Genomic DNA, 288,358 nt, shown 5'->3' with positions numbered 1-288,358 from the left:
TGTTTGTGAATTTGCAAAAATGTGAGTTCTCCTTTTTAAGCCACATATACCCTAGAGAAGAGATTTTTGACCAATTTGGGGCTTTTTTCTGCAAGGAAAGTCTTTTTACTGAGCATTGCACTTTTGCCCATTCATAGTAACAGAACTGTAGCATCTTGATGGAATCTATAGTCATTGGCATGATACTTAACCCTAATCTTCTCTAAAGGATGAATAAAAGATTGATACTCAATCCAGATTTATAGAACCTGCTTTAGAGTTTGATGAATGACAAGAGGCTTAAAGAAATCCGACTGATCGTCAAATATAACCTGCCTCACTTAGAATGAACGGAATGACTTTAAGCATCATAAATCTAAGGGAGAACATCCACATGACATCCACCATAATCAAGCCTTTTTATTTTTAAAGGCAGGCGAAAATCCATGAAGTGGCTCAGATATTTATCAGAAATGCAAGACAGTGCATTGATATTCCATACTTTTCTCTATAGTTACTGCAGCATTCATATTATATTACCTTCCATAGCCTCCATTCATCACACCTACAAGCGGTTATCACATCAATAATCCGACTTTATGACAACAATATATCTTACAAACTACTCCAGATGCAAATATGACTCTTAGAGACAAAATAAATGTAAGAGGCTGAAAGGTATTGGCAGCATCGTGCCTCTCTTTTGACACAAGTGTGCTCATCCGTTCACTTCCTATGAGGGAGCAATTCTGTTAAGTGTGCCTCGGTGTCACATTCAGATTCAAATATTGCTACTCAAAAGTGTCTCCAGGATCATGAAGAAGATAGTAAAATATATTACTCACACTCTTTTCACCCCTACTGTATGGTGCTGATGATGGTCCTGTAACAATAGCGGAAAAATGTAGATCGCCAAAACACAGCACACAGCATCTTAAGCCAAAGATGTCCCGAGAACTTATCATTTCTTTCTTATGTTGAAAACAAAAGAAGATATTTTGAAGGATGTAGGAAAGCAAACAGTTCTGGTGCACTGACTATCATTGTCATTTTTCCTACCATTGTAGTCAATGGAGGCCAAGATCTGTTTGGTTGCAAACATTCTTCCAAATATCTTTCGCAGTGTTCTTTAGAGCAAAGATATTTATACAGATTTGGAACAACTCGAGGGTGAGTAAATGATGACAGAATGTTTATTTTTGGTTGAACTGTCCCTTTCAAAGCTTAGCAAGTATGTAGTTGGCTTAGGCAGCGTAGAGGTTCACTGGTTCCTGAAACACACCAACTGTTTTTTATCCTCATACATATCTGTTTGTTCCTTTTTCAACAGAGCCCATGTTTATCCCGACTGCAATCATTTTCACTTTTCATAACCCGAAACCTCAGTAACTCCTGCGTGCATGAAAAGGTAGGCACAGTACAGCATTGCCCTTGGCATTGCTTTCATTACAGTTGCCTTAGAGTGCAAATAGCAGGTTATCCATGAAGACAAGACTGGCGTGACTTTAAAGACAAAGAGCCAGACTGGTTATTTATTTTGTTCTGCATGCCGCTATAGGCCTGCTCGTGGCTTCGAATCTCTCATTTATATCTTGCTGGTCTGACACGCTCTGTTCTGGCTTGACACGGAAAGCGAGGATGTGACGTGGCTGATAATGTAGTTAAACCGAAGTTTTGACTCTGATTGGATGAGTTATTGTAAGTGAACTGATATGAGCCAGAGCCAATTAAAGAGAGAGTTGCGTCAACGGAAGTTCTACATTTTCTCTTGACACCAGATTCATGGAGCCTTCAGATAGTTCCAGGATGTTGTGTTTTCTCTCCAAATGCTTTTTGTCTTTCATTTTTTTTAATCATTAAATTACTTAAGTCTTTAAATGGGTTAAAAGTTCAGTTGATCTGTTTAGCCGCAGCTCCGTGCATTTCTAGTAGGCCTTCATGATATATCGAAGAGAAACCACACGCGATTTGACGGTTGGCTGCGATGTTTTATGCGCAGTTTGTCAGTGAAATACTGTAATTTACAGCTGTATCCGAACGCCAGAGGGCGCTCTCGCAAAGAAACTTAAATGCTCCATAGAAGAAGTACGGCGTTTTACCAGGAAATGCCATCTTCCTATCTGCATCTGGCATCTTTCTAGCACTGTTTTTCAAGCCTCCTCAGGTGTTTTCATGATAATAAAGTGTATTTTTAAGGATGATGTTTTACGGGTGTCACTTTTTTAAATGCACGTTTTAAGCGAATCAAACGCTTAGTGCTTTCAGATGGAGCAGCATGTCCCACAAATCACAGAGCCATGCTTCACGAACAGGCTGCGCATAAAACATAATCGCAGCCTTTGCGTTTTCACAATCACGATAGCTACATCGATTTAATCACGTTTTGAATGGGAATTGCGATTAATCGTGCAGCCCTAATTACTAGTAACTTTCGGGGACTATTGAGATCCTCCATCAACTGACGTTACTGTGCAAAAAACTGTTCCATTGGACTCAGCAGGGTTGACGCAACTCTCTCAATGGCTCTGCATTTACAGTAACGTGGAATAAGCTGTTTTTTGTTGATTTTATTATTAAATCTCCATGAAATCCTGATCTTCATTGGTTAAAATAAGAGCGATATGCGCATGACACAATGCACCGCTCGCATCCAGCGTATCCAGGGTGTTCAAAATTCTTAGTGCATTAATTGAGAATTTCCGTCTAGAATGATGAAACTCTATTCCTCCAGGCAAGGTGAAGGGATTCTTATAATGGTGCTGGATCATTTACTGAAGGATGGAGAAAGACAGTCAGGCTATTAAGCTGCAGTAATAGAGCCGGTCTCAGAGCATGCTGAAGTCTGGTGTTCAACTACACCTGTCTCTATGTGTGATGTGTGTAACTAATTTGACAGGACACTGCCTGGGCACCGCAGGATACCTTGTCTTCCATCACAACATTCATGAGCTGTAGACAGGCCCATCTAACCATTAAAGATACAGTATGTATGTGTTTCTCAAAACCACACTCCACGGATGACCTCTCAATAACTTATTTGTGTTTTAAGAAATATTTAGTGTTTGCCTTTGTCCTAATGTTTCTAGAAAGTTTCATCATTCTGTAAGAGAGGAAGGTTGTCATGTTTTTAGTTCAAGAAAGGAAGAAACAGATGACTGGTTGGGTTCAACCAACATGACTGGTTGGGTTCACCTGTCATCGTATCGAGCATCAGTGACATGTGAACATGTTGCGTGCGGTTGGAGATATGAGAGGGAGCTCATGTCTCCGGGGGACTTCGGAAGCTTGACATGTTCAGGTACCTTCATCAGTCAACCACGTTCAGATTCTTGATGCTGTTTACTCTGTTTCTGTCTTTACCACGATCATCAGTTCCTCAAATATTTTGTAAGGAAAGCGAGTTCAGAACTCTTTTTGTGCCAGGCCTGTTTGAGGGGTTTACTTCCAAATGCACCCTGCAAGACAGCTATATTAATATATGATGCTGTCTGTTTAAATTTTTTTGAAAATTGGTTTAAAGATGCCATTCATAACAGTTTTGTTGTTTACAAATTAACCAAAATGTTATTTTGCAAATGGCAAAGATTCCTTTTTTGAGCGATTTCATGGAAATATCAAGCTACATAAAAGTAAGTATTGTAACCCACATTTTTAAGGTTTAACAGAGGTGCCGATATAGCGGCAAATCTTCTGAATAGATCTGAATAGTTTTTACATTGATATATTTAAAATGTCATGTTGTTCTTAATTTTGTTCATTTACAAATACACTTTTAACCTGTAAACTTTCCAGCTCTAATTTTGTGCATACATGCGAACACATGTTCTAGGTACCAATTCACCTACATATATACTATGCGCAAAAATGATGTCCTGTTTTGTTATGGAAAAGTATATACATTTTAGTGCGTAGCACTGTCACACGCACTGAGAAATACTCTTAATGGTAGGGTCAGTCATTGTTAGCAAGACAATACTTTGATTTTTAAATGTCTATAACAACAAAATACAGCTTTTTTGCAATTAAATATTTATTAATTCAATATCTTATGTACTGTTTACTGTAGATTTACATAATTTATTCCATTCCATTTTCTACCGCTTATCCGAACTACCTCGGGTCACGGGGAGCCTGCGCCTATCTCAGGAGTCATCAGGCATCAAGGCAGGATACACCCTGGATGGAGTGCCAACCCATCGCAGGGCACACACACTCACTCATTCACTCACTCATTCACTCACGCACTACGGACAATTTTTCCAGATATGCCAATCAACCTACCATGCATGTCTTTGGACCAGGGGAGGAAACCGGAGTACCCGGAGGAAACCCCCGAGGCACGGGGAGAACATGCAAACTCCACACACACAAGTCGGAAGCAGGAATCGAACCCCCAACCCTGGAGGTGTGAGGCCAACATGCTAACCACTAAGCCACCGTGCCCCCTTACATAATTTTTTCATTCAGAAAATTTTATTTTATTTTATTAATCAAGTGAAACATCACTAAACAACGCCCTCTTGCAGGGCCTTGTGGGTAATATGTCTATGGAGAACACTCATTTCAGCATACTATGATTTGGCACGTACTAATTCCATTTTAAATACTATTTTGGATGGATAGTATGCGATTTGGTACGAAACGATGGAAGTATAGTGTGCGCAAGCTGTGACAATAGGTACTGAATTTGAATAAGTACCAATCTATCGGCCATTAAACAGTACATTCTACATATTATGAGTGGGAATAGTATGAATTAATTTCGGACATGTGTCCGCCATGTTTTATGTTCATATGACCCTTAACCTCTTTGACCTATGACGTGTTAACAACCACCTATATGTGAGCCTTGATAAAAACATATGTAGTCATGATAATTTCATTTATTGACGCTTACGTTTAAAACGGGTGTCTGCCTTAAAGTTTTCCGCTATATTTATTTGATAAACTTTTGAAATTTGAACGTTGCTCAACTCCCGTGGCATCATGGGATAGAGAAGTGTCCATCTAATCCACACTCAAGATTATTGACGGAAGTAGTAGACCATCCGGGTATTTCTCGCCTACTGGTTTTTTCATACTGAGGTTTCGGACATACTGATTCATACTCTTTTTCCCCTACTATATATTGTTGAAGTAGGTGATTTCGGACGCAGCATAGGATGCAACAGAACAGGAAGGGGTGTTTCTCAATCCAATCAAAAAGGGCCAAATCCCATTTCTGAATTATTGGGCATTTCCTAACGGGATACGTTATTTTTAATCATCTAGTAGGAGAAGGGAATTGGGAATTGCTCTCTTGATTTTTGCAAATCAATGAAAATGCTCCGTAATTGAAAAACGCCCATTTTTGTTCTGGAGAGACCCCAGTGTCCACACAAATGGTACAATATGGTTAGTACAAAACAGTATAAGGAGGTACCTAATTGGACGAGGCATCACGAAAAGCAGTCTTCCTAAACAAATTAGCCATCGATCTAAAAGCAAAATTATTAGTAATTGTTGTGTTAGGAACTGTAGTGGCCTCTGCTCATTTACATGGCAGCACATTATAATGCGTAGTGACAGCGCGCTGCCCGAACGGCTCGTACCGGCCAATCCACACAACGGGAGGTCGACACAGCAATACGTTCAAACTGTGTTGTTGTACCCTATACGAACACATGCACACAATTAGCCTATAAGAACATGCCTAGGATGTCCGGTTTTAGCTCGCTTATCTAATTGTCTGCACGTAGGGTTATGAAACAAATCGAAAATTAAAGGCTTCAGTGGTGGTAAGTCACACACAAGGTTATCATCTCTGAATCTTAAACGTCCTGCGCGGTGACTGCTGGGTCTCGTCGGGCTGTCCTTTACAGTGGCTGGCAGCAAACCTCCCTCTTTGTTAAATGGAGGTGTCCAGCTATATGCGATGTCCCATTCATCAGCCCCAGCCAAGCCAGCTTTGATAAATGATCTGAAGGCTTTCTCACTCACACATGTTCAGCCTGTTTGGCAGCTTATAGGAACAGGAATCCTCTTTTACTTGATATATGTTTTTTAAACAAAGATCCATTATGGCAAATGTGAATTTGAAGAGGACGCAAATGTTTTCTCTGTTCAGTTTTGTCTTGTCACTGATGCTTTGTGAATTTTTATATACAATACATGTGCATATTTTGGCCGTTTTAATGTAATGTTGTGAACATTTTCATGTCATTTCCTCCAGGTTTTAAATTATATATTTTGTTATATTCTGTACAGTGAAAATGACATTTTGTCTCACACAAGTGTTAAATAATTAAACCCATAAATTAAAGGCATTCAGAAAGTGGATAATTTTTTTTTGTAGGCATGGTAAAATGTTTAACATACGTTGTAACCAGAAAATAATGTTATTTTTCATAAATGTCTACATCTGGGTAATAAAGTGACAGTTAAAGAAACAGCCACCATTTTTCTGATTGGTTGTAGTTGTTTATGGTATAATCTTTGCTTTATCTTATGATGCCTAATTTTAAAAGGCTTTCCTTGTTTCCACAAGAATTTCCATGACATTGTTAAACGATCCAATACACTAGTTACTGTAAGAAGGCTTAAGGCTAGTTTTATATTTCTTTCTTTTTATACGTCACATTAGAAAAAAAACTGGCAATTTATATGCTATTGTATGAAAGTTTGTAAAATCATAAGTTATGTAAAAATGATTTAAAGCAATATAGACTAAAAAGTTAAATACATGCTATTTTTATTCATTATTAAAAATTCTATGTTCTTAATAATATGTTGTTTATAAAATTACATTATTACCAATAAACAAAACATTATCATCAATAAACAAGACTTACAATCAAAGATTTATATAATTGTATTATGAGACAACTTTTGGTTTCTCTTGTGTTGAACTTGACACATTTGAACTTTGTCTTAAATGTCGTCATTTTCCAGTGCAGCCGACCTCAGTTTGTGACATTTAAACATGCATTCCTTGACCTAGTAGGCTCATACTTCAAAAGTAAGATAAAAGCTTGTGCCAAAGAACCTATGAGCACTAATATTTTACAACAAATGCAATGCATAGGGTGGTAACAAAAAGATTATAGGTTTAGACCTCTCAGGGAAGCATTTATGAGCGGGGGAATTCAGTTTACAATCCGTCATGATTGTGACAAAACCAGTTGGGAAATAGTTGTGCATGCATTTTTATGTATGTATGCAAGTGTTAAAGTTGCATTATATTATAGTAAACGTTCACCGATGCTTGAATTTTGGTAAGATAAACTTTTTTCGTGAATTGGAAATATTTGGGTGAGATCTACTAACAGCTTGTGACAGAGCAAATGCCCCTTTTGACTTAAAAAAACTGTATTGTCGGTACTTACTATAGACACGCAGGCTGCATCCAATATTGCATACTGTTACATTACATACTGAATTTTAATAAGTGTATTTTACACTTTGTGTATTTTAATGTCCACCTTGTTAGAAATTTCTTGTTGCCTTGTTTAGTAAATCTAGCCCTATGGTCTAATAAAGAGTCTAGTGTCATTTAACCATCACCATTTACATTTAGTCATTTGACAGACGCTTTTATCACCAAATTGCTGAATCCAGGTATGGTAGGAAGGAATGCCCAACCCGGGAAACAGGGTATATTATTTTATTTGGTTTTGGTCCCAAAGTTTATAACACATACACTGTGCATTTTCCACAGCCAAAGCTGCGATCTCCTATAAACTGAGATCACAAATAAGTTAGTATGTTTATCTCTTAAGCATAATTCAGTGGTATCGGGAATGTAATTCACCTCAGCATTCCTCTAACCAATGCTAATCAGTTTTTAGGAGGGGTGGTCTCTGTTAGCATTGCCGTGAGCTCGATGCAATTAGCATTAGCTCTTACTCCTAATTGGACCTGTGTCAGCTAATTATACCTCTGACGCCGGGTCTCCTGGGAGCCAGGCGTGCTAATTTCAATAAGGCTCAACAAGTACTCGCTTCCCTCTGATGACCGTGTTTTAATTAGAAGCAAGTCCTACACGAGCGCCTTGGAGAGGGACATAAAATCAAAGACTTGTACGATGCAATCTGTGACTGCCAAACGGCCACACACTCTCTCTCTTCAGCTCAATTTCTTCTGCCATCTTTTTAAGACATTTACACTAAACATACGAGGTCACTTTGTTTTGACACCATCATTTGCCAGTTGTCGTACTTCTTGACACTTTAGAAGGACATGTTATCAAGTCGTCTTCATTAATTTGACACATTTTTATTGAGTTTAGCAGTTTGCGAAAAAAACAAGATGGCTTTGAAGAACAGCCATCATTTGGACACATTGTGGATGAAAGTGCCAACCTGATCTTGAAGAAAAAATAACTATTTGAAAAGGTTAAATTTGTTTAATATCGTATTGGAATTAATAACAAGGATTGTTAATATGAATGTAGCGTTGAATTGAGGTTCATTATAAATTAGCCAATAGTGTGTTTTATATGAACTAAAGAACATTGAAATACTAAACCAATAGTAACATAAGGCTCTATATAAATCAATAGTTTAATAAAGCTCTCTTTATATGTCATAAGCTCTTGTGTTTCTTCTGTTTATCATTATAACCTGATCATGTCGAGCATTGCAAGTCAGTCACTTGTGAGGTTTCATAATAGATAGGATGTTTTCTCATAAGGCAGCTGCTTATGGAAGATAACCGCCATGTGCCCCAACAGTTGTTTAATAAACAACAACATAAACAAAACCTGCTTTTCGCAAACACATAAAACACATCGGGTTTACTCTGTTTAATGACATAACGGTTTATTTGTTTGTCATTTGAGAAATGTTGGCATGACATATGCTAGTTAATTTTATAATTATGAATCGCAGTAAAGTCTCGCAGTTAAAGAGGAAGATTTGTATAGGACTACGTCTTATGAGTGCTGAATTTGTATATTTAGCTTTTTTTTCTGGTATTTTTTTCTGTCAAACTTTGCTTTTCTATGATGTAACTGAGAATACATGACCATCTCATTAGGCATAGTTCACCCCAAAATGTATATTATTTTACCATTTATTCACCCTCATGTCTTTCCGAAAGAAGATATTTTGAAGAATGTCGGTGACCAGACAACATCAACCCCCCCCATGGACTTCCATTGTATAGACACATACCATTGACACATTTATCAAAATATCTGCTTTCTTCTTCCACAGAAGAAAGAGTCATGTACAGGTTTGAAAACAATAGCTGAATGACAGCACTTTAATTTATTGGTGTACTAACCTTTCAATGTGAAGTACTGGTCATCTAGGTTGTCTTTAGCTGAGTGGTGTAGATCTGGACTCGATCTGGAACACCATTTTAGTCAAACTGGTCTGATCACTCTGGACCAATAACTTGTCACCACGTTCCAAAGCACTGCTTGACCATTCTAAGCTTGTATAACCTGGTTTTATGTCTTCTGGGATTTATGGTTTTAATAATAGACGCTCGCAGACTCACCCTGACATAAACACTTTATGTGCACATATGTCTGTGAACCTCACTGGCTTCCACACAGATCTGCTGTGACCTGTTCCCGCAAGTGTTAATGAAAGTGGAGGATTTTATCACACCATCACATCTAGTGAGAAATTTCAGACCATTATCTGTTTGTGTGTGCGTGTGTATGAGAGGCGGTTGAAAGGGATTCTGTGTCCTCAGGGAAGGAGTCCATCTTCCTTTCTTCTGTCGCTTCCTTTCTCGCTACATCAAAGAGGAACGAACCTGTTAACAAACAGAAGTGTTCCCTACCTATCTATTTTCCCACATGTTGTTTCACGTCCTGCTACTTCTTTTCCACGTGTGTCCATCTCTCTTCCATCATTACGCTGCAGTATTTCATCCTTCTTGTATCTTTATTTGCCCTTACCACTATGTCTCATACAGTATCAAACACAACATGTCGTAATAAATAAGACCATCAAGGACACATTTTCACTTTACTCATGCAGAGTGCACCTGTTTGAATGATATCTTATGAAGACAGTCTGCAGATATTTTCTACAATTATCCTTTAGAGGTAAAGATCCAGTTGATGAAATGTAGCGACATCTAGCGGTGAGGTCGTGAAATGCAACCAACGGCTCAATGCCCTCCACCTCTTTTGAAGCACTGAGGCAGCTGACACAGAACTAAGGTGTCGTAGCTTTTTAATATCTTTGATCATTTCTCATCCTAATATCATGACAAACCTTTATGACTTACTTTTTTTCTGCAGAACACAAAAGATGACATTTTGAGAAATGTTGGTAAGCAAACAATATCGGCCCATTGACTTCCATTGTATAGTCACAAAACCACTGAAACATTTTCTTGTGGATTCATAGTCTTAAATGATATGAGGGTGAATACATGATGACAAATTGGATTTTAGGGTGAGCTGTTCCTTTAAAGAAAACGTTCAAAGATCTTAACTTACCTTTGAATTAGTACTGTACAAATTTAATGATATATATTCTAAACTAAATAAGAAATTCCATATCTTGCCGAGTGTTCACCGCGGCTTGCCAAGTTGGTCTGACAATCGTTTTATTATGATGTTTGTTCTGCCAGCTTTCTCAGTATTTGGCAGGAGAGTCTTTTTCTGTGTTATGGTTTTTTTGCGGGAGTGTTGCTATGTGGTTGCTAGGGCGTTACTAAGAAGCTTTATTACCGACGAATCAAAAGAGCTTAACCCCAGTCTATGGCCTTCTGGGGCACACTATTAAAGGATAGAAACAATGTACTGTAGTAATATTAGGAAATTTCCATATTGTTTTTAGATTGACAGCGATTTCACCCGTATTTTATATCAGAAATGAAGGCAGTTCATGGAAATTAACAGCTGCAAAATGTTTCTTTAAATCAGCTTTTCTAGGTGTTGTAATCCAGCATCAATGTGAAAGACTGATAGCATGACAAGCCATTCTTATCACATATGCTGTATCTGATAAAAAGGTTATCACATATGTTTTAAGAACTTTTCCTAAATGTACAGATATTACTGTTGTATTGTTTAAGCGTGAACATGAGCTTGTTTTCATTGTTGTATTTGAGGTAAGAAAAAAATACAGAGCATATTTTCTGTTACTTTGACATGTTATTCATTTACTGCAAATAAATGCAAATAGAAACTATACTTTAATTTGATTTAAATATAATATACTTAATACTCTTCTAAGCTTGCTTGGAAATACATGTTAATCCTATTGCGCAGAGTCTTCAATGCTTCCTGTATTTTGGCACAATAGTTATCATAGCAAATATTTACAATGGATTAAAACAGAACATTTCGAGTCCGTGTTCTTCCCGCCAATCTACTATTGAAATTAATCCTTTGTTTCTTTTTTTAAGGGTTTCTCTGTGACTCTGATAGTGACCTCATCTGAGCAGCTACAGGCGTTGGGACACAATGGAGAGCTGTGTTGGTTCTGTTACAGAGGATTTCTTTTCACCTCACTAGAAACAGAATGTCAAATAATGGTTCTTTCCGGCAGAGGAAGGACACTGGAGACCTCACAAGAAAGTGGCTGCGATGCTGTCAGTGTGACTGCTGGTAAAAAATTGGAGGAGTAGAACATCTCACGCTCCATTAAATCTTCATTCCGTCTGTGAGACAGGAATAACTTAACAGGGTACATCAAAATGGAGGTTATTTTCCATTAGCGTTCTGCCTCTGAACACTACTGTATATGATTTGGATCTAAAAAGTCCATTAGTTTTGTTCTTGTTTAAAAAAAAAATCATTCATATATGATGGTAAATGAGTTAGTTCACCCAAAAATGAATAATTTGGTATCATTTTGATTACCCTCATGTTTTTACAATCCCAATTTTTGCTTTAATCTCAGATACCTCACTCAGACGAAGGAAAATCTCACAGATTTCTCTTTTCAGAAGAGGTCTCAAAAATGTCTCAAACTGATTAGTCAAGTTTGCAATCTAAAGTATATACTATTGAAGATCTCAATATGAAATTAAACATTTCTCACCGAATTGACACAAATCCAGATTATTTTACCGCTACATTAATTTTACACCTCCACAATCATCAAGTATTTTTTTTACTTTTTTAAATAGTTTTAAGCATTTTTTTACATATGCAGAATGACGCAGACCGTCCGTTTAACAATAGTCCATTAATATAGAAAATCATAATAATGAATTAATAAATATTAATAATTTGAATATTAATAATACAAATAATAATACAAAGTAACACTGAAGAGTGAATGACAAAATATGTAATGTCATTATTTAAATATACTTTTTTTAAAGGAAAAAAACTTGTACGTAAAATTATGCAAAAAGATACAAACAAAACAGATTTAACATACAAAACATAGCACTGAAAATTTTGGAAGTGCCAATTATAATGTATTTTAAAGATTGTCTCATTTGTTTATGTTTTTTTTCTCCTAAATAACTTTAGGAAAAACCTCAAGTTGATACTTAAATGAACCACAACTGAGGCTATGAAAGTGCAACCTTGGGAACCTAATTTAGCTTTTTTCAGCAGGGTTAAAACTCTCAGGTGGGAGTTTATGACATTCATAACCTTCAGATTGCCTTTGCTAGTTTGGTGACGGCCGAGCATTTATTTCCATCATATTCTGCGCATTTCACTGAATCCCATTATGAAACGTAACAGCAAGACAGATGGATTCGGATTCTGGTTCTAAATGTCTTCGCTCAGTATGAAGTCTGACACCGAGACCCCAGGCCATCGGTACCGACCTGAGAGCTGTGGATTTATGTCTCACAAGGGGGGGGCGGCGAAAGGTGAGATGTGATTTAATTTTATGTCAATATTTAGTTTGATTCACACAGAATGCACTACAGATTATAATGCACAAATCATAGTTTTAGTAATGCTTTTGAAAAGAGCTAAACAGCACCAGTCCCGATTTATTAAGAAAAAAGCAATCTGCGTGTGTTTAATAAAACGATAGAAAATAATGACAATTTTTATTAAGCCTCATTACTAACCAGCACAATAAAACCAAAGCAGCACTTGGAACCAATTTATGCATTGAAACTAGCTAAGCTGTTTCATTTACTTCAGTTAATTCCGATTGAATTACAGCAGCTGGTTGTGAATGAAATATGAAATGTAGCCAAGCAAATTCAAAAGTGCTTTTTGTGCTGCGGCGACTCGTGTTGCTGTCAGAGAAGCTTAAAGAACACGATTCATTGTCTTTTGCAAACTGGAGCGGTTCTCTGTTCTTTATAAAACGGGCCCTTAGGTGGCATGCTGATGCCAAAGTTACAGCATAAGCCAAAAGAGAGGAATGCAAGAGTTTTATTCACCATCGAAGTCTCTGACCTGCAACGGATCACTATCATGGTGCTTTATTGTTAGAAAATCAGCTTTACAGGTAAGTTGGTTATAACTGTATATTTTGTTGTATTACATTTATGGATATACTGTGTGTTGGACTCTATGCATACAATTGTCAAATATTTTAAAAGCTAGTTCAGTTCAAATGTTGATTAACTTCAGTTCAATAACATTGAGTAATAACACACTTACATTAAGTTTTGCTCTCATCCAACAGGGTCTATAGTCATATTGATGTCAGAGTATTGTTAAACCCCAAATAAAAAAAGCCCTCTATTGGATAAATGTTTTATTGTGTGATGCTAAGCCAAACCATCAGCGCATCTGTCGTAGCGTCGGCGTGTCAAATGATGAGTGATGAATATTACATTTTTATCAGATCAAAAGAATGATGGTGCATTTGATGAATTACTTTTGGAGACTTTTTAAGAGACTCTGTAAATAAGAACTACAGGAAATATTGCAGTTCAAACGGCAAAAATATGGTTTCAAACTGTCTTGCATGGCAATTCATTGGATATTTTACTATTGTTCATTTTATATATTTTTTTACTGTGCCTAAAGCCATTTAAACATTAAAATATTTTTTTTTCCATGAAAACCCTTAGATCAAATTTAATGTCTGAATATGTGCATGTGAAATTTATACAACTGTTTTTAATTCCGTATTGTTTCTGTCCATTTTTGTTCACATTCTTTTTTACAGGTTGCTGTGGATCTAACCAGAATCAATTTCAGCTGGTTTCGTAACTTTTCTTTGTGAGTGTAAATTTAGTCTGATGTCACACATAGCTTCAGTGCCTTTCTTTGCTTGTTATTGTTCCTTGTGAGAGGTTTTGTGTGTATAATGATATACAGTCGGTGCCATTAATGAGAAGCTTCCTCCTTCAGACCTCACATCCCTGTTTACAACAGCCTGTCTTTCATTTTACAGTACGTTCCTTTAATCTGGCTGTTCTTTGATTGTCGAAGTGTTCAAGAGTGTTTTGTTTTAGCAACGTGACGTTAATTGATAACTCAACTTTTGAGCGAAGCTGCCAAAGACAGAGAGAACAGTCCTTTCAGACAGCTTCCTCTTATCTAAAGCTTAGAATAATGCTTACATGAGTCCTTCAGAAACTGAATGGGGTTCAAAAGTATAGCCAGCAATGAGGAAGTGAGTCTTGTTTTTAGTAAAAATAAATGTAAGCCAGTAAGTGGTCAAGCCAATTTAGTTGATGATGTCCATGATGTTGGATGTCCGATTGTTGACGCTTGTGGTGCAAAAACGAGATACTTGACATTTAACATGCTCTCTTGAACTATCAGAGACAGATGTGAAGAATGATGGTCGGCTAGGAATAGGCCGTTGGCAGAGGAGCATAAAGAACGTGAAGAGGAAAATTTACTGAGGTCTTTATATGTTAAAAAGAAGAATCTCCTTTGAAAAGCTGATATCTCCGGATGAGTGAGGACAGAAAATACCTCTGTTTATGATTGGTCAGTGTAAACACTTTGAAAATGTCTGTATCTAAGTGTTTGTGTGTGTGTGAAAAGTTGATCATCTGCCTCAACAGCAGGCCTTAGAAAGAGTTTCATTTGACTCCGTGACAAGATTATCTTGAGATCTGACCGAAAAATCTGTATGACTTCTATTTGATTTTACTGATAGTTATAGACACAGTCTTTTTTTCCCGAAAAGTTCCTCTTTTGTTGTAGTCTAGTCAACTTACCACATTTTCTGAAAGGATTCACTTAGAGAGAACATGTGTGTTTTTCTCTTTAAAGGATGTAACCACTTCAAATCCAGTGTGATTTATCTTTTCCCTGTTGTGCAATTTGATTTGTTCTAAAATAGTGGTGCAGGAGTCAAGATTATTGACACTCTTAGGTAACTTGAATGTATACAGTTGATTTCATCAGTAAATGTGATCCTTGGGAGTCAAACCCACCCAACTCAAAGCTGTTTGGGCTTTTTCCCTTTCTCTGAAACTTTGAAATTGTCTTCCTTATCATATGAGACATGCTCAGTCCTTTTGTACCATTCCATCTTCTCTCAAATCACAGTCTTGCTTATCTGTAATATTTAGTTTTTTTTAATGTTGTCCTGATGTGTTTTTATTTTTTAAGTTGTCAACGTATACTATGAACTTTACCTTTAAAGCGGCCCTGCAACGATGTGTCATGCATTCTGACTTCTTTACAATGTTAAACGTGCTGTCTTCTCATGCTTAACATGGTCAACTTGTCAAAAATCGAGTTGGGCGTATTACGTAGTATTTCTGAGCTCAATACACTCCCCCAGCGATCGTGCAGGTTTCGGAAAGTTTTTTTGAACATATAAAACAACTTTTCTTAGTCCCTTATTGGACAAATCTCCCGAAAAAGCACGCAGCACAGCCACAGGAGAGCAGTAGAAGTAGCACACCCTCCCTTTCGAAACACTATGAAGGCTGTCACAGGAATACGATTTTGTCACGTTTTTGCTTCTTTGCTGAAGGAGATGACGTATTTACGAAACGCTCTGTAGAGGATTTTGTCTGTTAAGGGCTACTGTAGAAACAAAATGGTAAATTCCATGTGGTTTAGGTAGATAGAAATAGCTCATTCTATGGTAATAAAAACATAAAGCTTCATTATGTAAGCTCTATACACATCTGAAGAAATAGTTATGTATATTATATTGCATTTTTGAGTGAGTGTGTGTGCCCTGCGATGGGTTGGCACTCCATCCAGGGTGTATCCTGCCTTGATGCCCGATGACTCCTGAGATAGGCGCAGGCTCCCCGTGACTCGAGGTAGTTCGGATAAGCGGTAGAAAATGGATGGATGGATATTGCATTTTTGTAAATAGATCGTCCAAACACAACCTTTAAAGGCAGTGTGTAAAATAAAATTAATAATTATTATAATTCATACTTGGCATAACTCGAACAATGTAGAATAATATTTGGAAAATAAAGACTAGTTAGTTGTTTTCGCTTACTTTAATGCTTGTTTTGTAGTTGAAGTCCTTTGAAATCATCCCGAGGTCGCCTTAAAACATAAATCGCAAGAGTCCAATTTGGGTTATTGTTCTGTTTAAATCAGTGCTTCCTGATATGTGCTCATGGATCGTGAAATGCACAAGTGTGTAAACTAGTGAAATTTAAACGCTACCTTCCCCATCTGAGTGAATGAGGCTTGACTGACAAAATCAGAAAACTGCAAATGCTGCTTAAGAATTATTCATGTCTGCAGAGACACAGAAAAGCAAACAACCACTTTCTTTCCTTTACTCTTTACAATTCTTGGTTAAATGGAATGAGGCAACATTTTTCCCTAAGGACTATTCTGCTGTACTGTATGATGAAACACAAAACACTTTCTGCTGGGAACAGACAACATAGTTTAGCATAGAGTAAATGTTTTCTTTAATTTAAGCTGTGATTTGGGAATTATATTATGCACAGAGCTGTGGCAGATGAGTGGTGTATGTGTATTTATCAACATACCACAGTTTTACCATCTGATACTGAATCACTGTACCAAAAGATCACTAGTGTAAATTTATAATCATCACTAAGAATCATTTGACTCGTAATTTCTGTATTTTAAGGTGATGATATGGCTTTACTCTGGGCCATTGGACTGTTGGCTGGCAGCAATGACCCATGGCTGTCTGTGCCAACAGCACCATTTCATGCTCTGATGCCCTAGGTGAGACAAATGAGGGTGACATTGAACTGAATCATCCGCAAAATCTCAGTCGTAGAAAGGTTGGATGTGAGTTTCGGTTTTTGGGGGCCAAATGTGTGAGAATCAATTCTTCTCTGCATCATTACACATTTTGTGTCTACTACATAGTGTTTGAGCTTATAACTTGAATAATTTGGACAACACGGAACAGCATGAAAATATGAAATGAAAAATCAAGACCGCAACGTGGGCAGCTGCAACTTTTACATCCGGGCAATTCCATGCAAATAAAGTTTTTACCAAAGGTTTGTAGAATACTTATAAGTTGACAATATTAGATGGTTTAAATGCCCTTTGAAGTCCTTTTGAGTTTTTAAAACATAGTTTAGTTGGGTAGGTGAATTTTCACCTCCATAACTGTATATATTTCTCATGGGCACATGAAAGTTACAATAAAATAACAATAGTAAGTCCTATAAAGAGTAATTTCTCCATTTGTTGGATTTTATTGCTTCTGGTTTGTACATTTTATTTCACAGAAATCCTACAAAGTTGTCTCCCAGAAAAGTGTGTCCTTTTATGTCACATCCATAGTGCATGCTTTTTTATCTATTTTAAAACAGAAAACATGTGCATAGACATATATTTCTGATGTCTGGATTCAATCATTAAGGGTTTGGCAAAATATAAACAGATGATTCAATTTATTGGCCGTAGCTACATTCTCTGAGAACCAATGGGAGTTGACTGAAATGGTCATAATGCCGGGATTGCACATACAGTAGCCAATTGAATTACTGGTTTACCTTTTGTCAAGGTTGTACAGAGGTTGTGTTATAGTCGATTGAACAAACAGTAGATTAAACAATCGATAGAAAAAAATGGGCCCACTCTGAATATGTTTGGTCAAAAATGGACAAACCCAACTGCAAATCGTTTATATTCAACCCAACAATGGGTTAAAACAACGCAGTATTTTGGGTTAAAACAACCAAGCATTGGTTCATTTTAAACCAACGGTTGGGTTTGTCCATTTTTGACACAACGCTGGGTTGATATGACACGTTTACAGCATTATGCTCTAAGAACAGAACACATAGTTTAATATTCAAAGGTGTAGCATTGAGAAGCTGTTTTGGACGGCCCTGCCTCAGACCAGTTTAACAAGTTCTGTTTTAAGAGAATATCGTCAGAAGAAACAGCAACCTTTGAAATGACAGAATAAGAGGGTGTGGATGCTGAAATTACAAGAGTGATGAGGGGCTGAGCAGATGGAGATGAGCATAAGCTCCCTGACAGAATCAGTGTTTGAAAAACAGACAGATGGAATATCAGATCCTGCTGAATAAACACATGGAGTGTTGTCATATTTATAGAATATTTGATAAGAATCTGTATAGATGGGGGTTTCATGACTGTACGACACCAGCTCAAAGAAATGAAACATTCTGGTAGACGCTCCATGATGTCCAACACCAGTCCACAGATATCTACAGTTAATAGTGATTTTTTTCAGTGTTATGTATTGCAATTTGTCTTTAAAGAACACTTTGGAATGGAGAAAATAATATTTACCAAGGCTATCACAGACTAGCATGTTTCTGTGGAGGTCTATAATTTATGGAGAAAGCCATGATCCATGACTCTTCTTTAGCTGGTGCATTCTTCACCAAGAAAACATCATGCAGTCGGACACCTTTGCTTCCTAAGGACCCCTGATACAAGAGCGATAAAATGTTTATTTATTTATTCCTCATTCGCTTATGTATAGTGCTGAGACCTGGAGAAGACATTGTGTCATGCATATCCTCGATTCTACAAATGTGTTCTTTATGTAATGCTACTTTATGCTTTTGAAAACAATATCTGTCCAGAGGGGTAGAAGAAAACATATTAGCATGCTGTAGAGAGTCATTAATTATTTTAATAAGTAATCACTTCAAGTGTAGAACACATTTCCAGTACAGACACATTATGTTTCAAAAACCTAATCCAAAACAATGAGTCTTGGGTGGATTATAATGAGCATGGCTCTAGTTTAATAGATAATTTACATGGAATATGGCATAGCTGAGATAAATGCCTAAATGAATATGCAATTTAATTAAGAACTTAAACGGTTTGCTGTTTTTGATATTTTTAGTTTAATTTAATTGTAAAGGTGGTTTACAGATATAATCACAGAATGAATGCTAATGAAGCAGATCTTTTTAGTAAAATAATGACATAAACATTGTGGTTAATTTGTTCAGCACTACCTATTTATAATACGTTTCTGGGAAAGATGAAATTTTATCATTAAACATATTGGTTATCAATTTGTTGATCCTTATATATTGTATAGTGTTTGAATACACAATATGAATCATGGATACAATCATGTTTATGTAAAAAATCCATCCATACATTTTCTACCGCTTATCCGGGGCCGGGTCGCGGGGGCAGCAGTCTAAGCAGGGATGCCCAGACTTCCCTCTCCTAGACACTTCCTCCAGCTCTTCCGGGGGGGACACCGAGGCATTCCCAGGCCAGCCGGGAGACATAGTCCCTCCAGCGTGTCCTAGGTCTTCCCCGGGGTCTCCTCCCGGTGGGACATGCCTGGAACACCTTCCCGGGAAGGCATCCAGGGGGCATCCGGAAAAGATGCCCGAGCCACCTCAGTTGGCCCCTCTCGATGTGGAGGAGCAGCGGATGTACTCTGAGCTCCTCCCGAGTGACCAAGTTTCTCACCCTATCTCTAAGGGATCACCCAGCCACCCTGCGGAGAAAGCTCATTTCGGCCGCCTGTATCCGGGATCATGTCCTTTCGGTCATGACCCACAGCTCATGACCATAGGTGAGAGTGGGAACGTAGATTGACCGGTAAATCGAGACCTTCGTCTTCGCCCTTCGCCTTACTGCAGAAGCTGCACCGATCCGTCTGTCAATCTCCCGTTCCATCCTTCCCTCACTCGTGAACTAGACCCCCAGATACTTGAACTCCTCCACTTGAGGCAGGAACTCTCCACCTACCTGAAGTGAGCAAGCCACCCTTTTCCAACTGAGAACCATGGCCTCAGATTTGGAGGTGCTGATTCTCATCCCAGCCGCTTCGCACTCGGCTGCAAACCGTCCCAGTGCATGCTGAAGGTCCTGGTCTGATGGGGCCAGCACGACGACATCATCCACAAAGAGCAGAGATGAAATCGTGTGGTCCCCAAACCCTCCGGCCCCTGGCTGCGCCTAGAAATTCTGTCCATAAAAATTATGAACAGAACCGGCGACAAAGGGCAGCCCTGCCGGAGTCCAACATGCACTGGAAACAAGTCTGACTTACTGCCGGCAATGCGAACCAAGCTCATGCTCCGGTCGTACAGGGACCGGATAGCCCTTAGCAAAGGGTCCCGAATCCCATACTCCCGGAGCACCCTCCACAGATGCCGCGAGGGACACAGTCGAATGCCTTCTCCAAATCCACAAAACACATGTGAATTGATTGGGATGTGGATAACGTTTGTTTATGTTGTTGCTAGTGATCTATCTAGTGACCATCTAGTGTAGTATATTTTGATTTAGTGCTTTTTTATTTATGCATTTATCAGAATATATTTGCTTTTTATAAATCAATTTTTTATATTTATTAATTTCCGAGCAAAGAGTCAAAGATTTGGAAGGTCAGCATGGTCCAGAAACCTGATTGTAGAGGGCATTGCTGCACCATCTGGAGGCAAAATTGGACCTTGTTGGTGAAAAAAACATTCTTAGTCTCTCTGAGATTCTTGTCCGGTTGGTATGTCTGCAAAGCTTTTCTAAATGATCTGTCCATTAAAAAGTCCTTTAGGGCTGTTGATGCTATATGCAATGTCATTGAAATTTTCTTTCTAGATCAGGATGTATTGATGTTAATACATACAGGTGTTTGTGAGAAAACCTCTTAGTTTCTATTTTCTCTGTGACTGCACAGGTAGATGTGCAGGCTGTTTGGTAGATGTGTTTTTGTGAGCTCAACATGAGTATGCAGCATACTAGTAATGCTTATATCAGATGTGTCAGGCTACACAGAAAACCCACATGACAGCTTTGGGTTTTTCAAAGGGGAGCATCGCCTTGTCTGTCATTGCAGGGGTTACTTTAGGATAGCTGCTGGCGTACGCTGCCTTCAATAATTCAATAATTCCTACTTCAAACCGGAAATAATGAGTTGAACGGTTCTCTTGTAATGTTAACAGATAATTGTAATGTTTAATGCTACTAAATAATTAGTAACATCAATGTTTTAATGTTACCAAACACTTTTAAAGTAAGTAAATCCAGACGTTACTTCTGCGTTTGTGGTGGGAAATATCCCAGTTCCGAGAGGTCTTGAATTCAGCATTACTTCTGGCAGATAATTGGGAATGTCTGAGTCGGTATTTTTCTGTCAAAGAAACTAAAGTATATAGTAAGACACTGTTCTAAAACATTGTGGGGTGCTTTTAATAGTATTTTGTATGGCAGAGACCTCAGAAGAGACAATACCCTTATAAGGAATATAAGAAATCCTTGTAAATAAATGATTTGAAATTTGTTTTAACTTTATTTTTGATCCAATATTCTTTTGTTCTGTCATGTGTCTCCTCGTGCTGAGATCACAGATGTAGTTGTTGTCAACCGTCCTGTTTGGTTTTGTAAATTCTTAGAAGTTTCAGGTGAAAGCAAAGCAATTAACTCCCATTACAAACTAATTGCATCAGACAGACGTGTTCTTAACAACATAAACATGCTCAATAAAGTGAAGCTGACATTCTGTCATATAGAGGAAGCATCTGTAGACAACTGATGGAGCAATGAATTACTTTTCTTACACTTCTAGATAGATCCGATGTTTCTTTTTTGTCAAATACAAGTCTTAATTTAAGCCTTAATCATATATAATACAAATTTTCATAATAAGTAAACAAGGGGTGCAGTTGATGTCAGCTGTTCATTAAAGTGAAAGTTCCTCCCAAAATCTAATTTTTGTCATCATTTACTGACTCTCTTGTCAAACCTGTATGATTTCCTTTCTTCCGAAGAAAACAAAAGAAGATATTTTGAAGAATTTTGGTAACCGAACAATGGCGGTACCTATTGACTTGCATTGGATTCCTTGACCATACAATAGAAGTGAATGGGTTGAGTACCGGCCACTAAGTGATGACAATATTTTTAGTGTTTGGATTAAATGTCCCTTTTGACAATATTTCACAGTTTTAATAGTTATAGCAAAACCAGCAAGTCCAATTTTAGTGCATGACTCAATTTTTTGGCAACTATTTGCCGAATGTGACCGGTTATTAACATAGATGTGCTTTTCAATTACCTTTTTACGGTACCGAATTTAAAAGTAAATAAACTAAAGCATTACTTTTTAAATCCATTTATGAATTAATTGAATAATGATATTTCATTCTGCCCTTTGTACATGCTTTGAAAAGCAATGTTTTTGGTTCCTAAACCATGTTATAGAATAAAAGGGATAGTACTACTGAAAATCAAAATGTAGATGTATTTTTTCAGAAAAACTGTTTAGTCTAGAGAAACTTTATTTGGAAATTCTCCTTTTGAGTTTCATGAAAGAAATATTGAAAATGTACCATAAGTTTCTGTGATAATAGTGCTATACACATTGATCTTTAGTCAGTTTTGTTATTTTAACAAGAGCTTAAACTAATGGAATCCTTCATCACCCATTTGTTGATTCTTCATGTCTACTGAAAGGCTTCCGTGTTGGGCTACAGCAACGTTTGTGATAGTAAAAGTTTTTACTCTCTATTGTCTTACCCAAGTTAGAAGTTTTCTTTCCCCTCAGTTTAAGGCTCAGTGTATTTACTTTTTACTTTTTGGTGTTTTTGTAGCTTAGCCTGTAAAACACAGTGCTAACAACATCAGGGCCAAAGGTTTGATTCTCAGGAGTCTAAACTTTTCAGAGCTCTCATTTATAAACAGACATGCTATATTTTTATTCTTTTGTTTTGTTTGTTTTGCATATGTCCAGCCTACAGCTAATGATAATGGTGCTTTTTTATGTACTGTAAATAAGATACAGTTTATTGTGATCTCCCAGGATCCTATAAGTGCATGTTTGGTGACCCATGAGTATAAGAACTGTGAAAACAAGGTACAATGCTAAACAAAATATTAAAAACAAATAAAGTTACACACTGAGTGTATGATTCTGCAGATGACTTTCAGGCCTGTGTATGCCTAGACTAAACAATCAAATGCACTTTTTTTGAAGCATTTAGAAATGCAGAATGTTTTGTACTTTTTGCTCAGAGTTGCAACGTCCCTTGAGTTAACAAAAGGAAGATTTTTTTTACACATACTTGTGAGTCTGTATAATTCCTGATTTGGTTTCAAGTGAGTTCTCCTAGTCCTGAGGGAGGTACAATGTGTTAAGATCAATAATTGCCGTCTGACTTTTTCTCTTGAGTGGATTAAAACGTCTGTTGTTGATCGGAAGTGTATTTTAATAGCTCAGATTTAAAGTCTGAACTTTGTGCCAGATGTCAAGCATGTGACGTCTGTAAAAATCATACCCTAAAATGCAAATGAGCACATTGGAAGAGTGTTATGGGATGTTCCAGCTAACTCGATGTCATTTAGATTTGAGTTGCATTAGTTTGGAATGGAATCTTAAAAATATTGTGGAGGAATTTCTTTATTTTTTATATCTATTGCATACCTGCTTATTTTGTGTTGGCCATTTTAAGACATATTTTTTGCCTGAATATAGAGATAATTTTCTTAAATTTACTCATGGATATTTAAAAAATATAATTGAGAAGATGTGCAGAATAATATTAACGTAACATAAATTGTGTGAAATTTTGAATCAATGTAAGTTAGTATAGTTTTAAGAATACTCAAGTTTAATGGCAGCTACCCAAGAGTTTTTTTATGATTTTTTTTAATCATGTAGGCTTATATATTTTTCAGGCTTTTTAATGCATTTCATTGAAAATAGATATAGCTTTTCATTTGCAGAATTGTTGTAGCCGTGTTGTGTTGTGTCCTTACTAAACTTGCAGTTAGGGCAAGTAAGTCTAGTCTTTTGTTCAGCAGTGCAAAGATACTTGTTAATTTAAAAGGAGTCAAAAAAAAAGGATGAAACATTAACAAAATGGCCCTGAGAATAATGAAGTGTTGCACGAGAGACGGAGGGAGAGCGCATAGACTGGATGAAAAGAGGAAAAGAAGTGATTTGTGAGAAAATCCTTTACAACACTCCCATTCTCTTCTAATGGATGACTTCCTCAGGCAATGAAGCTCCGCGGCCAGAATACCAAATGAGTCCCGTGGAATCTTGAGAACATTTGTTAACTTTGAGATGCATCTCGGGGAATGTCTGAGGATCATTAATAGACTATTGTTTTTGCCCCTACCATTTCCGCATCAAAGAACCAATCCTTTCTTTCTCTACTGCGGTAAAAACAAAACAATCAGATTCTATCAACACAGCTCTGTTGTTTATCAATACACATTAAAGGAACAATACTGTACAAACAATCATCAGAGTACGCCTGAGTAACAGTTGTGTCCAGAACTTTAGACAAACCTTAGATCAGAAGATGTTACTGCAAACAGGACACGTTGATATATATTTTTGTTATGTAAAAATATGTACTGTACTTTTTGGGTATTAAAACACAGAAAGTGTAGGATTGTCAAGTCAGCGGTTTTCCTGCAAAATTGGATTACTTTTTTCGACACAGGTAGAAGATGGTTGTTTGTGAGCTGTCATTCATAAGTTAAGATTAACTCATTTATGAAACTGACTGTGTCAATGTTTACTACTATACAGTCATTTTCACGTATAAATAATGGGTAATGGCGCGGTCACACTATAAATTTCAATGTGTTGACTTCAATTTATACATATTTTAATGCGATAGACCAGAAACGCAAGCTTTTGCAAAAAAATCTAATCTAAGTCAAGTTCGGTTAACTGTGTTTTATGAATTTCACATAAAACTTTAATCACATGATGATGACATCACTTTAATGATGACATGAAACCAATAGAAAATGAACACGCCATGACTTGACCTTTTCCGTTGGAACATACATATAATAAAAACGATAATACAGCACAATCCAATTTTGGGGTTCTGAAAATGACAATAACAGTGCAAATATGTTGAAATCTATGATATGTAAATGAAAAAAAACATTCTGATAAATCTAGTGTGACCGCAGTATAATGCATAATTATGACTGTACAAAATATATTTTAGGTCAGAAGTGGCATTTTTTTTTTATATATTTCGTTGGTTGGGGTCGGTGAGCTTGGTTTTACGCAGATCTGGCAACCCCAGGTATGTCATCACTGAGTGTAAGAAAACAAAACAGCGCCAACCATAGACAGAAAACCGCTACGATGCAATGACAAAACAAACATGCTAAATAGCGTCATCTAGTGTTTAGCAACTTAGCTAGCCAGCAAGCTTTAGCTTAATTGTAATTGTTGACATCAGAAGGGCAGATGCAGGCTTTCTTTGTCGTGATGTAATAAGAATTGTTTCATTTTCCAAAACTGCTACTGGAGGCATGAGGAGGGTGGACCAATGAGCTCTTGGTTCATTACTTCAGTCCTCTGAGAGAGACCACCAGGACACACAATCCTCCTTTAATTAGCACAAAGCCATCGCTGTCCTCTGTGACTGATTAGCCCGAGTAATGACTACCCACACTCAAGTTTCCCTCATTAAAATCCAACTCTCTTCATTGACACCTGAAGTTCTCAGACTGGCCCAGGAGTAATATCAAATGTGTCGCTAATCCTCCCTGTCTCCTCGGGTCTGTTTGGCAAAAACTGCACTGCGGTACTTCAGACTGACCTGCGGAGCCATGATGGGTGACCGACCGCAATTAGCATAAAAGTGTTTGAAGCATAACTCGAAATAAGAAGAGTTTAATTTACATTTTAAAGTTAAAGGCTCTGCAAATAGCCTTAACTGTTTACTGAACTTCTGATTTTTAACACATTATTAAACACACCCACAATTCCTAAACCCAATGACTCATGCATAGAGACATTTGTAGAGACATTTTAGGTGCTTTGTCCACAATTCTGTATGAAAAGAATGCCTAATTGTAAGAAATGTAAATGTTTTAGTGCTTTTTGTGAAGAAAAAAACACATCTTCCCTGTTCACTATGTGTTCAAATAGCAGTCTCCCCCCTCTCAAAATGGCGGCAAAAGGCAGATTTTTATTTTGGGAAAAACAATGCTTTTAAGAAGAACTTGCGACCAGCAGAACTGGCAGGGATTTTCTTTCAGCATGGTTTATCCTAAATCTCACCTCCCGGGCCTCAGCGTTTACCCATCGCTTCCTTCTGGATCACTGGTATCAGAGCTATGGAGAAGTGTAAACAAGACTGTTTGGGAGGCTTTTTACATATTTGTTTAAGAGCAAGCGAGTCCACATGGTTGGTTTGTAAGCATCATTACTGTAACGTCAACGAAATACCAGAACAGCTGACCTTGTGCCGGAAAAAGTAAGCTGTTTTTTGTCTTAGCAACTTCTTATTTAAAGGAGTCAAATGTGTATGCAACTTAAATGCAAGAACATAAATCAGTGTTTCTTACCCAGGAATGAGTCACTTGAATTGTTGAGTGTTTTGTGACTAGTTCTAACTTACAGTCTTCCACTCACATTTTATTGCAATATTGCAATATATCATATTTTATTCCGTCCTTCACCTTATAATCAAATTTGCCGGTACTATGTTATTTTCCACTATTTTTGGTTCTGAAATTGGAAATTTGGAGTGGGGATGTTGTTCAGGAGGTACTCTATCGATTTGGCCTATCTTATTCGGGTAACAGGGACCCTGCTGTTGGCCTGAGGTCTGCTGTGGATAAACCATTGGTGTGCTGAAAATTTCAACATTCACTTTCCAGGCCAGGGTCTCTCTAATAGCCAGCGCAAACAGATGGGTCTCCACTTCAGCGCGAATGGCCGTGATGTCCTTGCTTGTGGTTCTCGGAATGACGTCTCTGCGATTCATTTAATGTGCATAGATGGATGGAGATGGGATTCTCATTTGGCCGTTATGACAAAGTATGATTCAATATATTTCTCCAACTTTATGAGAAATACAATTGAAGCTCAAAAGAAGGCAATTCAGATTGACGCCCGCACGTCACCCCCGCATGCGCTTTTGGTTAACGGATTCCCTGACGCAATGGGGTGGGTTTTATTAATGAGGTTAGAAGACATTCAAATTTGGCTGAAGTTTACCCAGGTAGGATGGCATATTTCTTCTTCGAAAGTTGTGCTTACCCAGTTACAGTAAGTGGAGGTTGCTCTAGACTTTCTCATTGTTTCTCATTTTGACAGACAGACTCATAAAGTTTCGTTTATTTTCTGAATTTGTGCTGTCAACCACCCATAGCATATACCAGGGGTAGTCGATTAAAGTTCCAAAGGGTCAGGTCTTTATATTTTCTTCCAAACAGAGGTTTTTGAAAATAAATAAATATTTAATCAATTTAGCCCACCTGGATATACTGTATATTTAAAAGAAATGGTCTTTTATCGGGCCATTTATTTTATATTTTGATATCCACAGTATGTATTGCATGTATTGTAGGCTCTTTGTAGATGCTTTCTTCAAAACAGAATTTGACTTCCTTTAATACATGTATCATATTGCAGTTTCTATCTGGGATATGCAGTTTAAAGTAAATAAATATATTTCTAATATATGTGTACTGTTTTGCGTCACCACTTGGTGTCCAGTGTAAAATCCTGAAACAGACACTTAAGAATCATTTGACATCGCTTTAAGTGCTGCATTTAGGGAGTCTTCTATAGTACGAAAAGGTGGTAAAATGAGGTGTGAAGGATTTAGATAATGTGTAAATACTTGTGGAGTTTACTTGGCATTGCAGTCAGTGATAGATCAGGGTGCAGTTGGCAGTGTCAGGTTGGGATGTAATGAATAGGCTGGTTAGGTCTTTGGCAGATAGACTCATGCAGATGGCAGGCACGCTTTCGTCTCCCTTTCTCTCTGTTCCTCTCACACTATCCCTGCTCCAGGATCTCTCATTAATCACTGTAATTACCAGAAAGAGAAAACATATTAGAACATTTAACCCTTGTGTTGTGCTAATTTCTCAAAAACAGACGAAAACCTCCATGGCAAGATGACCCACGTTCAGTCATACCAGTAATCTTACAGATTGTTGACTTTATTTGTGCATCCAGGCACAAATCACATGTTGTCTTCTAAAGGGGTCAAGTGGATTAAATGGCTAAAACAAATATTATTGTTTGTTTTAGATGCAATGCAAGGTGTATACATGATTGAAGGTTAAAATCCAGGTTTTCCACATACCATGCACGTTTGTATCTCCTCTTTGCCCCGCCTCTCTGAAACAGGTTTTTTACAAAGCTCATTGCTCTGAAAAGTGAGGTGTGCTATGATTGGCCAGTTAAACAGTGTGTAGTGATTCGTCTAATATTGCAAGCGTGTGACAGAAATGTAACGCCTCTTGCCATATTTGGAACATCAGGTTCCAAAGCAATTTTACTGACAGGGATGCCCACCTTACTTGCGTATACATTTGGGCGGTCTTGGTCGACTCATACCACAAACTAAAATTAAGTAAATTTGTTGGGGTGTGGTTACATGAGGCGTTTCAGGCATGTCTGGGTGAGAATTCGCTTTTAGATAGAATGCATCTTTTGTTCCGACACTTCAATATTTGAAATTGTACGTGTCTTATACATGCATGGGGAACTTATACAAACCAAAGACAGAAAAACATGTATTCGCGCCATATTACCCCTTTAAGTTTAATGGATTCAATATGTATGATTTATAATTTTTAATCTAGCACTGAGGTTGAATTTCTAAATAACTGCTTTAACTGACCATTTGCCCAAAACCTCAATTACAACTTTTATTTTTGTACCCTGATTGGAAACCAAGATTATATCAATCGTGTACAAAAACACAGATCGCCTGAGGCTTTTAAATAGATCATTTAGTCTTGTTCTGAGAACAATGTGATCAAAGGATTGAATATACAATAACAGTCTGCAAAACTTTTTTGTTTATACAAAACGCAACAACATTGAAAGAAATGTTTTTTATGTGTTACTTTCAGAAATATTTACACATGAAACAGGTTTAATTGTAGTTGGTTTATAATGTTTGAGCTTGGATTCATTTCTAGTTGTTCTCATTTCTGAAAATCGCAATATTGGATGTTCCGTGAACTGAAAGATGTGCCGTATATATTATGATACTGTACTATACAAACATAAGCTTTATTGCGTCCATATCTGATTACAGCTTGCTATATTTTAGCCTTCCAGTTCAGTGAAATGGAGCGGCGGGGCTTTGGTGTACATGTGACAAATATTCCAACATTATTTAATCAATATGAGATTTGCAATTTCTGTGAGATACACTCCAAAACGTCTTAGCGCCTCTGTCAGAACAACCTTGGAAACACGAGTGTTAAGCGTTACTTGCAAATTTACAGGACATGTTGTATTCCCTTCAGTGCTTTGCAATATCATCACCTCTTTGAAAAAGCTCTCTTTAAAGGGCGGCCCACTAGAGAAATAATATGCCCAGTCACGCACTTGAAACATTGTAGGAATAAGTTTAACGTTTTAAAATGAACTGTGGTTTTGAAGAAAACTTTGTTGTGTGTTGTTATGCTGTTGGAAGGGTTTTTACTTGGGCTTCTTGCCCAGTAGAGCACTTTTAAGTCTGTACGATGTTCTGGTCCCTCTTCCCACACCTGTTTTATTTTCAACATGGCAGAAATAACCAGATGATATTAGACTTTAATTAAGTCTAAAGTTAGATTTAATGAAGCCTTTAAGAATGCTGTATATATCGGCTATGTATGGTTCTATAGATTAAGTTTACAATTTTTTAGCATAACACAGAATGGATCTACATGTTAATCCTGATCTCTGTGTACATGTAGGTATGGGCGGTGTTGTGCCCTGATAGCTGTGCCAGTCTCGGCCGTGTGGCTGCCTCTAGCTGCATATGAGGTTTTAACTGTGCCAAGTTTGTCATGGCATCAGCACTCGGACTTACTACAAAACTAAAACTTGACGCCTATTTGCCCTTTTTAGATTTTCTCTTTTCAGAATACTTATTGTTTGAGTTTACTAAGTGAATTATTAGTTTAGCTTGGTGTAGTAGCATCTCAAAATTGAGGGCACTTTGCTGTCATAAATAAATATTATACCAGTGGTTTTTGAAACCCTCTGTAATCGATGTCTCAAATTTAATTTTAAATAAAAAGTGCGGTTGTTTTATAGTTTTTGCAAGCTCATCTTGTATACACATACAAAGAATGAAAGACCTATTTGAAAGCATGGAAATCTCCGAAATTTTTCAGGGATGTAATGTAAACATGAAATATGTCTATTTAAGACTAGTAAGAATTTTAACAACAATTTGACAATTTATTTAGTGTTTTCATTACTGTAATGGACTAAAAGTTTGAAATTTATCAAACCACATTCGCTACAGTAGTAATTACTGTAGTGTTGTAATTTGTTGTACTTTAATGTAGAAAAAAAAAATTTTTATTCCATCACTGTCCTTCCAAGACTTTTGATGTCCAAATTCACTGTTTTTCAGGAAATGTCAAAACACTGAACTTCTTTAAATTGTTAATGCTGGCAAAGTTGACGAGCCCTTTTTAAAACTTTTTTGTTAGATATTTGCTATATAGATATTTGATTAATCAATAATGAGTTTTGGCAAAAACGAAAATCACAAAAAATGGAGCAAGGTTTCAGAAGGACAGCAGCAAGTTTTTGAAATATATAAAAATATGAACAATTTCAGTAAAACTACTATATTATAGGAAAAAACACTACACTTTATTATATAATGAGAATATACATAAGAATAACTGTAAAAAATAATTTTGGAGGCATTAGAGTAATGATCCTTTCTAGTCACATTGTGAAAAATCGTAATGGTCCACTGCCAACATACGCATCATTCCCTACTGTATATCAGTCGGATTAGTTTGAGATAATTTTCTCAAAGATTGTAAAATAAGTGCTTTGTATATTTTGCTCTTGAAGCAGTCAGCTGTTATGTAAAGTCACTCAAGAAACACGGAGTTGAGAGTTTTGCTCAAAGCAAATACAGACTGAAAATAGTGCTTGGTTTTGATTGTGTCACTATGGATAAAGAGAGTCCATGTTAAACCGTAGGTCAGCAAACTTGCAGTTACCTACTTTTCTTTAAAGGTGCTTTGAAACTATGTGCACCCTGACCCTGAAAAGTGCTATCTGAATAAAATGACCTGCTGTTCTTGCAAATAAAATATTTTGTATAAGCTCTGCTGCCAAAATATCTTTCCATTTTCTGTATCATTTGTTTTGAAGGTATAGCTTGTGAATGCAAATAACTTTGATGTAAGAAGTGCTCACGTCCTCCACAAGCTCTCTTCATTCCTCCGCACAGTGAGGTGAGAAGATCTCGATAGTCTCCTGAATGGAACATTCAGCCTGTGAATTTCGTAGCGGAGGATTGGAGAACAAGCGTTTCTTTGCCATTGTAGGGCTGTGTAATTGATTTGCCTTTAAGCTTTTCCTCCGAGAGCGTTGTGTTACAAAAGCCTTCTGTCACAGCTGTAAAGGAGTATTTTACGCTTTGTGCCACAGAAATAACAAGCGATGGTGTTGGATTTAGAAGCCGTTGCTCATAATGTGAATTCGAGGCAATGGAGCGAAGCATCAAATCTAGGCCGAGCTATAAAAGCGCATGAGTATTAGAATTCAGCAATGTCGATGTATTACAAGCCTACAATGGGAAAGTTGTGTAGTGCAGAGATTTGTCAAACATAAACTGAAATCAGTGTAGGCTCTGAGATCATTAACTACATTTGCACTTTATGTGTTATGGAAGACAAAAATATTTGTCACGCTGATTTGCCGGCACGATGCCCAGTGGCTCATGTTTACATTGAAGAAAAAGCACTTCTGGCCCAGAAAAATGCCTCTATATTGGCCTTCTGAACCTTATTGCCTCTAAAATCTGCCTTTCCTGAACCAGAAAGTGCGAACATCAGATCATGTCTACACCAAGAGCACCCCAGAAGTTCATTGTTATAATTGTGTAAAACGAAGATTCTTGCTTCATCAGTATGGCTTCGATTGTGATGTCAAAGCTAATGTTATGCAACAAAAAAAAGAGAACTATAATCCTTTTTCCAATGGACAGAATTCCAAGAGAAAGGATTACAAATATCAAAATAATGATTTGATGAAATGTGATCAAAAGCATTGAGACTGTATTAATCCAAAGGGAAGCTTGGTTCAAGAAAAAATACATATTTTCTCAACAATATTTAGCATTAGCATGACTAGCAAGATATGTATTTCCTGTAACAATGACTTGATTAGTTTAGAGCTAATTTACTTTTAATGTTCTCATTGGTTATTGGTTTATTATTGGTTAATGCATCAGATATGTCTACGGCTTTACAACCATGCAATGAGGCTATGCCAAGTCTACCGTGGGTTTTTATTTCATTCTTTTATTTAATTTTTGCATATTGTGTGAATGAGCACTATTTGAAGCTGCTTTTAAAAAGTTTAGCATCTATTAGTTTGAAAGTGTGCTGTGTTGCTTAACTTGGTCCTGATAAACAGTACATGTAGCATATTTGTATTGTATGTGTACAGTATGTGTGTGTATATGTGGCCTAATAAACGACATAACATGCAGGAATAGATGTTTTTAATGAAAGAATATGAGGTTGTTCTTTTTTGCACGTTATTTCTTTCTTAATTTTATTTTTTATTTTGTGACTGAAACATAAATCTGTTCGCTCTTTGAAAAGTCTGACAGTGTGTAATGATATTTTAATCTAATACATGCATGTATGCTGTATATGTATGTAGGATATCACATAACATGCAGAAATGAAAACAGGTTTTTTATGAAAGTGTAGGAGATTGTAAATGGCTAAGTATATATCTGTATACAAAACTGCGCACGCACCCTGTGATAGCATCATATTATCTAGTTGTCCTGCTGTATAATCCATCACATTGGCTTACACACTATGGTCGTTTGCCATAGCATTGGATTTAAACGGTGCAGTAAGAGTGCGAATTTCTCCCTTTGGGAGAACAGAATAATTAATTGAACGATTCTCAGTACTTTAATTACTGAGCACATCTGCCAGCATCACATCTAGTGCTGTTGCCATCGGCTGAAACAATGTGTGTTCTGATATTAAACACAAACCGGAAAACAATTGGGTCACTCCTGCTGTATTTATTCAGGTTTGTTCCTGACAGGCCCACTTGAAAAGCCTCAGAATTTTGTCAAAACTTTCTTTCCTACTGAATTAGGGACAACCGACTATTCTGTTTAAATGGACTTAAAAAGCACATTTATGTTTTTTTATGTTGGAAACATTTGATATAAAAGTTTCATGTGGCTAGTAGAAAGTAGAAAAAGCTTTCATGTTCATTTTATATTTTTAGCAATTGAGTCATATGCTTTGGCAATTTATTATTTATACATTTATTTTATTTTTTTACGATGCTTTATAGATTCAATTTTTTTTTTTCAGTTCAATAAAAATTATATATTTTAGTTTGTTTTATATATTTAATTTATTTATATTTTTGTATTTATTTATTTTCTTTTAATAAAAAACTCAAATATAATACATAAAATGTATTTATTAAATCAATAAACCACTATTACAAATACAAATTATTTGTAAAGAATTTATATTTATGCATTTATTTATATGTATTTTCAGTTAATCATTTTGATGCCTTAGGTAAAATTTATATTTTCATTTTTCTTAAGTTTTTACAGTTATATTTAGACACACATTTTATTAAAAAGGTCATTTGACGCGGCTAAAACGAATGTTATTGTTGGCTTTAGATGTAAAACAATGCGTATACAAGATTTAAGATTTAAAAAACGTTGTATTTGAATGTTTGTCTTGCGCACATATGCATTTTTTTTTCTCCACTGCTCACATTTTAGCTTCATAGTTGAAGAGACTATAAAGAAAATTAAAAAACAAAAATAACTAAAGTCTAAAATGAGCTGTCGAGTTGGCGAGGTTATTGAGACACATGAAGGATTATGATTTGAAGAATAGAGGATTGCACAACTCCCTTTCAACAGAAATAAATCTTTAATGAATGCAATACATGCAATACAATGCTCCTCTAATACAACATGTTACGTCAAGTCAAATACGTGACTCCCAAAGAGTTATACAGAAGTGAAAATATGTCTGACACCTCTAGAGAGCGCAATATTTTCTGCGTATAGCTTGTTTTATCTACATTTCTTGATGCTGTCCTGCTGCTCTTATTGCTTTTCATATATTCTCTTGCGGTTCTGTGCGTCTATTGATCTGTGGTGTATTGGTGCTTCATAGGGCTGTTTGGACCTCAGTGTTGCTCTGTCTTGTTTCTCTTGACATTGTGTGCCAATACATGTGTGCAGATGCTTAAGGTAAGATGAACCATGTTCAAATGCAGATTCTGGTCAATAGTAAAAAAAAATACTTTTGTTTTGAATACTGGCTTTTGTATTGCAAGTTTGGTGGTTATGCTCGCACAGTCTGCTTCAAAATGTACCTAATGATAACCGTAATTTCATTGCAGTTTTTACACAACCAAAGAACAGAAATATGAGAAAATTAGGCATATAAGCATTTTTCTTTCTCCCATTCTTTATGTATTCAACTCTAAATTTCTCTAATTGCTTCTACCACCTTTCATGTAGCGCACATTTTTCCTTTGTGACCTTAACGCAACCCAGGGGCACAGATTGGATTTTTTAGCTGGGGGGACCAAGCTGTCAGAAATGGTTTGAATTCAGTAAGTTATTTTGCGTAATTTGGGCTTTAACTAGTGCTCAAGTTGTTAGTTTACATAAATGGTTTGCACAAAAAAGCCTTGGAGGATTATTATGAGAAATCATGGATAAACTACAATGAACAAAGGCCTTGATCTTCAACTAGTATTGTTTGGTTTTTGTAAAAAATGAGGTGTTTGTTTTTTTGTCTCTTCTTTGCCTTTATGTGGCAGTTATGCAGTCAATTTTTTTCAGTCCAGAAAAATCAATAAGGTCCAGTTGCACCATCTGTGCTTAAGTTACAACTTAACCTAGTTTGACTTAAACAGGCACTAAGTTACAACTTAACCTAGTTTGACTTAAACAGGCATTAAGTTACAACTTACGCATTACTAAATATTTAACTTAGTTGAAGCATAACGTTACGTATAAACAAAACATTTACGGAAGCATCCTGTCAGGAGTAGCTGTTGGAATAAAATAGCAGACTCACTGAACTAGCGCGCCTCCGTGTGTGCATCCATCTGCCATGTCAAAATAAAATCCTCTATTTTATTCCTTTGGCGGTTGGCAGTAAAATTAAATAATGTATAACATGATATTTATTAGGATTTTAGTATGGTGATTGTTTTTAATTAGCATTTGTTTACTATATGTAAATCGTTTTTAAAATAAATATTTAATACCTATTATGTTATTCATAAAAACATATTTTTACCTTATTATGTGTTGTAAAATAAGTTTAAATCAAAGACGTTTTGAAATTAACAACTTTTCAACACAACTTTTTCTCACAAATTTAAAGGCTGCTATTGGACAATTAAAGGTACACTGTGGCGAGCCGAATTAGCTTTTAATCCTTCTCAGGATATTAATTTTTGATGTCAACAACTCAATTTTCACTAGCAAAATGTTGTATTCTTGATATCAACAATGTCGTCATCACTCGCAGAAATGTGTATTCTTGATAGCAAAAATTTAATTTCAACTAGTAATAAACATAAATATTGATATCTGTAATTGCATTTTTACTAGTTAAATATCAGAATAGACTTCCATTCAAATGTAAATTCAGATACAATAATACATTTCTTACATGTAAAAAATCGTATTTCAGATATCAGAAATGCAATTCTTATCGTAAAAAAAATCAACAATTAGCTTTAAACTAGAAAAGATTTATATTTCTGATATCTGAAATAAGATTTTTAACATGTCATAAATTAAATTAAATTAAATTAAATTAAATCTGAAATTCAATATGAATGGCAGCCTATTGTGATATTTAACTAGTAAAAATGAAATTAACTATATCAACAATTACGTTTTTTACTGGTTTATATAAAATTTTTGATATCAAGAATTCACATTTTTACTTGTGAAAATGTAATTACTGTTATCAAAAATAATACTTGTTACTAGTAGAAATGATATTCTTGATATCAAGAATGATCATTTTTTATTAGTAAAAATTGAATTGTTGACATCAAAAATTCATATCCTAAGAATTATTAGAAGCCAATGTATTGTACATTGTATCCTAACCCTAAATAATAATTCATTTTATGTACGATAAATGCCAAAATGGTGGACTTCCCTAATACCCAGAGACTTTAAGCTTTCAAAGGATTCCACATATGATAGTCAGAGTTACAGAAATACAGTACATGTAAACATTGAGGGAATACTGACATAATTTTGGACCTGTATGTGTATATTGTTTAAGTGCTTCTGTACATCTCCCAGGGTATCGGTCGTGTTCAGCATTCAGGGCTGTTAGGATGTCAGACAGGGCAATAGGAGCGGGCTGATGAATAGCCCAATCTAAACCGAGGATCTGTTCTGACAGTATCTGCCCACTCTCGCCTGGCTGGGTGAATGTGTTGAGATTACCACAGTGAACAATGAGTTGGACTCCACCTGTCGCTGGCCACGGGCAAATAAAAGGAAGGCTCCTGTGAAAAAAGGGCCTGCTGGGGACCGGTGAAGCACCGCCGCCGAGTGAAAGAGTAAATATCAGAGATTTCACATTGAATTTAAACTGTTGACAGAATCATTTTAAAGAGGGGAAATGTATAACCTCACGTGACATGTACAATATGTTATGATGACTAAAGAATGAAACTGAAATCCTATTTACAGATTTATTCTTTAAAACTTAAGGGACAATTCACCCAAAAATGAAAATTCAATAATTTACCCACCCTCGAGATGTTCCATATATGTGTCAATTTATTTGTTCTAATGAACACAGAAAAAATAATTTGTAAGAATGCTTGTGAAACAAACTGTTCTTTGCCACCATTGACTACGATAGTGTCTGTGTCACAATTGGTTCTGTATAATTCTGATATTTTGGACTTTTCACTTTTCACACTTTCATGTGTTTTGTAAATCTTTGTTCCTGTTACTTGTTTTGAGTTGTATTTATTTGGTTTCAATGGTTGCCAAGAACTGTTTGGTTACAAGCATTATGCCAAATATCTTTCCCATTATACCATGGTCTGTTTGCATTCTCGATTATGATTGGCTGGAAGGTGTGCATTAAAACCCTTTAACGCACGGGTAGCTCCAGTCAGTTTGAATGCATTTAAAATTAAAAGGAAAATAACAGTCATTTTCACCTGTTCGATCATAAATTACATTGTTAACATAAATAACAGCTTTATCTCGGAAAATGACCATGGTATAAGCGGGATAATCCACAGCTAGACGTGTGTTTATGGATTTGAATCCACTTCGCTGAGGCAACCTTGGGCTCGACGTTTTGCATTAAAAATCGTTAACGCACAGCTAGCCATGGATTATCCCTTACGTGTTCATCAGAACAAAGAAATGTATACAGATTTAGAACAACTCTTAGCAAGTACGAAGACATAATTTGTGAGTGAATTGTTCGTTTAGGTTACACAAAACTGCTTCAAGAATTGAAACCATCTCATCAACTTATTTTTTGCAGAGTTACTCAGAACCTTTGACACACATGCACATACTTTGCACTGCACAAATTTTACTAAACGCCCTTCAGTTTTCATGTCTGGAGCTTTAGCTCCCCAAAGCAATTACTGAGCGTGGCACTAAACAAACTCATGGAACAGAAGCAAAGACATGCCGAGGGCAAAAGAATCTACTGTAGTGTGTGATGATGCCTGTGTAGTTTAATATTCCACTTAAACGTTATGACAACTGATACTTTAGTTTTAAAGAGCTATTTATTTACTGGACCTTTCCATCAGATCTTGATTTTGTGGTCATCATGTCTGAAATGTTAAGAAACGAGATCAACCCATTTGCTTGTGTAGAGGGAGGTTTATTTATTAGGAATGGTCTTTGCTTGATATTGTAGTTGGAAGTCTTACTTTTTTCTGAATGTTGAATTTTTGCTTTCATCGTACTAGGCCACTTTCTGCTTTCTTAAAATCCTCCTGGCATGTTTAACGTCAGATTTAAGGTTAAGGTTGCATTTAGATGATGCATCACTTTCCGCTGTGTGATGCCCTACACACCAAATTTGGCTTGGTGTTAACTTGGCAAAGCCCCCGTTACATACTCGGGCGGGTTGGACACGGTAAATAGGGCTGGTAAGAGCTGAAGTCGAGGAAATTTTCCATGTCCCTGGGCACAGCATGTTTCGAACGGAGTTTTTGCCAGCGTGGGAAAACCTCTCACTAATGTGTTATTTCGCTTTCTTTCGGGGCAAAATTGTGGGTGACGTAAGTGTTTTCTGCTTTCTTCTCATTTTAAAAGATTTTAAACTGCACCTGATTTGTTTTGTTGTCAACTTTAGTCAAACCATTGTTCTTGTTATTTTGCACAAACTTTAGTTGTAGAATTTTCATGTTCAAAACTCTATTTGATTACTTATAAAAGAATAGATTTATCAGTATGCCAATGTACCACAAAACATGATCAGCTCATTGATATTGTTAGGATCACACAATATCTATCCACAGTTCTGATGCATTTGCTCTGATTGTTGATGTAGCAGATGGTTCAGGCCTGACAGGAGATGTTGTGTGATGTGTGGATATGAGTGTATTTAATTAACTGTCAAGTCTAGCAACCCGGTCCGCACTAATGTGGGCTTGTGTGTATCTGTGCCTGGAGCTCTGGCTCTTCCCCCATGGAAGGTAGCCATTCCCAGTTATGTTAATGAAAAATATACAATTCAACCCTACACCCTATTTGCATACTATCATCCTACATAGTTTATTTAGATTTAAATTAGGGATGCACCGAAATGAAAATTCTTGGCTCAAGCCGAATAAAAATGAAACGCCGAACATGGCTTTTCGTATTTCTTCTATTTAGATTTTCTTCATTTTTTCATTATTGCATACACTTAATGGTCAAAATGCTTTCTGTATTTTGTCTTGCTTTTCAACATAATACAACATAACTTAAAATAAAATTGAGCAAAATAATTAGGCTAAATTAAAACTAAAACCCCTTCTTGAATAGCATATACTAGGCCTATGACTAACTACTGAAAGAATGTTCTGTACTCTGTACCCCTACAACAAAACACAAAAAAATTGTCATTCCACATTAAAGGCTAAACATATAAATAAACCAAAACTCTTGGATTATTATAGGCTAAATTGAAAAATGACGAAAAGATAAAAAAAAAATCCATTTATTTACACTCCCCTTCCATTTTCCGTGAAATTACACAAAATAAAGGGGTTTGTCTTAAAGGGATAGTTCACCCATAAAAATCTAAATTCTTTTGTCCTTTACTCATCCTCAAGTTGAACCTGCATAAATTCTGCTGCCAAACACAATTATTACCGAACAGATCCAGGGCACAACTGACATAAGCATTAGGAAAAAACTAGTATTGGTAATATCTCGTTGTGTGTTTAACAAAAGAAATAAACGTATACAAGTTTGGAACAACATGAGGGTTTCAGTTTGGATGAACTATTGCTTTAATGTCCATCTGAATCAACACTTTTGGCTTGTTTGCTTTCATCTGGCCACCATGATTCAGACACCTGCATATATTTACTGCTCCTTTCCTTAATCACACTTAAAGTAAACATCATGGAACGATGAACACACTCCACTTCTCCCTCTCAAGTTCTTACCCCCCCCCCCCACACCTGAGTACCACTTCCTGTCTGGCTCTCACAGTGCTTAATGAACTGAAGTGTGGCTAATTACTGCGCTATCATTTCAAAATGGAAACTATAAACATTTCCATTAGCCTCGGCATCATTAGCACAACAATTAGGCATCTGGGGGATTGATAAAGAATATCACTCGCTACGATGTTACTATCAAGCGGACCAACCCCCTCACACACACACACACCTCTGTATATCAATATTCTCATGCATGGCTAATCTCCAATGGCTCCTCTGCTTGCATCTGCTGAAGTCCCTCAGGATGCGGGGCAGATGCTAATTTGCCTGCTGGAGGGAGAAGCTTGTATAAGGAGGTACCAGGAGAGGTTCTGTAGTCCCTGATGGAAGCTTATGGCTGTCTCCATCCACACCTGGTGTAAACACTCCTCCATCCCAACATCTGAATCCCCTGCTGTGTTCACCATCGCCCAGTGGAGATCCATCCTTCATTATTTCAGTTCTGGTTTTCATTATCTGGTCACGTAAAAATGTCACCTATTTCAACTTTGGTTCAATGTAATGTACTGTAGTAGAATATGATGCTTATGTTACTCAGGGGTCTGATGCTGGCGTGTTGTGCTGCATTGCGATGCTGTGTTGATTGCTATTGATTCAGAGGCCGACTCTGTGGCGGCTCGGCGAGTGGATCAGTTGCTAATCTTTTAATACCTGCTTGTATCTCATTTATCTGTATGGTTATATATCAGTGCCTCAGGTTTTTAAGAAGTGCTGTCAGATAGACTCATGGGCTATTGTCAGGAGTTCAGTTTGCCCGAGTATTAAATCTGCAATAAATGACAAACATTGAATGTCTCTACGTTCAAATCTGCCTAATCACAAGTGGAAACATGGGCATACGAAGAGAAAACAAGCTGCTTGACTGAGTTACTTCACAGATTCTTTGGAATGTATTTCAGTATATTGTAATCATGTATCAAAGAGTCATCTTCCCTCTTTCTCTTTAAACAATTCTTTCTCTTTTAGCCATTCTTTTATTGCAATTCGTCAATTCGATCTTAATTAAAAAAATTGTAAGTAAACTTAATATTCTGACAACACACTTAAGTTTCATGTTCTTACCTTTTGCTTATTTTGTACACAGCTCTGAAATTATGGGACCGATTTCTGGAAATGCAGATAATAACATTAATATATGAATGTACCGTTTTTCAATTAGCATATCTATTGTTGTTAAATTGTTAAAGGTGCAATCTGTAACTTTTCCTCCTATGTGAAAGATGACAGACTTTCCATATTATCATAAATTAAAAATATCTCGGTTAGGTAAACCTAAACCTACACAAAAGACAAAAATGTAATTGGCAACTTGCTCAGCTTTTCATTACAAAATAGTTTTTATGGATAACTTGGACTGAAAGAAAAACTGACAATGAGATCCCAGAATAGATGGGAACTCCTTCACAAGAGACCCCAAGAAGCTGCTTGATATAATGGTAAGAGATCTTATAATAAAATAAAATCTTAAAATTTGTACAAAAACGTATGATTATTACAAAAAGAACCGAAGCCCCTCCCCTGAGCCCACTCCTTAACCTGAAATCACTTGCACAAAAGCAAATCACACCAAAACGTTTGAATAAGATCGTAGAAATTTATACAAACGAGCCGCTTCATAAAAACTTACCGCGATTTTGTTTTATGAGACACTGAACTTTTGAATAGTAGTGTACTATATAATATAAATTAATTAAAGGTTAATTTGCAAAACAATAACTTTTTTTTTTTTAATCCTGTTTTTATTGTGTTAGTTACCTGTATTTTTTTAGTTATTTTTAGCTAATCAAAAAAACCCAAGTTTGATAGATATTCTTTTAAAAGCTCTTCAAAACTATTCAAATATAAAATAACTACTCAGGTGTACAGTTTGCAGGCCACCTGTAGTTCAGTAGAGTCATGTCACACTGCCTTTGTTTTCCAGTTCACAATATCATTTCGTTGGAAACACATTATACACAGGATCTTTCTCTCCCTAGCTTTTATTGTGTCTCAGTGAAGTGTAATGTAAGGCGACTTGTCCTCTCAGTGAAATGAGTAGTGCTATTATAGACTAGAGCTATTATTTCACTGAGGAGAGGGCAGGAACCTCTCGACTCCTCTACTTCTCTTTAGCTGTGGAGACTCCACTCGGGTGAGAGGGAACAGCGGCTCAAGAGGGCTCGTGGGGGGGACGGCACTCTGTCATTATACCAGCGCTTTGTCACTGTGACAGTAAAGAGACGCGGAGTCAGTTTAGCCTCTAAAGAACTGACATTAGCATAATTGCAGCATTTTATGAGGAAATTAGCACATAGTTAGCACACGCTGGCTCTCACTTTACTGCAATGTGAGATCATTAGCCTCTCTGTGAAATACGCTTTTGCAGATTTTTGGCCTTTTTTCTTTGACATCCGAAGTTAAAATGAAATAAAGTAATTCAGTTTTTATCTTAATACATAATAATATATGTATTCTTGCAACATAAAACCATATCATCAGCATAGAAGCATGCCATGAACAAAAAAGATGCATTTGAGTTATTATCATTATTATGATTGTTTTGAAGCATTTTTGAAAGTTTTTCTTTGCAAGGCATTCTTCAAAATGTCCCAGAATATCTTTTAAAATGATATTATTTTTCTAAATATTAAGGATATTATGGCTCTTCAACGGTTAACCGCGATTAATCGTATCCAGAATAAAAGTTTGTGTTTATATATGTAACACCTGCTGTACCAGATCCGACCACGCCCCTTTCGCCAGCGCCAGACTTTTAGTTATGGACTACACTTCCCAGAACTCTGTGCACTCGTTATCCCTGATTACAGTCACACATGCACTCTATCATCCACACCACATATATTCACCACTCTCCCTGTCACAATGGTCAGGTCTTGTTGTTTCATGTTCCGACACATTTACCCCCGACCTTGGATGCCTTTTGTACATACCCATGGTTGTTTAGTGTCTTCAATACCTATGGATGTTTAGTGTCTTCCATACCTATGGATGTTTAGTGTCTTCCATACCTATGGATGTTTAGTGTAAATCCTTCCCGTGGATGTTACCTTATCCTGTTCTGTTGCTTGTTTTTCTGTGGAGTTTCCCTTATAAAGTGGTTTTGATTTAGTTGTTGATCATCGTGTTTGTCTCCTGTAAGTGTCATTACAATACAATATATGTGCACTGTTCATATTCATTTTGTATTTATAAACCTATAGACACATATGTTTACATTTGAAGAAAAATATGAGTATAAAACGTATTGAATGTAGTATAAAAATGGATAAATGTTTATGTTTAATTTAAGTTATATTTGAATGTTAATATATACACACAATTATTTCCTAAATATATACATGTATGCGTACGCATATGTGTTGGTGAATACAAAACAAATATGCACCGTGCACAGACATCCATTATGTAAACACAAACTTCAGATTCATATTCTGGATGCGATTAATCATTGAACAGCCCTACAAGATATTTGTTTGGATTGAAAATGAGCCCAATTTAAATTTTAAGGGTTGTTTCTTTATCCTTTAATATATCTTTAAGACCCACTTCAGTCGCTCACTGGGTCCTTCCTAATACCTCCTGTCAACCCAGGTGTCAGTATAAAGAAACGCAGGTTATCAAACAGTATTAGCACATGGCAGATAAAGGTGTGCTGGTGACAGACTGTTTCTAGCTTTTCTATTACTGTCAGTCCTTCACTGAAGGTCTGGAAGCTGCAGGACATGTGTCACCACGATGAACAAACGGAAAACGATGAGCATTGCACTGCCACTGTCACACATTACACACTACCCATTATGACTTTATGATACTGATGCCATTTATTGCATCATAACCATCTAAAATACAATTTCAGGACCGGGATGCAATACTTTTTTCCATTGATTAAATCATCTGTGATTCAAGGTGCAGTTCCAAAGGCCCTCGGAAATGATTTATGGTTGATTAAGGTTCAGGGCTACACTTTGTCACTTTTATCAGGACTTGAGGTGATGTTGAGCAGACACTTGTGACAGAATCAGGCTCTTTTCTTTAATAAGGTGCAGGTGTAATTGGGTGGTCCTTCAACTGCTGCCACCTTTGGCCCTGTGGATGTTTAGAATAAAACTGTTTGAAGAAAAAAATGTTACTACATATCAGCGTCTTATGTTACAAAATAGTTTTTATTTTATTTAACATTTGTATTTTATTTAAATACATTCTTCTTTCTTATTTTATTAATAGTTTTGTTTTTTTATTTTATTGTTTAGCTAATTTTATTTGTATCTTAGTTTTTATCCTATTTAATTTTAAGGTTTGTTTTATATAAATTAATTTATTTGATCTTATTTTCTTATTTTATTTTATTTAAATGATAAATGATAAATTATTTTATATGATCTTATTTTATTTTAGACTACTCAAATAATTCAATTTTATTTAAGATTCATTTTATTTAATTTTTTATTGATAACTTCGGCAAACTAATGAAGAAAAAATATGTCCAGAATATATAGCCCTACCCTGTAGTTTATAAAGTACTATTAAAATGTTATTATTTTATTATATTTTATTTAATTATTAATTATAACTTTAATTAAATAACGAATAAAACGGAGCCTTGAAAAGATATCCCTGTCCAATTTATAATGTAATATTAATGGACACTTTTAAGTCAGAATCTGGGATTTACCTGTTGCCGCTGTGACTGGTGTCTTGAAATATTGATGGATGTGGCAAATCCTTTGAATCATGACAAATCAGGCATTATACCCATCTTCTGAAGACATCAAAGAGGACGTTAGAGATTCTCCTCAGAAATCTTCGAGAAGGTTGTGCGCATTTATCCAGTCAGGTTTCAACAGAAGCATTGGTTTGTTTAGCTGCCTTGATTGATTATAGATTAAGAATTTGCTTGTTTGGTTGACTTGGTTGTTATACGTTTTTTAGTGATTGATCGTGAGTTCACGAGTTTGGTTAATTGCTTGATTGATTGCAAATGTGTGTTCGATTAGAAAAGTGCTCGATTGTGTTTGTATTATTGGTTTTTGGTACAAAAACAAGTCCGGCAAGTTTATAGTACAAGGTTTTGTCTGGATGTATATAACAAAACAGCAAGATCGTGGCCAAATCTGTGTTTGTTGCGGTCGGCGATGCTCAATAATTACTAGTAGGTCATTGAGATGTTCTGAGCCAATCTTATGCAGTCACAGATACTGCAAACCTGTTTGATATGACATTCAAACCAATTTACAATCCCTCTTTCAAACAGTAACGTACAATGAATTATGACAAAAAATGGAGACGGAAAATACCTTAACCACACTTCCACTTCAATAACATTTAACAGTGTGATTGACAATTAAAAGTTCACGTTTTCGGGAATTTCATTACGAAGGATTTGTGTAGCAAATCAAAGCTTGTCTCCAGTTCATGCTTGTATTAAACAGGCTATTCAATAGTGTTTAATTTATGAGGCTTTTTAAATGCTTTCCCTTTATGGATTTTTAATATCTGCCCGTGACAGATGGTTTTGAGCAAATATGCACAGCGTCATATCGCCCACCGCAGGAGCAGAACAAACCGATTCCATTAAACAGTCACAATGACATTTATATTGTTTTGGCTTTGATTGAAATGCAGAGCGAGATGTTGTGACTGCTCGTCGCTCCTAAAGTTTCACAGTTCGGGATATCAAAGGTCTTGAGAACAGACGCTCGATTTAGAACAAAAAATGCTTTTTTGTTCTTTGCAGGCCGTAAGCTACACAGTATAAGCAAGCTATCATATTAATTCAAGCTATTATGAGAATTCATCGTATGAGGATTCTCGAAGTTAGTAATGCAAAATGTACTTGTCATGTCGATACAGATGGACATGTGATGGATTGCCTTAATAATTTAAGTAATAACATCGCACAGATTGCAGTAAGCAGCGCAGATGGGCCAGTTTGTCAAGAAAATGTTGAGGACATGTTAAATGATGGCCTAGATAGTCATCTTTGTGGAAAATTTCATTAATTTGATGGTTAAGCTTTTTGGGATCGAATGACTCAAGCAGATTTTCATGTCTTTCAGAGTCTAAACAAAAATGGACTTTTGACAGATTACGAAAATCACAATTTGTTGTTTGATAAGCTTCTTTCACTTTCACGGCTGCCGTGTCGGTAATTCTGCTATAACTCAGATTCTGAAAGCAAAAATCAAATACATTTTCTCTGGTGAACTGATCTTCATGTTATTTGTCTATAGCTTTTAGAGTTTTTAGACGAACAGCTTTGAGGCTGTTAAACAATAGCATGATGCTGAAACCAACTTTTAAGGTGTATGTGCGGTTTTTCTAACTGCTTTAAAAAGTACATAACTAGGGATTCAAGATCCTATGGTTTATGGAGTGTCCAATGACAAGTTGATGTACATAGAAGGTGTAAAAACACTATTATTTCATAATAAAAGGCAGTTATTCTTACCTTTCTTCTTGACTGATTCTCAAATGATTTGTTCTGCGATTCATCCGTCTAATCCCCTCCTTTCCGCTCGCCTACTCTGATGCGATTGGTCTACCGCCAATGAGGTTCACGAGCTACGGTGTTCGGGGGAGAAGAGTGAACCCCGGGCAAAACGTAGGCAGGGACTATATGTAGTGACGTAAATACATGGTGGTTCGCGAATCGGACTGGGACGACTCGTTTGCGTGATTCAGAGTCGATTCCCTTTTTCCAAGCCAACAACTTTGTCAGTATCTTCGGACTTACAACTTGGCAGATTGTTTACTTTCAAACACGGCAACATTAAACACCGCATGACATGTCATTTTGATGATCTCATGTTATGTACTCTTTAAATTGTATTAGGTAAAACAATCTGTCATCAACCCATTCTCCCATCCTGCATTGCTAACAAATAGGGCTGGTCAAAAATCGATTCATCGTATTTTAAAATGCGATTGATTCAATATCGATTTTCAAAAGCTATTTATTGATTTTTTTCTTTCACATTTCCGCAAGCAGTTTTCACACTTTAAAGCATTTGGAAATGCTGTACATACATTATGGGTTGATAGGTTGTTTTACCTTCTACTTTTGAAAAGCACATTATGAGAACTCAAACTACATCTCAAGTAATTTGGAAAACAAGATTTGTCCGGTATTTGAACAGAAATCACACATTCTGTGTGTCACATTCATTTTTTTTAAGTGCCTCATTCAGTATTTGTGTAATAAATCGCAGTGTTTTCTTTGAAACAGACGGGACGGGTCAACATGTCCTAAATTAAGTAAAATGAAGTCCTAAAGTAAAATATTAAATTAGATGAAGGGCATCCACTTTTTTCTTATTGCCAACAGGAAAATCACGTTCCTGTATTGCTCATCAATCTTTGCCAAGATCTTGACATATGGACATTCAAATGGCTGCCAATTCACCGTAGAGGTAAACAGCATCAGGTGCTTTCAAATCAATCCAAGTCCATTTGGTGTAGTGAATCATTTTAGAAAAATCTAGAAACATTCCTGTCTAGACGTCTTTTTTTATGGAACGGAAGATATATATATATGTATATATATATATAAATATGTATTAAAATGCATGTAGGGTTTTTTGTGAAAGGAAACCAGGTCTGTCCAGGTTAAGATCTTAGAAAGTTTAAATATTTTTTTTTGTTTTTGCATTTATGAGTATATTAAAAGACGACAATCCTCAAATATCCAGAGACTAATGATTAGGTCCATCTCTCTCTACGTGTGTCTGTTTGCTGACAAGAGTGCAAGACGGTCAGTGATTTTCTTTTGAGGTCCTCAGATGAATTTTTCATGACGGCAGAAGCTGACGCGTTCGGCATGTCAAGACGGGCTGTGGAGTGGGTCTGCTCTCAGATGATGTTGATACAGAAGTATGACAGAAGGCTTGTGTGTCTGTTTCACTGATGAGGAGCGGGTGGAAGAGCTTGTCGATGGGGGAGGTGGAATGATGAACCTTATGAAGATATAAGAGATGCAAGAAGCGAAAAATCACCAATGAAGTCTCTTTATCATCTCGACTGTTCCTCTGAGACTGAAATTAGATTAAATGGAGAGTGAGAATTTTCAAAGAGGATGCTGGTGATGAGGTTTTTCTTGTGAGAAACCTCTATGGTGACAGTCAAGAGTAAAGGTCCCGAGATAAAGTAGCAACACAAAGCTTTACATTATATCAGTTTTTGAATCAAAAACAGTTAGAAATTAAATTTAAACTGTATAAAATTATGTTCCATTGTGTAAATTATTAAGGGATAATGGACAGGCACCCAGTTGTTATTGCAAGAATAGACCCTGACAGTTTGATCAGGGCCTGACGAAAAGCAGTGACTTTTAATGAATGCAGATCTTCCCTAAAGAAAACTAGTTAACTTTCAGTCATAAGGTAAGACACCACATTTAAATGCCATGAAACACAAATTGGTTTAATCATTTGTAAATATGACATTATGAAATAAAGGTTATTTTAGTTGACTAAAATTCAAACTTTGAAAATGTCTGTTCATTGAAATCAAATAAAATATTGACCTAAATATTATGGGAAAAATTTAACTAAAACAAAAATTTGTTTAAAGCACTAAAATTTATAGCATTATTGCATTTAAAAGTTTAAGCAATTTTGTTATATGCTTTTATAAGTATTGAAATCTAATTTAAAATATCAATAAAACAAAAATCAAAACTTTAATAACGCTGATATGAGGCCATGTATTGTCATTTTTTTAAATATTAAACTGGGCCTGAAAAAATATTTGTAGCATCCGGGTTACCATATGTCCAGAGCGCTGTGTAATACGTTTTATTATACATATTATATATAATATATTTTCTATAATTATACATACAATTTTCATATTTTATTGATATTAAAATATAATAATCTGTTTATGAATGTAGTTAAACTTTTCTGAGTATACTTTCTTGATTTAGGCTAATATTTTGTAAGGCATTTTTTCTTTTTCTTTTTTAAATACAGTAAAGCTTCTTTTTTTAGGAAAGGGAGGACACACCATTGTTCTCCTCACTCCTTTTGAAGGTCAATCAACATCATAGTGTGACAGCTACCCAACCCGACCAATCGCCATATGACATGTTGACAAGCTCTAATTAATATAAAATGTAAAAAAAGTATACTTTGAACATCAGTTATCAACTGATCAACAATGAAAAAGAAAAAACAAAAAAGGCACAAAAGAAACCTATTCAAGTTTCTCAAATCTCTCCCAAAATATCAAAAATGTGTATGTTCCAAAGACATTTTTGCTCTGACCAAACACACACAGAGAGAGAGAGAGAGAGAGAGAGAGGGAGAGAGATGTTTTTAATTTTCAAAGCATACATTTATTAATTAAGTTTCAATAACACCAATAACAACACAATAAAATAAAATAAAGGAAAACCACTCACATCAACAAAGCAAAAGATTAAAAAATAAATCTTCTTCCAAAACACCACTGTAGTACAAACATCTAAATCTTTCATCCCTTTATAGTATTTAAACTCGACTGATATTTTGAATTTGATAAGGCCTTTGAACAAAAAAAGAACATCTGTGCCATGTGAATTATTCATCTTGTTTTTCCTTGAGATATAAATTGCCATCTTTGCTCGACCAACCATAAAGTTAATTAACTGCCATTTAAATCTTTGATGACGTTTGTAACCAGCTCCCAAAATAAAGGCAGTAAGTGTGAAAGTCTCCCCAAAACCTAAAAACAACTGCCCCAATAAATTAACCAGTGGTTAAAGACTGCTACATACCAGAAAACAATGAAAAATCGTTTCCCTAATCCACACAAACACAAACATCACTGGTGTTTGAATCACTGGTGAAATTCAAACTACATCTCAAGTAATTTGGAAAACAAGATTTGTCCGGTATTTGAACAGAAATCACACATTCTGTGTGTCACATTCATTTTTTTTAAGTGCCTCATTCAGTATTTGTGTAATAAATCGCAGTGTTTTCTTTGAAACAGACGGGACGGGTCAACATGTCCTAAATTAAGTAAAATGAAGTCCTAAAGTAAAATATTTTGAATTTGATAAGGCCTTTGAACAAAAAAAGAACATCTGTGCCATGTGAATTATTCATCTTGTTTTTCCTTGAGATATAAATTGCCATCTTTGCTCGACCAACCATAAAGTTAATTAACTGCCATTTAAATCTTTGATGACGTTTGTAACCAGCTCCCAAAATAAAGGCAGTAAGTGTGAAAGTCTCCCCAAAACCTAAAAACAACTGCCCCAATAAATTAACCAGTGGTTAAAGACTGCTACATACCAGAAAACAATGAAAAATCGTTTCCCTAATCCACACAAACACAAACATCACTGGTGTTTGGGATTAATACAAGAAACAAAAGAGTTAACACCAACAGCCCCATTCAAGATTTTCCACTGTAAATCTCCAGTTTTCTTTATCAATGATGGTCTTTAAAAAACACTCAAATATGGTTTAATCCCATCACCTCATCAAGTTTATCCCTCCATACATTGTCAGTGTTTTCACACAGTGTTTGTGTATTGATTTAGCAAAGCATTTATAGATAGTCTTTCCATTTTATTCATTTTAATCCAAATCCAAAACATCAACGTCCAGAAATTGACTGGACATGTCCTCTAAGACCGGTGTTATCGAATGTCTAGGAAAAGGGTCTTTCATGTTTGGAACCAAAATTCCCACAGAAGACACGTCATTCGGCGAGAGAGAGAGAGAGAGAGAGAGAGAGAGAGAGAGAGTAATACACAGTGATTGATAGATCAAACAAGGGACAACTCGTTTGCGTGATTCAGTGTCGACCCCCTTTTGTCGAAGCCAATTGTTTTTCTTTCACGTTCGGCTTTACAACTTGGCAGACTGCTTACTTTCAAACATGGAAAGATTACACAACACATGAAATGTCATTGTTCAATGTCATCTACTCTTTAAAAAGATTTTTGTTATTTTAGTGTTTGAAACTATTTAGCAATGATGTAAATGTTTCTTTGGTGGTGACAGCCTATGGCAGTATGTCATATTTGTTTGGAGCAGCTTGAAAATTATTTTTTTATCATCCAGTTATTAATCCTGTAAAACATCAACTCATATTTAACTCAATTTATATTTTCAATGGTCACCTTCATTTGGACGTGTCACTAAGTTGCAACCACATTATTATTGTCTTTCATTTTTCAAATGGATTTGGCACTGGGGGGGAAGGACCGCTCTATTATTAGTATACATCTGCTGCATGTATCCAGCGCTCCCTCCATATCAATCATATTGTGAGCAGGTGGAGAAACTGCTAACAGCCATTTCAAAGTATTTTCATGACACAATATTTAAGGTGCTGCAAACGTTAAAAAAAATGTTATGTGGGCATGTCTCTCGCTCTCTCTAATACCTCTGAGGACAACACTTCAGCTAATCTAATTGTCCATCACATTCGAGATAAAAGCGTCTCTCTCGCTTCCTGAGATTATCGGCACACGGATGCTTAATGGCTTTTTTGATGACAGTGTAATCTTCACCTTCCTGTGACGTTCCCTGAGCACAGACTCATAGTCTTATTAAGCGTCTCATATGCTAATAATGGCTATACCTTTTATTGCACATACCCTATCTGTCATTTTGTCTGTCATGCAATACACAATAAGGCTTTATCAAACCTTTCCAGCTCTCAATAGAAGTAAATGGGATTGTGACGCTTTATCGCTGCATGCCGCTTGTAGTGAGAACTCTTGGTCTCAAGACCTTTTTTTTATGGTCTTGGACTGGTCTTGTCTCGGTCTCAACTGTCTTTGGTCTCGGTCTTGTCTTGGTCTCAGACTTAGTGGTCTCTTGATTTTATTTCATACCGTTTAAGACAACAATCTTGGGTGTTGCACTAAATTGCTGATGCGTTGTCTGATTTATCTGTTAACATCATTCATGTGATTGGATGTAAAGCTTCTGGCTTTAAAAGTATTCACCACTTGTTCCTTATTTGATTCTCCTGTTCCTTATGTTACTCTTACTGCTGGTAAGAGAAGAATGGGGGATTACATTAAAGACATCTGTCAACAAAATAAATACACTAAAAGGCCCACAATATCCGAGATGTGATTGTAAAAAAGGTACTTGTCTGAGATCTTGTTTTTTATTTAAAACATCTGATGCGATAAGATTTATTGAATAGTTATACAAAATCATTGAGTTAATAAGTGACTTATGTTTTAGACACAATTAGACACACGTTTTCGTTCTATTTTGGTCAGTCCCTAACAAATCTAGAAAAAATCTGAACTTTTGTGCATTTTTGAGCATAACAGCTATTTTGCTATTGATTAGATAAAAAAGCAATGAAACCAAGTAAGTCACCAAATGTTTTGATTTGTTTTTTTGAAGGTCACTGATTTATCTTGGGTATTTACCGTCTTTTTAGCTGTTGGAATTTTTACCTGAACAAAAATTGTAATACATTACAGTAGGTGGGTGAAAACATGGAAAATAAAACATACACATTCATTTCTTCACAATAAATCCCCCAAGTAACTTCTTTTATTATTTTAATATGACTTTTTAGTGTTTTGTGGATCTTTTGAATGAATTTTGGGAGTGCTGGTCTTGGTCTCAGCCCGCCTTGGTCTTGTCTTGGTCTTGGCCCCTCAAAGGCTTGGTCTTGACTTGGTCTCGACTACAACACTAGTGTGAACACAACTTTACAGAGGCTTTGCATTTACTTTTAATATACTTACAGTATATACCACTAATGCTAACCAGATAGCACAGGGACGTCTGTAAGATGTCTTCTGGAGATCTGGGAAACATCTGCTGTGTAAAAACATCTGATAAACTTCTCAGAAAAGGCAGTTTTACATACATCTTAAATCATAAACGTCTTACAGACATCTTCTAGATGTCTATTTGACGTCTGACAGGAGACATCTCAGAGAGTTATCGCAGATGGACATGCAGACATCAAATAGACGTCCCCCAGATGTTCAGGTATGTGTGCTATTAGGGATATTACTAAATATACTAACTTCTGCTGCTAAAATAAGCTCTTGTAAGTAAAGTACCGCACAGCAAACCGAGCTGAGAGATGACATAAAGGTGATTAATGATGTTCAGGATTTGCCGATTTTCTGTTTGGCTGGTCTATTATGTTATTTGCATGGCTGTTTATTTTGGTTCACCCGTGGCAATCTGCCACGTCGGCTGAATACACGCAATAATCCCCAGCGGGAATCGATCAAACAAAATTGCAGGGTAATTAAATATTGATTACAAACCACAGTGAGAATTTGTGATGACGGATCTGAAGATGCAGAGAGCCGGAGATTATGACAGGAGTGGTGTGTAGTTACATAACTCACTGCAGAAAGAGCTAAAACAAATGTAAAATAAGGTTCATCTTGTGGCTTAGAAGTGCTTTCTTCGTACGGAGTTGCAACGCAGTTTATTTCACAGGAAATGTAAACCGCAATCTGTGGATCTGTTGAACGCTGTTGGGGTGGACGGATGTGACTAGCGTTTCAAACTTATATTTCCCAATATAGAAAACAGGCCGTTAATAATAAATGAGCTACATTAGTAGGCGGCAGAATATTTAAAACCGGCTTCAAACGGTCCTTTACTTTTTAAAAAGGCGTCTTGTGAAAGGCTGGGGAAAATAAATAAATCTCATGGTGGAATAAACAAACAACACGCCATCGTCTTCGAAACATTCTGCTGCTCTCATGAAAACGCAAATACATGAAATATTTCTGTGTTATAATGTTCAGTATCAATGCAGTTGCGTATGCAACGGCAAGAAAAAAGATGTATACACTCGCTGTAGCTTTTTATGATAATGTCTTCAAACGTGTGCAATAAATGTTAAAAGAACAGTTCAAATCACATTGCTCGATTCCTTAGCTGCGCACTTAAATAGTTTACGGTTCAATAATGTTTTATATTTATATAAAGTTTTTTTCTTTCTATGACTGAAAATGTTTCTCTCATACAGAGTGGCTTGTTAGAGTTTAGACGTGAAACTCCTTCCTGAAATGCATGTGCACTGGAGCAATTCATCTATTTGTATCAATTACAGGCCAATACTTGTGAAAAGAGCCACAGAGTGGCGTCTAATGGAGTCCTGATTTGTACTTAGTAATTGTGTCTGATGGTACGATGTATCCATGGCCGAACGACACTGTTTGTCTCGGAATGTTGTCTCTCTTTCTCTCTCGAAGCTTTACGTTCTTTAGACGGTTTCATTGGACCCACGCTGGCCTGAAGCTAATTTCAGGTCTGTTTTTGGTCAAAGCAAGAATATCTCTAGAGCATAAATATTATGATTCTCTTCAACCATACAGCAACATTCAAAGGAATTTGGAGTTATGATGAGCAAATGTGTTATATTGTTGGAGGAACCCTTATTTTCTGTGAGAATTTTATGCAGTTTTTTTCCTCTTTGCTATTGTATTTGTTTTTCCACCTACGTATTTAAGGAGGCTTTGTTATTGTTCTCATAATTTTGTTGAATAAAATGTTGTTAAAACTCAAAACTCGTTGTTGGTGGTGAAAAAAGTTCCTTAGATTGCAAAAAGTAGAAAAAGACGGTTCTTTAAATGGTTCTTTTTGGAACCAAAAATGGTTCTTCTATGGCATCGCTGTGAAAATATCTTCCTTTGTGTTCATTGGAACAATTTAAATTTTGGGGTTAATTATTCCTTTAAATGAATTGCATCCACCAGTGATTTATTCTCACTGCTTTAATCAAAGATCCTGGCGTTGTCGACACTGATAGCCGAGTGTTCTGCATGTTGACATGTTTCTCAATAGCGATTTGGGGAACCGGAGATCGAGTACTGGCTCACGGTCCTTTCCCGACTCATACAGTATTCCCTCTCGAACCCTGTATGATTGTATATATAGTCTCTCAACTTTCCTATCCCGTAAAAAGCTGTAAAGACCAACTTAAATCACTTTAAAAATCCCACCTTTGACCGGGATTCTGACCAGTTGTAGTTTAGAGTTTGGTTTAGCATCTGGACGGACCCCTGAGGGAGTGCGTATAGTAATCCACCATCAGTATCATCATCTTTGGTCCTTGTGTTTGTATAACTGTGGGACTCCCATGTGGCAGTTGTTACTCAATTTCCTGTCAATCCCATGATCCACCGCTGCCAGATTTGAACTCGGGACTATCCACAGCTGTGCAGCTGAATGCCACTATCATTTATTCATGTGCTGGAGACTATCACGACTGCAGAACGAAAGCGAGATCTAAAACCCAGGAGGCAGCCGAAGCTGGTGAAAGACCTGCTTCTGTTTACTCATCCATGTGCTGTTGTGTAAACTCTCAAATGCTGATCTAAATGAAAGAAACAATGCATAAGCAAAGGTCATCCTTCTATCAGTGAGTCCGTCCGTTCAGACATAAAATTTGTTAGTTGACATGATATCCTTTTAGGAAGGTTTTTTTGTCGTCGCATTAACTTGAAAGTTAACCTTATAAAAAAGAATAAACAAAAGTTTATGACCCATGAAATATTTGTTTTTTAATAATAATTTGTCACACCGTCTCGACACTTAATAGGCAGCCAGAGGCTGATATAAAAATAGCTTGTTTCTTATCTTTTACATTGTTATTTTAAAGGTTGAAACTTCTAAAGTCGAAAGTCTCGGACCCATTTTTCTTCGGCTTGCTGTTAATTTGTTTGCGGCAAGAATGGCGAGAGCCTCTTGCTCTCTAATCCATGTTGCTTTAACGTCACTTTCATTTGCCTGTATAATTGAATTCCCCACTCCTCCATTAAACCTGATTGCATTTTCGTGTCACCTCTAAACAGTAACAAGGGAGATTTTATGAAAAAAAAAGAAAAGAGCGCCTCCATTACCCAGCAATTTAGAGGTGGCATCTTGATGCATGAACCGTGGAGGTCCACAATTGAATTGTTTACTGAAAATGTGGGAAAAATGCTTCTTCGCGCACAGAGGCATTACGGCCATTATCCCTCTCTGGTGCTTTGTTTCAGCAACAGCACTGCGGCTTAGAATTGTGCGCTACACTTTGATACTTTGTATTATGCTATGTTATGTATTTCCATCTGTTAACATATGACTGCAGTATTTTCATTTTCAGTGAAAACTAATTTAATTTTATCTTTGAAGATGATGTCAGTGGTTTTAGATATAGAGCAAGAAAAATCATAAAGATTTATTGATTCATTCAGTAAGAATCATTCGTTCATCAACTTTCTCTGACCTTTCTTATTATGGCTGTATTTTTTTGTGTGATTCACATTGTACAAATCTGTCCAAAATGCGACCTTAAAAAAATTACTGTTTCCCATCATATCAGATTGAATTCACATCATGGACAGAATAAATTCATAGAATCATTTATGTTGTATAAGAGATTCATAAACCTTTTATTTAGGTTATGATGATCTAGATGTCATGTCTTTATAAGACATCCTGAAACTGTTTTAAGGCTGTAGGTCCAGACAGTTTGTACCTTTCCCAGAAGTCATTGCATATGGCAGAACTGGCCGAGCATGCAGGTGGAGTACAGATTGTATCTGCACCTCAATAATAAGTCATTTCACCTGTGTTCTCAGTCCCTGCGGGGCAGTAGATGATTCTCATGGTGCTGAAAGCCTTTTGGTGATTTACAGATGTGGAAAGATTTTAAAGGATCATCACTGTGATCCACATGTAAAATAACATTCTTGCCCCTTTTTTCCCTCAGGGAACAAATTTCCTAAACAAAGGTATATTAGATGTAAGGAATTATAAAAAAGATTGTTCCTGAAATGGGATTGGGTGATGTTTTTTAATATACTTTATGTAATTGTTTATGGAATATGGCGTCATTGTTATAAATATATATAACTTTGCTAAAATCTAGTACACAAATGCCTTATGAATATATTTTTTAGTTAGGAATAAATATTGAATGTATATTGAATCTGAAAACTATAAATATCCTAATTGTGCATTTAAAATGAGATTCATATATAAAACATGCTATGTATATATAATTAAACAAATATATTATATTATTTAATATATTCTATTAATTATAATCATATTTTAATTATAAATTAAATAATTATATTCTAAATATATTGCTGTTGTTGTTCTGAAACTTGGATTTTGGTCAAAAAATATTACGATTAGTCCTTTTAAATATCCATTTAAATATCTAAAATGTAGTTTCATTTCACTGAAAAAACAGCAAATTTGGACTTCCAAGGCTTCGTAAGAACAGTGCCAATATGCTTGTTGTTAACCTTTATGTATATTTTTTGTATTTTTACTTTTTACTAATATTACAACAGAAATTAAAAATTGTACCAGGTTGAAAACTAATAAGGGCATCACATTTTTTTTCATACACAGCATTAGTGCATTCCTGTAACTCATTGGTTAGAGCATGGCACTGCTGTAGCATTGCCAAGGTCATGGGTTCAATCCCAGGGGGTTGCACATAGACAGAAACTAATGTATAATACAATGCAATGTAAAACTACATATTTTGGCTAACTCTTTTAGTTATATAATACAGTAATTGCATATTGAAATTATAACAAATGTTTTTTCGAGTGCTGTAGCCAGACATCGGTTGATGCAGTTCTGCTGTCATTTTTATTGTGAGAACACAGAGGTGCAAAACGGTTCAGTTATGATCACAGCGGAGACCGATCAGATCTAAATGAAATCCTTTTTATTTAACTTTGTTGCGTGAGAGGCATCTCCACCGTAATATGAGTGCTAGATCGCTTGAGGCAAAGATGGTACAGTGCATTACATAATTGGATTTCATAGTGAATGGTTAAAGCCTGCAGTATAAACATTCTAATTTATGAAATGCAAATATATTTGCTCAAGGTGACTGTGTTGTTCCTGTTCTAACCAACAGTCACGTATGTACAATTAATACTGTTTTAGCTGATTTGAAAGAATAAGAAAGAAGTGCATTGAAATTTGTTTGTTATTGAAATACATTTGTAGTTTTTGATCATTTTTGTCTTTGACGACACAACAAACACCATTCATGCACAAAAGTTTCAAAGTTTAACTCTCTGAACAAGTAAAACGTTCTTCATTGTGCTCCAAACACTTTCTAACGTGCCTGTTGTAGCTGGACGCCGTGGCATGTACGACTCACAGCTGTTGATGTCGTTCGGTGTGGGCGTTAATTACAGAGGATTTCTGAAATCATGTTTGGAGTAAAAACAAAGAGCTCCCCCACTCTTTCATTTAAATTGTCGGAGGACAGCACTTAATCTCTGGAGAATAATTACAGAGCGCTTGCCGCATAAAGAGTGGAGATTGATAGACGATGAACTTCGTCTCCCTCCGAACAAGAAAATAGTTTGCTCTGTCTCTCTTAATGGGCTGAGGTTGCGTGAACGGTGTATAGTTATTAAGCAGAAGCTTTTATACAAAGACAGGGACAGTGGTTTTGCTGGGAGCACACTGATAATGGCTTACAGCCCACTACTTACTACAGTAGATTCAAACCATTCTAGGGGTGAACTTTGACCTCTGTATTACCCTTAAAACCCTGGTTGGTGAGATCGAGTCACTTATTTGATGTGATGTTTTTTTTACTATACATATTATTTTAAAGCAGCCGTACATAAAATTTTCTCGCTCTCTCTCTTTCTCTGATAAATATAGATATATGTATATACAGTATGTAAGAAGCTTTCCTGTAGCTCCTGGTAAGAGTATTGCGTTAACAACGCAAGGTTGTGGGTTCGATCCCAGGGGATTGTAAATACCTATGTAAAATGTATAGGATAAAGCAATGTACGTCGCTTTGGGTAAAAGCGTCTGCCAAATGCATAAATGTAAATGTAATTGTAAGAAGACGCAAGCGCCATGTCTGTAAGAAATACTGACATATGGCCACTAGAGGCCTGCAGGGTTATGCTCAAACATGCTTACATGCTGTGACAACTAGCCCCGGTCATTCCTGTACTGTACATTAATATAGGAAGTGAGTCTCAACCTAGACATGTTGGTAAATGGACAGTTTCCCCCCCAAAAATAAACATCTTTCATCATTTACTCACTCTTATGTCATTCCTTGACTTAAGTGGAACACAAAAGAAGGTATTTTGAAGAATGTTGGTAAATAATATTGACCGCATTGGCTTCCATTGTTTGAATACAAAACCACTAAGACATGTCTCCAAATATCTTCTTTTGTGTATTAATGACATTAGGGCACGTAAATGATGACGGGATTCTTCTTTTTGGGCAAAATGTGTCATAGGGTGTATGAATAAATGTTTATCAATGTGGCTTTGTTGAAATTTTAATTACACAAGCAAATGAAAAAGAGTTACGTATTGTCTCCGTATATAGCAGCAGAATATTTATTTGTTTGATAAAGTCTAATGGGATACTGAAAAGTAAATTATGACTGGCAATAAAAGCCGTTGTCAGATTTTACTTTGCTACATGATTGTGCCAAATAACTAATGGAACGAAGCGGTGCTTTCGAAATGAATACCAAAACAATAAGGAAGAAAGATGGTCGTTCTCATGGACTATTACTGCGGTAACCATTTAAATGTTTATTTCCTTGTCCTCCACACATCATAGGATGCTCATTGAAACATTGTGCTCCTAGGACAAATCACCTTCTGAGATACTGAGACTCATTCATTTAAACTGCACCATATTGCCTGCGTTTCTCAGAGAGCTACTCGAACAATGAAACGGGATGCATGACCATTCTGAATGCACTGGGATATTTCAAAGCTGTTTATAGTGGCATGACTTGAATTGTTGTTGATTTAGTAATGTGTCTAGAAATATCTTACCGACTTGCTTATGATGCAGACATTGTCATGTTACTTTACAAGTCAAAATCTTCGACATTGATCTTTAATGTTCTAAACAACTGGGGATAGTGATCCAGATATTTTTCAGCAAGTGTCTTAATACTTACCCTGTATTATGCATGCTATTTTTTTAAAGACATCGATAAGCATTTTAAATGATGTAAAACAGGTTGATTTTGAGGTCATAATGATTTATTTCTTATTCAGTGACGTGTTTGATGAGTGCAAGTCGTTGTTTTTAGTTCTAATAATATTACAATCAACAATGTGATGATTTTTTCTCAAGAAAACCCTGAAAAAACTACAGATCTGTCCAGATCGGAACAGAATATTTCAGAAACATCTCTCTTGATGTGGTCAGCTTTCCTGTAGATCTGTGGTAAGAGCATTGCGTTAACCACGCAAGGTTGTGGGTTCAATCCCAGGGGATAACAGATACATAAGTATAAATGTATAGGATAATGCAATGTAAGTCGCTTTGTATAAAAGCGTCTGCCAAATGCACAAATGTAATGTGCAAGGTGAACAGCAATAATTACTGTATGTCTACTGACAACAGAGGTATCTGCTTCACAAGATAAACTCTTCAGGTTTGCTCCATGGCCATAATCATGTACCTGTGAGAGGCTGATGGAGCTGTTGACAGGCCGAGAGATGTTTCCTTCCCACAGTGCCGCGCCGGCGAGCTGTGTTTGATGTTATTAGTGTGCTAATAAGTCTGTGGTGTGTGATGGGATCAATGGCACCATTAGATGGCTCATTCATTAGCCTCCTTCCACATCATCGATTAGATCAGACTTATCTGTCCGACAGGAGGTTCACAGCCTCTGTATGCAAGGTGCTGCAATGTGTAGATCCGTGCGGAGTTATTTTTTCTTTAGAATTATAAGTATTATGTATTATTTAAAATATGATGCCTATTTTTCACAACTGTAGGTCTTTCCCAGCCTGCCTTTCCGGTTGTATCTCTGCATCTCTCCTGCTGTGCTCATAGCTTCCATTTACAGGTTTAAACCCATTCCCGTTTCCGTTTAATGGTACTTACAACTCTGACTTCCAAATTGCTTCGGTTTCCATTAAAGGAATTTGTTGGCTGTAGTCAATTGAACGGGCAGCTCTGCTCGAGTGATTGAAATATGAACTCATTTACTTGCTCACTGATGTATCGCTGTATGATTTATTTTGCGACGGGAAGTTGATTGAGTGGATCGTTCGTGACCATATTTATTGGTGGATGGCTGAAATTATGTAAAATATCCCCCGTGTACAGATGTACTGCGTGCGTTAATCGACTCGTCTGGAAACGGTGGATGTTGAGAAGCTTGACCGGCTGGTGTTTATCATATTTATGTCTAGATGTACAGTCAGGTGTGTCATTTTATGTTTGTGTTTTGATTTTTTATTCAAATTCTATTTTTTTAAACTTGTTTTAAAAAACATTATATAAGGACTTTTGTTCTTACAAGAAACTTTCGAGTTTTTAGTAATTTTGTAAAATTATATTTATTATAGAGAGTATAACATGTTCCTAATAATTAATCTGAAACCGATGTCACTCAGAATACAACACATTTTTAGTATACATTTATAATGCAGTCTTGGAGTTGCTTGCAACACTGTGTTCCACAGACCTCTAGTGTGTTGGAGTGGTATTGCGGGCAAAGTTATATTCATTTTTATTTTTAATTGGCTTTTATTTTTACTTTTCATGATTGTTGTCTTATTTAATTGAATTCATTTATTGGCTTTTATTTTTTCATTTTCATTTTATATTATATAGTTACTTTTATTCTTATGTTATGTCACTTTTTATTGACGTTCAGTTAATTATAGATAACTAAATGATGACTAATTACAGAGATAACTAATTACAGAAACGTCTATTTTTGTTTTTTAAATAACATTTTTTTGAACTGCAATAACCTTAAATGCAGGGGCATGAAAAAGGCTTAATCTAAATGTAAAACATATTTAAATGATTACATAGACAGTTAACGATTGAAATATCGGGGGCTTTTATTATGCATTTTACCCATCTGAAGTTTAGGAAGCTCTTGGCTATAAATTTCATAATTTGAGATTGAACACACAGTCTGCTTCAGTCAGTGCTGTGGTGTAGTGGTAATAGAAGATGTTGTGTTCCTGTTGGGGGTAAGAGGTCTACGCTTCTTCATTTTCATAAAATGCATCAATAAGTCTCTCTAAGTTATCAGGTGATTAAACCTGTTTGGCGAACTTATGCTTCCCTCTTGCAGCGCACCATGGGTTTGAATTCGGAAGCACGCCTTCTGATAAAACGTGAAGCCTGAGTGCACTGTGAGTTGCTTGGCATAAAACACCTAGAGTAGCATTAATGTAAATTTGCAATTTCACGGTCATGAGGAAACCTCTCCTATAGTCATTGCATACCAAACGAAACCATTCATTCGATATCATAGTTTATTATCCAAAATTGTCTTTTTTTTGCTATGAGTATAAGTAGTATGAGATATCAAGTAGGGATATTAGAAATTGAGTGCTAAATATTAATAACATAAAAATTCATTACAATTATTGTGTAGCAATCATGTAGAGTCAAGGTGAACTTCATCCAAGTTCACACGCCTTGCTGGGGGTCTCTCTCACTCAACTCCATTCTTTTTTCTCTGTCTAAAGCTGTTATTAAATACAGACAAACCCCCACAGATCTATAGACAAAGCCTGGGCAAACACAAAGCACATAATTGGTGGTTCTTCAAGCAGAAGGCAGAATCACAGAAGACCTGGTGCGGATGCTGTTCTAAAGATATTGTTTACCAGCTGGTGGTCTCTCCCGCAGTTCAGCTTGCAGCACGAGACCATCTCTGCACTTTATTCTCAGATCCAGCGGTTCCCGGCCCTTTAAATCATCCATGAGATGATCCCGCTGCGTTCACCCGCCGAGGTGTCAATCTTTAGTCTCCTTGGCTGCGTTCTATTGAGAACTGAAGGCTTTTAGCTCTCTTGATAGAGTCGGCCTGTTGTGCGAGGGTAGCTGTATCGTGCTCGGAGCTGTCACATTTTAAGAGGAATCAATTCCCAAACCTCTTGTTTTCTCACGGGTGACCATGCGCAACATGAGCAGGGAACTGCCCAGAAAATTAGATATAGAGGTGCAGCAGAAAACATTACGGGGAGCTGTTTGTTAAGCTGGAGAGGAGGACATTTAAATTCATTGACTGCGGTTTGTCTTTTCGATTGAATAAATCTTCATCAAATTTGTTGCACACTACTTCATTTAAGCCTGTTGAGAGAAACCGCTTTTGTAAGGGTTGTTTGCAGTACTGAATAAAAGACTGCATTTGTGAAGATTGCCAGTGCTCAGCTGTACATCTCTATAATGAATGTAGGTTTCCACGTGAAGCTGATAGTTTACGAAATAGGAATATCATGTCAGTTAACCAGACTTAATGACCAAACAGCATTCAAGATCGCAACTATTCATTTTATAATGTTATTTATTCACATTTGTGAGCTTGGTTAACAAAACAGTTTTAAGTAGCATGGGAACATGTTTAGTTAAAGACAAAAATACATTGTATGGGTCAAAATTATCGATTATTCTTTTATGCCAAAAAACATTAGGATATTAAGTAAAGATCATGTTCCATGAAGATATTTAGTAAATTTCCTACCTTAAATATGTAAAAACTTTATTTTTGAGAGTGGATGGCCTGCCACAGTGCCCCTGATTAACAACTTCAAAGGCAATTTTCTCAATATTTAGATTTTTTGCACTCTCAGACTCCAGTTTTAAACGGTTGTATCTCAGTCAGATAAGGTCCTGATCTAACAACTCATACTTCAATAGAAATCGTATTTATTCAGCTTTCAGATTATGTAAAAATATCAATTTTGACCCAAGAGACTGGTTTTGTTGTCCAGGGTCAATATTTTGTGTTTTGCAAGGTTGTGGGTTTGTATAATGAGGTATGATAAGAATTGTACACAAATATGATTATTAGTTAAGGAAGCATGAATGTCCCATATCTCGAAGCAGATTATATGAAGTTGTGCGAACAAGATTGTACAAATTTACATGAATTCGTTACCAATTTGCATGTTTTGGCAAAACAATGTATTGACAATTCGTAACTATTGTGCAAGGTTGCTAATTTGTATGAGTTTGTTCAATCTTGTTTGTTTTTTGGCTAGATCTGCTTTTGTGCCAGTGAAGATAAGGTTTAGGATGGGGCTTCATTATTGCTTTGTTTCTATCCATTTTACATATTTGCATGATTTAAATTGATTTATTTCATATAATTTAGGTTTTTTATACAAAAGTTAAGAATTCCTATGAGATCATCCATCAGAGAGATGGAAAGTTCCCAGTACACACCTGAAGTAAAAGCTTGCCCCCCAAAAAAACATTCTAGAATCATTCACCCTCTTGTCATTTCACACCTGTATGAGTTTCTTTCTTCTACAGAACACAAAAGAAGATGTTTTGAAGAATGAAGACAACCAAACTACCGATTGACTTGCGTTGGTTTTGTCTCCACACAGTAGAAGTGAATGGACGCATTGTTCGATTACCAACTTTCTTTAAAATATATTTATTTGTGCGTGTTCTGCAGAAGAAGGAATGTCATACAGGTTTGACTAGAGGGGGAACTTTTTCATTTTCATTTTTGGCGGAACTATCCCTTAAAGGACAGAGTGATGATACTGTTTTGGAGGTTTGAACCAGTAACCACTCGAACGAAAGGATATAACTGAAAAAGTGAAAATATCTCCACGTTAAAAGCACAGATGTCTGCTTTTTTGAACTTCTTGAAATAAAACCAACCAATATCCTGACATGACCAAAAGCAGGCTTGAATGTTTGAGAAGGGGGTTATGTAGATTGCAGCACTGCAGTCTTTCAATTATCTGTACTAATAGATGCATATGGTTGAGATTCAGGTACTAGATTTGAGGGATTAAACAGGCTGATTGGTTTGGTGACCCTTGGATGGTTCATTGTGAAATGACCTGATGTGACGTTCAGAGAAAAAGACCAAACGAAGAGCTGAAAACACTTCTTTTCTTTGTATGTGTGTGTGTGAGTAAAGGGAGGCATCATGAATTATTTAATAATGTTTGTTGTTAATGAAGGACCGAAGGGAGATCTGTATTCCGTTAGTAAATCTTGTTTGAATCTGTTGGATGGGTTTGACGGGGGGCACGGTGGCTTAGTGGTTAGCACGTTCGCCTCACACCTCCAGGGTTGGGGGTTCAATTCCCGCTTCCGACTTGTGTGTGTGGAGTTTGCATGTTCTCCCCGTGCCTCGGGGGTTTCCTCCGGGTACTCCGGTTTCCTCCCCTGGTCCAAAGACATGCATGGTAGGTTGATTGGCATCTCTGGAAAAATTGTCCGTAGGGTGTGAGTGCGTGAGTGAGTGAATGAGTGAGTGTGTGTGCCCTGCGATGGGTTGGCACTCCATCCAGGGTGTATTCTGCCTTGATGCCCGATGACTCCTGAGATAGGCGCAGGCCCCCCCTGACCCGAGGTAGTTCGGATAAGCGGTAGAAAATGGAATGGATGGGTTTGACAGGATTCAACTCAATTACATTGGTTTCCCCCTGAATGTGTCAAATTGCTGGTTTGCCTCTGTGGACCGTATTACAGGTGATTTTTGGGCAGCTTCATATTTTCCCATATAGTGTATTCATGTATATTTCAATTGTATATAATTATTCATATTCATGATTAGATAGGCTGTGATTGGTTAATACTAAAACATACAAGGGGCTGAGAGGACGGTTGTTCACCACAAGTAACTTTAACACAAGCAAGATGTGTTTATTAAAAAAAATATTTTTGCTGTCAATTTTGACCAGTATTAAATCTGACAGTGGCCTAAATTTGTTCTGTAGAATAAAATCATTGACAACAGCTTATTTTGTTTTTGTTTTGTGTCACGGGGATGCAACAAGACTTTCAACCTACGCTTAAGGTTTTTATGAACTATAATATTTGTTGTCATGTTGGTAAACCTTTTTCATTGGTAAGACTTTATAATAAGATTCCATTCTTTTGCTAACATGAAATAACCATAACGAAAAATACTTCTAATGCATTTATACAAAAATCTCACCGTTACTTCTTTTCACGAGGTACCTCATTCGTAAGAATTTGTACGTTGTGAATCGTGCAAAAACATACGATTAATAGATAAAAGAATCACTGAAGCCCCTCCCCTAACTTTAATGTCACTGTTGCGAAAGAATTGTACTAAATCGACGAATAAGATCGTACGAATTCATAAGATTTCGTAAAATAGTTAAAATTTTGCATTGAGATTGTGTTGGTTGTAACAGAAAAAGAATATGTAAAAACTCCATTTTGACAAAAATGTAACTATAATTTTAATGCGACAAAATGTCAACAGATAGTTGTCAAATATTTCCGTCTTATTTAGTGCCTTAGTCTCTGGATTGTTTGTTGGAATTATGGCTTAAATCTACAACTTTTGCTTCAATATCAAGTTCTGCTATACTGTAAATAGCAGAACAATTGCAGCAGGAAATAATTCTAAAATGACATGAAATATCATTCAAATGGTCATGTTGAGCACCTACAAACTCTGAAAGCAGATTCCATATAAACATGGGATGACTCTCGCTTTCTATTACAAACACTCTGTTTCATTTTAATCTTCATGCTTTGTGCGGATGTCTGGTGAAAGCAGGTGGGATTATTGACATTTACTCATGTAAATTCTGCCAATGGTAATTTTCTATGCCGGAATGCTGACATTTCTGAAGGTGTTGTGAAATTGCTTCACGAAACAGCAGAGAGAGTCTGTCTTTGTTCCCCCGGTCCGGGATATTCTGACTCGGTCAGAAGTTGGTCAGCGTTAACTTAGGAAAGCCTAGAGTAAATGTCAAGTCACATAATTAGAAAAGGAAGTAATTAAATGAGTTTAGCCAAGTTCAGTTCAAACGGGATTTTGGTTTACGGTATTAATAAAATATTTTTTTATTAGGGCTATTTATCTATATTGTAGTGATTTTAGAGCACCCTCCTGCAATTGAATTGACTTTTAGACTGACTCCGAAGTGATACTTGTTTTGGCACGGAGCGTGCAGTGGAATTGATTATGACGTTTCGCTCGTCTTCCAGGAAAGTGAATTTGGCCCCCGGAGCTTTACAGAAGTGTCACCGGCAGAGGAATATCACATTGCACATTTCCCCAGCACAATGACAGAGTGACCGCTTGCATTATATCACCATCCGCCCATGCCGCATGGGTAGCCCGTATCACGGCTGCAATGTTTTTCTGGTGTGTGTTTTTGTCGTGTGTGGCTTGCAGCTGTGAGTGACTGACAACTGCTGTCAGGCGCCTGTCAATTTAAAAGACTTTGCAGGAGGAGAGATACAGTAGCTGCTGAATTAAAAGCCGCTTGTTTAGGGTTTCTGTTGAATACTTGAGAACTGTCAGGACAGGAAAATAATGACAGTATGAATTAACGTTTTCATAGATGCACTTCATACGCATTTTGCAGCTTTGAGTACGGTCCTGTGTGACCTGTAAGGACACATGTCGCGTGAAGTTTTTTTGTGACATTCGGTAAGACATCTCCGTAAGTGTTGTTAAATGTGATTCCTGTAGTATGATGATTAGACTTAGAAACCCTTTAGACTTGGAAGAAACACATGACTACGGGGAGGAGAATGTCAAAAAGACTTGAGGGGGGCCGTTTCAAAAAGTATCGTTTCAGAGGGGGAGCAAGTATTACACAGACATTTTTTCTTGTAAATAAGACAAGCTAAGATCACTCACTCATAAGTCATCCATTCATTCATTCATAGATTCATAACTATTCATTTATTCACAATCTTTATGATAGGTCCCATTCATTCAATTTCATGTTCCTTTTCAAGACAACTGGATTTCATAGATGCAAATCATCAATTACCTCATTCCTTAATTACTTGAATAATAGCAACATCGCAAGGTACAATTTTAATTTCAATTTCATATTTCAATGCTTGTGTACTCTCCAATGAACAGTTCCCTTCATTATACGTGATCTTTGTGAAAGGAGACAAAACGGCACAAATATCAGATTAGAAAAGTCTGTGTGTTTTGAAAATCGATTGTCCACCCACACGCAAGCGTACTTACTTACCATAATTGGTCAAAAGGTTGACCCCGATATCATAAAGGAGTGATGACTTCTAAAAAGCTGTCACGATACAGAGAGCGCTCTCGAACACCTTCCTATCCATCTAACCTCCTAAACGACTCACAGTCTCATTTTAATCCACCATTAGCATAAAGCCATAAATCATTGAAGAGGAGGCCAACGACGTAATGTGACACAGTGACCTAGAGATGCGGTGCGGGAAGGGGGTTAGACAAGGGGATGCAGACAAAGATGGAAGGGAACGCTGAGATGCCCTTAATTTTCACCTCACTAACCCGTAACAATCTGATTAGTTCACACTTTTAAAAATGTGGGATGTAATGAGGCGGGATCCAAAAGCACGTGCACGCTCCCTTTAGAGGAATGCCCTTGAGTATCATGGGAATAAACAATGTGTATGTGTAATATGTCAGGCATGTATCTATTATTAATACAGAAAGTTACCAGCATATTTATAAATATAAAAATGTTTACAAAGATATTAAAAGGACAATTGACTAAAAAATGTAATAGTTTACTCACCCTCACGTTTTAATCCTGTACAGATTTATTTTTTCTGCAGAACGCAAAAGAAGATATTTTGAAGAATGTTGTTAACCGAACAAAGTTGGTGCCCATTGACTTGCATCGGTTAAGTGTCATTACAAAAGAAGTTAATGTCCATACAAAAGAAGTTAATGGGATCATTGTGCGAAAGAACTTCGAAAGCCCATGATTTGGTCTAGCTCCGCCCACTTTTGATGACCCAGTCAGTTTTTTCACAGACATTTATTTTCAAGTTATGTACATGGGACATTTTTTAAGGGGGTGCAGGGGGTGGTGTTTTTTCTCAGCTCTGATTTCCATTACAACTGCCTCAGTGTGTAAATAGCAAGATCTCCACTATGAGAAGGTCTATGTTTACTAAGTGACAAAAAGCCAGACTGGTTATTTACTCAGCTCTAAAATATAATGGGCATGCTCATGTCTGCACATCTCATATGTTTCCTGTACTCTGACTTTCTCTCGTCTCCAGCATCCTAGGGGTATTTTAATATTTAATCTGATAGTTTTAACATCGATAGCAAACCTTGCTCAGACAGCTGAGTCTGTTTTGCCGTATTTTTCGATATTCAAGTACCCAACAATTCGATTTTTAGTTTGTTAAAGATGCTGCTCACCAAAATAAAAATAGTTTTATTCACTTACTCATTACTTGGTACAATTAACATATGGAGTACCAAAGAAAAACTCAGCTGCGATGCAAATATCAAAACAGGCTGTAAAGACTGAGACTTTTTAAGGCTTTTTGTAGAACAAAAAATTAAATATTTTGAGAAATGTCACACATAAGTCAATACAATGGAAGTCAATGGGCTTAAATGTTGCTTGGTTAACAACATTCTTCAAAATATCTTTTTGTTTCCTGCAGAAGAAAGCTGTACAGGTTGTAAATGAAAAAAGGGTGAATAAATAATGAAATAACTTTCATTTTGGGGTGAATTATCCCTTTAATAACTATTTTAAAATATTGCTTTGTTAGCAGATTCGGCAGGTTTTTCAAGTTGATCCAGACTATTGGAATATGATGATAATGGAAAAATCTTCTTCCAATGTAGCACAGAGTGTCAGGGTTTGAACGTGAAATAGAACCCAAGTGCAGGCAGACACACCGACGGGGTTAAACCGGATATTTATTCATATAAAACAAGACAAAAAGGAAAAACAAAAACCCACGAGCGGGAAAACAAGACAGGTTAATTAACCAACTGAAACAAGGTACACGGACTCACTAGATAAACAAACACTTAGAACTACACTAAACTAAATTTACAAGACACAAGGTAATATGAACAAGGAACATCGATTTCTAGGAACGGTGACAAGGATGACTCACAAGACAAGATTCCTGAAACACAGTACAATAGAGAGAGAGAGGATCTCTAAGGTCCAACCTCTCTCTCCACAAAGAACCTTAGACTATGTAATGGCTCCGCCCCAGGACCAAGAATAAACAAGACAAGATGGCGGAACCATGACAACAGAGAGCACCTAAACATAAAGAAAATAACTTGACAAGAAGGATGGAGGGACTTCCAAATCCAACATGTCCAAATTCAAGTACAAAACAACACAAGAGACCTACTGAAACTTGTCGCTTCCCAATAGTTTACAACTTGTTTTAGTCTTTTGGTAATTTAAAGTAAAACTTTGCTTTTAAAGGCTCAAGTGCAAAATTGTATTGAAAGCAAAATAAATGTCTAGAGAGCAGAAGATCAATAAATAAACGTTTGTGGTCTACACAAATCTTGCCAGTAAACGTGGTTCTTTCCCACTCTTCACCTCCATGTAGAAAGTGCCAAGGAATTACTGGCAGTGTGCCATCCTTCCTCGTGTCTGGTGTGAATGCCCCTTGTTCTGTCCTGAAAGAACTGTTATACTACTCTGATATCGATCTAATGCTGCCCCTCACGAAAACCAACAGACATCTTCTGAGGTCCATCAAGGGGCCTGAGGCTGTTCATACAATAAAAAAATTGAAATGAAAGTTCACACAAAAATGAAATTGTTGTCATCATTTCTTCACTCTTTTGTCATTACAAAGTTGATGACCTTCTTTCTTTCACTTTTTCTTTCACAAAGGAAGATATTTTGAAGAAAGTTGGTGATCGGACAGCACTAGCCCCCATGTATGTGGACATAAAAACAATGCAAGTGAATGGGGGCCAGTTAATAACATTCTTCAAAATATCTTCTTTTGTGTTCTATGGAAGAAAAAAGTAATACTGACAAGAGAGCGAGTAAATGATGACAGAACTTATTTTTGGGTGAACTTCCACTTTATTGTTTCAAAACCTTTTTTTATTAGTTTGGTTTTATATATGGGAGATGGGGCTGAGTGATTTGTCTTAGTACTCCTATACATTTATTTAGACGTTTATACATAAATAAACAGATAAAATGAGCAGTGCATATTTGAAACTAGGTACTGTATACTGTGTTCATTTCAAGTTTCAGCACTATGTTTAGTACAAATTAATAGCTTGGATAACAAATTATTTTAAGCTTGGTAAAAATATTGATTTTTTAGTGCAATTCACAAAAATATGTTTAAAAATAGAAAAATTCCAAAGGTTTGAATAACTTTTGAAGTCTTACAACCATATAACGTTAATTTGCTCATCCTTGTCAAACAGAAATTTCACAAACAGAATTATTTTGTTTTTAAGTCACAGACCGTGTCCAATTGTGTCTAATGTGTAATCTTTACAAACTGTTGTTGAGTAAAAGTATTAAAATCATCTCCATTCTAAACGATAAACTCTAAAGCTTTGAAGCGCATGGCTGTTTAATATGCTGAGTCACAGTAAAACATGCCTTCATAACTGTAATGCGAGGGCCTCTAGTGGCTAGAGCAGAGTTCATAGAACAGAGACAGAGGTTATCATTGTCACATGGTTACAGAAGGATCAAAAAATTTTAGAACATGGCAACATAGTTTAAAATTGGAGTGATGAGAAGGTGGTTTGACATAAGTTGGCATGTACAGAACATAAATAATAAATAATATTAATAAAGGGTGACCAAACTGTACACCTTTTAATATTATTGTAGGTCTTTTCAAGATTTCAAGTCTTTTCTTGTAGCTCAATTGGTAGAGCATTGCAGTGGAAAGATTGTGGGCTGGATACCTATAGAACGCACATAATGAAAAAATGTATAGATTTAAATAAACGTGTCAGACGCATACATTTGATAAAAATGGCGGTCATGTTTGAGTGTATGAATTGCATTAGTTTATGCCCTTTACTGCAGGGTTGCGTCGTGTTTTTGAAATAGTAATTTATCTGTTTCATATTTGAGAGAACCATGTTGAAGTCCAAATGATTAAATACGCACTGACCAGAAAACTGTTGCATGCAAGCAAATGTTTACCTTTTGAACCCCATCATTCTTGGCAAGTGTGTGAAAGCAGGTGTTTATGCAAAGCAGTTGTTGTGGAGGCGTGGCTTAAGCCCCTTCTTTGTCCATTCATACCAAAGGCGGGCGGTACTGGGCACGCGGTGGGCGTGGCTAGCCTTCCATCCGAAGTTCCGTGCCGAATTCATCGAGGTGATGAAATGGTTACAAGTCCCTCTATCCGGATAATCGAGCTCAGGACACTTTCAAAACGAAATCAGCACAAAGGCAAAACGAACAGGCTGTGTTTATTGTTACAGCATGCGCGCCGACACGAAGACGTGAGAAACAGAACCTGGACCGATCCCCGGATTTTCTTTTGAACATGTTAATGTATGGAGATATAACTTCTTGAATTAAGCAGAAATGTGGCCGACTCGTGTTCTTCTCCGCTGCTGCTTGGTCTTCACCATCGGGGTTGTTCAGATGAGCGCCGCGCAGTCAGGTGAGTGATAGCACCCGTGCGTAAAAGGCTCTTTGGAGAGCTGCGCACTTGTCCGGTGCGCGCTGCCGTTAACGCGCACCTAACTGTACTTAAACGTTTGCCGGTAGAAAGATTGTTCAATACCTGAGCTCTCAAGTCAATGCTGCCTTAAAGATTTGCTTCGGAGTGAGCTATTGTTCAGTATTTATTTTGTGATGTTGATTTGTTATATAGGTAACGTACCATTTAACTATGTTTTGTTTTGTTTTTGATAAGAACAAACAGATTGTCTTTTTTTAAACGAAGCAACGAAAAGTCACAACTGGTGATTGCTGAACAATAAATGAAATGTTGGAAAGATTAATCCCGAGCTTTACAAGCTACGTGTTTGTCGTGCTCTTATGAGGTCTATTTTAATTTGCTAGTGCGCGTAATTTAACTTGGTGGAGCGCAGCGCGAGCCCGCGCTCAGCGGAACGCGCATTTCCCGCGCGGTTGGCATCGCGCATCAGACCCCTACGCTGCGCTCAAATAGCTGCTCAGCATATTTCTGCCAAGCCACTATGAGAAGCAAACCCGACGTTGGCGGTTCATGAATTAAGTTTTGTTATGCAGTGTATGAACAAGGAGAAAATGGGTGGGGGTTGTCATGACGAGTGAGTGGTTAGCATGTATCCAAAGAGAGATATTTGTAATCTAATGGTTTGTTGTTTGCATGAGTGGTTAGAGTTAACAGATGAGTGCACTGAGATGATACATGTGTCAACAAATCTATAATGTACAATTTAATTAGAATCTATATTTCATATTATTTAAAGATGATTTCATGATGCTGTTTAGTTTGACCTCTGGAATAACTACATGTCAGGTTCAGAGTCTATAAATAAGGGTTAGGTGGTTGTCTGGGTAAAAGGTGAATCACACACCAAAGCATCTTCCTGAACATCTCTTTGTTGTTGTGGCCTTAAAATAGTCTTTAATGATTTAATCCAAATGCATCGTTTAACATTTAATATCTTGTACAGTGTTTTGGATTCCATGAAGGTATCACATAAATTGTGAGACAACGGACTAGTTTATACAATGTTTGTTTACAGTTAACAAAACATTGCATTTAGTGTTTAGTAACAAATAAGTTAAACAAAGTTTAGTTGTGTGTGCAAAGAAAGGAAACATTTATGAATATCAGGTTAAAGGAAGGTCATGATGGCCAACTTTTTGGAGTGCATTAACATTTTAGACAATTGAAAGTGAAGAAATGTTGACGCAGAAGCTTACATTTTAAATTAGGACAACAATAAATTTCAAGTTTGTACAGAACATTAAGTTTCTCTCGAGGCTTAATAAGAATATTTTTAATTTGTTACACAAGAAATTCTTTGCATTTTTTTAATTTTTTTGTTAGATTTATCAAATTGTTGTTTCATAATCTTTCATATATATTTATCATTTTTTAAGTCATTTCTCTTTACTGAGATAAATGACACCACATATGACCCGGCTGAGATTTGACATTTAAGTTCCAAAGGATATTGACTTGGGAATGGAGTCAAATTATTGCTCAGCGTCAGCTCAGATTAAAGCTCCGTTTGAGAGCTCTGACGAATCTCACAGTAATTACGCTTGTCACTGATACGGCGTCTAGACGTGAATGTGTTTTTATGAGCAGGAAGCGTTTGCTTTTTCTGCCGAGCTTAATCTTCTTATTAAGAATTCATTTGTCACTGAGGCTTAACTTTAAATGACACTTGCAGCTCATGTTTTACAATACAACAAGGAGGCATATTTTACCGTATTAACACAGATGCTTTGTTGTCTGTGTTTTGACAGCTTTTGTCTGTAACTAAGGATAGAATGAATCCATAAAATGTATATTTTCAGATGTAGATGAAAGATAATTCAGTGGGAATTCAGAGGAATTGTCCTGTCATTGGCCTCGAGAGTTTGTACTCTTCCCCACTTGAAATTTGGAAAACAAAATGTTTAGTTTTTTTTCTGTGGGTGGTAGGACGTCTTCCGTCCCCTCGTCCATCTTCCGACCCTCATCTCTCCCTCAGTCTTTTTGGCTCGATTCCCTCACAGTTGAGCTGCTTCTCTCTCTTTCAATGCTAATGTGATCAAAGACTGACATCTGAAACTAAACTAATGAGGTCTACAGAAAAATTAAGGACTTCTAGGTTACTCCAGATATGATTTAGCATCTCATTGGGTTTGTTAGCATTGAAAATTATTTTTCACTATAGTCTTTTCTGGGCTCTTAGTAATCTATCAGTTAACTGGCTGGTGGTCATTGATTCTGAGTAATACTTTGTTTTACTTTAGATATCACGTGGAGACACCACACGTTAGCATTAGCAAAGTTGTTTATCAAACAAAAGGGTGGTGAACAGGATAATGGCCCCTTGAATGGCTCTTGAAGTTCAATATATTTACGCTTTTGTGGAGTTTTCTCCACGGTTTTCTAGGAGAAACTTGTTGATTTTTTATCTGGTTGGCTATAGCTAAGTAAAACGTGTGGTTGCCGTTTATTTTTTTCCAATATTGTTTTAGTACAGACCCTTTTTCTGAGGCATTTTGGGGTCTCGGCCTGATAAAAGGTAAGGGCTGCTTTAACTGTAGAGTTTATTGTAACTGTTCATTGTAAATAAGCGGTCTGCTTTTTTTTCAAGTTCCTTTTGCGTCTGTGACATTTAATACAAAAGAATGTGCGGAGCAATGGCAACTGAGGTGGTGGATCGGAGAGACAGAGATGCTGAAGAGACTCGTGGAGAAAAGAGATGCATTGTGAGGACATCGAGAGAGAGAAAGAAAAGACAATTGTACTTCAACATCTCCGAGTCTCCTTGTGTGCGTTAGCCCTCATGGCCTCAGTGTTTCTCTGGTTAGATTAGATAGAGGGCACAAGTCACTTCGCAGCCCTATAGAAATATCACGGCAGTTTCTTTCTCTTTAAAGCTTCATAAAACTCCCAGCGAGAAGATTGGGTGATGGTGTCACCTTGGATTACTGGTTCTTCAAAGGGGCCTTGCAAGGAACCGTAATCTGTGCTTTATGTTCTAAGCTGTGAGATGATACCTCCATGATCCATCACTTGTTTCAGGTGCGGTGAAAGCTTTGAGTGGAAGTCAATAAACTGGATGGAATGCTGAGATTCAACCTTATGAAGCAGACAGTGGACTTTAGTGATTCAATGCTTTATAAAATGAGGGTGATTAGCAGAGTCTTCAATATGTCATACTGTGCAGTGGAAATGTGTGAAAGATTTTGTGTTTTGTCATCTTAACGACACACAACATACTGAGTCTCGCAGTCTTGCTTTTGTCAAACTAAATATGCTGTTGACTGAACTATAAAGTGGAAGGAGCGGTTTATTAGAAACAGGAAACAGTTGTACATGGGTTTTTACAGGCAGGGTGTTGAGAATATTTAATCAGGCTGTTTCTTGTCTGTTAATATCACATCAGGTTTCACAAGATAGCTTGGGGTTTAGTGGCGGATGTTGGCTCGGTTTCAGTGGGTCGTTCGAGAGACGGTACAATGGCCATCAATTTAGGTATTATCAGTCTGGACCAGGCCACTTACTCAGCATGTGCCGGACTACACAAGATCATAGTCAATGAATTTCACAGCACGCTTCAGAGATTGAACAGTACAGCTATTAGAAAGATCAACAACATCGTCCGGTTTTGTTGTATTCATTTTTAAATCACGTAGCTAATTCATTCATGTTTTCATCTTCCAATGAACATCTCTCTTTTGATTTCAACATTAAATTTAGGCTGCAAACATCCCAGAGCAATAATTTCACTACGAATAACATTATGTAATATGATTTGTCTTGCACTATTGTCATTTTTATAATAATATTTTTTTTTCTAATTTATTTATTATACCTTACTTTATCGAAAACTTTTTTTTATGGGTGTAACAATGTCAGGCTTCAGTTAAGTTTTAACATGCATCTTGATATAAAGGATTTTCTTTTAATAGTGTATGCACTGTACCTCGTAGGTTCTCAAAGTTGGATCCAGGGACTGGTGATCCGCAGGTTATAAGCTAAAGAGGAAATGATTTGTGACTTTGCTAGCAAAATAAGATGGAACGTGCATTTAGAGGAAATTTTGTCTTATTTCGAGCTATACGGGCAAAAGAAGTGAAACATTTTGGATGTACTTTTAGGTTTTCGTGAAAATAAGTACATTAAGCCCCCGTCTAGAGATCCCAAAGCTCCAAATAGTAATTAAACATCTAAAATGATTTTTATGTGTACATTCTCTGAAAGGTTTACCTAAATCTGTCCTAATATAAAGGCTGTTTGATGTGTCACATTATATTAGATCCTTCATCGTTCTAATAAAGTAGATATTATAGCTGAATGTCAATGAATAAAAGACAGAAAAAACATTTTGTTATAATTTTTCCTATAAAGCTGCTTTGAAACAATGCAACATTGTAAAAAGTTCTACATAAATAAAACAGCATTGAATTGAATAGATATTGGTTTTGACTTGGTGTTCAAAACGTATCTAGTTTGAAAAAAGAAACAATACACATACTTCAACACAAGTGCAAATTGAGGTAAACTTATGCTTAATTGTTATAATTTAGGGGGTCCTTGAAAAATGGTCTCACCATAACAACAAGTTTTAGAACCCCTGCTGTACTTAACAGATTTTTTCCAATTTTTCTATGTTTTTTTCTAGATAAGGCCTTTACGCAAATGTAATTCTCACACAGTGTATTTAGTTAAGTAAATTTGTAACAGAAAACATGGCATACACGCTTTAAAAAAGGGTGCAGAAATTATGATAAACCTGCACACATTCCCTATGGGTTATTAGGGCCTCTTATTCTTTTAAACTGAACTATACTTATATATAGCTCCCCTCTGAAGTTGAGGGGTTGGACAGAGTCATCGGACACCCCTTTACGACTTAAATTCATTTCTTTTTTTACCCCTCTGGAATAACTGGCACTTGTGGTGATAAGAATTGCATGGAGCTGCTGGGAAGAGGGTTTATGTACCGTATGAACTATTACACATAAACAAATGCATAAGGCAGTGCACAGACCCGTTGTTCAACCTATACATGTTATGTAGCATTCCTCCATTCCTAAAAATCATTTTAATTTATAAAGCATCAAAATAACCCTGTTGTGGTCTTTACAATTACTGTGATGTGAAATTGCTTTTACAGTGATCTTATATTTTGGTGACACGCCCCGACCCCCTTATTGTGAATTTTCCATCAGCCACATTGTGAGGTTGTAAGTAATAACTTGAGAATAACAGAACGTACAAATACTCAGAAGTTTACACTACGTAAAGAAAGGTTACACAGATCATACGGTATTTGCATCATAGCCGCATAAATAACATCACATCTTTCATATTCTAGACGTTCTTGAGGGCCTCGAAATAAATAAGCTTTTGATTGCTATCAGTTTCTTAGAAAGATTGCATTTAAAGCCCATCATAGCCTTGTTATTCATCTGGATTCTCTGTTCGGCACCAAAGTGATACACTGGTATTTGTGGCTGGCTGTGTTGAGACCAACGGAAGATGTTTTCTGTGTTGAGAGGGCTTTGAAGAAAGTGTCAAATTATTATTTCACCCGATATTTCTTGTACAATTTGTGGTGCTTATTATTGTGGTTATATTTATTTTCATGTAGCATTAATGTTGTAGTGCGGGGGTCTACAATGGTTTTCGGTGGAAGGACCCCTTAGATGAGCGATGCATGGAACAGGGACCCCCTTATACTAAATGTGTTAACAGAGCTTTTTAGATAAAAACAAACTTTATTGTCACAGCTATATGATATTAGGACATTACATTAGCACTATTGTGCATGTTATTGTTGCACATAATGTACATACGTTTTTGTCTATTATTTTTATTGTAAATATAGATTGTTTGGTTATTTTAAGGGATTTGCAGCGTCATACTTTTTCATTTTACTGTTAGATGGACAGTTAAACATTTACTTGTCCTGAACCTTAGTTTTTATTAAGGCTTCAATGAGATGACTGACCCTGGTTAATGGCACAAAGTCTAGTCTAGGGAAGGTAGAGGTCGTCTCTGGATGCAAAAGAAATCAGTGCAGATTTTATGCATTCTGTTGTGTTATAAGTGTTATACTTTTTTTCTTCTTTTTCCCCACTTCTCTGTGTGTATTACAATTCTGAGGTCCGTTGTCTTTTTCTGCAGAGCATCATACTAGGCCAAATTGTTTGAAGTGCACCATCAGTACACAGTGCGCGTTTCATTGATTTTAAATGGGTACGATGGTTTTGTCAGAGTTTACAATGCAGATATGGTGTGGTGTCATTTGCCTGTCAAATTAGCGCTTTACAGCTTTAACAAATTTGAGGACGCACTTTGATTTGCACACAACTCCTTTCATAAATACTAGGAAGGGAGACCGAGAATGCACTGTTTCTAAACTTACAGTCTTTAGAGGAACACAACAAAAAGTTGCCTGAGTAAACTGTAATTAGCAGAACCATTGCAGTTCCACTGCGACCCCCGGTTGAAGACCCATGTTTTAGTGTATATTTAGCTCAAGTAAATTTTGATCTTATATCATTAATTACCACATATTGGTATATAGGAAATAAACAAAAACAGTACAAATTTTACCCCAAAAAATCATAAGCAACAAAAACAATCAAATGTACAATTCTGAAGTTGTGGAAGATGAAGTAAATTAGTAAATGTTTTGTTTAATTTTAGTTTTGAGTCATTTCTGGCTACGAGGGATTAATAATAACGAAATGTGTGAATTGTTTTTGTGATTACTGTCAATGGTAAAAAGAAATGTGATTTTTGTATTCGGCATGTTAAACTTCATATAGACATTGTAAAAATGTAAGCGAAACACGTGTTACATTGTACTATTCGTATTTAAGAAGTATTTGATGTAAGGAGATGTATAAAACATGAAAACGGGTGTACCACATCACAGCTGATTTGTACCGGGAGACGCTTGAATCCAAAACAACATACATTGTATGAAAGCTATTCATTATATCAGTATATGTACTGAACCTGTACATATTAAATCAAATTACTTGCTTATGCACATCTAACCTGTGAAATGGAGTTTCAGCCCGTTCATGTGACAGTGTTCTCTAAGTTTGTTACTATAGTCAAGGTACATCTTTACTTCTTTTGATTTAGTCTCATGTTCATTACTCCTGTTATTCTTAACAGAAGGATAAGGTTTGAATAAAACCTCTCGGAGACCTACAAGGCTTTTACGATGGAGGTTGAGGATGTATGGTTAATAACATCCGTCAGCAGCCATCTGGCTCTGTCTTACTGTAATTACAGCAACAAGTCTTAAGAAGTCTCCAGTGCAGACTTATGCACAACACAGACTGAGCGAGATGTTCACTTAAGGGAGCATCTGTTAGCAAGAGAGTGAGTCTGAACGTGAGACTTTTTACCAGTTTTTACAAATTAGACGTGTCCAGAATCACTCCATATGCCATATAGAATGCCTTATTTTTGGGTTAATACACTAGGGAGCGGTTCTGAAAGTCATTGTTGATGAATGTTGCTTCAGATCATGTGACTTTTTAAAGTAATGTTTGCTATTTCTTACAATGTGAAGAAGGATTTCAATTTTGGCGGAATGTATATGCAACTACCCTGCTGCTATCTACTGTAGCAATACTCTATCAGTCAATAATGTCACCCTAGAAACCATATAGCAACACGCTAAAATTCACGCTAAAAGCCCTATCAACACCCATACCCAAATAGCACAGGTACGTCTGTAGGATGTCTGCTAAAGATCTGGAGATCTGCAAAAAATCTAAGAAAGGGCTCTACATACATTCTAAACCATTAACGTCTTACAGACATCTTCTAGACGTCGATATGACATCAGACAGCAGACGTCTGAGAGACGTATTGCAGATGAGCAAATAGACATTTCCCAGATGTGTGTGTGGTATAAGGGTAGCAACTGGTAAGAAAAAACGAGCAAAACCATATAGGAAACCCCCTGGCAACGTTCTTCATGTGAATGTTTCATTAATATAGGGATCTGTCACTGCAGGTTTGGTTACAGTTTGACACATGTTCTCTAGGCGATGCATTCGTCATCTGACAATAATTATGCTAATGGTCATGAGGAAAGTCATGATTATATGTTTTGCGTTTGCACTGATGGACGTCTCCAGCTGTTACAGCGAATTTAAGAAGTGCTGTGGATGGCTCAGGGCAGGATAACAATATTTTGGCTCTATATGTCATTGTGATGTTTATGAAGAGGTTTTTGAGGTGAAGTGAAAATGTTTTGCTAAAATGAACTCAACAGCTATTTCTATGTTATTTTAAGTAAATGCATAATGAAACTTTTGGGATTTATGAAATATGTTTGACACTTATCTTATGTGTGTAGAGACATATTTATGTATATTGTATTTTTTAAATAAGAATTATATTATATAAAGCTATATAAAAATTGTTCCTTTTTTTGTCGAAAATTACTTTTCAGGTATACATTTTATTATCAGCATGTATGATCCCCGAGTATTGAACCCACAATGTCAGTGCTTTACAAACCAATCTATATGAACTGAACTTTTTCTTTCCTTTAAAATTTGTCTTAGACATCAAATTTTCATCAGATTCACCCTAACAACCTCTATCTCAAACTTATTTTGTGAAACTTTCTTCACCTGTGTGTAACAGTGCAGGTGTAGTAAAAGGTCTCGTCCTAAGAGATAACATTAACACAGAAGAACAATCCACACTAAAACTGCCTTCACTAATTAGCAGAATTAGCCAGAGATCAGAAAAGAGAATGAGCCGAGCTGTGCTGCGAGGACCCTGTGCTCATTTGCATGACAACACATGTTGGCTGTTCATTACGGACAGCGCTGGCAATATGCCGTCTGATTGGACAGATTGCTCATCGGGAGAGTCCAGTTCCTGCTACCCCACCTGGGACCATGCAGTATTTGAGCGAAGCTTTTTAGCACGTAAAATAAAATGTCTGTAATGTCTAATGATTTTGCTTTGCGTAGTGTTTAGTTTACATCACAGCCTGGAATCTGATGAGAAGCTAAAGTGCAAAATTATGTCATTAAAACGTATTAAAGTCTTTTATAGGTGGAGTTCTAAATACAAATTTTGGGAATGTTTTTGAGCAAACTAGTTTTCTTAAGATATCCTAGGCTAATATTAATGTGTTACTAATGTTTATACTAAAGAGCATAACTTACATTTTGAAAAGATGTCTTGAAGATTATTGGAAAGGAAACTTTTGAACACTATTGTCATTCTAACTATGTAAGTCAATGGTTGCCAAGATCTGTTTGGTTATAAGCATTCTTCCAAATATCTTTCTCTGTGTTTCATCAGCACAAAGAAATTTATTTAGATTTGGACATTTTTAAGGGTGAGTAAATGACAAAATGTTTATGTGTGAACTGTCCATTTAAATAAAAATTTGTACGTATTAGAAAGTTCTTTGAACTCCCTATGAGGAAATTGAATAGAAAAAATATTAGTGAACGAGACTGTTGTAGTGACAGCCTTGATTTGCCCAGTTATTTTGGCATCACACGCACTGTTATGAGCCCTGGTGCTTTTATGCATCCCCATATTCTTACGGTGCCAGTCAATTAACACAAATCCCAATTTTAAAATGAATACTAAAGCGATTAAGAGTCTGAAAAGCATGCAGGCGTATGCCATATGTGCTCGCTGTGAGCTCAGTCAAGCCTTAGTCTGTTTCGTCTGTCACACTTTCTGGCAAAAGAGCTGTTCTTTGTGAAATGAATGTGTCCAGCTAGATGGGATTTTCAATTCATCAGCCGCGGTCCAGTCCGTTGTGATAAACGACACGGATGCGCTCCTCCATTACACGGACACACACACATGACAGTCTGAGCTTGGACCGGTCACGGTAGCAAGCTTCCTACTAAATGAACTTAGACGTTTTTAAGACAAAATATAAATATGCATGTAAATTAAAAAAGAACACCGCCAAACAGCATCATGCCAGACATTTTTTAAATAGCATTCGGAGACTCCGCAGGAACTAAAATAATTACTTGTTGTTGAAAATGACACTGAGTATTGATAGTATTACTTTTGTTGACAAGTGATCAGTGTGGCCTTGCTGTCTTTACCGTGTAATCATGTTAACCTTGCTTCTTCTTCTGAGGCCGAGAGAGATGCGTACGTGGTTACGGCACAAGATATCCAAAGCCAATAGCAGCCAGTCTCTTATTGTGTAAATAAATGTACCTTTAAGACGTCAAACACACTTTTTCGAGTTGGAATGACAAAGTTAAAACTGTAAAAATGTATTGTAGTGAAGAAGACCAAAATAAAGACCAAGTCAGAAAAAAATATTGTCAACATTGGTGTTTATTATGCTTCACATTTTCATCAGCATTGCATTTTACAGTATCACCACTTTTTTGCATTCTGTGGTTTGGGATTTAAGCTGCAAATTCACCTTTAGCCCAAATCAAACACACCTGTCTGTTTTTAAAGAGGATTATATATGCATTGATGTAATTTTCCCACGTGAACATGGCAACATGTTGTGTTAAAAACGGCAATAGCATTTTGCTGAGTCGTTCAGGAAAGGGCCATGGTTCTTTCACTTTTGATTTCTCCATATATCAAATAAAACAAGTTACGGTATATATCAAAACAATACTAGCAGTGGAGTATGATCCTCCCAAGATGGCGGCGCGACTGCAACGTGCAAAATAGGACGTGATGTCAGCTTCACATTCTCAAATGGAGAAACAAAGAAACCGGGACTAAAACGTAATTATTTGCTGAAATTATAAGCAGCTTGGACTCGACTGTGATCCTGTGAATCGACCCGTCCCGGGGTGCTCACGTGGTAAAGTGACGACACGTCCATACCCTCTATTCATGCAGACTTTAATGATCTGCTTCAGGTGTGTTTGATTTGGGCTGAAGTGAAACTCTGCAGGACATCCGTCTCCCAGGAACAGAATCGAAATCTCCTGTGGTAAATCTTCTTAATGTTTTTCCACATTACTGGGCCTTCTTTTTCACTTTATTAACATAAAACAAATTGCTGATCTGCTTCAGTGACATAATTCATTTAGTTTTTTAGCTTGCTTCTTGAAAATGTTGCCGTTATCATGAAAGCGGCAGCTACGGTTTGTCAGCCGTGATAAAGCTCTGCGGTTTTATGAACTCCAGATATAACAGCACACCCCGCAATCAAAACAAAGACATTTATCCTCAACGTTATCAAATTTAAACTATGAAAGCTCAACAAGTTTATAAGCTATGTGCTTTGATACGGTGCTTGTAGGGTTTTTGTTAAAAACGTATTGTTTGGAGTGCAAAGTCAAAGAGCAGCGACTTTTTATTTCACTGTCTTTTTTTTACACTGTAAAATCTAATTAGTTGATCTTACTTAAAAAAGCATGCAAATCGATTGCCTTAAAAAAACTAAGTAAAGTGTAATGGTATTGTTGAGTTCAAGTAACTAAAAAAAATAGTTCAGATGTACTCTTGACATAGTGTGGACTACCAACTTAAGATCTTCCATTGGATTAATTGCACTGTAACCCCGGACAAGTTTGCAATTCTAAATTTTGTTTACTGTATAGCTAAATTAAATTTTAATACAGTTTAAATATTTAATTTATCCATCATTGGAGTTTTAAGTTCACTAAATTAAATTCTTTATTTCATATTAATATTATTCTAAAAATGCATAAATCAAACACCTTGACTCGTGCAACACAAAATGAGCAAGAGGAGACTATGCTCATTGCTACAAAAACACATGAGCTTCGCAGACCTTAATCACATGCACCTATCTTCTAAACAGTGGTAACCACAAAACTTAAAAATATGTCAAACTCTTCTAAATATCTAAGAGAAGTGAACATTAAACAATATCAAGTCTTTAACTTTACTTAAAACATATAAAATAATCATAGTTTTAAAAATGTACTCTCCTAATTCAGTCTGGCGCAAAGCATGCTGGGAATCTTTTCTGCGTACAGGCAGGATCTGCTCTTCACTGCCTCTCGCTGGTGTAGTAAAGTAATTGCTTCGCTTGCCGCTACTTGCTTGATTTAAGTAAAATATACTAAAGGCGAAAAGTAAGTTGTTTTATTTCCCCTGCAAGTAATCGTAACTTAATAAAAACTAGTAAAATGTATACATTTTGACAACTCAGTAAAGTTAACAAATAATTTGTAAGTAAGGACAACAATTAGATTTTACAGTGTAGTTATGTTTTCAGTTCTATTGTAGTTTTATTAATGTTTATTATTAATATAAATAATTATATTCATTATTAATGCATAATTAATACATACATATTTGAGTTGATATATTATTTTGTATTTCAATTAGGTTTGGGTATTTATTGTTTTATTTTATATTTCTTTTGTGATTTATTTATATTCTTTTTTAAATGTTGATTTTAGTTAATTTGAGCTATTTTTATAGTGCTTTTGTCTTAATATTATGTATTTGTTTATAAGGGGTTAGTTGAATTTATTTTTAATTTATTCTTAGTTTAGTTTTTTATATATTTTAGTTAATAATTGTAGTACCTCACCTAAAACTTATTTCAGTTTATGACTCCGGTAAACTTCTCATTTTCATTAACTTTAGGACTTTCAAACAATATTTATACCAATATTTTATTTGATTTCAAAAACAGAAAACTCTTTATATTTTTAGTTTTAGTAAACTTTAGTAACCTTAAATTCTAATAAATTCTCTCGTGCTCATATAAATTTACATTGTTGAGCTCGATGTTCATTGAAATTAGTATGCGCTCGAACTGCGACACAAGTATGACTCATGCTAGTGTATCTATCTGTGTGTTAACTCTAATGGGATGGCCACTCACTGTGTTGAATGCCATAAGCATTAGATTCAGCTCCTAATTGGTCCGGCGTCGGCTAATTGCGCCGTCCGCTGAGAGGCTATTTCAATAAGAGTAAACAAGCGCTAGCGTGTTTTAATCAGAGGATACGCAACACATGCTGACAATCGGGTTCACAGGGACAATTAAACAAAGGGCCCAATTAAAAGGACCCAATCTCTGATGGCCAACTCTCAGCCAGCATACTCTTTTAAATTTACTGTGGTCTTACAAGCAGGGTGAAAGATGTTTTCTCACATCATCACCCTTAGCCTGACTCCTTATGCATGCATTTATAAAAGTAAACCATCCCTAAAAATTTTCGTCACTGCCAAAAAAAGATAATTGTACTTCAATTGTAACATGAGTTGCAGTGAGATTGTGTTGATAGTGTGAAATCAAACAGTTTCATGGGATTACCAATTTATTCCATCATTGAACCATGGTACAACAAAAATACTTTAATATCAGGTCTGTCATTATCCTTCTACTTCCAAAAAGATTGATTCTCTGAATTTTTGTTCTCTGCCATGTTATGAAGGTACTTAAAGAGTGATGTAGAGAGATATCTTCTTATTATTCTGTTCTGGCGCTCCCTCCCACCCGCATGAGATGCCCATTAACCTGCGTGTTGCCCAGGAGCTCTTAAATCTCTGCTCAACACTTGCTGTGAAATACTTTAATCTTCTTTTTTTTAACACTGGTGTGGTACTAAAGCTCAGTTCCTCCTCTCTGCTGTCTAATTTAAAAAGACTCTTTTCTGAATCTATCGCTGTCGTTTATTCCTCACACGTCTACTGCAAATTGTATGGTTAAAATATGGTTACTGTAGTAAAACCATGGTTCATTTTCATGATGAACTGTCTCCTATCACTAACAACATGCTCTTTTTTTGCCTTAGTTAACACGTTTATTTGACCATTTAATGTAATATTTTTCATTTTTGTACATTTGCAATAGCTCTGAGGGATTCTATATTCTACTTTACTACTAAAATTGGAGTAATTTACGATGTAAAATACAGACCTCTGGTTTTTTAGCCCTCCCCTCCAACAAGCAGTCATGTGTAACAAATTTGAATAATTTAATCTCTTCTTGACATTTAATTTTTATTGAAATAAGTTTTATTTTGGTAAAAGTATACAGTTTACAAATTTAACAAACAATCAAAAGTGGCTCCTCTTGTAAATAATGTTACATTTTATTAAGGGAAGAACTTGTTGATAAATGCATTTTTGGTGACAGTAGTAAAAAAGGTTTACTGTAGTATGATAATTTAGGTATTTAAGGTAAATATGCATTGTCGGTTAATTTAAGTTGTGCCACTCGGCGCCCATGTTTGCTACACCTCTGGGCAGTTACAAACGTCATTGCAAATCAACAGTTCTATCGCCTTAAATAGTGGAAGGCATATGTTTAAAAAAATCTAAATTAAATAGCATATTTCCGATCAATTATTAAACTTTATGGACAGTACCATAACCTTGGTTTGCTAAGTTTAAGTTTAGCTGAAAATCACTTCTTAAGCCCCGCCCCAGAGAATCGTCAGTCTTTATCGATCGACCATTGGATGTGTTAACTGGAAGGCGGAGCTTTCTCCACTAGAGCGGCCATTTTGAGCATTGCATTTCTCTCCATTCATTGTTATGGTAGTGCCGCATCTTGTTAACATATATTATCTTTGGCTTAATGTACCATGGTAAGGATGTCATTTTAGTGAAGAACTTGGTGGGGGCCACCCAGTTTCTTTCTGTTCACCAAGTTTTTTTTCCTATTCCCATAATACTCTCCCCCGAAATATTACATTTGTTGTACACTTGAACATCTCCACTCGCCAACTGAGTTTCCGAAGACAAATGGCGCAATTTCCACTGTTGCGGATGCTATATATTAAAAAACATTACTCAACCGCAGTCACACATGTTTGGAGAAATCCTCATAACGCGCTATAAGGCATCACGTCATATTTGGAAGTTATCATACAGCTGAGCTCTATAGATGGGACGCCGAGATGAGCGCCGAGCGTCTGTGTATCGCCGCGCAGATCGGACTCAGGATTTATGGTTGCAGTAATGGAGGCTCAGTGGTCTCATTGAAACACGCCGACACGCTCTCTCAGTCATCCTACACATTTATCCGTCTGAGCTGCACCTAATGGCCAAGCGAAGGCTGTTTTTGAGCAAACGCGTGCTTTGTTGGGTCAAAGATGAAAGCGATGCCGCTCTCTGCAAGCCCCCACTGTGACCTATCCCTTCATCATCCATCCTCGAGAACGTCAGGACATCAAGGTTTCTTATCTGTGACAACAAAGCAAGTTTACTTCACTTCCCTGAAGAAATTTGTCTTTGCAGGTGTCTTTAAGAAAACAACAAGGGCCTCAAGTTTTCCAGACACTGAACGTTTTTAGATGTTTGCATTTCGCTATGTTTTTTACACATTTATTTTGTCTCAATCTCTCCCGCTACCGCTTTTATCGCTTGTTCTGGTGGTATCAACCTTCATCTGTTCTCGCACCTTCCCTGTTGTTTTCATATTCTTTGTCATTTCTGCTTTTCATCTCTTCCGTGTTTCATTCAGCTGGTGATAAACGGTTCCGTTCACGCTGAGTTTGTAGTAAACAACGCATTTATTTTTGCGCTAGTGTGACTCTATGCACAGTCTCATGCCTGTGCGTCTTATTTCTTCGGCTACATTTCATTTCCTCAGTCTATAAAAACTTCTACAAAATGTTTCCTTTTTTCCTCAGGCAGCCGAGATGGGCATTGCCTCATAAAAACAGAAAGAAAAGCTTTTCATACCACCAACACCAATGTATCATGGTTTTACCATGTTTTTAGCTTACTTAGAAACTGAATCACGGACAAAGTTATCACATTTAAGAATAATTTCATCGTAAAACACGACCAGCATTAAAGTATGATGTAAAAACATGCAATTGCATTTGTACTCTTAACAAGTCTCCTTGACTTAATTGAAAACTTCCCATAATCCTCTTTCTAACGTCTTCTTTCATTATTCCCGGTTAGGCGTCTGAACTTTTCTGTTGTGCTTTGGAGATTAATGGATTACAAGCATCGCTGGCCTCCCCACCAGCAAGCCGGTTTTCGTCAGAGCTGGTGTTGACTTGCTAATGTGCGGAAGTATCAGCGTGAGGCATGATGGATTTATTGTCGGCTGCAATGCAGACGAATGGTTAAGATGAAATGGCAATTACACTTCAGAGACTGTGGATGTGGTTAAATGAGAGCGGGGATACTCGGTTGTATCTTATGTGGTCCTTATCGCAAGAAAATCTGCTGATAGAGTTCAGTGTTTAGACAGAGTGGCATAGAGATAAAGGCTTTAGATGTGCCAGTGTGACTTTCACAGGAGGAGAGAAATTAGGTATTATTCCCTTAAAGTGATAAAGAGGAATGAATTCACTTTCGGTGCGGAAATCAGCATCACCTGTATGTGATGCTTTTCTGTTGCTCAGTGGTAAGAGAATTGCGTTAACAACGCAAGGTTGTGGTTTCGATCCCAGGGGATTGCACATACTTAGAAAATAAAAATGTATAGTATAATGTCATTTAAGTCGCTTTGAATAAAATGAAAATAAGAATCATATGTGTAAGAATTTTGTAACTTTTTTAGTGTAGGTGTGTCCCAAATCGTGCACTTTTTGCACTATTCTACGCCATTGTGTAGTATGAATAGTGTGAGTAGTGCGTTCTCATTGAAATTTCTCAAAAAACGAAGTGCACTTCTATGTACCCGAATGATGCATTCATTCAACCGAAAATATGAAATGTGGATCTCTTGACACTTTACGCACTTAACGGTCGCAGTTTGGCTTATGTAGCGGAAGGGTCTGTATGAGCAAAGTTCTCCTGTGTAATGATTATGTTTAAATTTAATGACGACTGAAGTCATGCTGGGTTAAACATATGGAAATGACATTAAATCTAATACATTTATTTTATTGACACACATTGTGTTGTGCGATTAACGGTATTTGCCCACTTTTGGGATGTCGCATATACTTCTGGTTAGCATAAAACCGCTAAATATTCCATTTTGGACGATACTACTCTTCTTAAATTCATACACTAGATAGTTGAGTGCATAGTGCATAATTTAAGTATATAGTATGCCGTTTGGGACACATTTGTACTTTTTTATTTGCTGCATTTATTAATTTCATACATTACTCGATTGCGTCATCAAAAAGGTCATTAAATTGTATTGTTAAACAATCGTTAGGTAAAACTTCTGTAAAAAGACAAAAAATAAACAGTTTAAATAGCGTTATCAAAAAGCAACTGCATAGAGTGAGAGTATCAGCGTGACAAATGCAACAAACATGTCGGATAATTTAAACGCCTGCTGGACATACAGTGCATCCCTAATTTGTGATATTCATGTAATATGAAAACAAGTAATGAACTGATTTTGCCAATACACTTTAACTTTGTCTGGATCGAATGAACTAAAATTGTTGCTATGGTTATTTCCATGTGTTCTTGTTTGTTAGCACCTGTTCGCCCTTAAGATTTCTTTTTTATCAACTCTTTCATGCCGTAGGCCCAGGTTGCACCCCGCAGAGTTTGCAAGTACAGTTCTTGCACTTAAAGGTAAAACTAATACTATTTTCTGATCCTTGAAGCTTGATGAATTACAGTATATTATTATTATTTTTATCTAGAACTGCATGACAGAAAAATGTTTTTCTGTTTTAAGGTTAGAATCGGCAGAGCTGTTCACATTGATCAACGCACAATTTACAGAAAATCCATTAGATTTAAGTGCCAATGCAGCAAAGCAATTTAATCATTAAAACTAGATCAAAATGGGTCCATTTCTGAATCCATGTTTGGTTGTTTTGGAAAGTAAACTTTTTTAGGTTGTATGAAATGTAGGTTTTTCTGTGGACTGCTGTGGTATAAAGACATCGTGGAAGCAGAAATGCATTCACTTGCACACATACGCAGAGAGAGAAACAATAACTCCTTTATAAGATCTAATATTATTGGTTTATAGGCTCGTAACACTTATCTACAGTCAGCAGACCGTATTCAATATGATCCAGGCCAACACAACGCCTTTATTTGAACATTCCCTCGGTCTCTATAAAATCTTTTTTAATAGACCGCATAAAGTCTGATGTCCGGATTAACAGATATGTTACCGTGACCCCTAACCCTTGGCTCAAGGATTGGGATAGTTTCTAGGAAATTGTAACTCAAGCTTTTTGAATCCACTTTATACTTACATGCATATATGTGTATGGGTTTAGTGTTGATTTCACTCACATAAATGAGTGAAACCGGTATTTCTATAACTGGACTATTGTAACTAGGAAAATCTGATCTATATGTTGCATTATATGTCAGTTCTATTAACTAAATCTATTTCATGGTAGTAGCTAAAAGCCGGTCCTGAATGGAAACGTCATGTGTCAGGTTGCGCTCTATGCTATTGAAGGATTGTCGGACACAAGATAGCAGGTTTATGTGTTTGGACTTGCAATGATTCAGTCCTGAGGTCTTCATGCAAGTAACATAAGGATTGAGAAGGTCATGAAAGGTCAAACTGTTAGGGTTTGGGTGTCGATTTAACACAACCTGTAAAGTATAGCTAAATAAGCCCTGCTTGTTTTCTTGCACTCAAGCGGAAAGAGTAGGGAAGGTAGAAGGTCGCTCCTGCCAGGAAGAATGGATGTCCAACTGAGATGCTATGATAGAGAGAAGGGATGAAACATCGTCTTGAGTACAGCTACTGTTGGGAGATCCAGCTGAGTAATGGAAGAGGAATGTGTAAAGCCTGTTAGTGGGAATTGGATGTGGTGATGCTTCGATGTGATTGGCCTTAATGTATAGACGCCATAAATGTCTTTGTTCTGATGAACACAAAGAAAGATATTTTGGAGAATGCTTGTTGTCAAACAGTTCTTGGACCCCATCGACTATCATAGTAGGAAAAATGACACAAAATGTGAACTGTTTGCTTTCCTTCATTCTTCAAAATATCAGAATAACAAAATAACAGAGCAAACCATAAAATAAAAAAAGTGAATAATTATTTTATGGTAAATTCGTGTGACTTCAAAATTGTTCTAATGACGTTAGTCTAGCTGAAGGACTGTATTCTTTGTTCAATGTCTAGGCATTCAACCATCCAACCAATTCACCAAAGACAAACTTTAGCACCACCCTAATTGTTTTCAATCCAGAAGCGGTCACACTTACATTTACGTCACTATTTGTTCGAAAAACACAAATTTTCTTTTCATGCCGACATATAATTTCTAATTACAATTTTTTTTTAAATCCAGTTTGTAAAAATTATTTTTTCTATTCAAACTACAAATAACTCAATGGATGTGGCCAAAACTGAATGTCAATGCTTGAATGAGCAAATCAAACTCTGAAACACCAAATGCCATTTAAACATAAGTGATTTTGACAGCTGGTAGCACACAGCCAAGCGCAGTTTAGAAATTGAAATGAGAAAGAGAGATCCCGTAGAACGCCGATATAGCAGATAAAGTCCTGTGCCGGCACAAATGATGCACTTGTCTGCGAGCTGTTGTGTGAACGGTCTGTATACGCAAAGCTGAAAGCCATGTGATAGTTATTCTCTGCTCTATCTAAGCATGTCTGGAATCTGGGCATGTACTTTAAATAACATCTTTCAAGTGACTGGTTCAGGGAGAGTCAACACTTGTAATAGTCACTCAATACAGAATCACACTGAAGAAATTCTCAGATGATTGCGCTTCACAACCCGGGGGATTCCCGCTGAGTGCTGAGTTTATTTCATTTTCATTCATTTTTATTTAATTTAGATTGTGGTTTCTTAGTATTTGCATTTTGATATATAAAATCTACTCTCTTACAATATTGTGCCCTGTTATCTCGTCTTCCTCCATCAATAAGACACTATGCATTTTGTTCAACACTGTCAGGACTTTGTCATATTAATCCAAACGTATACCAATTCGCCGCTAAAATAGCATATTTTTATCCATTGTCAGAAACCAGATCGCAATTCAATTCTTTCCTTATACCTGGTAATTTGTACAACAATAGATGGGACTAGGGAAGATCCCGGGACAGGATTATTGACCCGTGAGTCAGGGATTTATGCCCTGCTGGTCCGGTTTGGTGAGGGGGGTGCTGAGACGTGATATGTGATTAAGTTTTGTGACTGGTGTATGGCAGAATTTCAGGAATGATGGATCGGGAACATGGTCAGATCTTATTACACCACCTGCCCTTTTCATCACGAACAACAGCCCCACCCCAACCCCCTCCAAGGTCAACCCCAAGGACAGAGGTTAATTTCTCAACATCTGGCCAGAAAAAAAATGTATAAATGTGTGTGTATATTGTGTATATACATATAAATAAACAGTATCATGACACTGTTGAGATGTCTTTCAAAACTCTGGAAGAGAATTTTAAACATATATAATAACATTTTCAAGTAGATCTTATTCAGAATAGTTCAAAAACATAGTTTTTTATATTATATTACCATTTTAAACTGGTGTTAATATCAGAGAAAATAGGTAGTCATTGAAAAAGGAATTTATGTCTTATGCATTTTGTTGGGTATAATATTATGATTATTCTGAAGAGAGATATTGAATGCACATAATCCTCTTATATCGTTTGCACATAAGTATTGAATGCAATTTAAATATACTTGAGACACAACATCTAAATCTTCTATCTTCTCTCTGATTTTTTTATTATCTTACTTATGAACTTCAAAGCAGCACAATAGTGGTGTGTTGGCTAGTATGTTATACTGGAAGCAAAATGCAGAAGGCTTTTGTGTTCTGAAATCAAATGGTGTCACTATGTATCAAAGTATACATGGAGACCCTCGAACCCATAAATGTAACCTCTTGTGCCCTGACAACCAACACAACACAACGCTAGACATCTGAATATTCCCATTATAGCTCCAAGGACAGGCACTAAAACACTATTAATAAAAGTGAAGTTTAATAGGCCACGAACGCGTACATGCAGAGTAACGTTTCTTTATGTTGTCACATTGAAACCATCTATAGTTCATTTTATAAATATCTTTCTTTTTTTATTTCACTTGTCCCCTACCAAAATTAGTCTGTGATTTTACATAAGCAACCATGGTTACCGCAATAAAGGTTTACCCATGAATCATGGTTAATTTTCATAAAAGGGCAAGTGACTGAAATCTTTATGACATTCAGAGCTTTGCAGAAATGACTTTTTTGTCCTATAGATTAAAAATGCATTTATTGTGTATACAGTAGCATTAAACAAAATAACACAGGGAAATCTCTTTTCATGCACATTTAGCAGTAAATTAACCAGGAATTGAAAAGCAAGTTTCCATTTGTAAAATATTAAATGTCCTCATGTGTAAGTTTCTTCAGAAAAAGTGTCTGATAAATGAATAAATGTAAATGCAAAATCACAGATTTGCCCATCATCCAATCTGATCTCTTTTCTTCATAATCCCTATTTCATCTTTGACCAGAGGCTGCAAAGACGTCTGTCTGCACTTCAGTCCATATTAAGCCATTGAAACCCAAAAGAACTATATTTTCCTGACGCCTAGGGAGCGATTTTCCTTCAGTTTATGCATAGTGATGCCGGCTCCCCCGTAATATGCCGTGACACACAAAAGGCTGTCCGTGCCTGAAGCGGCTCTTCTAGATACAGTAGCTACTTCAGGTCTGTCTGTCAGCCTAGCGATGTCTTTATCAGGCCTCTCTCTTCTTACCTCCCACACATTTACAAGGCTTTCTGGGACTTTCATTATGTACTCTGACACAATCCAGTGGACAGATGAACTGACAAGGCCCTTTAATATGACTGTAGCAGCGCCTGGGGATACAATCTTCACACCCTGAGACAGAAGACGCTGGAAACAGACCGAGCTGATGGTGGTCGAGGTTATCCGTCATCTACGGTAATATACGGTAGCTGGGCGAGATGATGTTGTATTTACTTTTTACAGCTGTATCTGTAGATCACACGCTAATCTAAGACATTCAATTATATCTTTACATTAAGACATTTTGTGTCCAGTATACATCAGATGGTCCGTGGGCTGTCTGTGGGCATTACACTACTGCTGAGGTGACTAAATAAGCTCTGTTTACATGCATCATGTTGAGGAAATGCTTACGGTTCCTCGTGGATCTTCACGCTCAGGTTTGTCCAGTAGTTATTAGAGATGTACCTCACCACAGCTGTGGTTTTGTGTTCTGTCTTTTCTTCTGTGACCCAATACAAATCTCCATTAAATGGTCTTCCAGTCAGGTTTTCTTTAGTCTGGGAAGAGTGTCAGAGCCGTAATTGTTGGTACATTCTGACTATGGCACCTGGTGTGCATGAAGGAGCACAAGACACTTCTGGATGTTCTGGTGACTCCATCAGTTGCTATGGAGCGAGTCCTATGAGTCTTTCTTTCTTTTCCACTTCTTTCTTTCGCTCCTTCTGTCTTTTGCACTTTATTTCACGTTCTCTTTCTTGGTCTCTTTTATCTTTCGCTCTTTTGCTCTTTCTTTTTTTCACTCTTTTTTCTTATTTGGTTGTTTCTTTGTTTGATTCTTTTCTTTTGCTCTTTCATTCTTTAGCTCTTACTTTCTTTCACTCTTTCTTACTTATTTTCACTCTTTCTTTTTTCGCTCTTTCTTTCTTTTTTCGCACTTCTTTTCTGTCAAGCTGTCTTTTTTCTCTTTTCTATTTTCTCTTACTCTCTCTCTCTTTTCCTTTTCTCTTTTGTCTTTTGCTCTTTCTTTATTTCACACTTTTTTCTTCTTTGGTTGTTTCTTTGTTTGTTTCTTTTTGCTCTTTCTTTATTTCACTCTTCTCTCTTCTTTCATTGATTCTTTGTTTGTTTCTTTTCCTTTCACTCTTTCCTTTTTTAGCTCTTTTTTTCTTCTTTTTCTTTCACACTTTCTTTTTTGCTCTTTATTTATTTTACTCTTTTTCTTCTTTGGTTGTTTCTTTTTTTTTGTTACTTTTCTTTTCACCCTTTCTTTCTTTTGCTCTTTCTTTCTTTCTTTTATATTTTGCTCTTTCTTACTTTCATTCTTTCCTTTTCACTATATTTTACTTTCACGCTTTATTTCTTTGTCTCTTTTATCCTTCTTTCTTTCACTCTTTTTCTTATTTTTTTGTTTGGTTATTTCTATTTCTATCGCTCTTTCTATCGCATTATCTTTCGCTCTTTTCTTTCTTTCGCACTTTTTTCGCTCTTTTAACTTTCATTGTTTCTTTCAAACTTTCTATCATTCAAGCTTTCTTTCTTTCTCTCCTTTATATTGCACTCTTTTATCTTTCTTTCTTTTCCCCTCTTGTTTTGTCTTTCTTTAGTTGGTTCATTAATTACTCTTTCATATATATTACGTTTAATTGATTTGTTCTTTCTTTCTTTTATAAAGTATTTGTCAAAATGACAAATGTATTGGAATGAGTAAGGTTTTACGTTGCAGATAGTTTTTTCAAGGATGTGGTGTGCGTACACATTTGCTCTTTGAGGAAAAACTTCAATTATAATTGATTACTTTATAATTTCGTTACATTCAGCCCTGTTGTATGTGTGCACACGTGTCTTGTGAAGGGGCGGTACATCAGCTACTCGAATGTTATTAATATGAACATATGAATGTTATGAATATTCATACAAATAGAAATATCGAGGTATAGCTTTCTCCAGGTTTTTTAGACCTCCTTTTAGACCGTCTTGGTCTTCACATCCGAGGATCTTCTTATGGGGACTTGGAGGGTGGCGAACAGCTGGACAAGTGTACTTGTTGTGTCACCCAGCATGATGATAAGTCAGGGCTAGTGATGGCAGCTCCAATCTGGAATGATGGCTGGAGGTTGAGGCTCGTATCGCTGGACATATTGCTCTGGTACTTTGACAGAAATGCTGCACACATCACAGCTGAGCACCAATCCATCCATCCAGGAGAGAGAGAATGAACAGAAAGATTAATGGCCTCTTTTGTTGTAGAATGTTGACAGAGGTGGTAAATCTATAATGTCTTCAATCAGAGGATTATTTTGTCGTTGCTCATGTTGGTGTTCAGGGTGAGATATTTTTAGTCTTGGTGGCACATCACACCTGCTGGCATGTATCAGAAGCACAACCAAAGACCGGAATTACTATGACTACAAGCTGAATAGCATACTATCATACTTTTACTTTGGCAGTATGTACTACCGTATGTATACTGTGTGCAGAGGGCATTTGCCCAAATGTGTAGTTGCAATCTATTCATCTTAGAGTTTTACCGGGAAAAATATTTGTAACTCCTTATTTGGTCAGACTGACAAAATGTTAATGTGAAATTGTAATGAATCCACTGATGGCAAGTTTTAAGAACCCATTTGCGGTTTAATGACATAAAAAAATGAACTAAACAAAACTGAATATAACATAACTTGAACTAAACATGACCATAAATAAACTCACCAAACAGGCTTACAAGAACAAACAAGAACAATACATAGAAGACTAAAGACCAAACAAGACATATCTGTGAACAATGAGACAATTAGGGCAGGGCTACTGTACACAAAAGACTACAAAGACCATGGACAAGGACTACAACTAAAACTTTAAAATAAAAGACATGACAGACCCCGACATAACCATGTATACACAGTATAAAAACTATGTACATCATATATAACAAGTATGTTATGAAATATTAGTTTTTCTTTTTCATCTACCCTAATTTGCTCTTTTTAACTTCGTCTGAGCTTTAAAAGTACATTTTAAACATTTAATGACAGAAGCAGGTTCATGTTTGGGTACTTATGAAATGAATCTCTTCATTGTGTATTTCAGTTTCAGCCTGATGGCTGTTTGCTTTTCCCTTTCGACCCCGGAGCTGTTTTGCAGTGAAGCAGACGGCCTCAACTGCAGCTCCGGGACTCTAACAACCTCAAAGAAAACAATTGATGCAATATGATGTGAATCTAAGCACTCAAGGATTTCCCAGCCCGGTTTTTTTTAAGAGGCAAAATCTTGTAAGAAATTTAAGATTTTGTGGGATTTGTTAGCACGGGCTGTAAGATAAAATAATGTTTGCAAACACCTCACAGAATTTAAACTGTAGAGTCATCTCATGGCATCAGTCATCACATTTCATTGCAATTCGTAACTATTTTACATTTGAGCAAATCGTCTTTCTCCTAATATGCATAGAAAGGAGCCGCATTTGCATGAAAACAAATTATAATGTATTATATATGATACACAGCTTCTGCTCATTTAGTGTCTGGTTTAAATTAGAATAGTTAGGAAAACATATATAACATCAGTATGTAACTGTAAATTATATATTCGATGATATAAAGCCAAACACTAACAATGTTATTATTTGTTATAATTTGTAATGCATTCAATTAATTTAGTCTAATAAACAATAGCTTGAAACGTAGAGGTTGAAACCTGCATATAAATTTGAATTACCTTAATTTTAGGTAGTAAATGTTGCTGTTTTAACCCTTAAAAGTTTAAGTCATAACTCCCGAGTTAAAAACAGATGGACTCTAAATATGTGTCGGGTCAGTGTAGGTTGGGCACTTTGTGGAAGTGTGGGGTTATTAATAGAAGCAACAGAAGAGGGGGATAAGGCCAGAGAATCTCTCACTACTGGGTTATGTATATCAGTGACCCTGTTTCAAACCACAATCTCCCTCCACCCACCGCCCGGCTGTCTGTGGCACTCTGGAACTTTGATACTGGCAAAGCACGCGAGCATGTCGGGCAACTTTGTGTAAGCACAGCTGTGCTCACATTATGATGGGGGCTAACTGCGTGCGGCTGCGTTTTCAAATCAGATAACTGAATATGCAGAGATTTATCTTTCTGGCAGCTTTTACATTTACATTTAGTCATTTGGCTTTTATTTATATTGAATGTACATATTTCATTAAGTCTATATTTATTATATATATTAAGTTTTATTGTATATTATTAAATATCATAAAATGGTAAGAAATGCCATAGGATCCTTCAAATTTCATCTAAAATTTGTTTAAAAAAATGTTTATATTAAACAATATGTATGATAAGTGCTGGAAATGGCTAGCATTCACTGGGGAGGCTCTAGTTGGGACTTTTTTTTAAAACATAGATGCAGAAAATGCAACTTTATGAATATATAAAATGTGCATAGCGTTTGGAGGCTATTTTATAAATAAAAGATGGAAATTCTCTACATTTGTAGGTGGAACTAGTCCCCGCCATTCCAGCTCTGTACATATAGTAAAAAAAACACTAGATGATTTTTTTTAGCATGTGATATTATTTAACCAATAGGTGTTTAAAGGTCAGTACTGTGCTCTTATTTAAAATATTATTAAATTTTATTTAAATAAATAAAAACTTCCAACTATAATATAATATTATATCATATCACACTGTATAGTATATTATATTTATTGTAAAAGGTTACAGTAAAAACGCCTTTTTGATTCTCTGTTACATAATGGTCTTTGTGGAAGTTTAATTCAATCTGATACTACCCACGTAGGACATATCATGCCTGACAAATTATAAATCACTATTATTTTGAATCAGGGTACGGTAAAGAGACCGTTTTGAGCATTTATTATAATATTTGCATGCTCGATAAAACATTTTCTTAACCAAAAATGACCTAAACATAATTTCTCATTATTTATTTGTGAAATTTAACTTTAAAGTAATTCCAGGCCACATGCTTATAACATTAATTTCTTGCTCATCACCAAATAAACACAGTAAAAAATCTGCTACTGAACTCTAATAGCCGTATGTTAGTTGCATCCCTCTGCACCTCAGATAGTGAGTTATGAAATCAGGCTTGCCAAACTATGCAGCCGCTACCTGATTTAGCGTATATTCACCATGTGCTACTAGTATCTGTTAAGTGTCACTAAAATAGACTTAGATGATTTGAGTAAACAGCTACGGTAAAAGATGCCATTCTGTTAACCTCACAGCTCCCTGTATTTAGTCTAATGAAGCAGTAAGGCTTCCTCCTGAGACTCATGTGTGCAGGTATGCATAGAAAGAACTGAAGAGAAGTAGGCTGCTTTAGATCTCCCCCAAAGAGGATTCAATGATAGAAATGCAAGCCCATTTAGACACTATAGTTAAGTAGCTGTGGCCCTCGAAGGGCACAGAACTGGATTTTCACAGACGTGGGACCATGTTTAAGATGATATTACTTGTGTTAGTGAAACGGCATCCTTGTGTAGATGGTATCTTTAAATTGCTATTGTACCGCTGGTGTTAAAGATCAGGGGATCAGGACCCCTGCTGGTGAAAACAGATGACTGTCTTTCAGTGCCGTTTGCGTCCACAGAGATGTGGATGTTAAAGACTGGACTATTATGTCCGATCATCCTACGGAGCGAGCATGTGGGTTCCCGTAGAGTTTATCTTCCCGGGAAGAAACAGGCTGGCTGTCTTGTGTACACAAGGTCACGTTTAAGATAAGATGAAACAGAAAGTTTTATTGTGCTGGAACTGGTTTTGCAGTTTTTAAATCACATTCATGATCTAGTGTAGCAGTCCTGAAATTAAGACGCGCATCACAAGAACATGACTCGTTGGAGAATAATACAGTAAAGCAGAACTTGATTTAATTCAGTGTAAGGGTTCTGATATGGAACAATAAACTATTTTCTCACTTTTTCTTTGAAAGTCCCCGTGAACCGGAAGTTGCGATCGTTTTTACTTCTTTATTCTGACACATTTCCGAGTGGAAAGGAATTTAAAAGGAGAAAATGACTGGCCGTGGCATGCGTTTTCCACTGCGAATCGATTGGATGTATAAAAACAGCTGTTGCATTTTTAAATGAACTGGCAGCAGTCTTACAATTAAAGGGGAGGAGTTAACGGATGCTCCGCCCAAGCCGTCTTATTCAGGTCATTTTAGGGGGAGGTGCAATTTCAGATTTTAACTGAAGATTGTGACTGTACATGAATTTTAAAAAGAAAATGACCCACATATATAAGCTATTTACTACAAACGCTGCAATATTTCATGAAAAAAATAGAATTGTAATTTTTATTTTTTACTGGGACTTTAAGAGCACATATACAACACAAGTTTACTTATCTAAGGAATTCCATAACCATTTTATATGGTTTCATTTTTGTATATTAAAACTTTTAATATTCATCTTTTACTCTTTTGTGTTCTGCAGAAGGAAGAAATTCATACAGGTTTTAAATGACAAGTCGGTGAGTAAATGTTGACAGAATTTTCATTTTTAGGTGAAGTATCCCTTTAATTCGCAATACCAGTAACCGAAAGTGATTCGGTTTCATCACTTCAAATGGGACAACATGCCTCATTTCCATTTTAAAATATCAGAATACGGCTCAAACTTCGAGACCTTCCCCGGCTTTTCTCTATTTGTTTTATCTTTCACAAACTCCAGTGATTTTTATTTTCCATTCACAGAGTATTAATGTGGTGCTTTAGCATTATCGAAATGATGTGAGAGATGGGTAGAGAAACTGCACCTTTGGGACTTGTTCTTTGGATTCGGAAGATGACTGCCACATCTCCTAAAGATTTATTTCCACGCCGAATGGCTGCCAGCTTCGGTAGCCCCGGTAATAATTTTTATACAAGGGGTCGTGCGACTGAAGCCGCTCATAACTCAGACTCAGTCTATCAAATCAACGAGCACCGTGTTGAATGTGATTTGTTGAGGTAATTAGAGCTGTTAATTGTTTTCATTACTCAGTTTTAGCTGATGGCTGTCTGTGGACTTCCAAAAGAGCGTTTGGTGTCTGACACTCACAGGAGATGTTTAGCAGGTCTGTTTTTGTATAATTTAAGATGGTGTTTGCAGTGGTTTTACCTGACGGTGACTGATATACTCCACCTTCATATCAACCGCTCAAATAATATTGATATCGGAGCGTTCCAGAGGACACCTTGGGCTGTTAAAATTGTAATGTATGTTTAGCCTTACCATAACCTGTAAATAAACCTCACGTTTAAGGGGAAGTATGGAAGTAAATGAACCTTGTATCCACGTTTAATAGAGTGCTGTGGGGATGATGTGTTTTTATATGCAAAATCTGCAGGCGAGTTAGCATTTTTTGCACTTCTGGTTTCATTGCAGTCAATGGGTTTGTGCATTGAGAAAGCTGTAAAAATCTATGGCATAAAAAAACAGTAAAAATTCATATTTTTAAAAAGCTTACGTGTCTTAAAAATGATGGTTGCTAAATGCAGACATTGAATAAAAGTTTCACAAACATTGCAACATGGGTACATATTTTAACAAATGTGGAAAGAGATAATCAGGGCACACGTTTTTAATAAAGTTTGAAAGAGTTGTCAGAGGCTTTGTGGTGGTGATGTTGATATAACCGTCGGTGTCCCCCTTCATCCATTTGTGAAAAGGGCACTAGTTTGGGCATCAAAAAGGACACTTTGGGCAAAGGGGCAGGGGCTTAAGCACTCATTGCTCCTCCCCCCCAAACGTGCCTGCATCATCTACACCAGTTTCATGTTTGTTTAATGTGACACTTTGCTGTCTTTTTTCTCATGCCAACATAAATGTCTTACAAATGAGCTTATAAGTCAAATTGTTACATTGTTTCCAATTGTGTAAGTCATGTTGCAAGTTCCATGTAGTAACGCACTGTACATCTAGCCGGTTGTTTTCATAAAATACAAGTCTGTCCCTTGCTTTCCATGTGAATATATAAAGCAGTTGGTTGTGACTAGAAATATTTACTTGTTGAATCGGTTGAACAGTATTTTTCCATACAGTTTTCCATTCAGCGTTCTTCTTCAGTATCATGTCGGTCTGATAAATACTTCTGCAGGTACTGGTGACCTGTTGCCATCTCTTCAGTTCATGTGATGTTGTTTAAACTCTATGAAAACCCTTCGGGTGACCCGCGCTGAAAGGAAGAAAACAGATATCAGAGTCAGGCAGTGATAAATTTAAAGAGTGGCTCAAAATAGCTTGAAAAACATTAATAACTTCATTGTGTGCTGGTATACTTTATAAATGAGCAATGATGAATTATGTATTTCTTTCGCTAGTGTACTCATAATCTTACAACCGCAACTCTATCTGACAAACTCTGTTTTATCGAAACATAAACACATAAACCTCCCACCACTTTATTTAATCCACTGGATTTCAGTTAAACGTGCTCTTGAAATAGCTTACATTCGGCCACAGCTAAATTATTAAATTGCATATTTTTCTTCATACCTAAAGTCTTCGGTGGTGGAAATGATTGATGAGGTGTGCCTGAATAATTTAGGATTTTAGGAATCTCACAGACTCAAAAAGAGAAAAAATCAGAAGTCTCCATGTTGACACGGACTGAAAAATTGAACAATTTTTACACGGATATGAGACCAAAAATTAGCACATATGTTTCTGGGCATATGGGTTATTTAGAACCGCAGACAGATTTTTGACATCTGAGTGTCAGCGTGTGGATTTTCATTATATAGCTGTAAACAAATATCTATTTTCATTGCGAACTTAACGAACGATTGTTGAAAGTGATGATCTACCATATGTGAATGGAGACAAAAATCGGTGGCTGCAAAAAGCTGAGAGTCTGAGCAGTCGAGAACCAGGCGGGCTCCTGTAATTGTTTGTTACAGGTAATTTGATCAATGATTCTGCAAATTTTTGTTTTAAAAGAGGTGATCTGTCGTACTCAGATTAATGTGTGAACTATTATGGTTATTTCAAAACAAATTACTCATTCTTTCATTAGGTTTTGAAAGGCAGGCAAATGTTAAGTCATTAATTGGAGAGCACTTAAAAAGACAGAATATAATTACCGCAATTTGCACATCGTTGACGGCGCTGCATGAATAAACATTTTCCGTCACCCGGAATGTTATGTGCTGTGTTGCATGTGCAGACTTTGACGTCAGAAATGATTGCGTGAAGCATCAAATTCAGATTTCAGTTTTTATGCTATCTGTTGTATCACAGGACTCACAGTTCGAAATAAAATGTATACTTGCTGTTATTTATTGTAGAAGTCCTCTTTATTGGTCTTACTTGACATAATCTTTCCATTTCATATACAATATGTTGGAGTATCCTCTTCTACATCTTCTAGATATAACAACATAAAACTTGTTCTGCGCTTCAGATCAGTCGGTTTAACAGATTACATTTGCTCCCAATTTCTCATTGTCTTGGACAACAGATTTATTTTCAAACCTGCGTAAAACAATCTGATGAATAAATGTTCATTTATTTTGCCAGAAATCCAACAGTATATACAAGAGGTTTTGTATATCTTGAGAATTACATACAGTTTAGCTTAATTTTAAACTTGAACCTGTATTTTTCATTTACTTGCTGCAAACATTTTGGATCTGAAGGGTTCAATTTGTTTTGTTCTTTAGAACCCTAATGACTATAAATAAACATGAAATACCATCTGGACACACCAGAAGCTGAACATACATTGCTTCTTCCTGTTATCTGTTGTATTTTTCTGCTGATCACACTATAGTTCAGCAATAAGACTTGCTGCTGAATGCATATTAATGATGCCTGGAGGGGAGATCTCCTCACTGTTGTGCTAATCTCATTGTTCTGAGGATACACTTCACCTGATGGAGGATACATCAGACCTCCTGGGTCAGCTGAGGACCTCCAGAGAAGGTCAAGAAGTCAAGGGTACTTCTTTGACATAGCTCTTGTGGTGGCTGCTCTGTTGTCTGTATAACATACTGTACAGTATACAACAAAATGAAAACATTCAACATGTACTGTACATTTCGTGTATCGTGATTATACCGTATATTCATTGACGTCTTTAGCAATGTTGTTACTGGGTTTGCTTTATACTTTTTTATATGATAGTTCCAAACTAAAATATAACAGAAACTTTTTTTCGGCTTTTTTTCAACCAAGCATTGGGTCAAAAAGGATTAATTCAACCGTTGACTTATACATGGACACATGGCGGATTGTTTCAATCCAAAATGATGGGTTGTTTCAACCCATTGTTGGGTCAAATATAAACTATTTCTTTCTTCGCTTGAAAAAACAACCCAACGTTTTTTAGAATGAACTTTTTTGCATTTGGCAGACGTAGGTCTATTTATCAGCTTAAATTGTATTCAAGCTTAACGTTGTCAGCTTTTGTGTTCCTTGGCTTTCGAACCCATGATCTTGCCGTTGTTACCATCATTCTTTATAATGGAGGTCGCGATCCACCGTGAGCCGGTTGAAAATCGATTATAATATGTGATGATTTAAGTCATGTTTAATACATGTTTTAAACAGCAGGGGCCACAGTGTTTAATGCAAACTTGGTATATGTGGATATGCTGTTATTTCTTAAAAACATATCAAAAGTATCAAAGTTAAGACACAAAAAGTCTTAGTTTGATTATATTAAAGAGACTTATTATTTCATTGTATCATTTTTTTTTGATTTGGAATTTGTTTTAAATTGCAATTTAGTTTTGTTATTTTACATAAACAATATTTTTATTTTACAAAGACACATGCAGCATTTGAGAAATAATTAAAGGGCAGTTGTTCATTTCTAATTTGTCTCTACTCAAATCGTGATCAAATCGTATCATGAGAATCGTCACACCCATATTCTTTACCGATTAAACTATAGCTACCTTGTATCTTTAATGTACCATAAAAATACTGTAACTGTATGTAAATTATTTCTTACTAACAGAACCTTTTCAGCTGGCATTGGAAGTTCTGTTTCATCTGTTGCTCCCCTAACCTGTGGTGTCCCTCAAGGCTCCATTCTGGCTCCAACTTCGTTCTCATTATTCATGTTACCTCTAAGATCAGTTCTCTTTTTATGCAGAAGACCCACAAATCTATCTACTTTTAAAACACTCAGTGACCTCAGGTCCTGGATGTCCTCAAATCTTTGCACTTAAATGGGAGTAAGAACAAAAGCAATTGTGTTCGGGTCATCTGTGGTTGTTGGAAAAGACGCTTTAAGTGCTCACAACACGCACTTGCTATTCAAACCTACTGTGAAAAATTTGGGAGTCATCTTTTACTCCTCCCTCAAGTTCAATCGACATATAAATACAGTGGTTAAGAAAACCTTTTTCGATCTAAAACTGCGATCTAGAGTAAAGGGTTTTTTATCTTTTCAAGACCTTGAAAAAGCTACACATGCTTTTGACTTATCGTGCCTTGACTATTGTAACTCTCTTTACTCTGGAATATTCTCAATCAACTTTCACAAGGTTTCAAATGGTTCAAAATGGTTTTAACTGGAATCCGCAATGTGAACATATCTCACCCAATTGAATGGCACTGAATTGGTTCCTGGTGCGTTGTAGAGTGGATTTCAAAATTTTGCTCTTAGTTTTTAAATCTTTAAATGGGTCGGCGCCCTCTTATTTATCTGACCTTTTAAAACTTAGCAACTCAGGCAGATGCCTACAATCCACAAACAATTACACTCTGTCGCAGCCTCGAACATGACTGAAATCAAGAGGTGATCTTGAGTTTGCAGTCGTGGGGACTAGACCATGGAATTGCCTTCCATTAAGATCCCTGTGTTCTGTATATGAGTTTAAACCCAAAATTGAATAACATCTCTCTCAGGCTTTTTAGTTACATTTCTTCTTATTTCTATTATAATTATATGTTGTTTCTTATACTTATGGTGGTTCTGTAAAGCACTGTGGTCCACTTCTGTTGTGTTTAAACATGCTATATAAATAAATAAAAGAAAATGGAAGAAAGTATGAATGTGATACTTAACTATTCAGTTCCATGGCATAGCTAAAATACTTCAGTAAAGATTTCATATATCATCGGAGCAACTGAAGCAAGTCTCTGTTTATCCCAAGATGTGACATTTCACCTTCTCAGTTAATTCATTATGTCCTGACATTTCCTGCTGCCTGTTTTCAAAACACTGAATCGCTTAATATGGCCGAGCTCATCTCCATCTGTTCAGAGGCATTACGTATGCGCCGGCACTGCCGCGGTGAAGGATGCTAGCACATGCCGTTTTCTGCGGGTCCAAGGCCTTGTACTTACATCCAGTCTCTTAATGCACAGGCACACCGAGGGCAGGATGAGCTCTGCGTTCTGATCCAATGCTCCTCCAGTATTTTTTTCTTGCGGCAAATTGAGGACAAGCTGTTTGTGTTTAGATTGAAAACGATACCTAAATTAAAATGAGGAGCACAGCCAAATCAATCCTATGGCAATTTGCAACGTTTTTAGCACATTTTTGCACTCGAAGAGGACTTACGGTAAAAAATAATATTGAACTAAATTATTATTTTAATTAGAAGTTTAGGCTAATTTGAATTAAATATTATGAACTCTTTTATATGTTTTTGTAAAATTCGCTTTGGCCCCAGTGACGTTCTTGGTTCATGTTTGCTTTTTCTAGTGATTGGATATTTATGTGATTCACGTCGTAAAAATTGATATGAAATCCGTACAGCAAAATTTTGCCTAATTTGTATTAAATATAATGACCTCTTTCATATGTTTTTGGACAATTCACTTTTGCCCCAGTGAAGTTTTTGGATCATGTCTGCTTTTTTTCTAGAAATTGTATATTTTGTGTGATTCATGCTGTGCAAATTCACATGAAATTGGCACATTGTAAAATATATTTTATCAGGTTGGCATATCTGCCAATAGGAACAAACAAATGCAAAAAATACAAAATTAAATCTTTTTAACGTCTCACCTAAGAACAAATTGAAACATAATTGAGATCTTTCTTTGAAACAAAAACAAATTTTAAACACATCTAGGAGTATGTTGGGTTGTAGACATAAAGTGAATACTAATGAAACGGGTAAGTTTGAATAATTATGTAAGCTCTGAACCAACAAAACCCAATCAGACTGAGACAAAAGGGTATAGTGCAAAAATAAGGGATTTATTTACAGGTGCATTTGTTGGGGCCCCTGGTTTCCTGGGGCCCTAAGTGGCCGCTTACCTCGCTTATTGGTTAAGTCCACCCCTGATTATTATGCATTTCTGTCAATAGATCATACTAAATATTACACAAAGCACCTTTACAAACAGCATATTAGAAAGTGTAAATAATATATAATAATTGGCTCTGAAAGACTTGTACACAGTTCCACACCATACAGTACCAAGATATTATATTACCTTCTGGATAAAGCAAGATAATATGCCATCATTTTCAACAAAACATGCACAGAAAGACCTCAGAGAATCACTGGTGTAGGCGGTCACAGTCTTTTATAAATCCAACAAAAGATCTACAACAGATCAATTCCCTCCTCTATTACACTCATAACAGTTAAGACTATGTTCAGAGTGAGCTATTTTGTTGCAAGAAAAAGGTTATACATAGTTGGGAGCTTGAAGAGTGTTGATTGAATTAAGCTTTATTATAGGGATAGATCACTCATTTCCCGTGGTGCCAACATTTAGCCAGGGGAAGAAATATTTAAAGAAATCCTGCTTTAATAGGTTACAATTAGCAAAACTAGATTTACTATGAAACAAAGTGTTCATATTATTCAGACTTTACGTCTCTGCAGATATATGCACAGCATGATTTTTAAATTGCAAGATATGTCTGGCAAATTTTATTTTGTTTCATTTCATTTTATTTCATTTCATTTCATTTCATTTCATTTCATTTCATTTCATTTCATTTCATTTCATTTCATTTCATTTCATTTCATTTCATTTTATTTTATTTTATTTTATTTTATTTTACACTCTTAAAAATAAATTTGCTAAAAAGGTTCTTCACAGCGATGCCATAGATGAACCATTTTTGGTTCCGTAAAGAACCTTTCAGTCAAAGGTTCTGAAGAAACTTTTTTCACCACAGAAACAGAAAGGTTCTTCAGATGTTAAAGGTTCTTTGTGGGACCAAAAGGTTCTTCTATGGCATGAAATAATCTTTTGAAGCACCTTTTTTCGAGAGTGAAGTGTGGTCTAGTCTACAAAACATACTTTACTTTTTCTTTACTTTTTGTTACATGTCTTGTCACTTTCAACTATGTGCACTGGAAGCTTCTGTCACTAATACAAATTCCTTGTGTGTGTGAAGCACACTTGGCAATAAAGCTCTTAATGAATTTGATGCCCAGGTTTATATTATCGAGGGCTCATAAACAATGCACTTCTGCATTGCATTTTTAATTTTGAAACATTATCTCTTCAGAAGCTTCAGGTAAAACATCAGCTTGGTGGTGTGATCTTGAAGATGTTTTGTTTTTGCTACAGAATTGTGGCTCAGAGGCTTTGTAGAATGTTTTGAACACAAAAGCAGCGTGGCCTTTGAGCCACATATGATGGTAAATGATATTGTCTGCCTCGCTCTGCTAGACCTTCAGGCGCAGTCAACAACACTGGCCTGTGGAGAGATGAGCGGAGGTCACCGTCTGCCATAGAAAGCAGTTCACATGTTAGTCACAGTCAGACCAATCAAAACTGCTTTTGTTTTATATATTTACAAGACTCCCTTTAATCCTTGAAGAACTGAGGTGGTGGATTTCGATTTGAGAACAAGTTGTTATTTTTAACTCAGATCTGTTCAATAAAAAAAGTTGATGCATTTATCAAAATATTTTGATTGATTCGTGTGCAATTTGGATCGATCTGAACTCTGAACGAAATGTTCCCCCAAAAGTTTGTTTCAGGCTACAGAGTTCTGATCCTTCCAACTTTGTCGAAACAACAGTTCATTTGTTTTTTCAGGGTCTTTCATTGACTCCTCTTCCTCCATTTTGAAGAACCATCACACCATCGCTTCATAACATATGACAATATTATTATATTATGTCATTGCATTTGATCCACAAGCGATCCATTTTTTCCTGTTTATCTCGCTCGAGGGCTAAATTGCTTCTTTAGAAACTGACCTCTCCCTTCGTATCGCACTTGTCTAAAATTAATTATGGGTATAATCTTTTCTTTTAACAGCGTAATTATGAAATCACACAAGTGTAAGTGCAACAGCGGCGGCTTAGGGTTCGACTTGTTTTTAAACACAGTCCGGGGAAAGCAAATAGTGGGTCATTCAAGCCTTATATTTTTGCGGCATGTACACGGCTCTCCCGTTCCGAACTATTAAAGACGCATAGGGATTGTGACCTTATGGCAAATTTTCGCAGATTACTGTCAGAGCTCAGTGACCCGGCACCAAATGAGACCGGTTAACCTTCCTGTTGGGCTCAGATGAAAACACGCTAAATAAAGTGAAGGAAATTAATCCGGTGCGCCTCAGGACAAGAGCACAGATTGCATGCGTGTAGATTGAAACTGAGGTGGGGGAGTGAAGGCAAATCTTTTATTGACAGGTAAATGGTTATTTGAGGTAGTCACACATTTAATGCAATTTTCTGCTTTTAAGAGAGCCTGCTCCCTTTGAGATGAATGGAGAGTTTAAGATTTCCATACATTATAGAATTAAATTATTTAAACTCCTGTTTCATGCTATTGTCAGCCGACCCAAAAAAGTGATTGGTAATAGATGTATTATGTCTAAATATTACTGTTATGGCATCTACCACCAGGCTAGCAAACTATTAAACTATTCAAAAATTATGAAAAATTGAAAGCAAATGATTGCAAGTATAAATACTAAAAATTATTAATAATTTGTATATACAGATATAATATATAAAATTATATCAAAAAATCTTTCCACATAAATCACGATTTATCTTCTCTGTGACCAATCATAAACGTCTTACATGTCACATGATTTCTTTCTTCAGCAAAACGTGCCTTGAATAATATTGCATTTTAAGCACAATAGTTTGTGCAGGAAAATCTTATATAAAAAGAGAAGAATATGTCATAAAAACTGGGCAGCTGAATAATAAAGTGTGTCAGAAGAGCAGGATGAGCATGATATGTGGGGAAATCTTTTACAAGCCTCTCATTGTCCTCTGAAGGTTAACTTCTTCATGTTCTGGTGTGACGTGGCTGGAATGTTAAATAAGCTTGGGGGAGTTTCACATTGTCACCGGAGCATCTGGATGAAGTTAATCTCCAGGGCCATTTCAACAGCATTAGCCCGCTGAACTCTCCAACAACACACGGCTGGTGTGGAGACTTTCCTGATGAATTATTTTGGCCTCATCCAGTTTTTTCAACCAATCGACCTAATCTGCACCTAAATTCAGCAGTAGATTAAGATGTAGAAAAAAATTCTAATATTTTTCAGATTAAGTCAATAGCGGTTAGAAAAAGCATAAGAGAAGTAACTAATCTTAAATTAAAAAAAAAACATGGTTTGCTAAATTATTAAGATATTAAAATCTTTATTTTTAGTGAAAGTAAATAAAATATTTGCCTAATCGTTATTTTTAAAACTTTAACTAAACAAAAGCTAGAACCAAGGAAGTAAAATCAGTTTGACACAATACATAGATTAACCTAAAATAAAAGTAAAACTGAAACTAAAATGTATCCTATATAGCAGCAAAAAAAATATAATAATAATAATAAACTGACAAATGTACATAAAACAATTGCTACAATTTAACATAACAAACATAAATATAAAAATAAAAGCTAAAATATGAATAAAGCTACAAAAGTGCAAGAAAACAAAAAAGTGTAATACTTTTACAAAAAGGCTAGTATAGTAATATAAATACTACAGTATGGTACAGTAAATTTTATTTCTATGAAACCTGGTATTTTAAAAGAGTCCTGGGCAGTGGTAGAAATGGGCAGGACACAGTAAATCCTATTATACTTATGTATGAACTCAGCATTTGGTTTTGAGGCTATTGTGTAAATTATTGACGAAAGCCTCTATATTTTGAATGGGAACTCCATCTCACCTTGAAATTCACTTGTTGGGCTCAGTCCCCCTGATTTCCCCCATCTGTGTTTGTGACTTATATGGTTTATTACACATTTGCATGTGCTGAATACATTGAAGCCATCTTTTTCCATCGAGCAGCATTTTTCCGGCAAAAATTTGATGTCACTCCATGGAATTGACCTCAAAGCAATTGGCAACAACTTCATGATTGCTGTAAAATAGATGAGTTAATTAGATATCTTGCCGTCCTTGTGATCCAAACGACTTCTATGTGCGAGCTGTAAAACTACATGCCATCTAAATTGTCGTTTTTTTCCTCACTTAAAACTTAAATGTTGCCACATATACTGGCCATTGTTAGTTTTTTTATCTGGCCAAGTCTCAATGCTTATTTGTTCATTTTTGAACTCTTATATAAATAAAAATCTCCTTAATAACGTGCATTAAATCTCTAGGTTGTGTATATTTTGGTCAGTCTGAGTGTTTTTCTGAACTGTGCTGTTTGTTGAAGGACAGTCTGTATGTGAATGTATATTTGTGTGTGGTGTTGCTGATGGATTTTAGCTGTCCATCTGTTTATGCAGAAAGAAACAGAATGATGCAGATAGATTTTCATCAATCTAAATAGCTTGCAGCGTTTGACTGCTATTAGCATCTGTTATACGCGTCTCTGGATGTGTGTCTCCGTGTGGCTAAATTCTCGGGTGTTTTAGAGCGGTTTTTGAGGTTGTAGTAGGGACCCCCTGCTGAAATTTTCAAATATTACGGATTGACATTTAAGTGAAGTACAGAACACAATTCTTGCTGTCAGTGTAGTAATGAATGATTGCAGATGTAGACAGATGAAATGCTGCAGAGAAGAATCGCTTTTGATTTTTGAAATCTTAAAAAACAAGCAAACCAGATGCCACATTTTTCGAGGGAATAGGCTTCATAGTTACAAAATATATATATTTTTTAATTAATTTTGTCCATTCCTTTTGGTCATTTTTGTAATTGACTTCTATTAAATGGACAAAAAAAACATTGAGACATTTCTCAAAATGTCTTCTTTGTGTTCCACAGGAGAAAGAGTCATACATAGGTTTTCAATGACATGAGGGTGAATAAATGATGACAAAATTTTCAATTTGGGGTGAACTTTTCCCTTCAGGTATCTTTTTAGTACTCCTTTAGCATCTTGTTAACAGCTTTCAAACGTTAAGTCACATCTATCGCTAATTGTCCTTAATGGTGACTTGATAATTGGAATTTCTCTCTTGACAGTTTTAATATCTTTAAATTAGAGCAATAACAGCACCGTCTTAACTTTTAACAAGAGTGAGCCACAGAAAATTAACAGTGTTATGAGACGTCTGTCCTAAACACTGTGTTCCAGACTGCTGATGCCTTAGAGCAATAATGAGACAACAGCTTTTCATAGCGTAAATATGAGCTTTGGCATAAAAATGTCTAATTTACCTTGACGTCAGATGGAAGACATTCTTAGGGTGCGTTCATATTTCTAGTTCGCTTCTTTAGGTTATTTCGGTGCAGACCAAAAAAAGAGTTTTTTTTCTGGTTTGCTTAGCGTTCGGATTGGAACTATAACAGCGAACCTAAAGATATTGAACCTAACAGCTTACGTGTAAAGTTTCCATGTGATTGGACAGCTTTTATGATTAATATTTCTGAATGGAACTTACCCGACATGCAAAACAATGCTGTGTGCACAATGCTGCATGGGTTACATGCTCAGTGTATGCCTGCGCATATGAGCGTATTTTAAGCAAGACGGTTACTCGCGAAGACCTCATGAAGTGTTTAAAACAATCATAACGGTGCCAGGAATTCCTCCGTTACATGCGCAAGCACAGTTCTAAAAAACACTCCTTTTATATTGTCAAATCACTTGATTTTGGGGTCGTATATTGTTATCACGTCCTGTTATTGGTTTGTTCGATGCCTTTGGTCCATGTTGCGTTTATATTTTCAAACTTGAAAATATTTCCTCTATCTCAAAGGGGGAACATCGGTTTCGCAGTGCAAACTGTCAGTTAGATATCCACTGAATATCTTGAAGGTATTTTACTTTAGGCTTCCTTGAAAAGAATATGCGATTGAAGCTAGAAGAGAAATTGCCAGCGATTGGAACGATTGGCAATTCAAACCTTTAGCTGCCACAAGGCGAACACTGTTTTCTGAAACATTCCTGCTGATTTGTCACGCTTGAATAGATAATCTGGTATCTTTTTCTGCTGGTTTGCTAAGGAAGTGTTTCCCCAGCTAAAACGCATGATTCGCAGACTGTCGTGCGCCTTATTAGATTCTGAGTACACGCTATCACATGCCTAGGGTCAGTTCTGTCAAGCGGTTATGTTGCCTTAGTGGTTTCAGCATTTAAATGTGGTTCCAATTGAATGAGAATTTCATAATCCTAAATGTGCACCACATCTTATATTTTCCTCCAGGGGGTTTGGTTATGAATATTATGAGCGAAGGAGTGCATTTCTTGGCAGGGGCAAACAGATACAGTAAAAAGGGATGGACCTGTGCTGATAAAGAGAGAGTCAATCGAGCACAGGAATTACTTGTGTTTGTCTATTCACATTCACACACAAAAAAAAATGCTGGGTCATTTTTAACTCAGCATTGGGTCAAAAAGCAACGTGGGTTGTACATAAATTTATGCTGGTGTTGTTTCAACTCAAAATGCTGGGTCAAATCAATGGGTCAAATCTAAACATATTCTGGGTTAATTTCACCCAACAGCTGGGTTTGTCCCTTTTTGACCAAATGCTGGGTAAAAATAACCCAGCATTTATTTAAATGTTCCTTCTTTAGAATACCAGAATCGATACCCCACTAGAATTCTTTACCAGTAAAAATGTCCTTGTCCAAATACTGTAACTCAACCAGCTAACACTATAAAAAATGCTAGGTTATTTTCAAACCAGCTTTGCATCAGTAATGGACAAACCCAACTGTTGGGTTAATTTAAGCCACAAAATAATTGCATTTGAACCGACAACCCAGGATTTCGGGTTGAAACAACCCAGCCCGGTTCATTTACAATCAAACCGTTGGGTTCGTGTTGGGATGAAATCCCATTGTTGGGTAGAAAATACCACAGCATTTTTTAAAGTTTATTCTGATCTAAATTGGTCAACAAGGTGCGTTTGGTAGATTAGACTTTGGTTCTTTTGGATATTTGTTTGTGGAGATGTTAGGACCTCAATATTCATCATTATTTCTGGGCTTAATCTAAATTCTGGAGCATTGATGATTGGAGGGTGGACGGTTCCTACTCGGATGAAAGATTTTCAGTTCTGGTTAAAGACCTTAGGCTTTTTGTTTCTTGAGTTCCTACTGTGTTCTCTTTAGCTTTGTAGACCTTTAGTATTTCAGTTTGAAAGTGGTTCAGTCTTTGGAGAACAACGTCTGACTGTTATCGCCTCTCAGACTTGTTTTGATAAATGTATTACTTTTTGTGGACATTTTTCAGAATGTAACATTTTCCTGAAGTGGAAGACCTCATGCAGAGTTAGAGACCGGAAAACAGCGACACTCTACACATTTTGCATTTCGCCTTAAGGGTTGGTGTACAAAGAAATCATGCAACTGAATTTATTTCAATTCAAAGATAAGGTCTCAAGCTTCCCAGCTACATACGTGCTCAAACTTCCTCTGTAGTACTTTCAGGGTCGATGTTAGCATTAGTGATGCGGTTTATATCAGCGGAGCTCTAATCATGACCTGCGGTGATTGGATCTCACAGAGTAGCTCTGCTATCAACTTTTTACTGAGAGCAAGCAGGGCGTTTTTTTGAAGCGTTCATTACATCGTTTAGATGCTTCGGGCTCGGCTTTAATCAGAGATCAGTATCACATGAATGAGGCCATGGACACTGGAGGAGTCTTTACATTTCTGAAGAATTAAAGAGACCTACAAGGAAAACAGAAATGGAAGTAGTGGGGAATCACTGGAGTTTCTTGACGGTTGGTCCTTTCATTTTTAAACCTTTGTCAGAAACTGAAGAACAAGAACTAAGGCCGTTTCTTAATGAAAGTGAAAGTGACCTATGAGTCAGATATGGTTACCCATACCCGAAATGTGACCTCTGCTTTTAAACCATCCAGAGTAGTGAACACACGCACAGCAAGTGGTGAAGACACATACACCCGGAGTAGTGGGCAGCTATCACTGCAGCGCCCGAGGAGAAAGTAAGGGTGAGGTGCCTTGCTCAGTCCTCACCTGCCAGCCCTGGGAATCGAACCAGCAACCTTCTGGTCACGAGTCAGAGTCCCAGTAAAAGTATGTTCTTCCAAGTAAAGTATCCTGCCCATCATCTCCTTATTTTATTGAGTAGTGCCGTGTCTTATAGGTTTCCCAGAGAACAATGTGATTCAGTTATATAGCTGTTGCTTTTACTGATAAGATTTAAGGAAGTTCTCTTGTTTTTTTTAAATGGTAACTTTGTCCTAGGGGTTTTTTTGTACTTGGAAAAAACCAAGTTCCATGACATATGGGTATATTCAATTAGAAAATGAAGATTTAACCCGTCAATACTTAAGGTTTTATCTACCTCATTGCAATACCAAACCGTTTATTTTTTTGAACAATTGATAAAAATAATGCTAAATTGTACACCAGCTTCTGTTCATGTTTAAAAAAGCAATTAAAAGAATGTTAAAAAATACATTAAAATGATGTATTGGGACAGCTTGATGGAAGATACGTTTACATTACAATAACTTTAATTGAATACAATATTTTTTATATAATTAATCATTCATTCAAATTCAATTCAATCTTAAAATTCAATAAAACTGACTAGCAGACTTGACAAATCTCATCTCAGTGAAATTGATAACATCTCGTCTAAAACTATAGTGGAAGCAAATTATAGATTTCCGGGACATTTTCTCAGGATCATTTTTTCAACGCTTAAAACTTAAGAAACTTTTCATTTACTTTCATTTCATTGCAGTCTAAGAGAAACTGAGGTATTAAAAATATTTCATCTGTGATCTCTCCAACACAATTGAGTGTTAACCGATTATTTAAATTTTTCAAATAATTGTTCAATTTATCCAAAATATTGTTTATTCTTGGGAGTTCAGTTTGGAAGTTTCATGGGTTTAAAGCCATTTATAGAGCCCATGTTCAAAACATGAGAAATGGCATCATTGGGAAATATGGAGAGGAATGAGAAACAGCCCAAAGACATTTACCTCCAAACCTAAAATTCCTCCCCCAATTGACCGTCATGGGGTCCAGTGAATGTACAGTATTGGGCTCCTTTATGCCATGTCAGGCACTGTCAGAAACCGAAATGGCTTTTTTAGACGGGGGCTTTTGTGCACTCTGGACCTTTAATGCTGTAATTAGAAGCAGAACCTCATCAGACTGCTGATGCAGGGATAAAGACTCCACTTTGACCGCTTTGTCCCTTACGATGTAACGCTGGCTGGTTTGCCCATACGCAGTTAGCACGACTGCAAAGGATGTTCAAGAGCGTTTCACTTTGATTGCCTCTGGGTTTCTCTCGTGTGTTCGCGCAATAATAGCATTAGCTCGTCTTTTTCCATTAGGCTAATCGCTACGCTTAGCTTCTCATTCACAGCGCGGTCCTCTGGAGGCCGGGCTTGCGGTTTTAGTTGTTACGTTAATGTTGTAATTACATCAGGAGGAATTTGTTTGAACCGCAAACACGTGTCTTTTTGTACTGATAGCTTTCCTGTAGCTCCTGGTAAGAGCATTGAGTTAACAACCCAAGGTTGTGGGTTCGATCCCAGGGGATTGCACATACCTACAGTCCAGCCCGAAATTATTCATACCCCTGGCAAATTCTGACTTAAAGTTACTTTTATTCAACCAGCAAGTTTTTTTTGGACCGGAAATAACACAGGCTTCTCCCAAAAGATAATAAGACGATGTACAAGAGGCATCATTGTGGAAAACATATTTCTCAGCTTTTATTTACATTTGAACAAAAAGTGGCATGTCCAAAATTATTCATACCCTTTGCAAACTGTCGCAGTATATGGGATAGTCCAAAGTTCTATACCATTCCAAATAGTCAAAACTGTTCTAAAGCATCCTAATTACCCTGATTCATCTGGAACAGCTGTTTTAATCAACTCAACTGGTGAAAAACAGAAGCTCTCTGCTGTTGGTTTGTGGACAGTCATGGCTAAGACAAAGGAGCTCACTGAGGACCTGCGGCTGTGCATTGTGGCTGCTCACAAATCAGGAAAGGGCTATAAGACCATATCAAAATGTTTTCAAGTTCCAGTGGCTACAGTGCAAAGTATTATTAAAAAATACAAGACGTTCCGCACTGTGAAAAATCTCGGAGTACGGGGTCGGAAGCCAAAAGTGACACCTGTGCTGGCCAGGAGGATAGTGAGAGAGGTAAAAAAGAATCCAAGGATCACCACTAAGGCCATCCTGATGAATCTGGGCTCTGCTGGTGGCAACATCTCAAGGCAGACAGTCCAACGGACACTGCACACCGCTGGGTTCTACGGACACAGACCAAGGAGGACACCACTTCTCCAGATAAGGCACACAAAAGCCCGCTTGGCCTATGCAAATGCTCATCTGGACAAAGAAGAAGACTTCTGGTCTTCTGTTTTATGGTCCGATGAAACAAAGATTGAATTGTTTGGCCACAATGATGTAGCCTTTATTTGGCGTAAAAAACGAGAAGCCTACAACCCTAAGAACACCATCCCCACTGTCAAACATGGTGGTGGGAATCTAATGTTTTGGGGGTGTTTTTCAGCCGGTGGACCAGGGAACCTAATCACAGTAAACGGCACCATGAAAAAGGAGCAATACATCAGAATTCTCAACAACAACATCAGGCAGTCTGCAGAGAAACTTGGCCTTGGGCACCAGTGGACATTTCAGCACGACACTTACCAAAACATACGGCAAAAGTGGTGAAGAAATGGTTAGTAGACAAAGACATCAACGTTTTGCAGTGGCCCAGCCAGAGTCCTGACTTAAATCCAATAGAGAATCTATGGAGGGAGCTAAAGATCAGGGTGATGGCAAGGAGACCCTCCAACCTGAAAGAGTTGGAGCTCATCGCTAAAGATGAATGGGCAAAAATACCAGTGGAGACATGCAAAAAGCTGGTCAGCAATTATAGGAAGCGTTTGATTGCTGTAATAGTCAATAAAGGCTTTTGTATTGATTATTGAGAAGGGTATGAATAATTTTGGACATGCCACTTTTTGTTAAAATGTAAATAAAAGCTGAGAATTTTTTTCCCCACAATGATGCTTCTTGTACATTGTCTTATTATCTTTTTGGAGAAGCCTGTGTTATTTCCGGTCCAAAAAAACTTGCTGGTTGAATAAAAGTAACTTTAAATCAGAATTTGCCAGGGGTATGAATAATTTCGGGCTGGACTGTATGTATAGATTAATACAATGTAAATCGCTTTGGATTAATGCAACTGACAAATGCATAAATGTAAATGTAAATGTGATAAACACAATGCTCTACTACTACATGTACATATGTGAAGAAAGAACGTTTCGAGTTGTTCACTTTTTTCTCGCATCTTTGTCTAAATGAGGTCATCACATAAAGTCGGTGATGATGTTATGATCTCAGCTTGCTTGTCAATAATGTTCTTGGGTGTTCGTTGTTATCAAAATTTAGATCCTAATTTTTCTGATATTCAAGGATAGATTGTACACATATGTGAGCATATATATTTTTTATTATCACCTTCATGCTTAGGACTAATATATGGGCTATGAGAAAAATACATTGATATATTTTTAAGGCTTTATTTTTACCTGACATACAGTATATGTTCTATGAATGTTGGTTAAAAATAAAATGTATTTGTGTCCAGTTGAAAAGTTGTTTTTATTATACGCAGACATTTCAAAATAACACATTTTGGTGTTGTATTGCAATACTGCGAAACCGTGACACTTTTGCGAAAGGTTATCATACGTCAAAATCTCATTCCAGCCCATGCCAAATCAAGGATTAAATAAGTTCTCTTATTGTGGTCTATTGTGGCATATTTGATAATGTATGGAGATGTGAATTTGGGTTATTGTTAAAAATAGTTCAGGGCCGTGTTAAGACTGCAATGAAGGGTATCTGCCAGAATTAGACGATATATTTTAGCATCTTCACCACGTGGGTGTATCAGTTGACACGTTGTGTATCTAGTGACAGCTGCATTTAATGTTTTACATTTGGGCAGGCATTTATGAGTTAAGACTTGGAAAAAGGTCTTATCTGATGAATGGTTCCGACGCCCATGAATAGAAGTGAGTGTCAGAGGTTTTTTTTAACTGTAGAGTTAACAGTATTATATCATGTAGAGTGTATAATGGTTCTACTGGACCTTTGTCCAAATTAGTGTTAATGTCCACATGATATAAAACCATGTTGGCCCAATATGTATTTTGCTATTTAATGCATGTGTTTGTCATTTTTAACTTTGCATACCTAGCAAAACAGCATTTAAAATTATTTCAATCACTGCTGACCCTGATTGTTATGATTTCTGTCACACCCTAAGGTCAAAAGTAAAATGTTCAAACAGTCTTTTGATGCAATGGTCATTGTAATTCTTGTCAAAGTAGTCAGAAAAAGCATCATAAACGAAGCTTACAAAACTCTTGAACTATAGTCTTTTGACGTCATATTTTTTCTGTGATGACATCGTGACGAATCTCAGTGATGTAAGAACATAATGAACAAAATCACTGGAACGGAATGTGTATGTATTTTATTATTTATTGTGTTGTTTGTATTGCGTTCTTTATCTCTACTTCTTTATTTACTCCGTTAATATATTTTGATTGTAAATTATATATTTCATATTATATAATTTCTAAATGTTTGTTTAGTCCAATAGTTTTGTTAATCTACTTTTTAAATAAGATAAAATGGCATTTATACCATAGTCTGCTTGAAAATACTCAATTCTGAATGGCTGGGAGGTGTGCATTTAAACCGTTTAATGCAGGTAGTTCCTGTCAGTTTGATCAATGTGTTGAAATGAACTGACAAAAACACTATATTCATCAATAACAGCTGGAACTTGGCAAATAGTCATTATATAAGCGTGATAATCCACGGCTAGACGCGCATTAATGTATATTAAATTACTTCTTGGCCTCCAGCTGTGCATTAAAGGATTTTAATGCACGGCTCTTCGTGGATTATCCCTTACTTGAAGCATACATCAAAATAAGTGTGTTCTTTTTGAAAACTCGCACCAAAACAGCTTAAATGTGCTTGTGAACGCTATCGCTAGGGCATTTGTGTCTAAAATTAGGGCACATTTGCACAATACGACAAATCTCACACAGTTAAAGAGACAAGCTTTGAGTTGGATTACCATACTGGTCTAAAATAGTTCATCTCAGTCTAATGCTGATCTTGGCCAACACATTCATGTTGGGTGTAACACCATCTCTGGCGTGGCGCGACACGACACGATGAAGACAATAGAATGCATTAGAACCCATTTCATTTTTTTTTTTGTCCGAACTGGATGCGGCGCCACAAACCCTTTAAAGGCAGAGAAGATCATTTGGAAAATGCTAACGTTTGCCTGCTAGCATTGCATTTATACGATCCCTCCCTCTTGCGAATCACCATCCAAAGCCACGCCTCCACCAAAACACATGTACGCGCGCACAGACCAGAAGCTGTTGGATTCCAGTGAATTCATGTCAAATTCCGTGTGAGAAAACAGTACAAATTGCATGACATTACTACAATAACGAACATCTCCAGATACCTGCTCTCTGTCGGCCATTGTCCTGCTGCCGTAAGCACCCTTATGACATATGATGTCTGCATGAACAGGGTGCGCAGTGGGATGCAATATACTTGGACCGAGGACAGTAATGCTCCTACGTTTTTTGACCCTACGCCTTTCACAGAAGATATAAAATTACAAAAATACCAATGTTTTGCTTTACTTATTGATTGCTATTAGGCTGTTAAGACACTTCAAACCAACCTGACAAAAAACATTTCTGGACAGGATTGCCTTCTCAGAATTGTCGTGTCGGTCGCATCTGTGGTAGACACGGTGTAAGAACAACATTGCTATTCAGATTTCAGAGTTAAATCTAGGGTTGGACATGAGATGGGATTGCATGTTCCACATCATTATTATGTAACGTCCTTTCCTCTACTTTCAGTAGACTTATAGCATTTTTATACACCCAGTTTTAACAGAGATGTCTGCACAAGAGGGAATCTTTGTAAGGAAATCTATGCTTGTTAATCTCACTGCTAAAGGTTAGCGTCTAAAGGGTGCTTCCTTTAAAGCAGTATCTTTAAAAAAATCCTTGGATGTTCACCTGGGGTATCAACAGTCCCCAAGCCCTGACGGGAACTGCAAGGTCAGAGTCATTGTGTGATGTTCCCCAGAGAGTCAGTACTGCAGTGTGTCTGCTGTAGGGCGAAGATGAATGAAGCTCTGTGTACTCAGCCTTCATAAGAGCTACATCAGGACCATCAGTGCTCATCTCTGTCTTTCCACTCATCTCTCTCTTTGCTCTAACCTCTCCACACTAGACGTTGTGATGCCGGTTTAGTGATTATTTGCCTATTATTTGTTCATTTTGACTTCATGTGTTTTTCATTCCAGCTTTTGGGAAAGCATGGTTTGCAATCCAACTCAGGTTTGGTAGTGAATTTGGTAAAATACCAAAGAAAAAGTTTTATTTCAGGTTGTGTAAAAATAACTTTATAATAGCATATTTAATGATACAAAAAATAATACAGTATGTTCTGCGGGTTAGCCAACACAATCTTCATATGAATTTGTACGTTTTAGTACGGATTGCACCATCACACCAGTGATGTTTGGTTTAGGGGTGTGGTTAGGGGAGGGGCCTCAGTATGGCTTTTTCGAATAATCATACGTTTTTGTAAATTCTTTCAAATAAGCCACCCCGTAAAATACTTGATTGGAATTAAACTAAATTAAAATGCACATGAACTAAAATTGCAAATCTACAATTACTTATTGCAGAATAATATGAAGTTGTATTGATATGTGGGATGTTAAGATAATTAACATCTCTGTGTTTGTTACTCATAAAAATTCAGTCGTCGTCCATTTTTCTTATGTAAAACACACAAAGAACCAGAAAAGCATTTTTCGACCCATTGCACCCAGGAATTCTTGCATTTTTTAATGGTGTCGATGCGAAACAAATCTGACCTAGGTAGCACAAGTTAAAGCATCGTTGAGTTTATTCCTACGCTGTTTTGAAAATGTAAATGTTTAATTTTCTAGGAAAAGCCTGAGCAAATAATGAGATAAATCTACTCGCTTTTACCTACAACCAAACGTTTCGCATCCTTGACTTCTCTTCAGGGTAAAATCATCAAATATGCACGAAGCGCAGAAATAAATACACGCGTTGGAGGAAGACGGTGAGAGGGAAATACAGTCCTTAAGTGAGCTGTTATATATCTTGGAGATGTGAAGTGAGTGTTTCTTTTGAACGCCACCCCCATGTCCTTCTTTATTCTTGAAAAGGGGACGTATAACGCAGAACAACAGACACGAGGTGAGCAGAAATGGCTGTTTCTTTTGAACAGGACACCCGGTTGACAGGTTTGAGTGGGCGAACATGAGCGGACTTTATTCTGTTTTCAGCCTGGAGAACTGATTTACCTTCCTCGCATCTTCTTTGCCATTTTTTCTGAGTGCTCGGTGTCACAAAGGGTCCTTTAACATGACTGGATTTCTGTTTTTGAAAACAGCAGGTACCCCGGGGAAAAAAAATAAAAGATCAGGATGCTAGTGCCTGAGTTTGTAGGTTTTTGTTGCGTTGTAGGAATGTTTTTTTTAATTTCTTTCAACGTAATTTTAGATCTTGTAGAACTTATCGAGTGGAATAGATCACCTATAGGCATTTTAACAATGGGTTGAGGTGCGCTGGGATTAGCAGGTAATGATATTCGAACCAGCCGTCCTGGTGCACTAATGTCATCCCAGACATTCGAAAATCCATTAAATTCAAACTTTTTGTCGAGTTCTCTCATTTTCCATTGCGACGGCTGGAGAATTCCGTCGGCTGATTATGTCAAACCAGCCGGCCTCGCTCAACCGGGAATAAAACATTACAAGGTCATCTCAAAACCTGAAAGGAGTTTGAGAAATCAGCCCAATAATGGCGACGACTGACTAACAGGACGCATTGGGCTTTGCCATAAATCTGCGGTCTTAAGTATTGAGCCGGTGTCAGTCATAAATTGACCCCTCGGCCCCACGCACATGCTTAATGAAAAAGAAATCGTTCCGTTAAATGATTAAATGAGAAACGGCTCGTAAATTTAAACAGGGGAAAGTGACCACTCGCCCCTTTGAAACGACAAAGGACAAAGAGCAGGTAATAAAGCTGAATTCTGGCAAACAATGCATTTAATGACGTTCTTAAATGCCGTTACTCCCACGCAGATAGTTGAGTTAAGGCCCTCATCATAAGAGAGCAAAAAATGATGACAACCCATTAAAATCTCGGTTGTTTCTCTTCAAAACAACATGTACAGTAATGTGCAAAAGTCTTAGGCATGTTAGTATTTTCACCCACGAAGCCAGTAATTTATATTGTTTGCTATAATGTGTCAGAAGTAAACATCATTTCCATACATTCTTTTGGCTGTTTGTAATAATCCAGTTTGATTTTTCTATGCACCACAGATGGTATGCTCCAGACAGAGATCTGGTCTCAGCGTCATCGAGTCCGTCTATTCTTATCAAGACAGAACTGGGCAATTTCAAGACGCTATAACTGACACTTTATATACAGTCTTATTTTCATTGCAAATTCATAAAAAATGCGATGGCTGAAGTGTTACGATTTTTTACAAAGTGTTACTTTTTAAGTGAAACAATTTGTAACGCCGTGTTTACACCAGACGCGACATGACACACGGCTTATTCTAATGGCATTGTGCATTCGATTGTCTTTTTTCGCGTCCAATCAGGCAGCGTCCGGTGTAGACATGGGGAAAGAGAAAAATGTAAATATTTTGATGAATTCTTAAATAAACACAAATCAGCAGTAAATTGAAATATGCTGTCGATAACTTCAAATCTTGTTTGTTTTGTGATGAAATATCATACAACAACTAGTAAAAAAAATGTTTTCCTTAAAAAGCTCAACGTGCTATTAGTTTTCTTCTACACATCTATCATTTTGCTTTCTAAACCAGTCTTTACATACATTTCTTTTATGATGTATGTATTTATGTGATTTTTGGACCTATACATGTATATCAATTCTATACATGTGTAAATATGTATACATTTGGTTATTTTTTTTTATCTGAGATGGCATGTGGGTGACTCGTTTTTTGGTGAACTACTCCTTTAATAATTGAGCGGTGCAGCGGGCCAGATAATTATGATGATACGCGCGTGGCTGAGAGAGCCGTCTGCACACATCACGCACATAGACGCACGAGTCCCTCATGGGAGAAGAGCAGAATAAGGAGAAGCCACCTCTGGCAGCTTAATTACTGCACACATCTGTCAGCATCACATATGGAGCAGGTGCCATCGCCCGAGACAAAGTTCCTTTCTGTTCTTCTGATACGGAGAAAAAACGGTGTCCCTGGTTGACTTTGGGAAACATTACTTTGTTCTGTGTTTCATTCTGTAAGCGATGTGCTAATTGAGATGTATTAGAGTGGACAGGACTCATCAGTAGTATTCGGGCCAGCGCTTTCTAACTTAAGCACAACTTTACTCAGAGAATAAATGCGGTTTCTAACCAGATTTCACTCGGGCACAAACAGACCTCTAAATATATTGTTACTTTTTCCTTTTTTTTAGGTTTGTGTGCTAAGCGAACATAATTTAAAGAGAAGCTTGCATATGAGCTGCTTATGTTTGTCCTAAATGAGATCTTGTATCAGAAATGAGATTAAATCAGACTTTTGTGTAAATCTCCAGTTTTTTTTAAGAAATAAAACAGAAATCTCACACATGCCTCCACTGGAGCAGAGGTTCTCAAACTGGGGACCATGCCCCCAGGGGGGCCCTAAGAGGGATCCAGGGGGCCCCAGATTTTGTGGCATTTTATGAAACATACAAATTGATCATAGATTTTATGCAATCAAACAAATGAAAAATAAGACCACCAAACAAAATAATTTGTTGTATAACTGAACATGTGTTTGGTTGTATGGGAGGCTTACAACTAAAAAGTTTGAGAAATACTGCACAAGAGTTTAAGACAACAAGGTCACGTTGTCAGTGTTCTTGATCATTTCAATGTGAACTCAAACATTTCTTAAAATTATAAAGATTTTCTTTGCCTTGCAGCCTTTCTTTTACAGATGTTAATGTAAATCTGTAATTTTTTATTTTAAACATTTAAGAAACATCTGAGACAAACTTTAAAACACAGCAGAGAACTAATGTACATCAAATCACACACGTAAAACTATTGGGGTATACTATAATGTATACCTTAATATGTACAACTGTAAGTTTTAAAAACACGCGGAAGAGCTCATTTTATTCATTCTTCCATTCCACCAAGCTCAAGTAGAATAAAAATGATTAACAAACACACATGGCGACAAAGGTGACGCAACCCAAGCGACATTCCTCAATCTCCATGCATTATGCACACAGTGCTGTCAGACCGTAAAATCAAAACCATGACAACATTTTAAGACATTGTCATATCGTAAAAGATGCATGTTTTATTCTGAAGACAGTGTAAAAACTTTTATTTGCATTTGTAGTCTTGAAGAAACACAAGACAAATGACAATTTTGTATGGCCTGTCTTCCAGATGTGTAAAATTGGACCGTTACCTCCTTCCAGATTCTGTCCTCCTCACACTGTACCCTTAAGCACTAAGTGCTTTAAATCCGTCCGGGGTTTACAATAGGGAGTTCAGTGACCAAGGTTAATGTGGATCAGTGATATCCCCTGATTTACTCACAAAGCACCGGGCACGGACAGCTGTCAGGGATTTAACAGTCTATCAAAGCACGCGCACACAAAAGCCCCTTCTCATCATTGCACCCCACCGATTCGTGGCTCTTTTGACAACACACTGTGGGAGCCGCAACACTCACTGCAATTATTCTTTGCGTGCCGACTCCTGTCTATTGAAGAGAAGATAGTTCTTTCTTATATTTCAAGTTGAGAATATTGGAAAAATGTATGGGTATGTAACGTGTGAGATTTTAAGTTTAAATGGTCTATACAGTATGTAGAATTTATAAACCCTTGTTGTTAGCGACACCGGTGGCTTCTAAGTGAACTGTAGTCAACAACTTATTTCTCTCTCAAGCACACGCTCCATACAAATGTGAACAAAAAACTTTTTGATTAAATTGTTACAGTATGTTAATAATATGATCAGTATATAAATAGTATTTCTTCAGATATTTTAAAGAACATTCGTAACCATGTAACATTGGCCCCCATTGACTTCCATTGTGAGGTCACAAAACCATTGTCAAAATATATTATTTTTCTGTTCCACAGAAGAAAGAGTCAAAGACAGGTTTCTAAAAAAATGTGGTTGAATAAAAAATGATGACAGAAATTTTATCTTTGAAGGAGCTATTCTCTGGTTCAAAGATTTTGTCTTGAGAAAGTTTAGTGCGAGATTCACTTATTATTGACTGACTATGCAAATCGTTTATGCAATGCCAACATCAACCTTGAAAAATAACATAAGCGCCAAAATTATCCCTGCACGCCCAGGTAGTCCTATAAATACTTTTATCAATCAGATCTTTCCTGAAGGTCATGTGCATGCCTGGAACATTATCTTATTTATAACAGCACACCTCGTCCTCGCTTGACTTTTTACCCTTTTCATTCTTTTGTGTTTCTTTTGTACTTGTTCCAATATTTGGTGTGAAGTATAATACAGTCGCAAGGATTCTCCACTTGAAGCTTCACCAGATTTTCAGTTGATGTAAGTTCACCAGTAAAGAATGAATAATATGCTTTGTATTTTTTCCCTACTCATAAAAGCCAAACCAGCCTTAGGATCCCTTAGGATGGATATGTTTTATTGCTCAATGTTTGCGCCATTATAGGGGAATTGAGTTTTTAGTTAAAGCACTCTTTTTAAGTGTTAACTACAGTCAGCATTCAGATTCGGGACCCCTGAGTTTCGACCGTCGGCTGATAAGGGTGTAGAATCAGGCGGGTAAATGGTACAGACTGTTGTCGGGTCTGAATGGGTTCTGACAGTGGCCTCCCTCTTTAGAGATCACCACAACATACACCATTGAATTTTAATCCACATGTCTCCTGTTCTTGTCTAATGAGAGGCAGACGGTTGTGTGCATAAGTGGCTCGCCGAGTCATGGAAAGATAGAGCTCAACGGCAAATTTCAGAAACATCACTTAGAATATTAACTGTTTGGAAGGCAAAACACGCAGTCACACTTCCCTTCCCTCAGAGCAAAGCCAACAGGGTCTTCACACCTCCGAAATACATGAATTATTGTTATATACAACTCTAAAACCTATTGTATTAAATTTTATTATTGTTAAATGTATTATTATGCTGCAATATTTATTTTTTAAGAAGTCATACGTTTTTGTACCACCTTGTAAAATAGCTACGAAATCCTGTGAGATCAGGTTTGCTTGCCACTTTAATTTGGATTTTGAACAGTTTTGAGTCGTGATTCTTATATTTATATGCTATAGGGGTGGGCTAAGGGTGCTGAATCCACAAATGTTTTCAGTAAAGCCCCAAATGTTTTATTGCCATGCTCGGGGGTTGGTTACATTTTTTGGGGTTGTTGACATCTCTCATCTTTGCTTGATAAAGTTTGTTACTTTAAATGTAGATGCACGTCAGGTGCATTCAAGCAGAGAGCAATAATGTTGCACATACAGTACATGTGATGCGACACGTTGAGAATGCATTTGTCCTTTGCCGAAACCTTCTCGTCTTCACGTCGAGCACGGCAACGGTAGATGCAATGACAGCCCAAGTTCTCAGGTACTTTGAAAAGGAGACAAAGTTGCGCGGCTTGCATTTTCCACACGTTTTTAGGCATGAAATGTATATTCAAACACATATGTTGATGTCTCTGGGCTAAGTCCCCGGTATCCACTCACCCTAGAACCGCCCCTGTTTTAATGATTCAAATTGTGTCTTGCAGCTTTAAGAAAATGAGTTTTAATAGATTTGCCCGTCCCAACATTTATGACTCAGGTGATTAGCTTCAAGAAAATGCTTCCAATCCGTATTAAGAGAAATTGGAATATAGCATACCCCCTACAATGGAATCTACAAACCCCCTGATTTTATTGCTCAGAAGTGGCTGTTTGTATGTATTTGTAAGATTTAATTGTAAATGTCAAAATTTAAACATAATAATAAATAAATGAAAACTGGAACAAGAAGTGATTCTGGACCAGTGTTGTTACTATCAAGAAACAAATTTAGTAAAAGAAGTAAGTAATAGGATAGCCATCTCATTCACTTCAAATCAATGCAATAAGACGCAATTTGCAATTTGGACTGCAGTACAGTCTGTGTTGATGTAGACAGACTCTGCATTATTTTAGCCTCCTCCGGTAATGTGTTGAACTTCTGGTAATGGAAGTGAAGGAAGTGTCAAAGTTGTAATGTCAGTCAGTGAATGATAGTGAAAAGAGTCATTACTCTCAGTCCATTGACTTCATTATAGCCTCTCGCTGTAATAATCGTATATCAGATGCTCTCATTCGCCCCATTCTGTATTTATCGATTCACTCTTTAAGGTTAGACGTCCGGGTCAGGGCTCGATCCTCATAATGTTTTATTAGTATGAAACGCTGCACGCGCAGAAGCAAGTCACAGTGTCGTGCCAAATCCGAATCTCTGTTTGAATTCTGCTCAACCTGGAGCCCAGGAAGTTGCAGTTTGTGTTGCCTGATCAAAATGACTTTCGCATTTTTTAAGGCAACTTACAATCTTATTACTAACATTGGAATGTTTTTGTACTGTATTCTGTGATTAAATAAAAATGTAAAATAAATCAAACTGTTTATCTAGAACATTTAATGGACAAATTGCTCTACAGAGTGAGCTTTGAAAATACAGTATGTTATTTCCTCCGGCAAATAAGCCAAAACCTGACAACTAGTACTGTGTCAGCCACCGTAGTGCTTCGAAAGGGAGGGGTGGAGTAAGCCATTGGTTGCAGTTTGCAACCTCACCACTAGATGCCGCTCTACTTCATACACTGGACCTTTAAAAAAGTTGCCGTAATTATAATTTTCTCCACATTTTGACCCCAGACATTTGACCTATACTGAAGTGTACATCTGAGACATTCATCTTTTCCTTGGAAATCGAATCCTTTAGTAGTACATTTAAGCATTTGGCAGATGCTTTTATCCAAAGCGACTAACATTACACTGTCCTATACATTTGTTTCTAGTACTGTATACAGACTGTGATTTCCAGTCATGAACAAATCATTTTGTTTAGCCAGTGTCTTTTGTCTTTTATACGTCTTAGCTGGAATGACTTTTGCCCACATTTCGTTGTTGGGAATTTTGTAGCAGGAGGCTCTCGGTGGGCAGTTTGCTGGCGATACGGAGCTGTTGTGGCATAGTCTGATCTGTTAGCCTTCAGAATGGAGAGCGACTCCGTCAACTGGGATTAGCGGAGCGTTTGAATGTGGCCAGTGGGAAGCACAAAACAAACTCTGTGCAGAAACTGCACCGCAGGGCAGGAGTCTGACTTTTGCCGTATGATGTGGGACTTTTTCAGGACTACACAGAGATCTGAAGCTGTGAGTCTGTTGACTGACTCTCGGGGCATTTGCTTTTTGACGAGACTCACAAGATGTAAAGGGCTCATAATAAATTCAGCTAAAGTGCAGAATACTAAGATGCTTTTACTCGACCGGTATTGCCGCAGATTTAGATTTAGATTTTGTTGACAAAGTATTTTGGGATGACAGCTAGTGATTTGTTGTTAACATTTTTCCCGTAAAGTGTTTAAAAGCCCCAAAATGATAGAATCACTGATTTGCAGATTAATGTGATATTTTTGAAAGGGAACAGCAGCACAAACTAACGGTACTGTTTAGCGTGTTGACACTTTTTTTATATGCTCTCCTACTTGTAAGTCTCTATGAATAAAAGTGTCTGCCAAATGAATAAATTTAAATAAACCATTGTTTTCCCTGTTTTGAAATGGATATATTTTAAGACAATGTAAAATACAGAAGCATTTTTCAACAGTCAATAAACTAATAAATCAGTTTTTTCGTTATTATGAATATGAATATTAATTGTATGCCTCTTGATCTGGTGTCTGACAAAATTCACATTATAAGATAATAAGCATTTAAAATTTGCAGGTCAATCACTTTTGCCAAAACTGATCAAAATTTTTATCACATCACTCCGCACTTCAACTTCTTATCAAATTCAAGACTATATAGTAAATAAACGCTGTTTTGAAAGGGGGAGGAGCCACTCAGTGTAAATGATATTAATGCATTTCATAAGCACTACAATGGGTGTTTTCCAGATTCATGTTAAGTTTGTATTGAAACCCTCACATCGCAAAACTACGCACGTTTTGCTTCCCACGATGACTGGGAAGAACCAAATGAAAATGAAATGGCTGTAAATTATCCCAGCTTGAGCTCTATGAACATCTGCGTTCTGATTTCTGAATACTCGACACAGTCGCTCGACACAGCGATCAATACGTTATGATACTCAACATTCATCACATCCATATTGAGTGGAGTGTTCATGAAGAATAAGAATAACCCCACTTACTATAATGCTCACTTGAACTGCACTCATACAAAATGCTGTTTTGTGACTTCATTAATCTTGTGGGTTTTGCTATTTCAGCTCTGTGAGTTGAAATGATTCTTGATGGAAGATTTCAGGTTAAACAGTCAACCGCGGATGTGAAAAGGTGTTGATTATCAGAGATAATCAATTGAGCATGTACACGTTTGTGGAAGTAAACAGAAATGCATTTGAAGTGTAACTAGGTGTTTCCATATAAAAACCATATGAATTATAATTCAATAGCATGGTATTTTGTCACTGTACCATAGTACTTCTATAGTAACTTTCTTTTCTTTCTTGTATTTTGTCCCCATCAAATCATAGTATGTGTGTGGTGGTTAAAGTTAGCACCAACGGGTAAGGTCTTGTTTGGTAAAGGCTTGTGATTGGGTGAAAAATACAGAGAAGATGTGTTATGGCATCAGTAATGCACAGGCTTATAGAGTTATAGATGAACAGTTAGTGTAATAATGAAACTAGTAATGTGGTAATATGTCACTTCATCGATCGTTTCGGGGCCCTCTGTTTCTTTTCATGATGTTGTACCACATCCTTTAACCATGGATCTCCAACACATCAGGGATTTTACACCGAAGCATTAATTTTAACCATGAACCAAAAGAAATAAGTTTGACCCTTATGATTTGGACACTGGAAAGTGTGTGGATTCATGTTTTAAAAATCCACTGCATGCAAGAAAATCCTAGTTTCACATTGCCAGATGAATAGACAAAACAAGTGACAAAACTCTTAAACCATGTCCCATAGAGATGTGATACTCAATTCCAATTCCATTAATGGATAGGATATAAAGAAATTCACGTGGGAATACGTGTTTTTCAGTGTCTTTGTTGCGTTATAAATTGCCCATGCATGTATTAGACACGTTAAATTGCAAAAAATGTATTGTCGCAATAAAAGATAGATTCTACCTAAAAGCGAATGCTTACCCAGACCTGCCTGAAACGCCTCGTGTAACCACACCCCCACAAATCTACGTCAGTTCGTGGTATGATTTGACTAAGACCGCCCAAATCTATATGCAAATAAGGTGGGCGTACCTGTCAGTACAATTGCTTTGGAGCTTGATGTTCCAAATATGGTAAAATACGTTACATTTCTGTCACATGCTTGCAGTATCCGACCAATCACTACGCACTATTTTACTGGCCAATCATAGCACACCTCGGTTTTCAGATCGAAGAGCTTTGAAAAACTTCTGCGCGTCTCAGAGAGGCGGGGAAAAGAGGATATACAAACATGCACGGTATGTGAGCAAATACAGCGGTTTTGATCGTTAAATCGTGTACACATTGCATTACATCTGAAACAAACGATAATATTATTTTCAGCCGTGTCATATGACCCCTAATGAGTGGAACAATTTAACATTATTAAAATTACATACTCATTGACAGAAGCAATTGTTGTTATAAAACACACTTAAATTTCTTATATGTTTTATTTTTGTGTAAAGTCTGAGGTAAATATATGTTGGTCACTCATTAAAAATGGTGATACTCAGAATTTCGATGGAGAGATTTTTCGTGAGATTTCTGTGTGGCAAGAGCTGTCAGCCAATATACCAAAGAAATAGTAAAAAAAATATATTAACATGGAAAAGATAGTTTTTATTGCCTGTGTCATTCTCTCTGGTTAGGGTATGGTGTTTGTTCATTGGGCATTTCTTTGTTGCATTCACTGTTGAAAGTAACTCAATGTTCAACACAATCTTTTATGACATGGCTAGAGTATTAAGAAAATCTCCCAATTTGCCCACTTACTTGACTCTTTAGAAGGAAATGAGGTCTCTATTTATAAGGAATGCATCAGTAGACAGTGTAACCATTGTTTCAGTTGGCAGCAGTTCCATGCAGGAGTTCCAGGAGTTGAGAGTACAAGCATATCCACAACATTGAGGACATTAACAATAGACAAAGAATTCATGCACACTGTGTCTCTCTGTGTGTTAGTGTTTATGTGGCCCAGGGGAATAACAATTGGCTGTATTGTATGTGAAGTTTTTTATAAGGCATCCACGCAAGTGTTAATTTAAAAAACTCTTTGTACTTTTGCCAGGAGCTGAGATCAATATTGTAGAAAGGTTCATTAAAAGGAAGGAAGGAGGTGGGAACCGGCAAACATTTAACACAAAGTTTTAATATAAATAATAACAGCCGGCGGCCCCTCACAGACGACCGCTGGCGAAATAACATAAACATAAATACAAATATAAATACAAACGTAAAACATGTTCGGGCCCACTCCTCTCTCTTCGACGGTCCGGTCGCTCGTTCCTTTTATATGCTCCCAATCTCCTACATGATTCGAGCCTGGTGTGCGCACAGCTGGCGCTCATTCACAATTACTCACCGGACTCGAACCACGGTCACGCCCCGCCTACTCTACTACAAATATGTTTATACATGTAGAAATGATGAAACTTGATGTACAGTTTAAATTCTTCCTAGCATTTTCTTGGATGCGGATCAAGTTTTGAGTTACATTGTGATATAAGGAATTTCGTTTGCAAATGTGGTTTTAGGCTTTGTTAAAGAAAGCCTTTGAAATCAAATAAATGAGTGTACAATTTGAAACAACAGGAAAATATTTTTTTAGTAGGGGCACAATATTGTTTTTGGCCATAGAAATGCACTGTAAAACTTTGCTGTCGTTTTGCAGCAGGTTTGCCAGTACTTACTGTAGATTTTATCACTTTTATAAAGACAACTGAACAAAGATATTTAGTCTTGATTTATTAAATGAAAATCTACAGTAAATTACCGGCAAACCTGCTACCAAATTACAGCAAAGTTTTACAGTGTGCTGAACTTGTTAAATACAAATAAATGAGGTAAGTTAAACACATTTTACTTATTTCAGTCCTTTAGACACATTCTGAACTAAGAACAGCATGCCTCGTCTTCCAACAGCCCAAAAAGGCTCATGTGACACCCCTTTTCATCTCCCTCCACTGGCTACCAGTCGAAGCCGTATCAGATTCAACTCACTAATGCTTGCCTGTAGGACTATCACTGGATCTGCACTGGCTTACTTTCACACCCTCCTGCACTCCTACACCCCATCAAGAGCCCTGCGTTCAGCAAACCAGCGGCGTCTTGTATTGCCTTCTCATAAGGACAGTAAATCCCTCTCCCGCTCATTCTGCTTCACAACTCCTTCCTGGTGGAACATTCGTCCTAACTCTGTCCGGTCAACCACATCTCTCACAACATTCAAAAAACTGCTTTAAACCCAACTCTTCTGTGAATACCTGACAGACATATGAAAAAAAAACTTTCTCTCAACAGGTAGTGGTCTAGCTTTTGTTGAAACCAGTAACTTTGTATTGGCAACTAATGTATTATGGCTCCTGTATGACATATCGCTTGTTGCTCCCTAACTCTTTGTAAGTCGCTTTGGATAAAAGCATCTGCTAAATGACTAAATGAAATGTAAATTTACAGAACATGTGAATAATCAATTATTATACAAAACAGTAGCTCTTATAAAGTCTACAGAGATATAGGATATATGTCAACTTTTAGCCTTAACTTTACAAATACGTGTACACGGCCAAGTTGTAAAGCCGAAAGTATAACTTGTTTATGAATTGTTATCAGACACTCCATAAACCAAAGTTGGACCTTAAAATTCAAAAAATATTTACTGTTTAAAATAACATGGGTAAAATTTGTTTTGGGAATTAAATGCTAAACCTCAAGTTTCTTCACAAATGTATTTTATTATGTCCCTAGTATTCCTTAACTCTCTTTATTCTCTTTATTTATCTCTTTTCCCATCACTTTCTGATCAGTTTCATCTTTTCGTTATTCAAGTTTCCTCAGGTGTTCATCTACTTCTGCTTATTGTTGCCTTCATGTGCCCAGTGGCCACATGAAGCCATAAGCACACCACAAACATATAAACCTGGTTATCGATAAGCCTTCAGACCAAACGAGTCAATTAACTTTTTCTCTTCCAAAAGTCATACGCTTCTGACATAGTATTTTGCGCTGCACTTTTTGAAACATCACAAATTTAATCTCGCAACATTATGTCTTCTTTGACATCCTTGCTGATTAGACTGATTATAAAATAATTCTCAAGACTATTCAAATTAGTTTTAATTCAGTCATAGTTGTTGAAATAGTCATTTAGAAAAAAAAAACATGTGAACTAAATTACTTTCACTTGTGATCACATGGGTTCTAAATCAAAACGTTCCAAATACATGTTTTTGCCGATGTGAAATTCATGAGAATCTTTAATAATCTAAAATTAAATGTTATATTTTTGTTTTCATTTTTTTAAGATTGTAAAGAAGGTTATTAGAAGCTTGCATAAGTGTTCGTTGAGGCTGATTCAAAATGTGGAATACCACGTTTTTCCTGCCAGATGAAACTAATTGAAATGTGACACAGTTACACAGAAGCACATTTTCTTATGAACCATCACACACACAGGTTCGCATCACAGTGGTCTGCAGGCACACGCCAGCTGATGCGGCAGATGGTCTAGGCCGGACACATGAAGGTGTTTGATGGGTGGAAGTTGGTGCATTTAATTGCATGTCAAGTCTACCACCTTACCGCGGTTAAAGGGGCATGTCTGTTCTTCTGCCTGTTAGACTTCACGGCCAAGACCCATCTCTGCCATCGCAAAAAACACGCACAGACATCACACTTCTGCTCTCAGAAACAGCTTCAGTAATGGAGTATTATAATATGTTTGCTTATGTCTGTTAATAAATTCTGTTTATTCAATGTGATTCAAAATTTACTGTATTTTAAGAGATTTTTGACGTACACAAAAATACTGTAAATTTATAAGAAAACAAGAAAAACCTGCAATTAAACGTGATAAATTTTTTACTTTACAGTATTTTACTGTCACCACAGCTGCCGTAAAATTATTTATTTTTACAGGGTTTTTAAAATGGACTCATTATAAATGTTTGCTTTAAAGAATTTATACTGACCAAATTTAAGAACTTGTTCCTCCTTTGAAACTTTTCTTTTAACCAATGTCTCTTGGGTGGTGAAAATAATATAAAACATTAATATTGTAGCCTAGAATTTCTTTGAATGTTGCAAAGTTAGTATTTAGACAAATAAATATACCTTCCAACCTGATATCACAAGTCCCAATGAAACTACATGAAATGTGTATGTTATCTAATAGCACGTCGGGTCTGCTGGAGTTTGTGTTTTTACTTACTACAAACACATTGTGCGCACACAACTTCTCTCATAGTAGTTTAAAACCCAGAGGACCCAATTACCATTTATGAGAGAACATACACGTTAAAGGTCCATTAACCCTGATATAAAGCCAGAATTGTTTTTTGAATGGAGTCTGCCATCATAGTGCTTTAAATCTCGGATTAGTCTCTGGGTTCACGTTTAAACAATCACTCATCATTATACTTCATTAATACCTGCTGCGCGGCTCGCGGTCCTTAACTTGGCACACAGAACAGAGATGCTGGTGTTAATACCGTTGCCAGGCGAACTGTGTTTTTTTTATTGGAAAACGAGAAAGCAAACGGTTTAATCTGGATGGCAGATGTTTAGAGTTGCTAAACAGGTCAGAGGAAGTGTGAATGCACTCAGACCTTCGCTCTGTAATTTGCCTAATTATATTCTTAAAATAATGACCTGTGTCTTTTCACACAATATGTGCAATGCTGGAGGATCCATATGGATGCCAGATTTATGATGGTTGCCAGAGGAAACCGCACACATTGTTTGGAAAAGAAAACGCTGCTGGGCAATTCCACCGTTATGGAGGTGACATAAAAATGCTCAGAGAATGAATTTGTTATGATTTTATTGATTCATCTGTTTATATTTTTCTGAACCCTTGTTGAAAGAGTCTAAACATCAAAAATTGTCAGTCTATGAAAAAAATCGATTTAAAAAATGGGAAATAAACATGCGTTATGGATGTGACAAAAAATGGGAGACGATAAACTTTGTAGGATTTCTGCACAATCCTGAAGCAATAATACCCAATGTATGGAGTGGGATGCCTCTTTATAGAACATAAAATAGTTACTTTATATTAATTTTCATGTGTTCATTTATGAGGAATATGTAGCGTTATGGATGCGCCATGCACTAAAAATAAAACAAATGCTTTACAAATTTGAGGAGAGATCTCACATGCGTTTTTATATCCACCAAATGTTAAAATCTGTGCTGTTACCATCGTAAGAACCGCTGGTAGAAACATAATTTTTTTGTGTAAAAAGTGTTCTTTCCAGCCTTTTTTTTCACCCACCTATTTCAATTTTATTGTTTTTGTGTTGGTAAATAATTATTTAAAGTTTATATTTAGATTTGTTTAAAGCCTAGTATCATATTTACCATATTATACCCCTTTTTTTCTCCATAGTGTGTACCGGGACGGATAACAAGCTCAGCACGCTGTCTGATTTGGACCAGCAGTACAAAACTCTCCGTAAATTCTATGAGAACTGTGAGGTGGTCATGGGGAATCTGGAGATCACCAGTATCGAACGCAACCGCAACCTGTCTTTCCTCAAGGTGAGCTAAACTAGTTATTATATATAATACAGAGATGGAAACTCATGGATGATAATAGGAACATGACCTTGAACTCGGGTCTCCGTTGAGGACACAACCTCAAACGATTTAGGGAATACGGAACATTGTTCTTTTGCTTTCAACAAAATGGTTAAACAACATTGATTCATGCGTTAATCCAACCTGTAGTTTTTTTGTATTGGTTCCTCGACTAAACAATTGACAACCACGTGCCGAACAGTACATATTACTGAACAAAGACTCCCTGGAAGACTATTTCATTACTTTCAAATTACGTTTGGCATCTAGTTTGACTAAAGTCTATTATCTCACAAGGGGAAAAAGATTTCCCAGAGTTCCAGTTTCTATTTGTCTTCCTAATGGATAATCAGGGTGCTTTAATGGAAGCTTGGAATTGTTCCCTGTTTCAATCAACGCTTTCATCATTAGTTAAAAAAACAGATTTGTGCTGTTGATAACATTAGTGAGGCATAATGTACACTGGTTAATCGGGATTTAAATGCAATTAAAAGGACCTACAAATCACAAGGTTTGACCAATCAGAATCAGCTTTGTAACAAGACACATGATAGCACACCTATGATGTCTCTTTATACCTGTGTCACATTGCGTTGAACAAAATCACTAAAGAATTCACTGAAGGATTCTACAAGATTGCCATCTTCCGTATTTGTGCATAAATTGGTCAGATGCTGATCTCTCCTCTCCTGCCCACCAATGTACGTCACTTTATGTGCAAACATGACATGAGGCAATATGGCTAAAATCTGTGATTTTATAGCCTGATTTAAGCTATGAATCTAACATAAGGAAAAAATGTGCTGTTACTTTTACAGACAAAACGCATCTCAGTTTGGACTAGCTTAAATGCTGGAGTGGTCAAGGCTTTGATGACAAATTAGGATCTGAAACTGGCACAAACCGGTTTAAGGGATAGTTCACCCAAAACCTTTAAATTCATACTTCATTTATTCACCCTCATGTTGTTCAAAACCTGTATACGATTCGTTCTTCTGTGGAACACAAAAGAAGATATTTTGAGAAATGCCTCAGCGGTTTTGTGTCCGTACAGTGGAAGTTAATGGGTGCCAGTGTTGTTTGTCTGTAGAAGAAAGAAAGTCACTCAGGTTTGGAATGACATGAGGGTGACTACATGTTAAAAGTATTTTCATTGTTGTGTTACACTAATACAACTGGCTTTAATGCTAAACTCCTAAACTCCCTTTCATTGGCCTTGTATTCCTTCCTGTATTCTGTCTTTCAAAGTATTTATTTCCAAAGACATCTTTACACATTTTTTTCTATGCCTAAGCTGCTCAATTTATAAAAAGGATATGTAGCCGTTTCCTATTTGAACTCGCAAACTGTGGGTGTTTCACAGTGGTTGATGTTTCACAGTGGTTTTGTTTTATTTTGTTGACTTCTATAGAAGTTCTGCTTTGCTGTGGTGCAGTGACACAATGGGGTTTTCTTTATATGGTTGGCCAACTAAAACAAACCCCAGTGCGTCAGCCATCGTTAGACAAACTCCCACAGTCACTCCTTACCAGAAGCAGCACACTTGCTAGGTAAAAAAGAAACTAATGTAAACTTTACCATTTGTCCAAACTTAAGGTCAAGGCAGTATTTTTTCAAAATCTACTTCTTGTATCATTTTCCGTAGGTGCCATTTTAGGATATGCTGAGCATTGAAGACAAAGTCTGATTTTCTTTTGATTGATTCAAAAGTAATGAAGTGACTAAGGCTGAGAGAAATGAATCAACCCCTCTAAAGTTTCGTTATCTTTATTAATAGCTTTTAATCAGTGAGCCAGAGGATTACAGAAAAAAACAGATTAGAAAGATATGTGGGCAGATGAGTAAAGTTTCATTCAAAGTAAAGAATGTCTGTAGTTGGATGTCACGGTTCTGTCACTGCACCAAGAAGGACATGACATGAAGAGGCAGAACCATGGCAGATCCCCATGTTTTATGTGGAGAGAGGCACTTATGGCCTTCCATACCCTCTGGTCTCGTCCCGCCCTCTTCGTTTCTTTTTTTTATATATTTGTCTTGTTAACCCCTTACCCACTCTCTGGGTCGTCTGTCCATATCTCACCCCGAACGTGACAGTTGGACACATCATCTTCATCAGAGGTTAAAAATATTGCACCTTAAAGCGATCGATCACCCAAAAAATGAAAATGCTGTCTTCATTTAAACTTCAAATTTACATTTCAAACCTGAATGACTTTCTTTCTTCTGCAGAACACAAAAGTCATGTCATTTTTAGGTGAACTATCCCTTTAATGGTGATCTCTTCATTGGTTTGTTGGTGCATAAAGATTGTAATGGACATGTTAAAATGTTCTTGATCTCTACAGGGATGGCCTTTTTTTTAAGTGTATTGATATGCTCAGATACATTTCTGTGAATTGTCTGAAAAGTGCAATGTTATTTAAGTGCAACTCATTTCTTTTTCATTTCATATTTGGTACACAATGATGAATAAAGAAGGTGGGAGGATTTGTGCACTTTGACATTTGCTGTTAATGTAAAACACTTATGAATACAGTCAACAGGCTGTGTGGAATGTATCATTACTGTAACATTTTAAGGAATGCATAGATGTTCTATGCTTGCCCTCTTTAGAAATAATATATATAAAGAAAAAGCAGCTATTAATTCCCAACATGCGGTCAAACTCCTTTAAAGAGACAGTTCACCCAAAAATTGTATTCTGTCGTCATTTACTCAACCTCGAGTTTTTCCAAATCTGTATACATTTGTTTGTTCTGATAAACACAGAGAAAGATATTTGTAACCAAAAAGTTCTTGGACCACATTGACTACCATAGAAGCAAAAATAACACTGGTAGTCAAAAAGGCCCCTAAACTGTTTGCTTTCCTACATTCTTCAACATTTACATTTATGCATTTGGCACATTGAATTGTATTATACATTTTTTTTCTGAATTTATTAAATCCCCTGGGATCAAACCCATGATCTTGGCATTGCTAGTGCCATGGTCTAACCACTGAACCACAGGAAACATCTTCTTTTGTGTTCAACAGAACAAATAACTTTTTCCTACTATTGTAGTCAATGGTGGCCAAAAACTGTTTGGTTACAAGCATTCCTCCAAAATCACTTCGAAATGTTTACAGATTTGGAGCAACTGGAGGGTGAGATAATTATGACAGAATTTTCATTTTCGGGTGAACTGTCCCTTTAATACTGTATTTAGAGAATTTTGTGTAGCATCTTATGACCTTGGTTGAGAGAACGCTCATTATTTGCTGATCTGCAAACTGAGCAGCAGACATTATTTTTTGACCTGTTGTGTAAAATCAATTTCATAAAAAATTTGAATGGATTTTTTAATGTTTTCGAGTTTTTATATAATTAATTGCGATGTGATTTTTTTTTTCTTCCGGTCTTTACTGTTTCTGTGCTCAAATGTTCGTCTGCAAATCTGCTTTGCAACCATGTCAATTGAAGAAAGCCCTATAGATTGAAGTAAATAAACAGTATCCGCACATTGATAGTTTTTGCAGGATTTGCAGCAGGATAAGACCTCAGTTTTTTGTAATACGGCTCTTGCTGTCTTACTCGAACCGTTCGCCCCGCGGTCATTGAGAAGAGTGAAGTGGTTTCGGGGCTATCGTAAAGAGGAAGTGCCTGGAAAGAAAATTGGTGAAACTGCTTGAGCTACCCAAAGCGAACACGCACACACATTGATGGATTCAGAAGCAGAATATCTTATGCGGTTTAAAGTGAGAGAGACAGAAAGAAAGATATAAGAGAGAATATATTAAGGGTTAAATCCACATGCACCTACATTTGTTTTGGATAAAAGCATCTTACAGGCCATTCAAGGGATATGTTTTATCACTATGTGCACCCTGGGATTAAACCCATGACCTTTGACCTATCCTTAACCAAGCGGGTCACAGAATCTTAATACAGTACAGGCGAGCAGATATACTGTAAAACTTGAATGTTCTTTCATGTTAATGTATTGTTGCTTATTGAACAAACAATATGCAAAAGCACATACTTGGTTCTCCTTCTTTTGTTGAGAGACACAATTCAGTCCATTACATTAACAGCAGAAAATGCTTGTAGAAATAACAGAACACACAGTTATATCGCATAAGGCCTCTCAGCGATCACTGTAACATCTCTTCTTCTTCTCTGACATGTTGCATGAACTCTGAATATTTAAAAAATCCAGCCCTTTGATAATATCAGTCTGTTTTTAAATCAAAGCAGCTCTCATCTCAAAATTCATATTCTCCCACGCTTTAAAAAAGTTTGTAGGTTTTTCCCCCTGCAGTCGATGGCTCTTTTTGTATCTGTTGAAGAGTAACTTAAAAATAGCTTTGGATTCGTTTGGTGTTGGGGTTTTTTTAGGTCTTTTTTGTAGAATCGCTTTCTGAAACCATTGAAATATGAAATTTAATTAGGTTTGATAATTGTAACGCAGGGTCAAATATAAACGTGTTCAATCGAAGGATCCCTCGTTATCTGTTCATAGCACTTTTTGTGCAGTCACATTTCGTATCAGAATTTTTCTGGAATTGAGGCTTTTCATCCTGTGGAGACAATCGGCTCAAATACAGATGCGATAATAACATGTTCTTTAGCATGTGATTTCAAAGGCGTACAACATTCCTTTTCGGATTTTCATTTTTCTCATTCTTTTTCTGTGTGCATGAATTACATAACCAAACGGCCAACATGATCCCACAGAATTTCGTATGTAAAGTATTTTACGAGGTGGCTCATTTGTATGAATTCATGCAATGTGAAGCGTAAAAACATACGATTATTAGAAAAAAAAATGAAGACCCTCCCCGGACTCCACCCCTTAAACTAACATAACTTGCCGCGAAAGCAAATCGCACTTAAACATACACATAAGATCGTTCAAATTCATACACATAAGCTATCTCGTAAAATAGTTACGAATTCCTGTAAGAATGTGCTGAAATGACTCTGTTTCCTTTTTTTGCACTGTTGCACATTACTTTAAAGAAAATAACAGTTTCATCAGAATGCAAGATATAGCTCCGCCTCATTTTAAATTGTCAACCACACCTCTAATCTTGTTGCACCAACTTTCCATAGTTAAACCAATGCTTCACATTTTTTGTCGTTAAATGTCCTGTTTTACACAGAAATATGCTTTAATGGGTTGTGATGGCGGTTTCATGTTTGACCCAAATATTCCTTTCTTCTTTTCTCTCAGAGACACTTTTCGTAAGTTAAAATCCCATGAAATCAAATCTCTTCCCTGTACAGATTGTAGGCAGGAATGAGACCGCCCATTAATCACCCTCGCCCATATGAGATTGTACTGTTCAGTGGTCCTTCTAAAGAGGTGTGCGCTTTATATCTGAGATTGAAATTAAGCTTCCGCAGAGCTTCATCTTCAATAAAATTTATCTTACTTTATGCTCTTGTTCTATTTCTAATCTTAGGCTACGTCGCATACTTCCATACTATATAGAAGGCGAAAATGAGTATGAATAGTATGTCCGAAACCTCATATGCCAAATAAATTTATGGAGAAATACCCGGATCTACTACTTCTGCCGAGATTCGTGAGTGGGGATCGGATGGACATTATCTATCCCATGATGTCAAGAGAGCTGAGCAACCGTCAAATTACAAATCAAATAAATATGGTGGAAAACTTTATGGTGGATGTCCGTTTTTAATCCGAGAGCCAATAAATTCATTTCTTGTTACTAAATTATGTTTTTATCAACGCTCACATGTAGGTTGTTGTTAATATGTCATAGGTCAAGGAGCATAGGAGTCACATGACCAAAACACATGGTGGACGCAGTATGTTCGAAATTTATTCATACTCCCACTCGTACTATATAGAACGTACTGTTTTAACGGCCGCTAGGTAGGTACTTATTCAAATTCAGTACGTACTGTCATAGTATGCGATTTCGGACGCAGCCTTACATTGTTAGCTTACAATGACGAAAGTTTGAGTTTTGAGCACTTATACAGTTTATGCGATTGCATTTAAATTCAAATATTTCAAATTGAGTGCAGTGACTTTGTTTTTTACGGTAAAATTCTCTATAGAATGATATTATCTTTCGAATGTTTTCCTCCACATACTTGTTTTTCAATAGAAAATACATGGAGAGGAAAATCAACTTAGCTTGTTAATAATTTCAACTAGTCTTTACATCTGCAATGCATTTTGAACACGTTTATTTGTGTCGTGGACTGCTTTCAAGAGTTTTATGTCGTGCCCAGTCTAAGGGCCACTTACCCACAAGTATTTAGAGAGGACCCATCATTTTACTGGTGAGAGAGACAAAAAGCCTCTTGACTCCTCGATTTCCCATCGTCTGTTTTCATACTAAAAGAAAAAGTAGAGCAGAGTTTCAGTGATATGCTGCATGGGATTAGCACACCTCTGCCGGATGATGTATAAATCATGGTGATGGCTAACAGCGCTGTCACATTATTCTGTCACTGTGAGAGGTAAAAGCAAATAGTTTCAGTTTAGGGCCAAGTGTTGCTGTGAACTTTAAAGGGACAGATCACCCAAAAAGAAAAAAAATCTCTCATCATTTCAAGTTGTTCCAAATCTGTAAAAATGTCTTTGTTCTGATGAACACAGAGAATGATATTTGGAAGAATGCTATAACCAAACAGATCTTGCCCCCGGTAGTAGGAAAACCTACTTTACATTTTTTTTGTTCTGTTGAACCCAAAAGAAGACATTTTGAATAATGTAGGTCAACAGCAAACTGTTCTGGGGCCCTTTAACTACTATTGTATTTTTTTGGTAACAAGCATTCTTCCGAATATCTTTGCGTTTATTTTTCATTTTTGGGTGAACTATCCCTTTTAGTGAATGAAAAAGGACCCGCACATCCTCTGCTCATTGTGAGAGCTTGCGTTGTTTTAATGTTATGGTAATTGTTGTTTCGTCGCTTGAATATTTATAAAACGGTTTTGCATGCCGGTTTGGAACTGACTGCAGTTCATTTACATTAAAAAATTTACATCTATTAGATTGCAGAAAAGTTGTTCTTTTTGGTTTTTAACTGATGGGTCACGACCTAAAAATAGATTGCATATCTGTTCTGGTCACAAACAGTGGCGAAAAAACAAGGCATAATGAAATGTGATGGAATGCAATGATAGAATTGTCGCTGGTAGAAGACTTTTTATTTGTATTTTGTTGTTGACGTCAATGGTTATGCACTGGGTAAACTGTATAATTTATTGGAGCAAATTCATTTGATGTTTGGTTAAGATTAGTATGTGTGACGTGTGACATGTATCATTATAAATAAATGCAATAATACACTGTAAATGTGTATAGTTGCAATTAAGACTTGGTTTGTGTCCACCACAGTGTGTTTTGTGCAGTTCAAGGAACTGAACCCATGACATTGGTGTCTAGTGCCATATCTATACATGTGAAGTTGGACAACACAAGAAGACTTAATTTGTTATTGCATTTTTTTGTAAATGGTTGTAATGGGAGTGCATAGATGATATTGTAATATGCTTTGTTTGGAACGGACTAGAGCAGAAGCCGTAAAACCTTTTTCCAAATGCTAACCATCTTGTTATTTATTTATTTTACCCAGAGTCGCCTCAAAACTAGTGCAAGACCCAGAAATATTTGCATCATTCTGAGGATGTCTAACCTACAGCAAATATTGAAGCTCTGGCTGGGGCTTTTTAAACAATTCAGTTTGTGATAATGCGCAGGCCGTAAAGGGTTAGAATGAGGCACGGTGCATGTTGGAGAGCTCGCTGTCCAATGCCCAGCAGCGGTGTGGTGTTGTGTCCTTATTAGTGGGTAAGCAGATGGGAGTATGGCTAAGGTGAGCTGATGTCTGAGATGGTGCTGGAAAGTGCACTCCAACAGCTTGTCCTCCACTGTTAGTGTTCATACCCAGTTACGTGTCGGCAGGTCAGTAGCTGTATGGTTACATCGGACCCGTTCTAAACTCCATTTTTGAAGCTCCAAAATCGCATATATCCATCATAATAACCCAAGCATATATCCGTCATAACCCAAGCTTAACTTGAACAGCTCAAGAATTTTGATACTGTTTTGTGTATCTACGAGAAATTGAATATAGTGTCTGATGCTTACGCAGAAATGTAATAAGTTCGAATTCGATCCCATTCAGAAAAGATTAGCGCTGGTCATAGGCCTGCTTGCACTTAATTTGAACCTTTCTGAAAGGCCAAAATTAATCACGCATCCACAGTTAGTAATAACTTTTGTCCTATTTTAGAAAGCACTGTTGTTTCTCATTCTGGGCTCCACAGTTTCTTGTTAGATCCGACACTGCAGTGCAGGGTGGGGTCTCGGAGGTGAAATAATTTCCTCCGAGCAATTACAGGCACCAGGAATTCCCATGATCGCCATTATCTTAAAGGTATGAATATAAAAGCAAATTATAATTGAACGATCACCATTAATCTGAATGAGGCTTCATCTTATCATGTGACGAAAGGGGAAATGCTGACCGCTTAGGTCGGCAGTTTAAATCACATGAGTTGTGCATCCATAATTGTTAGAAGCATGTCTCAATACATATACATACTTTTTTAAAATTAAAACATGTTTAGTTTTATGGCTAAACGATCTTGTGGATCCATGTTAAACTAAACATTGTTAGTGTCGACTATTATACATGTATTTAAAGGAGCAATGTGGAGATTTTTTGTGGCATCTAGTCCAACAGCTCACTCCATACCCCCTTTCAAAGCACTACGGCGGCTCTTATAGGGCCAAGATGTAGTCACGTTTTTGCTTCTTGGCAGAAGGAGATAAAAAATTTACGAAACGCACTCTGTGGAACAATTTGTCCGTTTAGGGCTACTGTAGAAACAAAATGGTAAATTCAATGCAAGGGAATGTATGTATATAGAAATAGCTCATTCTGAGGTAATACGTTGTTATAACCTTAGAATAAGCTATTTGTACCTGTTCATAACGCTTCATTATGTAAAGTGTTTATCAGGCTCTGAACACACAGTTATTTATATTACAGTTTATCTCTATCAATAGATGCTCCAAAGACAACACACTGCACCTTTGAGGGGCAAGTTAAATAAAATGCAAGAGAAGTGTTTGGCCCCTTTATATTCATCTTCTCATTTGAACTTGACCAAAGCACTGAATACAACTGTTTGGTTTGTTCTTTTCAGTTTGTTTCCCGCAGCCGAATGTACAGATGCCCGTGTAAGTTACCAGGTGTTGACACTGTGAGAGTGACTCACGCTGGCAGTATTGTTTGCAGGCTGCTCAGGGATGCCAGCGTGATTTGGGTGAAGATGAATAAATGAACGCAGAGCTGGTGACAGGGTTTGTTTCCCTACACCATGAATAACGTTGAATAAGTGCAAAAATTACAAACAGATAAAAAATTCTAATGATGCCCGTAGGAGAAATACGGGCGTGGAGTGTGAAAGGGCTTTCGGGATGTGGGTGTGCTGTGACTCCGTTTTATTCATTACCGCAACTGAAGCCATGAGCGTCTAGAGGGAAAAAGTTTTACGCGGTGCATTATGGGAGATTGTGACCTGCCGTGTCATTGCAGTTTGCCGGTGGTTTGAGCAAAAAGTGTTTATATTAACTGCTTTGCAGGATTCCTTCGAAACCTCAGGCTTTCTAAATGATTTACCTACAAAGGTGAGCAAGAATGAAATTCACTGAATAAGTGAAGTAAACAAAAAATATGTTGCGTGTGAGTGTCATCGCTGTTTGATATAGTTGAAATTCTGAAACCTTTTAAGATCTTTTGAAATGAACGTTTGGTTTGTAAAGTAGCACATATATAATACAGTTGATTAGAATGGAGAACAATATAATACAGAAGGAGGGAGCTTTTTTAATGTTGCCCACAAAGTTACAACTCACTTGTACATTATCTGTCATTTCTTTATTTTTCTTGTCATAAGTAAACTTACAACGCCTATGTGGTGAAATGAAAAGAATATAGTATAAATCTGTTGAGTCAAACCATTTTTGGCATGGCTATAAAGTTATACATGGAATTACAGTAAAATCGAATATAGTGTAATAGAATGGAATACAGTAGAGTACATTAAAATAATAGAATACATTATAATTGAATAGACTATAGTAGAATAGAACAGACATTTATTTTTTACCCTGTTTATTAACATATTAACATTAAAGTTATAGTTAAAGTTTTAGTAATTCTCTGAAGAATAGAATAGAAAAAAATGGAATGGAATGGAATAGAATAGAATAGAATACAATTCGGAGCATGAAATAAGACAGTTTTTCTCAAACTGGGGACCATGGTCTAGGAGGAGCATTTTATGAAATATAGAAATATATGATCAATTTTGTGCAATCAATCGTCTGAAAAAGAATACATCAAATTGATATTCCAGCATTGTGCAATTAAATATGTTTTTGTTTAATTTAAATTCTATGTTTAAAATCATACGTCTTAATTTTGGGGTCCACAAAGCGATACACCCTACACAAAGATGTCTCTACAGAGACAAGTTTGACAACCACTGAAATAGAATACAGAAGAGTGGAAAAAATTACAGTAAAATAAAAAGAATATAATATAGAATATAATAAAGTAGAATAGACTACATTAGAATGTTTTTTGTGTTGCTCCTACAGTAACCACAATTCTTAACCACTGTACATCACCACTTAAAGCTCATTTCTTTAATATACTTGTCATAAGCAATCCTACATCAGGGCGAACATAATAAAAGATTACTTAAAATGTGTTGAGGCAAAACATCTGACACGGCATTATAAAGTTTTAGTAGTAGTTTTAGTAATGCACTGAGGAGCAGAGTTATTCAATTTGTTGTATTTTTTCTGGGGCTTTGATGCATCATTTGTTCTTCAGAATGAAAGGTATAATCAGAGTAATTACTCATTTCAGCGTTTTTCCTCTCTTCATTCTCTCTGTCATGTGAGGACAATGGGAAGCGTAGTTTCGGCCCACACTATAGGAGATACTGTATTCGTGGTCTTGATTTTAGACTACTTTATCTACTACCAACTATAACTTATAACCAAGATGGCTTGTGTTGTGTGAATTAACAGTTTTTCTACATTATCATTAGTCTGAAGATTTGGCTGATAAATGGTGACATTAAATATCAGTAAATGATTGAATCTAACTGATTATAAAATAATGTTATGGTACAGAAACAAAGAGATTGCAGTAATTAGAGTTTTAAGAGGTCGACGTCCAGTTCAGCAGACTGACAGGTGACAGCTGTCAGGTGTTTCTGTCTCTGTGTGCTTGGTTAGCTCTTCAAATGGATCTTCATGACAAACATCAGCAATGCACGATCCCATCAGTACAGCTCTATCACATTCACAGCTTTATCAAGTAATAGACTCGTCCTCCGCTGCTAATGGCACGCAGTACCCAAGCTCTGATTGGATGTCAACATGATTGATGTGGGTGGAGGGTCTGGGGGTCCCTCGGGTCATTATCTCTTCAAATTATATCAAGGCGGTCTCTTCGCCGTTCTTTCGACACTCCTCAATGGCCACGATGACCTAGGGCAGAGGACAAATCTTTCCGAGGAGCTATAAAAGCCAAGTTATTTTAGATGCATAAATACGTTTTGAGCTGAGGAGTGCAGGTGGGAGCGACACTAGTGTGTTCGTTGCTGAGAAACCATGACCACGCAAAAGTAGTAAGACTTAAACCACACTTTAAAATGTGGTAATGTATTTTATTCCAAAGTAAACATTTACAAGAAGAATAGCACTTCAAATAAAAATAAAGTATATTTAGGATATTCTGTACTTCGGCTTCAATAAAAGCCAAATGTATGAATGCAAAGTGTTCAAGTGTATAAATGCTTCTTGTTTGCGTCTGTTGTACGAAGGGTTTTTATTTATTTTAGTGTGAATAAATTGAAATGAAATTAATGTCAATAATGGTTTATTTGATATAAGAATGTGGATTTCTCCGCAGTCCATCCGAGAGGTGACGGGTTACGTGTTGGTGGCGCTGAACCAGTTTGACTATCTACCCCTGGAGAACCTGCGCATCATCCGCGGAACCAAACTCTACGAGGGACGTTACTCGCTGGCCATCTTCCTCAACTACAGGCGAGATGGACTCTTCGGCCTCAGACAGCTCGGTCTCAAGAACTTGACAGGTATCTCTGTTTGTCTGAGTGCCTTTCTCCCCAACAGATTCCCAGCACGTTTGATTTTGGTGCAGTATACCGAAAATGTGTACAGGGAAAAGAAACGTCTGTATATTTGAAATTTACATTCGTTCATTTGGCAGACGCTTTTATCCAAAACGACTTAGAAGTTGAAGAGCATATAACACTTTGTCAACACGCTAAACAGTACCATTAGTTTACAAGGCCATGCTACTAGGAGGATTAAAGCTGGAGTAACCAAGGGAGAGAATGAACAAACATATTTTTTTAGACACAAGACATAGACAGTTATTGGTTAGTCAAATAAATGCGGAACAGGTATTTTTTGAGCTGTTATTTTAAAGTTGTGAAGGATGTTTCAGTTCAAATGGAGGTTGGCAGTTCATTATACCACAGATGAACCAATGAGCTAAGATTTTTGCAAGTGATTTGGTGGCTCAGTGTGATGGAACAACCAGACATTGCTCATTTTCAGACCGAAGATGAAGGGCGGGGATGTAGACCTGGAGCAGTGAGTAAAGGAAAAGGGTTGAATTTGCCGTATCGTTCTGAAGGCCAGTGTCAGCAATTTAAACTTGATGCGAGCTGCAACTGGCAGCCAGTGAAGTGAAATCGGGAGGGGTGTTACATGGGTTCTTTTAGGCTGATTGACAACTAGACGTGCTGCTGCATTCTAGATAATTTGCCAGGGCTTAACTGCATTGGTTGGAAGGATGGCCAGTAGAGAATTGCAATAGTCCAGTCTTGATATGACCAGAGCTTGGACTAGCAGTGGAGAGGCATGCTCCGAAAGGAATGGCCTGACTTTCCTGAAGTTGTAGAGCATATACCTGAAAGTTCAAGCAGTTACTATGATGTCAGAGGTGAGTTGTGGGGTCATCTGGCTGAAAAGAGAAATAGAGCTGCGTATCATCTGCATTAAAATTGTATAAGAAACCGTGTGACTTAATATTTGGACCCCGGTAGGTGGGATATATAGAAAAGAGAAGATGAGCAAGAACAGATCCCTGAGGAACTCCAGTTGTCAGCTAGTAAAATCTGGATGTCTCGCCTTTCCAGGATACCTTAAAGGATCTGCCAGTGAGATAAGAGCCAAATCAGTTGAGTGCAGTTCCAGAACTACCTAGTTTGGAGAGACTGGACAGCAGGACCTGGTGGTGCACAGTGTCAAATGCAGAATAAGGACAGATGACATGGATTTAGCCCTTGTCTGCCGTAGGTTTTCAACGACAGACATGAATGCGATCTTCGAAGAATTGCCTTTCTTGCAGCCGGATTGTTGACAGTCCAGAAGGTAGTGCTGTGAGAGATCGGCAGAAAGTTGGTTAAATACTACCCTTTCGAGGGCTTTAGAAAGGAAAGGCAGGAGTGAGATTGGTTTGTAGTTGCTGAGGGGTCAAGTGTTGGTCTCCTGAGTAAAGGTTGTCAACAGGGAATGTTTAAATGAGGTGGGGACAGTACCAGTGGTGATGGAGAATGTTTTTGTTTTTATGTTACATAACCACCTGCAGAATTGTACAACTTGAAATGCAAAAAAGATTGTAAAAAATTAAATTATATTTGAGAGACAAATTACTCTAAGAGCCCTTTAGAAAGTGGCACGTTTGATTTAATTCGACTCATTGTCTGCTGTGTGGGACAATATTGCCCCGGGAACGATGATTTCCGACTTCTAAACACACACTTCTAAGTATGTTTTTTATACCCCAGGCGTCTTGGTGACACAAAGGGGCTGAAGATGAGAGAGACACTACCATCGATATGCCCACCAGCCACGACTACTTCCCACTGAGAATGAATTTTTAATAAACTGTCTAAACTTCTTAAATATTGGATTTGTTATTTGGGCACATTTTTTTATTTATTTAAGTTTTTATGATCTTTTGATTTTATTTGTTTTGGATTAAATAATGAGCATTTAATACCTACCTTGCCATATTCCTAATGATGCCTGTAAATAACATAAACCAACAGAATACATACATCTACAGAATGTCAAATATCTCAGTTTGTCATTATCGGTGAAAAGGTGATTAAAGGGCAGTAGTAGTACATTTAGCATTTTTTTCAATAATATATCGTATTTGTCCTTATGAATATTAATAATTTTACTTTTTTTACCAGATTGGTCTTTATTCTGTTGCAAAGAAATCTAAATATGACTAAATAGCTAGAAGAAAGAAACTAGAAATAATTGTGTCATGCCCTGTGGATTGTTTTAGTATGTAGAGTTAAATCATTACCTTAAAGATACTCAAATAGAAATAGTTCACCTATTTTCCAAATCCAGGGTTGCTCCAAGTGATGAGATGAAAGCTTTGTTTTTCTTCTCAGAGAACAATGCCCCCACGAACCTAATGGATCCTTTGATATAAAATGCAAGTGATGTACTTCGCCCTCATGTACGTATGCTTTACTGATGCCAAGTAGCTTTCATACACGTCCACTTCAGCAGAAATATGAGGCGGCCTTTTCCTTATTCCGTCACTACGACACTTTTCAGTAAGTGTTAAGACGGTGGACAGTTTTACAACATGCATTAAGTTTATGTAGTAAATGGCAACATGAATAGTTTTCAAATTCTGACATTCATAGTCGAATGAACTTCATTATACATGCGACTTCCACTATAATGTCATATAAGGGAAGGAAGCTTTAAGCTGGACAGTAAATGTTAAAGTGATAGTTCATCCAAAAATATAAATTCTGTCATCATTTTCCTATCCTTATGTCATCCCAAACCTGTACAAGTTTCTTTCTTCTGTAAAACACAGAAGATATTTGGAAGAACGTTGGTGACCAAAAAACACTGGACCTCATTGACTTCCATTGTATGGACACCAAACCACTGAGACATTTCACGGTATGTGTGAATGATGACAGAAATTCATTTTTTCAACATCTATAATTCAGTCTATAAAGTCATTTTAACTAGCATAATAAATAATGGCATTTACCCTAGGAAGAGGTACCTTAAGAGGGAAGTGTTCTGTTTAATTCATTGCACTTCTTCCAATTTCCCCGTGCCTGTTGTAGATTCTCTGGTGAAATGGCCTGACCACACACAACTCCCAATAGGTCTCCGTATGTTCCCTGCAAAGCAATTAGGCCTGAACTTTAACTGCATACAGATTGGAGCCCACATCAGATCCACTGAAGCAGAATAATTTTGATGAAGCTCATAACTCAGAGTTCAGAAAGTAATGGCATGTTTTCCAAGGAAACAGATGTAAGTAGCGTTTTGTGTACATCAGCACTTATATAAAGGTAGAAAATGTAAATCGAAGAAAAAATGTTCTGGTTTAATTTGTTTGAGCAGGCACCTAGCCAGAAAAAGAAGCGCTATGTTACACATCTAACTTCACATAAAACAAACAAAACAGTGAAAAGAAAAATGGAGTGTTGCCAAGTCCTCGGTTTTGGGGCAGTTTTGGGACACAGGTTGTTTTTTCTGTGGGTTTTAGGTGGGAGGTTTTTATCCGTCAGCTGTCAATCCTTATTTTTGAATTAAAGTTTGGGTAGTTTTTGGCTCGTCTTGATTGGCCGTCGTACTGGTTTTCTTATAGAAATCTGGCAACCCTGAAGAAATCTTTGGTGAAGTTCTACAAAAACAAGACCGTCAGCTTTGTGCATGATGTGAACCTACAGTATTTAATGAAATAAAGAAACGTCCATAACTGCCTTGGTACTTTGGCCATTTATCAATTCCAAGAACGCAACATGTGTTCTTGTGGAGAACGGACTTGCTAGGTAGCCTCGGAAGAACGAACTTGGATGGAGTGACTTTTAGGACTTCAAGCGGATTTTTTTTCCGCACAAGGCTGCATATGATGCGTCCTTAATATCGAGAACACACCTGGGTACTTTCATGCATTCTCTGTTCTTGAGTATTGGAACTGGACTTTGACGGTTATTGATGACTTAAAGCGAGAACACGAGGACACAAGACTGCTGAAGAAGGCATATGGAGAAACGGCTTTTGACGTCTCTAGGATGCATTCTATATAGTTACCAATGCCAGAATCCTGAAGGGATGCAGATATTTTTCCCTTTTTAAAGACATTTGAGAAACACACACACAGGATTTAGATCTGTTGTTGTCTATTTGAAACAGTGCCAGACGGTTGGACTCAGTCTGAAGAACATTTCAGTTCTCTTTCCATCTGTGACTGTGTGTGCACCCCGACGCTGGGTAAATATCAGAGGCATTACTGTATTGAAATCAATTCTCATCGCATTAAATGGTCACTTTGTATTTCATCCCGAATATAATTGTTGAGAGGACAGGGAATAAATAAAAAGGTGAAATACAGTAGCATGATTAGAATACAAATAGAAATAATTTAAATTGATTGAAAAACATTTACATGTATAACATCCCTGTATTAGAGTATACTACACATTTCTACAATTTAATTATAGTATAACAGTGAAATGTTGGTTGTGTTTTTGTTGAACCCTGTTACTTTTATTATATTACACTAAAAATTGTTGTTAATTCCTCTTACACCGTGTCTATACCAAATACGACCAGCGCGACGCGACCTGACAAAAACATTAGAAACGCATTAGAATCCATAATAATTGTTAATTTTGTCCACACTGGATACGACAAACCCAATAAGAACAAGGAGGTTGTCATGTCGCGTTGCGCCTGTCACGTCCGGTGTAGACACTATGTTAATCTTCATCTCTCATCTCATTACATGTTCACATTATCATATGTTCTTGATTAAATTAATACATGCACACATCGAGGCTTAAAGGAACAGTTCACCCAAAATGAAAATCTTGTCATCATTCACTCAACCTCAAGTCGCTCCGGACTTTCTCTCTCTTCTGAAAGCAAAGGAAGATGATTGAATGAATATATGGGTAGTATTATGAATCACTTCAATTTTTTAGGAAACACTTGAGAGAATCTGCAGTAAATTCATGTTTGGAAGGAAATCGATATTGAAATTTCGATATTGACATTCATTTGCGTGTCCTTTATGCTTTTTGTATGAGTTTGATCACTTGTATTTTTTCTTGTGGAGTATTTGTTATTCAGTCAGGTTCAAGCCAGGGAATGTGTACCCTGCTTGCCAAAGTATAAAAGCTTTTTCAGTGAAAGAGTGAAAAGTAATAACAGTAATATTTTTTTTCGTTTAAATGCTAACCGCTCACATGACCATGCGGTCATTGTTGCCCAAGGCGATGCCAGTAGGTAAACAAATGTTCTGTTCATCACCACCAATAGATGTTCTTTTTAGCATTATTATCCTTGTAGAAGATCAATGGGACGAGAATGAATTCTGAAAGTGGTGTACAGTCAGCTATACTCTGTGCTTTTTCTTAATACTTGCGTATTACGTATATAGCTGACTTTCTGAAAGTGCTAAATGTCTGCTAAAAAATAAGTGCACACTAAATAAACAACTATTTACAGAACCCAAGCTACTTTTTTTCTTGTTTTATTGTAGAACCGTAGTAGGTCAGCCAGTGGAGTGAAAAGAAACAGGTTTAACAGATGAGGAGTTTCATCTCAGCTGATCTTTCTGGTTTGTCAGTTAACGTCTTGGCATGTATGGAAAGTTGAAAGAGGTTGCAGTGGATATTAAGTTTTTCAATACGTACTATGTATGATGTTTCTGAATCAATAGAGATGCACTGACATTTATATTGATTTTGACTGTGAATTGGAACCAAGGAATTGTGTGAAACATAAAGACGTTTATGGGCTGATTTGGTTTTAGCCCTTAGATGTTAGGTTAAAAAAACAGGTGTGTGTGCACTTAACTAAATTTTGGGGACAAATTCGTACCCAAAAGTAAAATCTGACCAAAACCTACGTTTGGGGATGTTACATCATTTGTAAAAAAAACTATATAAATTTAGTAAATACAGCATTTTCTAAATTGTAAAAGTCCAGAAAGTTTATACTCTGTCTACACCAGACGTGATGCGGTGCGACTAAAGACTGTACAACCCATTTCAATACGAAAATTTGTCCACTCTAGATGACACGCGACTGGTGTGCCTCACACGTTCAGAAAAGTAAAGCTACGGGCTCTTTGATCGCCCCCTGATGGCATGCTGCAGTACAGGTCCAGGACCCCGCCCTCTCTATGTTAACAAATGGAAGTAAATTTTCAGAAAAATGGTTTGGATTATTGAAGGTTGCTGTTATCACACTGATAAATGTGCAATTGTTCGTTTTTGTGATCATTTTGATTTAAACTAGTAATTTGTTGCTATTAAAACGTTGTCGTTATGATTGACAGTTGTGATGGACAGCTTCTCTGAGCTGACAGTCAGAGGTTCGAGAGGAGATTGAAGATAAAACCAACTAATAATTAAGTCATTAGTTGTTGTATTTATTTTATTTTATTTTATTTTAGCAAGCCCTTAGTATAGGGCCATTAAATGAGAAGTTCAGGGGGGCGTAGTTGATTGGGCTTGCGAGAGTTCGGGCGGACGTTTAATACCTTGGCTCCACCTCCTGGCTCCTTGAAGACTCTTTCTGGTTTACCGGGTCATGTTACTAGGAGGATTAATGCTGATTATATATATATAACTTTATTATATTCAAAAAATGTGATTTTAATGGCCACATAGCTGTAAAATGATTTCAGTGTAAAGGGTTTAGAGACCCATTATACCATCTTTACATAATATGGGAATTACATGTAATATTCTTGATGTGTTGTGTAATAGGCCTTGATTAAAAAAATATAATGCAATATTCATCATATAATTATAATTTACAGTAAAAAATCACCCTGGAATGACCATTTTGAGAATGAAGACGTTATATGGAGAGGCAAAAATGAAAGATGTGATTCGAGAAAGTACTGTAGCATCACTGGGTTCTTGCTTAGAAGCCTAAGAGAGGACCCGGCTTACATTAATAATGAATCTGGTATCATCTTCATACAGAGAGATGTTTAAACTGCAGCTTCTTACAGCTTTACTTTTTTTTTAATTTCCCTGTGAAACTAAGAAAGTCTACATCTCCAAATCTTATTTACTTAGATGAAAAACATGTTTCTTATGTATCCGCTTATTTTCATTTGGAGATAAAGGATGTCAGAAACAGGAATTCAATGGTGAAGTGTAAAAATTAAAGTAAACATCTCTTTTGTAGCCTATTTTCATAAGATCATTTCAGTGCTTTGTCTATGTCTTCCTTTCTTTCATATTCCCATTTAATATTTTAGTTATCGGCATGGAGCTGCAGTGGCTTTTTGATCGATGTTATGAGTTGTGTTATTAACCGTATAAAAATTCTATCATCATTTATTCACCTTCAGGTCATTCAAAACCTTCATAAAACACAAAAGAAGCGATTTTGAGAAATTTCTCTGTGCTTTTCTGTCCATATACAATGAAAGTCAATGCAGAGTCTGCAGAAGAAAGCCATACATCATTGAAATCACATAAGTGTGAGTAAATCATGAATTAAATTTCATTTTTGGGTGAACAATCGCCCTTATATTGCCTTAAGAAAATCCTCAATCTGAGTGCTGATGAAGGGGTGACCGAATCTTGCAAGATTTTTGGAACCACAATGAAATTTTATCTCAAAATAAATAGCAAAATAAGCACTAATGTCGAGATCAGTGCTGGTTCTGTTTTTACTGGCGTCTAATTTTGAAACTGTTGACATGGTGGCAGTCATATCACCGCTCCACCGACCCTCTCAGCCGCCCTCATGAGACCCTGCTGTTGTTGTGATTTCTGGGCTCTGTGCAATCACCACAGGCCAAGCTCTCCTCCCTGTGTGACTGAATAATGAGACGACTCGGTCGGCTGAATGATGGAGAGCAGTAGCGATAGAGGGTTGTAGATCACTTCAAAGCCACCAAGGAGGAGTTAGGAACGGTGGACCTGACTATGGACCTCCTTGGACTTGCTTTTAAAATTATGACAAGAAAGTTTACAATATTCTGATTCCTACAGACAACATGACATACCAGTGAGAAGCAATACATTTGCACTATTATTTAATAATCTTATGGGACATTGAAATGTCTGGGATTAAAATCATGTCCATTGTGATTTTTCACAAAATTAATGTATTATAGGGATGTCTATATGAATTAGTTTTGTATTTTTAATGTTTTAATTCGATTTTTTTATTGGATTCTTCCATACATAAACTCAATGCCTTTGTGTCAAATTGAAAGAAAACGCTGTGATGTTCCAACTAATTTGTACTGCTTGTCTTCTGTTTTATAAACATGAATTGGGTCTTTAAAATTTGCCCATTAATTAATCTTTCCATTTATTGCATTTGCCTCACAATAACCAAAATATGGACAAATTTGAATAAATAAATTAATGGAAATGTCAAACATTTTATCATTCACTTGAGTCTGACAATTGGGGGCCACTTAATGTTTTTGGCAACAATATGTGTTTGCTCTTCAAAATATATATACATACAATATAAATATAAAAGTCAACTGTCACTGTTTTACAAGTGTTGAACGAACATTTTAATCTTTCACTCAAAAGACACCCTTGAGCTCTGTTAAATTTGCCGAAATGACTGTCTTGTCTAATCTCGACGTGCTGGTCGATAGGAGGATTTCTATCCTAAAATAACATCGTGGACCAGCAAGGGAGATGAAACGGGATTGTGGTCGGATGCTGGGTGGTTAGCAGGTTTTTGTCCTTAAAGAAAATGTGAAATGTGTTACAGTATTGAACTCGATCATTAAGACTGCAATCTTTAACTCTCTATCGCCATCTCTGTTTGAAACATAAAATTGCAGTCTACTTCGTTAATAATGTAAAATAATAAAGTAATATAGTGTCAAGTTATGCACTCAAAATCAGCCTTGACAGCTAAATAACGGATTTTTGTCATTAATTATAATTATTTTGTAATAGTTATATATAATGAAAACAATCAATATAAATTAATTATTATATATTAATTAACTATATTAATATTATCAAAATATAATTTTTGGTTTTAAATTGTTATAAATGAATCTAATGATCAGCTAAATAACTTTTAATTTAATTTTATTTAACCCCTTATTGTAATTTATGGCAGAACATTATGTAAGAAGACAGCCTCATAATTTCTTCTAAATGGGGACTGCACTTGTTATATATTCAGTTTAGGATAGAAATAAAACAAAACAGCGGTTAATGATCTTTACAAAGGCCGACTGGTCTAATAATATTATATCATCTTTAATGCACATTCAAACTGCGGATCTGTCTGGCCATGTAATGGATAAAGTTACATTAGTTCAGTATGAAATGCAGTCTGAGGACTAATATTGCTTCATTACCTTCCTGTTTCTTTTCAAGATAAAATAAGTTTCATCTATGCTAACCCATTTTAATAAACCAGCCCTGGTTTCATTCATCAGACAATACATTAGTGATGTCTTGAATAGCGATTTTGGAGCATAAAATGTCTAGGTTCTCAATCAAGTTTGTCCTTTTCTGAACCAAATCTAATGTTTGTTTCAGGAGAATAGGAGGCACTATTCAAAAGCAAAGCAGGATCTGTCTGCCCTATTCCCCGGGACTATGAATATACTTACTTTACATAAACGCATACACTCACAATCTGTTCAGACATATTGATATGCTCATAAGCTTGCCTGATCTTTTATAAGCTGCTTAACTTTTATTGGAATTTGAATGATTTTCATTCTTAAATCCTCTACAATAAGGGGAGATTGTTTTTATTTCATTAACCGTGACATCTACCGTTTCAAAATGTGATCATAATCAAAAGTGAATCTAAAAAGTTGACCTCAAAATAAAAAAAACGACACACAACGTCACACTAATCCAGAAATTGTCATGATTCCTGATTCAGATTCTGTTTATATTCCGACTGTTTAGAAATCTTGAATGGGGGCGTGTATGTGGATCAGAACAAGTTCTTGTGCCACGCTGACACCATCCACTGGCATGACATCATCAAGAACCCGCGTTCTGAACTCCTGGTGGTTCCTTCCAACAACAGTGGAAACACATGTGAGTAGATGAGCTGGAGGAATTAAAAATCAGCCAATAATAAGTAAACCAAACATCAGATTCATAAGGACTTAGGCATTTATATTTAAGCTTTTTATAGATTTTTATATTTAGGAAGTTGTTGAACCAAATTTAGCCAAATTGTTATTCTTAAGGGTTGCCAAATTTATCCTCACGATTAATTTGTTTTAGAAATAATTGTATTTATTTCTTTATTAATTTATTTCAATAGATATTTATACTATTGTGGATATTTTATGGACTGTGACAGACCTACTTCACCTTACAAAATTATTTCTGAATTAGGGCTATATTTTATTGAAGGCTTGAATCCACGGGTATATTTTAGTCAATTGAGCAATTACTGTTGAAATTCTTCTATACAATCTCTTGTAACTGAAGTGATTCACTGAAATGAATCAATCACAAAGGAGTCAATTAATTCCAATCCTTTTCAAAACTGAAAAGGATGATATTATTACCAGGATTAAATCCAACGATATACTGCTATAGTATTGTTAAATAGTACTGTATATCACTGTATATACATATATATACTGTATATATACGTCATAAGATTAACATTTTATATGTTCTGCAGGCAGGCGGTGTCATCGGTCCTGTAACGGTCGCTGTTGGGGACCCCAAGAGGACCAGTGCCAAAGCTGTGAGTATTAAAAGCAATAAAAACCTATGTTTAACCCTTATTTCATTCAAAACCTGTAATGTATATCACTCTTTCTTCTCTAGAACTCTGTAACAATAGTCTCTTTCAACTACAAAGATTGCACAAAATGGAACAGTGTTAGGCCTACATTTGTAATGCATTTTGTAAATGTATTGCGAGCCTCAGACTCAAAGCTGTTTGGAGAACTCTGTGATCCCCTCTGATACCCTTGTGACACAACCTGTGATGATGCTCTCACGTGTGGGATATGGGAACAAAGGATGGGAGGGACAGGAGATGGCAGGTTCAGTTTTCACCGTGTAATTAAGTCAAATTAAAGAGAGTACAGCTTCATGGGTGTCAGGAATGATTGGGGGGTGGTAGAGTTTGCCTGACAAATAATGGATTTAAGGGTCCTGCTTTGTCTTGGTGACTTATGACATATTCACAGGAAAGTAAAGGAAGAAGAACTCCACAACTTTGCACTGTTGCGTACTCAAAAAACAAAACATTTCTTTGTAATTACAGTAACAAAGACGGTATGTGCAGAACAGTGTGACGGGCGATGTTTCGGGCCGTACGTCAGTAACTGTTGTCATCGTGAGTGTGCTGGCGGATGCTACGGACCCAAAGACACAGACTGCTTTGTACGTTATTTTCTTCTTCTGATGTGAATTTAAAGGTTTATTAAGCGTAATTATAAGCAGGGATGGTTGGAGTTATATTTCTGTTTCATTCATTCTTTCATGATCCAGCATTTGTTTGTTGTCAGGCTTGTACGAACTTCAATGACAGCGGGGCCTGTGTGACTCAATGTCCTCAACCTTTCGTCTACAATCCAACAACCTTCCAGCTTGAGCTCAATCCCAAAGCCAAATACACGTACGGAGCTTTCTGCGTCAAGAAATGTCCACGTAAGTCAGGTTATTATTCATGCTGAATAAAACCGGAGCAGATCACAGAAGATTAAATTTAAAATGGGCAACAAACTGTCAACGACAACAGTCTGTGACCAAAACGTTTATAAAAAAATATAAATCAAATACATTAAATTGTACTTAATCATTTTATTATTTATTTTTCTTTCGTCAAATTAATATGGAATACAATATAAAAACTGGAAGAAATATTGTAATGTTAATTCATTCAATATTATTCATTAAAATATATATAATGCACTTAAAAAAAATTTGATTAGATATAATTTTTCCATTAAATAAATATGGAATTAAAAAAACTGGAACGAGTAATATAATATTTGGTCATTTAGATAATGATCGGTTGTATTTTTTTTCTTTTAAAAATGCACTTTTTAATTTTTGCAAATGTTTTACATATGAATATTAGTCAGAAAAGCTGTTTTCATGCTGAAGAAGTTGCCCTTTCCTTAGGCTTGTTCAACTTGATGCGGCGTGGCAAGATCCGACAGGGATATGACATCAATGTACCGCAAGAGCGATTCGAAAAACCATAAAAAGTCGCTCTCGCGGTACTTTGATGTCATCCGCCTTTTGGATCTTGCGCCGCCGGATCAAGTCGAACAAGCCTAATGAATCAGCCATGTTGAGATCACATGACCCGTGTACCTGATGACCCACAATTTAAGGTACACAAACTTCATTAGAATGTGTCTGAATAACATCAAATTTTGAAAACTATACACAATGTCACACAACCTGTTGTGGGCAATTTAACTTCAAAATTGGAATAAAATTGCCTTTAACATTGTAAAGCACTCATTCTCTTAAAAAGTACATTTTTCTTGTATATGCAGATTGGTTCACAATTATTTTATCCAAAGAACTTACTAAAGAAATCTGTTGTTTTTTGTCACAGATAACTTTGTGGTGGATCACAGCTCATGCGTTCGAGCCTGTCCGAGCAACAAGATGGAAGTCGAGGAGAATCACATCAAAATGTGCATCCCATGCACAGACATCTGTCCAAAAAGTAAGAAACAAAGCTTTTGAATTTCAGGATGAACAAATAACCTCTAATGGTATTTTACAACATGTGTGTTTGTGTTTGGGTTCAGTGTGTGATGGGATAGGCACCGGCAGTCTTCAAACCGCTCAAACTGTGGATTCCAGCAACATTGAGAAGTTTGTCAACTGCACCAAGATCAACGGCAACCTCATCCTCCTCATCACAGGCATCAAAGGGTGAGAAGTGTTTAAAGTCTGTCAGACTGACAGAATCAAGCCCTGAATTACTTTTTAGTTTCTCTTTGAACGTCTTTTTGCTCTGAGAAGATGATGTACGTGCATATCAATCCCGCTCGGAGAGGCAGTTTTTTGTAAGGGGGACGGGCTCAGGCAAATGGCTGCAAATGTTTTGAATTGTGTAGAAATGCACAACATGCAATTTACTCTTGGTTTTTGTTTTGTTTGGGTCAAAAGAGACATGTATCATGGCATCGGAGCTCTGGACCCTGAGAAACTAAATGTGTTTCGCACAGTCAGAGAGATAACAGGTAAGATGCAGCCACATGCAGATACACAACAGATCCTTTTTTTTTTACTCATGTGGTGGGTTTTGTTTTTGTGTTTGCCAATATTTATTTGTTCGTATCTTATAGGTTAGAAAAGAATGAGCGGTTAGTCGTGTGAGAAGACTTCTATTATGTTAAAGTATAGCGTAGGAATGGAGCAGATATTGTAGTTAATGGGGCGAACGGAAAATAAGCAATAAGAAAGTACAAAGACTGTTGTCGTGAGCCCAAGACTACTGTTTATCTGCGCATTTGCTTTGATTCTCATACCCAAAAAAATCGATCATAAAAAGCATGTGCAACCAATGTTATTGAAGCAATTTTTTAAAAGATATTGCATTTCTTCATAAACTGCATTTCTTCTATTAACCATCAGTAGCTGCAGACATACATCATAGTTTTTTACAGTAACATGAACAGATATTGGTGAACAACAGATGAATTTTACAATGTTTTCTTTTTGCCACATAAAGGCTTGAATTGAATAACTAGCGGGTATGTTTTCTCAATTCCTTTCAAAGGTTACTTGAACATCCAGTCTTGGCCGGAGAACATGACCGACCTCGGTGTCTTTTCCAACCTTGTCACCATAGGAGGAAGAACTCTTTATAGGTAAAAACAGGTTTGGCCTTTTAAAACATGGTAGTGTGATTCACAAGTAAATTAAACATTTATCTTGTTTGCGTCATTATTTCATGTTCATTGCGACCAAAATGTTTTATGGTTTTAAAATCCAAATTTAGCAGCATGTGTGTCCGGGAAATTAAACCCATGGCCTTGGCGAAACTAACTTTTCTATCCTCCCAGGAGCGGTTTTCAAAAGTTTGTTCCTTTTGGTTGATATTTTGCATCCATACATCATAGAGTATGTAGTGTTTTGATGTTGATTACGATAATACATCCTAGTCACTGAAAGTGTCATTTGCAATGACTTCTTAAAAATGCACTTTAAGAGATATTTTTGCTGTCGTGTTTGTAATCTTTTTTTGTTTTGTTCAACCTCATCAATGCAAGAAAACTAAAACGCTGTTGTAACTAAGAATTGTAACTGAGAAAAAGCACTTAAGGCAGCATTTGTGGTTTTTACAAAATGTGCCGTATAAGTTTTTACAAGACATTTAGGACCGTCAGCAGTTTCTCTAGGGAACGATTTTGAAGAACAAAAGCGTCTAGTGGGGCACTATGTAACGTACTTCTTACCTCCTATTCATTTTGTGTACATAGATAATTTACTAAGATGTTATTAAGTGAGAGGTGTTTTAGGTAGTTTTAGATTAATAGTCATTGTGTTAATTAAAAAACATTCAATAAGTTAGAAAATATTAAAGGTCAAGTGAATGAAATTTAGCGGCTTCTAGACGTGAGGTTGCTAATTGCCAAGCAATTTGTGAACAATCACATGGATTAGATTTGTCCTGTAATAGGTGTGTGTAAAATTACTAACTGTAGTTAACTTGTAGGGTTATGAGTTTGATTCATGATTCACATACAATGAGCCTCAGTCATGAAACACTAGAACAGTGGTTCTCAACTCTGGCCCGCGAGATCCACTTTCCTGTCGAGTTTATCCCCAACTCTGATAAAACACCTGAAGAGGCTAATCAGTGACCTCAGGATGTTGGACTGCGCAGATTGTTTGGCATATCGCACTAAAGTACCGCGAGAGCGATTCAAATGCGTACAGAGCAATCTGCATTTTAATCGCTATCGCGAAACTTAAATCTCGTATGCTGTTAGATTTGCGCAGCGCCACATTAAGTTGAAATCATTTATATACGCTTAATAGCCTGTTCGTGTGTTTTATATCAGAGTTGGGGCTAAACTTGGCAGGAACATGGATCTCGCGGGCAAGAGTTGAGAACCTCTGCACTAGCAGAACGATTTTTTTGTTTAAATTGTTCGTAAAGTCTTTTTGACGTAAATTTTCGGATTCATAAAAATGTCCGTATTTTCAAAATGTTAGTTGGTACGAAAGAAATGTTCACCTGCTCCATACAGCGTTTAAATATTGCGTATAGAGCGTAACGATCTGAATTCTTTTAGACAATCTGATGACCCTGAATTTTGATGCACTTTGTATCACAATGATATTTCACAAGTTCTTTTGCCCTGTCTTTTATCATTTTTTATTTGTTTACTTTGGGTAAACGCAGAGCTCGTCGCTGTCCTTTTTTACACAGCTGTCCAATCACCTTTGAGAAGAGATGGGACAAACACTACATTGACCAACCATCATACGCAACAATGGAGAAGTTAATATTAATGGTTACTGCATTTTGGCACTAAGTAATATTCTTTAAAATAAGATACTAGTAACTAGTAGTCTAACTGTTGCACATTTTTTAAATAATACCAACCAACGAATCTTCGGAATGACGCACAGTGCCTCCAAAGCATTCTTAGGCGCCACCAGCTGGTTGTTTCAAAAGAACACCAGGTATTATTTTAGCTTTCTAAAAACGCTTTGGTGGACACAGTTTAATTTATGAATTTATTTGTAAGCATTTAGCCTATTCTTATGCATTTATGCAATATAATGTAGCTAAACCAGAGAATGAAGTCCAGAGGATTCCAGCATTCCTGGAAACGTAATTTGCGTAGCTGTAATTCATAGGCGGGGATTATGCTAATTGTGAATGAGCGTGCATGTGCGCCCTGTTTACGAGTGATTGGAATACATTAACACACACATTTTACCATCAAATCTGACCTTTACGAAGTATTTGTTAATCCGCAGAAGAGTTTTTGTATTAATAAGCATGTCTCTGTGTTTCCTCAGTGGTATTTCTCTACTGATCCTGAAACAGCGCTGGATCTCTTCACTCCAGTTTCAATCTTTGAAAGAAATCAGCGCTGGAAATGTTTACATCACCAACAACAGTCAGCTATGCTTCTACAACACTGTAAACTGGACCGGTCTGTTCCGCACCAGCACCCAGCGAGTCCTGATCAAAAACAACAGAGATTCCAGAGAGTGCAGTGAGTATCTTCTACATAATTATGTCCAATGAATTATGTAATTCATTGGCCATAATTCAATTAATTACATATATGAATAATATTATCAATATTTTTTTCTTCAACATAATTCTATCGAAAGAGAGTTGAATTAGCCTGTGACAATGTCATACAATAATTAAGATAAATAAAAATAAGAATTAAAAAAAAATATATATATATATATATATATATATACAATATTTTTTCTTCTACATAATTCTGTCGCAAAGGAGGTGAATTAGCCTTTGACAATGTCATACAATAATTTAAATAAAACAAAAAATATATATAATTCATTATAGTTTTATCAATAAATAAAAAAATATTTATGTTCTACATCATTTTTGTCAATTTAGAGTTGAATTAGCCTGTGACGATCTCACAATAATAATACAAATATATAAATAAATACCATTTAAAAATACTATGATTAATTATATGTAATACATTATAAATAATATATATATATATTTTAAAATAAAGCATAAAAATAAGAATGAAAGTTTTATCCAAACATATACTCTTCCTGGTTGATGAAAGCGAGTGGTTGTGAGTGCAGACGTGTTGGTGAGTGTCTGATGAAGATGTGTGACACTTCCCTAAGTGCCGCGCTGCCAGTCTGTGCTTGATGTAATTAGAGAGGTAATATGTCTATGGTGTGTGGGATCAATGGGGCTGTTAGCCCACTCGTTCATTGGCCTCTTTTCCACGCTGATGATCATGGTGGATTGATGCTTCTGGATTGTCCAGCGGCCCAAACCTGACTGCCAACATTCAATGAGTACAGGAGTTGTATTTGGAAATCATATGCAATGACAGCACATTAATAGTAAACAGATATTTGAATAGACTTATTTAAAGCTGTAAACAATGTAAACGACTTCAGACTATGAAACAACTTCAGCACCCCAAACTACACACTCTCATATTGGTTCCAATAAAATATGTTTAAATAAAAATCAGGTTTCAGGGATATCTGTGGGGACATTTATATGGCATACACTTACTGCAGCTTTCAGTCATGAATGGTCAAATAAACCAACTTCAAATGGTTGTTTATGTAAAAAGACTTTGAATACTATCTTCTTTTTGTATCCCTGTGTTTCTCTCAGTCAAGCAGAAGATGATGTGTGACCCGCTGTGTTCGGAAGCTGGTTGCTGGGGTCCGGGTGCAGACCAGTGTCTATCATGTAAATACTTCAGCCGAGGGAAGACATGTGTAAAATCCTGTAATCTATATGATGGGTGAGTAAGAGAAATATAGCAAACAGACATCAAACTGTGGACAAAACGAGTAAAAATGTATGTTTATGTGCCTGTGAAAAATTAGAGGCCGTTTACTCAAGACCGTTTTCAATGGAAAAGTCGTATGCGTTTTGGTTGTCCTTTCACACGTCAATGGTGTTTTGGGGGACGGAAAACACAAACCTTTGAAAACGGATCTCAAAGTACAAGTTTTTGCGTACAAGCGTTTATTGTTTCTGTGTCAACACTGAGAAGCTGTGTTTTTCAAAAACGCTAACGTCATATGCATGCCTATTACACGTTAGGTATGTAGGCATGCGCGAGTATTCCCAAAACAATAATGGCGGCTTCAATGCTGCATGTTTGTGGTGCGTGACATACTCATTATCATTACTGCGCCACTCCAACCATCAGAGAGATAGTATTCATGTACATAAAGTATAAACACACATACAGCAGACAACGTGTCTCAAAAGCGCTTCTAGCATAAACCAGCGTATGTGTGCAGGCACGTAGTGTTCCTTCACAGATCTACATCGCCATCCACTGGCCTGGCATGTATAATACAGTGTTTTTTCATCGTTTTCCCGGATCCATGTAAATGCATATTGTTATGAAAATGCTGTGGTGTGTACGTGAAACTTTTTACAAACACAATGGAAAAACTTTTAAGTTTTTCATACTATAAACAAACTCTTGGTTTCAGCCTTATGCCTGAGATATACTTATATAGCCTTGCTATAGGTTTCAAACCATACGCGGACAAACAGGTAGAACGCGCATAACGACATATTGCAATAAAACGACTACGGTTTATAGTGCGTGTCTAAAGTTCTGACAGGCATATCACTAAATTGTTGGGTAAAACCGCAGCACCTGCAGGATTTCTATCAAGACTATCTATCATTTAGAGTGCAGTTATCGCCATACACTTTGTAAACACAATCGTGGGGAAACATCTGCCTCTGGGATATAAGAGGGATGAGTTTCATCTAAAAGTAACGCTGTAACCGGATGACTGTGCTGCACTGGCCAAAATCCATCTAATTGTTCTTTGGCTTATTTTAAGTGGTCTCATTGCCATCTGTAAGTGACAACAAGGAAACTATCATCTGACAACAAATTTACATTCTTGCCTTGTGGGACCTTCAGAGAGAAGAGGGTTTTGGTCGGCTTGGTATTCTTGTGTGGTCATTAAACAAAGGAAACTCCCAGCTCTGATCGGCATCTGAATAAGATTCCCAATGGTGTAAAAATGTAATTTAGTTTCAAACAATGATCAGCTGTGTGGGAGTGTCTGGATCTTAGAGAGGCGAACAAGGCTCTCATTACGGTCAATCAAATGGGCTTTAAATCACTTGCTATTGTGTTGAGTCTTTCAATGGGGCCGTGACAAAAATTACCAGTTACTGCCAACCGAGAAGAGTTTCTACCTGAGACCAGCTGTATATATTTCCACTTGGAATCGAAGATGGATTAAAAGTCTGTTAACTATGCAATGGAGATTTATAGAATGCAAGTTGATGTTTTGGCATTGTGCACAGGCCGTAAAAATATTTACTTCCATTGAAGATAAATGAAACCGTAATGGCCCCTCCCATATTCTCCTATGACAGTTGTTGATTCTTTGTGGAGGTCTACCGGAAGTTCAGTTCGGCCATATAACGTTTGTTTATGTTGTTGCTAATTATCTATATTAACTATCTAATACCAAACTTATGAGAAAAACCAACTGCTTGAAAATAACTAAACTGATCGATGACAAAAATGTATTTGATGCTTAATTGGATTTTTTTGTTTGTCGTACAACCTGTTTGTTTACATGGGGAGGCGGGGTTTATGACCTACACTGCATAGGGGGTGATCGAATATCTTCAGTCTATCATCACTTTTCAGGACATGTGCAGCACGCTTGGCATTCTGGCAGTGAGCAAAGACCCACCTGTGGGTGTTGCCTCAGGCATTGGATGGTTGAAGAACAAATAAACAAAGAGTTTATTTGCCAAAACTCATGTTTTTATTGAATTATCGTTTCATTGTGTTAGTCAGCTGTATTTTTTGAGTTGTTATTACTTAAACAAAACAACCTGACTGCAGTTTAAATTATCTGAATTATCTATTTTTGCAAATTAACTCCTCAAATGTTTCAATAGTCCATTGAACAAAAATCTAAATGAAATGGGGCCTTAACTAAAAAAAATCTTTATCGGCAGTAATGTCTTTATTGAGTTTAGTGTTTTATTCTGTTCTTTCTGATAAAACATGTGAACTTTCAGAGCAGTCACAGTGCAAGTTTTACAGGTGGTGTTTTATTTTTGGAAAAAACATTGATGTTTTTGTAGTAGTAGTTCATATACAGTGGGAGGTAAATACTGGTGTGATATAACTTTGTATCTCTAATCTTACAAGTTGTATTTGTGGACAAATTTAGTTTAAAGAGTGCATAACATGAGATCATGAAAATGACATTTCATGCAGTCTGCAATGTTGCCGTGTTTGAAAGTAAGCAGTCTGCCGAGTTGTAAATCCGAAGGTGAATGAAAAACAAAGTTATTGGCTTGGAAAAAGGGAGTCGACTCAGAATTACGCAAACGAGTCATCCCAGTCCGATTCACGAACCGTCATGGATTTACGTTACTACATGTAGTCCTATGTTTAGCTAGCACTGCCCGCAAAAACTTCACTCTTCTCCCCAAAACACTGTAGCTCGTGAGCCTCATTCGCAGTAAACCAATCACAGCAGACTAGGCTAGCGGAAAGGATAAGACAGATGAATCGCGCAACAAAACATTTGAGAGTCAGTTTAGAAGTAAGGTAAGAATAATTACGTATTATTTCAAAATAAAAGTGTTTTAACACCTATGTACATAAACTTGTTGTTGGAGACTCCATAAGGAAAGGAGGACCTTAAAAATGGTACTCTTTAAAGGGTCTAAAAAAAGGTATCCATGAATATTAAGCAGAACTGTTAACTATAAAACTAGTCTTTTACATGAGCTGTGTAAATGCGTATGTTGCTATGGTAACGATGTCACAACCACATTCCTCACCTTCCTGGGAAACTTCAGGCTGTGCTCCTTTTTTACACGAGCACTTACGCCCGATTTCAGATTTTTGAAGATCTTAGAGGGCCTTTGATCCCAACTCTCTTATTTACAAGGCATCATCTTCTCTTCTCAGGATATCACTCTGAAACACGGGCTGAGGGGAATGAAGGCAGGGCTTGTATTGATGGGTGTGCGAGGCAGCTCCTCATCCGTGTCTTCCACAATCTGAGTCACCATCTGCTGAGAAGGAATAAAAAAAGAGGACTGTTTGTTCTTTCCTCTCAGACCATTGCGGAGAAAGATTTTTCCAATTAAAATGCCATTATTTCTTCATGGATCTTATTCTGCCGACTGCCGTATTAGCCAAGTTCTCTGCAATGTGTGAAAACTGTGTCTGTGGTTCAGTTGGCGGCGGTTCAAGAAGACTTGGAGACAAACAGAAGCTGGTGTATGTGTTGGTGTTGACAGAACCCATCACCTGCTTTTGAAGAAACGTGTCTGATTGATTGGCATGTGCAAATAAGTACTAAAGGAACTAAAGTTTTATTATGTTAAAGTAATACTGTAAAATGCTACAATGATACTGTTTTTATAATTAAGTCATTTTCCTCTGTGTGTTTTAGAGATGTTCGAGAGTTTGCCAATGGTTCTGTGTGTGTGGAGTGTGACAGCCAGTGTGAAAAGTCTGAGGATAAAACTCTAACCTGTCTTGGCCCCGTAAGTAAACCAAAGATTTAAAATACCTTACCATCCTGTTAAGCCCCGCCCACCAGCTGATCCAAACCAACCATTGAGAGAAACTATTTTCAAGGGATGTTGTTGGACAGTATAGGAAAGTTTGCGTAATGTAGATTTGATTGTCAAATTCACCTGCGACGGTTTTAAATCAGCAAGAAACCAGATTCAGACCCAGCAGTTACTTAGATCAAATATGTGACCCAGGAGAACAAACCAGTCTTATGGGTCAATTTTTCGAAATAGAAATGTTAACATAACCTGAATGCTGAATAAGCTTTATATTGATGCATGAGTTAGAATAAGACAATATCTGGGTGAGATACAACCGTTTAAAGCTCAGAAAATTGCCTTTGAAGTTGTTAATCAGGGACACTGTGGCAGGACATCCACTCACAAAAATAAAGTTTTTTTTATATTTAAGGTAGGAAATTTACTAAATATCTTCATGGAAAATGATCTTTACTTAATATCCTAATGATTTTCGGCATAAAAGAAAAATCTATCTATTTTTGTCTTACAAACATGTTCCCATAAGAGTGGTTCTGTGATCCAGGGTCAAATATGTATGCATTTGTTTGTGTTCTCTGTCATTTGAAATGTGATTTAAGTGAAAGTTTAATGTTTAGTAAGGTTTGAGTAAACCAGTGCATATGAAGAAGTTCGATTCAACTTAATTTATGCTTTATGTTGACATTTAACACAATTGCAAAGAGAGCATTTTTATTTTTTCAGACCTCAAATATTGCAAAGAAAAGAAGCTAATGTTTACTTTACGCAATACAACAGTAATATTTGTACATGTAATTAAGAAATGTAAATAAAAGGTTTTATTTTTATGACAGTTTCTATGTGTCTTGTCAGGCTGTCAGTCTTTCACATTGCTGTTGTATGACTTACTCTAATGTCGCTCCTGAGGTTTGATTTTGTTGAAATTCAACCGTCACTGGACGGGAATGGCCTCAATACATCTTGAAATGCTGATTTGAAATAAACATTTAGAGTTGTCTCTTAATTACCGCAGTTGAACTTCGGACATGTGTAATGTTATGTGTGATTTTCGTTTTGCCATGTTAAATTCTTATTAAAACGTATCTTCAGTTTATACCCCAACTGCAAATGAATACAAAGTTTTTAAAACATTGCTTATAGAATATTTGAATAAAAAGCCAATATGTCAACTGTCCAAAGTTTGACATCACTTTTAGGCAAGATCGTAGTGTATAATATGTATTACTGTACGTTATGTATGTAATCGCTTGAGGATTCTTTTCTGAGTTTCAATGCTAGCAATCAATCCAATTAAAAGAAATTGTAGGCTATTTGACTTTTAATATGTATCTGTGTATATACTGTATTACTTTTTCAATTTGTTATTTCCCCGTCACCCTTTCTTTACATGATATAGGGTCCAGACCACTGTGTGAAGTGTTTGCATCTGAAAGATGGGCCCAACTGTGTGGAGAAATGCCCTGACGGTCTACTGGGAGCAAACAGCTTCATCTTTAAATATGCTGAGACCAACAATGAGTGTCACCCATGCCACCCCAACTGCACTCAGGGGTAAGAATATGTATGTGTAACAAATTTAAGTTCAGTTCCACGCTCCTGCAGTGTCATCTCTCTCAGATCTGAAGCAGTTCATCTGCATGGTCACACCATAGTCCACCCAGTATGAACACAATTTTTGTGTTGGTCTGTCGTGGCTCTCAATCAAAGTCTTGAAATCCTCTAGGACACGGGAACAAAGCGTCGCAGCTCCCTTCATCGTGTGGGTGGCAGTCATTGCCGCTGGTTACTAGGTGTACATTCTTCAAAACTCTTCCCTTTGTGATGAATCCAGAGACCAGGGTGATTGTTTTAACATGGCTTATATTCTATGTAAAAGTTACGAGAAGCGCCACGTACCCCAGACAACAGCTTGGTTGTTAGAAGTTATTTACTTCACCACAGGGCTACAACTTTTCTTCATAATCATGACGGTAAATGTTGTTGTCTGGATTGTTCTACTTTATTTTACTTTATATTTATCTGTGTTACAGGTGTACTGGACCCCGGATCCAAGATTGCATTGGGATGGTTGACAGGTAAGAAACTGTTTGTTTTATTTCATTATGGCACATGTGTGTTTTCAGAGTTATTGATTTTTGTTTTATTTAGTTTTATTCATATTTTCAATTAGCTTTTATAAAAATTTTAGTTTTTAAGTCAATTTCAGTTTTTGTTATATGCTTTTTTCATTTTATAACTTATTTGTTGATTTTTTTATGTTGCTATATAAGATTAATTGATTTATTAATTAATACATTTTATTTTAGTATTTGTTAATCATTATAATTTTAATGCTTTAATTTTATTTCATGCAACCATATTGTTAATTTAGTTTGAGTTTTTCCAATGATTGTTAGGTCAATGTTTTATTTGAATTTAATGAGCGGAAGCGTTTTCAAAGTTTTCATTTTAGTGAACTAAAATAACCTTGCTTTAATAATTGAGATTTGTTCAAGACACTGGTTTTAATTTTAATATCAGTCTTGTTTCATTGCATATTTAACTGCTGAAGTTAATTTCAGGCAGCTAAGAATTAATGAACTAAACACAAGCAACACATTAAAGCATATCTCATCCAACCAGTTTTTACTGTCCAACACAGTTTGTTTTAAAGTTGAGGCTATTTTCTTATCTTTAAAAACAAGTGAATTTATTTTTATTATTGAGTAGGTTTTAAAATGTGATAACTAAGTGTTATGGTTTGGAACACTGCATCTTTTGGCAAACTAACTTAAAAGTTCATTCCTCTTTAGTTAAAGTAACAGTTTTTAAGCAAAACGTGTAGGCCTACACGTTTTACGCCAAAATGCAAGTTGTAGTTTTATTAAATACATGTACACTTAGTTAAAGTAATGTCTATATAATGAATTTCTACGAAGACATGTTTCCTTCATAAAAGGAAACATTACACTTTAGTAATATGCCAGGATGATAAAACAGATTTTTTTAATCAAAGCATATGGCAAGTAGAAAATCTAGTAAAAAATCAAACATTGCATCTGTTTTAGTGTAACATGTGAGGTGAATGTGTTTCTTCAGGACTCCTCTGATAGCGGCTGGAGTGATTGGAGGGATGTTCGTTGCAGTAATCGTGGCGCTCGGTTTTGCCATTTGTTTCCGTCGCAAAAGCATCAAGAAGAAACGAGCCTTGCGCCGTTTTCTAGAAACAGAGGTAAAAATCTCGCAATGGATTTTTAAACCTTCGGAGGTGTTGCATAACTTTATAAACACTTTTACAAAGCCTAGCCACTGAAGTTGGTGTGTTGCCATATTTATGGGGTCTACAGCGAGTCTCGGTTTCCATTTAAAAGTGCCTCTCTCACTTCAAATAATAGACACCACTTAAATGGAAACTTATGAAACTACTTGAAAATGTTCTACTGTGTGTGTGTGAGCATTTTATTAAAAGTTTAGGTCAATATTGGGAAACTGCAGGGCTGTGTTGTGTGAGGAAGCCAACCGATTGATTTACTCTGTTTGAAGATTTTGGATTATTGAAGAAAAATCGAACAGAATCTTTTTCTTATATAATATTTATTTATTGTTATTTATTGTTATCGTTGTTACTACTAATAATAATACTAATATTTATTATTATTGTTGTTATTGTTGTTACTAGTATTGCTATTGATCTATTATATCATTATTTAAAACCATTTCCATCAAAATAAATGTATAATCAACAAAGGGAATACAAAAGGTTAAACTAATGTACAGCAACAACATGATAAAACCACAGATACAATGAAAAATGGATGGGGCCTGAGATGGATCTAAAATATGGTGTTACAAAATACATTTTTCATTAGTATTTAAGGGTGGGAAACGGGTGAAATGTTGCAGAGACAGCAGAAGTGAATCGTGTGTTAAGGAGCCAAAACGCTTAAAAATGTGCCACCCGTATGGAAGTGTTGAGATGTCAGGAAGGCTGGACTCGGAGGATGTGCAGCAGTGTTTGTATTCAGTAGCTCACATGAAAAAAGAGGTGAAACTACAAGGCCATGAAGAGACTTGAAGGTTAAGAGAAGTATTTTGGGGTGAATACGGGATGAGATGGTTTGTGACTGACACCTAAATATATAATGTGGTTTGTGTGTATTTTCACAATACAATAATATGGTGATGGTCTTTTGTGGGTTGTTGAATGAAAATGGCCATTTGAGGGAAAAGGGTCAAGAAATGTGATGTATGAATTTGATATGAAATAACTGAATTTGGTTCTGTGCTTTTCAACAGTTGGTGGAGCCATTGACTCCCAGCGGTGCAGCACCAAACCAGGCTCAACTGCGTATACTGAAGGAAATGGAGCTCAAGAGGGTCAAGATTCTGGGAAGTGGAGCCTTCGGCACGGTCTACAAGGTAACAGTCATGCTTTATTATGTGTAACATTTATTTAATGATGTTTTAGGTTTGCATTTGGGTATTGATGTCTTCTTGTGCCTTTCTAAGGGAATCTGGGTTCCAGAAGGGGAAACTGTGAAGATACCAGTGGCCATAAAGATACTCAATGAAACCACAGGACCAAAAGCTAATGTGGAGTTTATGGACGTGAGTAATTTTTGCATTTAATAAACATATGCGTTTTTCGTCCTGCAGTTTTTAGGATATTCGTGGTGGTGTACTAGACACACAGTTGAGAATGTCAAAGGTCATGTGTAAAGTAGTTTCATTTCTCTCTTTGTCCTATAGGAGGCCTTGATCATGGCCAGCATGGAGCATTCCCATCTGGTGCGTCTGTTGGGGGTCTGTTTGAGTCCCACCATTCAGCTGGTCACTCAGCTCATGCCCCACGGCTGTCTGCTGGACTACGTACACGAGCACCAGGAGAACATCGGCTCTCAGCTGCTGCTCAACTGGTGCGTCCAGATCGCCAAGGTAAGAGTCATTATGAACACGTGTGTCTTTGATGCTGCACATTGAAGTGCACGCTGGACCTGCTCGTGGTCTCAGGGTGAGTGATCTCCTAGACCGGATTTTCATTAGACCTCTGCCTGGACACACACACCTGCATCTGATGAACCCACAGCTCAGTTGGGTTCTACATCACATAGAAGGACGTTCTTTGAAGAACTTAAAAGGGAGAAGGTCTCAAGTGGTCATCGATCCAACCTGTGCTTTATATTTTTTAAAGGAATAGTTTACAGAAAAACGAAATTCTCTTGCAATTTACTCAACTTCATGCCATCCAAGGTGTACAGGAATTGTAGCTGGACGAAAACAATGTATATATACTGTAGGTCTTCAAATGTTGAAGATCCGAAAAGGAAACACCTAAACTGAAACCAAATTCTTGAATTTAGATAAGGCGACAACTTCAAACCTCTTTAGTTCTTACATGTCACTATTTTGTCCTATCATTTTTCTTCATGACATACTCAAGGACCAGTAAGTTTTACATTTCATCATCTGTGAATTTAGCATTTTAATAAATAAGCTCAAAAACACTTACATAATTACATACCGGTAGTTTTGCTTCAGAAGACATTTATTAACCAACCGGAGTTATTTGGGTTATTTAAGATGGTTGTATGTGCTTTTTTGTGCTTTAACATTTGCGGATTTTAACCTCTTTTTTTATTTAATTTTCGTAAATAAATATATATATATATTGTATGTATACATACAGAAATATGTATATGTATCTATATACATAAATAAATATTTATTTATTAAAAATAATTCTAATATAATGATTTGTATTTAATAAATATCTATACCTTTTAATATATTGAACAACTACAGTTTTACTTAATTTATTTTTATAAATAAATATTTATATATAAGGAATGCAATATTTTAATCTAATTTATAAGAGTACGTTTTTAAATCTAGTAAATTATTAATTATTTAATTTAAAGTTATTTAAGACATTTTTCATTGTGAAAAGGAAGTATTCTCTTAAATATAAAAAAATATAAATTCCAAAAACAATAACAAAAACAATTTACAAGGTTTGAAGTGTGGATATATTAAACACCCAGCTGTGACCTCATTTTTATTTAGATAGCTTCTAAGAGTAAGATATAGCATTTGATTATACTTGGGGGATACTTCAATCAAAAAGGACAATTCTGTCATCGTTTACTCGCCTTTCGAGTAGTTTCAAATCTGTATAAATTTCTTTGTTCTGATGAACACAGAGAAACATATTTGTAAGAATGCTTATAACCAGACAGTTTTTACTCCCATAGTAGGAGAAATTACTTTATCTTTTTTTGTTCTGTTTCACATTTCGAAGACATTTTGAAGAATGCAGGACAGCAAACCGTTCTGCAGCACTTTTGACTACCATTATGGTGGTCAATGGGGGGCAAAATCTGTAAGTTCATAAAAACCAAGAAATTTATATAGAACAACTCGAAGGTGAGGAAATGATGACATCAATTTCATTTTTGGGTTAAATATCCCGTTAACTTCTCACACCGAGCAGATTAAATTATCCCAACATTTCCTCATCTGTGTAGGACAGATAAACCTCTCAAACAAGAAGCTGAATCACTGATCTGAAGAAGATATTGTTAACCAGCATGAAATCTCACAGAGAAGCTTGCGAGTTTAAGGTGGAAGCTGTGTTTGATTTCTCACCTGCTGCGGTCTTCAGGATATTAATCCCTTCATTCGTCCATTAGATAATCCTGCTGCGTTCACCCGGCGGCCTGCGAGTCTCGCCTGTTCCTTTCAGATCTTCTGCTCCCATAGTACAGATCCTGCACATGGTCTCGTCCTGCTGTGCTTTAGGAGAAACTATAGACTTCTTCTATTGCCAGTGAATTTCTGGACCTGTTTCCTTCTCACGTCCAGACCAGGAACATGACAGCTGGGTTGCGCCGAGAGTTAGATGCCAAGGAGAGAGGAGAAAGATTCTGGCACCTGCAACGTTTCAGATCACCACTGATATTTGGGTTGAAAAGCTGCTTGTTCAATATCTCCTCACTTTTGCTCGATTCGCTTTACGTGGTCCTCTATTCTTCTGGCAATATGTTGTTTCGTCTGAATTATAGTTTGTTTAATGACATACAGTAGTGAAGCACGGATTAGCATTCTAACACATTTGCACATGCAACGCAAAGATCACGGGTTTGAATCAGGGGCACATATACTGATAAAATCTTGAATGCTCTTTAAATCACTTGACATGAGAGTGTTTGCCAAATGCATAAATGTAAATGTGAAGCTAGACGTTCAGCCTGTGCTTTATGGGTAAAAGATGGTTTTGGTTCTTTTTCTTACATCATACACCCTTGCCCTTATTTTCTCTCTCCCGTTGGGTAAAATCATGTATTTATAGGCTAAGTTGGCATCAAACGCGATGTGTTTCATCAGATGATGTGTGACATTTTAATCATCTCCAGCATTTCTCTGGCAGCAAACCGCAGAATTTGAATATATTAGAAACGGCTACTTTTATCATTGCACATATGATCATTCTGCATGTGCAAATTTTAGTATGGGGTTATATTGACCCCACAAACGTTTAAATATATGATAAATTACTTAAATTGAAATTGTTACTCACACTTTTTATAATAACTGATATATTAAATAATATATCAGTACAAAACATCACTTGTTGATTTTTATTTTATATATTTTATTTGTACATTTGACAACAAAGCCCCATTATTCAAGCTCTAGATCCATAATGCAAGGAAAAAGAGTATATGAAAAGAACTATAAACAACTATTATTTCCTTTTTTTGATATGGCAAGGTTGTTAAATATGACGAAAACAAATATCGATGAGTGGCTTTTCTGTCAAACTGAAGCAAATGTATATGCGCCGTTCTGTGTGTCTTCATCTTGCTCTCTGATAACTGCATACAGGCTCAAGCAACGGCTAGAGATGAGACCAGTAAGAAATTAGTCCTGTTAAATTAACGTCCTATTGGACATAAGTGCATTCAAGGTCAAATAGCTTCAAGATATTGACAGCAAATATCGGAAGAATGTGGTAATCGTGAAATAAGCAAAATAATTTTGACTCCAGTCCGTTGAATTCTTCGAAAATAATGCACATTGTAAAGGCCATTCTGCTGCGCATCACCACCTCAGGGTGTGCATTATTTTCGAAGAATTCAACGTCTATTATTCATTAGGGCCTACTTAACACATGAGCTTCTAACAACCAGTGTTAAACAGTTTCATCACCTCACAAACCTCATATCTCATCCTAGCTGAATAAGCACTTTCAGCATTTCTGATCGCTTTGAAAAAGAGATCCTGAAACTCTTTAATTACCGCCTGTATCCGCTGAGATTATAGATGGATGGAGTTTGGATTTGGGGATTGAAAGTGTGATTGGATCATTCATTTGGAGAGTCTGGGGTGTCCTGATCAGAGACGAGAGTGAACTGAGTTAATTCAGGCATCCAGCAGCTGAACAGGCTCTGTGCTTGTAAATGATTCAGTAATGTTTGCGTTTGAAGATGTGGGCATAGGAAGACTTCTTCATTCAACTCTAAAATATCTGCACCAAAATATTAGTATTATTTTAGTTCAGTTTTATAGGATATTCTGGGATTTAGCCAAGTGTGCATATGCCATCTTTCTTTCTTCTTCCTTTATTTTTTTATTTTTTTTCTTTCTTTCTTCCTTCCTTCCTCTCTTTCTTTTTTTTCCTTCCTTCCTTCCTTCCTTCTTTCCTTCGGTCCTTCCTTCCTTCCTTCCTTCTTCCTATCTTTCTTTTTTCCTTCCTTCCTTCCTTCTTTCCTTCGGTCCTTCCTTTCTTTCTTCCTTTCTTTCTTTCTTTCTTTCTTTCTTTCTTAACTTCTTCCTTCCTTCCTTCCTTCCTTTCTTTCTTTCTTTCTTTCTTTATTCCTTTATTCCTTTCTTTCTTTCTTCCTTCCTTCCTTTCTTTTTCTTTCTTTCTTTCTTCCTTCCTATCTTTATTCCTTTCTTTCTATATTTCTTTCTTCCTTCCTTCCTTCCTTCCTTCCTTCCTTCCTTCCTTCCTTCCTTCCTTTCTTTGTTACTTTCTTGCTTGCTTGCTTTCTTACCTTCTTCCTTCCTTTCTTTCTTTCTTTCTTCCTTTCTATCTTTCTTCCTTTCTTTCTTGCTTGCTTGCTTTCTTCCTTTATTTTTTCTTCCTTCCTTCCTTTCTTTTCTTTCTTTCTTTCTTTCTTTCTTCTTCCTTCCTATCTTTATTCCTTTCTTTCTATATTTCTTTCTTCCTTCCTTCCTTCCTTCCTTCCTTTCTTTGTTTCTTTCTTGCTTGCTTGCTTTCTATATATTTTTTTTACTTTCGTTATTTCTTTCTTTCTTTCTTACCTTCTTCCTTCCTTCCTTCCTTCCTTTCTTTCTTTCTTTCTTTCTTTCTTTATTCCTTTATTCCTTTATTCCTTTCTTTCTTTCTTTCTTCCTTTCATCCTTTCTTCCTTCCTTCCTTCCTTTCTTTTTCTTTCTTTCTTTCTTCCTATCTTTATTCCTTTCTTTCTATATTTCTTTCTTACTTTCTTACTTTTGTTCTTTCTTCCTTCCTTCCTTTCTTTGTTTCTTTCTTGCTTGCTTGTTTTCTATATTTATTTATAACTTTCTTTCTTTCTTTCTTTCTTTCTTTCTTTCTTACTTACCTTCTTCCTTCCTTCCTTCCTTCCTTTCTTTATTCCTTTATTCCTTATTCCATTCTTTCTTCCTTCCTTTCTTTTTCTTTCTTTCTTTCTTTCTTTCTTTCATTCCTTCCTTCCTTCCTTTCTTTCTTTCTTCCTTTCTTTCTTTCTTTCTTTCTTTCTTCCTTCCTTTCTTTGTTTCTTTCTTTCTTGCTTTCTTTCTTTCTTTCTTTCTTTCTTACCTTCTTCCTTCCTTCCTTCCTTCCTTCCTTTCTTTATTCCTTTATTCCTTATTCCATTCTTTCTTCCTTCCTTTCTTTTTCTTTCTTTCTTTCTTTCTTTCATTCCTTCCTTCCTTCCTTCCTTTCTTTCTTTCTTCCTTTCTTTCTTTCTTTCTTTCTTTCTTCCTTCCTTTCTTTGTTTCTTTCTTGCTTGCTTGCTTGCTTTCTTCCTTCCTTCCTTCCTTCCTTCCTTCCTTCCTTTCTTTCTTTCTTTCTTTCTTTTTCTTTGTTTCTTTGTTTCTTTCTTTCTTCCTTTCTTAATTTTTTAATTTCTTGCTTTCTTGCTTTCTTGCTTTCGGTCTTCATTGTATCTAAATCTTACATCTGTTTGTGGATGTCTGCCATTTACAGATGTCAATTTGTGTCAGATCTGAGATGGTTAACTTCAAATCTTTGAATCTCATTGCTGGTCCATAATAAAAAACACACAATAAATGTAAATAACGTATAAAACCCACAATATGGGTCTTATGCTTATGAAAAATATGGGTCTAAATCACTTTTTATAAATATCACCAGCACAAAATAATTTAAGTAACACAGAGGGGCAAGTGCAGTTTTAATTTTTTATAAATAATGAAGTATGTTTATGAATTTTGTTGTGCTAGCTAGTTTTAAAGTTTTACACATACCGTTAAAGACACTAACATGTTGCTTTCTATAAAAGCACCTTTAACATTTCTAAACAAATGTAGGTGTTTGTTCTTGATGCATGACAACACTTGCTGCTTCTTACAGATTGTCTCACCATGTTGTCCGGAGATGCCCACACGTCAGATTTACAGGCAGCGGGAAGTCTTGTTATTGCAACACACCCGAGCATGTATATTTGCAATCTAGAGAGTTTGTAAACATGAATTCCTCATGCAAGACTAATGAATAATTCTATTAAGATTGAACTAGATAAAATGCTTGCAAAGCCACCGTTGCACTGAACCATTTTGTTGCCCTTTCATTTTTGCAAATTCAGAAAAACAAATGTGTTGCCCTGATGTTCTGTACTAATGTTCTGCCGCTATATATTGCCTAAAACCTAAATGCAGTTTGTTTCGTGCATTAGTCAGCAAAATGTCCCCTTCAATAGCCCACGTTTCTGTCATGGTTTCGAGAGAGATACCATTGACTCGTAAATGCCACAAGCTACGCCTCCATTTCTGCAACAAAATGAAGCAAGCCTAAACAACAAGAGTGCAAGACAATCTTTCTTGCGGGCTGCAAGCTAAGTGTATTAAAACATTATATAACAGCCGTACAGCCTAGATAAAATGTTATTTTCTTTTTTGATGTAGTACACACTGTTATCTGCACACATGCACATGTCAACAGACATTGAAAAATGATGGTGCTGTGTGTTTTCCGCGGTATGAAATGCTAATGCTTACATTGTGTGATACATACTGCTATATAGTATGCAATCCCGACGTTCATTTAAAGGGATAGTTCCACAAAGAACAAAATGCTTTCATTAGTTATGTCATTCCAACCCTGTATGACTTTATTTCTTCTGCAGAACACAAAAGTATTTGAAGAACGTTCACCATTGGCCCCCATTGACGTCCATTGAATGAACACAAAATCCCTGAGAGATTTCTCAAATATTTTATTTTGGGTTCCACAGAAAGAGAGTTGCAGACATGTTTTAAAAACCGTGCTGCTGAATAACTTATGACAAGTTTGATTTGGGGGTTAACTAAATGTATTTTTTTAAGCATAGAAAATGTGCATACTTTTCATAGTATACCAAATACACAGTGCATATTAATGTTAAAGCAGTATAAAACTATATTATTCATGACAAAGCGCTGGTGACGAAATAACCCATCTCAAGATCAAAGAGTTCAAAGTTCAATAACCTCCCCAAACATTTACTGTTTTCTCCCCTAACAGTCTTGTCCTTCACCCATGTGCATCCCATATTTCTTTGTTTAATTCCTTCATTTAGTCAAACTCTTCTCTAGATTCATCTTCCTATCTCTCTTTTAATTGGGCCCAGATGGTTGCGTGAATGTTATATTTGTTGTTTCCCATGCCAGGGGTTAAAGGGTGTTGCAACAGGCGCTGTAGCCGCCCGCTCTCCTCTTCTCCAGAGAAACTTTAACCTTAAATAACACAGACGTAAAGCGAGGGAACAAAGGTTAGGGATGCTGCTCGGATGCTCTTCACGCCAACGCTCGGACCTGTAACACTAGCTTTTGACTTGGTTTTGCTGTTGCTTTAATCTTGACTTCAGTCGAACCCAGCGCACAAAGAGATGCTTCTCACTGGCTAGTTTATGTCTTTGGAGGAAAAGAGAGCTTCTGTTTGGAAGGAAACATTAAAAGCCGGGAGCAGCAAAGCTTGCCGTTTGAATACTAATTCCTGTAGATGTGTTTTCTTGATCTCAGAATGAAGAATCTAATTGGATTGCATCTTGGGAGACTGTTATTTTGGACACAGTTCATGTGAATCTAGGTTTTCATGAGGGTTCAGCTGAAATGGACAAGGGCTCTAAAAACATATTCGTTTTTGTTAAATCTATGTTATTCATGTCAATTTGGGTTGTCAGTGTTGCTTATTTACAATGTTAATGCTAATTTAGTTATTCAAACAGGAAGCATTTTAGGTCTGTTTTATCACAAGTTTAAATCCACACATTGTAAGGGAGTGCTTGAATGCTCCATTTTCTTAAATGCTCCATGTTCTTCATTCCTTTTCTCAGGCCAGAACTTGTGGTTTTATTCACTCATTGATATGTCATTAGGATATTAAATATTGTTTTTATTGAAATTATTGTGTTTGTTGCAATTATTATTCATCTGAATTTTTTATTGTTTAAAATTCTGTTTGGAAGATACCAAACGGCAATAATTTATTTTTCTTCTTTCTTTGACTAGTAAATAAATCTAGCGAATATTGGAGCGATAAATCGACTATTCTGACATTTAATACAATTATTTCACAGTCAATCCGCTAAACTTTTGTATGAGTTTTAGTTTCATAGTTTCAGATTCTAAGTTGCAGATTTTTTTATTGTTTCTATTTTTGATTAGTAAATAATCTTGTGATTATTGCAATGATTAATCAACTATTCTGGCGATTAAAGCAATAATTCAACAGCCATTCTGCTAAACTTCTGTGTGAGTTTCAGATACTGTTTTCAGATTCTCTAAAACACAGCAACAAAGACCAGATGAAAAGATATTATTTTAAATTTTGATTCTTAATCTAGGGCTTTTTAAAGTAAAGTTATTTTGGTTGTTGTAACGTCAATAGTTTTTTAGTAAATGAGAACGCACACAGTGTAAAATAAATTAAAAAAATGTATGTGTGTAATGATTTATAGCACTTGATTACTCCCTTGAGCCTTTTCTTATCATTGGCACCTGTTGAATATTTGTTTTAGCCCTAGTAAGGACATACATTTTCTCATTATTTTTGTTGATCAAATAATCGAGCGAATATACAGGAACGATTAGTTGACTATTCCTACTTTTAATGCTATTTTTCTTCTCTTATTTCTAATGCAAATGTAATGATAAAATTGAATGTTTGTTTTAGCCATAGTAAGGAGACCAGTTTTGTTACTTACTAACTGACCTGAAAATAAGCAATTACATGGTACAAAATTAACAAAAGTAAAAAATAAAACCATAAAAACTAAACTTTGATGTTTGTAATGACTCATCGTTCTATGACGTTCTGTGAAAGACAAGCTATGATTGGGAGAAATCAGAATTCTGGGTATGGCAGCTCTTTGGAAAGAAGGCACCAATTGCAAACACATGAAGTTAATGTCATCAAAATGATAATTTGCATTAGGAGGAGTGCAAAGGTCAGAGTTTCAGTTCCCTTAGAATGCACATACTGATAAAACCGTACATCTTAACAATTTCCTTAAAATTACATTTCATGCAGTGTGCTTTGTTCAATATGTTGCTGTGTGTGATGGTAAGCAATCTGCCAAGTTATTGAGCCGGAAGTGGACCAATAACAAATTATCAACTTGGGAAAAATGAGTCGACTCTGAATAACGCATACGAGTCATTCTGATTTCAGTTTACTCGTCCATTTGCGAAACTACACGCAGTAGACCAATCACAGCAGACTATCCGACAGATGAATCGCCCAACAAATCATTTGAGAGTCAGTCAAGAAGTAAGGTAACAATAACTGTCTATTATTAGAAAATGAAAGTGTTCAAACACCTTGTATGTAAGTAAACTTATTGTTAGACACTCCTTAAACAAAAGTAGGACCTTAGAAATCTAAAAAGCTTTGGGTGTAAAATGGAAAGTCTTAGCTTTGAGGCTATCTATTTGGTGTTCTGCTGATAAACATCGGTCGAGAATCCACCCCAGCGCTGTCAAGAAAGATCCTGTAGGGCCGTCGTGACCCTAATGCACCACAATCATTCAAACTCAGTGATTTTCTTCAAGCGTATGCAAAGATTTACCAGCCCCCTGCAGCCCACCTATGTTCTCCTCTGTCCTCCCAAAGGCCAGGATGTTGCATTTTAATTGAATATTAACATGAAGCCATAAATCACAAGCAAACGTCTACAGATCTGAAGATCAGTATTAATACGTAGTGACCCAATGAAATAAAACGAGTGAACGTGGATAAATAGAAATAAGTATATGCTATCAATTTTTGATTAGATGTCCCCCCAATTTAAAGTCTATCTGTAGGAAGAGTATGTGTTTTGACAGGCCCACATTTAAAGTCCTTGATATATTCATATAACGTCGGACTACATGAGATGAGGGAGATGTGAGGCCAGGTGCAGGTGAATGTAGCTTCAATGTAATTCTTCAATACTCTGCTTTAATTGTGTTGTTTCTCAACTGGAAACTTGTACACTGTTGGTTGAAATAATTATGGTTAAAAGTGTGGTTTTGCAGGGTATGATGTACCTGGAGGAGAGGCGTCTGGTGCACAGAGACCTGGCGGCACGTAATGTACTAGTGAAATCTCCAAACCACATTAAGATCACTGACTTCGGCCTCGCCCGACTGCTGGATACAGATGAGAAGGAATACAATGCAGATGGAGGCAAGGTTAGTGTTAAAGGGATAGTTCACTCAAAACGTTACATTTTGTCATCACTTATTCACCCTTTTATCGTACAAAACATGTATATGCCTCTTTTTGTCTGTGGATTACAAATTAAGACTCAGTGGTTTTGTGTTCATACAATTAAGGTCAGCGAGTGCTTTCCAACGTTCTTCAAAATTACTTATTTTGTTTTCTAAAAAGAAAGGAAAGTCTATCAAATGTTGGGATCATTTCAGATTCGTTTTTTGGTTATTTAAAGGGATAGTTCACCCAAAAATGAAAATACTTTCATGAATTACTCAGCCAAGTTGTTTCAAACCTCTATAATTTTCTTTGTTTGATATTTGGAAGAATGTTTGCAACTGAGATTTCTGGGGCACCATTGCCTACCAAATTAGAAAATATTATGGTATAATTTTAGTTTGTTCTGTTGAACACAAAATAAAACAATTTCTGAGGCACCTTTGACTGTTATTTTAATGGTTGTCAGGTGGGCCCCAGAAATCTTAGTTGCTTACATTCTTCCAAATATCTTTCTTTGTGCTCAACAGAATATAGAAATGTATATAGATTTGAATATAGAAATGTATATAGAAATGAAAGAATTTTCATTTTTGTGTGAGCAATCCTTTTAAGATTTTTTTTTTTTTTACATTTTGCCTAGATGCCCATCAAGTGGATGGCGTTAGAGTGCATTCACTACAGGAAGTTCACACACCAGAGTGATGTCTGGAGCTACGGTGAGTTGTACACAATAAATCATATAATATTTTTGGCTATGGAGATTAATAGTAAATGAATAATAATAAAAAATAAAGACATAAGTAGTACCGTAGTACAGCATTTTTTATTTGTTCATCCAGGAGTGACTATTTGGGAGTTGATGACGTTTGGAGGTAAGCCCTACGATGGGATTCCCACCCGTGAGATTCCAGACATCCTTGAGAAGGGCGAGCGTTTACCCCAACCGCCCATCTGCACCATAGACGTCTACATGGTGATGGTGAAATGTGAGTGAGACCCTGAGACACACACAATATGAAGATCAATTTTATTTTTTCACGTCGTTAAAAATGATTAGTATAACCTAAAGAATCTGTAAACAGATGGTCTGTCCCCACAGAGGACGGTTGAGATCATATAAGAACAATCCTCCGAGACGCTTTTAACATTCTCCTGACAGCTAAAAAATATTTAAAAAGTCTGAGAGACAATTGTGTTGTTTTGAGCAAGCAGCGATCACAAAATCTACATTTAGTGCTGACATACAGTCTGTGCTTTATAATAAGTGAATGGAATATAATAGAATTAGAAGAACTATTCATTGCCTTACATGCATGCTGTACTTTAAGCAGTGAATGAATTAATAAATACACTGTGCTTGCCAAATATATATTTTAAGCTTCAAGAGCACACATGAAAAATAAAATACATGAGACTTTTATATTAAAAGACACAATCACCAACAAACATATTTATGATCTAAGATTTATATCTATACAAGCACCATACAACATTTAATGTATCTTGTATGAATGTATCTTGATTTAAAGGCCCAGTGTGTCATTTTTTGGAAGATCTATCGACAAAAATTCAATATAATATACATAACTATATCTCCAGAAGACCTTTCATAGTGAATCTTTATGTTTTAATTACCTTAGAATGAGCTATTTCTATCCTCTTGCATGATTTTCACCATGTTGTTCCTAAACAGACAAACGGCGTGTAAATCTTCTTCGACAAAGATGCGAAAGCGTGCTTACATGTTTGTCCCGTGTCAGTTACCATAATGCTTTTGAAAGGGAGGAGTGAGCTGTTGGTTGCAATTTGCAACTTTACCACTAGATGCCGCTAAAATCTCCGCATTGCTCTTTAAGATTTTTTTTATATATAAACCGCAGAGCACTGATATAACTGTGATTTGATTTTGTAATGTAATGTATTTAACTGTTATGTGAAAAGTTGTGTTTGTCACTTTGGATAAAATTGTTGAATCGTTGAGTAAATGCCTACATATATAAATGTTCAAAGCACATGATGTAATTGCACCATGGAAAGCTTGGTGGTTTTAACTGTTTATAAGGAAAGAAACTGTGGTGCTCTCTGTGTGTTTCAGCTCTTTGTACAGTCTTGCTCAATGGGATTTGCCACGGTCAATAATAAATGCATGTGAAAGAGATTCTGTTGTAATTACATTCGACTGGAAGCTGCTGTTTCTCATTTGATTCAGTATGTCTATTACATCACCGTAGAGAGAGTAACATTCATATATGTGATTAGTTTATATTGCTAGTCGAGTGTAATGTGTCAGATTTGAGCAGAAATGAAATCAAATGAAGAAATTAGATATGTGAGACCGGTTTATAAACATATGCATAATGGATGAGAAAGTTGAACAGCATGTTTAAGTAAAATGAACATTGGGACAGATCTCTATAAGCCTTTGAGATGTGTGCAAGTTTAAAAATGTCCAAGTTTAAACATTTTTACTCACATTAGATGTGAAGTATAAATGACCATCGCAAAAAACAAATAATTTTAAAGCTAATTTTATAAACCCATTGTAGTAATAGAAGAAAGAGCTAGCTTCATTGTTCACGAACAGTGTTTGTCTGTCTTTACCTCCAGGTTGGATGATTGATGCCGACAGTCGGCCTCGATTCAAAGAACTCGCGGCGGAGTTCAGCCGAATGGCTCGAGACCCTCAGAGATACCTGGTCATACAGGTGCAGTTTTCTCAAATTCAACCTAAATTCCAAAGTTTTTATTCAAGAGTATCTGAATCACAGAGAATAACGATTGAAGAGATTAACTGTGAAGTTTTACTCAGGGGGACGATCGTATGAAGCTGCCCAGCCCCAACCACAGTAAGTTCTTCCAGAGTCTTCTGGATGAGGAGGAACTGGATGACCTGATGGATGCCGAGGAGTACTTGGTTCCTCATTCCTTACATGCCCATCCCACTTCCCACATATCCGGCCCACACGTCGACTCGAATCAAGTAAGTGTGTTGCAAAAAATACAAGCTTCATTCTTGTTTAAATCAATTCAACAGTTTGAGCAAAACTCTGTGTTTTGTTAGTTTTTGAGTTATGTCTGAGAAATATTCAATTTAATTACACGCCTATAAATTGCAATTTACACACAGTTTTATACGACTTTATATCTTTAACTTTTAGCATTTGCAGATGATTAAATCTGTGTAATGGAATGAAGTCGTATTGCATTAAAGCACAAAGGAAAATATGGAGCTGTGCTTTAACTTCTGTTTTATTATTAGCGTGTGAAAGCAGACGCTGATCATAGCCAAGCGTTTTATTTCACCAATGTAAAAAAAGAACTGTCAGAATTGCATCCATGTCCTGGCTCACACAGTCGTAAGATCTGGCCATCTACAGCTTGGAAGGTGTACGGTGTATGATTTGTACAAAAGAGCCTGATCTAAAAATATATGATTAATGCATCGGGTCCAAAAGAAAAAGAAAATCTTTAAACATCAAACATTGATTTTTTTATTCAAGTTTTAGAATACAGAGAAATGTTTGACTTCACTTAAGGCCTGACAGTGAAGAGAACAGTCCAGGCAACAATGATAGTTTGTGAATGATGAAACACTAAGAGATAATCAAAATATCCATTTGAATATAAAGAGCTTGCGTGTTTAAAAAGCTTAGAATCATCCGTTGGTTTGGACTAGGACTAGGGCATTACGTTCATCATGGCCAAAGATAATTTTCGGTGATGATATTATCGATAAATCTATAGGTTTTTTTGGTAAAATTCATCTTTAGTTACTAAATACATGTGTAGGTGAGGTGGAAAGAGAGAGTTTGTAACCATTGTATCTCTTAAGGCAACATTTGCAAGTGCTGAATTCTTTACGTTATATAATGTTTAAAAAAAAATCATGGGTATTCATGTCATGGTGTGCCGCTAATTTGGAAATCAATGTATAGCTATGTGTCCGTGATCATTATATTACACTTTGCAACTACGGCACCTTTTTATCGTTTTCCTGATTCATTTATAATGTAATGTAAACTTTGAAGTTAATTGTACATTCCTCCTGTGATCAGAACCAGTTTGGGTATCATGATGGAACGTTTTGTCCTGAGGAGGCGTCAGAGGCTCGATCTCGTGAGGCATTGGCCACAGGCAGTAGTCCCTCCGTCATTGCTGGTATACAGAGAGCTGGTCTGAATACAGTCGAGGGGCAGCAATGCAACGGAGGTTTGAAGAAACAGACCACAGGTCACTCAATGGAGGACAGCAGCGGTCAGCGATACAGTGCAGATCCAACCGTGCTACTGGGAGAAAAAGAACAGAGAGGAGATACAGATGAGAACGGCTATATGTCGCCTATGAAAGACAAGAGCTCCATCAGTATGTACTTCATTTATTTATGTCTTTTATTTAAAGGAGTAGTTCACCTTCAAATGAAAATTCTGTCATTATTCTGCCTCTTGTCATTCCAAACCTATATGACTTTCTTTCTTCTGCATAACACAAAAGAAGATATTTTGAAGAATGTTGTTAATAGCCCGCCATTCACTTGCATTGGTTACAAAAGAAGTGAATGGGTGGCTGTGCTGTTCTGTTACCGACATTTTTCAAAATATCTTCTTTTGCGTTCCGCAGAAGAAAGAAAGTCAAACAGTATTTAAATTGACAAGAGAGTGTAAATGATGACAGACTTTTATTTTGAAGGTACACTACTCCTTTATTTAAAAAGATAGTTCACCCAAAAGGAAGATTCTGTCATTTTGACTCAACTTGAAGTTGTTCCAAACATGTATAAAATTCATTGTTTTGTGAACACAAAAGAAGATATTATGAAGGAAGTGGGAACCTAACAGTTCAGTGGCATCATCGACTTTTGTTCTGATATCGCATTCAACAGTGCCCCAAAGCTGTTTGGTTCCGAACGTAATTCCTAATATCTTTCATTGTGTTCAGCCGAAGTAAATTGCAATTTCATGTTTCAAACTTAAAGTGTCATTGTAAAATTCAGATGATAATATGTTGTTTGTCTTCCGCCTCCATAGATCATCTGAATCCGGTCGAGGAGAATCCTTTTGTTACCCGGCGTAAAAATAAAGACCTCCACGCAATAGACAACCCGGTTTACCACAGCACCACCGATGGCAAACCCAAGTGCGAAGACGAGTATATAAACGAGCCTCTTTACCTCAACACGTTCAACAACACCATCGACACCACCCAGGAGATGCTACGAAAAAACGGAGTCTCCATCCCACTCCAGATGACAACCCACAATCCAAGCAGCCAGGTTTCCAACGTCACACAAGTAGGTCGACCCCATCTCCACAACCACGGACCGCATGTTCACTTCGCCATACCGCCGGTTCAAACCGTTCAACCCGTACCAATTAGCCAGAACGATCAACATACCAAGCCGGTTCAGGCCATCCATGATCACACCAGCAAATCTTCTCTGCCGCCACCTGCAGATCAGATCTGTGTAGTAAGCAAATCCAATCGTTCTCCCCAACAGTTTTATTTGCGAAAATCTGCGGCCACACGTAAAGTCGGCACGTCCGGCCTGCCGGGTCACCCCGTGCCACCGGGCGGCATTATTCTATCGGACAAGATGTACAGGAATAACTTTGACAATCCTGAATATTGGCAGCACAGCCTTCCACCCAAGATGAGCCCTCAGAACTTGCAAGACTCTACAATGATTTGCAATAACAAGTTTCTTTACAAGCAGAACGGACGCATTCAGTCATCCATGCCGGAAAACCCAGAGTACGTGTCCGAGTCGGGTACCAAGCCAGGACCGGTCCTGCCTCCTCCTCCGTACCGGCAGAGGAACACTGTGGTCTGAAGACCGGATCTCCGTGCTTTGTAGAGCCTGGTTCTTTTACCAGCACTTTTCCTTTAATGTCTTTCCACTATCCTACATCGGTCAACGAAAGAAGCTGTGAAATAATATACAGGAGGACACAAAACTTACATGTGTAAGTGTTCAAGAAAGAGGCCCTCCAACATGGAAGGTAACTCCATCCAGGTCTGTCCAAACTTCACCCCGAAAGATCGTGCCAGCAACCCAAACTCTATTAAGTCAATACTTCAATGATACAAAAATGTATATTTAGAAGCTAGTTGTAGAAATGGTGGTTTCAACGTTGGCAACCACCTCGGTTGATCAAATGTGGAAAATGTATTTAATAAATGTCTTGATCAAAATTTTATTTTAAACGAACAATGAAATTTAAAATCTGCTCTAAATCAGATTATAAGCGCACACTTCTTGACAGCATTACTCGCACATTTTTCCAGCGCATACTTCGGCCATTTTAAACCGGTTACACTGCTGCCCTATGGGGACAACTACTGTTACATTCAAAATAGTGTGAGTTTAATTCTTCGACACAGCAAGCTGAGCAGAAAGCCGATAAAAGCAAGCGTATTTTCTCATAATGAATGCAAAGTCCTACAATATTGTCAATGGAAGTCATGGGCTTATTTGCCCGTGATGAGCAAGAGAACTCAGGGGATTCACCTGTGGAGAGATACAGGGAACTCATCAGCAGAAAGAACAGTACAGAAGGGTTTACAGGGTGTTAACATTCATTTTCTTTCATTTCGAAAGCTCGGACAAAGGACGTCTGATAACTTAAATTATCCTTTTTGTCATTTTTAACTTCATCTTTCATGCTCCTGTGGGTTTATAAAGGCTCATGTTGGACATTTTAATCGGTTGATACTGTATGCTAGCAGTTGGTAAACTTCAAATTCCCATACAGTAAATTACCAAATCATCATGATGCATTTACTTATTTACTAGTAATTTAGGTTTTATTGGTGTTGATATTGAATTCAAATATGGAAAGTTGAATTTGGGCACAACATTTATATTATCTTTACTATTTATTAAAAAGGCTGCTAAACGTTTTACGTGGGGCATTTCATCGATATTCCATAACATAAATACATTTTACTTGGCACAGTCAGTTTACATGTGTCAGATGTTTTGGGGCATGTTATACTGTGTTATGAATTACAATACAGGTGAATTGTGTAAAAGACTGTTAAAAGACAAATTCAAAAGTACATCATGTATTTGTTATGTCTTAGTGCAAAAAATAACTCGGAAGGCTTTAAGTTTGTTGTGAATCCCCTGATTAATCGATCTACTGTGTTGTTTTACTTTATGATTGTATTTTTATACAATCATGTTTAGCCTCAAGATGACTAATATTTTAAAATTACACAAATAACCATTAAAATACATTTTAAATGTTTAATATATTTATTATTTTGCCATTTTATAATGAATAGAATTTTTTTCAGTATTTGTCGAGCTTTAAAATGTATTATGTAGAAATGTGGAGTTTTTGTGAGTGGGAGGCGGGTCCTTTGAATATTGTTGAAAACAACAAGGGGGTCTTGGAGTCAAAAAGGTTAAAAATCCCTGCCCTAAAAGAACAATTTTTGGCTGAATGGTTGCATAAGGAACTATTAAGAAAGTAAAAAAGATATATGGTTTCGGCGGCAACAACATGAACAAACGTTATGTGGCCAAAACTTAACTTCCGGTAGATCTCTGCAAAGAAACAATAACCGTTGAGTAGTTTTAATGTAATGGAATCCCATTCATATATTGTAAAATATCAATATAAATCTATATTAATGTAAATTTAATATCAAATAAAATAGGTTACTACCTACTTGCCAGACCGGAAGTTGGCTGCGGGACAGGCAGGTGTCTCCGATAAAACCGTCTATGAGAACCGTATGACCCCAGAAGAATCCTTCAGCAAATGGTTCTTTGGGGAACCAAAATGGGTTTTTTCTGCGACATCACTTTATTTTAAGAGCTTTATTGCAAAATGCTAATGTGCATCAACAGCCAAACAGTCTTTAACTGCCAAATTATTACAAAACCTGATCTCCAGGCTCAGATAACATTGTTATACATTATCGTTGCTTTTACATTCAATGCATTTGGCAGAAGGTTTTATCCAAAAGTGCATTCAAGTTAAATGTGTTTGTAGAGTTTGTGCTGTATAGGAATGGAAACCGATGGTCTTTGCAAGGAGAAAGTAGAAAACCATTTTTGTCATTGTAGATTTATGCTTACAACAAAATTTGGAGCAAGATTTTTTAGTTGAGATATAATATAAACAGAAAGATTTATGATGGCCTTATCCACTATTTGAAATAGCTCTAAGTCATTCTAATTAAAACATATTTAACTTTAAATATTTTTATTTTACATGTCTTTAACTCGAAATGTAAACAAATGGAAGCACTTCAGGGAATTCTAACAAATTTACAGTACACAGATACGATAAAATGTCTATGGACTGCCAAGGCTTTCGTACGTTACATAAATATTCTTCTGTTAACAATTTGTTCTTAGACAATTCCTTTAAGCGCAGTGAATTTGTGTTGATGACATAGCAAGTAGTGAGCAGTACACGGGATTGAAAATGCTACCGTAAAATATGTCATTAAAATTTTTGTCTATTTAGTAAATGTACCATATTTCTGAGCCATGAGCATTTAGAATAATTACTATGTGTGTCCTAAAGAAATGTGAATAATATTTTTGTAGAGCGATGAAAGATGATCTGTAAATATATAGAGACTGTTGCATCAGGACTTTTGTTTTGTTGATTTTGTTCAGTTTTGTCTGTGGTAACAGTTGGACATTGTGTCAGTATCTTTGTGTTTGATTTAAACTCAAGTGATGTTACGTTATCCTCGGGCTTGTTTCTTTGTAGCTCAAACACTGTCGTGTGATTTTAAACTCCTGCTGCTTCTATGGTTAGTCGTGGCCCTTTCTCCATAAGTGCCCATTTTCTCTCTTCTTTACCTAAATATTCTTTAATAGTTGTAAATATGACTGTTCGAGATTTACAGCACAACATAAAAGACGATTATCTACTTATCAACCTAATTTAAAAGCAAAATACTGTTGTATTTAGAGTGTATTTTCTTTCGTATTTATTAATAGACATTTGTTTTGATGATTTGAGTTTTATTGGTTTTGATCTTATGACATGGTGACATATGGAAAATTGCTATTATTGGAGCGTTGATAAAAGAATAACACCTGAGTGGACGATTTTGGATTCTGAACTTAACGGAAAGATTTGGACACCTAATCTATGATTAAGAATGTATGAATGTTATTGAATTAGATGACAAAACATCAAATGTAACCTTTCGTTGCAGTTTGGATTCATAAAAACTAACTTTTTAAAGTCTTTTTTGAAAGACGTATGAATCATCAAGCATTTGGTAACTTTTCCTTTTTAATATTTAAAAAAAATTATTTAGTTATTTTGAATTACTTAAATAAAATATAATCTGAATAAACTAATAAGTCATAACGTAACAAGTTACTTTCAGAAAATATTTTGTTTGTATATTGCTTTAAATATATTGAATATAAATATACTGATGGCCTATTATTTAAGTTAGAAAGGAGATTGTGGCTTATGTGTCCAAATGCCTACTTCTGTATTTAAGATCATTGACAGTTAGTGTCAATTATTTTACGTTCTGTTCTGTCATAACGTATGAAAACAAAAATAAAACTCAGTACGTTCAATAGTTCAGATCATTCCTCGTACTGTTTCCCTCAAACCAATGCCATCTGAACAGAGATATTGTCCCCATATTTGTTACATGATCCTGTTAAAAAGTATATTTTTCAATTTAATATGAATAAAGATGAAATGAATTTGAAAAGTGTCGTTTATATCATGTGTGTGAGATATGTTACATGAAGTCCATAGATGTATAAACTATGGAAATGAACATTAAATGTTTTTTTATTTATATTTTTTATTTTATTGCTGATTTTAAATGAAAAGAATTGAAAGGGAGCTTTTAGATTTTAGTTGTGTGCCAGTTATGCTGTTTATTTTTTTATCGAATAGCCTAATAGAAATAACACATTCGGTTATATTTTCTGTTATCGGTGTATCATCAAAAATCTATATCCAAGTACTGCATCTGCCATACTTGAAGCATAAAAATATTTTTGGACCTTAATCCAAAACATCATAAATTCCACGAAAACAAAGTTTTGAAGAAGTTTCTGTTTAGTGAAACAGCTTTGGTATGTCAGCAAAATTATTTCAATCGAAAGCTTCGGCTGAACTCAGAGACTCGAATCATTAATAATACACAACTGTCCAATGCTGAAGAGCCTCTCTGAAGTTTCTGCTATTAATACTGAGTGCATGTTTGGTGTTCAAATTGTTTATGCACTAAATCCAAAGTCCCTTTTGAGGCAAGATCATTCACTCGCAGGACGTCTTCAGAGCGCACTCGGGTAGCTATTTCAAATCATGAAAGTCCAAATGTAATTAAATGGAAAATGGCCAAATAATTTGATGTTGGTCCAGCCAGTAAAATAGCATCTTTTGGAAACTGTGGTGAAGATCACAGGCTAAACGCAAAGATGCTGGCCATTCTATGTCTTATAGGGACCTGTGATTTTAATGACTTGAACAGTTAACAAAACTCAAAACGTGCTAGAAATCATGTCAAAATTATTCAATTTCTATTAAATTATGTATTCTGCTTGTCTCTGACTGAAGGTGTGGCAATGGCTGTTTTTATACATCCAATCAATTCGCAGTGAAAATTCCAAGCCACGCCCACTAATTTTCTCCTTCAGAATATGGAAGTAACAACGATCGCAATTTTCAGACCACAGGGACTTTAAGAGTTTACTTTACGAGAATTTCACTTTTATTTGTCAAAATTACTGCCAAACAAGAGTTCTTCGGGTCAGCCTGTCAAAATAAAAGTCTGCTTAACAATTGACCTTCATGAAAAAACTGTATTATGCTAAATTGTTTTCTCTTGTGAATTGTGGTAAAATCAGATAGTATAGACACTAAAATTGCTATGATAAATTCTACAATAATTTAAATAGACTTAATAACCAGGTTCAAAAACACAGTATTATCTAGAAACTTTACCTGGCGATAGTAAATTATTTACATTTACATTAAGTCATTTGGCAGATGCTTTTATCCAAAGCGACTTACAGTGCACTTATTACAGGGACAATCCCCCTGGAGCAACATGGAGTAAAGAGTCTTGCTCAAGGACACACTGGTGGTGGCTGCTGGGATCGAACCAGCAACCTTTGATATACCAGTTCAGTGGTTTAACCCACTAGACCACCGTCTCACCATAATTATACAGTTTACAAAAGTATTTTGACCTGTGGGTAAATCTACTGCTATTGAATAGTTAAAAAAATTAAAAACACCGAATCCCAAAGAAATGAAATAAAAGAAAACAGAGCTTGATAAAAAATAAAATTGACTTCATAGAGTCCTTTTTGGATTTGATTGGTCGTTGTAGATACTAATAGCATCACTGTTGTGGGAGATTTCAATACATTTACATTTAGGCATTTGTCAGACACTTTTATCCAAAGCGACTTACATTGCTTTATCCTATACATTTTACATAGGTATATGCAATCCCCTGGGATCAAACCCATTACCTTGCGTTGTTAATGCAATGCTCTTACCACTGAACTACTGCAAAGCTAAATAAAGCAATAACGCTTTGAAATGGTGTTGCTGTGAGGCATTCTAAGTGGCTGGTTGATTAAATGTCAAAAGATCCCACCCTCTCTATCTCTAATTGTCCTGTCCTCAGATATGAATAAATAGACCAAATATGCCATATAAAAACTATAGCAAAGTTTTAATAAGCCTCGTATTAGGCTTTGGAGAATGAACCTTGTCAAGAAAATAGGCCCCAAGAAGGAAGCAGATTCGTTTTCTTTATTAATTTATTTTATAAGCAAAACAATGTCTTGGAGAATGAAGTGTCATTTTACAAAGACAGGCCTGCGTTAGATCCACAGGGCATGCAATTATACAAAATCAGTCTGTATCTAGCAGTCTGATGACAGCATTGTAGGACAACAATTGCTATTTAATTGGGGTTGCCACACTGACAGGCGTTTTACTTCTTTATCTGTCAGGGGGCTGTGCCATTAAAGCTGTTTCCAACGTGCTTGTCAAGTCTTAATTATCCCTTGACATCTTTATACCGGCTCGGCCCTCTTTAAGCACGCTTGTGTTTGCAATTGTCACGCATTCTGCTGTGTAGCGTTTTCAGATTGCAGCGGTGGGTTACACAATATTGTTTTAATAATTTCTTCCCTCGCTTCTCATTTGTTGTAGGCAGATTTGCTGTGTGAATTACATTGGTAAGCTAATGTTCCAGAGACGTTTTAAGCACATTTACTCCACAAATGAAGAAACCATTTTTATTCACCTTATTTTCTCTAAGAGCTCAGTTTTTAGATATTATTTAGAAAAGCCACCAATCACATTAAAATTCCCCAAAAAGAATGTTTCTATAAATATGTTTTTGATATTTCCTGAGTGCCTTCGCCTTGCCAGATCTGGATCCATTTAGAGGAGTTTAAAAGTGTATCTACTTTTTAACAAGTCCAAGAGCATTTTTTAAAAACTCAGAAGCTTTGAGAAGTAAGCGAATTAAATTTCATGTCCTCAGCCCCTCCATTCAATAAAGGATTATTCTTTCTTTTTCTCTCCAGGTTCAAATAAAAGCTACCTTGTAAATGTTATTTTTATTCCTCATCGGAACGGCATAAATATATATATATATTTTTCTCTGCGTGCACTTCTTTCTTAGTTGAATTACTCCGCCACAACGCACTTATTTACGTAAATGCATGTTATTTTTCATAAACAGATCTCCAACAGGGTTACTGTTGACGCATTTAAAAATTCCTTATTGCATAGACCTTGCGATCTCGGTACCTTAGTATTTTTACAGCCGGCTGCATATTTAAGCAATAACAAGCGGTTTTTCTCACCAAAAGTTGGGCACAAGATAATAGACAGATATGGAACAAGTCATGTGACCACAGCGTCCTCCATTTCTTTTGAGTTGTGAAAGCTTTCCCATTAAGATGCACGCATGTGTGTATACAGTTGGAGAAAAAACCTGTGGATTGATGACGAACTATTGCAAACATCATAAAGTTTGATCTTGATCTGAAGGACTGCACAATGGTATTGTTTTAATTAAATGCAGTGTGTATTCATAGTACAACATGAAAAAGTACAGGTATGTGAATCTCCATTTCCTGCACCTTCATATAGAGCACAATCACACTTATTTACACTGAAATAACACATTTATTGCGAAGTGTAATGCATTATTTCCAACATTGTCATGTCAAAGTCTTTCTACATTGAATTTCATGATTAAAGAAAGTTTTGGAGGTATAAACATTGCAAGTGAAAAATCTTCTAAATCACTCAATGCAAGTGCTGAACTTGTGATAAGTAAATCTGATGATATTTTAAGGGATATTCCGCCCAAATATGAAAATTCTCTCATCAATTTCTAAGCCTCAAGTTCCAAACCTGTATACATTTCTGATTAGCACAAAGAAAGATATTTGGAAAAATGTTAGCAACTGATAGTCCTGGGACACCATTGACTACCATTGTAGAAACAATTATTGTATATATTTCTATTGTTCAGTTGGACACAAAATTATATATTTTGAAGAATTGAGCAAAACAAACAGTTCTGAGGCACATTTGACTTGACTAACATTAAAAAATTTGCCTACTAAGGTAGTCAATGATGTCCCAGAACTGTCAGTAGCTAACATTTGTCTAAATATCGTTCTTTGTGTTCAACAGAACAAAGAAATTTATAGGCTACAGGTTTGGAAAATTTAGGGGAGTAATTCAAGACAGAAGTTGTGTGTGTTGGCATACTCGCACCTTCTCAGTTGCTGGAAATAGCACTTAATTGGTCCCCTGGTAACTGTGGTCTTTGCTTGTCTATTGTTCTTCACCCTACCTGTGTGAAATCCCATAATACCATCACAGTCCGTACCATGCTGGCATTAACCCTGCAGGGGACGCGTTCCTCCTCACTCGTGTACCATCCGTACCCTTGGATTCAAAAAAGATGCTTAACTCATCTGTCTCTGCCCCTACCTACCTGTTTCCTTTTACCTTTTACCTTTCAACATCATATCATTTTTTAAACCTACCCCTTCTGTTTTGCATTCCTTCCAATGCTCCCCCGTGTAGGTTGCTGATGGAGCTGTCCGTGATGCTACTCCGTGTATTTTTGCCACAGCGCTGTCCGTGGTGCTGATAACCCACTAAATATGCCACGCAGGCACCCCCGACCATTTAAAATTCAAAGGGCTATAAATTAATGAATACTTATCTGTGCACCCCTGGCCCTGGTTTCTGGCTCCGGGCCCTGTTATGTCTAATAAAGGTGGGATGAGCCGGGGTTGAGCGCGAGACTCTTTTGTGGCTGTCACCGTGGGTCCTCGGCTCTATCTCTCAGCTGCAGACAGACAGATAGAAGGCATCGCTATGCAGCATGGCAAAGCTGTTTGTCTGGGATGGTTGTGACACCCTCCGCTTGGGGGCATTTTAATGAGCTCCCCTGGGACAGGCATTAGTCATGTAACATCCTGTGGAGAGCAGGAACATCCAGACACAAACCATGGTTAAAACACAGACTGGACACACACACACCAACAAAAGCATATGAATTCCAGAAAGCATGCAACAGGTCTCAAGTTGATGCGAAATATTTTAGCGCGGTGGAGTTATAAATCTTTGGTGGTGTTGCAAGGCTGAACCAGGCCACATTTCACCCTAAAATGCAAAAGAAAGACAATAATTCGTCACCTTGGTTCTATCTGCATTCTGAGCAGTTTTGAGATATCGAGCTTTAAAGTTTTTGCATTCCATTTGACTTTGTAGATCATATACTTTTATTCACAAGAAGCATCACGTAATGTAAATAAGTTGTCACAGAAAAGAATATGTGAATAACTCAAATTGAACAAAAATGTCAATGTAAACCTCTATAATTTCAAGGCGACAGATTTTATTCATTAAAGGCATCGTGTCCCATTTCTCTTAGCTGTTGTTGATCTTCAAATCACCAAAACAAACACACACCTACCCCCATCTTTTGCTTTCGTCAGTGCTCGGCTCGGCTAATGTCCGTCCTGTGCACTGTGCACCTTACTGCTGATTGGCTACAAGGTTGTTTTGGTACTCAGCCTGACTCAGTTGTCTAAAGCGTAATTCGGAAATCGGTTACCCCTCCTTTAAGAAAACTTATTTTTAAGGAATATTTTGACGTGAGAATGATCCAGATATGCATGAAAGATGTTTAAAGATCCAGTGATCGATCTAAATTGGCATTGCTTACGTCTCCAATTTGGCACAACCGATACTGCGTCGATAATCATCAAACCATATCCATCTTTGCACCACAATAGATTCCAGCACAGAATCCACGTACAAAACTGTTTTATTTTCAATAACAAATGCACAATTAACCGTCCATTTCTCAGGCTGCATGTACCCATCTCTTGATAGGTTAAACGGCCGGTGCAGAGAACAACAAGGCCGATCTGATTTTGTTTATCTTGGACAAGCTAATTAAAGTGTCACAATTCATTATACAGGCCATGCCCCACCTTGTCACACGGAAAATAGGAATATCAATCATCCGGCGCCCCCGCTCAACCTTCTCCCGTTGCGGATCTCATTGCTCGCCATGGTGTCAACGCCGTTCGAGGCATCAATGAGAAATGGGTTTTCCCTGAACACGTGTCAATTCACTTCCCTCTCTTTGTCAAACGCTGTCATGTAAGCACGACCCCCTTATACCTCGCCTAGTGTGCACGTCATTGAAGGGTCTCCTGTCCTTGTTTTGACATTAACCCGTCATGGCATCATGCGCAGGGAATGGCAAAATGATGTCTCCTGCTATCCAGAGTGGACTGTCAATCATTTGAGTGATGGCTCTTAAGTCACAGTTTTCACATATAATGTTTGGAGTGGTGCATTTTAACATCATTTCAACATTCTTTTACTGCAAGTGTGATTTGAATGACCACTTTTGCCCAGAACAGGTAATTTTATTCTACATTACTTGTTTGGTGTTAAGGCTATGCAGACGAAGGCCACGACGATCCCTCTGACAGGTTATTACTCTACCCTGTCTGTTCTACAGGATAGGAACAATGAGCTTTCCTGTACTATGTTGGATTGTAAGTTTGACTCTGAGACGCCATTGGTAGGATTGGTCCAACAATGTCTTGTTCAGAAACATTTTCACACCTCATTGAAATTATGGGGTGGAACATGCCAAGAGTAATTTCACGATACTGTAACAATCTGTCATAATCTTAAAAGTTACTATTTAAAAAAGCAAAGTACAACTACTTGACGGCATGCAAATTGATAACCAGTGGTGGGTTGTACAGATCAAATGCCACAAGCAACTGAAACAAATATGCATGTTGATTTTATTGAAGGGAGCTGGAATTTCACACATCTTTTGTTAACATCATGCTGATGTTGGTGCCGTGCAGGTTGGACCTATTGGATGTGAGAAATATGTTGAATGGTGTCCTTATTTGACCAAACAGTGGGTTAACACAACCAAGAATTTTGGGTTGAACAAGCATACCTAATTTAAACCCAACGCTTTATAGAGTTTGTCTATATTTTACCCAACCAAACAACCCAGCATTTTTTTATTGTGTGACCTTTTTAAAGTGTGAAATAAAAAAGTTCAAATGACTTCTTTGACAAAAGCTTTCTCATCCAGAAGCATTATTAAAGTAAAATTGCTTCTCTCACTTCAAGGCACCAAGACTTTGATCCATTCTTTTATTTAAACAGTACCAGACTGAACTCCATCAGTTTGACACTTGCAGTAAATGTTATATTGTAAATCAGGTAAAATTCTGCAGCGCAAGCATTGACACAGTATGTCCTTGTTTTTGATACATTTCTCCTCCCATGTTTCGTGCACAAGGCATTGCTTTTGAATGAATAAAGCTTTAACTACTTTAGTGAAATGATAAGAGGCTACATTATTTTATCAAGAGAAAACTCATTTTGCCTAACAAAACAACTAGTTTTTACCCAAAACAAACTTATGAACTCACAAGTGTTCGTTCTTGAGAAAGTTTCTTGTAACCTCAAAGAGAAATATGCTGACACTTTCCAACGGAACTCAAGCACAGATGCAAGAAATGAAACCATAAATTGTTTCCATTGATTCTGTCACTGCAATCTTGTAAAACACACTCTATCATAATGGAATTGTTGTGCGTAATCCTTGCTGTTTATGTGTATAGTCTGAAATGGACAGATGTCCTCTGAGATTTGCTGGAACGTACTAGAGAGAAAAGTTTAGAAACAAATAATTCTTTGGAATTTATAACCTCATAAAGTATCTCAGAGTTTCAGTGAGAATAAATGAACAGTGCAACACATGTGCTGTTATGTAACTTTGCTCTCGAAGTACATAATGAATAGGTTATCCACTTAGATTTTAGGTTAAAAAAAATGCGAATCACTTTTTGCAAGAATAATACTTTACAATAAAGTTGTATTTGTTAACATAAGTTCACTTCAGATGATAAACTAACTCTGAAGAATATCTTTTAGCATTTATTAATCTAAGTGCATGTTCATTTTAACATTTATTTACTAAAACATGTTTAAAAATCAAATGCTGTGTCTGTAACATAAGTTATTGCACAATGAACTAATATTTGATTGAGCTAACATTATCAAAGTTAATAAATGTTTATTGTTAAAGCATGTTATTTTTGTGTTACCTTGTAATATTTTTCTTACATGGAAAATATTAACCAATCTCTCGATTAAAATAGTCATAATAACTTCAACCATAGTATGAACAAACTAGCAAAATGATGTTCACATTTTTTAGGATGAAGTTACAACCTCCCAAAAGATTTTTCAATTGATAACGAATTAAATAAAGCAAATGGGAATTTTTAAGAGCTCTGTAAAACTTCTCTTTTGTGAATAATCTACTATACTTGTGCAAGTGCATAATTAAGTATTTAATGTTCATTAAATGAAAAATTCATTAGCATTCACAGGTTCTGCACTTTGGTACATCACAAGTACCACTTGAACTCTAAAAAATTTTTTTTATGAAGATCATTTTCATTAGAGGGTCTCAATTCTTGATTAATCAGAGAAGAGCATAACTTATCTATGAAACCTAACTATAAACTTTACTGTATATGACCATGGTCAGAGGTGAAGAGTTTTTCACTCAAGTACATTTTTTTGTATCTGTGCTATATAAGAATGTTCTCACTGTAGAAAAAATTCACTATATTATAGCCTAAAGCATATATGTTAAAGCATATCTTAACTATAATTCATAAATACACATCAATTTTTTACCTTTAATTGCTTGGGAATTAAAAAATGTTTATTCTTTTAAACAAGTTTTTAAAAAGTAAAAGTAAGAAAATACTAATGTAAAAAACTAAATGTACTTTTAGTAGAGTAAAAATACTTAAGCACCTCTGTCACCATAATCATATTGCTATATTTAATATACTTTACTTTACATTTAGTTATAAATAACTTGTGTATGAAAAGACATACAGTATGGCTAGCATTTCTGTTATCTGGGTCATGTTTGAAGTGATTTCTGAATACACATGTTGTTTGAATAGTGCCTATCGTCATAACCGCACATTTACATCCATCAAGGGGCACATTATGCAATAGAAAACATCATTGTGTTTATAAAACAGTCTCAGGGGTTTTATACTCCAAGGACTGGTTCATGTGTAGCTAGTTTGCTAAAGCGAAAGGTAAAATTAGAAAGTGGCAATGTCTTCAGAAAACGTTGGCATGCTGTGCTAACCAAATGTGAAAGCTTGTTCCCTTCTCAGTTACTCTGTGTTGTCATAGACTTATTAATAATGTATGTTTTTCTCTTCCATGCTAAGATCCCAAAAGAGTGGAGGAGGATCACTATAAAAGTTGATCATTTATTGATATGTTTTACGCATATTTTATCAATAAAAAACGGATTGTGCTTCATTTATGTGTCTAAAAGTAAATCAAGAAACTGGATTATGCGAAAGGTAACAAGAAATATCCTCTGCAGTCTTGGAGACAGGCGGAAATTATCTCCTCTCTAGCAGGTTGTTGGGACAGTCTGACATACGTGAAGTGTTTTTCTTGAAACATTAAAAATAGCTGTATGCCTGGCTGATATGTTGGAAGATGTTTATTTTGAGAATGAAGCTTTTAACTCAACCGCTCAACTCAGCTGTTTGATAGGGGATCAAGGCGGATTAACAGCTTGACACAAGAAATACATGTAATAAATATATTTCATTTGAAACAATTTACAGAATAAAACCCTGTTTTATTCGCTGATTTATGGGTTGGCTAAATCACATTTATAGAAAATTCACGAATCACAAGTATAGCTAATGTAAACATACAACAGCAACATTGTGAGTGTTAAAAAAGCACACTCACAGTGTGTATAATCCACACTTCAATATTGTGTATTATATATACACTGTAAGTGTTACTTGACCCTTTTTAACATTGGTGATTTTGCTGTAGATTTAAAAATTTAATAATGATAGGATACCTACTTGACATAGTAAAATGCACCTCCAAGACTCTGTCAAAGTCTATTGGAATAAAAATGTTAAAGGTTTATTGAATATTTGATTACACCGGCCTGTTTTTTGGCCATTTTAGTACCAACGCAGTTTTAAACATCCTCTGTGTCTGCCCTCCCTACTTCAGCATGTCTCTCCGCATGCAACTCGAACATTTCAGTACTCTGTGGCATTACAGGGAAAGCCCCGGAAGAAAACTGTGCATCAGTTTCACTCCGATTAGCCGTCAACCATGTAGAAGTACAGCCACTGTCACAAAGAAGCCAAAGTAATTTGCTTTAATAGCAAGACAACCCTGGGTCTGTTTGGAGTAATGAATACACGGAGTGTGCCAGGGGCCAGAGAGCGTGAACAGCCTGGAAAAGAGAGCAGGATGACCTGTGAAGTACATCTTACAAATATAAAGCAGCATTTCATTGTCTGAAGACAACCAAGCATTTTGGTAGTAAAGAAAGAAATCTGAAATACATTCGGAAGATGAAATCAGTCGCAAAAATAAATAAATAAAATTCTCTGTTTGTTTTTTTTACCTGAGGTGAAAACAGTATTTCCATGATCTAGTTTTCTGTAATGTTGGCCTACCTTTTCTGTGGTACAGGACATCTTGTTGGCCAGTCTGAATATGAATGCAATAACTTCAGAATGAGGTCCGAGAGAAATAAAGAATTCATGCACACCACACCACACTGGTTATGTAAATACACTTAAAATTGTGTAAACGTCACTGCGTTAGATAAGAAAATATCAAACCCAGAGGCATCTGCAAGCAATGATGCTAAACTTTTTTCAGAACTAACATGACTTATTTATTTCTGTGAATACTTTTACCAACTAGACCTGTAATATTGGCAAAAAATAAATATATAAATTTCTATTTTGTAACATTGCTTTGATGATGAGTAATACTGAAAATCTTACAAACCTCTTAAAATCTTAGAAGGAAACGTAAGTGCTCAGATGTTGTTCTTTTATATATTGGTAGGTTTTGGGGTCTCAAGTGTTTCTTCTAAAGTTTCACAGATACTATAAAATATATAAAAATGATATAGTTATAAAAATATAACTTTCGTTTAAATAATTTAAGAGTGTAAAATGAAAGAAAACAATGTAGATTGAAGAGATATGTTGAAATAACTTTGATTTGCATAAATTTGAAAAGAAATGCTTGAGTTCATGTTGAGATCTTAAATAATATTGACTTTTGATTGCAGACTTGACAACTCTGTGGAGAGACATTCATGACATTTCTAGGCTCAAAGGGATATTTGGCCCCCAAAAAACTTCTGCGTGACTAACCCCCCCCCCACTCCCCCACTTCTTTGTTCTGTTGAACACAAAGAAAGATATTTGGAAAAATGTAAGCAACTGACATTTCCGGGACAATCATATATAGGAAACATTTAAATCGTACTCAAAGGTGCCCCTGAACTGTTAGCTTTGCTGCATTCTTCAAAATATCTCATTTTTGTGTGTAACAGAATGAGAAAAATTGATAAAATTATTAACAGTAAGTTTCCATTGAATCTCACTGTTATCAGAGAAATAATTGAGATATTAAAGCGATCTCATCTGTGATTATTCTTTCTCATGGGATATTTGACTTCAGCAGCAATTCTAAGGTATAAAGTAAAAACAAGCCTTGAAAACGTAAGACATGCATCAATATATTAGAGTTAATCATTTGTTTTTGGTTGAAGAAGCTTGACTCAGATGATTGTAATGCAGCCTCATCATACCGTTCACAGCCCTATAGGAAAACACTGCGATGAAATAATTACAATCTGCGTCTTTCTTCAATACCAGTATCGGTCCCACAAATTGCACATGAAATGTCTAGCTTAAAAAATGCAGCATCAAAGGATTTTAAGGCACAAGCCCCCATGCGTCATTTCACAATTCAAGTATGTCAAGGATTATTAAAATGGTGCAGACTGCTGTGAAATTGTAAGTGCTCCTTTCTCCGGTGCAACGTGGTGCGTGCAGAAGGCTATTTGGATCTTGTTGAAAAGACCCACAGGAAAGAAATGCCAGAACTGAGATCTCCTTAGTGTCTCAATTGTTATTCCAAGATAGCGAAGATCTTGAATGGAGAACACTTTCCTGCCTTATATTTTACCGAGAAAAAACGTGCGGGTCTTCTCAGCAAAGATCTCAGCAATATCTCAGACTAGCCTTATATTCTCCATTATGTTGTACAAAAGAGATTTTAATATAATCTGAAACGTTTCTCATTGAATTATTCTTAAATAATATACTCTTCTTCAAAGAAGGGGGATGTTTCAGATGAATTAGACAAGTGCTGATCTGGTGATGACTCAGTGTCGACTTGCCTGTGTACTGTCTTGGTGTCGACCCCTTAAGGTCTTTATATTTAGGTGGTCTTGACCACAACACTAGAAACCGCAATCTCAATAAGCGTATCATTTTCCTCATGGGAAAGGCCAAATGTAGGCCAGTGTGAGGTGTTTAATGACCACCTTTAAACTAAAAATAGGCTCTAAATGGCACCTTTGTCATATTAACTCAGATTATTGCATAATTAGTCAGATAATCCATTAAAACCCTGCATGACAAAGAGACAGAAGTGCCATCAGTACCCCGCTGCTGATCAATAGCTCTTCGCTCAGCATTTTATGAGGGAGATATTGTGGTAGATGAGCCATTTCGTGGAGCTAGATCACTGTAGACAAAGGCGGTGTTCCTATTACAAACCACTGAAGCAGCTCAGCCTCTATTCCGAGCCAGCTGACAAATGCCTTATATATGACTCTCACCGCAAACTGCACAGGCAAGCATTCAATTACAGCCGTGGTCGGGTCAGCAGAGTCGAACGACGGTGTTAAAGGGACGTCATATAGACATACGGTTGTGGCATTGGAGCACATCGGTCGTGTAAGACGTGTCGTGGCATACAGGGATGTGTGCGAGAATATATGTAAGAAAGGTTTGAAAGAAATTTGACACAGAAACTCTACGAAAGCATGGTATCAAAAATTGTAGCATGGCATCACAATGAAAAGCTATGTGGAATTGTGGAAAGCTTATGTTTTCGTTTAGCTCTGTTTATATTATTGCCTCCCTGAGATGAATCACATTGTTTTCCGCCCAAAGTTAAGAAAGTTTACAAAATTTTTATTTAATCTTCAGAACCGGCATATATCACTGTATCTTTAAGTGAATTTTGTTTCGGTGCATCTCTTAAAGAGTTGTTTTGGGGAAATTTTGATGATTACTGATAATATGATATTGTTGATTTTTTTACTCAAAATCACCATTAATTTGTGTTTGCTTTGGTAAACTTCAAAAAATATTTAAACATTGGTTTTTGGCTTGTGTTTTGGTTTCATTGTTATTGTAGTTTGTTCTTGTCTGACGTGTCTTGTCCTGATTGGTTATGTTTCATTGTTATTCGTTGTGCCTTGTTAGTCTTGAGTTTGTGTGTGTATTTATATCACAATGTTTCATGTGTTTAGTTGATGGTTCTTGTAAGTAATATGTACGGTGGCCGCTAGGTGCCACTGCGCTGCAACAGAAGAAAACACATGCAAACACAAAAAAACACAAGCAAATTCAGAAAGCATCTTCATTAGTTTGGCATGCCCTGCAAATACTCGAAACACAAACAAACACAGACACGCGCTGCAAATAATCGCAACACAAACAAACACAGAAACGCCCTGCAAGCTGCACGGACGACAACGTAAGTGTTTCCTGGGGACCCCAAAAACTGATGCACCTGATTATGACTGTTCAAATTCGTTAGTGGAGTTGTCACACTGACTATGTCGACTAGAATTAGTTGACAAGTTTTTAATCATTTTTTTAAACCTTTAAACTTTTTATAGTGACACTTGTTTAAGTAAGTCGAGCAGCTACTACGTCTCATAGTTTTTGTTAAACTGTTCAAATCGACAGGCTAATAATATCCTACGGACATAAGTTAAGAAAGTTAAAATAAAGTTATAAAGCAATTACCTTCAATGTGGCTGACAACTCCACTAACGAATTTGAACAGTCAAAATTAAGCGCGTCCCAATCAGGTGCATCTGTTTTTGGGGTCCCCCGGAAACACTTCCGTTGTCGTCTGTGCAGCTTACAGCGCGTTTCTGTGTTTGTTTGTGTTGCGAGTATTTGCAGCGCGTTTCTGTGTTTGTTTGTGTTGCGAGTATTTGCAGGGCATGTGTCGCCAAACTAATGAAGAAGCTTTCTGAATTTGCTTGTGTTGTTTTGTGTTTGCATGTGTTTTCTTCTGTTGCAGCGCAGTGACACCTAGCGGCAACCTTAGTAATGCCCAGTTTTATGTTTTGGGGAAACAATTTTACAAATAATTCAAAAGCTAACATTTTAATTTTAAATCAAATTGGGTTTGCTAGTCACTCAACTTAAATTATATTAAACTGATTTGGATTTCCTATTACCTAAAAAAATCTTGTTAAACCGCATTCAAATTTTAATAAGTAGTTTAAGTTCAAGTGGCTCCTAAAGCCGGATTTTATTTCATTTCAAATAATAAAACAAGTTAAATTTTGCAGTGTGTTCAAAACATAATATTTCTGATAAAAATCATAAAAATGCATAGTCGTTCTGTGGAGATTTAAGTTCATCCAAACATAGAACAGGACACAAATATTTTTAGAACTTTGTGCTATAATGTCATTTAATACATTAAATAGGCACCAAAAAAGTTCAAAATACAGAAGCATACAAGTTTTTTCTGACACCACATTATTCAATTAAACTGAGGATACCGTCAACTTATGTTGTGTGATAAAAAGGGTAGCTTTGAAACTAAGTTGCTTTAGAATAATTTATGTACATTTTTTTAAGAACTCATCTCAATCACAATTCGTGTCATTTTCAAGTCAATTGCTGCAATTTTCCGCAGCCAAAGCATGTGCCAAAGGGTTGCCGATAAACTAGCTTTATGCTTTACGCATCTATAAATCTCATCCGTGCTTTGTTATTCAGGCTATATCTGTTGATTATGGCGAACATCTATTGGGAAGAATGAGTTCATATTAGTATGCAAACAGCGGCTGGCCGCCTCATCTAGCAGACCCTCGGAGGTGTCCCTGGGGCCTGCTCATGGTCAACATACCCTTACAGGTGTGGAAGAAGCTGACACTCACGTCAGCGCGGGCCAAAGCCCCCTCGGCTGTTCAACACATTCTGCAGCACTTATGCAGATTGGCTGTGAGATGTAGTTCAGGAAGGGTCTGCATTAAAATCGTTCATTAATTGCCCACACAGATAAACCCTGGAGTGTGATGCTAAAGGAAAAAGATACCTTTTCTTCAGCGGCGCAAACGTGAGTCATAATGCGATAATGTGTTGTGATTTTACTTTTGTTTTGTAGTGTAAATGTTTTATCACTTTTTGCATGAATTACTCAGGAAACGTATCATCAGAAACGAAATGGACAGAGATCAGACGATATTTCTGATAAAAGTAAAAACAACAAATTAGAATGATCTTTTCAACTTCAAGCATCTGTGTGTCAGATATTGTGGTTCTGTTGTGCCCAGTCCGAATTGATTTGTGCAGTGCAGTGCTACTGAGCCGACACAGCAACTTGACTCGACCAATAGAGTCGTAGTTGTTTTAACCAATGGTAGATGGAGACAGATGTTTGGGAAATCTGTTTGTAAACAGTTGCCTATATGTTTTTGTGATGCCAGTGGTGCAGAAATGACACAGAAGGCAGCTTTAGGATATGCGTTTTTATAAAGGTGCACAGAATGTGTTTTAAAGTCTTGATGATTACAATAAAGCATATTAACTGGATAATATGACTGGCTTCTTTGTCGGATCTATTTTATAGTCACTTTATTTTATCATTGTCTTTTATTATTTCTCTCTGTCTCTAGCAACTATTATTTCTTTTTTTGATGATTCATTCTGTAAAACTATATTTTTGTGACTTCATAAATTAAAAATTAAAAGTATTTGTTAAATGACTTTTTTGAGGCATTTCATTTCTTGAAGAGCAAAATTTAAAACATTTAATTTGTTCTTTGTCACCGAATGTTCTAAGAATACTAAATTTAAGTCCAAATTTAAATGGTTGTAATTCATAAACGCATTGAAATACAAACCTAAAGTTGGTCACCTAAGAAGAAAAACTCTCTCTTTTGCTGACAAAAAAAAATATTGTATGCAATTTATATTGTAATAGGTACAGTATATATACACAATGCAATAAAGGACTTTGTATTGACTTCAACTTGACATCATTACATAACAAAACAACTTTTTAGGTGTGAAGATTTCTTTAGATTTTTGCTGTTTAAAACTTGTTTAAAGTGTGCACTTTTAAGCATGACTCTTGAACCCAGAATCAAAGAGAAGGAAAAGCTTGAGTGGAGGAAAAGGTTTTGAAGTTGATTGTGGCCAGTGGTGGAACACCCAGGAGCCAGACAGCAGCCATGCTGGTTTGCGTCTCGCTTCTGTTCATTTTACCCCCCGTTGCGTTCCGCCACCATAATGCTCATCATCACGGGACCTCTTGACTGGGCACGAAAGACCAGCAGGTGAGTGAAGACCACCGCTGGGACCTGGACTCTGAGTCACCGCCGATGTGGACCGCAACAACAGCAACCGCAGGGTGACTTCAGGCTGCCAGTAAACTGAATTTTTACAAAGAGAGAGACAGATTAAAAAAAACTAAGCTTTGAACCGAGAGCCTGTTTGTTACCATCCAACCAATCAGCAGTTTCCCGCATGTCACCGGGTTCCAGAGGACCTGGTTTACCTGAATTCAAAAACGAGGGCGTTGGGGTTCCCTGTGGTGACCGATCCATGCTGTTAGATGAGGTTCTTAATCAAGTTCGGGGTTATAAAGCATCATCAGCTGTCCACCTGCTGTTTAACTGATTATAAGCGAATGGGTCAAAACAGACGGTTCAATCGATCAAAATCATGATGATGATGAAGCCAAAGCACAATTGAACCATAGCGACAGGCAGTTAGTCCAGAACAATAAATACATTTAAAAGCCCAGTGTTCTTTTTTGGAGGTTCTATTGACAGAAGTGCAATAAAATAAACACAAATATGTGTACAGAGCTGTGTAAAGATCTTAGAATGACCAACTTTTATCTTCATACACCACAGGTCCCCTTACATGGATTTCACCATGTTGTTTCTACAGTAGCCCTAAATGGACAAACTAGTCTACACATTTACATTTAGTCATTTAGCAGATGGTTTTATCCAAAGTGACTTACAAAGAGTTCAGGGAGCGATAAGTACTATGTCATACAGGAGCAATACTACAATAGGTGCAAATACAAAGTTACTAGTTTCAACGAAAGCTAGACCACTACCTGTTGAGGGAAATAGAGAGGGATTTTTTTTTTTTTTCAATTGTCTGTCAAGTATTCTCAGAAGAGATCAGTTTTAAGTCATTTTTTTAATGTTGTGAGAGATGTGGTTGACCGGACCGAGTTAGGTGTTCCACCAGTAAAGAGTTGTGAAAGAGAATAAGCGGGAAAGCGATTTACTGCCCTCATAAGAAGGCAATACAAGACGATGCATGTTTGCTGAACACAGGGTTCTTGATGGGGTGTAGGAGTGTAGTAGTGTGTGAAAGTATGTCGGTGCAGATCCAGTGATAGTCCTGTAGGCAACCATTAGTGACTTGAATCTGATACGGACTTCAACCAGTAGCCAGTGGAGAGAGATGAAAAGGGGTGTCACATGAGACTGTTCTGTACATGTAATATCCTTCGGCAAAGAAGCAAGAACACGTTGACACCTTTGTCCTGTGTAAGCCTCCGTAGTGTTTTAAAATGGAGGGGGAGCGGTGGAGTGAGCCATTGGTTTTAATTCTCGACCTCACAGCTAGATGCCGCTAAAATCTCTACAGTGCTCCTTGAACCCGGGCATCAAATGTATGTTGTTAATTGATAGATAACAAACAAATCCCTGATGAAAAGCTGTCTTGAACCAGCAGGTCTAGATGTTGGACCAGCATAACTGTGAATGAAATGCTTGTCAACCCTTTGGTTGCTTGTCTACTAAGATGATTTTGACAACTTGATTTGTTTGGTGCTTGACCCTCCAAAAATATCCTGCTTCCAACTATTAACCTATGAAAAATTGCATGATTTTAAGAATAGGTTATCATTCATGTGCATATCATGCCAAAGAAAGTTTGTATTGCTCATAGGAGATATAAAGGGATTTGTGAATCGAAATAGAAACAAGTGAGAGAATTGAGACTTAAACAAAGGATTCCATTTGCTTTCCTCTTAATCTTATTGATCTCTCAGAAATAATTGAGATATGGAAGAGATCTCATCTGTGATTATTTTTCTCATCAGACATCCGGTTCAAAATCTGGGTTTTTTCTTGCCAGACGTTTTATCCAAAGATATATCCTATTCCATGTCAAACCGATTGACCAGGGTTTTGTTCTAACAATTGACACATAGCAATACAAATGGAGCACATTTGTTGTTCAAATCCTCAACCCAAAATATCCCAGCATTAATAATCATTCTCTCCTTAGCAAACACCACTAATTGGATCTGAAAAATAATTACAGATCTGAGAATAAAACGTTTTGCAGGAAAGGCATTTTTGAATTTGTAATCCGGCCTGACATGCTAAACAAGGTCCCTTGGCTTCCAAACATGAATTCTTGACCTGACAACAGAAATGAAGGGCAGCTGTAGGCTGCATTTGTTTTAAAAAAAGAAAACACCCGTACAGACTAAAGGAGTTAAAGTTCAGAGTTTGCTCTTATGTTGATGCACTTTGCAACCACAAACAGAGTCAGAATGTTTCAAATATCATGCCTTTGAAAAAAGGCACCTACTGAAACATTTTATATCTATGAGGCTGCAGTATGCCCAAAAGACTTTTCCTTTTAAAATGAGCATAAAAGGTCCTCACCACCCACTTATAGCAGGTTCCTCAGCTGTGAGAAGAAAGAACGGGTGTAAATAGAAAGAGGATAGATTGCTTTCCTTCTTTAAAGTTTGGTTACATGAGTGTGCAACAAGAAGCAAAACAAGCTCACCATTTATAACCGACCAAAATATTCTTCCATAGCAGTCTTTGTGGAACGGGTCAATAGAGCATACCAGCAGCATTTACAGAAGATTTGTTGACTAATAGTGCAACCATCTGAAAAGAAGCTGATTATAAATAATAGATAGTCCAATGTTGACGACCCAAATTTTTACAATAATTCTGCCGTGGGCAAATTGAAGAGAGGTTGTGGTTAAAATATTGACCTTGTGCACTTGAGACGATTACAAAACAATTCAAAACCATTTTAAGCACTTGAAGACAACTCGACGTGCCAACCGTTACAGAGGTTTGGATGACTGTGTAAAGTGTTTTCCCTCTCAGACTGATGATGTTTAATTTCAAAGCCGCAGAGGAGGCTCAAAGCGTTGGTATGCCGAATGTGATGTGACATGTTACACCAGCATTCTGAGCTGACACTGCTGATTCACTTTGGGAACCATAACTGACTATGGAACAAGGAGAAAGTTGGAAGGGCTCAAAAATGTGTCACCTCATTCACCTTGTGAATAGTATGTGCTATATGCTCATGATCAACACAAGACATTTGCCATAAGAAACATATTGAAGGGTAGATTCAATTGTTCTTGTGGGAATTTGTAACTATTTTACAAGATGACCAGTTCATAAGAATTTGCACAATTATTAGCAAAAAACAACACTGAAGCCCTTCCCCTAGACCAGGGGTGTCCAAAGTCAGTCCTGGAGGGCCTGTGTCCTGCAAAGTTTAGCTTCAACCCTAATCAAACACACCTGAACAGCTAATCAAGGTCTCACAAAGCAGACTAGAAACTTCAAACAGGTGTGTTAAACCAAGTTGGAGGTAAACTCTGCAGGACTGTGGCCCTCCAGGACCGACATTGGACACCCCTGCCCTATACATATACCTTATTATATTAACTGCATTTATTTTATATCATTCTTTTATCTTGAACATCTTTTGATTTTCACATGAGAATCTCATGTGTATCTCCCGTTAAGATATTGCTATCTTAACCAGAGAGATAGTATCATGATCCGGTCTTTGTTTTACCTTGTCTGATGTGGACTTTAAGTTTTTAAGTTATTTGTCACTTCCTGTTTCCTGTGTAAACTGTTGTAGTTCTTTTGTTCATTGGTTCCCTGTTGATTTGTTCCCAGGTGTGTCTTGTGACCCTGTTTCACTTGACATTTGTCAGCTTTTACTGTGTACTAAGCGTTTCATCATTCCTTGCCATAGTTCATGTTCATTTCTTATATGACCATTGTGCCTGTTCATTGGATTACTGCTTTTGGATTACTCTCTTGTTTTGTCGTTTGGTCGGACTGTCTCATGGTTTTCGGAAGTACCTGCCTGCCCTTGATTATGATTTGCCTTTAATCTTTGGATTGTTTGACGATTGGCTTTTAATAAACAACCTGCACTTGGAATTCTCTGCTGTGATTTGCACATTACAAGTAGATTCTATTTTTTACCAAAGATGCCAAAGTCGTCGACAATGATCGAAAGGTTTTAACTCAAATATTTCCAATACATATTTTTATCAAATTATCTGTCTAGGCTTTACTCGTCACTTATTTGTTTTTTGGGGTAATTTGTTTTTGTTTTCATTTCTTCTAAACAATTTTGACAAGAGACAAATTCTCAGACAAATTTGAAGCCTAGTTTACTAACCATTAAAATAGTTATTTAGTGGGTTGGTGCATTCAGTGGATTTTTGCTTTAGTAAACTTTGAAACTCATGTGCTACGAGTATAACACAGATCTATAAAGTTTATTTGAAATTGACCCCAAATAAACTGTATAACGGAGAATATAATGCATATGAGGAATCTATCAATGTTCTGTCAGTCTTATGCAGAAGCAGACGGAGTATCCGGGATGAGAATAAAACATGACTTGGTATTGGCAGGTCCTCCGACAGAGAAGTGCTTAGCTTTTACAAAGTACCAGGATTCATAATAGTCTTCTATGCTTCTATCAAGTCCATATTGAGCGCTTGTGACACGTGAAACTGCCAAGCCAGGATGAGAAATAACCACTGTCAGCTTTCATGTGAACTTCAAAAGATTTAAACCCCAGTGGAGGGATTGGACAGAGGGCTGCGGTAATGGGGCAGAAGAGATCACGCTCAACTAGGTGGTCCGATTTTTAATTCAGATTCATAATTTAATCAATTTCAGGTCACGCACTTGGAAACAAGCTGCTACAGAGCTAGTTAACAATGACAATACATTTGTTCAATATATACATTTATTTGTCTACAAAGGTCTATATATGTACTGTATATAATACTGTAGATGCGTAAACAGCAATCTTACATTTTTATGGTATTTGATAATGTATATATCACTGATGTTTAATACTGCATAATGGCCTATAAAGTTATTTTAAATGGATACGCCATATAATATATATATCACAATGATGTTTAATATTGCATATAGGCCTATAAAGTATTTTTTTATGTAAATGGCTTATGCTATATAACAGTGATGTCTAATACAGTATAAGCTAATAATGTAATTTTATATGTATATGGAATATGGTTTTATATTATCTAAAAACTATGACTTTACTGTATATTGTTTTATTTTAACATCAAACATGTATTAGAAATGTTCTGTATACATACATTTGTATGAGCCTATATGTAATACTGTAAAATTGATTATTCTAATTCTGTATTTAATTCTGCATTTTTTATTTGTTTAGCTCTTAATACATATATGCTATACACTCATCCTTACCTTGTGCTATACTTCTATGCATATTTTACACTATGAATCATGATTTTCATGATTAAATATTGAAAAATGAAGCAATTCCTTCCTGACCTTGTTTTCTGGTGGGAAATGGAACAATCCACTACGCAATGTTTCCATAATTCATTTTTAATTGATCTTTTTCCATCATGAAGTCAGCAGCCTATATGTTTACAGGGAAGTTTGTAAATGAGTCAGAACTTTATCTTTCTTTCTCTCTTTTTCTCTCTGCACATATATCTCTTTCTCCCTCATCCTCCTGATTTATCTCCTTATCCTTTCATTCTATTTCGTCTCGGTACATTCAGATTCAGGTGTGCAGCATCGAACAATAAGTATGGCTTTACCTCTCTGATAAAGAGTTCTCCCAGTGGGGCCCTACGAAGGGTCGGCTCAGCCCCCCATGCAATTAAATCAAGTTCCACTTTAATGAGGAGCATGTTTATTAAGTCCGTTCGGGGACGTGCCCGCAGAGGCTGTTAGCATTGCTCTCTGATTAGGAAGGCTAAGCAGTCTGAAGAACCAGACCTTTTTGTTTTCGTGGGGCTGAAGTTAATACAGGTGATGCGGTACGCAATTTATTTTCTAACCATTAGCCGCCTTAGCTAGGGCCAGACTGACAGGGAGAGATGTCTCAAAAGGTGGGGTGGATACCAGTCTGGTAAATGAGCACACAATGTGTCTGGTTTAGGGGTGTGTGGATCCCTGATATCACAGGTGTACTTGCAGGGAGGGGATTACTTTGTTGGAGACAAAGAAAATCCGAGAGGCAGGAGCCGGGCCAAACGGAGCGTGTCACGCTGTAGCACAGGTTTCGGGTGGACGCCATGCTTATGACAATACTGGCACCTATAGGCCAGTGTAAGATCCAACATTAGAAACAGCTCAGAACTTGTTATCAGAAGTTTGTGGTAACAAGACATGTATGAGAGCCCTTATCAGAAAACCACACGGGTCTCACAGTGTTTTCTCATGTGATCGCATTTGCTTGAAACAATGACATGGGTTTATTTGGGATTCACATCTTTCTGTAAGGGCACGTATTTTAAGCTTCCCCAAGATTTTGCAAAGCGATAGTGATTGGGACTGTGGTTTAAAATGGTAAAGTAATCCATGTGATCTCTGTTAGATTATATATTTATTTACATGCAACGGTGTCCGCTTCGAGTCCACAAAAGAAACTTTTATGCTTTTATGCTAAATGTGCAATGGAGAAAAGTATTTGATAGATTAAATGGAATGAAACACACGCAATGCTTCATTAAACTAATAATAAAGCACTGGTGTCACTTTTATTACTTTAAGGATGTCTTTTAACTACCTTTCTGGATCTTGAAAGTGCAAGTTGTGTAGGCTGCCAAAGAAGGGAAGTAGAAAGCTCACAGATTTCATTAAAGGGGTCATATGGCACAAATACATTTTTATTATGTCTTTGGTGTGTTATAAGTTGCCCGTGCATGTATTAGACTCGTCAAATTGCAATAACTATAGTGTCTGAACACAAGATTCAGACACTTTAGACATTCAGCCAGACCTGATTGAATGGCCTCGTGTAACCACACCCCCACAAATCTACGTCAGCTCTTGGTATGATTTCACTAAGACCGCCCAAATCTCTACTTAAGTGAGGTGGTTGTACCTCTGAACAATTGCTTTCGAACCTGATGTTCCAAATATGCAAAGAGGTGTTACATTTCTGTCACGCGCTTGCAGTATTCGACCAATCACTACGCACTGTTGAACTGACAAGTCATAGCACACCTAGCTTTTCAGAGAGATGAGCTTTGTTCAAAATCAGAGAGCCGGGGCAAAGATGAGATACAAACATGCACGGTATGTGGAAAATACAAAGTGTTTGAACCTTAAATCGTGTATACACATTGCATCACATCTAAAACAAACGGTAATGTTCGTTTTAGCAGGTGTCTTATGACCTCTTTAAAATATATTTTAATTTGTCTTCTAACAAAGAAGGTATTGTAGCTTGAGTGAGCGATAACAATGTTATTTTCATTTTTGTGTCAACTAACACTTTTTTTCACATGACACTTTCCATGCATTTGTTTCAAATAACTTTTAACCTTAAAACTTTATGCTATTGCAGTATCATGTATTGACAGATATATTATTTGAGAAATTGTTTTTGTATTTTTTCTGTATTTTCTATTTCAGAGTTCAGAATTGTTTGCATTTTTACTAAGAGAAGTGCTGACTCTTAGCTGTATTTTACGGTGAAAATTTCTGTAATTTTTTCTTATTTTCATGCATCAGCGCCTCTAAGTAACTGAAGCAGAGATGTCATGTGACACTTTATTTCTGTTTAGAGATATTTCACAGTTAAGTTTTTTACATTCCATTCTAATCCTTTGAATATGTTAACCGTTTGAGTTTGTCCTTAACATTTATTTATTTATTTATTATTAAAATTATATTTTATTTATTTGGTTAAATGTGCTATTGTAAAAAAATAAGAAGAAACATTTTAGTATAGATAACTTGAAAATGTAAGTTGACGTCGTATTTCAACTAAACTTTGCAAGTACAGGTTACTTGAAATAAGTTGTCTCACTAACAACTAGAGAGTACAAGAACAAAGAAATGTTCATCTTCTTAAAGGGATAGTGTACCTAAAAATGAAAATTTTGTGATATTTTATTTTGGTGTCGAAAATCCCCTAAACATAATTCAAACCAAACCTCTTTGTTTAAAATGATCAAACTCCCATTTAAGTGTGGCTGTTAGATATTGAAAACTTTAGTTGTGAAAAGACAGGGATTATACCTGTGCAATTACCTCTCAGATCTGTGCCATTGTTCACCGACTGCACAATAATTAAACAGGTGATTGCAACCAGAGAAAAGCCATTGTTCAGACTCCACACATCGACATCGCTCATACAAGTAACCAATGCACCAACAGTAATCTTCCTGTACATATTCAAACATAATGACCGCCCACATGCTTAAACTTATTCAATGACACTGTAATCACAAACACACCAGAGCTCCCGCATGCCGTACCGTAGGTTCTTTTGCACAAAGAACCTGGTTGAACTTTATCCTTTGAGGGTAACTAGGAAAGCAATGAGGAATGGAGAGGAGATCAGTATTCAATCGGAGTTCCCATCCAGCTTCCATTAAGCAAAAGAGTGGCAGCCTGATTATCCACATTGTTGGCAGAAGTGGGAGTGGACTGCGCCGGGCCATTTTTGCATTAACGTCCTGATCAAATTTTCATAACTCAATTTGGCGGAGGTTTGCATCGAGTCGAGCTCTCCAGTCCCTTTGTCTGTGCAGTGCACCTTTAACATAAGCGAATCCTTGACATTGACAGTCCCGTGGCCAAATTGTGAGATTGTTGGATGTTATTTGTTTGTATTTGTCCATTTGTTGAGGATCTCCACGCAGGCCAACACATTACATAATACCAATCATACCAGAGAAATTGATAAGAAATGGTTGAGTTCATATAATGAAATCATTGCAGACTTTGAGCAGACATCTTTTTTGAAACTGTTAAGACACATAAGCAGGGTCTTTTTCTAAAGAAAAAGGTCAGAGAAACTGGAAATGCAGGCACGTTCTTTATGCATTCAATGAGTCAATTTATGTATGAATGACTTTTATGAATGATTTACACATAAAATCATTCTCCTCATGTTTCTTGAATAAGGCCCATTACCCTGGTATCACACATGACTAGACAGGTTGTATAAAGTCACGGAAATTCGTCAGTTAAAAGGTGGAAAGCTGAAGGGTATGTTTTGTGGCTACTAAAATGTCACCTCAATTTTGATGACATGAAACATGCATATGCCAAATTGACGCGTTCCTTATTACATTCCTCGATTTCTTGAGTTAGATGCATCAGTGAACATCATTTGTATTACAGCTCCATCGCCATGGCAGCAACATGATCATGTTCTTCCCTGTTTCCGAATCCATCACTATCGTTCTGTCCCTCATGAATTATTTGACCTCTGCTGAAACAGCTCAAAGAGGCTTGAGGGGAAAAAAACTAAAAATGTATAGATAAAATTGTAAAATTAAGATGTTTGCATAATTAAAAATATGTTTTAATCTGGTTGCAGCCTGTGTCTTAGTATCTGAACTTGTATTGTCAATTTATTGTAGTCAAGTATCAGTCTAAATAACCAGTTTAAACTTAACATATACATTTTGCTTGCGCTATACAATTATTGACTGTGAAATATTCAAATAAATGGTCATCATTAATGCAGCTAATGTACCTCCTAATTATTAATGCTTTTTAAAAAACTGACGATCTACAAAAAATGTTTACGGTGAAATGTCTTGATTATTTAACAACTGTAAAATGTACAATCGTCACACTATTGGACTCCTCAGCTGCGTGACGTAGTTCTCCTCCTGAACACCAGGTGACGGTGTTGAGGCACAAATATGCAGAGCGCATCGTGCAGCGATCAGACAAGAAGAAGTTCAGAGTACGCAGCTGCGCTTGTATTGGTAAGTTCTGCTTTTCTAACATACATTTCTGCGTTAGTCTATCCATAAACTTTCGCTTTTGGTGTGATGCATTTGACGGTGTATTAATGACTCGTCTGTTTGCATTTCGTTGCGTGCATGGCTTAGTCAAAGAAGCGCGGTTCCATCTGCGCGTGCAAGCGCGGAGTGGGGCATATAACGTTACCAAGTTTTATTTCTCAAATTATTGATCGCAAACACACTAATGCAGTTACGGTATACACCACATAAATGGTCTCTGTGGGTCTCTGCTTGTAATGTGTTGGGTTATATTGGTGGGATGTAATCTGGCAGATGCGAACCGATTGAACATCATTAACTCCTACTGGAATAAGGCCCTAAAACACAACACAAAGGAATTTTGTCGTGTCATGGTCTAAATGTAAACAGCTGTTGGTTTATAATTGCATTTATAATGCAAACCGTTGGAATTTGCACACGAAAATGCCCTAATCTTGTAAATGTGAATAACTTTGGACTTTATACTCTTTATAGACAAAAATCCACGATGTCCCGTGATGCTCCAAAATGGCTTTTAAATGCACAGATTTCTTAAAATATCATTTATATATGTAACCCTGCAGCATTGAACAAGCCGATGAAATCATAAATGGTTACATTTAACTGCATGCATACTAGATGCCAAATAATGTTGCTCTAACTTGCTTATTTCAATCACACAATACTGGTTGAAAATGATTTATTTGAATGTGGGTCAATGACGTCACGTGATGCATTTTTTGTGTCCGGTGACACTTTATGACATTTCCTTTTAAAATCAAATTTGAAATATATTAATATACAGCCATGTAAAAATATTTGGCGTTGTTGGTAATATTTAAAAAACCAAATTGCTCTTTAAGGATGGTTAAACCACCATGACACTTAATGAATTTGACTTGACCCACACTCCCTAAATTAATTATAATATTCAGGGCAATGGTGTTCCATTTCCTTTATATATTTATAAATAGTTCTAATGTGAGTTTATGCCAAACTAGATGTTTAATTGAGAATTTCACCTTTTTTAAACACCATTAGCTTTTACGGTTACACCACATTGATATTTTTGCCATCATCCCCCAAATATTCTCTCAAAATGAATTAAAAGCAGAAATTTTAGTCTCGGTCTTGAACTGAATGTATGCTAGTAATTTGCCTTTGTTTTTAATTGTAGCCCTTGTAAGTTTAATTAAACCACATGGACAGAGAAGTATCGCGTCACGTCATTGTCGACACATGTTAAAATGTCCTTAAATGTTCCAAAAGAATGCACCCGTGTTGTCTAGGTAGAAATATGATATATTTTAAGTCAAAACATGCATCCTCCGCCATTGTTTTGTTTAATTTGTCTTGCATAATGTCTTCGTTTCAGATCAACTGTGAAAAAATGTCAGAACCGAGGGCTTATAAGAATCCCTATCCAGACTACACGGGGCCAGGATGTGCTCAAGACTTCTTTGACATGCAGGGAAATGTGAGTGATTCTATCCTAAAGCCACCTCCACTTACACCTTTGTAACTTTTCTGTATCATGTACCATGGGTCTGTATTCATCATTATGAAATCTTGTTCGCGTCTCTTTGTAGTTGACCCATAATTTCGCCAGCTGTATCAGCAGTAACATCAGAGAACTTTTGGCTATCATGGAGAACGGACTAAAGAATGCTGATCCCAGAGACTGTACTGGCTACACAGGATGGGCAGGTGAGTCCAAGCTCCATCACCACTGTAATTGAATTTAACCAGCTGTGGCAAAGCAACATTAACATCAGACACTCAATGCATTGGTTTAGATTAGATTTGCACCGTTAAAAAGATATTGATTATAATGTAAACAGATAAATACTTATGTTATGTGTGATAGTGTTTTTTATGTCTGGTTTTGGCTAGTTAAAGATCAAAATGCGCATTAAACATACTTCACTGTACATTTAAACCATAATTTTCAACTCTGCGCATCTCTACTTGCCTTTTGCTACGTCGCTATTGCTAAATGGTACCCTTTTCCCCCACCGCAGGCATTGCAGTGCTTTATCTGCATCTCCACAGTATCTTTGGAGAACCCATGTACCTTCAGAAGGCGCTGGAGCACGTCAGCCGCAGTCTGAGGAGTTTAACCCAGCGCTGGGTGACTTTCCTGTGCGGGGACGCAGGGCCGCTGGCTGTTGCAGCTGTGGTCTATCATCGTCTTCAGAAACCCCATGAGGCAGAGGAGTGTGTGAACAGGTCTGGTAACATTTGAACCTGTTCTTCTATCTTTGTACATTTCGGTCGATTGTGTGACGTTCATTTGTCTCCGTTTCTGTACTGTCTAGTTCAGGGTTCCTCAACTCTTACCCTGGAGGTCCGGAGCACTGCAGAGTTTAGCTCCAACCCTGATCAAACTCGCCTACCTTTGATTTTCTACTGATCCTGAACACCTTGATTAGCTTGCTCAGGTGTGTTTGATCAGGGCTGGAGCTAAACTCTGCAGTGCTCCGGACCTCCAGGGTAAGAGTTGAGGAACCCTGGTCTAGTTGGTCTAAAAATCTGAGATTAATATGCATTTGTGCTCTTCGGAGCTTGTTCATGGGGGTCAAATTATGAAGGATTTAAATTCATTCATCATTTGGATAAATCCGCGTTAAAGTAACCGATGACAATATTTAGTGTCTAGTGAATCCGATTTCTTATCTTTTGGAATATTGGATTGGTTTGGACAAACAACATTTCAATGGAAATGCTGCCGAATTATCCAAAAGTTTGGTGTTTGTTGATACTAAACTAAGATTCCAGCACGAGGGTGAAATGTGGAGGTTTTGTTGGACTAAGGGGCTCATTTCTTCTTTCTCAGTCCTCCCTCATTCCCGTGGGGTCTTATTGTGATCTATTTGCTCCAATGTTCTCAGACTCATGCAGTACCATCAGGCGGTGGTTCAGGGGAAAGGCAAACTTCCAGATGAGCTGCTGTACGGTCGGGTGGGCTACTTGTACTCCCTCATCTACATCAACCAGCAGTTTCATCAGGAGAAGATTCCCATCCAATACATACAACAGGTAAGTCACAAACATCTATGAATTCCCATCTTTGTGAAATCGAGTAGCGGCCGACATTATTTTGACCTTATTTATCTACAAATATATAACGGGGACAATGGAAATGAGAACTGCTTTGGTTTATTATTTGGCCTGTTAGTGATCCGTATGTGTGTGTTTATTGCAGATCTGTGAAGCTATATTGGTGTCCGGGCAGACCCTGTCTCAGAGGAACAGGCTTCAGGATCAAAGCCCTCTAATGTACGAGTGGTATCAGGAGGAGTATGTAGGAGCCGCTCATGGACTGTCAGGAATCTATTATTACCTAATGCAGGTAAACACGCTGACATAATGAACAGCATGTGTCTCTAGTGTACACAAGGCGTGTATGCCTTTGAGAGCTCCTAAATCATTCTAAAGTGTGATCAAAATATGTTGCATGGATGCTTTTCTTTAAAACACCTTCATCACGTCTTTCCTCTAGCCTGGTTTTGTTGTCGGGGAGGAGAGGGTTTTGTCTCTGGTCCGACCCAGCGTGAATTACGTGTGTCAGCTACGGTTTCCATCTGGCAATTACCCACCATGCGTCGGGGATTCCCGGGACCTTCTGGTGCACTGGTGTCACGGTACACCGGGTATGATCTACATGTTAATTCAAGCTTTTAAGGTAAAAAAACTTTTTGATGATGCTCTGCACGTTTTAGCATTCTTTGTGTTTTTGTTTGTTGTAAGAACTTTTTTGGTGGTGTTTGGTGCTCTAGGTTTTTGGTGTGAAGCAGTATTTGGAGGACGCTCTGCATTGCGGGGAGGTGATCTGGCAGAGAGGTCTTCTCAAGAAGGGTTATGGACTTTGCCACGGAGCTGCCGGGAACGCTTACGGCTTCCTGGCCTTATTTAACATCACTCAAGACCCCAAACACCTTTTCAGAGCCTGTATGGTAAGAGTCTTAGTTTAGGATTATAGTTCACATTATAGAAAGGGGTCTTGTAATGATCTTTTAAGTTAGAAGTTGATTTTACTATAGAAACATAAGCAAACTTTTTTCATTTAAAGCTCATTAGACTTTGGGTCTAATTCCCAGAAATTACATATGGATCCCTTGCTTTAATGTTCTGAAATAAAAACAAATTGGGATAAAAGCGTAAATTAGTTAAATATAATTTTTTGCTTGCATTTGGCAGAGTTCTTCCAATAGTTTAAATCGTATACAAAATAATGAGTTTTATTGAAATCTGAATAATATATCAAAATTAGCCACATCTGGGATTAAATTTATCATTTGGTCTTGGTTATTGACATGGTTTGGTATCATCAAATGTTGTTAAAAACAAAGATTTCAATATTATATATATTCCTTACATTTCGATTAGTTTTAGGAAATCCGTCTACTATTTCTCAAAGCTAAAAAAAATGAAAATTTATTCAAATTTTGCACAAAGGTTGGCATGTTATAAATCATGTTGCTGTCAGGAGGTATACTTTCCTGTTGTGTGCACAGAGGCATGATGGGATTTGATGTCTTTTTTTCTATACAGTTTGCAGACTGGTGCATGAATTATGGAAAACATGGATGCCGGACTCCAGATACACCATACTCTCTGTTTGAAGGTTAGTACTCGATCTATAATAATAATTTTATATTATTAGTATTTATATATAACTTTTTTATATTGTGACATTCAAATTCTGTTGTAGCATTTTCAGTGTAGTCACAATTTTCTTCGTTTTTGGTCAAATGTATATATATATTTCTTATGTTTTTATATGATCAAGCAGGTATATGATCTTAAGGTCTCACACTGAGATGCTTTTTAAGTATTAACGAAGTTCAACACTATCTAGTCTGTGCTCTTATCGGCTGCTTTTTCTTTACAGTTTGGTTCAAGTCATACATTTTTAAAACCTTAACATACATCTTCTTTAGAAAAAGAAATCTAATGCACAGCTATAGTTTTCTCAACATAACTAATTTTAAACGTTCAGACCTATCCCATATTGATACGGCAAATAGGTTTAGTTACCCTAAACTTTTGAACGATTGTGCACTTTCCGATTTTTACTTGGTTTACCTGATTTATTAAATAGTTTGTCTTGTTTTCTCTTGAAGGCATGGCGGGCACGATTTACTTCCTGGCCGACTTGCTGCAACCAACCAGAGCAAAGTTTCCTGCGTTTGAGGTGTAAAGGTGAATATGCCTCGCCTTTAAAACATCCACCAATCCAAATATCAAATATCGAACATCTTGCCAACTTCAAAATGCATCATTCCAGTGTTTTTCAGACGGCAGAGATTTTCCGCTTTAGCTTCGTAGAAATGCAAGAACACGTCGTCTGATGGAAGAATAGTACCGTCACACTCTGCATGTGTGTCTGCATGCCTGGGGTCTGTTCGTATTCACTGAGAGTCTTATGAGAGCTGTTGTGTATGTGATATGTTTTTTGAACAATGTAAGGTGGATGGGAATCGAGGTGATGTTGAGGAGGCCGTCTGCTTTAAATCTGCTTAATAGATTGCAATTATTTTGTTATTGGTGTGTATGTACATGTTGGTATTACTAGTTTTGTTACTAATACAGGATTCATTGATTTGAAATACTTTATGTATATATATTTGAAAATGATTTACTGTTGTGTAATATTTAAGCAGAAGTACTTACACAGTCCTCTGTTTTAAGGTAAGCTCACAAAAAAGCATAGCTTTGACATTGTTAGTGCGTAATATTAAGTATGATTAAGTCAAATGGTTGTCATTCATATATATGCATTTGGATTTTTTTTGTTCTTTTTTTTATATTTCTGCTGGTATATCCGAGGATAAGCTGCAACATTAGTTATTATTTTCTGATTTTGTCCCCTTGTTATACATTATTTGTACACTTTCATGTGCACCACAATTAAAAATCCGATAAAAATATGTTTGGTTGGCATGAGAAATAAGTGCATTCACTATTTTAATATCAAGCTTTAAAATAAATAAACATTAACAGGTTTTGAAAATGTGATTTGTATTAACAAATTTGAACCTCACAGTTTCCTCCACCAGATGGCGATATAGAGTTCTGCAGTCAGTAATTCTTTCTCTAGACACTAATATTTTAATAGTTTTCTGAATCAGGTTTTTTCTGGGGCAGATATATCCAGAAAATGATCAAGCTGACATAGACTTTTTTGTGAACTTATTTCCTTAAATTATTCAAAAAAGTTTAGATGATGAAACCCATGAGATGCTTTGGAATACTAAAAAAACGGTATGACTTTAAAACAGTGTTGTTTTAGACTAAAATTGCCTTCACACGCAGATTCTGTCTTTTAGAGCATATTACATAAAAATAATAAACATTTTGATTGGCTAAAATATATAAGTGATGGTCCATTTACTCTCACTTGAAACCTTCTGCCAAATCCTAATAAGGCTCACATTTTCTCAAGGGCCGCTGGACAATGCTTGGCCCACAGGAAGGCTTTTTTTTAAACGTTGTACACCCTGTGTTCCATCCAGCTGATCCGGGGCCAGTCTAGTTTGGTGCAACAGTAATGGCAGACCTCTGTCAAGCTGACCCCACATCAGAAGCGAGCAGAGTAACCTGAGCCGCTGGGCGTCTTTACGATCTGGAGTTCTCTTAGACGTGTCGACGACCCTTGAGGTGCTACCAGTCCTCAATGAGGTACAGCGGAGAAACTCAACACCCAACCCACCCCCAAAAAGAACGACTAAATATAGTCTCATCTGTCCAGGGGTGTGGCTTCAGTTGCATGGCTTCTACAGTTCAGAAGAGTGAATGTCTCGAGGCAAGAATGGAATTTCTTCCCAGTGGACTTCTTTTTGTTCTTACTTTGTACTTACAAGCTTACAAACAATACATGAAAGGGCATCTTGGATCAATCCAAAATTCAGTAAATGTAAAAGGGCATCTTTAAAATCCTGACACTTATATACCGTCATGTCATCCAAATCTGAGTCTTCTGCTGAACTCGAAAGAACATATTTTGAGAAATATCTCTGTAGTTTGGTGTTCATACAATGGAAGCCAATGAGGGCCAGTGTTGTTTGATTACCATCACTCTTCAAAATATCTTCTCTTGTGATCTGCAGTATAATCTGTAAAAAGTCATACAGGTTCGGATTCATTTTGGGTGAACTGTCCCTTTAAATTGTTATTGCACTATCAACTATTGTGCATTTTAATTTTGCTTTATTTTGCCAAGATGCTGAACAAATCATAAAACAGACATTAGTTCATCACATTACTTTTCTTTGTGTGCATACAAAACGCTGTGTAGTCTATGATGGCAAAATCTGTCTTCCGAAAACACAGCCCCCCCTCATACCACAGGGGAAAATAGGCTACAGATTGAGATGAAAGGCACGGATTAATGAAAATGTTAAGGAGCTTGTCATAATGAGGAATATAGTGCACTGTGGTGCTACAAGTACACCCCAGCTAAATAAGCAATAACAAATAATAACAAATGGGAAAGATATGCAACAACCCTCTCATGACTTATCTTGAAATTGCCCAGCCATAAGTATTAGAAGATACAATATATCACAAATACACAATGGAAAACATCAGATCAGATTTATGTATTTAACTCTAGAGACACTATTGGGACAATTTTGGACACAAAAGTGCATTTACAAAACTAATATTTTGTTGTTGCGATTGTTGTTGTTTTGCCCATCAAAACTCAGATCATGTCTGAGTAATTTCTTTGGAATTTCTTTTTCCCAACTGATCCCAAGATCATCACACAGGTGTGAGGTGTCCTGCCGGAGTAACCACAGGTGTGTAATTTATCAGATTGACTATGAACATGTTCCACTAATATTTAAAACCAGAATGTGTTAAAATGGTATCTATTATTTTCATCACAATGACCAGACTCCCACAAAGTAACGCTGTAGCCATAGTATACTAGATGCCATACAATAATCATTTTCGGTTCTCCAAAGAAAGGATTATAAATTTCAACTTTTTAGACTTTGTCAAATCTTCACCTATAAATGTGTATTAAGTTTTTTGCATGTTAACATTTATTAATATGGCACAAAAGAGCCTTTATTTTATTTATTTAGTTTATTTTATGGTAAGAGATATGTCATATTTTTAATCAAAGTGTTGCTACTCCTTTAAAATTGTCGAAGCTTTGATAGGAGGAATATTAAGCTATTTATTCAGACACAGCCGAGTTAAAACGGTGTTCATTTAATGTTAGCAGATACTTGTAATGATTAAATGCTACAATTAGTAACATGAATGTTTTAATTTAACTAAATGCTTTAATGCTACTAAATACAGACGTTATTTTCGCATTTGTGGTGGGAAATATTCCACTTCCGATGTGTCTTCAACGCAGCATAAGTCTTGGGAAAACACTTTACTGATTGAAATGCGTAAAATACTTTTAGGCTACTGCGCAGGTCCACTGTTTTGCATATTGACGGTAGATGGGCCAATTCGTGCATACTGTATTTGAATTGTAGTAACACTACCACGGATAGTTCTGTCAAACACCACTCATTTTAAAAAATAAACTTTATTTCGCATAACATCAAATGATGTAAAGAAGCTCTGCAACAATCGTCAAGCCAGATATTTAAGAAAGCAAATGCCCTCAAATTTCAAGTTCACTGCACGCTTCGTGTCGAACATTTGTTCAGGAAACATTCTTTGAGAAGTTTTCGTCCGGCTTGCTATATAACCATAAGTGGCCGAGAGCACCATTTGCATGTTAAAAATATCGCCGCTGTAACCAAAAACTTCCTTGAGATGTTGTGTTGCCATTTAAACGCGCAATTCACGCGCACACGTGTTAACAGGTAGCCTACGAATTACGTGCGGGTGTTTTCATCCCTGCTATATGCAAAACACGGGTAAAAAAAATAGGACGGTAAAATTAAAATGCTGACCAAAGCCAAGCAGTCTTACAAGCAGCCTGGAGCATAATCTAAAAATACCGCCGCACCATGCGCAGTGGAGAGAACCGCAACCTTCCCTCCAGCTTGACCTAAGAAAGTTAAAAAAGTCACTAGATCCGCCCCGTGACATCATTTGCATAGCATAAATAAGAAGGACATGGTCCATGGTCCAGGACCACTCTCCTGGGATTCCGGCTTCTTGACTTCTGCCCCTCGCACCTCCATCACAAACCTGCATCATGGTGTGTACATGGATTACTCTCGTTATTTTATCTTCTGTACCTCCTGTGATGTTCTTCTGGCTGAAAAACTTGCAACAAGCCCACTAAAATAAACTAGGATACCATTTGTGAAGTTGGGGCGACACATGTTTGAAAAGACATCATCCGTGTTTGTACAAAGTGGTGATGGGTGCACTTGGAAGGAATATTTTGATGGCTACCTAAAAAGAGCATGTTTGCTAATGTATTGTGGTATAATATAGGAATGATGTGTATTGATTTGTCATTATGAGATGTTAGCGTGTTTGCCAATGGGATTGATGCAATTGTTGTCTTTCTGGCAGGCTGAATTCACTGCTGACCAGATTGAGGGTGAGTGTTCAATACTTTCTAAAAAGGCTTTGTAAATAATGGTTGTATTGTGATACTGAAATGATTCATCTTATTGCATTGTTTCAGATAAAATAACACCAGTGGTATTAATTTCCGATGCCCAAAATTTACCATTACACATTTAAAAAAATGTCAGTCCTCTCCAAATCAACATATTTTCAATCTGTTTTTTTTGGCCCCGTTAAAATATTACAAATGGCTGACACAAGTGACAAATTTATGAAGTCTTAATTAAAGAAAGTGGATGTTAAAAATCACTAGAAATTTTTTAGTTGATCTCTACAATTAGCCCTAGTTCTATTCATTTATTAGTTATATATGATTATGTTTATAATTCTTCATAAAAATTATAATACATTCTACTAGAAAGAGAGAGAGAGAGATTCTTAATCCTTACAACTGTGCTTTCAAACCATAAATTATTTGTCAGATAGGCCAACTGTGTATTTAGTTAACCATATTTAGCATAAACGTATGTAAATGAACTATAAGTGTGAATAATTTGTAAGATTTTTAGTGATATTAGATTTCATGACAAAGGCCACGCTTAATTCATAATCAATTCATACAGATGAAAAGAACTTCATCTGTACCAAACCAGTTACGGTATGTGTAAAAAGCATGCGGTTGGTGATGGGTGTAGGTTACGCTGCTGTCAGCATTCTTGCTTCGACTTGGGTCAGCCGGAGACTGTCATGGCCATGTATGGCAAGGGCTTCTTTCTCTGAGGGTATCAGTTGTCACATCATACATTAAATGCCACCCTCATACAGCAACAGCTGCTGTAGGGCTGGAGTTGTAGGATGCTATTTATCTGTCAGAGGATCAATTTCAACTCGGGGTAAATAAGTGCAGTTGGAGGGGGCATTGTTGGGACAATTGGCAAAACAAAGTAAATATAAAAAATTAAGTGGTTACTCAAATATATTTTTACACATTTTAAGCAGCAATATTTTGTGTGTGCCAACAAATATTAAAACAGAGGTTCTAAGTTCTTAAATAATTCTGATTAAGTCATATTTTATATATATATTATTAAAATAATGGAACAATGAGAAATGTTTTTTATTAGATTGTTATCATGTTTCCTCAAATCAGAGACATTTTCACTCACCTTAAGGTCCATAAAAAATCTACTTGTTTACACATAAACAAAATATATTTTTTATCCTTGACTTACAGACTTCAAAGAGGCTTTTGGTCTCTTTGACAGAGTTGGAGACTCCAAGGTGGCTTACAACCAGGTTGCCGACATCATGCGTGCCCTGGGTCAAAACCCCACCAACAAAGACGTCAAGAAGATCCTGGGAGACCCAACTGCTGACGGCAAGAGCTTTACTTTATTTCATGCTTTCATTTGAAATATAAAGGTTAAAATAAATCATAAATAGTTGATTTGGCTAAATGTAAATTACTGACACACAGATATGGCCAACAAAAGAATCGACTTTGAAACTTTCATGCCAATGATGAAGACTGTTGACGCCAACCAGAAGGGTACCCATGATGACTACGTTGAGGGTCTGCGCGTCTTCGACAAAGAGGGCAACGGCACAATCATGGGCGCTGAGCTGCGCATTGTGCTGGCCACACTGGGTAAGTGAGGATTATGGAAAATGAAGTTGACAAAGTGGATGCTAAGAAAATAAGAACATAACTCCACATACAACAAAAAATTGTGGTGTGATGAAGTTGCATCTTGGGATACTTTGTAAACAGTATTAAATATTTTCTACCAAAATATAAAAATATTTTGCTTTCCTCCCTAAATTAATTCAAGCATGTAAAACTAATTTCAACAGTTGAACCACAGGTTTTTTAAAGTCAATAAAAATATCTAGTGTGTCCAGTTATTTCACAATTCACACTTGCAAATGTTGCGTTTGATGGCATCAATAAGTGACTAAACAACTTAATGACTGACTGACAAACACTAACAATAAACAATATCGTTTTTAAGCATTTATTAATCGAATGCTGATTGATTCCGATATAATTGTTCATGTTAGTAATTGTGCATTAACTAATGTAAACAGTTACAACTTTTAATTTTAAAAGTATATGCTGAAATTTACATGAGATTGATCAATTCTGTAAAAGTTATTTTTATTGTTGACTGATGCTAATGTGTTAACTAATGTTAATAGAACAACCTTTTTGTAAAAAGTTATGGATGCGTGTCTGAAAAATGACCAAAATATTTATATTTCATGGCATCAACAGGTGAGAAGATGAATGAGCCTGAGATTGATGCTCTCATGCAGGGACAGGAGGATGAGAACGGCAATATCCACTACGAGCGTATGTATTCGAAAAACAATTTGTCTTTTTTTGTCTTCAATTTGGCTTATTGAACCCTTTTTCAAAGCATATTACATAATGGTGCACGTAGGTACAGTCTTTTGTTCACGTTTGGGCACCGTGCCATTAATCTGGTTGATATAATAATCTCACCTATCATTACAATCTTTATTTTTAGAAACCACCTCAGGCCTTGTATGGCGAGTCAGTCCGGTTGATCTTTCCTTATGCACCTCCTCTGCTTCTCCCCTTACAGCTTTCGTGAATCACATCATGTCTGTGTAAGAGGCCATCTGTTGTGGGAGTGGTGAGGAAAGCTAAATTACATCTGCAGACCCCATGGTGTCGGGACATCCATTTTGTTATGAAGACCAATCAATAAAAAGGACTTTGGGTTGTCACTTCTGAACCATTCAGTTTTTCCGTGTCCTCGTTTTATTTTCTTGCCCTCCCTTTTTTTGGAAGTTAAATCCTCATGCAGTCGATCCTCAGCCTTCTTTGGTCCACCCGGGGCGACTGTCCACAGTGGGATGGAGACCGGGGAAGAAGGAAATGGCCACTCATGAAGTGAGGGTTTGTTTCTTCTTTCGCCACCCATCCAGGGTCACAATAACACCACCAGCTATGTGTTAAAGGCACATGATGTTGCTGTGGTCAGTTCGCCGTTATCCCCCATCCCCATTTTCACACAGTCATTTCACAATAAACTTTTTTTCAAAAGTACAAGAGTAAACAGAGTTTTTCCTTTTGGCTTGGTCGAGTTCTGCTTCCAAATCGGTACACAAAAATAAACATGTCCAAAGCTGCTGATGGGCATGTGACTATAAAAGGGTGTTGCTTAGTTCAGGTTTGAGGTAAATTTTAGACATGCTGGTTGGCTGAAATTTAATAGGTTTTGTAGGTTAATGTAAAGCAACATTTCAGTACTGTGTTGTATTTAGGTACCGGTTAATATGAAGAAAATATGTCTCGCAATAAAAGATTTGGACTTGTTTGACCAATAGATTATTAGATTGAGAATACGTTTTCACATGAAGTCCATCCACTCCTAGAGAAAGTATTATTAATAGGAATAGTTGAGAAAGAATGTGCCTGATACCCACATATAAAAAAACAAACACATTTTCTACCCATTATCTGTGAGCCCAAAATGTTTGACAATTAATTCACTTTTAAAAAAATACATGATTGTAATGAAACACGTGCGTAACCCAAGTGTCCTTGCAATAGCACAGGAAGGTGAACGTGGGCCTTATAATGTCAGGCAGAACAACGTCATTGTTGGTCTTCAAGCAAACTTTCTATCAACCAATTAGATTGCATGTATAGGTTTAGGGTACATGTTTAAGGTCTGGGTTGGGGATTGTGTACCATATCAACATTTTATGCCCCTCTGGTCTGAGGAATAAGTTACATCTTGGGTTTTGCTCATGTGTAGGGTTTATGCTGGGACATGTTTCCTTATATGTTCTTTCAGGACCAAAGATTTTTAAAAAGTCTTGTGACTAGCAAGACCAAATCTTAGTTTATAATCTATACGCTAGATGTCAGTGTTGCACTACTCCCATCCAATGAAAGAAGAACAGCCGTTTTAGGCACTTTGGCTGCAACGAGTGCGCCGCCATATTGGGAAGGGACCCCTTTCTATTACCACATACAAGTAAACGGGAAGTGAATTAATACATAATAAAATATACAGATTTAAATCCATTTGAGAGTTTTTTGTACCATGTCTCAAGGCAGAGAAAAGTTTTGTTTAAATAAGTACATGAGGATGAAACGTTTTTTGTGCTCAGTGTAGATTTTAATCCATTTGAAATTGTTCGAGACTCTAATCTCATTGTGTTCTGAATCCAGATTAACCGCAACGTCCATGTTCATTTGCATGTGTTTTTAATGGCACTCTTGCCCTTCCCAAAATGGCGGCGCAACTGACGTCCGATTCAACGACCAATGAGGAGCCGATAGTCAGAGGTATTTTGTCCTGCCCGGATATCCGTACGTCTTCAATGCAGACGCGATGGCGTACGTGAAGTGTCGCAGCGAAGGCCCTTCTAAAGGAGGTGAAATTCTCAATTCTGTTTTTAATTGACAGCTTTTGCGGTTTTAAGAATAGTTGTAAAGTGCATTTATTCGTTGTGTTGCAGGCATGAGTGAATGCTAAATCGTAGAGCTGTAATTTTACTATTGTAGAGCTTCAGGCTATATAGGTTTAGCCAGCTAGCTACATTAGCTCTGTGTCGAGATGAATTTTGAACAGACGTTTAATATTCAACGCGGATATTTCATGTCGATTAATACGGTTAAGTGAATACTATTGTTAGGTATTCTACAAATATAGCATATTCTTTACCTTGTTTTCGTACTTAAAAAACATAGTTTTTACTTACTTCCCCCAAACATGAAAATTCTGTCATCATTTATTCACCTTCGTTGTTCCAAATCTGTATAAATGTCTTTCTTCTGATGTACACTAAGATATTTGTATGAATGCTTACAACCAGACGGATTGTGCCCCCCATTGACTATTTTATAGTAGGAAGAAAATACTTATTTTTTCTGTTGAGCTCAAAAGACGTTTTGAAGAATGTGAGACAGCAAACAGTTCTGGGGCACTTTTGACTACCATTGAATTTTCTCCTCCCATGGTAGTCAATGGGGGGAAAAATCAAGTCTGGTTATAAGCATTCTTCCAAATATTTTCCTCTGTGTTCTTCAGAACAAAGACATTTATAGAGTAAATGATGACAGAATTTTCTTTTTTGGTTGAAGTATTAATTTAAAGTCTAGTGTTTTATTGTTAGCACCACTAAACCCATAAATGTATACACTAAAACAAAAATAGCTCAAAAAAGTGCCAGGTATTTTTGGACACCACTCATTGTTTGTATTGCCATGTGAATATATATGGTAACATAAAGTAATAATAGAATTGCCACTAACATGCCATTTCTTTAACATGGTAGTCTCTGACCTACTTTGGACATTTATTTAGGTGTATGGGAATAATTCAGCATTCTATTGTATTATTGTAACATGGTTGCACTATGGTATTGACTTGTATCTGTAATGCATATCCCAAATCAGGTCTTTAAGTAATAGTTCACCCACAATAGAAAATTCTGTCATCATTTGTGTGTGACGTACTTTCCTCTACACTGGTAACTAACTAACATTGGCCCCCATTGACTTACATTGACATTTCTCAAGCCTGAGGGTTAATAAATGATGACAGATCTTTTTTATGCATTGTATTTGTGAACAAAGTTACAATTATATTAGTTAGTAAACTTAGATGATTATAGGCTAGACAGTCAGACCAATGAATTTGGGCGTTTAAGTGGAGAAACACGCATACTGTTATTTGCAAACCAGTTTGAATTTAGATTGTAGGCTCAACATCAGCTCTCTGAGCAGGTCCTCCTGGAATCCCTCATCTTTCAGGTAACTGTAGCTCACCTTTGGTCTCCAAGGCAACAGTCGCTCACCTTGGTAAGTTGTCTCGCCTCCAGCAGGACCAGAAGAGAAGGGAAGCAGTGTGAAAACTAAGACTGTCTCTTCCAGCACGGCAGCAGGGGACAATTTGAGAAAGCGCTCTGCTTGTGATGTCGAGCCAGAAGATGAGGCTAAAAGCAAGCCAGCTTCTTCTAAAATGTTTAAAGCCGGGTTCAGTATGAAAGCCCAGGCTGCCAAGAAGCCCATCCCCATCTCTATCAAGCTTGGAGCGAGTGTATGTATGCTGTATTTTTCTTGTTAGATCATTTATTTGAGTAGTAATTGTACTGCTAGTCTGAGAGTTGTTGACATGGAGAATTTCAAATGCTTAAAAGCGTTTTTTGTTGTTTTCTCTCTTATCTTAGAAACCTAAAGAACCCACTCCACCCGTACCTGCCAAGAAGCCAGGACTCGCATCTGTATTCAATGAAGATGATGATGTATGTGCAACCTTTATGAATATGATATTGATGTAGTCTGTTTGTGAAGATATCTAATAATAGATTCGGTGCATGAATTTTGTACAAAACAATTTTGTTTTTGCCATGTTGATAAAACATAACGTAATAAAGGTTAGGAATACTTAAAATATTTTTTATTTTAGAGTGAACCTGAGGAAATGCCACCAGAGGCAAAGATGAGGATGAAAAATATTGGAAGGTTGGATTCTGCCTATTGTATTTCCTGTTCCTTTATAATTATTTTGATGTATTTGCAGCAATGCTCATTGTAAAAATGTGTTGTTATACATTTGTGTTTATAGCTGCTGGTATTTAAAATACTTCATAGGGAAAAGTGTGCTACAACATTAAATAAAAAAAGCATCTGTTCTTGTTTTTCAGGGAGACGCCCACATCAGCTGGACCCAATTCCTTCAACAAAGGAAAACAGGGATTCTCAGATCACCAGAAACTTTGGGAGAGGAAGCTTAAATCTCAGTCAGATCAGTAGAGAGACTGATTATAGTAGTTTCCCGTTTGGCACAGAGATATTTGTCCTTTTGTCTTTTTGTTTGATGAACACTGTACAAATGTATATATGTAATGAATGTTTATGCCGTTGATTGTAGCCACAGTTTTTATACACTGTGGTTGAAATTCCTTTTGTACAGTGGAATACAGAAGAGGGAAAAATGAGCATAATCTATATTCACTGTTCCATCTAATTTTGATGAAATTCCACCTAATATGCAACACTGAACCTTGTTGTCATCTGGCTATAGTTTAGTTTGTTTTTGAAGAAGAAATGTAGTGGTGCGTTTATGAAAAAGAGAAATGCAAGTCATTAATAAATGAGTGGTGGTAGCACTTTGAATCTTTTTTTTTTAAGGTTTAGATTTGTCAAACAATCTTTGGCATTACCAGAAGAGCACCTTTTGCAGCACACCTTAACCATTATTGCGAGATTGGTCAACAGGTTGGAACATATCCAACGTATTTCACAAAGATCTGAAAACTCGAGCCAACCAATAATCTCACTACAATAATGAAGATTTGGAAAATGTTTATTGCATAGTGTAGCCTCTGTACATCATGATTGTATCAATCAAATAAATAGGAAATTCTGGAACATGTAAGCAATATTGCTCTGTAAGTGTTTAGCAAACTAAATAAAACCGTCAACAAGGATTTAGGAACTGTGAGCAGTATTAGCTACACATGCTGCTCATGGGGTTTCTTCAACACTGTTGTATTGAAGTAGTGCAGTATATGACTGTATGATAACAACATTCTAAAAAGTATTCAGGAGGTTGCGTGCTTTCAATAGACGCTTCTGGCGGTTAAGTAACTGCTCACGCTTCTTATCGATGTCGTGGTCTTCTTTAAGCAGGTCATCTACAGCATCCTTCTCCTGCAGCAACTGCAACATGTTTCTCTGCAGCTCCGCTGCAGCCTCTTGGAGAAGCTGGTAACGGATCACCATTGGGATCTGGTCGGCTAGACGCTTGCTTGCAATCTGGCATGACACAAAACTTCATAACTATTCAGTTTAATCTGAACTACAGACTTAAACCATAGAGCTCACTTACCGAGTAGTAGGACTCGATGTGGAGCTTCATCTCGTGCAAAGTGGCATCTTCCTGTTCATTTACTTCATTCTCATAATCATCTTCCTCTTGCATCACCTGTTTGTTCTTTGTCTGTTGGAGGCTTTGACTGTATGTGCCATCTTGACTGTAAACAATGAGCTCCATCTTGAACTGAGTTCTCAACATGGACTCGGCCAGCGATTCTTTCTCCTGCTTGATTGCTTCAATCTTAGTCTTGAAATGAAAACGACAGATGTGTAATCAACAAATTAGAGACCAAGGCTAGGTGCATGCAATTTGGCTGTGTTAGGAACATTTTGACAATCATTAAAGATAATCTTTGGCATTAACACATCAAAACCTACCTTTGCTATTTTGAGAAGATTAGGGAATCCGGCGAAGCTGTATTGGGCAAGTAGGATAAACCTCTTTCTAACCACATCTATGTAAATACAAACATAATCTTGGTCAAGTTAATCTTGTAACTTTTCACCTCCAAGCTTACTTATCTAGTAAATCTGTTTTATTCGGCATCTGGAAAGCTTGCACAGACCTGAGGTGGCCTTGAGTGTTTTCAATGCAGGTTCCTCTAATGTTTTGATCTGTTCTCTGACCAGCTTCTCAAAGGTCTTGTAACTGATGAAACCTGGAAGTTCCCTTCCTCTATACTTTGCTTCGAAGGTATCAACTTCGCTCTCGATCTTCATGTTTACTTCAAAATGAATTTTGAATGTTAGCATGGAAATACATTCAATGTATATTAAACTAAATTTTCTGAGATTTTTTTGGTTGAATGTTAAGCACTGGAGAGTTTCAAGCAGGAAGTATTTTTAGGATGAACAGTATTATTTTGAACACACTGCTTATAAAAGATGGTTAAAAATAAAGTGTTAAAGTGTACCACTGTTTGGAAAATTAAAATTCTGTCATGAATTACGCTAAAGTAGTGGACCTAGGACCTCAGTTAAGGCTCCAACCACTGGAGTCACGTGGACTATTACAACGATTTCTTTACTAACTTTCTGTGCTTTAAAATGTCAGTTGTGTTGCACTCTATGGGGGGGGGGAGTCAGATAGCTAACAGATCTCATCAAAAAAATCTAACATTGTGTTCCGAAGCTGAATCAAGTTCTTAGCGTTATCAAACAACTTGAAAGTGAGTAATTTGTGACAGAATTTTCACTTTCTATTGAAGTATCCTTTAATACTAAATCTAGTTTTTCTTAAATAAACAGAAAAGCTATGGTGATGTTTTTTTATTCCAATATTTACATTGTTTATATAACCGGAACGCTCCGCACCGCTCTAAGCAGGCATCGGACCAGGTTGGTCCTGCATGGGAGTCGGGCGCTCTAGCGAGGAGGCTAAAGACCGCAGTCTCTAGTGTCCGTTGCTAGACCGTCCTTGAGGCAGGGGAGTGAGGTTCACATACTGCACAGCACTTCACAAGCTTGCCTCCGTTACATTTACTCACATTCAGTTCCTGAACGTTCCAAGAGGTCTTTCCATTCTGCAAATTCCTCCCGAAGCTCTTGGAAAATCATGAGGTCTGAATTACAATTAATCTCTTCCCCGGTAGTCAGGTTAAGAGCGTCCTGAATGAAAGCTGTCACTTTCTGAATTCAGTGATGAGATGGAAAAAATGTCAATAATGTTTAAACAATTTTGTTAAATACAGACATTGATAAACTGTGCCTTTACTAATTTCTCAGAGAGGGTGGAATGAGAAAGGTGTTTTATTTGCGTGTGCTTTGGTTAAATCAACAGTCCCTGATCTTGGATCTGGACCTTAAGGTTTAGCTTCCTACAGAGCACAGGTCCATCCAAAACAAACCACAAGCATCTTAGATTAGTTTTCAAGTTTACTTGAAAATCATAGGTAGGTGTTTTAGTATGTGGTTGAAACCAAACTCTTCAGGAAGGCAAGATCGCGGAACACAAGACTGAAAGTTATGAATTCATGATAATACTCACATCAATCAGAAAGCTAAAACGCTCCGAAGGTTCTGATGGTGGTCCGTTGCCGTACGCCTCCAGTTCCTTCTGTGTCTCAGCTAGCTTTGCCTCGATTTGTTCTTCCAACCGCGGCATGGATTTCTACATAAAAAAAAAACACAAGAGAATGAGCCATGGTTATTACAAGACATAAAATCCAATTTGTTAGATGTGATTTCACCTGAATGTGATTAACTAACTCATTTGTTAGTTTCTCAGCCAACTTGGGAATAGTTGCAAAGCCTTCATTATACAGTGTGCTGTAAAAAAAAAAAACATTATTGGACCTAAAGATTGACAGAAAAGAACAAACTCGACAGTTATGCTATACAGACAAGAATAGAGCTGTAGCTCACAACTTTACAGGAGATCCGATTACAAATGTTTTTACCCACTTGAAATGAGGATGGTCTTTAAAGAAGAACTTCTCTGTCTCTGTGGCCTCATTGAGAGTGACATGATCCATAATCTCTTTCTGTCCCCTGCACCTGACGATCATGTAGCCTTTAGTAAGATGAATGACCTCATTGTGCACAATGTCCACCACTGTTTGCTCAGTGCCTTTATCCACCAGGTCTGGCTTTGTTAGGATGCCTGTTGGTTGACATGCAAGACAATCAGAATATACATGACAAGATCTGAGGCCTCGTTTATAAAAATGTTGCGTAGAAACCGGCCTAAATTATAAATGTGAACGTTGCATGGTTTTGCACATATTAAAAATGAGGCATCTCATTTTGCAAATCTAGAAAATCCGATGAGTACTGCGCACCTAAAGTCCTCTCGCCTTCAGGGTCCTCGTCCTGTGCCATCTGTAATGCCTCCGTGGTCGCAATGTCGACGTTACACGGCACCACAACTAGATTGATTGTCTCTTGCTTTGTAACAAACTTCTTTATCAAACTCTTGATCTGTAAGAAATGCATGACAAGTAATGCTGTGCTTTGTGCAGTAAGCGATGTAGCATTTCCCTAAGGTTTTGAGACAATAAGATGACTATTGGATAACTGAGAAAAATAACCGGTGGAATAAGCGACATGGAGGGCACATTGAGTTAGATGGCATTCAAATATAGAACATAGATGAAGAAAGCAAAATAAAATCTACCTGTTCTCCAATATTCTCTGGTTGACCCTTGACTGCCACTCGTGCGATACCGGGCAGGTCAATGAGTGTGAGGTCAGGAACATTGGGAGAGGTGATCTGAAGACTGATGAGATCCTCACTGATCCCATACCCCGTTCCTGCTATCTCTTCCTGGGCTACAACCAAGCACAAAAATATGTGAATGAACTGCAGCATTTGCGACATCTTATGATTTTAGGAAAACCGGGGACACTTTCACCTTTACGAATCTCATTCTCTACATCTGCTGGGTCATCGATGTCTCCTTCATAGTCTTGGTAACTGATTTTTGCATGCCATTCTTCATTTTTGGATCTGATCATCTTCAGCTCAAGAGGACATCTTGTGACAATGCCTGAACCAAACATGAAAGACAACAAAGTTTTGAACAAAGTCTGAACAAATTCAGAGAATGGGAAACCGTACTTGGTCACACTTCACAAGAGACTCAATGGATGACACAACACCTGTTTAATTTTAAACAAAGTATGGATTATTTAGGGAAAAAATGACTAAGCAAACCTATAATATATTTTATGCCATAAAAATGTGTTTGGATATTGAAAATAGAAGAAGGCTATGGTATTATCACCTTTTGTCTATTCCCTTTGTCTATACCTAATTGTATTAGGTATAGTGTACACACTGAGCAGCAGCGCTTGTTTTGGGCCAATTCTATTTTTGTTTGATACATAATTTAAAAACATATAAAACTATATATTTTATTTGGATTAATTTGTCTATCTTTTATCAGATTTACCAATCTGTACTATTTTTATTTGTGCTGGTCAATTAATAGTAAAATAAAAAACCTATTGGCTGCTGAACAGTGTTGCCAATTTAGCAATTTTGTTTCTAGATTTAGCAACTTTTCAGACTGCCTTGGCAACTTTATATTCAAAAAGCACCTAGCAACAAATGTAGCTATTTTTGAAAAGTGACACAAATAATAAAACCAGCCATTTTTTCTCAAAATTACATAAAATATTGATCTTCTCACACATTCGTTACTTTTTTGGTTGGCTGCAAAAGTCGTTAGACAAATGAGTTCTGGAGGAAGACCCCCAGTACGTAACTGCACATTTAGTAGGTTTCCCTCATCTGACACATCCAATTCAGATCTTTTAGGCTCTGCTGAACTGATGAGTTGGATCAAGTGTGTCAGATGAGGGAAACATGCTGTGCAGTACTTGGAACTTTAAGTATACCGTATGTTTAAAGATAGGCTATGTTAATGTATAATAATGTTAATGGGATTGTCCACCATCTAATGCATACGGCTAAAAACACTGCATTCTATTGACACCGATTTCATCAACAATTCTCTATATTTAAACAGAGTTTAAACACAATTCACCTAAAAAAAAAGTATGACTAAGAACAAGTAAGCCATGTGGTATAAATGCCGGTTTTCTGCGATAGCAACTATACTTCACTTTACATTCCGGAAGAATTCTGAATAATGTTTAAATACTGTTTTGATTTTTATATTGTCATGTAATATAAACCACCTCACGTATAAGTTGATAACATACTTTTGATGGTCTTGTAAACATTGGTATGCAACTACCATGATTTTCAAATAATGTGTATTTTCTCAGTTTTGCAATGTTACGTAATGACGTCATCAGTAGCTATTTTTCCTGAAAATGAGTTGGCAACAGTGAGAAGAAAAAAAAATGAGTTGGCAACAGTGCTTCTGAAACTTTGAGTGGCTTCACTCCTAACAGATGATCTCACGCTAAACGTTTGATACACTTGGGAGCCCTGTATACTAGTAAGTACTAGCAGTGTTGGGGAGTAGCAAATTACAAGTAGCGACGCTTCTAACTTAACTACATTTTTCTGTAGCTTTTCCGGTAGTTAAATACTTTTATAAGCAAGTAGCGGTGTAGCGTGCCCAAACGCTACTCGCTACATTACATTGTGACAACCTTGTAAGCAATAAGCAGTGCAGCGCATTGAGCACATGCTTTGGTCGTGCAACTGTATTCAACAACTTTGGAAACATGTTGGTTTGTTTATTTCAAATACTATTTTGAATGTTTTTTTATGAACCCAAAAACTGTTATTTTGGGATTTCTTGAAGGTGACCAAAATGTTTGTTTTATAATCAACCTAATTCTTTCTCTATGTAAATTTTATATACACAAAGTACATTTTCTAATAGCAAACCTATTTTTATAGTCTTTCTACAAGAGATAAAACTGTTTTTAAAAACAATTATGTTTTCTTCCAATATGAAAGCACGAAGAACTTGTAAAATTTGCTCTGGTTATAAGCTTTTCAACCTATTTAATTTGTAATTTTTGTATTATTTGTGTAACTCCTTCTCCTGTTTTTGTTCTATTTTATTATCATTTTTTGTCTGTTTCAAGCTATGGTAATGTTTTATTTCCTCTCTTTTCATTAATCGAAGTGTTTCTTAATGTTAAGTTTCTGTTGTAACACTGTTTTGTTATAACAAAATGTCCAATAAAGCATTTAAAAAAAAAAAAGCATTAAGCACATGCATCGTCATCTTACTTCTGACGATCACAATCAAAAATGTTGCATTACTGCCATCTATGGTTTTGTAACGCATGGCATGGCGACCGCGGCAGATCCAGAATCGGAATATGTACAATGTTTCTATAGCCTTTCAGATTATACATAGATTATACACAATCTATTTAGCTGCATAAACCGTTTTATTTGCATGACAAAGGTCTAAAATCCATTAAAAAAATTAATAATTAAAAGTTATAGACAGAGACATTGTTTCACAATATACAGCAATAATCATGCAAACATTCTTTGAAAAAAATGCCTAAATTACGACAAAACAATATATTCTAAATGTAAGAGAATAAATATGTTGACCAGAGACACGGATCCTTGACATTTACATAAAGCTTTAGAAGCGGCGTTCTTCGAAGTTACCGTAAACCACTTACTATCCGCGCGTCCAAATCTAAACGGCGGCTGGCTTGTCTCCCAGTGATTCATTTCCCATGGCCTTATTTGTCCAAGTCGTGTCTCTTTGTGTAAGTTTCAGAGGCCACTATTGGCGATGTAGGAAATTGCAACCTACAGCTCCGCCATCCCCCCTCCCCCACTGTCAGTGATTTATTCACTTATTTTGCATAGCATTTTTTGGCACGGTAACTTGGTTGGTAATTTATAGCCTGTTGAACCGGTTTGCTAATGCTAAAACGTGTAATCCAACCGCGAAAGTATTAGGAGATGTTTTTTTCTCATCATCACATAGTCAATCAGAGGATTTAACACAGGTAGTAAGAGGGAGAGGTAGAGGGCGGAGAGATAGGGGTGTTGGAGATGCAGGCAGGGCGAGGAGAGGCAGATGAGTTTACGTTACCCGGGAGGACCGCACAAGAGAGGATGTGGAAGCAGTATTATAATATAATTTACACCCGATGCAAATTATGACTGTACACATGATTTCTAACTTGATTTGCACACGGCCATGCAACAAGGACTTTACAATGAAAAACGCTTTTTCTCTTGATGATCAGCTCATCTATTAGCTAAAGCTATCAAACAAGCGGTTCACTTATATTTCGGAAATAAGACAAATTTACCGGTCCAGCAGAAAGCTGGCAACTTCGGCGTCGCTTAGCAAACCCGTTTTCTGCTTCCGTGCCCTCCATTTGGGAAAAGCCACGCCTATGTTTATTCGGTTTTCTGCCGTTTTTTGTCTCGACTTCGCCTTACTGCATCGTATTTGCTCGTTTTTGATGACACAGATTGACGCTCTGTCGGCTCTTTTGCAGAGTATGTGTGGTCCACCATTAGCGCAAATTTCACTTCTTACTGAACAAAGAACCGTTTCTATTTCTAATAAAAACAGTTTTGTAAATTGTGTTATTGTTCTTCCTGTTATTCTGCTAATCCTTCTATGAAGTGGTTTTGCTGCCTCCAAAACACAGCCGAAGAAGAAGAACATAGTCCCGTGCATCCTCGTTTTACGAAACGCGCTCAGCTTGTCCGTGTAGTGCTACTATAGAAACATGGCTGTGCAATTTGATAAATTACATGTAAGGGTGTGCCCGCGGTGTATATACATAAAATGGCTCATTGTAAGGTACTATAAACATTTCGGTCCATTTTGTAAGGTATTTGTTCACCACTCACAACATAGTTTTGTATTATATATTACATTTTGGTAAATAAATCCTTCAAAATGCTACACACTGTACCTTTAAAGATGCGAACAGTAATGAATAAACGTTTTTATGTTTTATGTTCAAAACCAAAAACCCTACATTTAAAAAAAATAAAACAACACTAAAATCATTACTGTAGTGTATCATTACTGTGTAAATATTTTTCATTAACAATAATTCCGTTATTCTTAGTGTACAACGACACTCTAAAATCAAAGTAGTTTCAATATAGCTTGCTACTTTTTATAGTAACTTGTAGTGTAGCTGACTACTTTTTCAAATGGGTAGCTAAACTGTAACTTATCTACTTTTATTGATGAGTTGCTTGCAGTTTATCTAACTAAAGGTTCAAAGTTTTACATTTACGAAAAGCAATTCACGTGCGTTAATCAAAACTATTTTCTCACAAAGTACGTTTCGCAAACATACAACTGCGCACAAAACTTTCGTAAGGTTAAAATGTGCACGTTTGTCTTGTTATGCGAATTTGCAAATCGTCACTCACGTGTGAATCGCCTTTGACGTGTGTGTGTGTGTTTTTTGAGACTCTCCTGGCAACGCAACCCCTCCCAAGTGGGTTGTCGTACTCTTTAGCCAATCAGATTCAAGCTTAACATTCAACCAATCACAACCCGCTGAGGGCCCAGGACTCAAGGAAAACGGCTCTGTGCATCTATGGTGCAGTTTGGCTCAAATAACGCATCACCCTCACCGCACGTTAATCACACCACAATCAAGCATGGCAGACGAAGAGCGGGATGCACGTGAAATAAAGTGACTTTATTAAGTGAAATAAAGTCTAAAATAATGGTGTAATTCATGTATGTGCACCGTTGTTGTGCAAGGAACAAGCTTGAACACCTTTATTAAAACTTGGAAAAGTACAATCGCTGTTTTTGCCAATTTGCTTGAGTCCTGCGACCTCCGCGGGTTGTGATTGGTTGAATGGTAAGCTTGAATCTGATTGGCTAAAGAGTACGACAACCCACATGGGAGGGGTTGCGTTGCCAGGAGAGTCTCAAAAAACACACACACACGTCCAAGGCGATTCACACGTGAGTGACGATTTGCAAATTCGCATAACAAGACAAACGTGCACATTTTAACCTTACGAAAGTTGTGTGCGCAGTTGTATATTTGCGAAACGTACTTTGTGAGAAAATAGTTTTGTTTTACGCACGTGAATTGCTTTTGCGTAAATGTAAATATATACTATGTGCACGTAAATTAGATATTATGCATGCGAAACTGTTTACGCATGTGTGTATCTTGTTTTACGCGTGAATAATTAATGAGACTAAAATCGCCCATACAAAGTAGCTTCCCCAACACTAAGTACTAGTTAACTTTTTAAGTGTTGTCAACTTCTAGTACATAACTAACTGACAATTACGTGTATTCCTTACATCACTTGCATTTTTCTGAAAGCATACCTATTTTTTTGTTAAATATAGCCTAGACATGATTACTAACCGCAAACTTCTTGTAGGCATCGAGCGACATTTTTATTTTAAAATGTGAGGCTATGTTAACGTTACTCACCACTGCCTCTGGGTAAAGCTACCCCTGATAATGCCTCCAGAACAGAGCTTTTGCCCGAGCTTTGGTCTCCTATGACGGCGATGGCAGGCAGCGCCAGGTCCTTCTCGACTCCCAATGATCTTAAATTGTCGATTATATCGATGCAAGGGCGAATTTTTTCCTCATAATGCTGACTGAGTGTGTAACTTTTCTCCATCTTACACAACAACGCAATATCCAAATAACCACAATGTAAAGTTACAAATGAATCAGTCAATGAATTCGCGAACCTAATGTATGATGGGTGATGCTGTTAAACGCAATGCACGAGCCGTTAAGTTTCACTTTCCGTACGACGGTAAGTTTCGTTTCTTCCACTTAAGCTTAATATGTGTTATTTCAAAAACAAAATATGTCATCATTTTCGTTTCTATTATGCAAGGACGTGATTTCACATCAAAACCAAGAGATAAATGAAAAAGTTTGCGGTATGTAGATAAGCGCCTTCCGGTGAACCTGATTTCTCAGTCTGTCAACAATACAAAAGATGATATGAAAATGACACGAATAAGGTAAACATTCTTTATAAAAAACCCTATAAAACATTATTTTAATGATATGCCACTAATAATAGTTACCCTATCAACTTAAACGTTAAAGGACTGTAAAGTGTCATATATGCCGGGTTTAGATCATTTTTGAAACAGTCTGATACTGAATTACAAAAAAAAAGAAATTACTCCATAAAAAATATGCAATGACATTACAGTTTACAGTTTAATTGTTTTTATAAGCCCATGTTGTTTATTATAGCAATAAGGCCCAAGAAAAGCACATACAATAAAAACCTGCACATTAATAAATATAACTTTGCATTTTTACTGGTAGACAGATTTAAGCAGTGAAAACATTTTTCAGATGTTTTATAAAATTCCAGGCTGTGTGGTAAAATAAACACTATTTTCTATTTGGAATGGAGAAGAGGCCACTCAATATATCCCACCCTTACCCAAAGAACATCTATAAATATTTGAGGATATAATTCAAGCTATTTTCCCCGGAAGCTGCGAAAACATAATTCACAGGGGGGCAGTTGCAGTTTCGTACTGCAACGCATGATGTAACCTATTTAAAAAACAAATTTGCTTCTACATTTCATTCTGTCAGAGTAGGTTTCTCCACCACCATTATGCATTGAAATATTGCAATCAAACCTATTAAGTCAATTCTAAAAGCCAATGAGGAGATCGCGCGCTTTCAATAGACGTTTCTGCCGCTTAAGTAACTTTTTCCGCTTCTGATCGATGTCGTGGTCTTCTTTAAGCAGGTCATCTACAGCATCCTTCTCCTGCAGCAACTGCAACATGTTTCTCTGAAGCTCCGCTGCAGCCTCTTGGAGAATCTGGTAACTGATCACCATTGGGATCTGGTCAGCTAGACGCTTGCTTGCGATCTGGTGAGGCAGATAACACAGCTTCATAGCTTTCCAGTAAAATCTATCCTACAGATGACTTGCCTAACAGAGCACACTTACTGAGTAATATGACTCGATGTGAAGTTTCATCTCGCTTAAGCTAGCGTGACTGCTGGAGCCAACTACTGCTTTTCCTATTAAACTTTTTGATGAATATTTAATTTTTTGTTGTGATATTTCCTCCAGTTTATCTTTTTTCTGTTGGAGGCTTTGACTGTATGTGCCATCTTGACTGTAAACAATGAGCTCCATCTTGAACTGAGTTCTCAACATTGACACGGCCAGTAATTCTTTCTCCTGCTTTATGGCTTCAATCTTAGTCTTGGAACACACAAAAGATTTGTTATTAAATTATCCTTAAACATCCAAATCAATCCGCAAATGAACATATCAAAGGCATCATCAAGTTTACCTTTGCTATTTTAAGAAGATTAGGGAATCCATTGAAGCTGTATTGAGCCAGTTGAATAAATCTCTTTCTAACCTCATCTATTTGAAGACAAACACAATATTTGTGCCAACGTTGTATCAGCATTGTACGAATAGGTCACGCCCTTGTTGTTACAAGCTTAAAAGTAGAAAACAAAACAGACCTGAGGTGGTCTTGAGTGTTTTTAATGCAGGTTCTTCTAATTTCTTGATCTGTTCTCTGACCAGCTTCTCAAAGGTCTTGTAATTGATGAAGCCTGGAAGCTCTCTTCCTCGATACTTGGCTTCGAAATGATCAATTTCTTTCACAATCTTCCTGTTGACTGCAAAGGAGTATTTTCAGAAAAGTAAATTGAATCTGTGATGCACAACTAAATTATCACTTTTGTGTTGGTAAAATGTTTTGTTCATCCAAATAACGTTTCATTGTTAAATGTCAAGTTCACGTTTTCATATCATCAACATTTTGGAATATTACAGACTGTAAGACTACAACATATAAGTCCTTTTTGAAACCTGAAATTATCTATAATTATGAAAATACTGTTTGTGACCTAAACCATAACTCTACCTACAGCATATCATTGTTGGTAAACGAACACGATCATCTGATTTTAAGTTAGTAATACTATTAGTAAACACTGTTACCTGTATTAATACTTTATATCTACATTTATTAACTGAACTAGCTGCTTAATATTATTTACTCACAGTTATTTCCCGAAAGGTCCAAGTGCAACTTCCATTGTGCAAATTCATCCCGAAGCTCTTGGAAAATCATGAGGTCTGATTTACATTTAACCTCTTCACCAGTGGTCAGGTTTAACATATCCTGAGTGAAAGCTGTAACTTTCTGAATTCAGTCATAAGATAGGAAAGATGTCAGAATTTTTTTATATTCTTAAATACACAGATATGTGATTTGCATTGTGTTTTGTTTATAGTTTAGAACGAGAAAGCTGTGTTTGCAGTCTAATTTGCATGTGCTCTGGTCATGTCAATGATGCACAGAGTGGGTCCTTGATCTTGACCTGAGATCTACCTGCCTGCAGAGTAAAGATCCAACCCAAATAAAACAAAAATGAAGCAACTAAACAAAATAAAAAAAAAACTACAGACGGGAATATAAAAAAACACTGGCCAGCCCTGGGCAAAATAAAACTTTGTTGTTCATGACAATACTTACATCAATCAAAAAGCGAAATCGCTCCGAAGGTTCTGATGGTGGTCCAGTACCGTACGCCTCCAGTTCCTTCTGTGTCTCAGCTAGCTTTGTTTCTATTTGCGCCTCTAGCCGAGGCATGGATTTCTACATAACAAATAATACGCAGGACGGTTAGCTAGTGTTATAATGAGAATACACTTTTATCTGTTATTTCTAAAACATTAGATCTCACCTGAATGTGATGAACCAACTCGATTGTTAGTTTCTCAGCTAACTTGGGAATAGTTGCATAGCCTTCATTATACAGTGTGCTGTGATAAAAACACATTAAGTGACCAAAATATTTGACAAAACGAAGCAAATTCAACTGTTTTGTGAAGAAATGCTACACAGACTCCATTTTTAGTGCTTTTGCTCAAAATTACAGGACACTTTGAGATATGTTTTGTATCTTGAAGGTGCAAATGTTTTTACTTCACTGCTTTGCAATATGTTAAATGCCTTTTTACCCACTTGAACTGAGGATGGTCTTTAAAGAAGAACTTCTCTGTCTCTGTGGCCTCATTGAGAGTGACGTGATCCATAATCTCTTTCTGTCCCCTGCACCTGACGATCATGTAGCCTTTGGTAAGATGAATGACCTCATTGTGCACAGTGTCCACCACTGTCTGCTCAGTGCCTTTATCCACCAGGTCTGGCTTTGTTAGGATACCTGTTGGTTGACATGCATTACAATCAGAATATACATGACAAGTTATTGCAAATCTAGATAATGCAATGAGTACTGCGCACCTAACGTCCTCTCGCCTTCAGGGTCCTCATCCTGTGCCATCTGTAATGCCTCCGTGGTCGCGATGTCGACGTTACACGGCACCACAACTAGGTTGATCGTCTCTTGCTTGGAAACAAACTTCTTGATCAATCTCTTGATCTGTAAAAATGGATGTGATTAATATCTCCAACCATTAAGGTTATAATCAATTATTTTGAACATAAAATGACCTGTTCTCCAATATTCTCAGGTTGACCCTTGACAGCCACTCGTGCGATGCCTGGCAGGTCAATGAGTGTGAGGTCAGGAACATTTGGAGAGGTGATCTGAAGACTGATGAGATCCTCACTAATTCCAAGGCCTCGTCCAGCTATTTCATCCTGGGCTAAAAACATTCACATGTTACAATTATACAATGCATTGATTTGAGACCTCAAGACTGAACGCCCACCTTCACGGATCTTTTTCTCCACGTTCTCTGGGTCATGAAAGTCTTCATTATGATCTTGATAACTGATTTTTCCATGCCATCCTGCCTCCTTAGATCTTATCATCTTGAGTTCAAGAGGGCATCTTGTGACAATGCCTTTGATAAAGGAAAAACCAGAAACCAAAAAACAGGCATGCATTTCATTAATCAGGCATGCGTGTCAAATGCTTCCCTGTTGAAAGAAACCGCATATGCTGGGTTAGGTATGTTTTGATGCTGGTTTGACCAGCTTAAACAAGCACGACTAGTTTAAACTAGCATCAAAACATATCAAATCAGCAAATGCTGTTTTTTCTACAGGGTGGGACATTTTAAGGTTTTCTTCGAAGCATTTCCATAAACCCCAGTGACATCACTCACCACTGCCTCTGGGTAAAGCAACTCCTGATAATGCCTCCAGAACAGAGCTTTTCCCCGAGCTTTGATCTCCTATGACGGCGATGGCAGGCAGCGCTAGGTCCTTCTCGACTCCCAGAGATCGTAAGTTGTCGATGGTGTCGATGCAAGGACGAATTTTTTCCTCATAATGCTGACTGAACGTGTAACTCTGCTCCATCTTTAAACAACGACACAACTATGAGATCAGGTTAGAGGAGACTGCGCCTGCAGGCTTCGTTTCCTGGAAAGGCAAGTTTCGTTTCTTCCACAGCTTTACTGGGCGTTGCATCTGGTTAATATGACGGACATCTCTTACATTAGTTACTAGATTAATTAAATGCCTCATTCACAATGGAAGAGCAGGTCGCAGTAATTTGTGTAATTGTACAGTGCGCATTTTAAAACTCTCTGTTTCTCATGTGTCTCTTTGAATATTTTGGCTCAGAAAAGTTGTATTAGTCGCATTATCTTTGCTTACGAATATTTTCATTCAATACCCTTTAAAAGCCAAATAGCTATTTTATTATTGTCGGATATACAATTGAATTTGATCATTTTTAAGCATGACACCACATCAGTAAATCTTGCCTGTTCTCACAGGTGTCTCAAACCTCAATATAAGACACGTTTTTATCTTCTTGACACTTCCACCTTCACAGTTCTCTTTCTATACATCCACTGGATCATCAATTGCTCCTTCATAGCAAGACCTTTACCATTTCAGGCTCTAGTTGGTGTAAGAGCCGTTTAAAAGCAATTGACCTTTTTCTCCAGGGGGAGGCGCAGTTACACTTCTATATCAGCGCACCTGGGATATTAGAGAGAATGTGTGGTGGGAGGAGAGCAAAGAGTCTTTTGAGAGTGTTTGAATGGATTATGCTCTAGGAGTGCATAGTAAAGCTTTCTGGAACATGTAAATAGTAGTACAATGTAAGTTTTTAATAAACAAAATATCTAGGTTATCAAACACTTCAATAACTATGAAAAATGTCCATGTTATCCCGCACCGTTGTGATGTATTGAAATATTGCAATATTCATTTATTAACTACATTCTAAAAGGCAATCAGGAGGTTGCGTGCGCTCAGTAGACGTTTCTGGCGTCCAAGTAACTGTTCCCGCTTCTGACCGATGTCGTGGTCTTCTTTAAGCAGGTCATCCACAGCATCCTTCTCCTGCAGCAACTGCAACATGTTTCTCTGCAGCTCCGCCGCCGCCTCTTGGAGAAGCTGGTAACGGATCACCATTGGGATCTGGTCGGCTAGACGCTTGCTTGCGATCTGACGAGACAGATAACAGCTTCATAACAACTATACAGTTAAATCTGAATTACAGACTTGAACAGCAGACTTACCGAGTAATAGGACTCGATGTGGAGCTTCATCTCGCGTAAGGTTGCGTGACTGCTTGAGCCAACTACTGCGTTTCCGAAATTAAACGAATAGGGAATTTTAGGATTAAATTTAGCTTTACACTGTGAAGTTTCCTCTTCTTCCTCCTCCAGTTTTTCTTTTGTCTGTTGGAGGCTTTGACTGTATGTGCCATCTTGACTGTAAACAATGAGCTCCATCTTGAACTGAGTTCTCAACATTGACACGGCAAGTAATTCTTTCTCCTGCTTTATGGCTTCAATCTTAGTCTGGGAACACACAAAAGATATGGGTTGAAAACATAAATATAAGACTTTAGTTATATAATAATGGACAGTCGTATCATGTCAAAAGCATCAATAAACGTTTGCCATTTACACACAAAATGTAACTGGGGTTTTTGTTTTAAGCAACAATGAATATTTTAACTACTGTCATCTTTAATCTTTGGCATTAACACATCAATGCTTACCTTTGCTATTTTAAGAAGATTAGGGAATCCGAAGAAGCTGTATTGGGCCAGTTGGATATAACTCTTTCTAACCACATCTACGTGAATACAAAGACAATCTTGACTGGTAAATCCAGTTGTATTAGGTTCGCAAAAAACTTGCATTGTCACGCATCAAACAGCCAATTATAAGCAATACTACAAGGTTACAGAGACAATTCCACAAATCCTGCTAGTGAACACAAAGAAAGAAATTATTGAAATCACACATACAAGAAATATTCAAAACAGACCTGAGGTGGTCTTGAGTGTTTTTAATGCAGGTTCTTCTAATGTCTTCATCTGTTCTCTGACCAGCTTCTCAAAGGTCTTGTAACTGATGAAACCTGGAAGCTCTCTCCCTCGATACTTGGCTTCAAAGTTATCAACTTCTTTCTCAATCTTCTTGTTGACTGAAAAATAATTTTCATTTTCAGAGAAATACATTCAATAAAATGAGATATATTTTATGGACAAATGTATTTGGACACCACCACTAGTTTACACATTTGACCATAGTCATTTCCTGGAGTACAAATCTTAATGTACAGCCTATAATTATATTCCAGGGAATTGTGTGCTTCTAATTTCACTGCGACAGTTTGGGCACCGCCCTTTTCTAATCCAACATAAAGTTTTTTACCTCATAGTTTGCATTGAATATCACGTCAAAGGTGTTCAAGCGATATTTCAGAGGAAAAACAAAATTTCCCAATGTTTTACTCACCCTCAAGGCAATTTGATTTAATCCATCGTTCAAAGAACTACTCGACACGGACCCGTGGTCTTCTGAAGCGAATCAAGGTGTTTGTTTAAAAGAAGTATCAATATTGACAGCTCTATTAACGTTAATACTAACTTCTATTATCCCTCGGCTGCACGTGAACCACAGGCTTGTTTTTCCTGCAAATGATGGTGATCATTGGTCGGAAAAACAATCTTCACATGCAGCCGAGATATAAGGAAAGTTAGACATTTACGTTAATAGTGCTATCAATATGGATATTTCTCTTAAACAAACATATCGATTTGCAGAGCCGTGCTGAGCAGTCTTTGATCGACAGATACGCTTTTTGGAGCTTTAAAAAATTGCCCCTGATTCACTCCCATTCTAAAATTATACATGGTATTATAACTCCAACTGCATTATTCTTCAAGAAGAAAGTCATATTCAGTTAGGATGCCTTGAGGGCGAGTAAAACATTGGGAAATTTTGTTTTGCCTCTGAAATATCCCTTTCAGCTGGTTCAGGACTTGGAAACAAGTCAAGTTCTTCAACATCAGATTGAATCAGTCTGTAAACACGATTCAGACATGGAAGGAAGGAGGCGGGAACCGGCAGACATTTAAATAAAGTTTTAATATAAATAATAACAGCCGGCGGCCCCTCACGGACGACCGCCGGCGAAGTAACATAAACATAAATATAAATAAAAATACAAACTTAACACAAGTTCGGGCCCGGTCCTCTCTCTTCGACGGTCCGGTCGCTTGTTCCTTTTATATACTCCCTATCTCCTACGTGACTCGAGCCCGGTGTGCGCACAGCTGGCGCTTATTCACAACTACTCACCGGACTCGAACCACGGTCTCGCCCCGCCTACTCTACTACACAGTCATTTCTTTTTTAATCTTGCTTTGCGCACAGGGACATTGTCATGTTGGATCATAAAAGGGCAGTGCGAAAAAACTGTTGCTATAAGATTAGAAGCACACAATTCCCAAGACTATCATGATATGCTGTAGCATTAAGATTTGTGCTCACTAAAATGAGAAAAGATGTCTTGCTTTTAAAGCTCAGCCCACCACAGCACCTTATAACAATAAAGTTTTATTATTTGCATTCTTTACTCACATTTATCACCTGAACGGTCCAAGAAGACTTTCCATTGTGCAAATTCATCCCTAAGCTTTTGGAAAATCATGAGGTCTGAATAACATTTAACTTCTTCCCCGGTGGTCAGGTTAAACGTATCCTGAATGAAAGCTGTCACTTTCTGAATTCAGTGATGAGATGGGGGAAAAAATCTGATTATTAACTTTTTTTAACATACATTTTGTCAATGACTATACTTACGTCAATCAGAAAGCTGAGTCGTTCTGAAGGGTCTGATGGTGGTCCAGTGCCATATGCCTCCAATTCCTTCTGTGTCTGAGCTAGCTTTGTCTCGATTTGTTCTTCCAACCGTGGCATGGATTTCTAAATAAAAAAATGAACCATAGGAGAATGAGCTGTGGTTATTGTGAGACTTAAAAATCGTGCTTGTGTGTTTTGCTAAAAATGATTTCACCTGAATGTGATTAACTAACTCATTTGTTAGTTTCTCAGCCAACTTGGGAATAGTTGCAAAGCCTTCATCATACAGTGTGCTGTTAAAAAAAACACAAAGTTACCAATAATTGTACAAAAAGGAGCTAAAGTAATGCAAAACAAAGAAAAGTGCTTTTGCTCACGATTAAAAAATGACAGCTTACTTTAAGATCTGTTTTGCTATTTTAAGTGTCATGATGCTATGCTATACGTCAATTGTTTTTTTAACCACCTGAAATGAGGATGGTCTTTAAAGAAGAACTTCTCTGTCTCTGTGGCCTCATTGAGAGTCACATGATCCATAATCTCTTTCTGTCCCCTGCACCTGACGATCATGTAGCCTTTAGTAAGATGAATGACCTCATTGTGCACAATGTCCACCACGGTCTGCTCAGTGCCTTTATCCACCAGGTCTGGCTTTGTTAGGATGCCTGTAGGTTGACATGCAATACAATCAGAATACACATGACAAGATATGGATTGGCATATCTGAAAATGCTGTATTGCGCACCTAAAGTTCTCTCGCCCTCAGGGTCCTCGTCCTGTGCCATCCGTAGTGCTTCCGTGGTCGCGATGTCAACGTTACACGGCACCACAACTAGATTGATTGTTTCTTGCTTTGTTACAAACTTCTTGATCAATCTCTTGATCTGTAAAAAAAGTTATTCATATCTCCAGCCAATAAGGTTGTAATCAGGTAGATAAGAAAATGAACCAGTGGCAGAAGTGCCTGTTGAACATAAATGACCTGTTCTCCAATATTCTCTGGTTGTCCCTTGACTGCCACTCGTGCGATCCCGGGCAGGTCAATGAGTGTGAGGTCAGGAACATTTGGAGAGGTGATCTGAAGACTGATGAGATCCTCACTAATACCAAGCCCTGTTCCCGCAATCTCATCCTGGGCTACAATTACATTGATCTTTCAATGCATTGCGGTACTGAGACATTTACATTTTTTAAAAAGGAGGCAACTTCACCTTTACAAATCTCATACTCTACATCTGCTGGGTCATCGATGTCTCCTTCATAGTCTTGGTAACAGATTTTTGCATGCCACCCATCATCTTTGGATCTGATCATCTTCAGCTCCAGAGGACATCTTGTGACAATGCCTGTAACAAACATGAAAAGGACTCAATCGACAGCTATACATAGCATGCAACATGCAATTCATTATACACCTGTTTTATTTTTAACAAACTTTTCAACTTGAGGCAAACCAAAAATATATATCATGTCTTTAAAATGTAACGTTTGCATTTTCTTAAAAGTATGAATTGGTGTCATCACATTTACAAAAATAAATAAACTTCATGTGAATTTTATTAGGTAACTTATACTTAGCCTAGTAAGTAGGTCTAGTATTTGTGTACTTGCAAGTTTCAAACCACGTGGGAATCGTGACTAAATTAGCCCACTTTTAAGGTTCAAAATTGAACATATAAAGAGAAGTAAATAAATTATATATTTCTTGAAGTATACGATAATTCTGTAAACTTAATTTAAGTTCAAAAGTAGCCAGTACACTTAATCTTTTTGGTAAAGGCATCGATGATAAGGCAACAGTACTCACCACTGCCTCTGGGTAAAGCTACCCCTGATAATGCCTCCAGAACAGAGCTTTTGCCCGAGCTTTGGTCTCCTATGACGGCGATGGCAGGCAGCGCCAGGTCCTTCTCGACTCCCAATGATCTTAAATTGTCGATTATATCGATGCAGGGGCGAATTTTTTCCTCATAATGCTGACTGAGTGTGTAACTCTTCTCCATCCTTAACAGCGACAAAATGTCCAAATAACCGCAATGTCTCAATCACGCAATAATCGCGTCGCAAACGTGTAACTCACCTGGTCGTACTGATGCTGTGAAGCGTAGTCGAGCGTAAGTTTCATTTCCTGAAACGACGACAACGTAATGTTTCTTACAAGCATGCACTGTTCACGGTTTATGAAAACCACTCTGCGATATTTAACATAATACAATATTTCATCATTTAGTTCCTATACTTGATCGCAATTAAATTATAAATCAGGAGTGAAATGTTTCCTGTTTTTCCTGTAAATAGTTTTTGTAGTTTACGGAAGCGAAGAGGTTAGAAAAAAGTATCCCCTATGAACAAGAAGAAATCTTTGAGAAAAGCATGAGATATTTCTAAATAAAAACTTTTGTCGCAGTCTTTTCACCAATGTTTTGCCTTAACCACACTTAAGTGTTCTCCGTAGCGTCCGCATTCCGCAACGCAAACAGCGTCCAGAGCGCGTGCTCGTTTGTGTATAGGCTATATATAGGCTACTTGTTTATTCGCGCAAAACTCAATTCAAACACGTATATATATTTAATATTTCTATAGTCATTAAAAAGTAACTCGTGTGTTACTGCATTTTAGCATTTATAGAATGTATACAGTTGTAATTGATATGACACCAGAAATTACACAAGGCACATGGATACATTTATAACATTATTATAATTTTTATTATGGATATCTATAACAAGTACGCTACAAAAACATCCACAAACATACATTTAGAGAATTTAAAATGCGCGGCTTCTCACTTTTATGAAATATTTCAAAGTGGCCCGATTTTTTTTAGTCTACTCAAGTAAGTTACATTTTCAAGTATCTGTACTTTTTAATAAATCTACTTGACTACATCCTAAAGCATAATATTATAAATCACTACATTTAATGTATTTTCATTTTGAAATAGTACTTACTTATCTTAACTCAAGTAAAAGGTTGGAAAAAGTTTAAAGTAATTTTTATGTAGTCATAGTATTTAAGGTAAAAGAATGATATTGTGGGTGTTTAAATGGGTGAAGGAGACACCATACTAACTTCTTATATGGTGGATCTTTAACTCACAAGCTATAGTGCTATTGTGTTATATTGAACATATTACCGTCAAAAATATAAACTGAATTCTAAAAGCCAATGAGGAGGTTGCGTGCTTTTAGTAGACGTCTCTGGCGACTAATTAGGGTTTCCCGCTTCTGACCGATGTCATGGTCTTCTTTAAGCAGGTCATCTAAAGCATCCTTCTCCTGCAGCAACTGCAACATGTTTCTCTGCAGCTCCGCCGCAGCCTCTTGGAGAAGCTGGAAGCGGATCACCATTGGGATCTGGTCGGCTAGACGCTTGCTTGCGATCTGATGAGACAGAAAACACAGCTTCAGCTAAAAACAGCATTTGAATCTGAGCTTCAGATAAGCACACTTACAGAGTAGTAGGACTTGATGTGGAGCTTCATCTCATGTAAGGTGGTGTGATTGTCTGTTCTAACTATTGTTATTCCGAAACCCGATCCAAAGTTAAAGGAAGATACAGGTTGATGAGGTGCAACTGAAATTGCTTGATGAAGTTGTGCAGTTTCCTCCTCCTGCTTCACTTTCTCTTTTGTCTTTTGGAGGCTTTGACTGTATGTGCCATCTTGACTGTAAACAATGAGCTCCATCTTGAACTGAGTTCTCAACATGGACTCGGCCAGCAATTCTTTCTCCTGCTTGATGGCTTCAATGTTAGTCTTAAAACACGCAAAAGATTTGTTAATTTCAGTCTATATATGTAATTTCTGGTATATAAATGACTCCTTTTGTGTATCGCCATAACATACCTTTGCTATTTTAAGAAGATTGGGGAATCCAATGAAGCTTTTTTGGGCCAGTTGGATAAATCTCTTTCTACCCATATCTATGTGAATACAAACACATTCTTAAGATTCAAATGTAACCTCTCCCATATACAGTGAGGTTAATTATAGTAAATTTGGTTTTGCTGAAAGGTACCAGAACAACTTGCATTGTAGGCTAATAAATGGCCAACAACAAGACTGACCTGAGACGGCCTTAAGTGTTTTTAATGCAGGTTCTTCTAATGTCGTGATCTGTTCTCTGACCAGCTTCTCAAAGGTCTTGTAACTGATGAAACCTGGAAGCTCTCTTCCTCGATACTTGGCTTCAAATTTATCCACTTCTTTCTCAATCTTCTTGTTGACTGAAAAGCGATGTGGAATATTTGCAGAGAAATAAGTTAAATACAATACTCAGTTCTGATTTTCAGGTTGGTTAAATGTGTTGTTTATTTAAATACAGAGACAAATTACAAAGAGAAGGTTTCAAGCAGATCACACTTTTTGAGGTGGACTTTATTATTTTGGTAACACTTTATCCTGTGTTAATATTTTATCTATATTTATTAACAGAGCATTAAAAGAAGACTCACATTTATCTCCTGAACGGTCCAAGAAGACTTTCCATAGTGCAAATTCATCTCGAAGCTCTTGGAAAATCATGAGGTCTGAATTACATTTAACTTCTTCCCCAGTGGTCAGGTTAAACATATCCTGAATGAAAGCTGTCACTTTCTGAATTCAGTGTAGAGACGAGGAAAACATATTAGACTGAATTAAATAATTCTTTAATATATACAGACACTTATTTCTCTGTGTACTATGCTATAGTTTCTCAGTGAGTTTAGAATGAGAAAGCTGAGTTTGTTTTAATATGGTAATCAAAGGTGGATCACTGTGAGCAAGACTGACCAGCCCTGGGCAAACTAACATGTTCATGACAATACTTACATCAATCAGAAAGCTAAGTCGCTCTGAAGGGTCTGATGGTGGTCCGGTACCGTATGCCTCCAGTTCCTTCTGTGTGTCAGCTAGCTTTGCCTCAATTTGTTCTTCTAACCGTGGCATGGATTTCTACATAACAAATTAACCAGAGAATGAGCCGTGTTTAATTTGAGACTAAAAATCTATCTGTTCTGCAAAAAAATATTTCACCTCTATATGATGAACTAACTCGATTGTTAGTTTCTCTGCCAACTTGGGAATAGTTGCAAAGCCTTCATTATACAGTGTGCTGTAAAAAACACACATACACATTGAGTAATCTACTGTATTATTGGATGAATTGCAAAATAAGGCTTTACAGGAATAGTACTTTGGAAAACATTACCATACCATGCAAACTGCTTTGTATAGGATTCTAAATTTGCATTTCTGTACAAGAACAGGTTCAAATCACAGTCCTGAAATATATAGCAAATGTTTGTTACTCACTTGAACTGAGGATGGTCTTTAAAGAAGAACTTCTCTGTCTCTGTGGCCTCATTGAGAGTGACATGATCTAAAATCTCTTTCTGTCCCCTGCACCTGACGATCATGTAGCCTTTAGTAAGATGAATGACCTCATTGTGCACAATGTCCACCACTGTCTGCTCAGTGCCTTTATCCACCAGGTCTGGCTTTGTTAGGATGCCTGTAGGTTTATATGTTATACAATCAGAATATACATGACAAGATCTGGTTCTAATAATCTATTATAGGCATAACGCACCTAAAGTCCTCCCGCCTTCAGGGTCCTCGTTCTGTGCTATCTGTAACGCTTCTGTTGTAGCGATGTCAACGTTACACGGCACCACAACAAGGTTGATTGTTTCTTGCTTTGTAACAAACTTCTTGATCAGTCTTTTGATCTGTAGGAAATGCTCATCATTAATGTTTCGAGCCAATATATTGATAATTGGATAATTAAGGTTGTTAACCAGGGGTAGAAGCCACTGAAAGTGCTTACTGAACTTGTCTGCATTAAAAATATGCTAATGTATATATGTATACAAAAGTATATATTTTTAAACAAAACAGACAGGCTTTAAATAAACTAGCATAAGACAGTTTAACCTACCTGCTCTCCAATATTTTCAGGTTGGCCCTTGACTGCAACTCGTGCAATCCCGGGCAGGTCAATGAGTGTGAGGTCCGGAACATTTGGAGAGGTGATCTGAAGACTGATGAGATCCTCACTAATACTAACCCCTGGTCCAGCTATTTTATCCTGGGCTAAAAACAAATGCAAGATTGTATATTTTATATATCAATATTATAATTTTATACTTGTAAGATGTGCATGGTATCTTTTCTGTTAGTGCACTGTATGCTTTATAACAATGAGACGAAACATCCACCTTCACGGATCTTTTTCTCCACATCCTCTGGGTCATCAATATCTTCACAATAATCTTGATTACTGGTTTGATAACTGATTTTTCCATGCCATCCTTTCTCCTTAGTTCTAATCATCTTGAGCTCAAGAGGGCATCTTGTGACAATGCCTGAACCAAACAGCATTTGAAGAAAACATGCCATTGCAGTTAAAAGGGCGATGGTAGTATTGTGCAGTAGTTATGGCCTACTTCAAAGAAAATCTACAATATCCAAAAACATAAAATTGATGTGATCTATAAATATGTTTTTAGTTAAAGTTTTAGATTGTTTTAAAGTATGCCATAACTACTGCACAGTATTACCATAGCCCTTACAAAAAACAACACCTGGTTTGAAAACAAATATATACGAAAATATACTGAAAAAAATAATGTATTATAATTATAAAATATTTTGATATAATATTATACATTCAATATACTGGAACAAAGTCGTTATATTTTTCAATGTTAGCGTCAAATCTTTAGTACACTCTAAAAAAAGGCTGGGTTAAAACAACCCAATTTGGGTTATTTTGGTAACCCAACGTTGGGTCAAATATGGACAAACCCAGCGTTGGGTTATTTTAACCCAGCCAGTTGGGTTATATCTTTGACCCAACATGCTGGGTTGTTTTATTTAAATCAACTTTTGCTTAAAAATTACATTGCTGGTTTAAAACAAACCCGAAATGTTTAAAAATAATAATAACAAAATCACAGAGAAATACTTGAGCATCAGTAAGAATCAAAAGTTTTATTAAGGATCAAAATGCAAGACAAAAGGAATTCATAAAAACATGCAATATGTTATGCTCAATGAACAATAAAAAGGCATATAAAACACTTTGATGAAATGTATGTTTATACATATTTAAGGAAAATTAACTTCAATAAATTACATTAGTTTAGATTTAAACATATACATTTAACAAGGTTATTAAAGTGGCACAAGTAAATATAAATAGTTAGACAACTTAACACTTCAAAAATTCATATACAGTTAACAAAGTGGCATGAGTAAAATGCTTTAGGGCAATTCCAGCGTTATGGATGCGACATAAAAACACTATAAAAAGTATTTTACTAAACCCTTGTTGATAGAACCGCATTTATATGATAAAATATCAGTCTATGCACAAGTTTTCTATAAAAAAAGAAATAAACAAGCGTTATGGATGTGCAAAAGGGACACCGTAACTTTCCTATTCATATAAACTCACAAAACATTTGAAAGAGTGTTAGTTCTTTCGGTTTCAGCACTGCTTAACCTGACATATCCACGGAGCAGTCTTACTAAAGAGGATTCTTTTCCTGGGAGTTGTAGACAACAGTGTGGCGTGCACTTTTGGAAGTGGATGTTCAGCAGGAGGGTTTCTTTATCAATTTGTTCATCTATAAAGAGAAAAAGAGACAAGAAAAGAGACAAGAGAAGAATGTAAGGAAACTGGCCTGCCCAGAGCACAATGGATTATAATAAACATATAAAGAAGTACATTAACATTTTACCTAAATAATGTTTAACTTTAAGCCTGTTATGAAAACATCCACGTTCCAGTTGACTTTCTCTTGAATGGAATGATCCATTAATATTAGCTGTTATTCTGCACGCTGTCAGTGGGGGAAAAAAGATGAGTGGGATATAGTACAGAAAGTGAAATAGGCCTACAGTCTTAAAAAATTATATTATAAACGTTAACACAACTCTTAACTAATTCGACACACTCGGGAATAAGTAGAAGTCTAAAAAGAGCAACAATTGTTCGTCTCATATACCCAAAATTAATTATATCGCATTGTTAACCACTAACGTTATAAGAGCGGCTACTCCCGAGGCAATGGCCGAGATAGAGCTGCTCTCCACGGAGCCACGACCGCTGAAAGCCTGAAGCTCACACCTCCGACAGCGTCTTAACAAAATCTCAAAGAGGCGTTATGTTTATATATAAATCACGTATTTGTTTTCTTAACAACTACATTCTCGTCTAAAAGACTATTTAAAATAAGTTCCCTCACCGAACATTAGCGATATTTAAAATAAAAAAATTGCTGGATGTTTGCTTTTTACACGACGCTCTCTCGTGTCGACCTTAAACTAATATCAAGATGCGTAAGTTACTGAACTAAATGACTCACACGAGTCAGAAATTTCAAAGGGAAATGTTCACCAAAAATGAAGTTTAAATGATTAAAAAGCTGTAAGTTAGAACAACGTGGGCATAACGTTACAGACTAGCTATACAAAGCTAACGAAGCTAGATTGTAATGTTACTTTCAAACCTAATGCGAACAGCCGAATTTTGCATACTTTTGCATTTTATTTGTACAGTAATAGTTTTATACATTAAAAACTCGTAAACATACCTTTTCTTCTCCGAATAACAACTTTTCGAGATGAAGTGGATCAAAATGCCCGCGAAGGTAAAGTTTGTCTGATGCGTCGATGAGTGGGAGGGGTTTACTCTCTCAACTGTCACTCAATTGGACCCGACTGCTAACCCAGCGTTTGGGTTACTCAAAAAATGACCCAACACTAAGAAAATAACCCAACAAAATGACCCAACAGGCTCAACCCAGCTGTTGGGTTAAACAAATAACCCAGCATTTTTTAGAGTGTATTCAATAAATTGAAATGTAAAAATATAAAAAGGTCACGTTAGTATTTTATATATTCAAATATATTTGAAATAGTTTAATATTAACAGTAAATCTATAGAAAGACATATTTTAGTGAGTAAAGCACAAAACAGTGCTCACCACTGCCTCTGGGTAAAGCCACCCCTGATAATGCCTCCAGAACAGAGCTTTTCCCCGAGCTTTGGTCTCCTATGACGGCGATTGCAGGCAGCGCCAGGTCCTTCTCGACTCCCAATGATCGTAAGTTGTCCACAATATCGATGCAAGGACGAATTTTTTCCTCATAATGCTGACTGAACGTGTAACTTTTCTCCATCTTAAACAACGACAAAAAACAAGGTGACAAGCAGTTAGTTCGGAGGGATGATACCTGTGCGCTGGCAAGTAGTTCCTGGAACGAGAAAGTTTCGTTTCATTCATTATACACGACTGCACTGGGTGGATAAAGTAGCCTATGAAAGGTCTTTCATTTGGGTGTGGTTAAATATGATGTTTGGGAGACCGGGCTTTAACACATCTTAAAATGTAGGTGTCATATAGCTTACAGCACCGGATAAATCAGGTGTTATAAAATATTTCATATTCGTTATTTTAAATGTTTTTTTTTCTCATTTTACATTTACATTTCATAATTTTGTAAGTAGCTTTGGATAAGCATTTGCCAAATGCATAAATGTAAATGTACATCAGGTGTTTAATTTGTTTAAGTAAGTTCTTATTTGCTTAAGCAAATAGCAAAGGCCATATTATGATGCAAACTTTAGTCATGCTACTTATCTTTTTAATCTAGATCTTTATTTATATATGCAAAGTAAGAGTAAACTTAACTGTCAAGTTTACACTATAAACAAACGCCACCAAAAAACCTTAAAATGCACCGATCTACTAACGTATGAAGCGATCTACATCACAATTCCATGTGACATAAAATATTCGGTTATTAAAAATAATACAAATATCCCAGAATGACCCAGGTCTTAAGCCACACAAGTTTTTTTTTGCAATTTTAGGATAATATCACAAACATGAGCTCCTCTGAGCTATGTAATGGCACATTTCCTAAAAGGGCCACTGGGATTCTTCAAATCTCCACATGTTACCCATGTGGTACTCAAAAGGTTATATAGATTTATTTACTTATCTCTGTTAAGTGATAAGGCTCCCTAAAGTATTTATCTACAAACCTTTCTGTTCAGATTTATTACATAATGACATCAATAAATGTATTTTTAACAATTGCAACCATCGTTCCAATGGTCCAGATAGATATCTATGTGTGTTACAGTTTTGATCAACAATCTTTGATAGCAACATAGAATATTTACACAAATTATTAATTGACTTATCTTGAGTTTTTACATTTATCCGAAGATTAAAATAGGATTGATGTACACATTCAAAAGATTGCTTCACTAGCAAAAATATCCAGTAGAGGGAGATGTTTATCTAACAGTTTGTTCTGTGAATAGAAGATTGCTGACAAAGTCTGAAATTCATATAACAATTTTAAGAGGTTTTGGCCTAAAATGCTGTATTATTTTTGATTACATGCTTACAAAAGACAGAAAAAAGGTTTATAACAGATTCAAAATAAACTTAGTTTCTTAGTCCTGGAACTAAAATGTAAAAATATGTCAATGTGAAGATTAAATAAAATTGTTTAATGTGAATTAATGTACCGTACCCACAAAACCAAATGAATTAACTTTCATAAATGAATTATTTTCATTGCGCAATCATTCTCTATTGTAACACAGCATATTAAAAAAATCTTGCCAAAATTATCAACAAAAAACATTGATTTAATTTGTGTTAATAACTACATTGGCTGTAAAGTTATTGTAGTTTTTAATGGGCCATTCACAGTTTACTTACTCTAAGGACTTGGCTACTCGGATTCAATAAATGTTATTATAAATAATAAAATGTGTATTCTTTCCTATTACATCTGAGGTGTTGAGAAGCATTATCTGGATGAAGTCATTCTAACAGCTTACCATGACTACATGGCTGTATGCATCCTAAAAGTCAGGCATTATATTGTAGGTGTTTATAAGGGAGAAGGAGACACCTCCTCTTAAATGGTGGATCTTTAAAACACAAGCTGCATTTCCAGGGTTTTTATAAATTTATTTCATTTTTACCCAACCATGGTTTGAAAACAACCCAGCATTTTTAGAGTACAAGTTTAGGTCTGTCAAGCTTTCTTTACATTACGTTTTCAAAGACAATCAAATATACAAACTAACCACCAGAGCCCTAAAATAGCCAATCAAGTATTAATATTTATTACATGTTTAATTCTTAAATATCTTTTAATGTTAAATCATTTATTTTTTAAAGATCACCTATGTACCCTTTTTTGCTCTCTCTCTTTGTAAATTATTTATATGTAAAGCAGATTAAATAACATTTGTGTATGAAATGTGCTATGTAAATAAACTGGCCTTGCTTTCAAAACAGCACTACAACATTATAGTCATGTTTCAATTAATCAAACATATTACAATTTGCTGCCTGTCAGGAGGTTCCTCCACCACAATTATGCTATAGTGTTATATTGAACATATTGCCCTCAAATATATGAACCAAATTCTAAAAGACACTGATGAGGTTGCGTGCTTTTAGTAGACGTTTCTGGCGACTAATTAGGGTTTCCCGCTTCTGACCGATGTCGTGGTCTTCTTTAAGCAGGTCATCCACAGCATCCTTCTCCTGCAGCAACTGCAACATGTTTCTCTGCAGCTCCGCCGCAGCCTCTTGGAGAAGCTGGAAACGGATCACCATTGGGATCTGGTCGGCTAGACGCTTGCTTGCGATCTGATGGGACAGAAAACACAGCTTCAGCTAAAAACAGCATTTAAATCTGAGCTTCAGATAACAGAAACCCCATGTAAGCACACTTACAGAGTAGTAGGACTTCATGTGGAGCTTCATCTCATGTAAGCTGGCATGATTGTCTGTTCCGAAACCAGATCTAAAAGTAAATGAAGTTGAAGGTTGAGGAGTTGTAACTGAAAGTGGAAATTGAAGTTCTGAAAGTGGAGATTGAAGTTCTGCAGTTTGCTCTTCGTGCATCACTTTTGTCTGTTGGAGGCTTTGACTGTATGTGACATCTTGACTGTAAACAATGAGCTCCATCTTGAACTGAGTTCTCAACATGGACTCGGCCAGCGATTCTTTCTCCTGCTTGATGGCTTCAATGTTAGTCTTAAAACACGCAAAAGATTTGTTATCAGACAAAAGGGATAAAATGATGGACATCTGTAAATCTAGTTTTGCTCAAAGTCACCACTAAAAATGTAATTTAAATTCAGTCTCATGGTATATAAATGACTGCTTTTGTGTATCGCCATAACATACCTTTGCTATTTTAAGAAGATTGGGGAATCCAATGAAGCTTTTTTGGGCCAGTTGGATAAATCTCTTTCTACCCATATCTATGTAAATACAAACACAATCTTAAGATTAATTTGTAACCACCCATTTAAGGTTAATTATCTGGTAAATTTTTCTTTTGCTGAAAGGTTCCAGGATAACTTTGTAGGCTACTAAATGAACAACTGACCTGAGACGGCCTTAAGTGTTCTTAATGCAGGTTCCTCTAATGTCTTGATCTGTTCTCTGACCAGCTTCTCAAAGGTCTTGTAATTGATGAAACCTGGAAGCTCTCTTCCTCGATACTTGGCTTCAAAGTTATCAACTTCTTTTTCAATCTTCTTGTTGACTGAAAATGAATGTTGAAAATTTGCAGAGAAACTAATTAAATACAATACACAACTACATTTCAATTATGATTTTCAAGTTGGTTAAATGTGTTATACAATTTAATTACTGCATATCTTTTTCAAGTTTTTTTGTGATCCAAAATAATCTACCAAACTCTGACTCTGTGAGCATTCAAATCTTATTACATAACATAAACTATAACTAGACATCTGCAGTGTCTAGCTATAGATTATATATTACTCTTTACACTGACTTGGCATAGACATTTGTAGTCAAAAGCAACAGTAGCAAGATGATTTTATTTTAAGTTAACGATTAAACTCTGAATAACAAGAATCCGGACAAAGAGAAAGTTTCAAGCAGGTCATACTTTTTGCGGTCGACAGTATAATTTTTTTTTAACACTTTATCCTGTGTTGATACTTTATTTTTATGTATTAGGGAAATTCCAACGTTATGGATGTGACATTGAGCAATTTTCATGTCACGTTCATAATGCAAAGAGAATTATTTTGTTACAAATATATTGAACCATCTGTTTATATTTTACAAAACCCTTGTTGATAGAGTCTAAACATGAAAATTTGTTCATGGACTGACATTTTTCATTTAAAAAAAAGGGAAATAAACATGCGTTTTGGATAAAAAAATATTTTGGGAGATGATAAACTTCGTTGGATTTCGGTGAACTAAAATGCACAATCCTGATGCAATAGTACCCAATTAATGGAGAAGGGATGGCTCTTTATAGAACATGAAATAGTTACTTTATTTTCATTTTCCTATATCCATTTATAAGGTATACAGTATGTAGTGTTATGGATGTGACAATCCTGAAAATGTCACTTACCTGAATAACCATGCACTTAAACTAAAACAAATGCTTTATAAATTTGGAGAGAGGTCTCACAAGGGTATTTGAAGCACCAAATATTAATATCTGTGCTGTATTTTTTCATGGGAGGTTGTAATTTTCAATTGCCCATTAACAGACCTTTAAAGGAATACTCACAGTTATCTCCTGAAGAGTCCAAAAAGACATTCCATTGTGCAAATTCATCCCGAAGCTCTTGGAAAATCATGAGGTCTGAATTACATATAACCTCTTCACCAGTGGTCAGGTTAAACATATCCTGAGTGAAAGCTGTAACTTTCTGAATTCAGTGATGAGATGAGGAAAACATATTAGACTGATTAAATAATTCTTTAATATATACAGACACTTATATACTCTGTGTACTTGCTATATTTTCACAGTGAGTTTTGAATCTTGTTTGCTTGTGTTTTAAGTCAATGGTTCTCCTGGATCTGGACCTGACATTTAACTTCCTGCAGAGTACATGTCCAACTACACAGTCTTAAGATTCTGGCTGATATTTAATAAAATATGGTTCTCTAAGTTGGATCACTGTGAGCAAGACTGACCATCCCTGGGCAAACTAACATGTTCATGACAATACTTACATCAATGAGAAAGCTTAGTCGTACTGAAGGGTCTGATGGTGGTCCGGTACCGTATGCCTCCAGTTCCTTAAGTGTCTCAGCTAGCTTTGCCTCAATTTGTTCTTCTAACTGTGGCATGGATTTCTACATAACAAATTAACGGGAGGGTGAGCCGTGTTTAATTTGAGACTAAAAATCGATCAGTAAGTTTTGCTAAAAATGATTTCACCTCTATATGATGAACTAACTCGATTGTTAGTTTCTCTGCCAACTTGGGAATAGTTGCAAAGCCTTCATTATACAGTGTGCTGTAAAAAACACACACATTGAGTAATCTACTGTATAATTGGATGATTTGCAAAATAAGGCTTTACAGGAATAGTATGTTGGAAAATTTACCATACCATGCAAACTGCTTTCTATAAGATTCTAAATTTGAATGTCTGTACAAGAACAGGTTCAAACCACAGTCCTGAAATATATAGCAAATGTTTGTTACCCACTTGAACTGAGGATGGTCTTTAAAGAAGAACTTCTCTGTCTCTGTGGCCTCATTGAGAGTGACATGATCCATAATCTCTTTCTGTCCCCTGCACCTGACGATCATGTAGCCTTTAGTAAGATGAATGACCTCATTGTGCACAATGTCCACCACTGTCTGCTCAGTGCCTTTATCCACCAGGTCTGGCTTTGTTAGGATGCCTGTAGGTTTATATGTTATACAATCAGAATATAAATGACAAGATCTGGTTCTAATAATCTATTATAGGCATTACGCACCTAAAGTCCTCTCGCCTTCAGGGTCCTCGTTCTGTGCTATCTGTAACGCTTCTGTTGTAGCGATGTCAACGTTACACGGCACCACAACAAGGTTGATTGTTTCTTGCTTTGTAACAAACTTCTTGATCAGTCTTTTGATCTGTAGGAAATGCTCACCTTTAATGTTTCGAGCCCATATATTGATAATTGGATAATTAAGGTTGTTAACCAGGGGTAGAAGCCACTAAAAGTGCTTAGTGAATTAAAATTTAAAAATATGGTAAATATACAAATGTATACTTTGTGAAACACAACAGACAAGTCTTTAATTAAGTCTTTAATAAAACTAGCATAAGACAGTTTAATCTACCTGCTCTCCAATATTTTCAGGTTGGCCCTTGACTGCCACTCGTGCAATCCCGGGCAGGTCAATGAGTGTGAGGTCAGGAACATTTGGAGAGGTGATCTGAAGACTGATGAGATCCTCACTAATACTAACCCCTGGTCCAGCTATCTTATCCTGGGCTAAAAACAAATGCAAGATTGTATATTTTATATATCAATATTATAATTTTATACTTGTAAGATGTACATGGTATCTTTTCTGTTAGTGCACTGTATGCTTTATAACAATGAGACGAAACATCCACCTTCACGGATCTTTTTCTCCACATCCTCTGGGTCATCAATATCTTCACAATAATCTTGATTACTGGTTTGATAACTGATTTTTCCATGCCATCCTTTCTCCTTAGTTCTTATCATCTTGAGCTCAAGAGGGCATCTTGTGACAATGCCTGAAAGAAACAGCATTTGAAGAAAACATGCCATTGCAGTTAAAAGGGCGATGGTAGTAATGTGCAGTAGTTATGGCCTACTTCAAAGAAAATCTACTATAAACAAAAATATATACATAAATTTGTATATAAAATAATTAATAATTTAATTAATAACGATAATAATGATTTAATTAATAATTAACGCATATACACTGTACTTGTATATGTGTAATGACAATAAAGTTGAATCTAAACTAATATTACATATTTTATAATTTATAACTTAAATTTTAAGATTGTTTTAAAGTATGCCATAACTACCACCATCCCTGATAGCACACATACATCCGGCTTACGTCTATTTGACGTCTGCATTTACATCTGCAAGAACTCTACAATACAAAGTTTGCTCATCTACAATACGTCTCGAAGATGTCTGCTGTTAGACGTCACATCTAGAAGATGTCGGTAAGATGTTTATTATTTAGAAATGATGTAAAGTTGCTCTTTCTAAGATGTTTAGCAGATGTTTTTACACAGCAGATTTTTTCCAGATCTCCAGATCTTAAGCAGACGTATTATATACGTCCAGACGTCTCCGAGACGTATTGCAGATAAGCATACAATGTGTTGCAGACAGGGGCGTCGCAACCGTGGGGGATGTGGGTGTTAAAACACCCACACTTTCCCCGGTGAGAGGGTTAAACACCCGCACTTTTTCTGCAGTTTTGTACAAACGCAATACAGCAGTCGCTCCTCCGTCTCTATGTCAGCTCTGTATCTGCGCTTGATGCGGCTGCTTCCTCTCCCCTCCCACTCAAACAGATTGGCTGTTCTGCCTTAAGTCCCGCCTCTCTTGATGTTTTAGATTGATCGGTCAGCTCGTGCTGAGGAGGCGGGAACGGTTATGGTTATTTACGCCTCCCTATTCCAGTTACTTTGAATGAGTGTTTATGCTTTTGAGGTTTTTAAATAACCTTGATATGTGTTTGGGAAGATGTTTAGTTTAGTTTTTGTTGATATGTCGAGTATTTTCTGAATTATATTTAGTTTTTAGACTAATGCTAATTGCCAATTGGGATATTGTTCAAAGCTAGATAAATTCGGTTATTTATGTGTCATGTAATGTATAACGTAACTGTGATGAAGAAGGCAGGGAATTGACGAGGAGGAGGGACAAATTGTCCTTGTTAAGCAGTGTATTTATGGGTTTATTTATGTTGATATTTTGAGCATTGTTTTTTTTATTTAGCTGAATACTTATGTGGATACTTACCTATTATTTTTGACTGTACTTGTTGAACAACTATGAAAGAAAAGTTAATATTATTTTAATGTTTAAAAACAGATTTATTTATACCACCAGAGAAAAAGCTTTGTGTGTGTTTTTTTTATATCTCCCCTTTTCAAGGTGCAAGTAAGCAAACTTTAGCCGTACCGTTCTGTCATTACATTCATCGTTTTCATTGTTAACAAACAAACCACATCCATCCCCCACACTTTTGAAAAGCTTGCTACGCCCCTGGTTGCAGATATATTGCAGGCGTCAAATAGACGTAAATGCAGGCGTCAAATAGACGTTATCCAGATGCAGGGGCGTAGCAAGCTTTTCAAAAGTGTGGGGGATGGATGTGGTTTGTTTGTCAACAATGAAAACGATGAATGTAATGACAGAACGGTACAATAGGTATAACATACAAGATAAGCTATGAGTGATACTAGAAAAGTATAAAAACACATTCGGAACACATAAGATAAGTCAAAACTTTGTTGTTAAAATACATAACAGTAGACTTGCTAATGAATCAGAAATACTTTAATAATCTCAGAGGGAAAAGAAAGTGGAAAGCTTGATAGTGAAATAGGTCTGACAGGACTGTGACTGCTAAAGTTTGCTTACTTGCACCTTGAAAAGGGGAGATATAAAAAACACACACACAAAGCTTTTTCTCTGGTGGTATAAATAAATCTGTTTTTAAACATTAAAATAATAAACACTTTTCGTTCATAGTTCTTCAACAGGTACAATCAAACATAATAGATAAGTATCCACAAAAGTATTCAGCTAAACAAAAAAAACAATGCTCAAAATATCAAAATCAATAAACCCATAAATACACTGCTTAACAAGGTCAATTTGTCCCTCCTCCTCGTCTATTCCCTGCCTTCTTCATCACAGTTACTTTATTCATTACATGCCACATAAATAACCGAATTTATCTAGCTTTGAACAATATCCCACTTGGCAATTAGCATTAGTCTAAAAACAAAATATAATTCAGAAAATACTCGACATATCAACAAAAACTAAACTAAACATCTTCCCAAACACATATCAAGGTTATTTAAAAACCTCAAAAGCATAAACACTCATTCAAAGTAACTGGAATAGGGAGGCGTAAATAACCATAACCGTTCCCGCCTCCTCGGCACGAGCTGACCGATCAATCTAAAACATCAAGAGAGGCGGGACTTGAGGCAGAACAGCCAATCTGTTTGAGTGGGAGGGGAGAGGAAGCAGCCGCATCAAGCGCAGATTCAGAGCTGACAGAGAAACGGAGGAGCGACTGCTGTAATGCGTTTGTACAAAACTGCGGAAAACTGCAGAAAAAGTGCGGGTGTTTAACCCTCTCACCGGGGAAAACCCACATCCCCCACGGTTGCGACGCCCCTGCCCAGATGGATTGTGCTATCTGGGATTGCCCTTACAAAAAAAAACAACTGGGTTGAAAACAAATGTGGAAATATACTTAAAAAATTATATAATATATAATATAAAATATTGTAATATAATTTTATATATTAAATAGCCCTAATACGTTTCCATATATTGGAAACAAGTGCTTATATTTTTCAATGTAAAAAATATAAAAAGGTCACGTTATTATTCTATTTATTTTCAAATATATTTGAAATGGTTTAATATTAACAGTAAATCTACAGAAAAACATTCTTTATTGAGTAAAGGACAAAACAGTGCTCACCACTGCCTCTGGGTAAAGCTACCCCTGATAATGCCTCCAGAACAGAGCTTTTCCCCGAGCTTTGGTCTCCTATGACGGCGATGGCAGGCAGCGCCAGGTCCTTCTCGACTCCCAATGATCGTAAGTTGTCCACAATATCGATGCAAGGGCGAATTTTTTCTTCATAATGCTGACTGAACGTGTAACTTTCCTCCATTCTTAAACAACGCCAAATATACAATGTAACAAGCCGTTAGATCAGCGGGATGAAGTACCTGTGCGGTGGCAAGTGTTCCTGGAACGACAAAGCTTCGAATCTTCTTTTATGCGACTGAACTGGGCGGATAAAGTATGAAGAGAAGAGGATGAATCCTGCTTCTTATTCGCTGCTTCTTATTGACGGTATCCGTGCAAACTTAAAATAGCATCTGCTTATCCGGTTTCTTATTCACGTTAAGTTCTTTCGAAACGTGTGTGTGTGTGTTTGAACGTGTATGTGAAACCTGTTTCTCTATCTTTTAAAATCTATATCTGTGTGTGTGTGCGTGTTAGTTTATGTGATAAAATGATAGAGAATCAGAAAGGCAGTTTGTTTGTAAACCTGTTTCTCTATCATTCAAAATCTCTATCTGTGTGTGAGTTTGTGTGATGGAATGATAGAGAAACAGAAAGGGAGTGGAGAGACTCCGAGTGTGTGTGTGTGTGTGTTGACTTGTTTTTTAATATGTTAGTGGGGACCTAAACATGAATGCACAGAAACTCATGGGGACCCGTGTCACTGTGGGGACCAATATTGAGGTCCCCACGGGCACAAACGCTTATTAATTGTACAAAACGATAATTTTTGAAAATCTAAAAAGGGCAAAAGGAGGTATGATCTTTAGGTTTTGAGGTTGGGTTAGGGTGACCACCCGTCCCGCGTAGCGCGTGCGCGCACAGCGTTTGAAGCCCAATTCATGCGTCCCGCAAATTGAGACCGTGTCACGCATAATCAAAGCTTGCTCAAAAAAAAGTTGGTCGCTCTATATCCTCGAGCCCCAGGCAGCCAAACGAACATTACTTGACAGTTCAGCACGCTACTGTTGCCACACCCACCCATCAGTTGAACTGCTGACTAGGTTGTTCCGTTGTTGTTGTCAGAGGTGGACAATCCTGGTCCATAAAGTAAAAGTCCTGCCATATCTTTGTTTCACCCATGAACTCAGCAGCTGATTTCACCAGCGGAGGAACCAAAACATTCCTTTCAAGTCACAAGAAAGTCTCAAAACAAATCTTAAGTCCTCAAAGAGTTAAAGTTAATGAGATGATTAAGTGAGTAATTAAATGATGATTGAGTGATGAACACCTGCTGTTAACAATCAACATCACTGAAGAAAAGAGAAACACAAGAACTACAACTGACTTCAGCCACAGCCTTGGATGACATCAGCTGGAAGAAGAAAAAAAACATTTCCACCATAATTGTGATCAGTGTTTGCTTTAGTTGTGCTCTTGAGCCTTTCAGTAAATGGAAGTGTCTCTGTTTCTGTCTCTCCTCTCCACCGATAACTGGTATGTTGTGAACGCACTGGAGATCTCACAGACTTCCAAAATATGATTATAAAGCACTTTGGGTGTGCAGGAATACACAATTGAGCGCTATATAAATGTCTAATTCATTCAAAGATAGTTGCTTTTTTCACAGCATTTGTTTCACATTTGTTCAAAGCTGAATGAAATCTTGTAGGAATAGAATAGAGTGTGTTTGTGGTTTAAATATCTCTAGGTTTATGATCTGCATTTGGATATAAAAACCTCCTAAATCAACAGCACCATAAGGCTTTAATCTTGGGATCAGTCTCTTACACATGAACATTTATCATATGAGCCTCAACAGTGGTGACAATTATTAGTCATACTGCATTGCATGATGGGAGGTTTTCATGCATTGCAGCTTGAAGCATTTTGTTGAGCTTCATATGTTGGTTCTTGATGTCTGTCTAGAAGGTTTTAAATTGGCATTTGTTTTGATGCTTTTAAATTTTCTCACTGATAATGTTAGATAAATATTTTGTTTAAACAGATGTACAGGGTTCATTATGATGAACATGATCTAAAAGAGATATCTTGCCTGTAGACATTTCAGTGTTAGATCAGCTCATCATAAAAAACCAGTAAAGAGCTACACATTTCACATAACTGACCTGTCTGCTTTACAAACATTACATGAGTTGATACAGTGCAAAATCTGACATTAGGGTAAAGAGTCCAACAAAAGCAAACACTGATCTCCATGATGGTGACATCATTTAACCAATAAAACATCAACGTCTCAATTACACCAGGTGTTCATCACTAATGCTCAATCATCATTTAATTACTCACTTAATTATCTCATTAACTTTAACTCTTTGAGGACTTGAGATTTGACTTAAGACTTGCTTGTGACTTGAAAGGAATGACTTGGTTCCTCCGCTGGTGAAATCAGCTGCTGAGTTCATGGGTGAAACAAAAATATGGCAGGACTTTTACTTTATGGCCCCTGGAATGTCCACCTCTGCTTAAAGCAGAGAAAACCGAGACGGCCCCAAGCGTGAATAAGATACCGGATAGGCTGATGCTTCGCGCATTTTAAGGTGGAACGAATAGCATCAATACGAAGCTGCGAATAAGAAGCTGGATTCAGCCCGGTCTGTACATTTGGGTGTGGTTAGGTGGAATATGATGTGTGGGAGACCGGGGAAACTACTTTAACACATATTTTACTGTACGTAATATAGACATGTGGATAATCCAGGTGGTATTAAAATTGCACAGGCCCATTTGTCTAACAATATCCATATTTTCTAATTTTGTATTTCATTTTATTAGTTTAAGTGAGTTCTTTATTTTATTTAAAGAGTAAGTAACATATGCTTTTTAAGATCTTACTTTGGTTAATGGAGTGTCCAACAACAAGTTTATGTACATAGAAGGTGTTAAAACAATATTACGTGGTAAGAATAGGCAGTTAGTCTTACATTACTTCTTGACTGACCCTCAAATGATTTGTTCTGCAATTCATCCTCCTAATCCCCTCCTATCCGCTAGGCTAGTGTCATGTGATCGTTCAGATGGTTATGATTGGTCAAACGCGTTCAGCATGTGTCGCAAATGGAACGCCTACCATCATTACTGGATTACGGTTTACAGGTGGTTGCCCTTACCAGTGTGAGCCAGAGTCTGACGAAGAAACATCTGAAGACGATAGTAGATAATAGATAGACGATAATAGATTGAACACTTAAATTAAGTTCATAGCTAGATAAACAAACTGTAATACCCCAGAGAAATGGTACATGTTAACGTTACACTGTAAAAAATGCCTGTGAAGTTTACGGTAAAATTCTGTTGTTTTCACACAAAAAACATGTTATCAGAAAGCATCCGTTAAAAATAAGGAAAAACATTGTAAAATTGTCTGTAAAATTAATAGAAAAAATCCACCGTTTTTACGGAAAAACCCTGTTAAAGTGCTTGTGAAATTAACAGTGAAATTTTGTAGTTTTCACAGAGAAAACTTTTGTCAAAAAACGTCCGTAAAAATACGAAAAACACTGTCAAATTCTCTGGGAATTGAACAGTGAAATTCCATAGTTTTCACAAGGAGTTTTTCTAACTCCACAAACACTTTTATCACCTTCACTTACAGACACCACTGTAACTTTATTTCTGTTGGACGTCTACAAAAGTTCTAAAGTTTACATGTTAATGGTTTTGTTGAGTCACCATTATGGTGAAGAGTGTTTGCTTTAGTTTTGGTCTTGACCCTTTGCTTTACATGTGGAGAAGTCTTAACCCAGTTTTGATATCTGTGTGTTGAACCGTAGACCGAAACAGGTGGGTAAAAGCTCAGACAAAGCTAACTATTAACTTCTTTAGGTTGGAGAGTTTAGGTAGTGCATTAAAGTTATTTGTTATCATCATTTATAATATTGCATGAAGTTGAATAATATATTGAAAGTCTTTGACAATACATGTGACACATAATAAATGTTCTAGCACACATCAAGAAAATAACAGTTTGTCTCAACAATGGTGACAACAGAAAAAACCATTATAGATAAATGCAATGCATTCTGGGTATCATCAAAGCAAAAAACTCATCAATGACTCCCAGCATGCATTGCGTCTGTAAGATTTTCAATTGTTAGTCACCACTGTTGAGATTCATACACTGATTCTTGATGTGTTACTCAAAGACCAAATGCAAATATTTTGACGGTTCAAAAATTAAACTTTTGTATTGATTGTTTCTGGAAACGTGAATTTTAAATGTAAATTCATTTAGACATTTGAAACAAACAAATAAAGTAATTAAACAACATCGTAGAATTAGCTTTTGAAAAAATCTAATCACATTTTCACTTGTCGCTATTTGCTACAAAACTATGTTTTATATAAAACAATGTCATAGCAGCCCAAAGAGAAATGGTAATTTGTGTATGACGGCTGAAAGACGCCAACTAAAGCAAACACTGATCACAAAAACGGTGACTTTGAATACACCAATAAAGCATCAAGTCATGGATGTTATGCTGCAGTCCCTGTGAAGCAGAAGTGATGATCGTCTTCAGTATTCTGACATGTTTCAAAGATGAATAGTAGGTGTGGCTCATGTTTTCCACTGTGAATTGATTGGATGAATAAAAACAGGATGTTCCCGTAATTTTACGGTAGCTTGCTGGTAACCACAGCTGCCGGTATTTTTCCGTAAAATCTACGGAATTTGTATTTTCTCTCTTTTTTCTGATATTTAATGTTTTGTGGGTCACCACTATGCTGAAGAGTGGACTCTGTGTTTAAGTCAAGATCAGGCAATTGCATGCTGATGTCATGCTGCATGTTGTTTTGTTTAAAAGTGACTTTGATGTTTTAATAACAAATTTCAAAGAAGAAAATTAAGTAAATTTAATGTTTCAATTTTATATAAAGAAATTCTGTTCATGTAAAAGACTCAAATGTATTAAGTTCATACAGAGCTTGAAGTTTGTGCCCAGAAGTTTTAAACTGCAAAGCTGTTTACGTTCTTTTCCTGTATTTTTTACGGAATTTTACTGGCAACCACAGCTGCCGGTATTTTTCCGTAAAATTTACGGAACATTTTTTACAGTGTAGCGTTATATGCATTTGCTAAACACAGACATTAGGTACACATATATTTCTTGAAGTTAAGACAAAAATAAAGACCAGTCACACTTACAGGTTGTGATTCGGTGGAGCTAACAGGTCCAAACAAAGGTGATATTGCCCCGTCTTTCAAGGATAGTCTTTTAACATTTACATTTAGGCATTTGGCAGACACTTTTATCCAAAGCTACTTACATTGCTTTATCCTATACATTTTTATATAAGTATTTGCAATCCCCTGGGATCGAACCCACAGCGTAGCATTGTTAACGCAATGCTTTTACCACTGAGCTACAGGAAAGCTACATAATACTGGCTCCAATACCCAATTCGCACTCAATGTAAAATCTGAGGGCATTTCCTTCTGGTGTTTTGAAAGGAATGGTGCAGGAAGTAATTCTGACCCAAACCTGACTTTTCAGGTTTCTAGATGTAATATGACCTTTATCACAAATTCAGCACTCATTGCTCCTAATGGCATACACTTTGTTTGTGGTAACAAAGCTTATCCGTTCCTTGCTAAGGCAGGGCTCTCAAGTTTTGAAGACAGGCAATTGTGACACCCCCCACCAACCCCCCCCAAGAAGAAAATATCTGACACATGACACTGACAATTTAACCAAATACAAAGTGTTTATTCAATTTCCATTTATAAAATTTGCGTTTGTGTGTGTGTGTGTTTGAGTGCGAGTGTTTGTGTGAGAGAGAGAGAGAGAGAGAGAGAGAGAGAGAGAGATTATGACTGGTGTTGTTTGTTGTAAGTGTTTGTTGGCTTTTTGGACTCCTTTATCATTTGTGGTGTTGGCTCCCATTTAAAAACAGTTCGGCTCAAGCCCAGCCATTTTCAGGGTCATGACTGAGGACAATGTCCCGTCCAGAGACAAACTGTTTCGTGTTGAGGTTTTGTTCAAACCAACCATCGAAAATACCCTCTCAGCATCAGCATTAGAATGTGGAAGCACTAAAACCAAATCTGCGATCTTTGATAGCCTCCCAAATTGGTTCAAGCCATTCACCTTTGAAAAAAGGAACAGGGGGCCTCTATTTGGGGGCCTCAATGATTAATGCATCCATGGCCAGGATTATATAGTTATAAAATATGACATGATTTTAAAAGTGACCTATAACATCGACTATGCAATGCACTTTAATTAATTTAGTGCAAATAAAACTATTAAGCCTATTGGAGAGAGATATATTTATAATGTGACAATATGTCAGTCATCGTGTGATAAAGAAAATATGACTAGGCCTAGACTAACGTTACTTGTTTTGAGCAGATGTTGTCAGTGAACAGGCTGTAAAGCTGTTGGCTAAGTAACAGACACTCATGAAAAACTGATGCTAATTATCTGGGAAACATTCTCTTACAGCAGTCATGTTGTCATTGTTTGTGTCAAACAAGTTGTGAATTTGTTGTAACAGGAGATCATTACTTACTTTGTGCTCAAAGTGATGCTCGGAGCTCCAGTGGTTTCCTCTGTGGGTGAACGAGGAAGATGGTGAACAATTCCAGGATGCTTTTTTTTCATTGGTTGTTGCGTTAAATCTTACCCAGATACAATAGTGCTATTTTCTGATTGGGTATTGTGTAGCCTATTTCTTTTTTTTTATTGGCTAATAAGTGGCAGGCTCGATTAAAAACTTCAGGGGAGACGCGCCGGTTTCCATAGTGAGAGCGGCGCGACCAGATAACTTTTGGGTGCTGCGGCATATTAAATGTATTATAAATAGTTTTTTTGCGTGAGAAATACAATGTGTGGCGGGAGTGCGTGACAAAAGACCCAAATGAGTGACTGTCACGCTCAATGCGTGACACTTGAGAGCCCTGCTAAGGGATGGAGAGGAAGGTGTTATTTGGTTTATGTTTTACCAGCAGTTTGAGTAGTGTCAGAAGATTATGTTTGACATCATTTAATCCTGACACGTACTAGGCGTTCCCTTTCCAAGGCGGAAAAGTGGTTAGGCAATTTGTACCATTCCTCGGAGTGACTGATCTACAAACTGAAGTACAGGCATTACAGGAAGCTTTTGAGGAAACAGCAACCAGTACTCTTCAGTCTATCATATGGCTCCACATATCCTCCAGTGAACGCGCCAAGATTATTGAAGCAATCTTTGGTGAAATGACGTGCACAGTAAAACCCTGGGGTTATACTCCTTTGGTGTCGTTTGAAAAATGAATCGTAATCAATTGTTTCCTCAGAAGTTCTTCCTTTGGTAGTTTAAAAAAGATGGATTTAGTTTCACAACTTATAACACATGATGAGTTTAGACATGATGCACTCTCAACACCAACGAGTGACAGTGTTTGGAGGAGGAGAGTGAAGTTTTCGTGAAAGTCCTAGCAAAACGTAGGCGGGGACTATTTCTAGTGACGCAGATACGCGGCGGTTAGAGACTCAGACTAGGTCATGTCTCGTTTGCGCGATTCAGTCGACTCACTTTTTACAAGCCAATAACTTTGTTATTTATTCGCCTTCAGACTTACAACTTGGCAGACTGCTTACTTTTAAACACGGCATCATAACAGACTGCATGAAATGTAATTCTCATGATCTAATGTTACTTACGCTTTAAGTAAATAGAACGTATTTGAGATGCAAGACTGCACGAGCTGCCCTACAGTTAAAGCATCCGTCTGTGTCTCGTCATTCGGGAACTCTTTTCTTGGAGTAAAAAATTAGATCCAAGTTTGCTGTAGAATAGATGTAAGCTTAATTGTGCGATTTTTGCAAAGCATATATTAGGATGCAAGTTTAGTTAGGCTACTGATCTTTTTAAATCCAAATTTACCTAATTTACACTATAAACAAAGATCTAGAGTAAACCCAACTGTTAACTTTACACTATAAACAAAAGCAAAAAAACTTTAAGTGCACCGTTCTACAAACATTTGAAGGGATCTACGTCACAATTCTGTTTGATATAAAATATTTTCGGTTATTAAAAATGATATAAATGTCCCAGAATGACCCAGGTCTTAAGCCACACAAGGTTATTTCTTACAATCTAAGAAAAATATCACAAACAGGAGCTCCTTTGAGATATTTCCTTTGTAATAGCACATTTCCCACAATGGCCACTGGGATTCTCCAAATCACCACATGTGGTACTCAATGGTAGAAAAGGTTATATAGATTTATTTACTTATCTGTTATGTGTTAAGGCTGCCTAAAGTATTTATCTACAAACCTTTCTGTTCAATTATATTACATCATGACATCAATAAATGTATTTTTAACAGTTGCAACCATCGTTCCAATGGTCCAGATGGATAGGCCTACTTCTTGTGTTACAGTTTGATCAAAAATCTTTGATAGCAACATTGAATATTCTTGTTCTGTTTACACAAATTAATAAATTGACTTATCATATGGTTTTACATGAATCAGAAGAAGATTATGTAAATTGGATTGATGTGCACATTCAAAAGATTGATTCACTAGCAAAAATATCCAGTAGAGGGAGATATTTATCTAACAGTTTGTTGGGTGAACAGAAAATGCTGACAAAGTCTGAAATTCATATCACAATTTTAAGAACTTTTGGCCTGAAATGTATTTTTTTTTCACATACATACAGAAGACAGAAAAAAGGTTTATAACAGATTTAAAATAAACTTCATAAGAGTCTCTTATTCCTGTAACTAACATGTAAAATCTGTCAATGTTAACATTAAGTTAAATTGTTTAATGTGAATTAATGTTCCGTATCCACAAAACCAAATGGATTTACTTTCATCTTACAAATGACTTTTAATTGCATAATCAATTTTTATAACACTGCATATTAAAATCATCTTGCAAAAATTAACAATAAAAAACATTAATTTAATTTGTGTAATTAGATAAATTGGCCGTAAAGTTATTGTAGTTTGTAACGGGGCATTCACAGTTTACTTACTTTAAGTAAATAACTAGGCTACTCAAATTCAATATGTTATTATAAATAATAAAATGCTAAAAATGTGTATTTTTTCCCATTACATCCAAGGTGTTGAGAAGCATTATGTGGATAATCTCATTCCCAACAGTTTACCCAGACTTCATGCCAGTATGCATCCTAAAAATGAGACAGATGGGATGAAATCTAAACTCTTTTGAGAAATTGCATTATCATTTTTCTGATGTTTACTTATGATCAACAATATATTTAAAATACATCTATATTAATTTTAATATAATATCATTTAGTATTCTGTAGGGGAAGAAAACCATTATACTGTTTTCTGTTTTGATCTTTTTCTAGGTTAATATTGTCAAAAATTTTCATTGCTGTTATTATAATTCTTAAATCTATCTTTTGCACAAAATACCCATATAGAAAATATTGCAGTATTGTCAAGTTACATTTGACAGCAGATAATTTAATTAAAAATTGCATCCAGTATATCAAAACTATCACATTGTACAGATTTAAAGGTTCAACTTTTCTTCGATTATAACACATGCTGAATATCAAAGCATTACACTTACAGTGTTAAACACTGACTGTTTTAAAACATAGTACAGCCACTTGTTTTCTGTCGCTTATTCAGTCATTTTACACTCCCATCTGAACTTCTAAAGCGATGGAGAAAAAAGAGCACTTTTCTGGGGTCAGAGTGTGTCCTTTCTGAATGAAGGGCCAAAAAACACATATTCTGAAGTTTCTAAGTGTGATGTATATTGAATGCATTTATAAACACAGGGCATATTAAAAGATACTATGCATTAAAAGTTTAATAGTTTTAAAACGCTTTAACATACATGTACAGTACCGACAATATGTGAAGCAAAGAAAGAGGCTGCGGATATTTTGTAATAGTATAAAAAGTGCTGATTAATTCCTTTTTTTTACCGCGAGCCTCTACCAAATGGTTTTAAGAGTCTTCAATGTTAACTTTTAATTGTGTCACTAAGATAAAAATGGCAATAAAAGATGGAGATTCATGTAAATATACGGTGCTTCCAAATAAATGATATACTTACGCATCACAGATTTGTAGTTAATGTCAAGCAAAACCCATTAAACATATTGTGTCAAAAAAATTGCCTATCTAATATTTTGTGATGAAAATACAGCAAAAAAGTGGTTGTGGTGCCTTAGTCAGGTCGACTTCAGAACAATAACACGTTTAAACAGGATATCATAACTCAAAATGTGCTTAAGCACACTGAGTAGCATGTGATGACTGTTATTACTTGAATCTTTTCCCATGCAAATGATCCCCCCCACACAAATACACATCTTCCCCTCATTGAGACAAACTTCCTTCCTTTCCCAAACGCTCCACCACGAAGAGCCACCCACTTTAAAAAAAATGCATTGGGGACTTGTTTATAGAGGTCGGGACAGAGCCGAGGCTGCACTGGATCACATGTTGCGTGCTGTAGATATTTGACAATCTGTGCTACGGTGAAAAAAAGCGCAAATTAAAAAGCCTAACAAAGAGATTCCCAATGTCTAGTTCAAAGTTAATATAAAAAAAGGTCAAATCAACTTTGACAATAGAATGAGCGCTGGTCCGAGCATCTGGCCCTCCTCAAGGGATATTTTTATCATTAATTATGTCAGCCCAATCAGGGCCAAGTTTGATGAACACCAGAAGTGTTGTTTTTCCTTTGTTTTCTTTCGTTCTCAAAGCAAAATACAATGAATGAAACTTTTTATAACCTTTGTCACTGACTGTGAAATATTTGAGAAAATCATCAATTCTTTATGTTTTGTGTGTAGGGTCGACTTACTTGCCAAGTTGGACATGTGCATGTTTTTCTATTCCCTTTTTGTAGTTGTTATTTTTACATGAATGTACTTATATTCTAAAAGTTATGTTGGCAATAATACATCTTTTGCATTTCCCATAATCCATTCTAAGAGAAAACCCTGTGAGAGTTCACTGTAGCGTGTCCCAACCCACGTACTTATTTTCGGCGCAGTCGCTGACTGCTTTTGAGTGAAGGTCCCTCGGTTGCCAGGTCTCATAGATGCTGGCAAGCTGAAAATGGGCGACATGACATAGCCCAGGAAGCATGAAACAGTCTCGCCCACACGCTCCTGCTTGATGTTGCCCACAGAGATCGGCTCTCTATATTGTCCTCCATGTTCAGACTTGTATACCTTTAAGCTAAAACATCTTCCTCAATTTATGCAATTGTTAGGTCAAATTGTCAAAATCCCCTTAAGTGAGATCACCAGTTTTGGCATGACGATGTCTGGACCATTTTACCTTTTAATAATTTTATTCACCACACTTCTTTTGAGGAATGTAGAAAAACAAATTGTTTTTGGCTGCGTTATATTTGCAATACCGTTATGTCATGTGATTTATTCCATGAATATGTAAAGTCATACATTAAAAGAATTCTCTCCAGATTAATCACTGTTATAATGTCATAAGTCATTTACTATAACAACTGCCAGTTTGCTTATGTTGCTGTCTGTGCTGTACCATTGAATGGTCTCATATTGCATGGCGAAGAACAGATGTGTTCTGCTTTGCTAAAACTGTTACCCTACAGCGTCTGAAGGAGTTTTCATTCCATATAAAACAGTTTGGGTTTAAAGTACCGAAAATTGGTCCTTTTTTGTATTTTCCGTAATGAATATGTTCTGTTCCTTAGGAAACTTGAGAAAGGCACTCTGACATCAGCCATTTTTTTAAAGAAACTTTTGAATGTTAAACATGCAATGAAAATTGAATTAGAATAAAACTTTAGACTGCTAATAGTTTATGTTATAGTTCACCTAAAAATGAAAATTCTGTCATCATTTACTCACCCTCTTGTCATTTCAAACCTTTATGAGTTTACTTCTTCCGCAGAACACAAAAGAAGATATTTTGAAGAAAGTTGTTAAGCGAACAAACTGGCACCCATTCACTTCTATTGTATGGGAACAAAACCAATCCATTTGAATTGGGGCCAGCTAACAACATACTTCAAATTATCTTCTTTTGTGTTCTGCGGAAGAAAGAAAGTCTCACAGGTTTGAAATAACAAGAGTGTGAGTAAATGATGACAGCATTTCCATTTTTGGGTGAACTAGCCCTTCAAATGTGTTATGTCATCTTTATGTTGAAAATGAATTTAATACTGCCACAAAAAAAGTGAAATTTAACTCTATTGAATACATTTTGGCTAATTTTAGATAGTTTTAGATTTTAAGATAATTTTAGATAGTACATTAAAATAACAGTATAACACATTTTTTATTTATACATTTTTTAAATAAAAATAAAGGTGTAGAAAAGGTTCTTTCAAACGATTCTTTGGTTTCCCAAAGAATAGTCATTGGAAAGGAAACATTTCTTGAAGGGACTATTTCTTTGTTACCTCTTCATAAAACAAATAACATTTATCTACAAAAAAAACTTTTTTAAACAGTAGTTAGTGCTTCGGATGTTAAAGCCACAGTTCACCCGAAAATGAAAATTGCGTCCTCATTTTCTCATCCTCAGGTTGTTACAAATCTGTGTAAATATCCTTGTTCAGTTGAACACAATGAAAGATATTTGGAAGAATAGCAATTTTCTGTTCTGTGACATCATCCACCGCCATAGTAGAAAAATATATATATAGAATTTATGAAAACAAACAGTTTTGGCAGTTTTGACATTTAATTGTTCCTACTATGGAAATTGCTAACATTCTTCCAAATATCTTTCTCTGTGTTCAAAGTAATTGATACCGGAATGAAATAACATGAGGTTGAGTTAATGATGACAGAATTTAAATTTTTGGGTGAACTGTCCCTTTAATTGTTCTTTCAGGAACAAAAAAGGTTATTCTATGGCACCGTATGGCATAGTCTGAACCATTTCCTTCAGTAGATCTCCAGATGATATTTTTTGACAAAAAGTTCCATGGATGTTCTATCAAAGAACCTTTCAAAAACATTTAGAACAATTTTCTTTTAATATATAGATTTTTATTTTTTTTGTATATGAGTGTGACCAATACAATGGAGGTGATAAAACAGAAAGCATTTATTCTACCCATCTCTCAGTGAAGTGATTTAACATATTTGATTTATTTAACCCCTCTAAAAAGGTATTTAAACATTATTTGACATGTCTGTCAGTAAGGTGATTTTACATCAAACAGTTATCAATTTAAACAACCCGTTCATTGCATGCAAACCCATTAGGGTAAATAATGAAGACAAGGCTTTTCCGTGTTTAATAAGCACAATGGCCTGCATGTTTACACCGCATTTGTTTTTCCCAACAAAGTTTGTAAATGGCACTAAATCACAAACGTCTGCCACGTCAAGGCTATTTGGCGCATATGGCAATCACCTGTTTACAGAGTACCGCTCAAACCCATTTAACCAGTGTTTGTGTTTGTGAGACCTTTGTACGACACGCCGAAGAAAAAATATTTTCACTCACATGAGAAGCCTCCA

At 36.6% G+C, this 288,358-nt stretch overlaps 9 protein-coding genes and 1 long non-coding RNA gene across 19 annotated transcripts; 4 read left to right on the top strand and 6 right to left on the bottom strand.

Annotated features, from left to right (window-relative positions):
* Positions 1-72,038: 72,038 nt before the first annotated feature.
* LOC130406952 (receptor tyrosine-protein kinase erbB-4-like) lies at positions 72,039-195,374 on the top strand. The gene is made up of 27 exons (XM_056729547.1): positions 72,039-72,313; positions 137,200-137,351; positions 149,358-149,544; positions 159,415-159,549; positions 160,151-160,216; positions 160,745-160,863; positions 160,989-161,130; positions 162,053-162,166; positions 162,252-162,378; positions 162,616-162,689; positions 163,229-163,319; positions 165,487-165,686; positions 166,820-166,952; positions 170,623-170,716; positions 172,143-172,297; positions 172,777-172,821; positions 173,825-173,957; positions 175,022-175,144; positions 175,235-175,333; positions 175,475-175,660; positions 185,492-185,647; positions 186,310-186,385; positions 186,509-186,655; positions 188,277-188,374; positions 188,479-188,649; positions 189,725-190,031; positions 190,694-195,374. The coding sequence occupies exons 1-27, from the start codon at positions 72,235-72,237 to the stop codon at positions 191,494-191,496; spliced, it is 4,212 nt and encodes a 1,403-aa protein (XP_056585525.1). The 5' UTR covers positions 72,039-72,234; the 3' UTR covers positions 191,497-195,374.
* Positions 195,375-221,373: 25,999 nt separating this feature from the next.
* On the top strand, positions 221,374-227,472 carry lancl1 (LanC antibiotic synthetase component C-like 1 (bacterial)). Of its 2 annotated transcripts, XM_056740031.1 has the most exons (11): positions 221,374-221,446; positions 222,840-222,941; positions 223,054-223,171; positions 223,486-223,693; positions 224,356-224,503; positions 224,670-224,816; positions 224,967-225,149; positions 225,244-225,420; positions 226,019-226,091; positions 226,591-226,669; positions 226,755-227,472. In XM_056740031.1, exons 1-10 carry the CDS (start codon positions 221,381-221,383, stop codon positions 226,665-226,667), a joined length of 1,299 nt encoding a protein of 432 aa, XP_056596009.1. In that variant the 5' UTR covers positions 221,374-221,380; the 3' UTR covers positions 226,668-226,669; positions 226,755-227,472. The 2 variants fall into 2 exon arrangements, with proteins under 2 accessions (XP_056596009.1, XP_056596016.1); XM_056740038.1 differs by having other exon boundaries at positions 226,591-227,472.
* A 3,056-nt stretch (positions 227,473-230,528) lies between these two features.
* Positions 230,529-233,737, top strand: mylz3 (myosin, light polypeptide 3, skeletal muscle). Its single transcript, XM_056773020.1, has 6 exons — positions 230,529-230,645; positions 230,969-230,996; positions 232,200-232,343; positions 232,443-232,613; positions 233,241-233,318; positions 233,575-233,737. The coding sequence occupies exons 1-6, from the start codon at positions 230,643-230,645 to the stop codon at positions 233,601-233,603; spliced, it is 453 nt and encodes a 150-aa protein (XP_056628998.1). The 5' UTR covers positions 230,529-230,642; the 3' UTR covers positions 233,604-233,737.
* Positions 233,738-235,323: 1,586 nt separating this feature from the next.
* pcnp (PEST proteolytic signal containing nuclear protein) lies at positions 235,324-238,120 on the top strand. 5 transcript variants are annotated; one of them, XM_056729650.1, is made up of 6 exons: positions 235,324-235,381; positions 236,736-236,810; positions 236,883-237,048; positions 237,179-237,253; positions 237,418-237,473; positions 237,656-238,120. In XM_056729650.1, the coding sequence occupies exons 3-6, from the start codon at positions 236,971-236,973 to the stop codon at positions 237,762-237,764; spliced, it is 318 nt and encodes a 105-aa protein (XP_056585628.1). In that variant the 5' UTR covers positions 235,324-235,381; positions 236,736-236,810; positions 236,883-236,970; the 3' UTR covers positions 237,765-238,120. The 5 variants fall into 5 exon arrangements, with proteins under 5 accessions (XP_056585628.1, XP_056585595.1, XP_056585604.1 ...); XM_056729617.1 differs by lacking the exon at positions 236,736-236,810 and having other exon boundaries at positions 235,327-235,381; positions 236,831-237,048; XM_056729626.1 differs by lacking the exon at positions 236,736-236,810 and having other exon boundaries at positions 235,329-235,381; positions 236,834-237,048.
* Positions 238,121-238,299: 179 nt separating this feature from the next.
* LOC130406984 (interferon-induced GTP-binding protein MxB-like) lies at positions 238,300-248,004 on the bottom strand. 2 transcript variants are annotated; one of them, XM_056729595.1, is made up of 12 exons: positions 247,671-248,004; positions 242,183-242,317; positions 241,945-242,099; positions 241,610-241,748; positions 241,233-241,431; positions 241,019-241,097; positions 240,817-240,939; positions 240,317-240,458; positions 239,396-239,554; positions 239,208-239,284; positions 238,843-239,076; positions 238,300-238,769 (listed from the first exon to the last, which is right to left on the bottom strand). In XM_056729595.1, exons 1-12 carry the CDS (start codon positions 247,864-247,866, stop codon positions 238,545-238,547), a joined length of 1,863 nt encoding a protein of 620 aa, XP_056585573.1. In that variant the 5' UTR covers positions 247,867-248,004; the 3' UTR covers positions 238,300-238,544. The 2 variants fall into 2 exon arrangements, with proteins under 2 accessions (XP_056585573.1, XP_056585582.1); XM_056729604.1 differs by lacking the exon at positions 247,671-248,004 and adding an exon at positions 246,634-246,665.
* A 250-nt stretch (positions 248,005-248,254) lies between these two features.
* LOC130406977 (interferon-induced GTP-binding protein MxA-like) lies at positions 248,255-252,595 on the bottom strand. Its single transcript, XM_056729583.1, has 12 exons — positions 252,340-252,595; positions 251,941-252,075; positions 251,720-251,874; positions 251,510-251,648; positions 251,231-251,429; positions 250,950-251,028; positions 250,739-250,861; positions 250,264-250,405; positions 249,717-249,875; positions 249,536-249,612; positions 249,184-249,444; positions 248,255-249,102 (listed from the first exon to the last, which is right to left on the bottom strand). The coding sequence occupies exons 1-12, from the start codon at positions 252,533-252,535 to the stop codon at positions 248,878-248,880; spliced, it is 1,890 nt and encodes a 629-aa protein (XP_056585561.1). The 5' UTR covers positions 252,536-252,595; the 3' UTR covers positions 248,255-248,877.
* Positions 252,596-253,275: 680 nt separating this feature from the next.
* Positions 253,276-258,693, bottom strand: LOC130406970 (interferon-induced GTP-binding protein MxB-like). The gene is made up of 13 exons (XM_056729570.1): positions 258,374-258,693; positions 258,101-258,297; positions 257,505-257,639; positions 257,276-257,430; positions 257,039-257,177; positions 256,760-256,958; positions 256,508-256,586; positions 256,294-256,416; positions 256,072-256,213; positions 254,471-254,629; positions 254,199-254,275; positions 253,711-253,995; positions 253,276-253,636 (listed from the first exon to the last, which is right to left on the bottom strand). Exons 2-13 carry the CDS (start codon positions 258,294-258,296, stop codon positions 253,412-253,414), a joined length of 1,914 nt encoding a protein of 637 aa, XP_056585548.1. The 5' UTR covers position 258,297; positions 258,374-258,693; the 3' UTR covers positions 253,276-253,411.
* A 475-nt stretch (positions 258,694-259,168) lies between these two features.
* Positions 259,169-265,554, bottom strand: LOC130409978 (interferon-induced GTP-binding protein MxB-like). The gene is made up of 12 exons (XM_056734250.1): positions 265,270-265,554; positions 262,495-262,641; positions 262,215-262,369; positions 261,867-262,005; positions 261,590-261,788; positions 261,311-261,389; positions 261,107-261,229; positions 260,749-260,890; positions 260,362-260,520; positions 260,141-260,217; positions 259,748-260,050; positions 259,169-259,676 (listed from the first exon to the last, which is right to left on the bottom strand). The coding sequence occupies exons 1-12, from the start codon at positions 265,463-265,465 to the stop codon at positions 259,452-259,454; spliced, it is 1,944 nt and encodes a 647-aa protein (XP_056590228.1). The 5' UTR covers positions 265,466-265,554; the 3' UTR covers positions 259,169-259,451.
* On the bottom strand, positions 263,472-264,954 carry LOC130409980 (uncharacterized). Its single transcript, XR_008904962.1, has 3 exons — positions 264,877-264,954; positions 264,022-264,123; positions 263,472-263,907 (listed from the first exon to the last, which is right to left on the bottom strand). It is a non-coding gene; the product is annotated as an uncharacterized LOC130409980 (long non-coding RNA).
* Positions 265,555-267,250: 1,696 nt separating the features above from the next.
* LOC130408681 (interferon-induced GTP-binding protein MxB-like) lies at positions 267,251-280,287 on the bottom strand. Of its 4 annotated transcripts, XM_056732150.1 has the most exons (14): positions 280,044-280,287; positions 278,008-278,038; positions 274,844-275,040; positions 271,731-271,877; positions 271,451-271,605; positions 271,102-271,240; positions 270,825-271,023; positions 270,551-270,629; positions 270,343-270,465; positions 269,891-270,032; positions 268,718-268,876; positions 268,513-268,589; positions 268,057-268,359; positions 267,251-267,969 (listed from the first exon to the last, which is right to left on the bottom strand). In XM_056732150.1, exons 3-14 carry the CDS (start codon positions 275,037-275,039, stop codon positions 267,745-267,747), a joined length of 1,944 nt encoding a protein of 647 aa, XP_056588128.1. In that variant the 5' UTR covers position 275,040; positions 278,008-278,038; positions 280,044-280,287; the 3' UTR covers positions 267,251-267,744. The 4 variants fall into 4 exon arrangements, with proteins under 4 accessions (XP_056588128.1, XP_056588129.1, XP_056588126.1 ...); XM_056732151.1 differs by lacking the exon at positions 278,008-278,038; XM_056732148.1 differs by lacking the exons at positions 278,008-278,038; positions 280,044-280,287 and adding an exon at positions 277,822-277,840.
* Between the last annotated feature and the right edge of the window lie 8,071 nt (positions 280,288-288,358).

Source organism: Triplophysa dalaica, chromosome 2, assembly GCF_015846415.1.
Source record: "Triplophysa dalaica isolate WHDGS20190420 chromosome 2, ASM1584641v1, whole genome shotgun sequence".
NCBI classification, from domain to species: domain Eukaryota; kingdom Metazoa; phylum Chordata; class Actinopteri; order Cypriniformes; family Nemacheilidae; genus Triplophysa; species Triplophysa dalaica.
This window is presented reverse-complemented; position numbering and strand designations above follow the sequence as displayed.

Excerpts from the sequence above, each read along its gene's own strand:
- LOC130406984 (XM_056729595.1), bottom strand. The coding sequence starts at position 247,866 with ATGGAGAAAAGTTACACACTCAGTCAGCATTATGAGGAAAAAATTCGC. Across the intron at positions 241,432-241,609 it reads TGAAGGCGAGAGGACTTTAG|GCATCCTAACAAAGCCAGAC; the intron begins GTGCGCAGTACT and ends GTCAACCAACAG. Across the intron at positions 240,459-240,816 it reads GTTTTAGCTTTCTGATTGAT|AAAGTGACAGCTTTCATTCA; the intron begins GTGAGTATTATC and ends CACTGAATTCAG.
- LOC130408681 (XM_056732150.1), bottom strand. The coding sequence starts at position 275,039 with ATGGAGGAAAGTTACACGTTCAGTCAGCATTATGAAGAAAAAATTCGC. Across the intron at positions 270,466-270,550 it reads AGTTAGTTCATCATATAGAG|AAATCCATGCCACAGTTAGA; the intron begins GTGAAATCATTT and ends TTTGTTATGTAG. Across the intron at positions 268,877-269,890 it reads GGACTCTTCAGGAGATAACT|TCAACAAGAAGATTGAAAAA; the intron begins GTGAGTATTCCT and ends ATTCATTTTCAG.
- LOC130406970 (XM_056729570.1), bottom strand. The coding sequence starts at position 258,296 with ATGGAGAAGAGTTACACACTCAGTCAGCATTATGAGGAAAAAATTCGC. Across the intron at positions 254,276-254,470 it reads AACACTCAAGACCACCTCAG|ATGTGGTTAGAAAGAGTTAT; the intron begins GTCTGTTTTGAA and ends GTATTCACGTAG. Across the intron at positions 253,637-253,710 it reads ACATCGAGTCCTATTACTCG|ATCGCAAGCAAGCGTCTAGC; the intron begins GTAAGTCTGCTG and ends CTGTCTCGTCAG.
- LOC130406977 (XM_056729583.1), bottom strand. The coding sequence starts at position 252,535 with ATGGAGCAGAGTTACACGTTCAGTCAGCATTATGAGGAAAAAATTCGT. Across the intron at positions 251,649-251,719 it reads CTGAGAATATTGGAGAACAG|ATCAAGAGATTGATCAAGAA; the intron begins GTCATTTTATGT and ends CCATTTTTACAG. Across the intron at positions 249,103-249,183 it reads ACATCGAGTCATATTACTCA|ATCGCAAGCAAGCGTCTAGC; the intron begins GTAAGTGTGCTC and ends CTGCCTCACCAG.
- pcnp (XM_056729617.1), top strand. The coding sequence starts at position 235,339 with ATGGCGTACGTGAAGTGTCGCAGCGAAGGCCCTTCTAAAGGAG. Across the intron at positions 237,049-237,178 it reads CTATCAAGCTTGGAGCGAGT|AAACCTAAAGAACCCACTCC; the intron begins GTATGTATGCTG and ends CTCTTATCTTAG. Across the intron at positions 237,474-237,655 it reads AGGATGAAAAATATTGGAAG|GGAGACGCCCACATCAGCTG; the intron begins GTTGGATTCTGC and ends CTTGTTTTTCAG.
- LOC130406952 (XM_056729547.1), top strand. The coding sequence starts at position 72,235 with ATGTGGCCGACTCGTGTTCTTCTCCGCTGCTGCTTGGTCTTCACCATC. Across the intron at positions 172,822-173,824 it reads TGCATTGGGATGGTTGACAG|GACTCCTCTGATAGCGGCTG; the intron begins GTAAGAAACTGT and ends GTGTTTCTTCAG. Across the intron at positions 188,650-189,724 it reads CACACGTCGACTCGAATCAA|AACCAGTTTGGGTATCATGA; the intron begins GTAAGTGTGTTG and ends TCCTGTGATCAG.
- mylz3 (XM_056773020.1), top strand. Across the intron at positions 230,997-232,199 it reads CACTGCTGACCAGATTGAGG|ACTTCAAAGAGGCTTTTGGT; the intron begins GTGAGTGTTCAA and ends CTTGACTTACAG. Across the intron at positions 232,344-232,442 it reads GGGAGACCCAACTGCTGACG|ATATGGCCAACAAAAGAATC; the intron begins GCAAGAGCTTTA and ends ACTGACACACAG.
- LOC130409978 (XM_056734250.1), bottom strand. The coding sequence starts at position 265,465 with ATGGAGAAAAGTTACACGTTCAGTCAGCATTATGAGGAAAAAATTCGT. Across the intron at positions 261,789-261,866 it reads TGAAGGCGGGAGGACTTTAG|GCATCCTAACAAAGCCAGAC; the intron begins GTGCGTTATGCC and ends ATAAACCTACAG. Across the intron at positions 260,521-260,748 it reads GGACCGTTCAGGAGATAAAT|TCAACAAGAAGATTGAGAAA; the intron begins GTGAGTCTTCTT and ends ATCGCTTTTCAG.
- lancl1 (XM_056740031.1), top strand. The coding sequence starts at position 221,381 with ATGCAGAGCGCATCGTGCAGCGATCAGACAAGAAGAAGTTCAGAGTAC. Across the intron at positions 222,942-223,053 it reads TCTTTGACATGCAGGGAAAT|TTGACCCATAATTTCGCCAG; the intron begins GTGAGTGATTCT and ends GTCTCTTTGTAG. Across the intron at positions 225,421-226,018 it reads ACCTTTTCAGAGCCTGTATG|TTTGCAGACTGGTGCATGAA; the intron begins GTAAGAGTCTTA and ends TTTTCTATACAG.